The sequence below is a fragment of the Neofelis nebulosa genome, chromosome 1 (genome assembly GCF_028018385.1).
Source record: "Neofelis nebulosa isolate mNeoNeb1 chromosome 1, mNeoNeb1.pri, whole genome shotgun sequence".
Classification (NCBI taxonomy): domain Eukaryota; kingdom Metazoa; phylum Chordata; class Mammalia; order Carnivora; family Felidae; genus Neofelis; species Neofelis nebulosa.
The window spans coordinates 62,801,453-63,083,025 of NC_080782.1; the positions used below are offsets into that span (position 1 = coordinate 62,801,453).

The 281,573-nt window shown below is 48.9% G+C and overlaps 1 protein-coding gene and 1 long non-coding RNA gene across 3 annotated transcripts; one reads left to right on the forward strand and one right to left on the reverse strand.

Annotated features, from left to right (window-relative positions):
* Positions 1–21,732: 21,732 nt before the first annotated feature.
* Positions 21,733–123,245, reverse strand: SH3PXD2B (SH3 and PX domains 2B). Of its 2 annotated transcripts, XM_058723446.1 has the most exons (14): positions 123,021–123,245; positions 89,337–89,417; positions 77,765–77,840; positions 71,363–71,439; positions 58,784–58,875; positions 54,850–54,875; positions 46,537–46,671; positions 42,374–42,478; positions 40,886–40,969; positions 38,268–38,389; positions 35,000–35,222; positions 33,058–33,107; positions 32,016–32,141; positions 21,733–24,685 (listed from the first exon to the last, which is right to left on the reverse strand). In XM_058723446.1, the coding sequence occupies exons 1-14, from the start codon at positions 123,093–123,095 to the stop codon at positions 23,144–23,146; spliced, it is 2,814 nt and encodes a 937-aa protein (XP_058579429.1). In that variant the 5' UTR covers positions 123,096–123,245; the 3' UTR covers positions 21,733–23,143. The 2 variants fall into 2 exon arrangements, with proteins under 2 accessions (XP_058579429.1, XP_058579430.1); XM_058723447.1 differs by lacking the exon at positions 40,886–40,969 and having other exon boundaries at positions 123,021–123,243.
* A 22,337-nt stretch (positions 123,246–145,582) lies between these two features.
* On the forward strand, positions 145,583–173,236 carry LOC131508326 (uncharacterized). Its single transcript, XR_009259975.1, has 2 exons — positions 145,583–146,850; positions 171,394–173,236. It is a non-coding gene; the product is annotated as an uncharacterized LOC131508326 (long non-coding RNA).
* Positions 173,237–281,573: the final 108,337 nt, after the last annotated feature.

Genomic DNA, 281,573 nt, shown 5'->3' on the forward strand with positions numbered 1-281,573 from the left:
CATGTCACGAGGACACAAGAGCCAGCCTGAAGGAGTTTCATTGGCCAAATCTAGGACAATTTGAACACCAAAAAATAAGGACAGTATGGTCTTTGTTAGTAGGACTGTAGGAGCCCCCATGGTGGGGTTAGTGTCCTTATCAGAGGAGGAAGAGAGGTAGCCCTTTGTCTGTTTCTGTTATCTGAGGATACAAAGAGAAGACAGCCATCTGCACACCAGGCATCGGGCCCTCACCAGGAACCCGACCACACCGACACCTGATCTCAGACTTCCAACCTCTAGAACTGTGAGAAAGAAATGTTTAGTATTTCAGCCACATAGTTGATGGTATTTTGTTATAGCAGCCTGAGCTAAGACAGCAGCAAAGACTAGGTCAGGCAAAAATCATCAATGGATGCTAAATATATGAAGACAGTTTTGATGAAGAGCTGGCTATTTGCATTGTCTTAAAATATCACCCCACAGATTGCTTATTCATTGCAAGCAGAAAAACAGTAATGATGCAGAAGGAAAAAATACACGATACCTTGACCAAATGATTAAATGGATGTCATGTGCCTCCAAATGGAATTTCCTGAGAATGACACCGTCATTTCTGTAGTATTCTAACTGGAGAGGTACAGCCTGGATGGAATTATGAGAAGGCACTAGCCAAACACAAACGGAGGACATTCTATCATAAAAAGAAGAGAGACACTGTATTTTTTTCAATGTCAATGTTATTAAAGTCCAAGAACAGCTAAGAAACTGTTCCAGATTACAGCAGATTAAAGACACTTGATCCTATAGAGGATATTACTGGCTCAATAGATAAAATTGGAATATGAATGGTAAAGTAGGTAAAAATATTGTATCAATGTGAAATTGCCTGCAGTTAACAATTGCAATTGCTCTGTGGCTCTAAAAGAGAATGTTCTTATTCTTAGGCAAAACACACAGATGGATTTAGGGGTAAAAAGGTATGATATATGTAACTTATTCTCAAATGTTTCAGAAAAAAACTTACATAGAAGGCGAGCAAGGGACGCCTGGGTGGCTCAGTCGATTAAGTGTCTGACTTTGGCTCAGGTCATGATCTCACAGTTCGTGAGTTTGAGCCCCACATCAGGCTCTCTGCTGTCAGCATGGAGCCTGCTTCGGATCCTCTGTCCTCCCCCCCCCCCCCCCCCCCCCCGCCTTCTGTCTCTCTCTCTCTCTCTCTCAAAAATAAATAAACTTAAAAAAAGGGGAGCAAATGAGACAAAATGTTAACTAGTATATCCAGATAAAGATGTTTTTGGACTATTCTTACAACTATTCTGTATGTTTGAAATTATTTCTTTTTTTTTTAATGTTTTTATTTTTGAGACAGAGAGAGACAGAGCATAAGCAGGGGAGGGGCAGAGAGAGAGGGAGACACAGAACCCGAAGCAGGCTCCAGGCTCTGAGCTGTCAGCACAGAGCCCGACGCGGGGCTCAAACTCACAGACCGTGAGATCATGACCTGAGCTGAGGTCGGACGCTTAACCGACTGAGCCACCCAGGCGCCCCTGTTTGAAATGATTTCTAAAGAAGTTATGCCTTCCCATGGGTCTTCACTTCAGCAGGGGCTTTCTCACATCAGTTGGGGATCTTTGTTCTCCAAACTGAATTTTGTTTCAGGTTGAGGGTTCAGTCAAGGCCAGCCAGCTTCAGGTGTCTCTCGTTGCCCTTGGAACAATATGCTAAGACGGAGTATATTCTCATGGCTAAGGGAGTGGTGCAAGAAGGCACAGCCAACTGCACAAATACAGGCTGAGATCACTGCTTGGGGCACATCCATCTGCCAACATCCCATTAGCCACGACAAGTCACATGGCCAAGCCCAAAGTCAGGGGGTGGAGAAGTCCATTCTGTCCCTAGTGAGAGAGACTGAAAACTCCCAGGCAAAAGGAGTGGATACAGGGAGGGTGAAAAATCGGAGCCAAAAATAATTTAACGTTCCACAGGTGGCCAACAGGAATACGTGGTTACTATTTAGAAAAATACTTGTTAAATCATAGCAAGCCAGGATGCTAATTGGTAGGGATGAAAATATTGCTTTTTCCTATGAGTTTGCCTCTGAAAAGGGCAATGTTGCAGCTAACAAGTAGCAAAGAGAGAGACTGATTGCTTCAGTCTGCTTTACTGACACCTCATGTCCACTTGCGGAGGCTTCCTCAGTTTAAATACCTGATTTTTATCTTTTCACCAAAGGAGGAAAGCTCGGAGATGACAAGGAATAGATGTGCACAGTGGAATGGCACATTATTCATCTCTGTCTGGAAAGACAACTACTGGCTGTTTGTGCCAGAGTCTCTCTCCTAGTGTGGCAGGTGTGGGGCCTTTCAAGAGACCAAGTTCAGAAAGTGGCTTGTTAAGCAAATAATTCGAGCAGATGGAGTTGAATCTTCCTGAGGAAGTTTCTGTTACCTTATGCCTTTTCTTTCTCTCGTCTGCAAACAAGCAGATGTTCTTTTCTCTGGATACCTGTACTAAATCCTGAAAAACAGAATATTCTGTCCCTTGGAAAATGCTGAAGAGACCCCACAAAGTCTTGCCCGCCGACCATTTTCCAGACCCCGTATGGAACACTGTATTATGGCCAGACCACGGACTTACTGTAACAGCTCAATGATTAGATTTTAGTCTGTGTAGTTTGTGCCTCCCCAGTATCCACTCAGCCTTCCTCCAGTAATAGTGCCCTGAATTCCCTTTGAAGACCCAATTCCTCCCACTCATGACTCAGTCCGTTTGGCTCTCATGGAGCCCATTCCATCCCCTACTGCAGGGTGGTTGTGACACCCTTGGCGTATTCCAAACCCATGACGGGTTTAGGAGGGGCACATGAATCACTTTAGGAGACAGACGCTCAGAGTCAGATCCAGGACTTTTTTGCAAACAACCGTTTAGAAGAAAGAATCTCCTTTCTTCTGCCCGTGAATTTGGGATGAAGTAAACCTGGAGCTGCTTGGAGTCCCCGTTAAGGGAAAACTCGGGGCCACTTTCCAATGAGGGAGAGCCAACCCAAGAGGGAAAGCCAACATAGAGGGAAGTACAGCTGAGAAGGGAAGAAAAAAACTAAATCCTGAAAATCATCTGAGTTGGATCCAGGGATGCCTACATTTACTCCCTGGAACTTTCAGTTCCAGAAGTCAATGCACTTTAATTTTATTCCCTATAAGTCTGTTTGAGTGGGGTTTCTCTTGCTTGAGGGCAGGAACAGGTTTTATTGATCTTGGTCTCCCAAGCACCTGGAGCGATCCCCGGCACACTTGAGAAGAACCTTCCCTGTGCGCCAAAGGGCTTAGACTATCTTGGGCAGGTGAGGAGTAACGAAGGGCAAGCAAAGATACAAGAGACATTTTGTGTATCAGAGCTTTAGGTGGGTGGAGCTTGGTGCTTTTGCTATTTTGAAAAGCAAGCAGTGGTGCCCACAATACCATTCCCTCACAGCCCCCTGGCTGAAACCACACACCCTCCAAGGAGAGGACGGAGCATAACTGAGTTATATGCTTCTTCCGTAGGTATATGAGGGGTAGGTTTTCTGTTTGGCTCCCCCCCCCCCACCCCCGGAGGCCTCCCCGTCTCCTCATATCTGGATTGCTTCCAGAAGGAGACTTCTAGGTATCCTGAGGCAGGTGGGCACACATTCAGAGCAGCATAAAGCACACTTCATTCCGCTTGGTAACATCAAGCACTCGTTACAGGAATACACGAGCTGTGGGTGATGAAAATCTAATTGAAATAGGCAGCCTGTGAATGGCTTCCAGAACCCAGGCAAGAGAACACTGTTAAATGTCTGCAAATTGGTGTTTTTTTGTTTTTGTTTTGTAGTTAATTTATTTTGAGAGAGGGGGCTGGCAGAGGGAGAGAGAGGCAATCCCAAACAGGCTCTGTGCTGTCAGCGCAGAGCCCCATGGGGGGCTTGAGCCTACCACTCCGGTATCATGACCTGAGCAGAAACCACCAGGAGTCGGTCGCTTAACCGACTGAGCCACCCAGGTGTCCCTGCAAATTGTTTTATGGTAAAGCGGCCATACTCCCTTCTCTTCCGGACAGTCCTATGGCAGAACGGACCTTCCTCTGATTCCTGTTCTATCACATTCCTCACCTCTCAATTTCTTTTTTTTTTTTTTAACATTTATTTATTTTTGAGACAGAGAGAGACAAAGCATGAACAGGGGAGGGTCAGAGAGAGAGGGAGACACAGAATCTGAAACAGGCTCCAGGCTCTGAGCTGTCGGCACAGAGCCCGACGCGGGGCTCGAACTCGCAGACTGCGAGATCATGACCTGAGCTGAAGTCGGCCGCTTTACCGACTGAGCCACCCAGGCGCCCCCTCACCTCTCAATTTCAACATGTATTACGTGATGGCTGTAAAGTTTGTATTCCCTTCTAGATGCGGACCTTGAGCGTAGGAGCAGTCTTACTCACATTCATGTTCCCTGCTCTCCCGCCCCCCACACACTGCCAATTTGTTGAACTGAACTGGTGAAACTCGCTCTAAATAAGGCATCCAAAAAAAGTGATTGAAGATCCACATACCGTCTGACTGACTACGTATATTAGGACTCTTCGGTGACCATTGACAGAAACAACTCAAACCGACCTGACAAAAACAAAAATCCAATCATCCATTCAACCTTCAGGTACAGCGAGATCCGGAGTCTCAAGCAGCGTCACCCAGACTTTTTCTCCACATCGTTTGGCGCTTTGCTTTGGGCGTCATTCTCCGGTAGGCGCGGCACTTGAGGTGACAAGCAGGTCACCCGCAACTAGAGGCTACAGTCGGCCGGCTTAGCAAGCCTCTTCTCAAAATCTCTGCAAAAGTCGTCTCATCGGCTCGACTTAGGTCACGTGCCCATTACTGAGCCAGTTGTAGCCAGGAGACTGGGCTTTCCTGATTGGCCACATCTGGGTCACGTGCTTGTTCTTGGCACTGGTGAAGCCCGCCCCACCCACATCTCGTGAATTGAGAGTAGGGGGAAAAGTGGTTGGTTCCTTAAAGGAAGATGAGGGTGATACTTCCCCGGGGAAAGGAAAATAGATTGTGGGCAGCTAATAGTCGCAATGTCCACCCTATGCAAGCATCTGACAATTCGTGTGTGTGTGTGTGTGTATGTGTGCGCGTGCAGCACGCAGGTGTAATTGTATGAATTGTAACAGGAATAACGGTAGCTACCATCAATTGAATGTTTATTTACTAGCACTGTTCTAATCACTTTACATCTATTAGCTCATTTAATCCTTACGCCAACCCTGTTATTATCTTCAACAGGCAAGAATTCAGGTCTAAACGAATTAATTACCATGCTCCATTGTCTCACATTAAGAAAACATTGGTCAGAAGCATTCTGGAGTACTATTTCGTTTCTTTCTTCCCCTCCCGCCACTCTACCGGCGAGGCTGATTCACACAGCAGACACAGAGGGCTGTCCTTCTCTTCCACCATACACTCAGGGACAGAGAAAAGTAACAGGAGATCCCTACCAGAGAGGATCCCAGCCTGGGGGGTGAGAGGGGAGGGAGACGGACACATAAACACAGGATTACCGTGCGGTGTGGTGTTATACCAACATTCTCTGCAAAGAACTCTCCCTTTTCTTTCCTTCCACATAAAAGGTTTAAAAAAAAACCTTACTATACTTCAGTAGTGTTATGAAAAGAGGATCAAGGACTTTCAATTAAAAGCAAAATTATTTCTACTATGGACCTCATTGAGTATTTTTAGATCCAGAAAAGGGTGATTACATGGGGATCGTCCTGGTCAAACTTCACTTTGCAATCATGAAAATGTACATACGGGCCGCCAGCTGCCAGCTTCCATGGTGCGGTGTCTACCCTTTCACGTTTTTGACCTGGAGTCATTTATAGGTCAGTCTTTCCGGCTAGACTCCTTCTCTTGTTCATTTCTCTGTCTCCAGCTCCCAGCACCACGTCTGGCCCAGAGAAGGCCCCAGAAGTAGGCTGCTTGCTCCTGTATTCTCACGCGTGAACATGGAGCTTTCAGGACTGTCTACACAGCATCTAGGCTCAGCTACCGCGTGCCAAGGCAGTTTCGCCCCTTGGAAGCCCCTCTGTTATGGAACTGCTGGGGTCAGAGAGGAGGTATGTGAAGGAACTTCAGCAAGGACACACCGGATTCCTAACTGATGTGAATGGCAAGTGGACCACACACCCCAGGGTGTGTTCTTGGCTGATGTCACCGACCCACTATTGGAGGGGAGGGGCAGATTTTGAAGGAGACATTGTTGTCCCTGTAGGCTGAAAGAAAGCAGTTTGCAAGGGGCTGCTTGCTCTCCTTCTTGTCCCCAGAGCCACTTGTTTAAAAAAAATTTTTTAATGTTTATTTATTTTTGAGAGAGAGAGACAAAGCACGAGTGGGGAAGGGGCAGAGAGAGAGGGAGACATAGGATCTGAAGCAGGCTCCAGGCTCTGCGCTGACAGCAGAAAGCCTGATGCTGGGCTCAAACTCATGAACCATGAGATCATGACCTGAGCAGAAGTTGGATGCTTAACCTACTGAGCCACCCATTCGCCCCTCACCAGAGCCACTTGTTAAGTTACCACTGGGCAGCTGTCTTTTCAGCCCACGTAGAAGGGATACTTCATTTGATGTTGGAACATCCAGCTTTCGATGATGAGTGACAAGCACAGAGGTGGGAGCCCTCATCCTGTTCATGGAACTTGTGTATGTGTGTGGGTTCAAAAGGACAGGGGAGGGTGTGGTAGCACCTGAGTGTCCGACCTTGGTCTTGTCTGAGTCCCTAGTCCTGATTCTGAATATTTGAGGTACACCTTTGGCAAGTCAGGAGTTCCCCTCCCACCATCCCTACCCCAAACCTGTACCCCTTAGCTGAAAAATTACAAACTATTTTCTTAAGGTAATTAAATACAGGCAGAAGTTAATGGAAGGGCTCCCCACCACGTGACCAGAAGAATTAAGAGTTTTAATTTTTTTTTAACGTTTATTTTTGAGACAGAGAGAGACAGATCATGAATGGGGGAGGGGCAGAGAGAGAGGGAGACACAGACTCAGAAGCAGGCTCCAGGCTCTGAGCCATCGGCCCAGAGCCCAACGCGGGGCTCGAAATCATGGACCGCGAGTTCGTGACCTGAGCTGAAGTCGGACGCTTAACCGACTGAGCCACCCAGGCGCCCCAGGGTTAAGGGTTTTAAAAAGCACGGGAGCACCTGGGTGTCTCAGTCAGTTAAATGTCTGACTTCGGCTCAGGTCATGATCTCACGGTTCGTAAGTTCGAGCCCCACATCATGCACCGCGCTGACGGTTCAGAGCCTGGAGCCTGCTTCAGATTCTGTGTCTCCCTCTCTCCCTCCCCTGCTCATGCTCTGTCTCTCTGTCTCTCTCAAAAATAAATAAACATTAAAAAAATGTTTTTTAAGTTTTACCAAGCAGGAGTTTCTCAGAAGCATTTGCTTTTGCACACAAGCTCTCTCTGCCCACACTTAGGGTACTATCGTGGGACCCTTTTTCTGAGAATCTCTATAGCTCATCCTCTATGGGGCATCTGGTTTTGATTGATAATGAACCCAGTTAGAAGACTACACCTGGAAGGAGAGCGTCTCCTAATTGGTTTTGCCCTACTTGCCAGTGGCAGGAGTGATGAATCACTTAGTTTCTCAAACTTTACTGACTCAAGTTCCCTCAAGGGGCCTGGGGCCTGGCCCAAAGCAGTCCACCGAAGCCAACATTTCTTTGAAGTCTGCAGTTTTATCTTAAAAGTGCAAATTTTATATTCTACTGCATAACCTATTCTTGTTTATTTCAACATGAAAATGTGTAAAGTAACTTGCTGGTTAAATTGCTTAAACCTCGAATCCAAACTTTTTTTCCTATCGCCAATTTTTGGGCAAGAACGAAATTCCAGGAGCAGCTTTGGGTGTCTTTTAATACGCTGCTACTCTGTGCTCTTAGGGAGCCAGCCCCAGAGTGCAAGTAAAGCATTGGGTGATCCCAGCACTTTCCAAATGCCTTCCAGAACACACACAGAACTTCTGTACACCTTCTTCCGTGCGGGGCATGTTCACGGGAAGTGGAGAGGCTGGTGGCAGAAAGAGTGTCCAACTGGAGAGTGCCTGTGTGCTTGTCCCTAGGGGTTGGCGCAGTTAGGGGGAGGGTTAGAAAGACCCAGGCTCCACTGAAAAATTATTTTTAAACATAAGAAGCTCCATGTCAAAAATGTGGCCCATGGCCACTCTTGCCAGTTTTACTCAACACAATATTGGAAGTCCTAGCCGGAAGAATTAGGCAAGGGAAAAAAAAATAAGTCACATCCAAATTGCAAAGGCAGAATAAAACTGTCACTATTTTCATATGACATGATATTATGTCTGAAAAACTCTAAAGATACCACTTAAAAACTGTCAGAACTAATAAATGAATTCAGCCAAATTGCAAGATACAAAATCGATATACAAAATCTGTTGTTTCTATACATTAATAATGAACTATCAGATAAATTCCCCTTTTCAACTGCGTCAAAAAGAATAAAGTGCCTAGAAATAAATTTCACCAAGGAGATGAAAGACCTGTATGTACCCTGAACACTATGACACCGATGAAAAAAATTGAAGAAGGCACAAATCAGCGGGAAGATATACTGTGCTCATGGACTGGAAGAATTAATAGTGTTAACATGTCCATACTAACCAAAGCAATTTACCGATCCAGTGCACTCCCTATCAAAATTCTGATGGATATTGTTTCCCCCACAGAAACAGAACAAACAATCCTAAAATTTGTGTGGAACCACAAGAGGCTCCAAATAGCCAAAGCAACCTTGAGAAGAAGAAAAGAAGAACAAAGCCGGAGGCATCATGTTCCCTTTCAAACTATGTTACAAAGCTATAATAATGAAAACAGTAGAGTATTGGTATAAAAACAGACACATAGATCAATGGAACAGAATAGAGAGCCAAGAAACAGATCCTCAGATATGGTCCATTAATTCACAACACAGGAGTCAAGAATATACAATAGGGAACGCACAGTCTCTTCAATAAATGGTGCTGGGAAAGCTGGACAGCCGCATGCAAAAAATGAAACAGGACCACTATCTTATACCATACACAAAATTAATCCAAAATGGATTAAAGACTTGAATGTAAGACCTGAAACTATAAAATTCCTAGAAGAAAAAATAGGTGGTAGGTAAGCTCCATGATATTAGTCTTGGCAATGAGTTTTTGGATTTGACACCAAGAACGAAGGCAACAAATCAGAAATAAACAAGTAGGACTACATCAAACTAAAAAGCTTCTACACAGCACAGGAAACCATCAACAAAGAGAAAAGGCAACCTACCAAATGGGAGAAAATATTTGCAAATCATGTATCTGAAGGGGTTAAGATCCAAAATATGTAAAGACCTCATACAATTTAATAGCAAAAAACCACAATTTGATTGAAAAATGGGCAGAGTATCTGGTTAGACATTTTTTCAAAGAAGACATACAGATGGCCAACAGGTACATGAAAAAGTACTCAACGTCACTAATCATCAGGGAAATGCAAATCAAAACCATGATGAAATATCACTTAATACCTGTTAGAATGGCTGTTTTTAAAAAGACAAGAGGTAACAAGTGTTAGCAAGGATATGGAGAAAGGGAATCTTTATACACTTGTGGTGGGAATTTAAATTGGTACAGTCACTATGGACAAAGGTATGGTGGTTCCTCAGGAGCACCTGGGTGGCTCAGTTGGTTAAGTGTTTGACTTCGGCTCAGGTCATGATCTCATGGTTTATGGGTTCGAGCCCGGTATCATGCTCTGTGCTGACAGCTCAGAGTCTAGAGCCTGCTTTGGATTCTGTGTCTCCCTTTCTCTCTGCCCCACCCCTACTCATGCTCTGTCTCTGTCTCAAAAAGAAATAAACATTAAAAAAAGTTAAAAATAGAGCTACTATATGATCCAGCAGTTCCACTTACGGGTATGTATTCAAAGGAAATGAAAACACTAGCTTAGCTTGAACCCGTGTTCATCCCAGTTCACTGCAGAATTATTTACAACAGCCAAGGCATGGAAGCAACCTAAGTGTCCATCAACAGATGAATAAAGAATATGTGGCATATAAATGTGGTGGAATATTACTCAACCATATAAAAGAAGGACATTTTGCCATTTGTGACAACATAGATGGACCCTGACAGCATTATGCTAAGTGAAATAAGTCAGACAGAGGAAGATAAATACCATGTGATCTCACTTATCTGTGGAATCTAAAATAAACAACAGAACTCATAGATACGGAAAACAGGCAATTACCACAGGTGGGGAGCAGAGGGTGGGCAAGATAAGAGAAGGGGGTCAAAAGGAACACACTTCCAGTTGTAAAATAAATAAGTCACGGGGATGTAAGGTACAGCGTGATGACTATAGTTAATAGTACTGCATCGTATATTTCAACGTTTTTTTTTTTAATTTTTTTTTATTTTTTTTTTATTTTTGGGACAGAGAGAGACAGAGCATGAACGGGGGAGGGGCAGAGAGAGAGGGAGACACAGAATCGGAAACAGGCTCCAGGCTCCGAGCCATCAGCCCAGAGCCTGACGCGGGGCTCGAACTCACGGACCGCGAGATCGTGACCTGGCTGAAGTCGGACGCTTAACCAACTGCGCCACCCAGGCGCCCCTGCATCGTATATTTCAGAGCTGCCAAAGGAGTAGACCTTAGATGGTTTTATCACAAGTAAAAAAAAAATTTTGTAACTATGTGTGGTAATGGATGCTAAGTAGATTGTGGTGATCATTTCACAATAATATAAATAGGCAACATTACGTTAAACACCTGAAACTGTTGTTTTATATCTCAATTTAAAAATGTGGTCCAGAAATGAACAACGGACACGGTGAAGGTGCAGCCACTGTGGAAAACAGTATGTCCGTTCCTTAAAAAATCAAACATAGAATTACATAGGATCCAGCAGTGTCACTGCTGAATATATACCCAAAAGGATTGAAAGCAGGGACTGAACCAGATATTTGTACGCTCATGTACATTGCAGCATTATTCACAATAGCTGAAAGACGGAAGCAATCCAAGCATCCATCGACGGATGAATGAATAAACAAAATGTGCTACAAATATGGAATATTATTCGGCCTTAAAAAGGAAGGAAATTCTGTAAAATAATTTTTTTAATGTTTATTTTTGAGAGAGCACAAGCCGGGGAAGGGCAAAGAGAGAGGGAGACACAGAATCCGAAGCAGGCTCCAGGCTCCCAGCTGTCAGCACAGAGCCCGATGTGGGGCTTGAACTCACGAACTGTGAGATCGTGACCTGAGCTGAAGTCAGACGCTTAACCGACTGAGCCACCCAGGCGCCCCAAAAAAGGAAGGAAATTCTGACACGTGCCGCAATATAGATGAACTTTGAAGACATTATGTTGAGTGAAATAAACCAGCCACAGAAGGATAAGTACTGTATGATTCCACTCACGTGAGGTACCTGGAAGAGTCAAACTCAGAGGCAGAAAGCAGAATGGTGCTTAGCAGGGGGTGGGGAGAAGTGGATATCGGAGTTGGTGGTAAGGGGGACGGAGCTTCAGTTGGGGAAGATGAAAAAGTTCTGGAGATGGATGGTGGTGATTGTTATGCAACATAGTGATGTACTTAATGTCACTGACCTGTATGTACATTTAAAAATGGTAGACATGAGGGGCGCCTGGGTGGCTCAGTCAGTTAAGCGTCCGACTTCAGCTCAGGTCACGATCTCACGGTCCGTCTGTGAGTTCGAGCCCCGCATCGGGCTCTGGGCTGATGGCTCGGAGCCTGGAGCCTGCTTCCGATTCTGTGTCTCGCTCTCTCTCTGCCCCTCCCCCATTCATGCTCTGTCTCTCTGTCTCAAAAATAAATAAACGTTAAAAAAAATTAAAAAAAAAACAAATAAAAATGGTAGACATGATAAACACTATGCTATGTGCATCTCACCATAATAAAAGGAATCCATAGTGAGTAATTTAGCACATCCAGGTTCCTGGCAGCAAGGACATGGCCTGGCTCTCAAATCTCCTCCAAGAACACACGGGGCACAATTCCCAGGGCACACAGGGGCTATAAGAGGCGTCTTGATCCTTCTAACAGGGACTTCCTTAACATTCTCCAAGTGAACATTCTTACGGTCCTAAAATAAACACAGGGAGAAAAGTCAGCAAAGTCTATAGTTCTTTCAAACTAAAGACCAAGTTGGCCTGGTTACTCTGCTGAAGATAGTAACTAACACACACGATCCAAGTCAGATTCCTCAGATGTATGCATTACGGGGCACAAATACAATTTAGTGCAGGGAAATGCTGAATAATGGTTACATTCTAGGATCTACAGCAGAATTTTCCAAAGTATATTCGGTGGCCGGGGGTATAGCTCAGGGGCAGAGCATCTGACTGCAAAGTATATTCTGTGGGATATTCTTAGATGTTACATGAAAAAGAGAATTGTATTATCAAATACATTTTGGAAATTCTGGATTAAACCAGGGTAAACAGCTTCCTTACCGCAGGATTCTCAGAGCTGTTAACGTGCCAGTGTGTCACACGGATCTCCAAGGAAAGAGGCTTGGAAGATACTTACACAAGTGTTTGCCAAATGGATTTGACCACATGATGCTTTTTCATGATCATGTGAGGCGCTGATGTTCTCACAAACACACTTTGGAAAACTTTCATTTAGAGAACAGTAATAAAATAGAAGATGAATATAGACCAGGCAAGGGTCAGCAGACTAGCCCTTGGGCCTAATCCTCCCAGCGGCGTATTTTTTCAGAGCAAAGGATGGTTTTTACATGTTCAAATGGTTACATTTTAAATAGTTATGTAAGTTCTTGCATAACATTCTAGTTTTGACTCTTGCCTCCCAAAGCCTGAAATATTTACTATGTAACTCTTTGAGAAAAAGTGCTAACTCCTGTCCGAGACGATGAAAATATCTGAAGACTGTTAATTCTTTTTACTTTTTCTAGAAACAATGATAATTATGATGCGTTATTAGAAGTGCCTGCTATGTGCTAGGCATACATTGTTTCCATGAATCTTCACAACTGTGTGAGATTATTGTCCCCATTTTACAGATAAGGATGCTAAGTATCAGAAAGACAAAGTGTATATCGGAGCCAGAATTCAAAACCAGGTCTGTTTAACCCCAAAGGCCATAATGGTTGCTTTGTCAGTGTTTTTTGCAAAGTGGGGTCCACACATCCCAGGAGGTGGATGGGACAAGTCACTGGAGCGTCGCTGAATTCGAAACACTTGTTTTCTGCCTGTGTCTCCTGTGTTTTTCCTTCCTGTGTGTGTCGTTTACTACTCACACAGAAAACTTTACCTCTGACATTTCTGGTCACCAAATGTATGTTCCCCGCCCCAAGCAATTAATTCCCTGCAACATCAGCTGGGTGTCCTATCACTTAACTTGATTTTAACACTACCTCCCTGGAGACAGTATCAGATACCCCAGGTTAAGGGTTCAGTCCCACAAGACTGCCCCACCCCCACCTCAAATGCTAACTGTGTTAAGTCCCCAGGGTACCTACAACTTCTGTCTGATTTGTCTACAAACTGGAGGTTCCCATGACCCCCTCCTCAGGTTCAATCAATTTGCTAGAGAGGCTCACCGAACTCAGGGAAACACTTACATTTACCAGTTTATTAAAGGATATGATGCAGGATATAAATGAACAGCCAGATGGAAGAGATCTACATAGTGAGGTCTGGTAGGGTCCTGAGTGCAGGAGCTTCTGTCCTTGTGGAATTAGGGTGCGTTACCCTCTGGGTGTGGATGTGTTTGCCGATTTTGAAGCTCTTTGAGCCCCATACTACTGGGATTTCTGTGGAGTCTTCATCACGTAGGCACATTGATCATTAACCCCATTTTCAGCCCCTCTCCTCTCTCAAGAGAAAGGGGATGGGCTGAAAATGCCAAGTTTCTAATCACGGCTTGGTCTTTCTGGCAACCACTCCCCTTCCGGAGCCATCCAGGAGCTCACCCAGAAGAACCTTATTAGAACCAGAGCTATGCCTCCCACCTGGGAGATCACAAGGGTTTCAGGAGCCCTGTGTCAGGAACCTGGGATCAAAGACCAACTATTAGAACAAACATGTTCCCTGTACTCTTATCATCCAGGCAATTTACAAGGGTTTTAGGAGCTCTCTGTGGGAACTTGGGGCAGAGACCAATATAAATCTCTTATTATCTCACAGTAGTGAGAAACTATGTCTTTTAATTTTTTTTTAACGTTTATTTATTTTTGGGACAGAGAGAGAGCATGAACAGGGGAGGGGCAGAGAGAGAGGGAGACACAGAATCAGAAGCAGGCTCCAGGCTCTGAGCCATCAGCCCAGAGCCCGACGCGGGGCTCGAACTCATGGACCTCGAGATCGTGACCTGGGCTGAAGTCGGATGTCTAACCAACTGAGCCACCCAGGTGCCCCATATGTCTTTTAATTATATATTTTTTAGCTCATCCTTCACTTTCAATTTTACATATGTATTTTATTATAATATAAAAACTGCTATAATAAATCAGCTAAAATTAACTTCATCAGTAGCCAATAGGGTACTATTTAATGTTTATTTACTTTGACAGAGAGAGGGAGGGAGTGGAGGATGGGCACAGAGACCGGGAGACAGAGAATCCTAAGCAGGCTCCATACGGTCAGTGCAAAGCCCGACATGGGGCTCTATCCCATGAACTGTGAGATCGTGACCTGAGTGGAAGCCAAGGATTGAACCAACTGAGCCACCCAAGGTGCCCCTACAGGTGGTTTTTAAGGAGCCTAACATATAACTTGCCTTTCTCCACACATGAATTTGGAATTGAGGGAGACAGAAGGACCCAGGAATTGGAAAACAAAATGTCAGTTTTCTTCTTGAGACAGCCATGGGAGAATCTGGCTTAGGTGAGATGGGCAGCAGTCATGGGTTTCCTATGCCTGGATCCTAGAATTAGACGTGCTCCTGGAAAAGCACAGGTCTTCTTTTGTGGGGGCTCCTTTTACCACTAAGCCTCCCACTGTCTGGGGCCAGCTGGAAGGGGTGCTCCCCGAAGATATCTGACTCCACACAGGAGAGAAGGAGGAGTGTGCTATGCCCTACAGAACTCCTGCTACCCTAGATATCAATCATCTAGAGAATGTCCTCTTCTTGTCTAGGGAGAAAGAAAGCTGGAGTGTTGAGTGAAGCTTCTTTTTTTTTTTAATTTTTTAATTTTTAACGTGTATTTATTTTTGAGAGAGAGAGAGAATGGGGGGGAGGAGCAGAGAGAGAGCGAGACATGGAATCTGAAGCAGACCTCAGGCTCTGAGCTGTCAGCACAGAGGCCGGTGTGGGGCTTGAACTCACAAATAGTGAGATCATGATCTGAGCTGAAGCCGGATGCTTAACTGACTGAGCCACCCAGGCGCCCCTCTAGTGAAGCTCCCTTTAAGTGGAAGGGAATACCAAGCCTGGAGTGGAAGAATTTGCTACCTTAAAAGATAGTCCATGATATATTCATTTCATAAAACATATATAAATATATGCCACACACATGGTAAAATTTTTTATTGATTATACTCAGTGAAAACTGATGATGACTATTGTAAGCTACACTCTACACGTGTGGCCAATTTTCATGCAGTTAAAAGAAAGCCAGAGGATATAGTGAATTGTAGGATCTGGGCCCCGAGTCTTAAGAGGAGGTGAACCTAGACTTTATTACCTTGACTTAGAATGCTCTGAATACTGCTATTAACTTAAAGATCTCTAAAGGAGAATTTGGTTATGAGGTAGAACACAAACTGCATTCCTGGAGGCTATTTTCTGAACAGTTTCCTACATGGGGCAATTTCACTATGGAGAAGCCCATTCAGATTGCTTCAGGTTAGACCAATAGCCAATAAGAAACCTCCACGTTCACGAGCCGCTCCCCATTCAAGGAAGTATTTCGTACTGGTGATGCTGTGAATGTCAGCATTGAGGACTGGGTTGCGGTGCGGGGCAGAGTCACAGCTGGAGTCAGGGTGACGAATCAGCTAAGAATGGTGGTTCAGACAGAATTCAAGGGAGAGTTGAATTGCAAACTTTGACATTTTCCAGAGTTTATTGCATGAAACCAAGCTCCTGCTAGATGCCCTGTGAATGGTTTCACTGTCAAGTCCTTTTGAGGGACCCACTATAAATAACCCCCTCTCAGCCGTTCACACTGCATATTATATGAGGCTTTGAGACATCCTGTAATAAGGGAACTATTTAACTTTACTTAACCCAGTGTTTCTCAAGTTTCCCCATCAGCGTCTTATTTCAGGATATCTATTAACATTTGTTCTGGAAAACACTTTGAAAAATGCTGAATGGAGGGATTACAAATTTGGAAGCTGCGATGGCTTATTACATTCACGGGCTTTGGAGCTAAATATTGGATAGTTCATCCTCTTACTAGCTGTGACCATAGATACACTTAATCTCTCAGACTATTAATTTCCATCCATAAAATAGGCATAGCAATTCCTACCCAGAAGAACGGTAGCGGAGGCTTAAGAGATAATATCTGTAAGGTACCCAGCCAACAGCGTGTTCTCAACAAAAGTTAGACCTTTGCCCTTAATTACAGAGTTAGGTTTAGGGAAGAGAAAGCATTCCTTGAACAAGATTTTGCATCCAGGAAATAGTTATAGCAGGATGAGATATGTGCTTTGATTAGCATGCGGGAGGGGGCATAGTATGGTATGAGAAAGTCAGCTTTAGGACGAGTCACCACGCATTAGCTATGTGAGACTTTGGTCCCATGCCTTCACATATAAAATGCAGACATCTACCTTTTAGAGCATTTTGAGGATGAAATCAAAGTGTATGTAGCGTATCCCACAGGCCTGGACCATAGTAAATGCTCAGAAAAATAAGGGTGACATTGCTAATCATAGTGTATGAAGCACCATTTGCAACACTTAGACTACGCCAGGCAATGTGCTGAGTCTGGCCATTTCTCAAAAGCGGAGCATGCAGACCATTTCCTCACAATGTACTTTTAAAGGATGCAGTTTCTTGCTGATTTTGACTTTCAGGGGGTGCAGCCCAGGGGGTGATTGGGAGGCATGGGTTGCAAGATGGTGAGGAATCACACCTGGACCAGATGGATACTAACTAGAGAAGTGATGGACGTTAAACACCTTGGATTCGGAGAAGAGTGGCCGCATGACCTGGGTCTTAGACACACAGCTTTACCATGACCCCTTAGAGGAAGGAGAGTGTGTGCAGGTGTGTGGGTGCAGGTGTTTTGTGCAAGCTGGGTCATGTTTGGCCTGGCACTTCTTAAACAGTATAAAGGGAATGGCGAATGTACCAGTTCCAACTGAGTCCTGAGGGCAATGGGGTAAGAACCGCAACCCCCCCCCCCCCCCCCCCCCCGGGAGTCAGCCAGGTTTGATTCCTGACCATGGTCCAATCCCATCCCATCAGGGTCAGGTGCCCCTGCATGCCTGCTCCAGGAATCCCATGCCCTTATCACTTGTATTCTTACAAACAACCACAATTAGTTTGGAAGATTTGGGAGAAAATGCTCCCAAGGCGGGGAGGGGGCTGAAGCACATGATTTTTTTTTTTTTTAATGGGAACAGAGACTCACACACAAAGGACTATTATCCTTAAGCAAGGTCCAGAAGGTAATTGCATTCTTTGAAATCTTTCATCCAAGGGAGGGTGAATATCAAATGTAAATTTCCCCTTTTGATGTTTTCTGTTCAGGGACTCTGTTGGTTCTCTTCTTCTCTCCCTAGGAAGGTGGGTGGTGGTGTCATTTTGTTTAATGATTCACCTGAGGCCAAGAAGGCTGGGGGTAGGTTTGGCCTTGCCTGTGCCCTTGGGAAGGTGATAACGCATCAGACAATGCCCTCCCTCTCCCCAGAGCAGATGGCTTGGGCAGTCCCCACAGCCCAAGCGCAGCTGCCCCTCCCCTCCACCCCACACTCTTGCCCATGGGTAGGCAACACCAGTGAGAGGTTCAAGACACCTCGGAGGTGCTAAATTTTCCACCCTTAGGCACAGAGCTGAGGATATGTGGGAGATACCCAGTGAACACAAGGATGTTTTCCCTTAATTTCTGGACATTGTGATTCAAAGAATCAAGATGAACTAGGAGGCTGACAGAGAAGTCCCCCCTCTTGGCCAAACAGCTCACAGGCTTCTCTGTTCTTTGATTCCCCAAACTCAAGCCCAAAATGCCAGGGCACAAAGCTATGTAATTCTTCTTTAGCCAAATAAAATTCGTAGACACTGCATCTTCACAATGAAGCTTGAAACCAGTCAAGCACTTTTTTATTAAAAAAAAAAAAAAGTCTAATGGTATATAGTCTATACATGCTACAGCTAAGTGTTCACCACCCTCCCCCCCCCTCACATTACATATCCTCGTGTATTTGTGTGTGTGTGTTAAAAGGAAACAAAAACCACCACCAGAACTCGTCAGTTTGCCAAGAGGGTATGAGGAGTGCTGTGACATTCAGGGATCTCCAGTGTCACTCCGTGAGCAGATAGGAGGCGGTGGGGCAAGGTGGTCAGAGCTCCCCTGTTCCTGGAGGGATGTGAGAGATGGCCTAGTTGTTGGTGGCGCTCGGAAGCAGGAAATGTGGGGATCGCTAAGGTGACCATAGTTTATCGTCTCCCCTGGAAGAGTGAAAGGGGCACTATTAACAGCTACATGGGCACAAAGGCATAGACAGGCACGCACTGGGATAAAATACGGACACCTCAGCTGTGTTAGAATTGCTTATTGCTGTAACAAGCCTGGTGGGGGCACCTCTTTTTGTACGTTTATAGAAGACCTGGAAGTGAAGGCTACTGGCTGTAGCACTGGGTTTGGCCTCTTCAAGGATAACAGCAGTTGAGTCACTGAGAGGCCTAATTTGGAGGAGGGATGCAGACAGGAAGGAAGAGGGAAATGCTGAAGCGTGATGAGGGTGTGGATAACTTGGCAGGGTAGCACCAGAAACCAGACATTACCCTACGAAGCTGGACGTTCAAGTCTGTGGGAAAGGGTCCTCAGCAGGTGGTCCATGAGCAGGTGAAGACCACGGAGCCTTCTGGGTTTTCGCTCTGCAGTGCTGGGACTGGCCCGTCTGGGACCCCGGCTGTGGTCCGTCTCAATGTCAGAACCTCAGCCAAGTGAGGGGCAATTCCTCCAGGCGAACAGAGGGCATCCTACACCCTCAGGCCTCAGTGTGAGCCAATTTCCCACTCCTCCAGGCCACAGAGTTTGACATTAGTTAATCTTTGGTCTATGGTGTGGTGTGGCTGGTTTGCAGCAGAAGCCTGGACAACTAAGGGGGAGGGATAGGACTGCAGTGCAGGGCTCAGGCTGTCCCATACCCACTGACGCAGTCCAAAGAGAAGGGCGAGACCTCCCAGGGAGCAGCCTGACCCAACACTTAAGAGACTTGGGCACAATGAAAGGATGGCAGCCAAGCCCCGAATGTTCCTGTTCCTGATGATGTCGAATTACCAGCTACTTGAAGGCAGGAGTGACTTCTTGATCCCACACAGTGCTTTGTACTTGATACAGGCTGTAACAATACTACACAGTGCGTCCCTCAGCCTAAGGACCATCCAGATCCTGGGGAGATATGGCGCCTGCCCTTTTCACGTGGCAAGTTTGTTTTCCTACGTTTCGCCTGGTAGGGGGATCCTCGGTGGGCTCAGAAATGTCTTAAGGCCAAGAACTTTGCCTAAGAGATTGGTTACATGGGAAGGCCTTGTGGTGGAGGCTTAAGATGATTGATTAATGGGAGCTCATGTGGGCTCCAGCAATTTTCAGTGGGGTAGGGCATTAACAGTGGTCCAAGCGAGCGCCCAGCTCCCCCGTCTCAGCCTGGGACAGTGACATAAACCCACCAAATGGCAGAGATTTTTTGCAAAGGCCTAGTCTGCCAAGTGGTGATCCTACAACTCAGATTTTCCAGAGAGTTGGTGGCACTGTAAGCTGTGGTTTGGTCGTAGGACGTAGGCTGAAACAGTCATCACGAGGAACGAAGCAGGGGTGAGAAGAGAAAACAAAACCCACCTCCGCCTGCCTTTGGCCTGTGGCCTACTGCTACGTGTGATCACGAGGTGAGGGGAGGAGAAACCGAAATTATGAGCGGGGGTGACCCGCTTCACGCACATTTCATTGCCATTGGCAGAGGAAAAGTCCCGGGACCTGGGGAGAGAGCACCCGTGGACGCAAGTCTCAACTCGGTCACAACTTGAATGAAACTGGGCACGTGGCTTCACCCTGTGAACCTCAACTTTCTCTCCACCGCTCAGGGCTGATCCTATGCCCTCACAGGGCTGTCGTGAGAGTTAAGTTAAAGGAAGGAGTTTAAGCACCAGTGACCTGCCCTGAGCATGGCATGGGAGTTTTAACTGTGGTCTTGGGCATTTTTCTGTGGGCATCACCTCAGGGGAGTTTTGCATAGGCTTCACCAATTGCTCGCAGAATGGTGGCCACCAGGCTGAATGCTGTAAACCTAAGTTCCGGAGCAAGGACAGCTAGGGAGAGCCACAGGGCCATCAAGACCCCCTACTTCCAGTTGCCTGAGGAAGGGCCCACCACTGTGGCAAACGGAGCCGGCCCGAGAGAGGAGTCCTCAGGCCCTAGACGTGTCCTGAGCAAAGAACGGTGAACAGAGAGCAATGTGGTTTCAGTACCTTCAGTTCGCGTCAGAATACTACTAATAACAAAAAAGCAAATTCTTTCATTTGCAGGAACACTTCTGCCCACAGGGAGGTGGAACCAGTCTGTCCCCACCCAGCAGACCTTCGGGAGGAGGGAGCGGAGCCAAAGATAACCCCTTCGGTGGAATCAGCAAACAAAAGCCAGAGCTCTCAGAGCCGGGCTTGGAGCCACACGTATCCTGGTGTACCCAGTGCCTAGCACGTGGTAGGCACTCACAAAATACTTGGAAAGGTCAACGGAAGCAGAAGTGAATCAGCAAAAAAGAGACCGAGTTCTGTCTTTGGAAATGTAGTCGAATCCTGCATAACAGCTTCATAAAAGCTGTTTAAGCCAAAGTGGGTCAAAAACTCTGAAAACCATGCTACGGGCTCTCTCCCTTCCAAATGAGGGGATGTCAAAGATGTGGGTGGCCCTCTCCCGGCTCCCCCTTTCCCTGACTGCTGTCCTTCCCCACGGTTCTGGGCAGAGGGCCAGGGGGCAAGCGGGCACCGCCAGAAGCACCTCGGGGCCCTGCCCGGGGTCCACGGACCGACTGAAGGAAGGAATAAAGATGCTACTGTGACTCAGGACGCTCCTTCTCCCGTAGAAGCATCCAGATCCCACGTGGCAGTGCGGGCAGCGGAGTGCAGAAGAGGGCTGTTTGCACAGAAGTCTTTGGCACTGCAGGGGGCCAGTGGGCGTCCCTGGGAAAGCTGGCCCTGTGGTCCACAAAGCATCACAGCAGATGATCACTGAATTGGAGATTGCAGCTGGATCCTCTTCTGCAGGGTAGGGTGGGGCAAAGAGGGGTTCTGCCCTCTCACCCCGCAGGCAGCCCGGTCCACAGGCAAGCACTCTGGGCTTGGAGCCAGAAACCTCGGGGCCCGATTCTGATTCTGCAATGCAGCTGTGCCTCCGTGAAGCATATCTGTCCAAATGGGTGGAAGTGAGATGACAGAGAGGGAGAGTGCATGCAAAAAAAAAAAAAAGAAAAGAAAAGAAAGAAAGAAAGAAAGAAGGAAAGAAAGAAAGAAAGAAAGAAAGAAAGAAAGAAAGAAAGAAAGAAAGAAAGAAAGAAAGAAAGAGAGAAAAATTGCTCTGTGAATGCCAGAGAGGAGCAGGAAGCAGCAGCAGAGAGGGCCGGGAGGCGTCTGCCTGTGGAGATGCAGCCGCTGGCCCCTGAGCCACCAGGGCCCCTCAAGGCTGGCACGTGAGACCATCTGAGCTCCCTTGGCTCCACGAGCTTTATCCCCCAGAGCGGGCAGCAGCACAGGAGGAGGAAACAGGGCCCTGTGGCAGCCGCCAGAGCCCTGGGCATCCCCACGTTGCCGAGAAGTAGCTGTCCACGGTGTAGGGCAGCCTTCGGTGCAAGCTGTGATGGGTTGGAGGCGTGGTGGGTGTGGGAGCAGCTACTGGTGCCCACACCACGAGGAAGCCCTTGGCCACCTGCTCCTGACACTGTCAGCTTCTTCCTTTCCCCTGCCTGGTTAGCCTCTTACTGGGGGAAGGACACCGGCATCGAAGTCACACTAGCTCGATTCAAGTTCTCGTTCTTCTTCTGCCCAGCTCGTGTGCCCCTGGGCACACTGAGTCTGAGGTTCTTCGTCCGTAAAACAGGTATACTACAAGAGAGGGTTGATGTGAGGATTGAAACATGAATGTAAAGTGCCAAGTACAGAGTCTGGCACCTACTAGCTACTCACAAGGGGCATGGATTGGGATTAGCTCCTTTCAAACCGACTTTGAGATTCTGGCTCTATGGAGACAAAGTGAAATGCCCCATGGTGGGGCGGGGATTCCTATTTAAAAAGCCCTGCTGTGGGAAAGTGAAGCGTGCTGGGGCTGGGACCATGCCCTCAGGATCAGTCAGGGTCCCAAGACAGAAGATGGGAGGCAGAATGGCTCAGCAGACCTTCAGGTCCACTCCTGGGACAGCTGCATCTGGTCAAACCTGAGAGGCTCCCGGGCCCCGAGCCTCGAGGAGGACATCTCCTTGGGATTGGCAATGGAGCCAACTTCCAGGGGATGGAGTTCTTTCTGGTACCAGGCATTTTGGAAACTGAGTAAATAAAGTCACTGGGATTTTAGAAACACGGAGAAGTTGGGGGCCAGCCATCACGGACTGGGTGGGGTGCCAGCAATGAGAGACCCTTTCTGCAGTTTCCAGATCATGGGTTCTGGTCTTGGAGGCGTCGGAGAGTCACGGTCCCGCTGCTAGGTGGCCTACACAGGGTGGCAATGCCACCGGCCTTAAGGCAGGGATGCTGGCTTGGAGAGGAAGCAGGGGGTGTGGCCTCTGACTCTCTGAGCCTCCAGGGAATGCTGTGATGGGAGGGAAGAAACCACAGTACTCCAGAGCCTTCCTTCCTTTGAAGCTGCATGAAGGTTGATAAATTAAGAGGCATATTAAATATGTGGGTAAAGCCAGCAGGGATGCACGGGACCGCCACACAGGGAAGGAGGTGGCTACGGCTTCTTTCTGAGATAGTTGGAAGGAATCCACCCTTCCCAGGAAGGGGCCCCGCTCAGGACCTGGCAGAACCACCAGCCACTGCTGTTCTTTTCCCGGACCTCGAACACCGTCCCCTCCTGGAAGCTGCTGGTATCTTCGTCTCCTTCAAAGTTGGCCACAGCCACATATAAAGAGTCCTTCGGGCCATCTGCATTGGGGAAGGGGGTTGCGGCTTTCTCCCTGTTTTCTCCGATCTTGCCCGCCATCCGTGGTCCCGGACCACCTTTGCCTCTCATGTCGTCTTGGCCACCTGAGGAATTGGAAAGGAAAGGTTTGGCTTTAGGAGGGACCAGCAGGGCCCGGCCTGGGGCAGGAGCTGTCTTGCCTTCGTTGGCTTCCCGTTGTGGTCCTCTGACCTCTGGGAGGGGCCTGGAGGATGAGGTGGTTTTCTTGGGGGGCGGTGGTCTGCGGGGCAGGACCACAGGTCTCTGCGGGGAAGCCTCCTGCAGTGGGGCGGGCACACTCTTAGGCACAGGATCTGCGGTCTTGGCTGGCCTCGGAGGGGCTCTGCAGGACATCTCCTTTGGGCTGAGCCCATCCTGTTTGGCCGTCCTGTCCTGGGTGCGGCCAGGCCCGTCGCCTGGGAGGAAGCCCCGGCTGAAGGCTGCGTCTTGGCCCCCAGCAGCCTGGTGGCCGCTCTCTCCGTCTAGTAGGGGTTTCTCTTGGGACTTGGCAGGCCTCAGCTTGCTCCTGAGGTTGCAGATGTCTACTTGGTCTTCGCCCTGAGGTGGCTCTGTCCTGGGGGAAGGAGTTGGTTTGGGCCTAACCTGAGGTTTGGACTTCAAGAAGGGATTCTGGGGAACAACTTCTGGCTTCTCCTCTGGTGGCTCAGCTTTGGGTCTGGAGATGGGTCGGAGGTTGGGCTTCTTCACTTCCTTGGCCAAGACCTTGTGGCCACACTCCAGCCCCATCTCGTTTTTCAGCTGGAACAACTTGCTTTTGTCAGGTTTGGGCTCTGGTCTCCTGCTGTCTCGGGACGGGGCGGTGTGCTTGGCGGGAATCATGGGCAAAATCATGCCCGGAGGCTTGGGTGAGGAGCCCCGGAGCTGTTCCATCCTCTGCCGCCCCCTCTCCTGCAGCTCCCCTTCCGACTTGACGATGGATTCTTTCCGGGGAGGGAGGCTGGGCTTCTCCTCCAGGTCGGGGCTTGAGATCTCTTCGTAGCCTGCGCACGAGGACATGTCGGAAGATGCCTTCCTCAGGACCTCCTTGCCGCCCTTCCAGTCTTTGGACCACGGCATCCCGGAGTCCGCGGTACCATGTGGCGCGTCGGGCAGGGGCCGGGAGGGGCCGACGGCTTCACTGCCCGTGTTGTTCTCCGCTGCTGCTGCATCCCCCAGACGGAGCTGGGTCACCTCGTTGGGCAAGGGAGCCAGGAAGTTGGGTCTTGAGGCATTGCTTGTCTTCTTATACTTGTCAATGAAGGTGGCTGGGGCCCACCCTTCCTTATCTTCGATCTGAATGTACCACCAGCCACTCAAGTTCTTCTCGATCACCTGGAGGGGAGGACACAGGAGAACACTTACTAGGGATGGTCTCAGGGCCAGTGGACCAGAACAGTCTGGGAGAACCCACATGTGACTGGATTCTGGAAGCAAGGACTTTTCACTCAGCAGATCCCCAGACAACGGCTGTAGTGGACCATCTATGGAGACCTTACTGTGAGTCAGAAACATCTTACATGGGGGTAGGTTCTGGTCTAATCTTGGATATCCCCCAAAGCAGTCCTGGAGACATGGACTTGGGTATAAGTAATTAATCTGAGAGGTGATTTCAGGAAGTGCAAGTGAGAAAGTGGGAAAAGAGAGCCAATTAGGAGTATGTTATTGTTTCGGGCCATGGGGGCTTAATCTGCCAGGACCCTTTGAGATCATGCAGAACTCATCCCAACTTGGGGGGTGGGGACATTTATCTCCTGATTCCTAGTCCCTGCTCCCCTCACCCCCCTGGGGTATTAATCCCCTGGCCTCTCTGGGTGCTGCCCTAATGGGGGTGTAGGAGATGGGAGGCTGTCATATTCAGGGACCTGTGTGCGGCTGCAGGAGGGTCGGGCTGCAGGACCGGCAGTGTCTGCTCCAATTCCACACTCAGCTCATCTTTAGACAGAGGGGAACCTCTGCTGATGAAGGTAAAAGAAACTTTTATCTCCTCTCCTTCTCCCTCTGGGTCAGACACCCATGGGTGGAATCACCCATGGTATTTAAGATCTTATGTTTCCTGTCTCCTTTTTGTTCAGTATCATATGGCTGAATTGACTAGAAGGTGTGTATGTTGCATGTTATGGGCTGAAGCGTGCTCTTTCCAAATTCATAGGTTGAAGCCCCAGCTCCCATGTCTTAGAATGTGACTGCATGCGGAGGTAGAACCTTCTAAGAGGTAATTAAGTTAAAATGAGGTCATATGGGTGGGCCTTGATCTAACATGAGTGGTGTGCTTATAAGAGATTAGGACACAGAGAACACACAGACTGAGGGACGACCACGTGTGAACACAGTTAAGAAAACAGTGGTCTCTAAGCCAAGGCGAGAGGCCTAGCGAGAGACCAAATCTGCTAACCCTTTGATCTTGGACTTTCAGCCTCCAAAACTGTGAGGAAATAAACCTCTGTTGTTTAAACCACCCAGCCTGTGACATTTTGTGGCAGCAGACTGAGCAAACCAATACTCTGCAGTTCCCTGGCAGGCCCCCTCCACAGGAGACCCGATTAATGCTTGCAACCGCTGTGTGAGATGGGGATTATCATCCCATTTTACAGATGCAGAACTGAGCCTCGGGACAACTGAGGGACTTGCAGAGGGTCTTGTGGAAAGTTAATGGAGGAGGCGGGAGCCAAAGGCAGGTGTGTGGGTTCCAGAGCTGGAGCCTTTACCACTACACGACCATGGCCGCCGGGAAAGGGGACCTGCCTGGGGAGGAGCTGTATTCGAGGTGAGAAAGTGCTGGGGGCAGAGAGGGCCACGGGTGCAGTCCTGCCGCTGCACTCCTCCGCCCAGCCTAGCGCAGGAGGCAGAGGCTGGGCTCTGAGGCCATCGGTGTGGGTTCCAGTTCTGGCTCCACCTTTTATCGCCTGCGTGGCCCGCACAAGCCGCATGCTTGAGATTCCACAGCGTGAGATGGAGGACGGTGGTGAGAACAAGAACACCCCTTACAGGATTTTCAGGAGCACTGCATAAGCGAATGCACACAGTGGCCCTCGGTCAATGCCGAAAAGTAAATGTTTCCTATTCTTAAATTACAGTGGAGATCACTGACAAGGCAGGATGCGTGTGACAAGTGTATATTTAACAAGCCCCGCTGGTCTCCCAGAAAGGGTATTGATACAGGCAAGCCCTTTGCGTGAGGGTGACCAGCATCTCCCTGACACCCAGTGGCTCTGGTAATAATTAAAGGTGACTCTGGGCATACAAGTCACTGTCAGCACACCCACGAGTTCAACCACTCCAAGTGTGTACATGAGAAAATGAAAACAGGACGATAACTGCGGTGAAATACATCAGTGAGGATTTGCTAAGCTTACGCTCTATGCAAAGTCCTACGGCAGAAGCACTCAACATGTGTGTTCTTGATCACAACTTACGGGAGTTTTCATTTACCAGAGGGAGGCCGAGAGCTATCATGAATAAAAGCCAATGCCAAATCACAAGAATGAAGGGGAAGGAAAAAAGCCTGGGCTTTAACGCCAGAGACGCCTGGGTTCAAATCCCAGCTCTGCTTACTAGCAATACAACCTTGGGCAGTGGACCTAACCTCTCTTTGTCTCAGGTGCATCTGTAGAACAGGCTGAAGATATCGACCCGTTGGGACTTCTGTGAAGACTGTTATCAAGGGCGTAAGGTCCCCGGCACAGAGAGGTGCCTCTATCATCATCAGCAGCAGCAGCAGCAGCCGCACATGTTTTGAACATACACAGACCAGGCAGGCAAGTAAGGTGATCCTGGGCATCGTGTTGGAACACTGTGGCTCCATTAACGAAATGTGAAGGCTAAGAGGAGATTGAAATGAGCCAGGAAGCAAAGTGGGGAAGAAAGTAGAGGATACAGAACTGCTCATGAGAATACTTGGGTAAGCCAAAAGCTTTAGTGGCTTCCCACCGGAGGCCCCCAGGCCACCACTGGCAGAGCCGTATGCTGACATCATGGAACAATGAGCAGTTAAGTTTCAAGGTTGGGTTATGTCTGTGTTTTCTGGAAAAGAATGTCGGGTATGTGAGCTTTTAAAATGGATCAGCTTCAGCAAAGAGAGACAGGATAAAGGCCAGAAATAAAAAAGGGGACTGGTTCTAGTTGAAGTGGGGGGTGGAGACTGGCAGGAGGCACCCCAACACCCCCAGGAAACTCCAGGGATCCATGAGCTCCCGGCTGCACACAGAGTCAGGCCTCAGCTTTGGCGCATGGTCCACAACATCCTGAGCTGCGCTTGGCTGATTTCAGAACATTCTGAGCCAGGTAGCGGTGGTGCCTGTCAGCAAATATTGTTTGCCGACATGCTTGAACAATGGTGTGTGTGTGTGTGTGTGTGTGTGTGTGTGTGTGTGTGTACAAAATGCTGGAAACTTATTGTCTTGAAGGAGAAGGTGGTTTTATCATATTTTTCAGCACTCCAAGGAAAAGAAAACCAAACCTTTATACTACGCAAGTTGGATTTCTGGTTTCGAGAGGAGGGTGAATAGCAGCTTCCCCTCGATGTGAAAAAGCCAGGGAAATAAATAAATACAAAGCCAAGCTCAGAAGGAGGAAGGGGAGAAGTTAGCAGACCAGGAATTGTGAGGACTCACAGATGGACAGAGGCAGCAGAGGGAGGCTGTGGCCCAGGGCTGCTGCAGGGGTACCTGCCACCAAAGGTGGAGCAAGGCTGAGGTCTGCCAGACTTCAAGGTGGGGGAGCCTGGGAACAGGGTGCCCAGGAGCAAGCAACAGGGGATTAACTGAGATACCAGAGCAGAAGCAGCCAGGCTGATTGACTCCTCACACCCCTTCTTGCCATTCTTTTAGGGCAGGCAGAGTAAAGAAGGTGATTGCTCATAAGTGGAAACAGGGAATGTGAGAGCTTGGGTCAGAGAGACCCCACACTATTCAGTAGCTGGCTTGGAAGTCCCCAACCTAGTGCTGGAACTGGTGGGAGCTGACCAGCACTTTGTGTACAAGCCCCCGCTGGACTGTCTGATTGCTGCCTCTTCTTGCACAGCCCAAGGCAAGTACTAACACCATGAGAAGAACGGAAATAAACCAACAGCACTGCAAAGGATATATGGCTGAGAAAAGAGATAATGGACTATAACAGTAGGACCTTAAATTCAACATATTTAATATTCTCAGAGTGTGACGGAAGGGCACCAAATTTGCGAAAGAACAGGCTCTGCTGAAACAAGAACAGGCGCCCGGGAAAAAGAATCATTACTGCACTCTCAGAAATGAAAATAATTGTGGAAATAAAACCAGCAACAGACTGAACTGTTAAACAGCAAATGAATGAACTAGAAGATGAGGCACAATGCTGGGGCACCTGGGTGGCTCAGTCGGTTGGGCAACTGACTTTGGCTCAGGTCATGATCTCCCGGTTGATGGGTTCGAGCCCCACATCGGGCTCTGTGCTGACAGCTCAGAGCCTGGAGCCTGCTTCAGATTCTATGTCTCCTTCTCTCTCTGCCCCACCCCCCGCTTGCACTCTGTCTCTCTCTGTCTCTCAAAAATAAATAAACGTTAAAAAAAAAAAAAAAAAAGATGAGGCCCAATGCTCCAAGAAGGCAGCACCAAGGGACAAAGATGGAAACGTGAAGAAAAAGTCAGGAGACGTGGAGAACAGGGGCAGAAGGTCACAAAGCTGTTTAATAACCGTTCCAGGAGGAAAGAATAAAGACGGTGAATGGAGGCACTGTTTAAAAAAGTAAAAGTGGGGCGCCTGGGTGGCGCAGTCGGTTAAGCATCCGACTTCAGCCAGGTCACGATCTCGCGGTCCGGTCCGCGAGTTCGAGCCCCGCGTCAGGCTCTGGGCTGATGGCTCGGAGCCTGGAGCCTGTTTCCGATTCTGTGTCTCCCTCTCTCTCTCTGCCCCTCCCCCGTTCATGCTCTGTCTCTCTCTGTCCCAAAAATAAAAATAAAAAACGTTGAAAAAAAAATTAAAAAAAAAAAAATAAATAAAAAAATAAAAATAAAAAAGTAAAAGTGGGGAACTCTCTAGGAAGATGTCGAGGCCTAGATCAAAAAGGCCCACCACAATGCTAAGCAGGTAAAAATAAAGAAAGTCACACCTAGATGCACTTTCATGAAATCCAAGCATTTTAAAGATAATGAGCTCCTGCGAGAATCAGAGAAATGACAGATTATGAACGAGAGAATAAGAATTAGGTAGGTAGTAGCTCGTGACCAGCAGCACTAGATGTGAGAAGGGAACAGAGTGATCTATGCAAAGTGCCAAGGGAAGGGAACTTTCAACTTGGATTACAAAACTCAGTCACTGAAGAAGAAGAAAACAACACTCATTTCTCATCATGTCAAGAAAGCATGTACAGAAGTGAGGGGCTTGCTCTCAGCTGAAGACTGAGACATAGGGCCCAGATAAGCCATACAGGGTAGGGAAGGGAAACCAATGTGAATCAGGGGAGGCTTCCTAGAGGATTTAAAGAATGAATTTGATTTTGAGATGCCAAGTTCAGTTCAAAAAATGGCCTTCAGTGCCTTTTGTTTGTTTGTTTACTTACTTATTTTGAGAGAGCATGAGAGAGAGAGCACAAGGTGGGGAGAAGTAGAGAAAAAGAGGGAGAGAGAGAAAATTCTAAGCAGGCTCCACATGGTCAGCACAGAGCCTGATGCGGGGCTCGAACTCATCAACCTGGAGATCATGACCTGAGCTGAAGTCAGACGTTTAACCGACTGAGCCACCCAGGCCCTGAGTGCCTTCTATGAGAAGGCAGGTGGAGTGCTAGGAGCTGGGTTAAAGCAAGGTCAGTCCTGGCAGAGAGAGTAAGAGAGCTGGAGAAGGGCCAGCTTGACCAGTGGAGTTCGCAGAAAAGCTGTGGAAACAGGCTTTGGTCGGAGACACGGCCTGGGGTGTGAAAAGATGCTCGGAAGAAGGCACATGTTTCATGTCGAATCGGATGTATATGTTTTACAGCAGCAAAATGGGGAACTGGGCATAGAATGATCTTTTAGCACAAATCAAGATGCCTTGAGTTCTCTGTAGATATGAAGTTGGAAAGGCCAGAAAGGCCAAAAAAAAAAAAAAAAAAAAAAAAGGCAAGAGGAACAGCTATGAAGTCTTCTTAGAACTTTGTGGGTGTTTCTGCTTTCCCCTTAGTCTGTCTACCTAGATTGGGATTTGCATTTTATAAAATTAGCTGGAGAGACTTTAGCTCTCTGCAGATAGCCCTCTCTCAATGGGCTGAAAGACATTTGGTTGAGGATGACTTTCTGGAGATGCCTGGGTAGAATCGGTGGTGGAGAGGCCCAGGACGCAGCACCTTTGGGGAGCCACCTTCTGCTGAGCTGCCTGGGCAGCTGCCCCAGGGCATGAGGGGAAAGAGAGAGAGAGGCAGGAAGTGTCAGAGTGGGAGGGAACCAGCAGGTGCTTTGCAGATCTCTTAGAGAGTGATGAAAGACCCTCAGGGCAACCACACTTGTGCAGTGGCTCAACAGTCATCCATCCACTGCTTATGTCCTTCAATCAGCCAAACGTTCACTTCTAAAGCACCCACTACGGACCAGCCCCAATGCCAGGGCTGTGGGTAAGAATGAAGAAGATACTCCCCGGCCTTCTGAGTGTTAGGCAGGAGGCTAGTGGGGAGACAGATTTTCACTGAATCGATATTCCTTGCAAACCTACCATGTGCCAAGCACTGTGCTAGCTGTAAGGACACAGGAGTGAAAAACAGATAAGGTGCCCGCCCTCCCGATGTTCCCAAATGTCCAGCAGATGGCTAACAATAGGAGGTTAACAGTCCTGGCTCAAATCTGGAGACAGACATGGGTTCAAATCCTGCCTCTGCCACCTTTCAGCTGTGTGACTTTGGACAGCACCTTTTTTCCTGAGCCAAAGCTTCCTCATCTGAAAAATGGGGATTGTTAATAGTCCTGCCTCACCAGAGTAAATGATTAAGAGAGAGACTGTGTGAAGTGCTGAGCTCAGTGCCTGGCAGCTGATTGCTATAGCATTACTTCCAGGCTCTCCGGGAGATACGGGAAACAGCCTCAAGCTCTGACTCCACGAGGAAAGGAGAAAGAAATGGAAGGAGAGAGAGGATTTATGTTGGCCTTGGTGCAGGAACAGAGCAGACAAGCAAAGGAGCGGGATGAAAAGGAGAGAGAGAAGCAAGAAGGGAAGTAGGTGGTGATAAAAACAGAATACAAGGCAGTCACAAAAGATCACATAGTGTATGGTTCCACTTATATGAAATGTTCATGTAGGCACAGCAACAGAAACAGAAAGCAGATTAGTGGCTGCCTAGGGCTGGGGGCAGGGGGGCTGAGAACAGTTGAGGGGAAACAGGGAGTGGCGGCTAATGTATACAGCCTTTCTGTTTTGGGTGTTGAGAATGTTCTAACACTGAATGTGGTTGCACAATTCTGTGAATATACTAAAAAACACTGGATTGTATACTTTAAGTCAGTGATGTGTATGGTGTGAATTATATATCAGTAAAGCTGCCACAAAGAAAGGAGAGAAGGGAGGAAGGGAGAGAGGGAGGGAGAGAGGAAGGAAGAGAGGGAAGAGGGGAGGAAGGAAAAGAGGAAGGGAGGGAGGGAGGGAGGGTGAGGAGAGAAATGAGAGAAGCAGGAGGTGGTGCTGTGGTTCAAGAATCACAAGTAGGCAAAGGGACACCAGGTCCACTCACCTCGACCTTCAGACCCGCCTGGAAGCTGATGCCATCAGGGATGGTTGTCTGGAACTCAGCAATAGTGTAATACTCTTCCTCCACTTGGGGTGGAACGGGAGGCTTGGGCAGGTTAAGACCTCGAGGCTGGCACAATTAAACACAGTGCTAAATCCAGGGTAAGTCCATTGTCATTGGCTGAAGGGGGGAGGCGCTAAGGGTCGGGGGCACACGATCACCCTCGAGGGGAGCTGGTGGACCCATTTGGATTCTAAGGGACAAAACACAGAGGACCATCTGTGCAGATCGTCTCCTAGATGGTTCACTGGACCATCAGCTTCAGAGTGAGGAGGAGAAACATGGGACATTTACCTACAATCATGAAAATCTGGGGCAGGACAACAGTCTCTGAATTCAAGAGGCAGTGAGGGTTGTGGAAAGAACACGGGTTTGCAGGTCAGACCCATCCGGGTTGGAAATACTGCTTATGCGTGCTGTGCACCTTTGGACAAATCACTTCCCCTTCTGGAGCCTCAGTTTCATCTCCTGTAGAATGGGGATCTACCTGGTGGGATCACTGTAAGCATTCAATAGGTCCACGTAATGAAGCACCCAGCACACTGCAGGGTGCCCAACTGGTGCTCAATAAATGGTAGAAGGCTCAATTTTCAAAGTATTGGTTAGAAAAGGTACCTAAAGGATTAAAAACAGAGTCTGAAAGTAAAATACCAGAACGGCACCACAAACAATACTTATGCCTCATCCCAGCTTTGGTTTCGAGTTACCTTCTCTGAGAAGACTGATCTACAATAAAGCAAAGTGGGCTCAGGAAGCAGAGGGCACATCCTGAGAGCTAACCGTGGCAGAGCCATAGGTAACTTGCATCACTCCTAGGGGACCCTAGCCTTTCCCCCTCTGACCAGACCAACACTTGTCTGGTCTGCGACACTTGTCCAGGCAGCTGTGTGGAGAGGCAAGAGAACATCTCTGGAAAGGGCAAGGTGGGAGTGAGGGGCCATATTCGGATTAGGGCCTGGCTTCCCGGCAGCAAGGGTCCACTTACTATGGTCATATCTCGGCGAGGAGGGGGTCTCTGCCTCATCTTGGGCGATCCTACAAAGAGACGAGAGCTTACTGCACACACATGCAGAATTCTGCAGATGGAATTCTTCAGGGGGACACCAGGCAGGCATTCGTGAGCCGCTGTGACCCTTGTTGTGGGAAGAAACAGCCTGACTGGGAAGGGGCCGCTCAGACTTGGCTCGGGACTATGAGGACTGCCCGTGTACCGGAATGGCGTGAGGCTCTCCAGACAGGCCCACGATGTAGGCTTCGGTGGAACACAGGCGTGGTAATGCCTGCCTGCCACCCAGGGGCAGTGGCAGAGATGAAAGGAAAGGGTGCAAATGAGGCCGGGGGCACCTGGTGGGCGTGCAATGTTAAACCACACGTAAACAGAACAAACAATTGTGGGCTGACGACATCAGGGGTTTCTACTCTGGAACTAGGCTGCCCTTGCTCTGAGTCTCAGGCTCAGGAGGACGACTGCGTAATGGTCCAGGCTCCTGGCTCAAGGCGGAACATGTGTCATCCCCTGAGCTGGCTCAGCACAGGTCCACACGGAGGGCAAGTCTGGCAGCTGGGATGTGCTAATCTCTTAAATCCCCACCTCCCCTGTCTTCTGTTAGAATTAGTTAGCGATGGAGTTTTAGCCAGCCACTAAGCTGCCTATGTAAAGACTGCACTTCCCAGACTCCCTTGCAGCTACGTATTGCCATGTGACTAAGTTCTGGCCAGTGGGACGTGACAGAGTGGAGAGCATGTAGCTTCTGAGTCAAGTCCTCCACTTCCCCCTGCCTTCTTCACTGGCTGGACTAGTGGGGCACCACCCTGGACCAGCAAGATGAGGGCAACACAAGATAGCGTCTAATAAGACCTTTGACTGCACAGAGCTGCCCCAGCAGCCCTGGACGCAGAGCTGGACAGCTTTGTGAGAAAGAAATGAACATCTAAATGATCTGAGCCCCTGTTACTGGGGGGGGGGGGTGAGGCAGGGGTAGGGAGAGTTTGCTTGAGCATCGGAACCCATCTCCTAACAAAGACATGGGGGTTCAGATTCTTATTTGCTCAGCGTTAATGGGAATCCTGTGCTCTTGGCCATGATAGATTAGAATCATAGAAGCCAGGGGCTGGCCAGAACCCCCGCCATGGCATGCCAGTGTTTTGTTTGTTTTTTTTTTTTCTGAGACATCAGCTGAGCAGAGAATGGAGAAATTCTTGAGTTTCAAGAATTCACTGACTTTTACAAGTTTGCTGAGCTGCTGTAAACAGTTGGAGAAGATTAGCTGGGCCAGGGGACTTTCCCAGCAGACGGCTTCCTCCTGCCCTGCACAACTGGGGCAGGGTCACGTGCCCGGGGGTGGAGTCCCATGCTCACTGCAGACAACAATAAGGAACCCATACTCTCAGGTGTGTTGGGAACATTCAATGGAAGCATATATACAGAAGGCTTTGGAAAGTAAGATGCATAAAGAACTGTTGTTCGATTCAACTCAACGCAAGGTCAACAACTTCTGGCTCAGAAACGAGGCCCTAAAGAGAGGGCACAGGTGTTGGGGTCAGGTGGGCCTGGGTTCAAGTCCCGGCCCTACCATTTACTAGCTGGGTGGCCCTGGACAAATCACCTCATCTCTCTGGTTCCTAATCTGTAAAACAAAACTAATTTAGTCCCTCTGAGGTTGTTACAAGGAGCCAATGAGACTAATTGTAAGATTCCTGGTACACAGTAGGGCTTGAGAGATAGAAGCTATCACGATCAGCGCAAGATCGTGGAAAAACCATGGTCTGGAACAAGCTCCCCAGGGTTTCTGGGACTGTTTTCCTGTCTACAGGATGTTGGGCAGCAGGGCTGTTGTGAGGATGAGGGACACGTGAGGAGCTCCGAGCACGGAGCCTGGCACATAGTAGGTCCTCAGCCCCCGAGAGCTCGGTGGGGCGTCACTCACTCTGCTTGACGTCGCTGTCGGGCCCCGGGCGGCCTTCAAACCGGCCGTCCCTCTGGTTGTTGAGCAGCTCTCTCTCCCTGCCCACCGTACTCTGCTGCCGGGAAACTCCGTCCAGGTCGAGAACGCCGGTGTGGGTGGACGAGCCGGGGCCCAGCTTCGGGGGTGAGGGCTCCCCACTGCTCTTCTTTAGGTAGGAGGCTGGGGCCCAGCCCTCTTTGCCCTGGTACCTGGGAAGAGGAGGGATGCTGGACAGGCTGCTCTGCCAGACGCACAGAAAGAAGCCGTGTTCCTACCACGCACTGCACTTCAAGTCCCAGGCGGCAGGAACGATGGGCCAGAGGCTGGCACACCCCTTGCTGACCTCAGCTCGGCATTCAAGGCCTTTCCGACCCGCCCTCTGCCTGCCTCCCCAGCCTCATCTCTTAACAGCAACCCCCATGCCCCTCCTACCGCACGAGGCTTGCAGTCTCCCAAACGCACCACCATCGTTCACTCCGGCGGCCTCTGCTCTTGGAAACTCTGTGTCGGGAAAGCCCCTTCCCACTGTCCTTCCTGTTCTTTCTTCCCCAGCTCTGCTTACTGTCATTTCCTTTCTCAAGCCTTCCCTGAGCCTCACAGAGAATGAACCCCTCCCTCCACGGTGACCCAGTGTCTCCCACACACAACACCACCCTAGCACCTGGGACACACAGTGCACTTGGCTGTGGCGGTTCTGTCTCCCCAGCTAGAACACGAGCTCCTGGGGTACGCTGCACCTGACTGATCTCTGTGTGGCAAGAGCCTCGGTGCCAGGGAGTTGAATAAAGAAATAAAAGGACAAGTGGACAAACTGCCCACGGGCCTGGCAAAGGCGAGCAGCCATAAAGCTCTACTACACTCACTGTCCCGTCACAGTCATCGCAGAGATGACAACAGTGATAACTGCCACTTAGTGGGCACCTACTGTATGCCAGTCTGTTCTACCCACTTTCCCGCTGTTGACGTACTTCACGCATCCAACCCTGGGAGGTGGCAGAAACGGACTGAGACCTAGGCAGTTGGCACCAGTCTAGTCTCTGCTCCTAACCTGTTTTGCTGCCTCTTCCCAGCAGCCCCAGCTTCTGGCACAAAGCTTGGCACAGGCAGGGCATGGCTCCAGTCACACTGGTTAACATGTAGATTAAACACGCATTCAGGGGGCGCCTGGGTAGCTCAGGCGGTTAATTGGCAGACTCCTGGTTTCGGCTCAGGTCACAGTCTCAAGTTTTCGTGAGTTTGAGCCCCACGCTGGGCTCTGTGCTGGCAGCATGGAGCCTGCTTGAGAGTCTCTCTCTCTCTCTCTCTCTCTCTCTCTCTCTCTCTCTCTCTCTCTGGCTTCCCCCACTCATACTATATCTTTAAAATAAATAAACTTAAAAAATAAAAAAACCACCACCATGCATTCAGATGGGAACCAAGCCGGTCAGGAGCTGGTTCCACGACTCTTAAGAGTCAGCTGGTGGTCACTGAACTGCAGAGTGACCGAGACCCTGACGGACAGCTCACTGAATTCCAAAGGGATTCAATGAATGCGATCGCTTAATTCTCTGCACAACAGAGCTCAGTTTCACAGCATGAGCCGAGGGGTCAAATTGGACCAGAGGGGTGCTGGAGCCTGCTTGCACCAACTGGTGAGCGTCAACTGTGTTCGTCTCTTCCGAACTCCACATTTAGTGACGTTGCACGGGAGGCTTGGAATCACCCGGTGGGACTATGTACACTTTGGAAAACACCACAACTCAAGGGTAGTTTTCCCTTGAGAACCGGATGTCAACTATTTGCAAGCACCCCGCTGCTCTGGCCCACATAATGCATGCCCACACCTTTGGGGGAGAGTGGAAGAGACCTGAATGGCTGGAGATGATATATGGCAAGGCCAAATCTCTCGTCAAGAATCACTTCAAGAACTAAATAGCACTGTTTCAGTGACGAAAAAGGTCCTTTATAACTGGAAGCCAATTTACAGGAGACAGAAATCTGCAGGATGTGATGCCTTTCAATCTTAAAATATCTTCTGAGAGGGAGCAAATCTTGTCCTAACTGGAAAATGTCATGCTACCTAGAATCCAGGCCCTCGGCACGAGACAATTCACTGTCTGGGGTCACAAAGCCACAAGCAGAGCAGCACACGTAGAGGTGAGTGGCTCTGGGGTGAGAAAGGTACAGGTTTAAATCCTGGTTTGTCACTTTCCAGCCTCAGCTGAACCTTCAGATGATGGCATGCGTTGCTGACATCCTACCGCAACCTCAGGAGGGACCCAAGTAAGTCACTCCTTGAATTCCAGAGCCACTAAGTTTTGGGATAATTCGTAATGTAGCTGACACCATATACACTCAGGATATGTTAGGTGTCACTGTCACTACTCCTGCTTCAAACCTCAGTTCTGTAGACCCCTCCCAGGAAGCCATCCTGCCCCCTGAGCTCAGGAGCTCCTCTTCTGTGCTCCAGAGTCCCCATGCATCACCACCCTGCCGGGGGACTGAGCCTGCCTGCTGTGCCTGCTGGTGTGAACCTCCGTGTCTTTCTCACTGTTGACTCCCCAACTCCCAGAACAGGGCTTGGCCCAGTACAGATTCTTGGTGTGTGTTTGTTGAGTGAATGAATGAAATGCCACAGGCTGAACCCCGATGAATGGCCCTAATATCCTGCATCACATTGCTGTATGGACACCAGGTCCCAAGGACTTCTTTTTTTGCCCTGATGTCTGGTTGCCACTGCCTGCCTACTAAGGTAACCAAGGAGGGGTTCCCAGGACTAACACTAGGGAAGTGGCAGGCAGGCCAGGAGGAGTTGGCGCTCATAGGGTGCTGACTGCATCACATAGGTGAAAGAGCTGTGATAAAGAGTTCAAAAGCTGGCCTCCAGCTTATACTACTGAACTCTGAGATGAGGGCAATTTTTGGCTCTAGGATGAGCTGCGGTCCTGCGGTGTTATGCATCCTGTTGGTGTCAGAGCAGGGCTGGAGTGGGAAATCACCCGCACAGGGCAATGCAGCATCTCCTTACGAGAAACACATGGGGGTGGAAACCAGTCTTGCTCAACAGGGTTACCGCTATCTGTGGTTTGGGGCATTTGGAGGTTTTGTCTATTACGGATTTTTAGAGAAGGATCTGGATAGGGAGGGTGTCTAAACGGCACCGAGGAGAAGCATCCTTTTGTGGCTCAGGCCAAAACCTCATCCCATCCATCCGTAATCACTTACAGACCTCTGAGCAGCCAGAGACCATGTGACCACTCAGTTGCAGCAGGTACCTGATCTTCCACCAGCCTTCCAGGTTCTTCTGGATCACCTCCACCACAGCCCCTCGCTCTAGATTCATCTCATCCTGGTCGCGAGCTGTGTACGGGTAGATGACTGTGTACTTCTCCTCTGAGGGACAAAGGGATGCTGGGTTAAGTCAAAGACAGTGAGAGTCCCGGGATGCTGACGGCCAAGGCTGTGATACACGAGACGCCCTTGCCCACTGAAAGGAAGGATTTCCTCCAGAAATTTCTGGGGACCCCTTAGGCCCTCATTTAGGCCTGGATGACCCTGTGCAAGCAGCGACAGGACACAGGTCAGGTCCCAATCCCTCTGTCCCTCTGAAATCCCTCAGGGTCATGCAGTCATCCTCATCTTCCTCAAGGTCAAAGCTGTGCTTCAAGGTTACTTTCCTTGACCTTGCTTTATGCAGTATTCCAACTCATGGCAACCTCATCCCCCTTACCCAGGTTTATTTTTGTCCTCATACCAGGAATTACCTTCTAACACACCATACAATTTACCTGGTGATTGTGTTTTGTGTCTGTGTTCTCTGCTAGAATACAAGCACCATGAAGGTAGGGATTTGTGTCTGTCTCAGTTATTCCTCTGTCTCTAGCACTGGGCACGGTACTGGCAATACTTTGTAACTATTCAGTAAATTAGTCCACGTTTAGTAAATGAATAGTTCCCAAAGGCCTGGTGGGAGCCACCTAGCTCATGCCAGAGGGGGTTAAGTCATCTGTGGCTCCTCCACAGTTCTTGCTGGTAGAGGGTTCAGGGGTAAGCTGGATTTGGCAACAGATGGTTTCAGGCTGAAATCCCTACCAAGGAGGCTACAGCTAGCAATTTTCTTTCTTCCTTTAATTTTTAAAAGCAGTTGTCATTACCTAGTGGGTAACTGATCTTCATTTTTCATTATTTTCAAGCTGCTGGATCCAACCACGCCTGAAGCTTCAATTTTATTTTTAATATTTTGTTTTTTTAATTGAGATATAATTGACATTTAACACTGTATTCGTTTTAAGCGTGTCACATAATAATTTTATGCACACACATGACCGCACGCGCGCACACACAGGTGTGCGCAGTGAAATCACTGCCTGCTTCAACTTTCGTTAATGTGACTGGGGTGCCTTCCACCTCACTCTCAGTGGTGCCTCACTCTTTCCCCTCAAAGCCATGGCACTATTTCTCAGGCTCTGCTTGGAGGACTGCTCACTGTCACAAGCTGGCAGGGCCCTCCGGAGAACAAGAGAATAGCTCCCGTGCTCAACACTGTCAGCAGGGTCTCCTGAGACAGGACAGATGAGTGTCCCCAGGGACCCTGAAGAGGACACGGAAGGGCTTTCCTATTTAGCTTACATTCCGGCCCCCAGGGAGTGACCGAGCCAGCTGTGGGCTGGTGTTGATGGCCAGCGTGTTGGGGCCGACTCTCTTCTCTTTGGGAAAACACCACAAGCTGTCTGTGGCCTGCCCAGCTGGTGTCGAGGGAGGTGGAAAACACAGAGGGAGTTTATTTATTTATTGATCTAGCCCACTGACCTGCTCTGTGGGGGCCGAGCTGACTCAAGTTGCAGATATCCTGCGTACAGCAGAGTCAGCTGCTCTCCTCACTCATGGTAGCTGCAGGGTGGGTGCGGGTGCTGTGAGGGGTGCAGGGGGTAATTCAAACCCGTAGATGCACAGAAGTTCTCTCTGGTTGGGTGGGAAGGGTTGCTGCTTCAGTCCTAGACTAAATGCAGTCAGTCCTACAGGCCCTGGACTCCTGGGGGCCCACCCCTCACCTGAATTACACAGGGAGATTCTCCGGCACCTGGAGGCGCTCTCTGGGCTCCATGAAACACTTAGAGATCCCGAACAAACCTTACGGTGGGAAACCTTGCAGACTGCACGGCAGGTGCCCGCTGACACTGCATGCTTAGCGTCCGTCTGCCCTTCCTCTGTCGCCACTACCAGCCTCCATCCACATGGTTTGGGTAAGGCTGACCTCACCACTGCCTTGGAGGGACGGGGAGGGTGCAGGACCCTGGCCTGGCCAAAGTGCTGTCTTCCCCTGGCCACTGTGATTGGTTCAGGGATAGCATGTGGGTCGGTCAGAGCCAGTCCTAAGACTTGTGTTGAAGGAGAAGCACTTTCTTTGGTAGGTATCTCTGAAAGGTGCCTGGAATTGCTGTCATGAGAAAATGGTGTTGGCAAGGTAGACAGCAGAGCAGAGGGGAGGAGAGTTAAGTCCCAGGTCCCCATAATGTTTTCAAGCCCCTGGATCCAGCCATGCTTGAAGCTAGTCCTTCCCCAGACTTTTCAGTGACGAGCTGATACATTTCCCTTTTGGCCTAGGACAGTTTGATGTGGGTTTCTTCCCCTTGTGATGTGTCTGCTAAAAGAAACAGGTCACTGGCTCAGCATTATAGAGGCCCCAGGCATTATTTTTCAACCTGGTAAACTTTAGAGCCCCAGGCGGAGAAATACTGCCCAAACCTACATACCAACACACGCAGAACAGGCAAGGTCACTGTTTCTCACATGCAACAGGCATGGGCAGTCCCCGAGCAGGAAGACGCATGCAGATGTAGGGACCCAGCTCCAAACACTGAACAGGGAAGAAAACCCCAAGGTAGGCACCTTGACGCCAGCTGATGGCATACAAGTCCCCCAGAGTCCGGCGGCGGCCCACAGGCCGGGGCAAAGACCAGTACCTCCATGAGACTGGACAGGCAGCATGTAGAGGTGAAGGGCAGAAGGCAGAGGTGAGAAGAAAGCACTCCCAGTGTCTGGAGGCAAAGGGGATGTTGAGTGCGCGTTCCCGTTTGGGAGGAATTATTTCTGAGCCTACGCCAAGCCCCAGGTATCTTAAAAGGACCAACTTCCTGAGTATTAACCTTGAACTCGGGTGCAGAGGCCACCAGTAGATATAATTCTATTCCTAGCGTGACTTATAAAGAGGCACTAAAAGAAGCCCTTGTATCAAGGGAGAAGAAAAATGTGCAAACTTAGGAAAATGTGGGATCTCTCCACCTTTTAGCTGTGTGACCCCAAGCAAGTGTCTCTACCTTTCTGAGCCTGTCTCCTCAACTATCAGATGGGGTTAACAATCAGTCTCTTACAGCGGGGTGCCCACAATGGTCATCATCAACTGCCTAAGGGAGCTACAGCTCTCATGCAGAACACCACAACCCCTGAATCTGAGTGGATTCTTTGAGTTGGCCCAGCCCCTCAGAGCTTGGGGGCCCCACAAAACCACCAGTAAAACGACATACGTTTTCGATGAGGGGTGCTGGCTGTAATAAAACTAAATGCAAACCCACATACACATTTTTTATTAACCTTTCAGCACAGAATTATCCCCCTTCTTGTCACCTTCTTTTCTGATAAACACAAAAAGTGGTTTTGTGCTTTCCCCCAAACAGTCAGCTAAAAGCCCAAATAGTCACCCCTGGGTAAGGCATAGTTATATAATAACTGTTCCTAGTTATTTATTGTCTCCGGTTCTTTGCCAAATGCTTTGGATGTGGAATCTCCTTTGATTAAGAAAAAAAATCTCACAGTACAGACATCATCATTTCCATTTTTGGAGGAGGAGGCTGAGGTGGAGAGAGGTTAAGGTGCTGGCCCAACTCAGCTAACTCACATTCAGGTCTGACTCTAAAACCTTTTGATTTATTAGCTAAGATGGACTCCTACTCTAGTCTCAGGAATGCTTCTAGTGGGGAAAACAGAGTCAGCTGGGCGTTAGCATTTTTGGCATTGTAGGAACTACCCTTCAGGACACCTGTAGGGTAAGTTCTCCAGGAAACGGAAGTGTGCGTGGAGAGGGTCAGTCCTAATGCTGACACCCAGACTGGTCGCTGAGAAAGCACACGTTGATAGATACTTTCAGATGTCTTGCGAATGAGCTGGAAGGAGCCCAGCATCTTGGCCATCAGAATGGTTCGAGTGAGGAATAATGAGGTGCTGGGGTGATCAGGCTGGGGCCCTCCTGGGGGTCCCATGGAAGTGTTAGGTCCCCAGCTCTGGCCAGCCTCACCTGGGTTGGCTCCCAAAGGCCCCTAAGGGTGGGCTTGCTGTTAGCCCCAACCCCACGGCAAGTGCAAGGCTCCAACTCCTTCCTACCTTCTTCAGGCTGTAGTGAAAACTCATCCTGCATACCATCCTGCCCTTCCAGGCAGGTTGCGGGGACCCAGCCTTGCTCTTCAGCCGTGCTGACAAACCACCAACCTGGAAAATGAGAGTGCAGACTGATGTTAGTTGGGTCAGATGTGAAGCTTGGGGGTCAGAGTATAATAATATGTTCAGCCACTATGAGTCCATGCTTAGGGTAAGGCAAAAAAGTTGCCATTTTATCATAGAACACAACTACCCATGTTAGCTGCCTGCTAACTGCTAAGAACAGCCTAAGAAGAAACCCACTTCTGGGGCGCCTGGGTGGTTAAGCATCGGGCTTCAGCTCAGGTCATGATCTCACAGTTTGTGAGTTTGAGCCCCATATCGGGCTCACTGCTGGCAGCACAGAGCCTGCTTTGGATCCTCTGTTCCCCTCCCTCTGTGCCTGCCCCCCCCTTCTCTCTCTCTCTCTCTCTCTCTCACACACACACACACTCTCTCTCTCTCTCTCAAAAATAAATAAACATTAAAAAAAAAAAAAAAAGAAGGGGCACCTGGGTGGCTGAGTTGGTTAAACGTCTGACTCTTGGTTTCGGCTCAGGTCATAATCTCATGGTTTTTTGAGTTTGAGCCCCACAATGGGCTCCACGCTGACAGTGTGGAGCCTGCTTGGGATTCTCTGTCTCCCTCTCTGTCTGCCCTTCCCCTGCTCACGCTGTCTTTGTCTCTCTCAAAATAAATAAATAAACTTAAAAAGAAAGAAAGAAAAAAAAAACCCACTTCTGAGCTGGGACAGGGGAGAGAAAGGTCGTCCTGAATGGTGAGAGTAAAGAATGTAGCTATCTTCACTAAGGTATGCAAGGCACTAACCCTTTTACTTACACTGTTTTATATAATCTTCAGATTATCATCCCCATTGCACAGATGAGGAAACTGAGGCTCCAAGAAGTCAGTACACTTTTCCAAGTTCACATGGCTCAGGGCAAAGCTGCTATGTGCACCCAGGGCTAAGAGATACTGAAGCCACTGCCCTGATGACTTATCTGAGACACTGAGTTTGCATTTGCTTGTGTCAATGTAAACCTGGCTGCGGTGTAACTGAGAGGCCTCTCACCCAGACTCAGGTCCTCCTCCTTTCGAGAAGGGCTTGTACCCTGTGGCAGGCAGAACAGTGACTGGCCAAAGATGTCTGTGTCCTAATCCTGGGAACCTGTGCCTATGTTAAGGAAATAAGGTTGCAGGTGGTGGGATCAAGGTTGCAAAGCAGCTGAACTACAAATAGGGGGTTATCTGGGGTTATCAGGGTGGGCCCCATGCATTACAGGGGAGGCAGAAGAAGAGTCGGGGAGGTGTGGCTCCGGAGGAAAGACGAGAGAGGCACAGTACTGCTGGCTTTGAGGACTGGGGAGGGACCATGAGCCAAGGGATGGGGTGGCCTCTAGAAATTGACTGGAAAAGGCAGAGAAGCAAATCCTATCCAGAACCTGCAGACAGGAACTCAGCCCTGCCAACGCCTTGATGTTAGCCCAGTGGGACCCAATTTGGACCTACAGAACTGTAAGATAAATAATTTACGTGGTTCGAGGCCACTAAGTTTGTGGTACTTCGTCGCAATGGCAACCGGAAATTAACACAGGGCCCAACAGGCTCTGCACAGTATAATGGAAAAACAGGATCTGCTCCCCAAGATCACATACCTCCAAGCCCTGGAGACCCCAAAAAAGAAGAGAAGGAAGGGGCAGCCTACTGAGTAGCCTTTCTGGTTTTACAGGGAGGCCTTTGCTTTTGACCTCCCTGACTTGGAAGTCACCTAACTTTACTCGGCTGGACACTCCTTTTGCAATACAAGTTTTGGTGTGTGTGTGTGTGTGTGTGTGTGTGTGTGTGTGTGCGCGCACGCGCGCGAGTGAATGGGGTGGATAAGTCTGTGGAAAACCAGAAATTAGAAGATACATCGTATGTCTTCCTAAGAACTCGTATCTGCCGGTAATTTGTGTGGGGGTTCAGGAAACTCACTATACAACAACGACAGTAACGTGTGCCAGACTGTTGCAGTGCTTGACATCTGACTGGTGGGATCCTCACAACAGCCCTACGAGCTGCCTACTATTACTGCTCCATTCTACAGATGAGGAAGCCGAGGTTCAGAGAGAGGCAGTGACTTGACTAAGGTCACAGAGAAAGTGGCAGAGCCAGGATTCATTCCTAGGCTGTCCTAGCCTCACAGTCTCAGCTCTTAACTCTGCACCAATGCCTCATGCGTTGCTAGAGGGAGAGTAAATTGCCATGATCAGTTTGGAGGCAATTTGGCAGGATCTTAAAATTCAAAATATGTGTACCTACGGTCCAGTAGTTCTATGTCTCATTGTCTAACCTAAAGAAACACTCACCAGTGTGCACAGATATTCTATTCATAGTAGAGAAAAATATGGCTTATGTGAATCAACAGTAGGCAGATGTTAAAGGAATAAAAGCTGAATGTTGACTAAAAAGCATGTTGCAGATCAAAATGATCAAAAGATACAGAATGATAACACTGGGGTTAAACTATAAAGTTATATCAACACACACAAAATGTTGTGTGTGTGTGCATATGGTTATGTATCTATGTATGGGCACACATGTAGACATACAGTTCACACCCATACACACATGCACAAAGACACATATATACGTATACGTATATGTACGTGTATACAGTTATCAAGAAGGATTCGGAGTGAACCGTTAGAGGGTCTATTTGGGGTTTTGAAAGGGGACTAATGTTGAAGCTAGTGGAAAAAGCAGATTTTAACTTTATGGTTGTTCTAAGAAGAATGTGTCCAGTATTACTTGGCTGGTAAAATACACTTAAAAATAAATGTTGCCAGTTTTTTGGCCCCGGGAAGATTTCACTGTCTGCCTCCTTTTCCCTGCCGCCTTCTGGACACACCAGGCTTATCCTCAACACCCCATCCTGGCTTCTACTCTCCTCCCAGCCGCGGAGTCTTCCCGACTTCCTGCAAGCGGGCTGCCCAGAGGGGTGGGGGCTGCCTTCCTTCGTCCCTTCGACGCACATATTCATTCCCAGGAATTAGAAAGTCACGTGCCCTTGGGGCCAGCTGGAATTGGTTTGCAATTCCAGCTCGGTAACCTGTCATGAGGTCTGGGGTGAGCGACCACGTCACTTAGCGTCTTGTTTCTTTGGCTGTGATGCGGGGATGGTAGTTGCTATATTGAGTAATTAACGAGTTTGGTTGGCTAATGCAGATCTCATGACTGTGGTAACATGATTCAGATGCTGCTGCAAACACAGCTTTCCCTCTGTTTGTTGGCCGTTTGTTGGTCCTTAACTGGCCAATGGGGTGTCACAAAGACGGGCCTGCTAATCATATTATTAGGCAAGGTCACATTTTAGCCACAACAAAGCGGGTGGGTTTATGCCACTTTTTCCTGGAGAGGAGCTGCTCACCCCCTACTCCTTGCCCTTTTCTTTCGATAGTGCTGATGGCTACTCTGTGGCTAAGGAAGGCAACCGGGAGGGAAACCCACATCCTTGAGTACCTTTTGTGTGCCAGGCACACTCTAGGCACTATCTCATTGGATCCTTATAATAGCTCTTTGAAGTAGCAGCGTTTTCTATTCTGCATATTTTGCATACGAGAGAATTGATGGACTGAGAGGAGCAGCAAGCTGGACTGCTGTGAGATGCAGAGTTCAGGCTAAGTGTCGGATCATACCACATTCCGTCCCAGACCTGGCCAGTGTACATGACCAGTGGCCCCTGTGATGACAGGTGGGCCGAAGAGTCAGGTGGCGTGTCCATCCCACCAGAGCCCACAGCTGGCGGAGCCTTCGTGAAGACTCCCACGGTAATCAAAGGCAATGTTCCGGTGGAATGCTGGACTCCATGTCTCTAAGTGGCTTTGAAACCAGAAGACACGTTCATGAAATGTGACCCGCAGAATAAATCGGTAACAACGGACCCAACAGGATGCTGGCGAGTTGTGACCAAGGGGGATATCTGAGCCCCGTGATCAAACAGAGGCAGCTTTCTAAGAGGCTGTCAGCTGGATCTGTGGAAACGGCCCGGCTCAGATCAGCGATTGCTGTTTCTGTGTTTCTAAACATCTCCTGTCCTAGGGGCTCGGGGACAGTGTAGGGCGGGGAGGGAGATGGTTTAGTTCCCCTACCTGACTCGTTCTTCTCGATGATGTCCACCACCTGCCCCACGCTGAGGCTGATCTCCGAGCTCTCCTGCTTCTGGTAGTCTGCCACCACCACATACTGCTCCAGGACCATGGGGTCCACTGAGGTCAGGTCACCCCCTGTGGATACAAAACCCACATGCAGCCACTGCCCACACGTGAAGGAGCGAGAGCCAGGGGAGAAGGGTGGGTCAGGAGAACATTCCAAAGAGAGAAAGAAGCTATCATAGGACTTACCTTGAGGGTCACCTCATCCATTCATTCCTGCATAATTTGCTCGTGCAACCACCAAAACTTACCAAATACCTATTCTATGCAGATACTGTGCAAGGCACTGGGGATTCAGAGTTGGTCAAGATATGGTACCTGCCTTGAAGAAGCAGACAGCCTGATGGGAAAGTGCATTCATGCATACCAATCCTTCCTTCCATCCATTTATCCGTCCATCCACCCGCCCATCCAAAATCACTCATCTCGTAATTCAGGAAGTCACCAGTGATGTTCCAGACCCTCTATTAGGTGCTGGGGGTACTAAAGTGAATGAAACAGACATGACTCCCAGTCTCAAGTAAGTTAACCTAGTTGGGGCACATAAACAAATATACATCATGACAAGTATACAGGATAATAGAAGTATTAATTTTTGATAGCTACATTGCTGGAAACAACCAGGAAGCTGGACCAAGACTGGGAAAGGGGATGCCACATTCAATGGGGTGGTGAACAAGACCTCCCTAAGACAGGGGCATGAACAGGAGACATGAGAGGATGGGGAAAGAACGGTGCAGGCAGACTCTCGGATGGGAAAGGGCCCAGAGCCTTCTAGGAACTGGGAGGAGGGTAGGGGACTGAAGTCCAGTGAGTGAGGACAGCGGTCCCGTATGAAGACACAGAGGCAGGCAAGGGCCAGAGCAGGCAGATAAGAAGTTTGGATTTTTTTCACCCTCAAGTAGAAAGCCAGTAGAGGACTTGAAGAAAGGAATGGCAAGTACAGATTTACATCTTTAGAAAGATAATTCTGGCTGCCACACGGAGCCCGGAAAGAAAGCAGGAGACCAGACGGAGACCAGCTGTCAGGCAGGAGACGGCGGTGGCTTTGGACCATGGCAGTGGCAGTGGGAGAGAAGGATGTGGACAGGTGCGCCAGGAGAGGCAGTTTCCACAGGACACGGTGGATGGTGCCCTCTGGAGTTGTGTGGTCCTGGTTAAGCAGTAAATCACACCTGCCTAACAAAAGAAAAGATATTGCAGACTATGGCTGATGTAAAGGGAAATCTGCATTCAGAGACTCCAAAGAGAAGGGAATGGCCTTCTTAGAGCAGCAGACGGAATGCGGTGGGAGGGCAGCCTGACATTTCTGGCCACAGGGTCTTCGTTTTCTGCAAGTCCTGATTCACAGCATTTCCTCCTATTGTTTCCATAAACAACTGAAATAGCCAGGAAATCCCACCTCTCTGTGTCCAAGCACACCCGGTAACAGAGTGGTGTGTGAGCGCCAGGCCACACTGAGCCCGTTTTGTGCATCTCTTCCCAGCTCTGTTGGGTGGCGCCTTGCCGGTAGCTTGAAATTGGCCACCGTGGGAGTATTTACACCATGGATATTGGCAAATGCTACAAAGCAGGGCTTTCGACCAGAAAGCTGGTTGTGAAGTATTCACCAGCACGCCAGTGCCCTCCAGCCTCCGGCATCCAGAAAGAGCACAAAAGCCCTTTGTCAGTACCATGCGCTCTGAATTTTTGATGTGGGAAGCCAGAATAGGGCATTGTAGCAGGGTGAAGCGTTACTGCCCCTTGGCTCTGTGACTGAGGCCAGTCCCTCTTCCCAGCTGAGGTTGATGGAGGGAAACAGGAGTGGGAGGGTCCCAGGGCCACCCTGGGTAGAGAAAGCACGGGAATAGAGAAAGAGCAGAGGAGAGAGAGGGAGATGTAGGCCGAAGGTTCAGGAGCAGGTCTGGAGGGAAGCAGCCCCACACGAATGCCCATCACATCACACGTAAACTGTATGGCTGCACACCATACATAAACTATGTCAATACAACCACCTGGAAGGTGGCTACTACCTTGTTTTACAGACACGAAAAGAGAGGCCCCGAGATATCAAGTGACTTCCCTCGGGTCCCACAGCTGGATGGTGACAAAGCCAGACTTGAATCAGGTCCACCTGGCTCAAAGGCTCCCAGTGTGGTGGGGTGTGGTGGGGGTAGGTGGGAAAGAAAAGACGCTAGGGAAGGAAGTGTGGTCTGAGGCCCGCTTGCTTTCCTTCCCTGTGGGTTCCCATGAGCACCTGTGAGCACCCCCGGGGACCAGTAAGGCCAGGTTTTATTTCCTTGTGTCTCTCAGGGGTATCTTCTCTCCTCCAGCACCTCTCCTGAGGCTGGCCTGCAGGGCTGATTTCCTCATTGCCTTGAGCACAACAGTCCACCCCAGCCAGCCCAGCTGGGCTTTCAGTCGCCTTCGAGCAAGCTGGTTATTGCCCCTCCCGCTGCCCCCACTAGATAATAAGCTCTGGACAGCAGAAGTCTTGACGGTGTCCTGAACCACCTGGCACTGGGCCCACAAAGATCCTACCACGTGAGTGAATGGAGGTAGATTCTGGCTTGCTGGAGGCTCCTGGCCATTGCGAGCTGGGGACAATTTCCCCAGGGAATGCAAGAGGTAGAGACTCCAGAGTCTAGAGTTTTTACCCCAGGATAGAGCCTGCCTTGGGGATCACAATCCCAGGAATGCAGCTACTCTTCTGATTTGGCCCTCCGGTGGGCTGTATCCAGGCCAACTGTGTTTCTCTGTGCCTTAACTTGAGAGAAAGAACTGGAGAAGACAGGAGAAAAGTATCCACTTCACAGTCAGGTTGGAACTTGTGCCCACTGCTCAGGTGCCCAGGGTCTTCCAGGCAGGAGGTCAGGGGGCTGGTGGAGTCACAGTGCGGCTGTACTCATGCCTGGGGGTTCTCTGCTGCCACCTGGAGGCAGGTCGGGATTCTTTGTCACAGAGCCACAGGTTTGATGCGGGTGGACCTTTTTAGTGCTTCGTCACCTGACTTTACTCCTATCCTCTGCACCAGGGACTGAGTGAGGCTTCTTTGGGATGGTGGTGGTGGGTGGGGGGAGGGGGGAAACGACACTTATAACTGGTCTCTATCCTGCCCCTCTGGTCTGTCCTCCATATTGCAGAGTGCTTGCTTCAAAAATGCTACTCTGATCATGCCTCTCCCTGCTCAGCACCTGCTGTGGCTCCCCAATGCCCTCAGGTTCTCTACAATCTGGACTCTGCTGGCCTTTATGGCTGTGTCTTTTGGCTCCCTCATCCCAGGTGTACCTAGAAAACATCATAGGCTGTTTTCAGGATGCCTTTTCCTCTCCTCTGCATTCACATGGGAACCACCTATTCTTAGCCTCCTAACTCGTCTTTTGCCTCAGACTTGACTGCTACGATTTGCTCTGGACACAGCAGCTATAGTGATCCTTTCAAAAGATGTGTAAGATCATGTTCCCCAAAGGTCAAGACCCTACAATGGCTCTGCCTCACTCAGGAAAAGCCCAGTGGCCTATGGGGTCCTGCCTGATCTCTCTGACCATTTCTTTTCCACTCTCCCCAATGTGGCATAGGAAATTGCATGGTTCAGCGTCCTGCTCAAGTGGTATCTCATCAACGGAACCTTCTCTTGACCACCCTGCACTGCCTCACCTAATTTTATTTTGCCATAGAGTTTAAAAAAAAAAAAACACAGAGTCTGTGTAGTCATTAGTTTTCCTGTCTGTTTTCCCACTCTAGAACATAAGCCCCATGAGTGCAGGCTCTTGTTTAGTGTTGGACTCCCTGCCTAAAGGCTCACAGGCCCACGTGGTCTGCTTTGGTGCAAAGGGAATTTGGAAAGTTGTTCTATTTTTATAGGGTTGTAAAGGAGAAGGAGAGGAAGAGGAAAAATTATTATTATTAACAGAACCTGTATGTGGCCTGCAAACCCTAAAATATTTGCTTTCTGAGCCTTCAGAGAAAAAGTTTGCCAACATCTGGCCTAGAATGTGAAGGGCACCTACTAGGCTCAATGAACATCTGAAGGAAAAAAAAAAAAAAGACTATTCTAAAACTCACCCTTGGCAGACTTTCTTCCTCAGAAAGAAATTAAAATGTCTTCCTTTGCCATACCTATGACATTTCATTTTCTTTATCCACCTATTCATTCTACCAGACTGTAAGAAGGCTTCCCACATCTTATTTACCTTTGCATTCCCTGGGGGCCTAGAGCACTGTCAGGTACACAGTAGGTGCTTAGTAAACATTTAATCAACAACTGCGTCTGTCCTGTTCACTCGCCACTTAGCACAGACACTCAACGGATATTTGTGGACAAATGATGAAGGGAAACTTCTAGAAACTCTTTGCTTTGCATGGCGCCAGGCCTCCTCCTGTGTTGAGAGTTACAGAAGGCACCTGTCCATCTTATGGGCAACCAAAGACTGTTCCTTCTTGCCTACAAGTAGGGATAGAGCTTCGATTAGGTCAGGGTCCAGTTAAGTATGGTTGCTCTGTCCAAAAAGTTAATTGTTGCCACCCAGTTTTAACAACTGATGGTGGTACACCTGTACCATATAGTTTTCAGGAATCTGATCACTGGAGTGATCTATTCATTTCTGCACCAACTCTCCCAACCATGCTGCCAAGGGGATTTGGGAGAACCAACAGCAGTGACAGAATCAGAAAATCATGGGACTCACTGCAAACAAGACACAAATCCAGGAAGTGAGGAGGTCAGGGAGCAAGGGTTAGGACTCTGGGCTGGCCATGAGCAGATCTGTTACTGGCACAGGGCTCAGGGCTGGCACTTCCTCCAAGACTTGCTCAGGGGCCACGTCTCTGTCTTACATCTCCTTCTTCTTCTTCTATGACAGCAGCTTTTATACCGAAGTACCCTGCCATTAAGTGGTTCAGAAAAAAGTGCACGGGGCTGCCTCTCCAGCAGTTCTTTTGCCTTCATTTTACCCAGAGCACTCAACTATGAAAACCTCATTGGTTTGACTACCAGAATTCTCACACTAGGCTTCAGGCCACACTAGGCTTCAGGCTTTAGGTGGACACCTACCGGTGGACAGTGATATTGCACCCAAGCTCTATAATGCATAGTAATAGCAATACCTCAAGTTGATGCAGGTAGCTAAGTACTAGGAGCTACAAGTTTGAAATCAAAGTGTTCCTAGGTAAGCAGTGTCATTCTTGTGGTCCAGCAGGAATAAGGGAAGGAAAAGGTCAGCATAAAGGAGGAGATTCGACAGCAGAAGGGTGATTTTGACATTGAGGAAGTGCTATAAAATATTCTCAAGAGGTACAGTGCCTAATCTACCACAGGATTTCCTAGTTGGAATGTTTTGATTCATGATGACATGTTTTGAATTTTATTAAAAATTTTTTTAATGTTTATTTATTTTTGAGAGAGCGAGCAGGGGAGGGGCAGAGAGAGAGGGAGACACAGAATCTGAAGCAGGCTCCAGGCTCTGAGCTGTCAGCACAGAGCCCAATGTCAGGATCAAACTCACGGACCGCAAGATCATGACCTGAGCCAAAGGTGGATGCTTAACCGACTGAGCCACCCAGGTGCCATGACATGTTTTGAATTTTATTTAAATTTTTTTTTTATGTTTATTTATTTTTGAGACAGGGAGAGACAGAGCATGAACGGGGGAGGGTCAGAGAGAGAGGGAGACACAGAATCTGAAACAGGCTCCAGGCTCCGACGCAGGGCTCGAACTCACGAACCACGAGATCATGACCTGAGCCAAAGTCGGACGCTTAACCGACTGAGCCACCCAGGCGCCCCATGTTTTGAATTTTAAAGATAACTGCCATGGACTAAATTCTGTCCCTCTAAAATTCATATACTGAAGCTTTAACTCCCATGGGATGGCATCTGGAGGTGGGGTCTTTGGGAGGTAATTAGGTTTCGATGAGGTCATGAGGGTGGGGCCCCCAGGATGGGGCTAGTGCCCTTACTAGAAGAGACACCAGAGGGCTTGCTCTTGCTCTCTCTCGGCCATGGGAGGACACAGAGAGAAGGCAGCAGCCTAGAAGCCAGGAAAAGGGCTCTTGCCAGAACCTGATAATGCCGACACCTTGATCTCAGACTTCCAGGCTCCATACTTGGAAAGAAAGAAGCTTCTGTCGTTTAAGCCACTCAGTCAATAGTTTTTTTGTTATGGCAAAATATAGTGAGCAATGATAACACGGGATTTTCTTTCCAGAAATTGACCATACTGCCAATCTTACTGGAAGAGCCAGTAAATCAGAGTATACTTCAATAAGTAAAGGGTAGAAAAATCAAGAAGAAAGATGCTCCTTAAATAATCAGATGACCTCTTAAATTTTGGTGGGAGGATTTTTTTCTTGCAAGATGAGCAGAAGTTGAGACCACATTAGCCAAAGTCTGCTGGCAAATTCTGGAGACAGGTGAGCTTTCTCCAATTCAGAGTACCAGCACAGAAATCTCTGGGTTTGGGCTGTCGACCTTAAATCCCTTTCACACTCAATCAAGAAGGCCATTTCTAACACAGAGGAAGAGTTCAAAGGTCAGATAAAAAAATAAGGCTCATCTCCGCATGGGTCTTTAGTCTGAAAAGAAAAATGTTATTTTCCATCCAGCTGAACTATAAATAAATCCACCCCTCCATCATTGCAGGTGAATGATGTAATAGTCATCACCACAAATTAGAGCTTCTTCTCTCTTTTCCAGACCAGTCCCCTCATCAAGCCTGTTCCGACCGGACACTTTGGTTTTTGCAAACTAGAGCTGTCTCTTTCTTCTCTTCCTTCAGCCGTTCCCTCCAGGAAAGTCTCTGCACACTCAAAGCCAGAAACTCTTGTCATCAGCCCAAGAGTTCCTCTTCTCCTCTCTGTTCTTTTCTAAGAAACGTATCATTATCCTCAGAGCCCAAGGGCCACGCACAGCTTGAACAGGATGCCATGGCTCTGGCCAGTACTTATTAAACGCAAAGTGCAGCTCTAAACAGACTGGCTGGGGAAAGGCGGGCGTTCATTCCAGACACGAGACCTTGAGGCAGAGACCTAGCTCCTCTCTACTTTCCCTTGCAAGCACAGCTTTGACCACAGGCCCTGTACCCAGGGGGCAGTAAAGGGACCAGGGCTACTGAATTTGGAATTTCTACTGATGCTGGACAGGGACATCCATGTGCTTTGAATTAATGGCAGCAGTATAAAGACGGCAGCAAACATGTATCACTTAAAATGTGCCAGGCACTGGTCTGAGTGCTTTATACATATTACTATAAATCCTACAATAACCCTCCAAGATGGATTACTATTATTATCCCCCATTTTACAGATGAGGAAATGGAGGGCCACGAGAGGAGGCAGGCATCCTTTTTTACTTCTGGGATCTCTGCTTGGCCCTTCTCTCCCCACAGCATTATCAATGCCCTCAAACTTCCTGGAGTCCTAGATACATAAAAGAACTTGGAATTCTGGAAGCTCTGAGGACCATGCTGGCTCCAGGTGTGGTGGTATGGGTAGGGGACTCTGCAGATACGGGGGTGGGGGGGGGCAGATAATACTGGGTTTGCAGAAGAAAAGGTTGGACTATCGTGAGTCTAAAGTTATCAACCCCAGGCCTGAGATGACTCAATCATTCCTCTATGCATACCTAAATCCCCACCTTCTCTTTTCCCATCACTGCTCTAGGGAGTGGAAGGGGTGCTGGGAAGGAAAGGAACTGGTGCCCGGGAGAAGGGAGTGAGTGCCAGAGGTGGTGGAAAGAGTGGCTCTTATTGCCCAGCAATAACAGCAGCCCAGAGGCTGGGCCCAAACCTGTGCCTCCCGCCTGCGCACCTCCCCGCAGCCCTAACTGCCCCTTCGCTCTGTGGAACGCTCCCGTTCACTCTTTAAGACCCAGTGTTCCTCCTTTTGTGACCCCTTCCAACACCTGAGAAGAATGCTCTTAGCTGTGAGTCACCACATTCCTCTGTCTACAGCAGAATAAAGGTATTTAACCCCCTACAGGTGGTCAGGAGATATCGGGCTCCCCCATTCCTCTGAGGCATTCTCAAGGAAAGACAGCAGGTCTTATCCACTCTAACTTTTTGACACAGGATGCAACAACCTCCAATACTTTTTTTGGAAAACAGGCTGGGGTGTCAACCAATCAATCAAGCATCAACCCATCCATCCACCCATCCACCCACCCAGTCCCATGCTGTATCCCTCAGGCAGTGCCCAGGGACTGGCAATCATCGGTGCAGAGTAGGGGTATGCTCACCATTGAATGAACAGGAGAAAATGGAAAAATATTCTTACCAGATTTCTTTTTCCCAACATGCTCCCTGCACAGGAAAGAAAGGGGTGGGAGAGGATAACAAGTCAGTACTGTTACATAGCGACACGAGTTATTCCATTAGGAAACAGAGATTCTCCATTCCACATCATCTCCAGTGAATGAAGAAAAGCCAAGTCAGCCCCAGGGACCCAGACTCTTCAAAGAAGAAAGAACTCCTTTTCATTTACTCCTTTTGCCTGATAAGTGCTCCGGTGCCCTGGGGACTAGCATCTCCACTCTATTTGTAGAGTAGGGGGCCCTGGGGAGGAGCCGCTGTGGGGGCATGCAGTATAAAAGCAAGAGTAGGCCCCCATGTTGCACTGAGCCTGATGCCCACCTCGTCAGGCACAGCAGAGGCCCTGTCCCACCTCCTGGGGGTGCCCTGAGCCATATACATGAAGCAGAAAGCTCTTGGCAGTTAAGTGGTGAGGGGAACACACTATAACACTGGGTAGGAGTCTCGATAGCAGCGAAGAAAACACATCTCCCTCGTGGTGACAGAGAGAACACTACCGTGGGCTAGAATTCACACCGAACAGTGAGTAATGTATTTGTCAACCCTTGTATTTGTCAACCACATCAGAATGTGTACACATCGCTGCATCACAAGTACAGTATGACAAATCAGGGTTTACACATACTTTTTAAGTAAATTATCCCAGTAGTAAAAAGGTTTCCAATGCTATAAAGAGAAAAGGGAGGTGACAGGGTGGTTGGGTTGAGACAGATGTTGTGGTGGCAATAACATTAGCCAAATGTTATTACCATATGCCAGTACCCTGCTAGATACTGTTTAGTTCACTCACTTAACACTCAGAACAGCCCTTGGGAATAAGTACTCTTTTAATGCCTATTTTATAGATGAGGAAAATGAGGCCCAGAGAGGTTAGGTAACTTGCCTAAGGCAACACAGCTAGTAAGTAGCAAGCGGAAGCCAGCTCTACCTACGTAATTTTTGTTTTATGTTTATTTATTTTTGAGAGAGAGAGAGAGAACGTGAGCAAACAGGCGAGGGGCCGAGAGAGAGGTGGACAGAGGATCGGAAGCAGGCTCCGCGCTGAGAACAGAGAGCCTGACACGGGGCTTGAACTCACTAACCATGAGATCACGACCTGAGCCGAAGTCAGGCACTTAACCAACCAAGCCACCCAGGCACCCCAGATTTACCTAATTTTTAAAAATTGAGCTATCATTCACACATCATAAAATTCATTCTTTTAAAGTGTAGAGTCCACTGGTTTTTGGCATCTTTGTAAGGTTGTGCAATCATCACCCTAATGCCAAAAAAATATTCATCATTCCACAGGGAAGCCCTGTACCTATAATGGTCACTTGCTATCCCCACCCCTCCGAGTAGCTGGCAAACACTAATTTGCTTGCTGCCTTTAAAGACTGGTCTATTCTGGACGTTTCATATGAATGGGATCATACAGCAAGAGGCTTTTTGTGATGGCCTTCTTTTGGGTGGAATGTTTCCAAGGGCCATCCATGTTGTACCATGTGTCAGTATTTCATACCATCTGATGGCTGAATGCTATTCCCTCATGTGGGTAAACCCACACTTTGCCGATCTGTTCATCAGCTGATGGGCATTTGGGTTGTTTCCGCTTTTTGTCCATTATGAATATGCATCTATCAACATCTGAGCTGAGGTCAGATGCTTAACTGACTGAGCCACCCAGATGCCCAAATTTAGTCTCATTTTACAGTCTGGCTTTTTAACCACCGTGTAATGATGCTTTCACTGTTATCTTGGAAGGGGGTGAGGGGCTTAGACAATCCCCTGAGCCTGGGGCCACACTCCTGTGCAGCTGAGAGGAGTGGCAGGGCCCCAGTGCTGGGCTGTGCAGGTCGATCGTGATGTCCCCTGGCCAGGCACTACCTCAGTGGGGCTAAACTTCATCACCCGTGCGTGGGGGGTTGGGGGTGGTGGTGGTGAGGGCTATGGAGGAATAATGTAGCTCAGGCTTCCTGGCACTTGCTGTGGAGACACTGCTGGTCAGAGTGCTGTATCTGGACTGCCCCAGTGAACCCTCATGACAATCCTTGAGGGTTACTCCATTTCACAGACGGAGACACGGAGGCCCAGGGAGGCGAAGCAACTCAGCCAACATCAGAACCCAGGAGACCTGGCTGGGGCCCACTCTCCTGCCCGAACCCTGGCCTGGCCAGGGGCAAGGGTGCTGCAGCTGGGGCAGGGGGCTGGGGGCAGGAGGGGGCTCTTGGTTTCCAGCAGCAGCAGCATGTGTGGGCTCATGTAGGCACATTACCTCTCTGTGTGACATGCTTGGCACGGTCCCAAGTTTTCCCGTGCACGGCAGCAAAACCTTCCTTTAACAGCACCATTTGGAATCCATCTTCTGTCTGCCTCAAGACTGCTGAGAACGACCCCCAGTCTCCACCTTCAGCCCTGACTCGGGAACGAGCTTCAGGAGGCTGACCAAGGGACCAGCTGCTTTGCTGCTGTTCATTCCTCCCTAAGCCAACAACCAAGGCCCACCAGGGACTGCCTGAGGGGCCCCAGAGCCATCCCCTGGGCCCTCAGCAACCCTCCTACCTTCCTTCCCTCTTCCTTTCCCCTTCAAAGCCTGCTTTAAAGACAGGAAGACGTCACCAGGTAAGTACCTGCTGCGTGCCAGACTCTCCTTTATCGGCAGGGTGGTGTTCAAGCCTCACAACCACGATGCGATCAAGGTTAGCCAAGCCCACCTTGCTGATGAAACAGAAGCTCAAGGAAGTCAAGACACTTGTTCAAGGGGACAAGCAGGAAAAGGAAACAGAAATTGGGAACTTTTCCTTCTTTCCAGGAAGCCTCTTGGAACTAGATGCATATCCTCCAGCAGGATGCTGGTAAGCTGTGGTTTCTTTGGTACAGTCCAGGCGATGTTTTGTATTTTTAGTGGATGTTCTATTGGTGTGCATGTATGTGTGTGCACGTGCTCTCTCTCTCTCTCTGGTCAAAGAGCCTGGCTGGCACTTCTCAGCCCTTCCTGACAGGTGCTGTCTCTTGCTCCTAGGACCCCATGACGGCCCTGCACCTGTAGGCTGGTCTCCCCTCCCCTCATGGCGACTGCAGACACACATGGTGGTCTCCCCCACAACAAAACTTGTCAAAAAGCACTATGTGTATATCACTGTCTCACTGGCGGGGCATCTGGTGCCATCAACTCCTGGTATGTGAAAGCTAGAAGGCAGGTGGGGAAATTCTTTGCCGCGTGCCCCAGGCGGTGGGGACTATCGGCTGTGCACGGACAGGCGCCAGGAAGCGTCGTCTGTCTGCTGTAGGGGCTGTGGTGAACATTTTGGATAGCACTGGACCCTGGACGACCAAGATCAAATCCCGGCCCTGGCCCCGTAACCCTGAGTGGGTCTCGTCACTCACCCGTCCATCTCCCTCACGGTCCTGAGCACATTCACGCTTGTGGGCAAGGCACTGGGATGAATCTCCTGCACAGGCCCTGCCTCAAGGGCCCGTAGCCTCCTGTTTCTAGCATGCTCCATGCGTTCCGTGGTTAAGTGTGGATCTGTAGGGGGTTCCTTCCCTGGGAGGGCCACATGGAGCAAGGCCCCACCAGGGCTCAATCAATGGGATCCAGCTCAATTTTTACTTTGCTTTAGCGGCGTCTGGGTGGCTCAGTCCGACTCTTGATTTTGGCTCAGGTCATGATCCCAGGGTCGTGGGATTGAGTCCCACATCAGGCTCTGTGCTGAGTGCGGAGCCTGCTTGGGATTCTCTCTCTCCCTCTCTTTTTGCCCCTCTGCCCCACTCGCATGTTCTCTCTCTCTCTCTCTCTCTCTCTCTCAAATTAAGAGAAAATCTTTACTTCGCTATACTCCCGTTCTTCCTGGGGCTGGCCTGGCAGCAGGGACAGCTGTGAGAGCACACTCTGGGAAGCTGTACACACGCCAACTTACTCTTTGGGGGGATTCAGGTCCTCAGGTCTTGTCTCAAAGAACTGCAGCACCTCGTCACACTGAGAGATATAGGGGGGAAGCTGGATCAGGGCCTGGAGAAGAGACACAAGTGAGTCCAAGGGAAGGAAAGGGGTGTCGGGAACGCAATGACCCAGGGGTTCTCAAACTTGGGTATGATCAGAATCTCTTGGCGGGGGGGCGTGTGAAAACAGATGGCTGGGGACCAGCCCCAGATTTTCTGACTCAGTAGATGTGGGGTGGGGCCTGAGAATGTGCATGTCTGACACCTTCTCTGGTGCTGCTGCTGGTTTGCGGACCGCACACACACATGCATGCACACACACGCACTCCGTATGCACACACACACATGTGCGCACGCGCATTATGGGCGTATCTGAACAAATAACATGCACACATTTAGATAAAACACTCAACTATGGACTTCATTCCACGTCATCATTCTTACACAACTTCAACTCTACTGGATATTGGGTGTCTACTGCACAAACGTATCCTCCTTTACCGACCAAGCTGCCTAGTGGTGAACGCTTAGCTTGTTTCCAACACGCCCGCATGGATGTCTTAACTCACAGATCTGCAGTGTTAAAGTGAAGGCGCAGCTTTAGGATTTGGGTAGAGGTTAGAAGTTCCCAAGTTATGGGGCACGTGGGTGGCCCAGTAGATTAAGCATCTGACTTTGGCTCAGGTCATGATCTCACAGTTCATGAGTTTGAGCCCCACATTGGGCTCGCTGCTGTCAGCACAAAGCCCGCTTTGGATCCTCTGTCCCCCCTCCCCCACTCGTTCTCGTAGATAAATTAAAAAAAAATTTTTTTTAAGTTTTACTTTTTTATTTTTTTTAATGTTTATTTCTGACAGAGAAAGAGAGAGAGAGAGAGAGAGAGAGAGAGAGAGAATAAGAGAGGAGAGCAGAGAGAGGGAAACACAGAATCTGAAGCAGGCTCCAGGCTCTGAGCTGTCAGCATAGAGCCGGATGTGGGGCTCGAACTCACAAACCAATGGACCATGACCTGAGCCAAAGTCGGACACTTAACTGACTGAGCCACCCAGGTGCCCCCCCCCCACCCCCCGCCAAAAAAAGTTTTAAAGAAAAGAAGTTCCGAGGTTACTGAGGGATTGAAACATCTGGTTATCTCCCATTGCCCGAGTCATAGAAATCTGCCATCCCAGCTCATCAGTTAAAGGACCCTCAGAGGTGTGCCAGCGGATTGGATAAGGAGTGGGTAGAAAGCATAAATGGGACTAGGTGTCGTGCTAATTTACCTACCAATAGGTATCCATTCATTGATTCAACAGACATGATCTTTGTGCCCAGAACTGCATGGTTTCTGTGTCCAATACAAGAAGGATAGGGTACATCCTGATCACGAAGGGATTTGAAACTAAGACATGGCTCCACAACGAATAAACAGCTCAGCTTAACAAATCTATTTAAGCCCCTTCTGGCGCAGCTCCTGAGGACGCGGATCTGTATGCAGTAACGCAGCTTCGTGCACGCATTTTATTACAAACTTCTATGCAGGGAGGGCGCCTGGGCCCATGCACAGATTTGAATAGCACAGGCCATTCTGCCAGCCCACAGTCATGCTCTGGAGTGGGCAGGACTCCCGTACCCCCTTACCATGCTGAGTGTGAGCTGGGCGTGGAAAAATCGTGTCTTGTATTTTCTACATGACAAGCCTCCATAAACTCACCTCCCATTCATCCCCTGCAAAGTGACCCCCCCCCAACCCTGCTACAGGGCTGTGATGGACTAATGGGGAGACGGATGCAGGGGAGGTCTCCAACGGCACCCTTCTTGGAGTCTCAGGAGGTGTTCTGAGTTATTTTTCTGGTTTTTAAAAAGTTAAAAAAAATTTTTTTTTAAATTTTATTCATTTTTGAGAGACAGAGACAGAGCGTGAGTGGGGGAGGGGCAGAGAGAGAGGGAGACACAGAATCCGAAGCAGGATCCAGGCTCCGAGCCGTCAACACAGAGCCCGATGTGGGGCTGGAACTCACAGACCACAAGATCATAACCCGAGCAGGAGTTGGGACGCTTAACTGACCGAGCCACCGGCGCCCCTGGTTTTTAAAAAGTTTTTTTTTTTTTTTTCAATGTTTTTTATTTATTTTTGGGACAGAGAGACACAGAGCATGAACGGGGGAGGGGCAGAGAGAGAGGGAGACACAGAATTGGAAACAGGCTCCAGGCTCCGAGCTGTCAGCACAGAGCCCGACGCGGGGCTCGAACTCACAGACGCGAGATCGTGACCTGGTTGAAGTCGGCCACTTAACCGACTGCGCCACCCAGGCGCCCCTAAAAAGTTTTAATTGTGGTAAAAGACACATAAAATTTGCCATTTTCATCATTTTTTTTTTAAAGTAGGCCCCATGCCTGACATGGGGCTCGAACTCATGACTCTGAGACCAAGAGGTGCATGCTCTATTGACCGAGCCAGCCAGGTGCTCCATCATCTTAACCATTTTTAAGCATATGGTTCAGTGGCATTAAGTACATCCACTGTGTTGTGCAACCATCACCAACACCCATCCCCAGAACTCTATTTTGCAAATCTGAAGCCCTGTACCTATTAAACAATTCCCCCTTTCCCCAGCTCCTGGCAACCATTCTGCTTTCTGTCTGTATGAGTCTGACTACTCTAAGTACCTCATACAAATGGAATGATACAACATTTGTCCTTTTGTGACGGGCTGCTTTCACTTAGCTAATGGCCTCTAGGTCCATCCATGTGGCAGCATGTGCTGGAATTTCCTTCCTTTTCAAGGCTGAGTAACATTCCACCGGAAGGATATGCCACATTTTGTTTATTCGTTCAGCCAAAGATGGTCACTTGGGTTGCTGACCCTGCACAGCCTTTGAGTCAGGCTCCTGTCCCGGATCTAAAGTGGGAGAACACATGTGAAGCGGGTGGACATGTTTTTAGTAGGGTGATGTCCCCAGTTACCGTCCATGCTCTATCCTTCTGGGTTGAAAGATGTTGACCATACGGGGTCTGATATTTGTGGTTCGTTGATTTTATTAGCCTTGAAGTAGCTTCTGCTCTGTAGCAAATCCCCAGGAACTGACCTTTTCCAGGCCGGAGGCAGACAGCCCAAGAGGGAGAGGGTGGGCCCTCCCCTCCTCTGCCTCTGGTCCCTGACCGCCTTCTCCTTCTGGTTTAGAGTATTCATTCTTCCTGGGATGAGCTGCCATCTTGGGGACCCCTGTGGCTCTCTCATTCCTCCGAAACCCTGCAGTTCTTACAGTTAGAACCACATAATGAAAGAGCTGATTATATGCTGGACCGTGGCTGCTTAGTGGGCAGAAATCTTGCGGCTCCCCCCCCGACTGCAATAACACCATTCATTCCCTTATGTGGGGCTCAGCACTCGATGGCTCCTGAAACGCGCTTGTCTGTGTCATTCCATGTAATCCTGGGAGGGCTGGCCCATTTCAGAGATGGGCAGATGGAAGCTCTGGGGAAGCAGGGAGGACTTGAGAGCCCAGGACTGGCTGACACCAGCTCCTCTACCCCAAATCTACAGAGGGCAGGGGTACATAGTTGCTCATCCTGCACCTTTCTTCATGCCTAGACAGTGCTGGAGAGAAAGTATTCACCATCGTTCAGCCAAAGATGGTTGAAAGTATTCACTGGATCAATGACACGAGGAAATGGCCTGGATGTGGCCACGTGGCCCTGTTTGGGGACAGCAGGGTGGGGCCCCGAGGTGGCCATGGCCTCTGCCTACAGGGGCTTCCCAGGGTGCTCCTTGCTGAAATGAGCAGAGGCTCCAGAAGGACCAGCGAGGGAAGGGACAACGAGGCCCACGGAAACTTCCTGACAATGCCAAGTTCTCTTTTGGTTTTGAGTAATTCCTGGGAAGTAAAAGCCAAACCTCCAAACCATAAAATACAGCCAAGTTACTAATAAAAGGCAGCCCGAACGCTTTGATGTTTGCCCCTTCCATTCTGGAAGGACAGGCTAACAGTAAAAACATGACCTGGGGCAGAGCAATACTCCAGAATCATCTTGTGTTTGGTCAGTAAAGACAAAGAACCATAGTTCCAGGAAAACTCGGTTCTTCCCTGGATAGAGTCCGGGCCTTTTGGATAAACGTGGCTGGTCAATGCAGGGAGGAGAGGAGAGGTAAGAACAAGTGTTGTTTGCTGAGGGTGACGAGGAAAGGTCAGACAGACCCAGCTCCTCATTCTGGCTCTAGCCATGTCCCATCACCTCTCTGAGCCTCAGTTTGCTCATCTGTAAAATGGAAATCACTAACATCCATGTCGGAAGGTTGTGCTACAAGACTTTAAGACTTCCATCATACACCAGCCCCTTGGTAACATTAAGTTAACCCTTTGTCTCTCAGTACTGTATCAAGTACAATAGGGTGGTGGTTCCCAGAGGTGGTTTTGGAGCCAGCAAGAGGACTCTTAAATAACAGCGGCTTGGCTAATGAGGGAGTTTTCTCAGCTTCAAAAGAGTGCCCCAGAGAATGAACACTTCTCTTTACATTTTATTTTGATCATGTTTAAAAATTGACTTATTCTGAGTGAGGGGAGAGAGAGAATCCCGAGCAGGCTCCATGCTGTCAGCAGGGAGCCTGATGTGGGCTCGAACTCAAGAACTGTGAGGTCAATGACCTGAGCCCAAATCAAGAGTTGGATGCTTAACCGACTGAGCCACTCAGGTGACCCTCTCTTTATATTTCAACAATTTTATTTTAGGGTGATAAGAACAGTCCCCACGAGATCTACCCTCATAGGAAATTTTAAGTGTACAATCCAGTATTGTCGGCTGTAGATCTCTACAGCTTATTCATCTCGCTTGCCTGAAACTTTATGCCCGTAGGTTAGTAACTCCCCATTTTTCCGTCCCTCCAGCCCCTGGTTAGCACCATTTCGCTCTGTGAGTCTATGAGTTTGACTATTTTAGATACCTCATGTAAGTGAAATTATGTAGTATCTTATCTTTTTGTGACTGGCTTATTTCACTTTAGCACAGGTTCATCCACATTGCCACATATTCAGAATATCCTTCTTTTTAAAGGTGGAATAGTATTCTATGGTACGTATATACCACATTTAGGTTGTTTCCACATCTTGGCTATCATGAATGGTGCTGCAATGAACATGGCAGTGATCATATCTCTCCCAGATCCTGACTTCAATTTCTTTGGATGTATACCCAAAAGAAGTGCGATTGCTGGATCACATGGTAGTACTATTTTAAGTTTTTTGAGGAACCTCCATACTGTTTTTCATAGTGGATGCATTTTGCATTCCCACCAACAGTATGCAAGGGTTCCAATTTCTCCATATCCTTACCAACACTTGTTTTTTTGTTTTTTAATAATAGCCATCCTGACAGATGCGAGGTGATATCACATTGTGGTTGTCACTTGCATTCCCCTGATGATTAGTGACATTCAGCAGTTTTTCATATATACAGTTAGTCATTTATAGATCTTCTTTGGAGAAATGTCTATTCAAGTTCTTAGCCCATTTTAAAATCAGGTTATTAGCTTTTTTGCTATTGAGATATATGGGTTCTTTATATATTCTGGAGATTGACCCTTTCACAGACACCTGATTTGCAAATATTTTCTCCCATTCTGTAGGTTGCTTTTTTTACCACTCTGTTGATTATTTCCTTTGCTTTGCAGCTTTTTAGTTTAATACAGTCCCACTTGTTTATTTTTATTTTTGTTGCCTCTGCTTTTGGTATCAGATCCATGAAATCATTGCCAAGAGCCCTGAAATATATCCACACATATGGGCAACTGATTTTTGACAAAAGCGCCAAGAACATACAATGAGGGAAGTGACAGTCTCTTCAACGAGTGGTGCTGGGAGAACAATATCCACACGCAGAAGAATGACATTGGGCTCTCATCTCACACCACACACAAAAATCCACTCCACGTGGATTAAAGATTGAAACATAAGACCCCAAACTCTGGAATTCCCGGAAGAAAAGGCTTTTCTAACTTGCCGGGCAGGCAGGCAGCAGCAGCTGGCTAGATTTAAAGACATATCCTTTGTTGCTGTCGTTTCATTGCTCTTACTTTTATTTTTATGGCAAACGATGCCAGTTTTATATTATGGTCATGTTAGAAAATTTCCTCTAAAATGTGTATTTTTAAGAAGTTAAAAAAGTGAGTTAATTTGAATAATAATAATACAGGGGGTAGCATATAGTAAAACTCTTGAAGAGAGGTCTCAAATGGCTGGTGTCTGGTGAGCACTGCTGTTAGATGCCTACAGTTTACTTGTTTTTTAATGTTTATTTATTTTGAGAGAGAGGGAGAGAGCATGCACGCATGTGAGCAGACGAGAGGCAGAGAGAGAAGAAGAGAGAAAGAATCCCAAGCTGGGTCAGGGCTGTCAGCACAGAGCCCAGGGCGGGGCTCAAACCCACCAACCGTGAGATCATGATCTGAGCCAAAATCAAGAGTTGGTTGAGTGTCTGACTCTTGATTTCGGCTCAGGTCATGATCCCAGGGTCGTGGGATTGAGCCCCGTGTCAGGCTCCATGATGAGCATGGAGCCTGCTTGGGATTGTGTCTGTCTGTCTGTCTGTCTGTCTGTCTGTTTCTGTCTCCCTCTGCCCCTCCCCCCCCCCGCCTTGTGCCCTCTCTTTAAAAAACAAAACAAAACAAAACAAAACACTACATTATGGCTGTGCATACTCACGTGTGTGTAAGCTACACTCCAATGATGGTGAAAATCTGAAGCATCTTCACTAGAAATGATCATTTTTAGCAAGTAAAAAACTCTAATCACAAGCCCTCCCTCCTGAAAAGGCTACTTCATGGCTTCTGTTGTCTTCACCTCTGATCAACACTATGGCCTTTATCCATCAGCATAACAGTTGTTAGAAATGAAATTCTTTACTGGTGGAATGAAGAATGTTCTAGAAATATTCTCAGATACTCTAACCCTTGCGTAAAAAGAACCTGACACATCCATCCTCCAAAATGGTGCACTGGGTCTAGGATTCTGAATCCACTGTGTTCTGTTTCTTCTAGGGGATTTTACTGTCACACCAGCTAATCACCAGTGGGATTAGCTGATCCTGGCACAGGGATAATTATTCCATTTGTCTTGAGGAAACGTTCATGTGAAGTGGTGTCAGACAGTTGGCATTCCAGTAAGCTTGCAGAACAACTTGAGAGGCTGTTTAGGGAGGTGCATGATAATAAATGTTTGTATATGTGGCAGAATTTGGCATGTTTCCACTGTGTTCTTCAATGAACAGAGGTTCTTAAATTTAATGTAGTCAAATACATCAATCTCTTTATGGTTGGTACTTTGTGCCTTTAGAAAGCCTTCTATACCTAGAGATTATGAAGTTTCCCCCCCTATTTTTACCTTATAAAGCCATTTATAGTATTGCCTCTTACATTTAGGTCTTTAATTTCCTTGGAAATGATTACATGTGTGGTGTGAGGCAGGGATTAGTTATCTTTTGTTTGTTTTCCTCATAAGGATTCCCATTAAAATTTTTTTTTTTTAATGTTTATTTTTGAGACAGGGAGAGACAGAGCATGTACAGGGGAGGGTCAGAGAGAGGGAGACACAGAATATGAAGCAGGCTCCAGGCTCTGAGCTGTCAGCACAGAGCCCGACGAGGGGCTAGAACTCACGGACCGCAAGATCATGACCTGAGCTGAAGTCAGCTGCCTAACCGACTGAGCCACCCAGGCGCCCCATAAGGATTCCCATTTACTGAAGAATCCAACCTTTCCTCAATGACCTGTAAGGCTGCCTTTGCCAGTATTAAAATGTCCAAATACACACAGGTCTGTTTCTGGATTCTCTATTTTGTTCCAAAGGTTTGTTTCCTTATGCCAACTGTAACTTTGTAATAGGTCTAGCAGAGCAGAAGGTTTCTTCCTAGCTGGTAACTAGGTCTAGGGATACCTACGGCCTTTGTCTAGGTTTCCCTATTGGAGACTACCAATTTCTACTAAAATAAGGCTAAGAGTGATAGATTAAATTGGCTTAAGTCAGCTCACAACAATGTCAATAACAGATACCCAAATGCTAAATAAGTCTATGTAGTCTGTAAAAGACTTTGCAGACTGTGTGAATAGATAGTTTCATCTCCCTCCAGGAGGGCAGTTCCCTTGAAGCTAAGCCAGGGACTTTGGCCAACCAAAACCCCAAAATATCTGCTCTGCTTCTTATGATGCATTAATAGCAGGGGGTGGTAACTTCCATGTGGCTCATACAACATAAGCGGCTTCTTCCCTATGGCTAATCCAAGTGAATTCATGATCTCCGTACCATTCCAAGCATCAGCCAGACGCAGGCAGCTGCTGCTCTCTGTTCGTTTCAGGGTTTTATTAAATCTCCTTTTCAAAATCAAATGTCTAGAGGTTCGTGACCCCCTGGGTATGAGGAAAGTGTGACTCTGGAGAGGAGGTGGGTGGGCAGGGGAAGAAGCAGGATAGCACAATTTGGTCTGAGAAATCCCCAGCTGGCCAAGGTGACCCCAGAGGTCCAAAGTTCTTGCCAGCAAGGCTGGCACAAAGGACTTTTAGGCTCCAGAGGTTTGAAAAGACACAAAGCACAGATGATCCAAACTTTCCTCTGAGAGCTGGGAGGCGGTAGTAGCATCTTTGTGCCTGGGTGACCTTCTCTGTGCTTCACTCCCCAATCCTTTTTTAAGGGTATCTTTAGGAGAGAAAGAGTCTGAGTTTATCTACGTCTATGAAATATATGCTTGAATATTTTGATCTCTTGAATTTTTACTTTCTTAAGAGAGGCCATATGTGGTATGTGAGTGCCAAGGCCTAAAAGGCCAGGGTTCAACCATCAAACTCTGTAATACTCTCATTGTAAGGAACTTTGTCGGGCCTCTGTTTCCTCATCTACACAATGGGAATAGTAAAACCTACTTCTCAAGGTTATTGGAGGGATGAAACGAGGTTATGTCCAGTAAAGAGAGGACAGGAGTGATCAGGAATGATTTTCTACCCTTCCATGACATCTCCTGCCAAGACAAGGGTCATCTATGCCCACACTGCCTCCTTTAAATTTTTTTATAGATGTATTGAAGTATAATTTATGTACATAAGAACCACCCATTATAAGTGCACAATTCAATGATATTTAGTAAATTATAGACTGTGCAACCACGACCACAATCCAGTTTTAGAACTTTTCCATCACCTCAAAAATTTCCCCCACCTAATTTGCAGTCCATGTCTGCCTATGCTGTCTTCAGGCCTAGGAAACCACTGATCTGCTTTCTGTCTCCGTAAAGTCGCCTCTTCTGCACATTTCATGTAGATGGAATCATGCAGTATGTAGTCTTTTGCATCTGGCTTTTTTCAGCATCATGTTTTTGAGATTCATCCAAGTTGCAGCATTTATTGGTCTTTCACTGCATTTTACTGTCGAATAATGGTCGATTGTATGATTATTCCACATTTTCTTTATCCATGCGCCTGACGATGGACATTTGGATTGCTTCCAATTTTGGGCTATTATGGATTAGTACTGCTAGAACATGTACATCCGAGTCTTTGTGTGGACATAGTTTTTCAATTCTCTTGAGTAGATATCAAAGAGTAGTTATACGGTAAATTTCACTTTTTGAAGAAACTGCCAAACTGTTTTCCAAAGTGGCTTTCCATCATGTATCCCCTCCAGAATGAGGGCTCTAATTTCTCCATATCTTTACCAGCTCTTGGTTTTGTCTGTCTTGTTGATTATAGCTATTCCAAGGGCTGCGTAGGGTATCTCATTATGGTTTTATTTTGCATTGCCTAATGAATAAAGAAGCTGAACACCTTGTTATGTGTTTTATGTGCTTCCTAGGTGAAATTTCTATTCAAATCTTTTGCCTATTTTTAAACCAGGCCATCTTTATTGTTGAGTTGCAAGAGTTCTTCATATAGACTCAATACAAGTCCCTTGTCAGAGATATGATTTACAAATATTTTCTCCTAATCTGTGGTGTGTGTTTTCATTTTCTTCATGGGATCTTTTTCAAGTACAGAGTTCGGAAGTTTAATGAGTCCCATTTATCAATTTTTCTCTTTTGGTGTCACAGCTAGGAACTCTCTGCCTAAACTACGGTCATGAGGATTTTCTCCTATGTTTTCTTCTAGAAGTTTTATAGTTTTAGCTCTTACGTTTAGGTCTGTGATCCATTTTCAGTTGCTTTTTGTAAATGGTGTGAGGTAGGGATCCAACATAATTTTTTTCTTCTATTTGGTGTACGGATGTCCTACTATCCCACACTGTTAAAAAGATTATCCTTTTCCTACTGAATTTCTTGGCACCATTGCTGAAAATCATTTGACTATAAATTTCACAAAAGTTTATTTCTAGCCTCTTACTTCTGTTCCGCTGATCCACATGCCTATCCTTATGCCAGTACCACACTGTCTTCATTGCTATAGCTTTGTAGGAAGTTTTGAAAATGGATAGTAGAAGCCTCTAATTTTGTTCTTTTTCATAACTGTTTTGGCTATTTTGGGTTCCTTGCATTTCTCCACACAATTTAGGATCAGCTTGTAAATTTCTCTAAAAAAGCTTACTAGGATTTTGCCAGAGATTATATTCAATCTATAGGTCAACTGGGGGAGAACTGCCATTTTCTTTTCTTTTCTTTTCTTATTTTATTTTATTTTATTTGTAGTATCTTTTGTTTTGTTGGTCATTGGGAAGTTTGAGAGAGACAGCGTGAGAGGGGAAGGGGCAGAGAGAGAGAGAGGAAGAGAGAGAGAATCCCAAGCAAGCCCTGCACAGAGCCTGATGCAGGGCTCAAATTCACTAACTGTGAGATCATGACCTGAGCTAAAACCAAGAGTTGGACTCCCACCAACTGAGCCACCCAGGCGCCCTGGGATTTGTTTTTCTTTGTATTTCTAGTCCTGTCTTTCATCCATTTTTCCTATATGGTTGTTCGTCTTTTTCATATCAATTTCTCTACACACACACATACACGTGTATATATTATACACACACACAAATATACAATATATTGTCCTCATTAAGACATTCATCCTAACACTCAAATTCTAATTTGCCCTCCTAGATTTTTAAAAAGTTTTAATTTAAATTCCAGTTAGTTACACAGTGACTCAACACTTCCATACAACACCCGGTGCTCATCATAAGTACCCTCCTTGATCCTCATCACCAATTTCACCCATCCCCTCCCCCTCCCACCCCTCTGGTAACCACCAGTTTGTTCTCTATAATTCAGAGTCTGTTTCTTGATTTCTCCCTCTCTCTCTCTCTCTCTCTCTCTACCCCTTTGTTCATTTGTTTTGTTTCTTAAATTCCACATGTGAGTGAAATCATATGGTATTTGTCTTTCTCTGACTGACTTATTTCACTTAGCAATATGCTCTCTAGCTCCTTCCATGTGGTTGCAAAGGCAAGATTTCATTCTTTTTTATGGCTGAGTAACAACTGCCATTTTAACACTATTGAATCTTCCAATCCATGAGTATGGAATGTCTCTCCGTTAATTTTGAGCTGGTTTAATTTCTGTCAAGTGTTTTGTAGTTTCAATGTATAAACCTTGTAATTCTTTTATTAAATTTATTTCTAAGTATTTTATTTATTTTGATATTATTGAGAATGGAATTATTTCTTTAATTTCATTTTTGGATTGTTCATGCTTAGTGCTTAGAAATACGATTGATTTTTGATATTGATCTTGTATCCTGTGATCTTACTAAACTTTTGTATTAGTTCTAGTAAGTTTTTTTTTGTGGATCCCTTAAGATTTTCTACAATAGAATCATGTCATTTGTGAAGGAAGGCAGTTTTACTTCCTCCTTTCCAACCCATATGCCTTTCATTATTTCTTTTTTTGTCTGCTTACATTGGCTAGATCCCCCGGCAAAATGTAGAACAGAAGTGGCAAGAAAAATGTACTTGCTTTGTTCCTGATCCTAGGGAGAGAGAGCATTTACTGCCCCATTGTGATAGTATTTCTTGCTCTTCCCACCCTCTCCAATCAGAGCTTCTAGTGATTTGAAGCTAGAGAAATAAATACTAAAGATAAGGGAAACTAAACAGAGGAAAAGCATATGCTTTTTTTCCCCAACCACAGCCTCCAGTCAAACGAAATACAACCAAAAGGCAGGCACCTCGTGGTTTAGAACATTCAGGGGATTGGAAGCCAGCTGCACTGTCCAACAGCAGGGGTTGGCTGAATAACTTCTGGGACATTCACACACAGTAGAATACCATGCAACCAGTTACAGGAGGTTCAAGAGAATGTTTTTATAGCGTGGGGAAATTCTTATATTACAATATTAAAGGAAAAAGAAAGAGCAACAAAAATAACACATGTGGGATAGTGTCAAAACCATAAAGAAATGCATGTAGAGAGAAAACATAGAAAGGAAACATAAGAACCTTAATAATTGTTGCCTCTGAGTTGAGGGATCATGGGTGGTTGTTTTTCTGTTTTTACATTTCTTTGAACTGCAGATGACTATTTTGTAGCCAGAAAGGGAAAAGAAGGAAAAAAAAAACCAAAACACAACCCAGTGAAAGACATGAGACACAGGGCAAGTGTTGGCACTTCTTAGACCGACCTTACAGTATTCATCAATTGGGATCAGGCGTTTGACAGCAACATCCCGGATGTGGCTTCTTCGGAAGAGAATTTTGCCTGCAGAAAATGAAAGCACACATGACACTGTAGGCGAGCAATGACAAGCTGTCAGCAATCCTGGAGGGTTGGATGTGGCTGCCTCTGTTAGGTGTGAGTGGTACCCAAATTCCCGGCTTCCATTAATATCCCCTGTTGGATGTCCACAGGGCCTGGATGACCCCATGCATGGTCCTCCAAAGCCTTGTTCACAGATCAAGTGCAAGGGCTTGAGTGACTGGGGTCGACTAGGCAAGTTTTGGCGAGATAAGGGAGGCTGGACCAATCGTGTGGAAGGAAGGGGCTCCTGCCAGATGAAGAAGGTAGGTCAGATCTGATGATCCAACTCCAGGGTTCTCAGATGGAGTGAGCAGTAGAGAGGACACTCTGATATGTCCAACCTAACAGCTCAGTCTCCTTTCTTCCTCTTTCCTCGTACACCTAGTCTAGTCTTACATTCCCCAAATACTCCACAGTCTTCATTATTTTCTGTCTTTTGCTCTGTCTGGAAAACCTTCCCCATCCAATGTCAGCCACTCTCCCAGTGGGAAACTTTTACCCACTTTAAATGGACTAAGAGTTCATGTCTCTTTCTGACTGCACACATCACATTGTTGATTTACATCTTCTTCTTTCCTACTAGTCATGGAGCTCTGCACAAGAAGGGATGGACTGGGCCTTAGTCAATTGTGTGCCCTCACCACATGGCACTCACGTTTGATGAATGTATAAAGGGGGATTTCACTTGCCAAGATGACAAATCCTTCAATTGACAAATCCTTCAAGATGACAAATTCCTTACAATCAGTTCTAACAGAAGAGTTCCAAGCCTTCCTATTTCACTGAAAACGAACTGAGAATCAATTGATGACTTGCTCGGTGATATCCAGAGCTTCTAGTGTGACATGTGGGCAGGTCACAGGCAAAGACAAGTATATAAACGATGCCGCTGAGGATGTCTGGAAATATCCAAGATGCTAAAATGTTATGGGTGAGGTTTGTTTAAAGCAAATTGGTGAGGGGCTCCTGGGTGGCTCAGTCGGTTAAGGGTCTGAATCTTGATTTCCGCTTAGGTCATGATCTCATGGTTTGTGGGAGGGAGCCCAATTCAGGCTCTGCCCTGACAGCACAGAGCCTGCTTGGGATTCTCTGGCTCTGCCCCTCCCCGCTCATGTGTAGATGCGCATGCTCTCTCTCTCCCAAAAGACATAAATGTTAAAAAAAATTAAGCAAATTGGTGAGTTCCCGTGAGTCTCACAGGGGAGAGTCATGGGCAGATGGTGGTCAAGTACATGCACTGACCATTAAGACAGCTCGGCCTTACCCTTTTGGACCTGTCACACAGGGAGGGGGTGAGCAAAATCAGAAATAAGACACCAAGGGGGAGCCAAAAAGGTGGGGGATGGAGACAAGCTTGTCTGCCAAGCTTATCAGAGTGTCAAGAGGTCTCCAGGGGGAAGTCAAAGAGGAAGACACAGGGGGGCCATAGCATTTCAGACAGCAGAGTATGGACAGCTATGGAGAGCTTCACTTACTTCTGGCCTGAGGAGGCAGGTCAAGGAGAGGAATTTGGGCCACGAGCCTGGCAGGGTAAGGAGAGATCAATCAGCATGCCAACATTGCTCTGGTGAGACCGCATAGAATGAACTTGGGTGAGCAGGAACCGAATAGGAGGAAAGGTCCAAAGTAATTTTCGTAATAGGACAGAACTGGAAATGATGATGGGAGACAGTGTACTGCCTTTGAGATGTTTCATGCAAGCTGGTAAGGGAGATTTGCACCCAAAGAGACCGTGTGGCTAATCTAACATTTAAAATTATCTGAGCACTTGCTCTTGGGCAAAAGGGCACAATTAGGATATTAGGTAGATATGGTCAGCCTCATAGTGAGGTGTTTTTTTTGTGTGTGTTTGTTTTGTTTTGCTTAATGTCTACCAATTAGAAAGAAAACAACAACCCACAGTGAGATAAAATACACCTTCCTCATATTCCTTAATAACAAGGAATCTCCTTTGTTTATTATGGTGATTGTTTTAATTCTGCTCATGAGTCAAACTTCGGACATACCATGTCTATTAGGAAAGAAAAAATCGAGAAGAAAATGCATCACAGGATTCAAAGTGCTTGCCTCCAAGTGGTAGAAGACAGAGCCTTTTTGTTTTCTTCTTTGACTTTCCCCAAATTTCCTACCATAAACATGCATTGCTTCTGGAATCAGAAAATTTTCTTGTCCTTTACAATAAAAAAGTAAATTACGCAGCCAAGCGGGGAGGGTTTACAACCTGGCATCCCTGCTCTTATTCAGTTGATAGATAAGTCTCCACGTGAACCCTCTGTGGGCCAGCGCAGGGGGCTGCCCTCTTGGCACTGAGTCAGTGTTTCCCAACAGGGAGGGACCCTGCTGACATTTCTGGTGGGGCAGTCTTTCCTTGTGTGGGAGGGTTCCCCACCCTGCAGGATGTTTAGCATCCGTGGCCCAAATCCAGAGAAAGCGCACAGCCTTCCCAACCCCTTTCCACCCCCAGTCACTGTGATAATCACATTACCACCCTCATGGGTGGGACCATTTGCAGTTTAGAACCCCTAGGAGAATCCTGAGCCTTGAGGAAAAACAAGGAATGCATGCCTGTGAAGAGAAATCTACAGCAAAAACATTTGGTCCCATTTTGATATAACGTCCCTTTCTGTAAATCAGAGGAAGGGTGGAGAGTGGGGTTGTTCAGGCCTCTTACTGGGGAGATCGTGACCTGACTCAAACAATTCACAACGGGCATGCTGCTAGCACCGGCCCACGGGAACAGCACAGGCTGGTCCTGGAGGCACCACCACCAAAGAGAATTCACCCGAGGCCCAGCCTGCAGGGGCGGAGAGAGAAGGATGAGAACTCAGGCACCTTCAATGTCTCCTGGATGGGTGACACAACAACAAAAGCACCATTCCTCTCCCTGCGTGGCCTCTGTGGGATAGGAGTCTCTGGGTAGATGTCTGGGGACAGGAAGCCCCGTGGCAGCAGTGGCACCTGCCAGGGAGGCCACAGACTCTGCAGTCAGAGAGGCCCTGGGCCAATTCCAAGGTGGTCTCTTACTGACTATGCTGCCTTGGGAAATTCATTTCTCTCTCAGATCCTCAGTCTCCTTATCTGTAAAATGGGAGAACAGCCCCTATTTCTTAGTAGTACCCTCCATGACACACGCAGCACAGGGCCTGGTCCTTCCTAGGTGCTCACAAAAAGAGTAAATCACTTAAAAAAACATAGGTTAGACGATACGGCCTTATATTCCGCAATTAAGAGCACACATTCTTTCCTCAACCTGCAGCTTAGTTTGTGAAGACCTGTGTCCAATGGGCTAACTCATCGTCTATCCGCAGCAGAACTGGAACCTGGCTCAGGCCCTGGGCTGTGGGGCAGAAGCACGTGGCCAGTACCTCCTTGACCGGTGGCTCTGAGTGAAATGCCAGTTGGGCAATGGCCCCTCGTCTGCACCTGATGCCTTTCGGTGTGAGCTGTAGGGAAGGAGGGTGAGCCCGAGCCTTCCCCGGCAGGCCAGCCTTCCTGGAGTGGAAAGGGTGCTCAGCAGAGAGCACAGCCTTTGGTGGGAATGGGCAGGCTTTTGTTTTCCACAGCGGTGGAAGGCCAAACTGTAAGTCTTATTTTTCAAGCTGCATCCTCTGCCAAGTTGGCTTCCCCAGCTCTTGCTGGGATGGAAAATTGTACAGGGCTCCTTTCCCCTCCCCCTGCCTTTGTGCTAACATGAGACTTGCTTTTGTTCTGCTGACGCGGCAGTCCTGGCAGAAAACTGACCCCGAGGAGAGGGGATCTGTCTCCCACGTATCCCTGCCGTTGGCCTTGGCTTCAAGGAAAAGCCAAGGGGTGGGCTGGGAAGGAATGCTCTAGGGGTCCTGGGGCCTGACCAGACCACTCCAAGCTGCAAGTCAGTACCCTGAGCAGGGCAAATGGGGCTGAGTCTCTGAGAAGAGCATTTTCATAAATTCATGGGTGGAAGATTACGTAACCACAAAAGCTTTCAGGGGCTTGGGAGAGGGTCGGTTCAAGTTCTTCCCTGTCCTGGGAAGTTTTTTCAGAGCTGGTTTTGCCTTTCATCCAGTGAAGAGTTACAACTTACTGCTTTCCTTCCTTTCCTTGAAGAAAACCCTACATTTAGAGTCCAGTTCAACTTGAATATTCAGACTGATCATTTATGTATGACTCTCAAATATGAATACCAAGACATTCCAAAGGAATATCCCAGGATCCTGGTTCTGACTTTGACAGAGAACCCACTATATCCAAGGGCAAGAAGCTTGTAAAAGGGGAGTCATGGTCCCATTTTATAGATGTAGAAACTGAGGCTCAGGGGCAGGGGGATGTCATCTGCTGGAAGTCACACAACTGGGTCTGTTGGACTTTAAAGCACACGCTGTGGGGCACTGCTATTTGGCAGCTGCAGTCGGTGCACTGGGTTTTCTCCAATAGGAAACAAAAATTCCAGGGTGATTGCACACTTTCTCCGTGGAAGAACTAAAAACATTAGCTTTTTTAGGCAAATGATTCTCCCAGTGGATGGAGGCCTGGCAAATACATCTACCCTGTCTCTAAACCCACTCGATGATGCTAACATCTGGAAGAACCCACTCGATGTGTTGCCGACTACAGAACTCTGGGGTGGGGGAGGGGAGAGTGGGCTCCTGTGTGACCCAGGGAGTCCCCCTCCTCTCTGGGTCTGCTTCCTGTCTGCAAAATGAAAAAGATGGAAAGGGCCCTCCCAGCACTAAATATTTGTGATTTGGGGCGATTGTCAATTTGCTGATTGTCTGTACATCAAAATAGTAAGTGCTTGGTTGCTGCTAGTCCTGTGCCAGTCCCTTAGCTAATCCTCATAACAACTTTATCATTTAAGTATCATTATTATCTCCAATTTGCAAATGGAAATAATGTGCGTGCTTAAATAATTTACCGAAGGTAACTGAGTGGATCCGCAGGGCACTGGGATTTGAACTTGGGCCCTCTGACTTCAGGCATGAATTTTGGGGCCAGCCCTACCAGTGTTTAACCCCAGCTCTGCTACTTGTGCAAATGATTATAATTCCTCTGAGCCTCAATTTCCTCATCTGTGAAATGGGCACAGGGTTGTTCTGAAGACTAAATGTGGTAATGAATGTAAAGCACTTAGCCCAGTGAGTGGCCTGCAGTAGACATCCAATGTTACTACTTGAAGCAATAACTCTGGTTCGGGTAGCCCCGTTTTTTGAGCTGAAGCCTTCATGCTGTTCCTTCGGTAAGGGAATTTTTGTGGGGGAAAGGAACACTTAATGTCTTGAGAGCAGGGACCAGCCATGATTGTATTAACTCCTCCACAGTGCCCAGAGTGGTGCTGGGCACTCAGGAGGTGCTTGGTAGCTATGGTAGATAGGCAGGCAGAATTTCTCAAACGGACCCCAACGACGTCCCATCCTAGTCCCCAGAGCCTGTGAATATGATGAGATCTCATTCCTGGGCTCATGTTACAATATATGTCATAATTCACTTTAAGTGAGGGAAATTATGCTGGATTAGCTAGGGAGGTATACTGTAACTGTATGAGCTCTTAAAACAATTTTTTTTAATGTTTATTCATTTTTGAGACACAGAGAGACAGAGCGTGAGTGGGGGAGGGGCAGAGAGCGAGGCAGACACCGAACCTGAAGCGGGCTCCAGGCTCTGAGCTGTCAGCACAGAGCCTGATGTGGGGCTCGAACTCACGGACGGCGAGATCATGACCTGAGCCGAAGTTGGACGCCCAACTGACTGAGCCACCCAGGCGCACCGGAAATAGTACTTAAGCTCTAGAGGTACGAGGAAGTAAATTCTGCCAGCAACCTGAATGAGGCTGGAAGTGGATTCGTCCCCAATCCTCCAGCTAAGAGCCAGCTTGGCCAAGATGATGACTTCAGCCTTATGAGACCCTAAACAGAGAACCCAGCAGAACTGCCTGGCCTTCTGACCAACTGAGCTGTGAGATAGTAAATGAGTGTGGCTTTAAGCTGTTAAACTGGCACTAATTCGTTATACAGAGATAGCAAATTAATACTGCAGCCATAATAAAGATGCCACTCACTACAAAAACTTTATGAGCTCTAATTATTCCCATTTTAGAGACAGAAAAAACTGAGGATCCTGGAGGTGAAGTATCTTGCCTAAGTAGATGGTGTGGCATCTGACCCCGAAGCCCATATTCTCAGGCACTAATTTCCACAAATGACTGGGACTCTGGTCATTAGTATTATGCCCCAAGGAAGCTGAGCTGAGAGATCTGGGGGCGGTCCTGGAACCCCCAGAAGCCCCTTCTGACAGCATGTGTCTCACCTACCTGGCAGAAAGGGAATGATCCGCTGTTTGGGATCCTTCTGTCCTCCTTCCATGGGAAATTTGTCCAACATCTGCATCTAAACAGGGAGAAAATAGCAAAAATGGAAGCCTTTAATATGATACATGCATCTCTGACATTTTAAGGGAATTATGTGAAATATGTGATTTGATACATAAAGGCTCACTTTGTTCAGCTTTTCAGAAACCCAGACATGTGCACATGGGAAAGACAATGTCAACTGGACTTAGGTTCTCCATGAAAACAGTTCTTTATGTCCACAGCCGCCATATTAGTGAAGGCTCAGAGCTGGGAGAGACCATTCTCAGTTTTCTTGGGGTTCTCTAGCCACAGGACCTGAAATGTGAACAACACCCCCAGAGCTACCAGAATCCCACTGACAGCAGGCCAATCTGCTTCCTAAGAACTGCAGGTTTTGTTAAGTAACAAACCAGTACGACTCAGTCTGGTTAGGTCTATGCCTGTGAATCATTACACTCCCATGTCCCACTAAGACTCCCCAGGTTGGCTCAACAGATACATCTGTGCCTGAATCTGTGCTAGGTGAATGGGGTACAGAGATGGAAAGATGCACAGTCTAGAGAGAGACTGCAAAGGAAACGGATCGTTACAGGGTGGTGTAGGCGGTACCTGCAGGGAGAGGTGTAGGCTCCTGTGGGGGTGAGAAGAACAAGGGCAGAGTACCCGAACTGAAAACCTTTACCAGTGGGACGACGCTTCGGATTTGATACACAAAATCACAAGGACCTGCAGCTGTGGTCTTGGGGAAGTGACATACCTTGGGCCTCAACTTCTAATTGGCCATAATGATACCAACTTGCAGCCTTACTTTATGGATTGAGGCCGGGCCGTGGCGGTGACTAAGGCTGTCGTCGGATTTCTGGTTCTTCTCACGGTAGATGCGCACATGGTAGGTTTGTACTTCCCACCCCGCACTTGAGCTGGGACATGGCCAGTTAAACGTGAGGGACAAAAGACCACGTCACTTTGGGGTGGACGAGTTACGAGCGGTGCGTGATTCACTACCCCCCACTTCCTTCTGCCACGTGACCGGCCACACTCCAGACCCTGGCTTCTCTGCCACTGAGGGTCCGGAGCCCCCAACAACCTCTGATGGACAAGCAGCCCGAGGGAGAGCTGACCCTTGTTGTATAGAGAGGCTTTGTCATGGTGGTATGACCATCCTCCTGGTATCTGGGCCCAGGATTCAAGCAGAGGGAAAGGGAGTCTGGGGTGTCCCAGAGTGATGGCTGGAACGTGAAAAGCCTGCTCATTATTTCCCCTAAGGAGAGAGTCACCCTGGCTTTCAAGATGTCCCTCCAATAGAAGGAGAGAAGCTCTGACTAGCCCTGGAGAAATAAGCAGGGCTCTTGCGCAGGGGGAGGGAGAAGAGGCCGGAAGAGCAAGAGAAGCAGGTTGTCCGTGCCAGGCATAGACTCGATTCTTTAGACCCAGGCTCTCACTAAATCTTCAGAATGCTCCTTCAAGGTGGACAAGATTAGCCAGGAAACTGAAGCCCAGAGAGTGGAGAAACCTGCCAGAGGCCTGCAGCCAGCAAGTGGAAGCGCCAGAGATGGAAGTCCATGGCTTCTCCGCTGTCGCACACCCCGCCTCTACGAAGCAGCGAAGATAACAACTAACACGGACTGCTCCTCAGGCTTGAGAAACGGGCTGGGGTTTCACGCCTCCTCCACGCTGTCTTATGGGATGCCCTAGGGAGGTGGGTCCCCCTCAGCTTGGCCAGCACCCTGAAGGGCTGCCTGGAGGCCATGGTTTTATATGTGGTTCCCCCCCCACCCCCTGGCCCTACTCTGTGCTGTGTGGTAATGGGGAAATGCTTGGTTCATGTCATTCAGCAACTGGCAAGGCCACGGCGGGCCTTCTGGAAAAGGCAGGCTTCTTGCTTCAAACCCAGGAGTTTTTCGAAGCCAGCACAAAGTAGGCTCTCAATAAAAACCGACGAAAGCAACCAATGTTCACTGAGTGAACACTGTGGAGGACAGCTTTACATGTTTGCCAAGTACCCTACTTAATACTATTCATGTCACTAATATTAAGTAACAATCAGTAACCGCTACTAACATTTGCTTGGCAGTTTACAGTTAACAAGACTTCTCCTATGCATGATTTTACCTGCCCTTTACAATAACTCTGTGATATAAACGTATGCTCCCCATGTCACAGAGGGGGGAAACTGGGGAGCAGAGAGCGACGGCTGCCTTAGGTCGCCCAGCTAAGTGGCAGTCCGGCCAGTTCAAGTATCTTAATGTAAATCCCATTCTCTTTCCCTAAGATCACCCTCAGAGGTGGCTTTGGAATGTCATGCCAACGTGAAAACTCAGCCCGAGATGTAGTAAGTGTAACATTCTGGGCACAGGTGAACGTGTTTTCTTCTGAAAAGCGGGGTGACCCATCAGTCCCAGCTGCAGTCTTTTAGCGATTATAGGTGTTGCCCGACACCATCTTTTTTTGTCCTTCTCAATTATATTTGTTAAGACACTGCTGAAACACCATTACAAGGAACTTAGGGGGGAAAAAAGGGTCTGCACCAGTAATCCATCCACCCTCTCATGCCCGTTCTCCATTCTTCAGGCTTCCTTCTGAGCCCCTGTCCGAATGTGCATGCCAGCTGAAGAGGCCTCCCCCCAGTGTTTCTTATGGTCAACAGTCTGCTTAGGAAGCTATTCTCTCGTTCTCTGTCCTGACTTGTTTTTTTTTTTTTACCCAGACAAGCATGGCCCAAAGAGCTGAAGTGTCCCCCCAAGTGTTATTTATTAATTTGAGGCAGCAGACCTGGGTTTAATGCTGCAAAGAGTAACCACAGATTATTATTACCCCTGGGGACCAGACAGCCCTGGGGTTAAATCCTGATGTTTCCTCATGCCAGCTGTGTGTCAGCGGCCAGACTCCTCACCCAGGGAGCCTGATTCATCATCTGGGGAACAAGGACCACAGCCTGCCTGTCAGGGTCCTTGTGTACATGAATGCTGAATGTGAGCCCTTTAAGGACATACAGGTGCTCGCAAACAGATCCTCCCTCCTTGCACTCTGTTCATAAGGAATACATTATTCTGAAAGTTCTTTGGGAGTAATTAGTAGTTTGTGAGGCTGTGATTTTCTTTTTCTTTAATTTTTTTAAAGTTTTATTTACTTATTTAGAGAGAGAGACAGCATGAACAGGGAAGAGGCAGGGAGAGGGAGAGAGAGAACCCCAAGCAGTCTCCGTGCCACCAGCGTGGAGTCCAATGTGGGGCTCAAACTCATGAATCGTGAGATCACGACCTGAGTCGAAATCAAGAGTTCGACACCCAACTGACTGAGCCACCCCCGGAACCCCGAGGCTGTGTGTTTTTAAAAACTGTGTTATATACACTTAACATAAACCATTTCGACCATTTTAAACATATAATTAAGCGGCATTAAGCACATTCATACTGCTGTGCAACCATTACCATGATCCATTTTCAGAATTTCTCCATCTTCTCGAACTAAAACTCTACCCCCCATTGAACACCAGCTCCCTATTCTCCTTCCTTAGCCCCTGGCAACCACCATTAGGTACTGCATATAATGAAACCACACAGTATTTTGTGTCTGGCTTATTTTACTCAACATAATGTCCTCAAGGTTCATCCGTGTTGTAGCAGGTGTCAGAATCTCTTCCCTTTTTTTTTTTTTAATGTTTATTTATATCTGAGAGAAACAGAGAGAGAGAGAGAGAGAGAGAAAGTGGCAGAGGGACAGAGAGAGAGGGAGACAGAATCTGGAGCAGGCTCCAGGCTCCAAGTTGTCAGCACAGATGCAGGGCTCGAACTCATGAGCTGTGAGATCAGGACCTCAGCCAGTCGGATGCTTAACTGACCGAGCCACCCAGGTGTCCTTTCCTTTTTTTTTTTTTTTTTTTTTTTAATGTTTATTTTTGAGAGACAGAGCACATGCATGTGCGAGTGCACGAGCAGGGGTAGGGGCAGAGAGAGAGGGGGACAGAGGATCTGAAGCAGGCTCTGGGCTGACAGCACAGAGCCCAACGTGAGGCTTAAACTCACGAACTGTGAGATCATGACCTGAGCCATAGTTGGACGTTTAACCGACTGAGCCATCCAGGCGCCTCAGAATTTCCCTCCTTTTTAAAGCTGAAGAACATTCCATTGCAAGGCTGTGTTTTAAACTTAGCAAAACTCCTCAGACTATCCAAGGCCCCCCACAAGCCAGAGCTGGGTTGTCCAAGAGAACTTTCTGCAACCATGGAAATGTTCTCTATCTGCATAGACCTTTTACGGTCACCACTAAGCCCTAGGTTGAGCTCCAAGATTGAGCACTTGCAACAAGGCTCTGGAGACTAAAGAATTGAACTTTTAATTTAATTTAATTCTTATTAATTTAAATAGTTTCACATGACTACTGCCATCATAGTGAACAGTGCAGGGTGGACTAGAACATCCATCCTCCTCGTTTAGCCGTATCCAGGTTTATTTCACTTTCTTTATCACCCTGTCAATGGCAACTATAGTCTAAGACTGCTATTTGAAAGGACAGAAGATCGGAGGCTTGGGAGCTGTTTTGCTTCTGGTCTTAGTGTGTCCGGTTTCACAGGCCACAAGCCACTCCTATCCAGAGAACCGTCATCCTTGGCACCCACAGGCCACGTTCCAGACACTCTGTGGGGACCCCCAGACCCAGCTGTCTGCAGCAGCAGGACCAGAGACATGCCAGGCTAAGTCCCACTGTGGACCGCTCTCCTTGGAAACTAGAAAATCCATGCCCCTCCCCCCAGATAATAAAAGGAAGTGGTGCTCGGGGTGAGGAGGACTGGAAACCAAGGAGGAAAGTGAGTCAGTCTGAAGGGTAGGGAGGGAGAGGGAGCCACGTCAAGTGGCTACACTGCAGGCCTCCGAGGGGGATGAGAGAACCCTCCATCAGCAGTTTTCAAGACATCAGCTTGTGGTAGAGAGAAAGGAGACGTGCTGTCCAAGGAAAACAGCATGGAAGCTGGCATGGAGGGCCACACGTGGTTTGTGTTAGTGGCAGACTGGACTTGGAGGGCTTTCCTCCCTCAGTATCACCAAGCCTCACAACCCAGAAGAGCCAGGGCGGCCCATGGGGACCGTCATGTGCAGTCGCTGGCTGGATAGAGGCCGCGTGGTCCTCAGAACAGGACACAGCATACCTGGACCTGTGTGACACGGCTCGCTGTCCTTGCGGCTTCTGTCCCCTCGAGGAGCTGGCCCAAAGGTTAGCCTGCTCCGGCGTCCCGGTGGACATGCCAGGTGGGGCCCGCCTCTCGTCCCACCGATCCATCTCTCTCTCCCTACTGCCCCTCAGTCCATTGCCTCAGTCTGACCTCCTCACTGCTCTGCCTGCCCGTTGGCCTGCCCCGCCACCTCCCCACTGGTGTGTGACAGCAACTGTGCAAAGAGGGAACGGATGAACGAACGAACGAACAAATGAGTAAAAGAAAGTGGCTATCTGGTTTGGCCAGCCATTGTTCAGGACAGGGGAAGTTACATTATAATGTTCCAGGTGGAGCAACAGGACCCGGGCTGGGATGCAGAGGCAACTGAGCAACACAGTCTCACTTCTTTCTAGTTTAGAAAGAAAGACTTCTAACTGTGTGGAAAAGGGCAACGACGGTATTGTCTTCTTAGCGACACACAACTGAGGTGGCAAGAGCTCTTCAGACGGAAGGGAAGGAGGAGTGTATGAAGCGCGTCCAACACGTGGGAGGTGCGCTGCGATCTCAGAAGAGAACGTCTGTGGAAAGGAGTGTGTCTGAGCATTTGGATAAATATGCGTGGCGGGCTCCTCAGCCGGCTGTGGGCTAGGATCTCACTGGGAAGCCCCCCCCGGGTGCGCAAGGCCCGCCTGGGGAGTGAGAGCTCTTCGGTTCTGCCACCCCTGTACTTGCCCCCAGAAGAGAAGAGAAAAACACTCCCTTCGCTTTGGCCCCTGGGGTGGAGCGTGGGGGCTCCTGGGCAGACAGTCCCCAAAGCTCAGAAGTGCACGGGTGGGGGGGGGGCAGTTAGACTCTCAGCAGGGGGACAGGCCAGTCCTGTCTCAATCACAGTGGGAAACAAATGACTTTGCTGTGTGACTTGGGACGGCCTCTCCCGTCTCTGGATCTCAGTTCCCTTCTCTGGCGAGAAACAAAGGCGCGGATCGACATGCTGCCTCCAGGTTGCCTCCGGCTCTGAGATGTGCGGCGTCCAGGGCGCAGCATCCGCGAGAGCCCCTGTGCCTAGGAACAGCCCTCTCTGGGTCCTCAGAGATGGAGTGTTCTTGCACGTGGGACACATGTGAGCTCCCTGCGGGGCAGAGTGACCCAGCTGGCTCTGTGTCCCCCACCATTGTAATTCTGCAGGGCGCCCTAAAAGTCCTGCTTCCTCACGCCTTTACACCTTTGCACACGTGGTTTCCTCTTTGTGGAAAGCCTTCCCCCTGTCCTGCGGGCAGGTCAACTCCTTACTCCTTGTCAAGGCCCTGCTCAGATGTTTGTTCCTCCAGGAAGCAAGCTCTGCCTGGGCTCCCTGGCTGGGACAGAGGTCCCTCTCTGAACACCTGGGGTCTGGCTCAGCATGTGTTTAACCGTGCCTTCTGTGAGGGAAGCCCTGGCTCCAGGGATGACCGTGACCCCAGCCCAGGGGATAGAATGAACCAGTGGGAAAACTCAGAGGGCAAAGGTCGCACGGTGCAGTATAAAGCAGACCCCCTCATGCATCTGAGGCCCGTTTGTGAAGGGCTTGTGGTCTGCTCGGAGTAGCCCTGAGGATAGTCCCCGCCCACATCTAGAAGGAGGGCCAAATGGGTCTTTGAAGGCCACCTACAGGCAGAACTCTGAGGCAACGCTAACTCTGAAGAGACATGGGTGAAGGCAATTCTGGGCCTCAGGGAGGCCGGGGGGCTCCGTGGTTAGGAGCCCAGGTTTCAGACTCAGTGTGCCACAGCCTGAATCTTAGCCATGCTGTTTCTGGGCACATGACTCCGCCTCTCTGAGCTTCAGTTTCCCCATCTGTGACATGGGCACAATACTGACTTCGGGCCTGCAAATCAGGACTAAACAAGGCGGCGTAGAAAATGGGCACCTGGCCCATTTCAGTACGTGATTGCTGATACTGTTACTGTGCCACTCAACCCAAATACATTTTCTCTGGGCACTGCCCTCAACCCTGTGGGCATCTTGCTCAGAGGCCAGCTCCCTCCGTCACACTCTGATGGACTCTCCAACGTGGGCCTAGGCTAGGGCAGAAAGGGAGGTTCAGAGAGGCTGAGTGGCCTGCCCAAGGCCACACAGCTGGGAAGACAGAGGACTAGGACCTAACACCAGGTCTGCCCATTCCAAGCCCAGGGCTCTGTTACCTGCACCCTCATGTCAACGAGACTTGTGGCCAGATGGCAGCTAGTAGTGGCAGGCATGACGATCAGGGTCCAGCTCCTCTAAGCGTGAGAGGGTTAGGAAATCACATTGGAAGGTGACTTGTCGTAAACAGGACCTTCTCGCTGGTGACTGTGAGTCTCTCTTCCCACAAAGGAACCTGAGTCATGCTCCTTCTTTCTATTCCAGGCAGCCTCTCTGGAGAGGATTTCCTCTGCCTGAATGTCTCGCCCCGACCAGAAGGAACATTTACTGGTTTTTGTCATCTACAGGCTATCTCTCCCGTTCTGGAAGCAGCTGTCTGATTTCTTCTGGGGACTATTTCTACTCCTCGATTAGTCTACACTCATTCTCCTCCAGTCCCTAGGCTGGCCCGGACTGACCCAGCCGTCGACCCAAGATGAACCAATGAGACTTTTGCTTAAATTGTTGGGGGCATTCTTCTTTTTCTGAAGCCACTGAGCTGACCTGTTGGATACAGCTTGGAGCTGTGGCCACCACTGTATCACACACCATCCTGCTTGGTCATGAAGAAAGCTAAGAAGTAGAGAGAGCCAGGTCCTCGTGGACATTTTTGCTCCTGGATCCAGCCACACCTGCAGCCTAGTACCCTTAGACATCTCAGTTACATTTTGCCGATCAATGCTCTTTTTGAATAATCCATTTTGACTAGGTTTCTGTCATCTGCAACTAAAACAGTTCTGACTAAAACAAGATCTCACAGCCAGTAAGTGGCAGTATTTGGATCAAGGCCCAGGATCTTAACCACTCTATTAAACTGGCATCGTCGCCTCCTCTGATCTTCATGCCAGTTCCTAGCAGCAACCCACGCCCATCAATAATCCCAACAGCTGACATTTGCTCAGGGCTTGACAGCCCAGAGACTGCTCGCACACATCATCACTCTTTTTAAAAAAGCAATTGAGAGATACTTCGTGTGCCATAAAATTCGCCCCTTTAAATAAAGCGTACCATTCAGTGGTGCTTAGTACATTCGCAAGGCCGTGCAACCAGGGCCATCATCTAATTCCAGAACATTTCCATCACTCCCCAAAAGATACCCAGTACCCAATAACAGTCTCTCCCCTTTTGCCCCTCCCTCCAGCTCCTGGCAACCACTAATCTGCTTTCTGTCTCTACGGATCTGCCTCTTCTGGACACACATCATCACTTTTAACTCCATATAAACTTTGTGAAGTAGCCACTAGAGACAGGGGCACTAGACGGCACAGTGGCAAAGAGTGCGGTATCTGGTGTCGCCCGCCCAGTTTCAAATCTAAGTTTGGACATTCACTAGCTGTGTGACCTTGTGCAAATGACTTAACCTCTCTGAGCCTAGAATTCTTCATCTACGTAATTTAATAAACTTAATATGAGGATTAACTGAGTCATTATATCTAGATGCTTAGCCGTCCGTGCTCCAGAAATGCCAGCTGTTTCTTTTGTCATTACCTTGTTACTGGTGAGGACAATCAGGCACAAAGGGGTTAAGAGGCGTGCCCAAAGCCTCATAGCACAGGTGGCTGGGCCCCAAGTCTCCTGACCGAGTCCTCTGCTTTTTCCATTACGCCACATTGGCCTAGCTGTTTCTCCACGAAAGCTTGGCCCTCTCCATACTCTTTTGTGCCAAGTTACTTTTGACAAAGCCAAGGCTACTCACCAGACAGGAGGAAGGGGAGTGTGGGATCATGAAATCACCTCACTTTAGGGTGTCACGGCCCCACACGGGCCAGCCTCCTTGCCTGCTCCTCGGGAACAGCTGACTTTGGCTGGTGGGATCCCGCCCTGCCCTCTTCCAGCTTCCTCCTCTGGGTTTTGGGGGGTGGCTGTTTCTAGGACAGCAGGACCCTCTGGAATTCTATGACTTTCCCACTCCAGCCACCCATCTGGGCCTCTTTAAGGCTGGCTGAAGCACTGCCTTTGGACTAACAGGGAGGGGAGTCTGAGGCAGCTATTTATGCTATACCAAACCCCCAATTATTGCCAATTATGCTGAGTGGGGAAGAAAACCTCACTTTTAAGTTCTGGTAGAAACAAGAAAGTTGAGTCAGAACAGGAGAGTGGAGGGAGTACAGGCTTTGGGCCAGGGACACTCGTGATCACGCTCTGGCTCAGGCATTCCCAAATGATGTCACCTCGGGCAAGTCCCTTCTGAACTGAGGGACAGCTAATGGCAGCTAATGTGCTTATTGAGCAAGGCGCAGCTCGATTAACCATCACCACGAATGCATGAGGAAAGTTCTTTCATTCTTTAACATGCAGATGGGGAGACTGAGTCTCAGAAGCATACAGAGGTGACACCAAGCTGAGACCTGAAACACGAAGCTGAGACTTGAACCCAGTCTCTCTAACCCCAGAGGTCAAGGTCTAAAGCTGTGGGTATGCCGCCCTGCTGGCTGCAAAACAGCAGCCATGGACATTTCCATATGCCCTTCTCCTCACTCCCGTCTTCATCCAACCTCCTCTTCTAGATGATGCTGGAGCAAACACCCCAACCTCTCTGGCCAAGCTGACAGGCGTGGAGGTACACTTAGGACCCTTGGGACAATCAGATTCTCTCTCTCCTGGAGACTGGACTCAGCACCTAGAAACTCCAGAGGGTTGACAACAGGGAAAAGTGAGGGACTGAGGTGCTGTCTGGGGGATGTGGGCCAATGGGCTAGGGGAGGAAGCCGGTCCAGAGAAGCTAGCAGTTAAACAAAATAGGCTTGATGGGAGACCCTGTGGCCACAATGACAGACGGCTGGGGAGCTGCTGGTCCTCTGAGGGCCAATCAGGTGCTGGTTCTGGGGCCCTGTGGGGCCAGCTTCATTTCCTGCTCTGGGGCTCCATGGGACATACCTGCCTCTTCCCATAAATCTACCCCACTCCTCTCTTCCTGCCTAAGCTGCCCAGTGGCCACTTTGCTCTGTGGATTCCCATAATCCCCGGGACAGCAATCCTGAGTGTCGCCGTTCTCTGTCCCCTCTTATCCTTCATCCTTCTTGGAGGTGTCAGGCAGGCAAGAGGCCTCTGAAAGCAAAATACAGGTGGTCGTCCCTACACAGACCCTCTGTGTGTGAAAAGTCAATCTAGCAACTTCAATCTCTGAACCGAAGATCTGCTGTAATGGATCTGCCTAAGTCACCCCTGCACCTGGCAAAGAGGGTGTGGATCTTGGTCCTTCTCAGACAGGACGATGCCTCCAGCTCATCACATTCAAAGGTGTTGGGCATCATCTTCCCTTCCTTTCCCCCAGGGTTCAGCCCTTTCCTGGCCCCCATGCTGCTCCTGCCAAGTCTGTTTTAGCTAGAGTCTTAGCATCGTTACCATATAGTCTCTTTGTGCACTTCTAGGTCTGCTGTAGACTAGAAGAAAAATATAATTTACATATGGTACTGTTTAATTTTGTTGCATTTTGTCAACACAGAACACCACTAATGAGTTCACTGCATTTTAATAATTAGGTAACAGGAGTCTCGGTTGACATTACACAACGACTCTTGGCAGTTTGTTATGTAGGCGTTTGAGATGGTTTTAGTGATACTGGGGAAACCTGCGAGAAGCACATTATCATCTCCTCTTCCTTTAAAATAATGAAATACAGGTTCTGAAAATTCTTTATTCAACATTTTTAGGAATGGATTAGGTCCATACAACCAAGATGTCGGCGGTTAATATCACCCAAGCTTCTAAAAGAACATGTGGGGTCAAGAGATAGGATGGCGTGCAGGACACTGTGTTTGCTGGGACTTCCGGGAAGTGACCTTTCACTCTTTCCTGCTGAGTATAATCCCAGAGCATTTTGTAACCACGTGGGATCTGAGGATAAAGCCAACACCACTGAAAGTAGGAATGCAGGATGAGAGGAAGGAGCTGGGTGAGGTGGTACCATGAAAACCCTGCATCAATCTGTGCCTGAAGCCAGGAAGGTTTTTTTCTCCTGGGATATTCAAACGTATGCTCCACAGATTTGCATGTCATTCTTGTATAGGGACCATGTTAATTTCTGTATCATTCTGACTTCAGTAGCTGTGCTGCTCAAGGGAGCACAATGGACATCATTTTTAAGTCCAGGAAATTAAAAAAAAAAAACCACTCTGTGTCTGCTGTGGGGTGAGCATCTAGACCCTGAAGTCAAAATGGAAAGTTAGTCCAATTAAACTTTTCCGACCCTGCAGCCCATTGGAGACTCCAAATCCTTACCTGGAGGTCAAAGAACTTGCTGTAGCGCCGGTAAATGGCCTCTGTGGAGCCACTGGACCACGTGACCCGGATGATATAGACCTATAGAGAGGGACAGAAGAGACAGGCATTAACACCAAGGGATCTCTTCCAACATCCAGATGGCAAACAGACACGTGAAAAGATGCTCAGTGTCACTCCTCATCAGGGAAAATACAAATCAAAACCACAATGAGATACCACCTCACCCTTGTCAGAATGGCTAAAATGAACAACTCAGGCAACAAGAGATGTTGACCAGGATGCGGAGAAAGAGGAAGCCTTTTGCACTGCTGGTGGGAAGGCAAACTGGTGCAGCCACTCTGGAAAACAGTATGGAGGTTCCTCAAAAAATTAAAAATAGAACTACCCTACGACCCAGCAATTGCACTACTAGGCATTTATCCAAAGGATACAGGAGTGCTGATTCAAAGGGGCACATGCACTTCAATGTTTATAGCAACGCTATTGACAATACAAAGTATGGAAAGAGCCCAAATGTCCATCGGCGGATGACTGGATGAAGAAGATGTGGTATATATATATACAATGGAGTATTACTCGGCAATTGAAGAGAATGAAATCTTGCCATTTGCAACTACATGGATGGAACTAGAGGGTATTATGCTAAGTGAAATCAGTCAGAAAAAGACAAATACCATATGATTTCACTCATTTGTGGAATTTAAGACACAAAACAGATGAACATCAGGGAAGGGAAGGAAAAATAATGTAAAAACAGGGGCCCCTGGGTGGCTCAGTCGGTTGAGGGTCCGACTTTGGCTCAGGTCATGATCTCACGGTCTGTGGGTTCCAGCCCCGCGTCAGGCTCTGTGCTGACAGCTCGGAGTCTGGAGCCTGCTTCAGATTCTGTGTCTCCCTCTCTCTCTGCCCCTCCCCTGCTCATGCTCTGTCTCTGTCTCTCAAAAATAAATGTTAAAAAAATTAAGTAATATGAAAACAGGGAGGGAGACAAACCATAAGAGGCTCTTAAATACAGAGAACAAACTCAGGACTGCTGACAGGGTGTTGGGTGGGAAGATGGGCTAAAGAGACAAGGGGCATTAAGGAGGACACTTGTTGGGACGAGCACTGGGTGTGATAGGTGAGTGATGAATCACTACATTCTATTCCTGCAGTCATTATTACACTGCATGTTAACTAACTTGGATTTAAATGAAAGGAAAGAGTTGGGGGTGGGGGCGGGGAGCTCTTCCATCTCCAGGACTCTGGAGTAAAGCACAGGGCTGTCAGAAAGGCCTGGGTTTGAATCTAAGTTCTGCTGCTGAAATGCTGTGTGGCTTTGGAAAAGTTACTTGCTTTCTCTGGGCCTCAGCTTCCTCCTCAACAGTATGGGTATAACTCCCACCTCTGAGAATTATACAAAGGATTAAGTGAAATCAAGAATGGAAAACATTAACACCCTGCTCATCTCGGGAATAGTGTTATTTTCAGCACTGCAGGGACTTCTTGCTTTCCACTCAATCCAGAGAGCCACAGGGCTGGCTATTTTTCCAGTCATTCTTAACACTTTGCCTTTTGTCAGAAGTCGCAGAGACCTATGGCTCTTAGCACTGTGGTATTTCTCATAAGCTAAGCCTCACACCACTGCCACCAATTAGGGGCCTGGGGCCAAGTCATTTTCTCCCTCCAGGTGTGTTTCCTCATTGATAAATTGGTCTGACAGCATCTGTTCAGGGCGACAGTGTAAGGATATCACGCGATCGACGATGCGGGGGGGCAACCACAGGGCCATGTTTCCATCATTGTCACAAGTCACGGCACATGCAGAAAATAATATATGATGACAAATTTGGGCAAACTGAGGTGGCAGCTGGTCAGAGGCAGTACCTCGTGGCCCCGCACACCACCTGGACAATTAAAAAGGATGTATGTGAAAGCTCTTTGGAAAGGCGGAAATGCTGTAAAAACACGATGGGCTCGACGGTGATGGAGGCCATGAGCTGAGGAGTGGCTGGAGGGACAACACATACGTAAATGAAAATAACCTGTGGGCAGTGCACGCCTGTTATTTTTTGCCCAGTACTGATTCCCTTTTCTTCCCACCAAAGCTTTTTTGACTTTTCTCCTGGGAACCTCCTTCCCCACCCCAGCACAGTGCCTTAGATACAGAGGTGGGTGCCATTCATGATCCATGGTGATTGGTTGAGAAATGAGCACGTGACCTGTGCTGGGCCAATCAGAGCCAGCAAGAGTCGGCTCTTTTGCTCCAACCCTTAAAAAAGACAAGCTGTCTTTTCTTTGAAGTTGCTAGGCTGTTAGGCAGTAGATCTGGAGCTGTTGCAGGCCATGTCACTACTGCCTGCAAGGATGCCAACATCAGCAGGTTCCTGGGAACACAGTCGAACCGTTAGATCCAGTTCTGCTTGAACCTCAATCTACTCCTGGTCTGTCAAGTTTACTGAGCCGAGAAACCTCGGGCCAAACCTGCCCTCTCGAATTATTTCTGAAGCCAGTTTAAGTTGGGTTTTTGACATGTAATCTAGTCCTGACCGAGGCAGGATGGGAGGTAGGAGAGAGCTCTCTGAAGCCTGGAGTCATCACGGTGCACTTTGAACGATGTGGAAACTTTACAAGGAAACTTCCATTCAAAATGGTGGAGAAACCATGGGGGGCTGGAGCCAGGGACCAGTGTGAACACCAGGGTCTCACAGGTAGAAGAAATGAATAATGGAAAGGTAATTCAGGACAAGGTGGGGAAGTGCCCTTGAGTGCCAAGCTAAGTCCACCACGAATGACCTCTCCAAATCCAACATGGATTTTATTTCAAAGAAGCATGATGGAGAGGAAGAAACCTGGGCTCTAGACTCACACAATTTCCTAACCTTGGGGCCACAGCCTCCTTAACTGTAAAATGGGGTCAGTAAGCCCATCTCACACATTGTTACGATGATTATAAGAGGCAAAGCTCTGAGCTCTTTGCCTGGCAGAAAGGAAAAGTTCAAGAAACTTTAGACCCTGCACTCTGATTCCCCAGGGCCTGTCCCACCCTGTTCATAAAAACAGGCTATTTCAACATCAGAGATTTGGGCATCCGGGCCCACCCCCCTCCCTTGTTGGTGCTCCCTGGTCCTGGGAACCTCATGGAGCCAAAGAACAGGTCAAGACATCCTTTAGGAGTCACCTCGGAAAGGTGATTTTCTGACAAAAAAGAACTGTCTCCAAAGCCACCCAGATAGTTGTCAGTTTTATGAAAAAGACATCCATTCTGTTCATCAAGACTACGGCACAGAGATTCTGAATGGCTCCCATTTGTCATTCATTCATTCATTCATTCATTCACTCTATGACATTTATTAAGTACCTCTTGTGTGCTAGGCACTCTCTGGGTGCTGGGACATAATGAAGAGCAAGAGCGACCTAGACCTTGCCCTTGGGAAATGGAAAGATGGGCAACAGACCAGCAGACAAGCAAGTACGTATGAATTATAAGTTCCAGTCAGTGCTTAGGAAGGACCCAAAGTCTGGTATGATTGTACAATGGGGGAGGCTGGGGTGGATGAGTGTCCCCGGAAGGGAAGGCCCACTGGGGCAAGCAGGCTTTGAACTGGCAGGGAGAAGAACTGAGAGAAGAGTATTCCAGGCAGAAAGAAAAGGATGAATAAGGATGTGGATGCCGGATGGTTCAGGACATGTCTGAGGTGCAGGAAGGCCATCATGGCAAGCACAGCCGGGGGAGGAAGGAGGCTGGGGCTGGGAGGCAAGCACCAGCGGCATTATGAGGGGCTTGTAGGTCACAGGGAGGAGATGGGCTTCTATTCTGTTAAGGGGTTTCAAAGGGTGGGGTATGTGTGTGTGTGACATGATTGAACGTATGTTTCAAAAAAAGTTTTCCTATGTATCCTTCTGGCTGCTGTGTGAAAAATGGTTTGACAAGGAGCAGGGACACCACTAAGGAGGCTTTTCTGTCACTGAGAGGGACACAGCCAATCCAATGGCCCAACATCCAGATGGGTAAATTGAGGCCCAGAGAATACCATACCAAAAGTCTTGTCACTGGGGGATGCTTAAGCAAAGTCTGGATGACCATGTGTCACGAATAATACTAATGGGGATTAAAAAACAAGGGAAAAGGGGCGCCTGGGTGGCTCAGTCAGTTAAGCATCCGACTTCAGCTCAGGCCATGATCTCACGGTCCGTGAGTTCGAGCACCGCGTCGGGCTCTGTGTTGTCAGCTCAGAGCCTGGAGCCCGCTTCAGATTCTGGGTCTCCCTTTCTCTCTGTCTCTGCCCCACTCACACTCTGTCTCTCGAAAATAAATAAATGTTAAAAAAAAAAATAAAGCAAGTATCGAAATAAAGCTCGTTGAGTAAGCTAAAAAAAAGGGGGGAAAAAAGGTTGACCATCAAAGTTTCATTGTTTTCTGAAAACCAGTAAGAAAAACATTCCCATAAATGGAAAAAAAATTCTGCTTACACAATTCATTTTCGATCTCTTGTTTATAGTTTTTAAAGTTCTGTACATATGGTACAAGGACTCTGCAGCAGGCCTAATTGGCTTAGTGGAACCAACCTGTGAACACAATTTAATGTCTGCATTTTTAGGCACACATCTAATTTTTAACGAGCATTGCCCCAGTGCAGGGTTTTGGTCTTGCCCAGGGTTTGGGGTGAAAGGGCATACTCACTGGCTTCTAATGCCAGCCCTGTTGCTGGGTGAGACTCACACGCACCAACCTCTCTGGCTGCAGTGTCCTTCTCTCTACTTTCCCTTGAGGATTCACTGTAATCACTAAGGTACATGGGGCTTTGCCTGATGCCTGGCACACAGGACATGTGCAAACAGTCTTTCCTGCATAGCAGCTGTCCGACACATTACTGCTTCTCTGGTTCTCCTCTACTCCTCTTGGTAACAGCACCTGATTTCCCTTGGAAGATCACTCCTCTGCCGCCACTGGGTCTTTGTGACAGGGAATGGGTGGGTGTCCCAGACTACTGTCTACCCCTGGCCTCCACAATTCTTCAGGGATGGGCACATGACCCAAGCCAGGCCAATGAGACTCAATTCTGGGACTTTTGATGGCACGATCAGGGAAGAGCCCCTCTTCCCTACTGTGACAGCTAGCTGCGAGAACCATGTGGGAAGCACCCGCCACACAGAAGCAAGCAGCCAAGAGGGACAGAGAGGGCCTGAGTCCTGTGACATCATTTGAACCCCCGGACCCAGCGTCCCGGTCTTTTCATGGACACAAGCCAAAACCTTCCCTTTCTTGTGTAAGCCTGTTATAGTTTGTATTACTTGCAACCAAAGCAATCCTAACATATCTGACCTTGACTTTTAGATTTTTTTTTTTTTAACGTTTATTCATTTTTGAGACAGAGAGAGACAGAGCATGAACGGGGGAGGGTCAGAGAGAGAGGGAGACACAGAATCTGAAACAGGCTCCAGGCTCTGAGCTCTCAGCACAGAGCCTGACATGGGGCTTGAACTCACAAACCACGAGATCATGACCTGAGCCGAAGTCGGAAGCTTCACCGACTGAGCCACCCAGGGGCCCCAACGACTTTTAGATTATATCCCAAATCCAGTTAACGCTCTGTGGCCTGCCATTGAAGGAATTAAAAGCTGACTTCTTCATGGCAGCAGTATTCACAACAGCCAAATGAGGAACAAAATGTGTTGTATACATACAGTGGAATATCACTCAGCCTTAAAAAGGGAGGGCATTCTGACACATGCTAATAACATGAATGATCCCTGAAGACATTATGCTAAGTGAAATCAGCCAGCCACAAAAAAACGAATACCGTATGATTCCACTTATAGGAGGTCCCTACAGGAGTCAAATTCATAGAAACAGAAAGTAGAGTGGGGGTCACCAGGGGATGGGGTGGGGAAATGGGGAGTTAGTGTTCAATGGTGTTAAATAAAATATAAGTGTTAATGAAAAAATAAAAGGTCTGGAGACGGATGGTGGTAGCAGTTGCACAACAAAGCGAATGCACCTAATGCCACTGAACGGGACACTTAAAAACGGTTGAGGGGCGCCTGGGCGGCTCAGTCAGTTAAGCGTCCGACTTCAGCTCAGGTCACGATCTCGCGGTCCGTGAGTTCGAGCCCCGCGTTGGGCTCTGGGCTGATGGCTCAGAGCCTGGAGCCTGCTTCCCATTCTGTGTCTCCCTCTCTCTCTGCCCCGCCCCGTTCATGCTCTCTCTCTGTCTCAAAAATAAATAACCGTTAAAAAAAGAAAAATTAAAAAAAATAAAAACAAAACAAAAAACGGTTGAAATGGTAAAATGATATGTCATATATATTTTATCACAATTAAAAAAATAATTAAAAAAGGTTTTTTTAATGTTCATTTACCCTTGAGAGAGAGAGAGAGAGAGAGAGAGAGAGAGAGCGGGGCAGGGACAGAGAGAGAGGGAGACACAGAATCTGAAACGGCCTCTAGGTCTGAGCTGTTAGCACAGAGCCTGATGCAGGGCTCAAACCCATGAGCCGTGAGATTGCGACCTGAGCCGAAGTCAGACACTTGACCGACTGAGCCACCCAGGTGCCCCTAAAAAAATAATTTTTAACAAAAGCAGATTTATATAGTCCATGTCACGTTCCTCTGGAAATGACACTGAAATGTTCTCCCTGGTACAGCCTTCAAAACATGTACTGCATATCCAAGAAAGGATTTGTATCCAGAGCATGTTTTTTTTTTTTTAAACTCTCAAAACTCAACAGTAAGGAAACAACCAACGTGATCACAAAATGGACAAAAGATTTAAACAGACCCTTCACCACAGAGAATATACGGATGCAAAGACATACATGAGAAGATGCCTGACATCATTACCCATCAGAGAAAGGCACGCCAAAACCATGATGAGATATCACCACGTACCTATCAGAATGGCTAGAATAAAAATTGCTGACAAGAACAAACAAAAAATTACTGAAAACAAATGCTGACAAAAGTGTGTGGTCACCAGAACTCTCACACATTGGTGGGAAAGCAAGATGGCACAGCCACTCTGGATGGAAGCGGAACCACCGGGTGAAAGGCTGTTGATCAGGGTAGTCAGACGGTGAAAGGATCACCCCACGGATTACTCTCCCAGCAAGGGGACAAATGTACCGTTTCAATGGAAGTCTGGCAGTCAAACTGGAGCCAGGTGACCAAACCCAGCATTACCAATAGAGGCAAGCAGGCACCGTGCGGCCCCCGAGGTGATGCAATGTGGAATCAAGAAAATCTTCTGTCAAGTACTATCGCCCAAATGTTTAACCTGAATCTCAAGCCTCTTGACCTAACTTCCAATTTACAGAAAACAAAAGAGGATGGGGAACAAGCTAAATGACACCATGAGGAAACAGTCAAATTCCGAATGTGGGCTATTCTAGAAGTCTGCTAACAGGGCATCATTCAAATGCTACTTCTTCCGGAAAGCCCTCTCGGACTGCTCCTTCCCCACCAATACTGGGTTGGCTCTCCCTGCTACATGTCTCCTTTGGTACCTGTTTCCCCATCACCGTTTCCTCATGTCAGTTAAGTTTTACTGCAATTGCTAGGTGTCTGCTTTCCCACTAGGTTCTAAGTTTCTTGACAGAAGAGATAATGCCTGTCTTGTTCTCCGGGTGCTGTATGCCCAGCTCTGAGCACAGTGGAAAATCTATGCTTCATGAAAAAATGAGAAAGAGACGGAGATGCCAGGTGGTCAAGCTCTCACAGGTGGCAATGCCTGCCCGAGGCAGGCCTGAGGTCTGTGGGAAGGGAGCCTGGTCCAGCCGTGTCTCTCAGATGGTCCCTCAGGCTCGCCTATCCTCTGTGCTCCGTGCCCTGCTTCACAACCCCTCCCACTGACCCGTCTGCCTGGAGCAGAGAGTCTCCCCCAGCAGCCGGGACTCCTTCCCTCTGGGAATGAGGAAGCAGAGACCACACTGGTGTCTGAGGGCCCCCAAGGGTTTCCTCCCGCTCCCTCACAGGAGGCCTTAAACTGGAATTAGCCACCATGGAAACCCCTTCTTATTCAACCTCAGCAGTCAGGCCTGTGTGATTTACAAAGCCCAGACTCCCCAGGCCCGGGTTCCCACCAGGCCCAGAAGTGCTGGGTTTCTTCACTTCCTCTAAGTCAGTACAGAGATGGACTGGTGGAGGGGAGGGCTGTGGGGGCAGGGTATACCATGACCAGGGTGCTTGGGGTAGAGTTGGGCACATGGCTGGGCCGTGGTGTCTCCCAAATTCCCCAGAGCCCGCAGGTTAGGATAACACGTCTCACATTTTCCTAGCCAGCAACGGAGGCACACAAGTGCAGTGACCTGCCTGAGGTCACGAGCTCTGCAGTTCAAAATGAGGACTCTGATCCAGGTTGCCTCTAACCCCGATGGCCTTGCTGCACCAGGGAATCAGGCCTCCACCCCGGCAGCTGGACTGTGGGCCTACAGGAAGATGCACGCTGGTTCTTCTGTTTTTGAGAGCCCACCAGGAGGCTGTGGGATTCAGGAGTTAAGATGGCCCTGATTCACCTCTGCTTTCAACTACTCAACTAGCTGCGTGGTCTTGGGAAAGTGGTTTGAACTCTCTGTGACTCAGCTTCCTGTCTGGAAGAAATGAGGATCACAATAGTTGCAACCTCAGAGTTGGGGTGATGATGACACGAAATGTGCACACAGAGTGTCTAGCATGGTGCCTGCACGCGGTAAATGGTTGGTGTAGAGAAGGTACCATTGCCCTCAGCATGCTGAGCTAAACCCAGGGACACAAAGCTGAGGGAGACCTGGTCTCTGCTCACTGCCTCTACAGATGCGCCTCCCACAACCCACCCACCTGCCCCCATCTCTCCACCCCCTCCAGGGCCCTGCCTCTTCTACGGTCTTCTCCAGGCCCCATGAGGGTCAGAAGGACTGGCCCCTGTGTGGCCTGGGAACACAGGCCCAGCTCACCTGAGCCAGGGCACACATTTTCTAGCTGTCAGATGAGTCAGGGCCCTGTCCCTTCCCCGTGAATGTCTGCGGGGAAGGCCCCCGCCACCTCCTACCCCCACCCTGAGCCTCAGCCTCAGTGGAGGGGAGTTCTGTGTCTGGCCCAAATGCAGGGTCACCACATACCTGTGAGCCTGCCTGGTGCCAGGCTTTACCCACCCTGGCCTTTCCTCCTCTACCAAGGGGTGAAGACTATTCCAGGAGTCCTAGGTCAGTCTGACCTTGCCAGGAGGTACCTCACAAAGGATAAAGAACCCCATCTGCTCGTGGATGGTGTTGGGTGTGGCCTTGGCCACAGGGACCCCTGGATTCTGAGGACTACTCTGTTCTGAGGCTTCTAGAAGCTACTTTTCTCAACTTAGACTGCTCTCAGAAGACAGAAAAAAAAAAAAAGCCCTCTGGTAGATGCTGAGAGTCCTTCTTGGACCCCCCACTTGAGAAGCACCACCTGTCCTGCCAGTCTCATGGCCACAACTGACCACAACTGATCCAGGGCGGGCCAATCAGCTTCTCTCTCTCAGGTATCTAGAATCAGACCACATGTCAGCTCCAGCCAGGGGGTTGGCTGCAGCCTGAGCACTTCCACACTTTATGAGGGCGCTCAGTGTGCAGAAAGGGACAAATGAAGGAAAGGCACAGAAAGCAGAGAGAGGGAGAGCCCTGCTAGGCTCCTGCCAGTGCTTCAGTTCCTGCTTCCAGGGCCCGCCTGCCCACCCATGGCTTCTATGACGCACGACAGGGGCCTGGGCCTTCCAGTTAATTCCCCTTTTGGCGAGAAGAGAGTTTTTATGCAACGAAAAGAATTCTATGATGTACAGAAGAAAGTTCAGGCACTATCTTAGGTAAAAAGAACAGGCTACAAAAATGTAATCTCCATCTTGAAAAAGTTATACGTACTGTATATAAACGTATGTGTGTGCATGCATATACATCATTTGTGGTAGTTATGTTCTATAAAGTCTTTTGTGAACACTGATTTAGCAAATACTGAACCACTGCTCCTGGGGAACTACAAGATTAGGATCCTGAAGGTTCTGGTTCCAACGTTTTCATTAACCAGTCAGTATATAGCCTGGCTGTTTCTGTGTAAAGACACCTTATTTAATGTATATTATAAATTCATTAATACTGAACTCTGGGCCAGTGATACTATATCTCATGCCTAAATGAAGCTTATCTAACACGTGTATTTTCTCTGCTATGACACATTACAGCCTTTCTGAGCTTAGGAACGCTAGACGGCACTTTAGCACTATGGGGTCATTTTAAAATGTGAAATAACTGGGCGCCTGAGTGGCTCAGTTGGTTAAATGTCTGACTTCAGCTCAGGTCATGATCTCACAGCTTGTGGGTTCGAGTCCTGCGTCAGGCTCTGTGGTGACAGCTCGGAGCCTGGAGCCTACTTCAGATTCTGGGTCTCCCTCGCTCTGTGCCCCTCCCCCGCTTGCACTCTCTGTCTCTCAAAAATAAACATTAAAAAAAAAAAGGCGAAATCAACAAAAGTACAAAAAAAAATGGCACTAAAGAGATTGTGAAAAAGACACTTGTTTAGCGTATAAGAGCTGAAACCAGAGGGCAGAATGTCGTCCTGTCTAACCTCAGCTGGGAACACGCACACCGTGTGTTTTTGCTGCTGTGCACATGCCCATCGTCTGCAAGCGAGCACAAAACTGTGGTACGTTTTGATGCTGGATTACGAATCAATTTTACCAAGTAGGCAAATTCCCAAGTATGGAATTTACAAATACTGCAGATTGACTGTAGGGCATATAAATGTGTGTGTGTTATGTGTATAAGCCAGTGAGATACATATAATATATCATATATATGGTTTGCTTGGGTTGGCAGGAATATGTAGGACTTTTTTTTATTCTGTTCTTGAAGTTTTCCCATATTTTTCAGATTTTCTTTTATAATCAGAAAAAAGGATGCCACTATTCTAGGAAGACAGAAGGGTCTGTGGCCCATTTTCTTGCCTTGAGCCCCAGGACAGCATCTTCTCTCACTACCCTGGCTCAGTCCTGGGGCCATCCCTCTGGAATATCCTTCCACATCACAGAGCACCCACCGGGTGCTAGCATAGCCGATGGCACAGGTGAGAGTGTGGGGTGGGAGGAAGTTGGGAGTTGGCAGAGGGGGCCTTTGTCCTGACCTTACCGTGAGTTGGGTTAAGTCCTCAGCCTCTTTGAGCCTCTTTGTTCTTTGAAAAATGGGGATAAAATCCAACCTTATGGCATTGTAAGATCAAATGGGTTTTTTGTTTTTGTTTTTTTTTCTAAGCTCCAGAAATGGAACCCATGTTGGTTGGAATCTCAGCTTATGGCTGGGACACCAGGGAGGGTATTCAGTGTGTGCTCCCTAAGCCCTCTGCCCTCACCTCATCTGGCAGGTCCAGCCCTGGCCCAAGGGGGTGAGGGCTCCCAGTGCCTGGAGGGCCCCTATTAAGCATGCAGGAATTTAGACCCCATTTCCAAGAGACAACAGCCAAGGGGCCAATCTGTCCATGAATAAAGATTTAAATCAGAACAAAGCTTAGAGGACCCTGAAACACTCCAGGAGCAGTGGCTGGTCTGAAACAAGCCAAGCGCCTGGGTAGCTCCCAGCAGCCTGGTTAACTGTTACCCCCATCCCCCGCAGACCCACCGGCCATGGCTGCAGCTTTTGGAAAGGCCCCAGTACTACAGCCCCAGGGCAGCATGATATGAAGCAGCTGTCACCCTGCCCCAGCAGTGCTCTGATCTCAGACGCTTGCTTTCATCATATGAACTCTCGAAAACATGAGGTGTTTCTGCCCTGTGCATAAAATCTCTGAGACCCGGGGGAACACCCTCCAACATCAGTTCACTTTGCATATATATTCAGTGGGGTTTTTAGGATTGACAAAGAACCCAGCTTAAAGTCCCAGCTGATACTATTAGAAGGGGTGGGGCTGCTGCACGAGTCATGGCCAAGTGATTACATTTTGATCTGGATTGGAGTGGCCAGAGCTTTGATTTGGTGGGGTGGGGAGGGTCTGGTCCAAGGGCTTTCCAAAGTGACGGTCTTTCCTAAGATCACTGTGTCTGAAGGTCCACAGGAGCTCAGGGCACACGAGAGGATACTAGCTGATACGGGATCTCAGCACTAAGCTGCAGGGAATCCCACAGAGGGAAAATTAGTCTCTGACATTCCCCTCCCTTCAGAAGGCTGGCAATAATGGCTTTTTAACACTTTCTCCAACATTTGCTGGTCTCTTCTTAGAAAAGAAGGGACAGCTCAGGGCAGGCAACACTAGCCAGGAACAACTTGAACACACGGCTTTTTCCTTTTCCTTTTTATTTAGTTTCCTTCTATTTCTAGCAAGTGCTAGTTTTCCATTTATGGTAGACAGTGAAAGCCTCACCTTTAAAAATAATTTAAGTAAAAAATGGAGTCAATCTGAAGAATACTGAATTAAGAATATGTAGCACAGGGGTTTGTGGATATGTCAGACACTGTGACGGGGCCAGAAGGAGGCTGGAGAATGAGGGCAGTACTGTTTCAGTGGAACCCACTGCCATTCTCACTTGGTTTGGAGTTCCGTTGTTTACAGGCCAATGAGCCCACAACATTTCTCAAGTTGGAAGCCCTCTTCTGGCTCTACAGTGCTGGTGGGCAGTCTGGAATGACCTGGGAGATGGAAAAAAAAATATCTAAAGAGAGGGCACCAGTGGTGCGGAAGGGACTGAGGCTGTTTTCCTGCAGAGGCTGTAAGAAAGGCACATCAGCAAGACAGAGTTCTGTGATCCATTAACAATGTCTGCCACGGGCACGGGGATTGTAGGATGTGTGCTGCATACTCAGCATCCCTAATCTGGATCAACCCGTCCATTTTACAAATGAAGATACGGATGGGCCAAGAGGTGCAGCAACCTGCCAGCTGTGGACTCTTTCACTTCCACGAGAGTGTCCAAATTTCTATACAGGATCCTCTTGCCCCGGCTCAGGCCTCCTGCACAATGACTGGTCTGGAGAACTTTAGGAGTGATTAAGCCAGTGGCCAAATTGGCCTGTAAGGAGCCCCAGGATCCTGGGGAGGTGGCTGGGTCTCTCTACCTTGGTTTCCACTAGGCAGCACCACTTTAGCTCTTGTATATATGAAGGAGGGTGTAACCCAGCAGCCTACAGGCCCGACTGCCAGACCTTCTGGGTCCACAAGGCAATCATCAGTGAAGGTTCTGATAGGGCCTGGCCTCTTCCACTGCCCACAGTCCTCACTGCCAACAGCAGTGGGTTCCAAGACTTCAAAATACTTGAAAATCCTGCTCTAGACCATCCCTTATTTTATTTTTTATTTTTTAAATTAATTTATTTATTTTGAGAGAGAGAGAGAGCGAGAGAACATGCATGTGAGCAGGGGCGGGCAGAGACAGAGGGAGAGAATCTGCACTGATAGCACAGAGCCTGATGTGAGGCTTGATCCCTCCCATGAACCGTGAGATCCTGACCTGAGCCGAAATCAAGATTTGGACGCTTAACCAAATGCACCACTCGGGCACCCCAGACCATTCCTTATTTTACAGTTGGGGTTATGAGGCCACAGAGGGGAAGCAGCTTGCCCAGGTCACATAGAGGGCAGATAGGAGGGTTGGAACCAGACTCAGAGCTCCTCTTGGGAGGTGCTGAGGACGCAGGAGCTCTGCTCCAGAATGCCATTCTTCAGATCTGAGGAGCAGCAGAGTCCCTTTCAGATGGAGGAAGGAAAAATGGTCTCTTACGCAGCTCACCGAGGGGCTACAGCTTCTGCTTAGAGTCACATAGTTTCTGCAGCGGGTGCTCAGCCAGCGATAACAGAAGCTGTCTTGTGCCGCAACCTTAACTGCAAAAGCACGTGCAGCCCTGAAATCAGGCAGCTGTGTCAGTTTCAAGATCCAGATGAACCCACTTCCTGCAGAGGAGGCTCCTGGGGATACGTCTAAGGGCGCCCAGGAGACGCAGACCCTAGTTTAAGTAAGAAACCAGCTTTAAAAGGCTAGTGCAACCCCCTCTTCCATTAAGCTCCCACACTCATTGGGTTTCTGGGTTGGCGGATCCCAGGGACAGCCTGGTAATGACTGGCCGGGCTCCAGTCTCTGGCAACATGCTGGCCTAAGGTGGGGGAGCCCAGTCTGAGGGGGGTAGGAGGCAGGCAGGGAGAGAAAGAGAAAAGGGTGGAGGAGACAGGGAGAGAGCAGAGGCAGTTGGATGGGCTCCGAAGGCTTAACTAATGGGAAACATGATTCTGCCGCTCCCCGTGGAGACCACGAGTTCCCTCTGGTTCCGATCTGTCGGCTCTCCCCAGCTGTCTGCCCAACATCTGGCCTATGTAGGTCAGCACTCCCAACCTCTTTTTGGAATTGCAACACCCTGCAGTTTGTCTGATTCCCAGCACCCCGGAGCAGCGACACCACCGGAAGTGCTGAAGACCGTGTATTTATCTTTTCAGAGAAAGTACGTTGAGTCTATTCCTGGGGAAATGCTGCCAAATGTCACGATGTCCTGGAGACCCAGGAGGTGATCGCAAGGTGTCACAGTGAGGCAGGAACAAGGCGAGTGGGGGCCCAAGACAAAACTATTGACCATGTTGGGAAATGTGCTGCTAAACACTGGGCCTGTGCTAAGTGCTTTATGAACAGAGTGTGCAATCCTCATGAAATGTCTGCCAGGAAGGTGGGGCCCCCCACTTAGGTCAGGGGAGGGAAACTCAGGCCCAAAGTGGTGATGTGGCATCCCTGAGGTCACGCAGCTGCGAAGGGCAGGTGACTTCAGATTGGATCCTGGCCCCTTCAGCCTCTGAGGTCCTGTCTCCTCCTAGCTTCCCAGGGCCAGGCCTCAGGTGTCCTGGCCCCAGGCCAGAACTTTCCTGTCCCCACATCGGTGTCAGGAATCACCAAGCTCAGGCTCTACAGCAAGTGACACATTGGGGGTGGCTGGCTGCCAAGTTTTCTTTTTCTTTCTTTTTTTTTTTCCCAATCTTTTCAATTAAGTGAATGCTTGGAATGGGGCCCAAATCCAAGTGCTTGTGGCGTTAGCTGCAGATAAGATGCTCTGGTTCAGGGCTGTGTTCCGACCGCTCCTCGTCCATAGGGTATGCAGTGAATGTGCAGTGGAGCTGAGGGTCTCTGACCACCCGTGGGCAGAGGAGTGCGAGGCTGGGAGGTGGGACAAAGGGGCACTCTCTCTAAAGTGAAAATCTAATTGTGTCTCTTGCCTCTGCTTCAAACACTTCAGTTCATTCATTCGCTCATGCATTCAGCCAATACGGACAGAGTGCCCACTGTGTACCAGGCTCCCTTCCAAGAGCTGGAGCTCTGGCTATGGAGGAGGCAGAGGCCCCCGCCCTTCTGGAGCTTTCAGCCTTGTCAAGGAAGACAACAGCAGCACGCTATGGGGTTTTAGGGGCTTCCTCCCAGCAAGGCTCTCCCTTGCCTCCTGGCCCTGCACATGCTATGGCCTTTGGCAGGAACACCTCTCCCTTTGCCTGTCTAGTGCCTCTTTACTTCTCAGGGGTCAGCTCAGGAAGCCTTTGAAGACCCCACGTCTGGGTCTGGCCCCATTCTCTGGGTTCCCGCAGCCACTGGGACTGCCCTCTCTCGGTATACATTCCTCTGGGTGTGCCATTCTGTTTGCACGACTGTCACCCCTTCTCCCCCAGGAGGCTTGAGGGGGCAGGGGCCAAATCCATCTGGTGCACCGTGACTTTGCCACCCAAATCCATCTGGGTGACATTAGGCCCTTGGGAAACATCTGGTGAAAGGCAGACGACGGACAGGCAGGCAGGCGGGCAGGCAAAGTGACAAAAAGCCAAGACAGGGCCACGCAGTCATAAATCAAGGTGACCTCACCCAAGGCTCTCTGTGTCTGGAGAGTGACAATGCTCTTGAAATGGCTGAATGGACAGCTCAACTAGAAACAGAACCAGCTTTGTGACAGAGGAGAATGCAGGCATGGGGCCCAACCCGGGAAGAGAAGTCCACCTCTCACCCCCCCAGGCTTCTCGGAACAGGCGATGGAGAAAAAGAGCACACCACAGGAGCAAATTCCCATCCCACCAGGCCAGCCTGAGGGAATTCTTTGGCGGGGATGATGGAATTGTTCCGTATCCTGTCTGTGGTGGTAGTTATGAGAACCTGCACATGCATAAAAACTCAGGATGCTATACCAAAAGAGGGAGTTTTACCGCACACAACTAAAAACTAAAAATAACAATCACACACACACACACACACACACACACACACACACACACACACATCAATCACTTCTTAATGTCATTAAAAAAACAGGCAGGCACTGGCCTTAGAGTACCGGGTATGAATCTCGGCTCTATAGCTGGAAGCTGTTGTGTGACTTTGCAAGTTCATGCATGGCTCCAGCCTCCATTTTCTCATCTATAAAATGGAGAGAATAGTACCTACTTTTTTAGGGTTGGCTAAGGATTACAGGAGCTAATGCACGCAAGGTGCTTGGCACACGGCCCGACTCTAGGTAGCTTCCAGCACTATCACTGCTAACCCCATCATAGAGATGAGGCGCTGGAGGCTCAGACAGTCCGTCTCCCCTGGGGCCAACTCAAATCTTTTCGAGGTAAAGCTATGTTAAAAGGAACAGTCAGGAAGGTCATGCTGCGAAACCCAATCAACCGTCCCCTCCTTGTGTGCCTGCACATGGAGCTGCCCACCCTTGGAGCCTGTCTTTCCCTCACTGCCAGAGTCTTCTCCAGATGGCGGGCAGCAGGAACCACTTCCAGGCTGGCCAGGCTACCTCCATTCTTCTATACTGAGCCATGGAACTGATGGAAACACTCGCTGGGCCGGGTGTGCAGCTCCAGCCTGGGCCTCTGGCTGCCAACACACGTCCTCGCACACATCTGGCCCAGAGCAGCATGGGGAACTTTCCAATGGCAAGCAGAGGTGCTGGCAGCTGGAGCCCAGGCTTGCTGAAACCAACCTGAAGGCTGGCTTTCTAGGAAAGCCTCCAGGGCAGGCACTTAGGGCTTGTGGGGATCTCTAAGGCTGCCAGGCCTCAGAGGAGCCCGGGGCCTTGCAGGAAACAGAGCTGAGAGATTTCAAGTCGGGACCTGTCCTGTGTTAACAGGGCTGACGGGACAGAACTGGGAAACCCACGTGAGCACCCACTATGTGCAACACATCTGTATGTAGGGATAGTATGTAGGGATATCCCCACAGACAGTAGGGATAAAGCTGCCCAAGTAATGAAAAAGAATCAAAACGGGCCACATTTATTGGGCTGATCAGGGGCTATGCCAAGTACTTCATTTATGTTATGTCGTGGGATCTGGAGACTCGGAAAGGGCAACTAGCTTACCCAAGGTCACACAGCCACCACGTGACACAGCCAAGATCTAAACCACAGCAGCGTGACATGGTAGGAAAACCCCAGGATACGTGGTCAGGCAGGCAAGGTCAGATGGGTCTCAGTTCTTACCTAAAGGGTCTGGCACAGTGCCTGGCACATAGTGGGTACTCAAGAGAGACGACATCACAGGCCACAGGCTCCCTAGAAGCACTCTATAGACTCTGTGGGGGTACAGAGGGGATGAGGCCTAATTGTGCAGGGAGAACTTCAGAGAGGCTTTCCAGATGAAAAACAAACAAACAAAAAAACCCCACAAAACCCAAAAAACCAACTGCTCTGGATCTCGAGGAATCAGTAGGAGTTTTCCAAAGGAGGACCAACACCTAATGACCACTTACTAAATCCCCAGCACTCTGCTCTCAGGAAACCCTATGGAGTGAAATTTACTATCCACCCCATTTCACAGCAGAGAAAACCAACATTCAGAGAGGTTAGGTCACTGCCCCAAAGCCATGCAGCTGGTGAAGGAGGATGACAGAATGTGAACCCAGATTTATTTCACTTCAGAATGCCCATTCCTAACCAAGAAGACCAGGTAAAAAGGAGTCAAAGGGACCATAAGTAAGTATGTTCATTTCCCCTGGCTCCCAAGAACATCAGAGCTGACCTCGAATCCTGCTTTACCACTTACCAGCCAGGTGACTTTGGGCAACAAGTCTCTGTTTTGAAATGTAAATGAGGCCACATGTTCCAAGTCAAAGAGTGCCTGTGAGCAGTAGGCGCTCTCTAATGTACAGATTACATGGGCTCATAAACCAGTGCACGGCCCCAACCACATACCTACTGTCCCCGACAGGTTCTCAAACCTGGCTGCACAGTACATTTGGGGTGCGTCTGAAAACTCCAGAGTGTGACCCCCACCAGACCCACCCGAAGCCTGGGTTCAAACCCTGTGACTTCCTAGCTGCATGGGCCTGGGCAAGTCCTATCTCAGCCTGCTTCTCCATCTGTAAAATGGGGGTAATAGTGGTGCCTCCCTCATGGGATGACAGTAAAGATCAGCTGATTCAACGCATGCAAAGCTCTAAGCACAGCACCAGGCACACGGCAGCTACTCAATAAAGAATAGTTGTTACTTCTCCCCCAACCTACAGTTAGTGGGTACAAAGGCAATGAAATGTGTGCAGATGCCTGGCTATTCTTGATCCTGCAGAAATCAGAAGACCCCAGAAGTCTGGCACCTTCTAAAACAAGGTCACATGGACTTGGGACTTCCAAGCTGGGAGGGAGTTCAGTGGAGGAGGAGATGGGGGCCAGGGTGGCTGGAAAGATGTAGGAGAGAAGACAGAGCAAAGAATCTGGCAGCCAGCTCTCATCCTGGGTCCTCCCCACCCCGCTGGCTCATGCTGCCTCCTCGCTGGCTATTTCCTCCACCACGCAGCCTCAGCTCAGGCCTGGGCCACCTCATTTTGGATGCAGCGGCTGCTCCCTCCAGGGCCTCCTGCCCCTCTGCTCACCTCAACAGGGATATTTCTAAAACACAGCATCTGACTGGATTTCCTTCCTCCTTAGAGTCTCTCAGGGGTTCCCTCTTAATGAAAAACAGCAAAACAACCACACAGATTCACATTTAAGGAGCACTTCCTTACTACTGGCCATGCTCAGGCCAGTTAATCCTTATTCCCCTATGGGGCAGGACCTATTGTCTTCCCCATTTTATAGATGGGGTAACTGAGTCTGGAAAAGCCGATGGCCTTATTTAGTTCAGGCCAACACAGTCACCAGTCTGGGTTTCTGCAAGGGCTCCCTGTCCGGCCTCCTGCCTCTAGTGGCCACTCTGGCTCTGCCTCAGTAGGGCTGTGGACAAGGGCTGGACGAGGGGACACTGTGCCTGGATCCAGAGTCTAGACACCAGGATCTAGGTGTTGAATCAGGTGAACAGGAGGGCTTGGGAAGAACACTCCCAAAGTTCAGAAGGATAACTGACACAAGTCCTTATCACCCTCCAGTCCTCCAACCAAGGCCAAAGGCACTGCAGCAGAATACTGTGGAAGCGGAAACAGTCTAACTGAGGGTCAGAAATGTGGGGTCCCCCAGGTGACATCTCAGGGAGCCTCTGGTCCACATCTGCCAGCTGCTGGGCCAGGGGGCTCAAGAGAATGCTGGGAGCTCTTCCATGCATTCGTCCATGACACCACACAGGACAGGCAGCCCAGCCTCAAGACAGCAACAATGCCAACCACACGGACTCTGAGTTGGACAGACGTGGGTTCTGATCCTGCTAAAAACACTTCCTCAAGCAAGCTACTGAGGAGCCTCAGTTTCCCCGTCTGTAAAACAGAGATGCTAATAAAAGTATTTCCTGTCTCTCAGGGTTGTTGTAATGCATATGATGGGATAATGTCTGCAACACGTCTGGTATAGTAGTGAATCCCCTTCCACGCAAGCAGAGTGAGTTCCTTAGGCCCAAATCAAATTCATATCATTAGGTTGAACCCAGTGAAACTGCCATTTGGGTAAAAAATGGACAATTTCATAGGGTTCAACCTAACAGCATCCCAGAGGGTTAGAGGATTCCTTCTGTTTCCAGATAGACTAAGAATTACAGTTACTTTTCTCTTGAGTGTTTACTATGTGTCATGTACTGGGATGACTCCTCCATTTATAAATGAAGAAGATACTGAAGTTCTAAGAGGTTAAGTAACCCACCCAAAATTGCACAACTAGAAAATGACACAGCCGGGATTTGCATCCAGGTCTGGCTGCCTCCAAAGCCTGTGCCTTAACAGCTATGACAAAAGGCTTGGTCTGGTGGCAAAAGGAGGTCGTCAGGAGGAATCTGATTGTCTCAGCTGAACAATGTCAACGGCCATCGCCCTAGAATCATGGGACCTTGGGACTGAGAGAGCCCAAGCAGTTATGGCTTCAAGGAATACACGTGGCTCCTGTCCTGAGTAAGGCCCTGGACTATGAGGGACTCAGGCCCAGTGGGAGAGAAGACACGTCAATGGATGACTGGACCCAATATATGGGCACTGCAATGGTGCTTGTCCATTGAGAGCCTCAGAATCAAAGCTGGGTGCCCTGGTTGGGTGACAGGCAGAAAGAGGCCAACTAATCTAGAATACTCCCTAAACAACTGCCCCCTACCCCTAAGTCTGGCCTCATCTTGTCCCACTGGGCTTGGGGACATGGAGGAGAAAACAACTAGATGAGAATGTGGAAGGACTGAGCTCTCAGACCCTGGGGACAGCCACCTAGTAGAGGTGTCATAAGGAGAGAGGGATTCTTGCACCAGATAAAGGGGGGGGGGCTACAGAAGTGGGTTTCAAGCTTTGTACAGACAAGGAGCCCTTTATCCTGCAAAAACCGTAGTGATTCCTAAGGGTCAAGTTCTGTGAGTATCCTTGGCCACCCCTGTCCCCATATCCTGCTGGGCTCATCTGGCAGAGAATATTCCTCCCAGCCTCAATTCGAGCTCCTGTGTGGAAATTTCTGCCAGCTTCTCATGGTTCATACACAAGTCCATGAGACAGGAAAAGGGGGAGCAAGGGAAGCAGGGTCCCCTCCTTCTCCCTCTCTCCTTCCCACCTCTGCCATACTACACTGTCCTCTCCCCTCCAGGGAAACGTGCGATAACACAAAAAAAATATAATGCAATATAAAACAATATAATTCTTCACAACGACTAACAGCCTAGATGTACTTCCTATGAGGCTGCATTGTATCGCTGTTTCCATTCTGTAGTGGAGGAAGTAAGGCCTCGGGAGGTCAAGTCACTTGTGCAATCCAGCTGGGAACAAGCCCTGACAGCAAAGTCTGAGGTCTTAAAACTGTCCGTGTTTCCACCACCAGAAATGCTGTTTTGGGCATATTTCTTCCCCAGACTCTTTTCGGAAGTACTCAAGAAATGAAGATCACATTGTATATACAATTTGTCTTTTTCACTTGCATTATATGGTGAACATTTCCTCATCTCGTTAAAAATTCTTTGAACAAACCATGTTTAAAGAACCCTTAATAGTCCACCGAAGGCCATCTATCATTTATCTAATCACATTTCCAACGACAAACATCTAGGCTATTTTCGACATCGCTTTAATTACCACACCGCTGAATATCCGAATATATAAATCATCCAGGAAAACTGCTTCAAATCTCAGGGGGTGCATCCCGGGCTAGTCCATTTAGAGGATGCTTCTCAACGTGCGATCATTCCAGACCACGAGTCATATCAGCTGCGTTGCTTGTCTGGAAAGTAATGGTGATAATGATGATGCTAAGACAATACTAACAGGTAACTACCCAGCCCTTTCACAGCCGGGTACTGCTCTAAACCCTTTATGTGAAACAACCCACAGTAGGTGCCATTCTTATTCTCATTTTACAGATGAAAAAAGTGAGGCACAGAGAAGTTAAGACGCTTACTCCAGCTCACACAGCCGGGAGCCAGCAGAGCCGGGTCGAACCCATGCCATCTGGCTTCCAAACCCAAAGTTGGAAACTTCTACCCAGAAGTTTTTCATCTTTTTTTTTTTTTTTTTTTTTTTTTTTGTGCTTAGGACCCCGTTGGCAACCTCACGCAACCCATGGACCACTTCTCAGAATGATCTAGCATTAATAAAATAAAGCACAAAGGATTTCAAATGAAACGGATTACACTGAATTATATATATTGAAAGGGTTTCAAAAACCGAAACGGCGAATACAGGTACCCCTTTATTAACGAAATCTAGCGGTAGTGAATGATCTACTTACTACCAGCAGACGATAAATGAATGATCTTTGGGATCCATGCAATAACTATAAAGTGATACGACACTACCTCTGGCGACAAAGTCCCAGGTATTACTAACATCACCGAGGGCTGCTGCCTTCGTTCACAAAGAAGGGCAATGCTAAGTTATGGCCAGAGGCTAATGGAAATAAAGATGAACTTTCCCCCTTCCAAGTTCAGGACCCTCTGAATTCTACCCGTGTTGAGGATTCCTCTGCCAGTTGGCTTTCCCCCTCCAGAGCAAACCTCTCTGTCCCAGTGAAGAATAGGCAGCCCAGGCCTCAGACCCCTCCCTGTCACCACAGCTCCATGCTATGCCCCATCAGGGCCCCAATGCAGTGGTGATGCATTCCCAACAGACGGTGACCTCCATGGGGACAAAGGCTGCCTGGCTATCTTAGCCTCTCTCCGGCCTGGGGCCAGGCTTGGCCAGGGCAGACAATAAACCCACATCTGTGCAAGGGACTGGCAGCCAAGGCTGGCCCGAAGCCAAAGGCTGCTGATTCACACCTTGGCTGGGGAGGAGGAAATGGTGACGCCACTGTGTGGGTTTCTAGCTGTCTTTGCCAATGCAGTGGGCAGGGGGTCCATGCAATTCTGCTTAATTAAGCAGACTAGAAAATATTATCCTTATGTGCTTTAAGGCAATGTTTCCCTTCATGTCTGGGGAGAGAGACTATACTCTCATTTGTGGTCAATGATGCACATAGAGCTGAGTGCAATCCTGGGTAAATTATTCCACCTTTCCAAGCCTCAGTTTCCACACTTGTGAAATGGGCTAATAATAGTACCCACGTGGCCGGCATCAATGGTTTCCACCAGCTCCTTCGTCAGCAACAGTACCCTGAATCTCCTACAATGACTGTCTCTCCCACTGCTTGCAATTTAGGGGGAGTATCTATTCCAATATCTGGCCCTTGCTGGGCCAAAGGACGGCCAGGTGATCTTGGGCTTGACCAATCAGATTCTCTCTTCCTGGAGCTGGACTCCCACAGTCCCCTCTAATATTTCCCTCCCGTCCCTCCCACCCTGACTTCATCTTCACTGCACACAGCCCTTCTGTGGACAGGTGCTTTCTTTCTCCAAGATCCTCCCACTTTTTATCTGTGTTCTGCCCCCTCCATTCTCCTGTGAAAGGCCTTTCTAACCACCCAGCCAGCAGGAGGGGCCCTGACTACCAGCTTCCTGACTACTCCAGTGACTTCCTTTTGGACACCTCTGGTGCCGACCCCTGGCCCCCAGCCCGTGTATACTGGGGCCATGGCCTTCTTGAGCGTGGCGTCCATGCTTTGTATTCTTTCGTGGTTGCTGGCCCACTCAGGAGCCCCCAGGTCCTTCTGGCCTGCACCTGCCAGGCACACTGCATCTCCGTCACTCAAAGCTCTCCTGCTTTTCTCAAACACACTTTATGCTGGGGTTTCCATTTCTTCGCCTTCCTGTTCTCTGCCTGAAATTCCCCTCCCTTTTTCCACTTGTGGAATCCCTCCCTGGCTCTGTGATCAGCCTTGGATCACCTCTGCCATGCCGCCTCGTCCAAGTCCAACTTCCCCAGAACCCAACTGCCTACTCCCCAAGTTCCAGACTAGCTCCGAAACACCCTGTCTACCTGTCTCTCTCAGAACACTGACCTCCTTGAAGTCTGAATTCCTGGTTTGTTTATCTGTATATCATCCCTGCATGTCAAAGTGCCAGGCTCCTGTAAGGATTTATATTTGTTCAGTGAATTCTCAAGAAACATGGTCGACTACAAAGTGCAAAGGTCTCTTAGTTGTTGTTTCTTTTTGAAAGTTGTGGTTCTGGTGGAACGGCCAGACAAAGTACAGGATGCCTGGTAAAACCTGAATTTCAAATAAAAAATGATTAATTCCGTAGTGTCAGTATGTCCCAAATATCGCATGTTTATCTAAAATTCAAATTTAACAGGTCATCCTGTTAAAGTTGGTAAATCTGGCAACCCTAAGGATGCCTGAGGATGGCCTGGGATAGGCCTGCAGAGAAGCAGGCAGGAGAGCTCTGTCCACCTGCACACAATAGATGCACCAATAGTCCCTCCTCCCTTCACCACCTCAAGAGGGCCCTGCGCTTGGGCTCTCTGCCCACCTGCAGGCTTGCATCCAGGCCAGCAAGTATGGGAGGAAAACACCCCGCAGTTTGGAGAAGGGGACGGAGGAACGATGGATGTGTGACAAAGCTTGGGCCTGTGGGCTCCTGGGAGAGTCCCAGAGGAGTGAGCCACACAAGCCCCTGCCCACCGGCCCACTACGAGACACCGAGCCTCCTGACTCAATTACAGCCAATTCCCATGTCGTGGCAGGGGGCAGCAATGCCAGCTCTAGCCAGGGTCTGGCTAACCTTGCTGACAAGGGCTCTGAGGAAGGAACCACAGGGCCCCAGTGTCTGGGCATTACCCCAGGCCAGGAAGCTCCAAGGACAACTGTCCCAGCAGTACTGTCCTCAGGCATTCTGCACAAAAGCTCACTTAATTTGCAAAGCCACCAAAGCCACCCATTCCCAGAGGAGAAGGCTCGAGGCCAACAGTGAGTGAATGGCAGATTCAGACTAGAACTCAGTCTCTGAGGGCAGAAGCCACACTCACAACCCTCCGGCCACGTGGCCTTAACAAGCGTCGACTTCTCTCCTTCAGCTAGGGATGGGTGCCCATGACTCACTGCTTGTATCCACCAGGCTGAGAGGACCCTCAGCCAATGGCCCCCTTTCTTGCAGCTGCAGTGGCCCACGGCTAGCTTTCATCCCCAAGGGGAAGGAAAAAACTGAGTCACGCAAAGCAAGACTATTCCCCCTACCACAGCCCTCCCTCCAGGAAAAAAGCACTCATCATTTGCAATGAGGATAGCAGTGTCCTAGATGTTCAGTACAACAAATGGTGCGGTCCCCTGGTACTTTTCTGGCAGTGTGATAACTGTACTTCGTGCTGACCCCCATGCGCCTTGGGGTGGGCTAAAAGCGAATGAATGAACATCCAGGGAGGGGGTGCAGGGCATCCCTCTAATCTGGATGAACTTTCTTGTGCCCTGTGACCTCGGTGCAGACCATAGAACTCAGGCCTGCAATTCTTTCCAACCCTCCTGAGCTGCAGGCGATATGGGAGGAGGGCCTGGACCCGCAAAGCAAACAGCATTTTAACTAGAAAAGCGTCTGCTCAGGCCTTCCCTCGAGGTATTTTAAACTCATTTCTTTCCATTTCTTGGGCTTTCGCACTGGAAAGCCACATCCAGAGACCTCCCTCTGCAGCAGGAGAGTGGGAAGAGTCTTGGAGGCTGGTGTCTACCTTGGGAGGACAGGCTCTCTGAGGAGCCGGGAGAACCCCATTGCTTCGGGACAGGATGGGGCAGCAGGATGTGGGAACCCGGCTGGAGCCACCCACAGTTTGGCACTGCTTCTTTTAAAAAAACCTTTTTTTTAATGTTTATTTATTTTTGAGAGAGACAGAATGCGAGTGGGTTGGGGCAGAGAGAGAGGGAGACACAGACTCCGAAGCAGGCTCCAGGCTCTGAGCCGTCAGCACAGAGCCCGACGCGGGGCTTGAACTCACGAGCTGCAAGATCATGACCTGAGCCAAAGTTGGATGCCCAACCGACGGAGCCACCCAGGCACCCCGGCACTGCTTCCTTTTTACAATGAGCATTTGCTGTATTTTTTATTTTCACTAAAAACAGGAATATGTGTTCACTGCAGAACATTTGGAAAACAGAAAAGCACAGACGACCAAAAAAAAAAAAAAAAGTGACATTTTATCAGCTATATTTCTGTGCTTATACAGACACATATTTTCATCCTTCATTCGTAATCAGGTGGGAATCAGCCTGAGCATGTTGTTTTGCAACCAGCTTTTACTATTTAATATTCCCATGACAGAAGACAGAATATATTTTTACCATCTTGATGATATCTTAGCATGCCACGGGCGTTTAAGTGGATACAACTTTTTACTATCATAAATGATACTATGTTTGTATGTTCCCAATAAAGCTCATAGTTATGAGATGCTAGGCTTGTTTAGTCCTCACACCCACCCTATGATATTGGAACTGTTATTATTCCCATTTTACAGAGGTGCAGAAAGGGTAAGACATTTGTCTGAAGTCACACTGCTGGTAGGTGGCAGAGCAGGGACTTGAACGCAGGCTTTCTGGTGTACTTTCTCTGCTCACCAGAAGCACGGAATGACACAGGTTCAAAGTCTGAACTAAAGTGACATGTAAATAATCTGAAGATATGAGAACCCCACCCGCCTTGATCTTGAGACAGCTGCAGGAGACCAGAGTATAATCAGCAGGCTGATATCTCCTGCTGAGATGCCCTATCTAGCTCCTTGCATCTGTGGGCCAGACAGAGCAGGATGGGGCAATGCAACTGATAAGGTCCACTATTTTTCAATCAGAAGAAAGCAACAGCCATTGAAAACAAAAGCCTACCTAGGGGTGCCTGAGTGGCTCACTCCGTGCAGTGTCGACTCTTGGTTTGTACTCAGGTCATGATCTTGCAGTTCGTGAGTTTGAGTCCCGCATGGGGCTCTGTGTTTGACAGTGCAGAGCCTGATTGGGATATTCTCTCTCTCTCTCTCTGTCTCTCTCTCTCTCTCCCTCTCTCTCTCTCCTTCCCTGCTCTTGCTCTCTCTCTCTCTCTCTCTCAAAATAAATAAATTAATTTAAAAACAAACAAAAAAGCCGACCTGAGGGGTCTTAATGTCTACTTCTTTGTGACCCACATAGGGCGCACAACAAGAACCCACCTACAGAGTAGATAGGAAGGCTCAGCCTTGCTCAAGGGCCTATGCCAGTGGCTGTAGGGTGTCCAGCCTGGGGTTGGCACCCTAGAAATGCCTCTTGAATGAAAGAGCATGGAGAACCTGTAGCCTGGCCTCACAGCGGCAGGTAGGAAAGAGGCACAGATTTGGATCATGGCCATTATTACTGTCAATATTATTTTTCATGACTACTATGATTGATTAAGTGCCTCTTACACATGATGCATCAGACTGAATATTGTGTGACACGAGTGAATCTTCATAACTGCCCACACTTTAGGTAAGGACTATTACAACTCCAGCTCCCTTTTTACATACCCTCAGAGAGCTCATCTAACCCAGAAGTGCTTGGAGAGGACTCAAAGCTAGGTCTTCTTGGGGTGCCTGGGTGGCTCAGTTGGTTAAGTGACTGACTCCGGCTTAGGTCATCTCGTGGTTGGTGAATTCCAGCCCAACATCAGGCTGTCTGCTGTCAGCACAGAGCCTGCTACGGATCCTCTGTCTCCCTCTGTCTCTCCCCCGCCCCGCCCCCCAATATAAACAAACATTAAAAAAAAAAAACACAAACCTTGGTCTTTTCATAATGAAAGAAATGTGCTAGTCACTAGCATTTATCTCTCCCGGCAGAAGGCATGGAGTATAGATAGAGTCCATATGTTATCAAAAACAGCACACAACAGTCTTAGGAGGACGACACTGTACTCATTCTACAGATGCAGAAACTAAGGCTGGGGGCGGAGTCAGCCAAGGCCATGTTCATCTCTAACACCCAAGTTCTTTCCACTCAAGTTCGCTGCCCTGTCCTGCATGTTTCTGCAAAAAAGGGGGTGCCAGGTAACTAGTAGCTGGAAACTGAATGCAGCTAATGCAGATTCACAATTTGTTCCAGACCACCAAGCTTACCACCCAGAGGCTTCCTACAGGCTTAGCTGAGATTGCCAGTAATACCTAAGAAGGGCGTGATCAACAGCTCCGAATAGTGACCCCTGGGCTCTAGGGGCCTGGCAAAGGGAGAAAGGTTTCAAGACTGGTGGCACAGGGTCTGCCACTCCATCACTCCAGGGGCACAATCAACCCAGAGCTTCCTGGGGTGAGAATGTTTAGGGCTGGTGGCCGCCTGAGCTGCATCAATCCAGGCTGAGGGAGCAGTGAGATGGGGGGAAGGGCAGGGTGGAGAAACTGGGGTCCAGAAGCTAGGTGACACACCCGACATCACTTGGCTTAGGGCTGGGATCACACAGTTGCCACCTCTCCTAGAGCATGTACGTATCTGGCTCAATCCCCATGCTGCCACTCCTCACTGTGTGACCTTAGTTAGGTGCACGCCCTCCTTTCCAGTCTCAAGGGGAGAATGGGAACCCTTAATGTAATAACTACCTGAAGGATTAGGATCTTGACTGTATAAATAAATCGTACCAATTAACAGAAGACAAATAACTCAATATGCTGAGAAAGGAGCAAAAGATAAAACAGGCAATTCACAGAAGAGGACACTCAAATGGCCGACAAAGGTGTGAAAAGATGCTCAACCTTACCAGCAAGCAGGGAAAAATCCAAACACACACCAACCATCGGATACTATTCTGCCCCCAGCAGCTTGGCAAAAACTAAAAAGGCTGACAATTTGGGGTGTTAGCTAGGACACGCAGCAAAGGGATGCACAGACACTGCTCTGGGGGCATCTAAACGTAAAGGCTGAAAGTGCACAAACCCCCTGACCCAGCAACTCCACCACGTGCAGGAAGCAGCCACACAGATCTGAACTGCTGGGGACACCCCAAAAGACCCCACCAGGAGCTAGAATAAATAGTGGTATATTCAAATGGAATATTAAAAAAATTTTTTTTAGTAATTTATTTTTGAGAGGCAGAGAGAGACAGAGTGCGAGAGGGGGAGCGGCAGAATCAGAAGCGGGCTCCAGGCTCTCAGCTGTCAGCACAGAGCCCGACACGGGGCTCGAGCCCACAAACCACGAGATCGTGACCTGAGCCAAAGTCAGACGCTTAACCGGCTGAGCCACCAGGCGCCCCTCAAGTGGAATATTAAATAGTAGTTAAAATGAAACTGGGGCCACGTGTGTCAGCATAGATCTTGAAAGGGCGATGTTTTTATGTAGTTTTAAAACACTCAATGCAAGATTTGGGGCAGTTAAAAAGGTAAAAAACATTAAAAGGGGCATAAGGGCTGGGGTGGGAAGGGGACTGACTGCAGACCAGTCCAAGGGATCTTTTTGGGGTTGATGCAAATGTTAAAAAACTGGATTGTAGTGGTGGTCTCACAGCTCTGTAAATTTACTAAAATAATCAGCAAACATACGCTTAAAATGAGTGAATTTTATGGCATGTAAATTATACCTCAATAAAGCTGCTAGAGAAAAAAAATCCTATCTAATAGACCGAATGTTCTATTTTTTTTTTTTTTTTAAGCGAATGGGAATGACAAACATCGAACACCAAATGCAGGACACTGGTTCATTTGGGTGGGGGAGGGGGTTGGCGTGAGCTGGGGAGGGTACACAAGGGGCTTTGCATCTGCCATGTTTTATTTCTCAACGAACAAAATTAATGATCTGAAATATGGCAAGATATGAAGTTCTGACAGAGCTGGCTGGTGGATAGATACTTTCTGTATTCGTATATTTGAAACAGTAGATTAAGATAATGAAAAAGTACCTATTGTGTTATTATTAGTTTTTATTATTTATTTATTTATTTATTTTTATTTATTTTTGGGACAGAGAGAGACAGAGCATGAACGGGGGAGGGGCAGAGAGAGAGGGAGACACAGAATCGGAAACAGGCTCCAGGCTCCGAGCCATCGGCCCAGAGCCCGACGCGGGGCTCGAACTCACGGACCGCGAGATCGTGACCTGGCTGAAGTCGGACGCTCAACCGACTGCGCCACCCAGGCGCCCCTATTATTAGTTTTTAAATATGCTCCATGCCCAATGTGGGGCTTGAACTCATGACCCTGAGATCAAGAGTCGGATGCTCCACCAACGGAGACATCCTGGCGCCCCCAAGAGTACCTATTTTAAAGGACTGTTATGATGACTAATTATATAGAGAGCTTAATCCAGTGCCTGACCCACCACGACTGATCATATTTCAGCTGTTGTGATTACTGCTGTTGTAACGACTACCACCATCATGCTCCTCTTAACATCTCAAGATCTCGATTAGGCAAGCCAGCATCTCCTAGCTCCTGCAGACAGCACGGTCTTCGGAACCCAAGGCTTCTACACATCCCGCTCCAGTGCAGGAAATGGGGTGATCCAAATAAAACCTGCAAAACATACAGGGAGCACTTCCTCCTCCCCTCAAGTCAGAAAGAAGACAACCTAGCTGGGAAGGGTCTCCCCAGGGTATCACGCTTGAAAGCCCCCTTTCCATTCATTCAGAAAGCCCTGGGTTCCGGGGCAGGAAAGGTGGCCGCACAAAAATGGAGCAGCTCTCTAAGCCTTTATCTCTCCCTGCCTCTGACAGAGGGTGGTGGCTCCGGGAGAGACTCTCCAAATAATCCTATCCTTATTACCAATATTATCACCAACAAAACCCCCTCTCCAACTGTTAGGCTCTCAGAGGCCCCGGGAGCTTCTGCCCCTGCCTTCTCCAGACCTCCTGACCTGTGGCTCTGCCCCTGGGCCCACTGATGATGTCTGTGCCCACAAGCGAAGGAGGCGGGGGCTGGGCAGAGACAGGATGTCACCCTGATCATGGAGATCTGCCTTTTCAGGTGGAACAGGGGGCCCAGCCCTGAGCTCAGATGCAGTTTCTCTATGACATCTACAGTCCCTGTGACCTGTTCCTTCCAAAGCAACTGAGGGATGAACAGGTGGTAGGCAAGGTAGCTGCAAATGGGGAGGAGGGGGTGGAAAATTACGGGGCATGGCTAACGGAACTCTCCATAACTGATACGTATATTCTAACACAATGGTTGGGGCAGGGGGTTGGGGGGAATCATGGGAGACATGTCCTGGGACATTTTTGGTTGTCACAATTTGGGAGGGGGATGCCCCTGGCACCTAGTGGATAGAAGCCAGAGAGGATTCTAAACATTCTACAGTGCTCAGGACAGCCCTTGGCAACAAGAATGATCTGGCTCAACGTGGCAACAGGGTTGAGGTGAGAAATTCGGTCCTAGGGGGAAGCAGCAGTATTTACAGCTTGCAGATTACAGAAGCTGGAGCTCAGAGAGAGAAACTGAGCAGCCTAAGGTCACACAGCAGAGCTCAGGACTGTCCAACTTCCCTTCTCATGCTTTCCCTCCAGGGTGGCTGGGCCAGGTTCTGAGAGGAGGGTACCAAATGGGATGAGAGTCTAGGCCTATGCCAATAGGTGCCTCCACACTCTTCCAGAATGGTGGGGTGGGTGTGTTTTTTGAACAGGAGGGGGGAGGCACTGGCAGTTTCTGGTGGGTTCAGGTCCCCTGCCATCATGGCATTAAATCTGCCCTGTTCCTGTAGATAACTCAGGCTTCAGTTCAACCCATCGCCCCATGTCATCTGACGAACCCAAAAGGCTGGATCCAAGGGAGGGGGCCCCCTTGAGTCACAAGAGTGACTAACCCCACATGCAGAAAAACAAGTTTTTGGTGAAATCCCTCCACATGTGACCTCGGCACACTCCCAATCAGGGTGACATGGACACCATGGAGCAGGGAGGCAGGCTTCTAACAATGATGGCAAGCCAGCCCTGCTGTCACGTGGTCCCTCCCCTGAGGAAGTGGGCACCATCACCCCCCAGGTACAGATGAGAAAACTGAGGCTCAGAAGCCGCACAGCTATCAAGTTGAGGCCACAATGTGAACCCAAATCCATATTGTAACTTGTCTCAAAGGACCCCGAAAAAAAGGATGGAAAAGCAAGCAAGATGCCCCCTCAAGCTGCCGAACCTTCAAACAGCTGGCGGATATGGATCCGACTAAGCAGGGAATGAAAAGCCGCAGGATGATCACAAATGATGGCAGACTTCTTGGTTCTTAAGGGGACTTTGCTTCAGGAAACTATGAAGGTATGGGATCTAGAAAGTGCTGTAGTGGTCAGGTGAAACACCACCTTTTGATGTCCAACAGACGTGGATTGACATCCTTGCTCTGCCTGTGACTGTGACCTCAGGCAGAAGACCTCACCTTTCTGAGCCTTAGTTTCCTCATCCGTCAAATGGGCTCAAGAACCTCTGCCTCATGTGGTGTGCACCGGGAGCGGAGAGGAGAGGGTTAGTGGACGATGATGCCCACTCCGTGGTGACTGTATCTATTCTGGTTTTGCCAGCTCACAGATTGGGTGGGAGGCAGCATGGAGAATTTTAGACTTCCTTTTGTTGCCATGTTGGTGAAAACTGTCTTCATACCAAAAAGGCAACTCAGTTACACACTCAACAAGCTCAAACAAGAAACCACGATTTGGCAGTATTTGAAACAGTTGACAAAAAAAAAAAAAAGAAGAAGAAGAAGAAAAAAAAGACAATTTAGCTCAGCTCTGGAATCAAGGGAAACTTCACTCTATTTAAGGATGCCACAGGTCCAGGAAATTGCTTCCCACAGCCTGGCTAAGGGCTGAATAACTGGCTGCCCAGCCAATAACAATACGGACTCACACAGCACACCCTTTCTCGTGGAGAGTGCAGAGTGGATTCCGGCTATCTCCTTTCAGGATTTTATAAGCTATTCACGGAGGGCATATAGATCTGCTCTGTAAGAATGAGCCTCTTAAGAAAATAGATCCAGAGAAGACTTGCAGGGAGGCCAAGGAGCTGAATTTAGCCAGCCAACGCCCTTTGCTATTCATTGTTCTACACTTCTTTGTTAGGATTTTTTCCCTCCCTCTTGCTTTTTTCCTTCCTGGTTAACTTCTCTGCAGCTAGGCGCTGCCACTGCCCCCTTCTCACCACCAGAGACACCAGAGCCCCCTTCCCTCCAGTAAGGGAGGCCTCCTCAAGGCCTCACCTGGGCCCAACATCCCACAGACCCATTATACCTCCACCCAAAACCTCTGAGGTGATCCCATGGCCCCTGAACCCAGATTCAGCTCCTAGATTGCTGCAGAATCCGTTTCCCATGTGGGGGTCACCGCCTGCCCTGGCACACATTCCAGAGGCAGGGAAGGCCTGAATGCAGCTCCATGTTCTAGAACCTGCAGCTTCTTGGAGCCTCAGCCTTCCCATCTGCACAATGAGGTTACTGGCCCATTTTCTCAAGTCCTCACTAGCTCTAAACAAGATTCTCATTTTACAGAGGGAGGTACCAGAAGAAAACTTTCGCACATTTTTTAACAGAAGTTACTGGAGAAAAAGGGCAGAGACTTTTTTTTTTTTTTTTAAATCTTTTCACGGTGCAGGCACTCAAAGGATCCATTCTCAGAGATCGCTTAGGCTGGCTGGCTGCTCCAAAAGGACGGAGCCAAACTTGGCGGTCCCTAGAGGGGCTACCTGTGGCTAAGACACTGCGGGTCTGAGTGCCTCTGGACAAGGAGGAACAGGGCGGGCGGCCCGAGAACAGGAGCTTCTATCTGTGTCTCTCTCTTTCCCCCTCCCCCTCTTTCTGTCTCTCCGTCCCCTACACTGCCTGGGCCAGACTTTTCCACAGATGGGCAGGACGGAGTGGGGGGCCGAGAAGACAGTTAAGGGGGAGACGAGCGGCGGAGGGGCGAGGCGGGAGAACGGGAAGGAGGGGAGGAGAACCGGGCAAAAGAGAGGAGGGGGAGGGGGAGGAGCTGGGGAGACCCGGGCTCGAAGCAGCAGGGCCGAGGAGGGGAAAGAAGGAGAGGGTGGGGAGAGAGCAGACGGTTCGGAAGTTTTCAGAGCCGGGGGGCTCTCGGTCGCCCCCGGCGGGGCACGGGCTCGAGGGGGCGTGGGGACCGCGCGGCACTCACATAATGCTTGTTGGGCACCCGCCGCTTCTGCACGTCCAGCACCTTCACCTCCACGATGCTGCGCCGCGGCGGCATGGCCGTCCTCCGCGAGGCCGAGCGCGGGTGCGGGGGGCGCGGGTGCGGGGGGCGCGCCGCCGCGGGCTGCGAGCGGGGTGCCGAGCGCTATCCGGAGCCCGGGCCGAGCACGAGCCGCCGCCGCCGCCGCCGCCCTTCGCTCCGCGCGCCCTCGGGCCCGGCCGGCCGCCGCCGCCGCCCGCCCCCGGCCCGCCCCCGGCCCGCCCCCCGCGCCGCCGCCCCGCCCCCCTTAAAGGGCCCGGCCCCGCTCCCGCCCCCGGCGCGCGGACCCGGCTAGCCCACGTCCGGCCTCCGCCGCGCCTTTGTCCCGGCGCCCTGCCCCGGCGGCCGGGGGAGGGGACGGGCGGGCACCCGCCGTCCAGTCACTCTCTGGCTCATTCCCGCACGCGCTCGCTCGGGAGTCGCGGTCCAGCGCCGGATCTGAGGGCCTGGCTCCCGGGTTCAAATTCCGACTCTGCCGCTGTCTATTCTGTGGCCTTGGGCGAGTTGCTTCTCCTCTCCGAGTTCAGTTTCTCCATCTGTAAAATGGGCCTGGTACGAGTGCCCACCAACCAGGGCTGGGCTCCCCGCGTGAAGATGCACGTGAAGCTGTCGGCAATGTCTGGCCAGGGTATAAAAGTTGGCAGCTTTAAACCCAGACCCGAGTCTCGGAGATTCAGGGAGTAAAATGGCAACAAATACAAGTACAATATAATTGCAAGAGTGGCAGAACAGCGTAGGGTGGTCAGCGAGTGAGGGGCAGTTGGGTGCTTGGTAACAGAGGCCATTGAGTCCCAAATGTGGGACACTTCTTCCTTGCCAGATGCAGAACCTTCTTTCTGCTTTTCCAAAATGTTCCCTTTGAATCCTCAAGACAACTCCGGGAGGAAAAGATGGTTGACCCGTATTACAGAGGAGGTGACTGAGAACAGCTTGCGGACTCACAGAACTGGTGGAAGGAACCCATCACTATCTGGCTCTAGGCGTATTTCACAAGCTAAGGGTGGCTGGGGCTGTTCCACATTTCTTCATCCAGTGCCTCCTAGCCCTGGCTTGGCTCAGAGTCATATTCAGATGTTGGCTGAACAAATGTCTGAATGAATGTACACATCGATGCATGGATGGGAGCCTGGCCAATGCTGTCACACTAGTAAGCGGGGGCTCTTTCCAACAAACTGCGTAACTCCCCTCCGGGCCTGAAAGAACCCAGGGCTCCTTCCCACCCTAGATCTGAGGTCAGCCTTTGAAAGACGGTGAGGGTCATCCTGGGGAGGATGCTTCTCGGCAGCCCTGGCCAGGTTCCTGGATGGTTTGGTGCTGATTCATTTTGGATTCACCCCTCCATTTGCACCTCCAACTTCCTTGCCAGGTTTTGCCACCCTGCCCTGGCCCTAGAGGATGGCCTGTTAGGATTTCAGGGACAGGCTCCCTGTCCTCAGCTTCCTCTTGGGCTTGGCCAATGGGAAGCCCTGGCAGCAGTTTGAGGGCAGAAGAAGAGAGAGGTCTAGGTATTAATTTCCCGAGTTCTCTTTTGTCCTGCAGGGTTGTGCCTCCAAGGTGGCCTTCCACATACCTTTTCCCTGAGGGTTCCTGGGACCACTTTTTCCACTAAACATGTTAACAGTCCTGTTCCCTTTTGGTTCCCCAAGTCCTGCCACACCTTTGCAAGGGGACTTCTCAGTAAACTTCCCCTGGTGGCCCTGTTTGAGGGTGGCATCTGTTTCACGCCAGGACCCTCACTGATATCATTTCTGTAAGGCACATTCTTCTGAAGCACAGTTGCAAGTCAGATTACTTGGAAATGTCCAGTATGTCGAAGGCCTGGCTTTTCTGTTCCTTTTACCTCATCCTGTGAATAAAGCCCGGCCTTCCTAATAAGGCAGAACCACAGAACGCAGACGCTAGAGGAAATCTGTGAATCAGCCAGCTTCCTTGGTTTTCCCAGAAAGGCGATGAGACCTGGCCCTAATTGTGTGCTGAGTGGCAAAGTTGGGTCCTCAGCCCGCCTGTGCTCACCTCTTCTGTGGTGGCAGGAATGGCCTGGGAAGACAAACTTTCCTCTCACCTGCCCGTAGCAGAAGAGGCAATACCTGTATCTTTCCGTACCCTTCCTTTGTCTTCCATTTTCTTCTTTTTTATTGTAGTGAAATATACACAATATAAAATTTACCATGTAAAAAAAAATTTTTTTTAACACTTATTTATTTTTGAGACAGAGAGAGACAGAGCATGAACACGGGAGGGGCAGAGAGACAGGGAGACACAGAATCTGAAACAGGCTCCAGGCTCCGAGCTGTCAGCACAGAGCCCGACGCGGGGCTCAAACTCAGGGACCGCGATATCATGACCTGAGCCGAAGTCGGCCGCTTAACCGACTGAGCCACCCAGGCACCCCTAAAATTTACCATTTTAACCCTTGGTGAGCATACAGTTCTGTGACATTAAGTACATTCACATCATTGTGCAACTGTCACCAACAACCATCTCTAGGACTTTTTTCATCTTCCCAAATTGAAACTTTGTACCTTTTAAGCAATAACTCTCCATTCCTCCTTGCCCAGCCCCTGGCAACCACCATTTACCTAGTGTGTGACCTTGGCAAGGCACGCCACCTCTCTGTACTCTATCTCCTGATCTATAAGATGCGATAAGAATAGCCACTGACCTCATTGGTTTGTTCTGTAGTCTAAATGAGACAATGCATGTAAAGTACATGTATTTTTGTTATTTTGCTATTAGCTGATCTGAGATAGCTAAATATCTCCCTTTAAGTGCATCCAAAATCTCAAACCTAATTTTAATCCCAACTGCCATGAATTATATCTACTCTTTCCTAGTCTTTTTTTAAAAAAATTTTAATGTTTGTTTATTTTTGAGAGAGAGAGAGAGACAGGGTGTGATTGGGGGAGCGGCAGAGAGAGAGGGAGACACAGAATCCGAAGCAGACTCCAGGTTTGAGCTGTCAGCACAGAGCCAGATGCGAGGCTCGAACTCGTGAACCTCGAGATCGTGACCTGAGCCGAAGTCGGATGCTCAACTGACTAAGCCACCCAGGTGCCCCCTTTTAAAAAATTTTTTAAATGTGTATAGGGAAGGAACAGAGAGAGGGAGACATGGAATCCTAAGCAGGATCCAGGCTCTGAGCTGTCAGCACAGAGCCTGGCACAGGGCTCGAACTCACAGACCACAAGACCATGACCTGAGCTGAAGTCAGATGCTTAACCAACTGAGCCACCCAGGTGCCCCTGCTCTTTCCTAGTCTTGACTCTCTTTTTAGCCCCTGATTTTGTGTCCGGCCTCATCTCCCACCAGCTGCCTCCCTGTTCCCCCAAATAGAAATGACTTGTGATCTCCAGAAGGAAATATATTTTTGTTTTTTCCTACCTGCGTACCTAAGGGTAAGCGATTCATTTCCCCACCCTGTCTGTCAGTGACCTCTTATTCAGCCTTTAAAGCCCAGGTGGGATATCACTTCCTCCAGGAAGCCCTGCATCCCAGATATGTAATTGTTTCCCCAACACCCATCCCCCGCAGCTATCACTATCCCTTGTCATAGCCATTATTTCCTTCTTATGGATCTGATTCCTTTGCCATACTCTGAGCCCCCAAGGAGATGGAATGGGTCCCATTTGTCTCAGATCCCCCAGCATCTGGCACAAACTAGCACAGAGAGGCCCCGGAGGAAATGCCTGTGGGATGAATGAATCTATCTCCATCTCCTTAATGCTAACCTAACTCCTCTCCAGGGTTGGGCTGGCTTTTGTCCTTACCTGTTCCCCAGAGACCTCTTCACACCAAGCTTCACTGTGTCCACACTCCTGGGAACACTGGCATTTTTCCTGATTGGGGTGTGAGGAGAACAGGGCAGAGAAAAAGGTAAATTTGTTGCCTTAGCTGACTTCATTCTTCTAAATTTCTGTTCTAGAAGTGCATTTTGCAAGCTCAAGAGCTGTAGACCGTAGAAAATCAATGCTGAAGCCAACGGACCGCAGAATTCCATATGGCAGGTTTACTTGAGAGGAGGGCTATACATTCGAGGGGCATTGAGCCCATCAGGCTGAATGAGGCCTCTGGTCATTTGGTGATTTTTGATGTCTGCCTGACTGTCAGGCTTCACTTCTCCCAAATCCCAAGTCCCCAAGACAGACGGCTAGGCCCAGGGAACTGAGGCTCCGCTCCTTTCCTTCCTCTGTCCATCAACTGTCTGAGATGGAGTCAGACCTCTCTCTTTCCAGAACAGAGGTGGGGGACTGGAAAAGAGGATCTTTCCCTCCAAGACTGGCACAGCAAGATGCTCATAGCTAAACCTACAAGTGCTCAGTGGCCAGGCACACGTGGTCCTGTGGAATGGATTATGGGCTGGAAGGAAGTGGGCTTTAAAGCAAAGTTCCAGGTGCCCAGGCGGCAGGGCAGAGCCTTGGATGTGGGGGAGGAGCTTGAGTGAAGTTACATTTCAGCGGCTGGAAGGAGGAGAGCACAGATTCCTTCTATCTTCTCCCTTTTCCTGGCTGCCATAATTATCTTCCTCCTGAAGGAAAGCACTGTCCCCGCCACCCCCTGCTGCTCAGAAACCTTCACTGACCTCGCCCCCCCCCCCCCCCCCCGCTGCTCAAGGTGTTCATGTGCTGTAGATTGGCATTCAAGGCCTCCATGACCTTGACCCTTCAGTACTGCTTTCATCTCTTCCTACTTTGTGTCTATAAATTGCACCTGTTTCTGTCTGTTCCTTACTTTGTAAAGGGATGTGCATGTGTCTTGCAATGTGTCTTTTACTGGGCACCTACCAGGTGCTATGTACAGTCACAGACATTCTATGCGCATTCCTCTATCTAATTCGTCCAGGAAACCTGCGGTGTGTTATTTTTCCCATTTTCAAGTGAGAAAAGCAAAGTTCAGACAAGTTGCCCAGGGGTCCTAGCACAGAAAAGTGGTGAAGCTGGGCTTTAAGCTCAGATCTACTGGGTGCGTGAGCCATGTTTTTTTCTGGAAGCAAGACCCCACTTGAAGATAAGACTGATGTTTCCTTTTCTTTAAATGTTTCTTTATTTTTTTGGAGAGACAGAGAGAAAGAGAAAGCATGCACATGCGAGGGAGGGGCAGAGAGAGAGAGAGAGAGAGAGAGAGAGAGAGAGAGAATCCTAAGCAGACTCTTCACTGTCAGCACAGAGACTGACATGGGGCTTCATCTCATGAACTGTGAGATCATGACCTGAGCTGAAATCAGGAGTTGGACGCTCAACTGACTGAGCCACCCAGGCGCCCCAGGACTGATGTTTTCTTAATGTTTGTATCCACTCGTCTTCATTAAGTAGATATCTTTCTGCTACAGACTGAATGTTTGTGTCCCCATATCCACGTTGAAATCTAATTCCCAAATTGATACAATCTGGAGGTAGGGGTCTCTAGGAGGTGATTAGTTCACAATAGTGGAGCTTTCATGAAGACGATTAGTGCCCTTATAAAAGATATTCTGGAGAGTTCCTTCACCCCTTCTGCCATGCGAGGACATGGTGAAAAGGCAGCTGTTGATGAATTAAGAAGTGGACCCTTTCCAGACTCCAAATCAGCACCTTGATCTTGGAATTCCTAGACCCCTGAACTGTGAGAAATTACTTTCTGTTGTTTATAAACCAGCCAGGCTATAATATTCTGTTATTGCAGCCCAAATGGACTGATACCCCTAAAGCCGTTCTATGTCTCCAGCTAGATGGGTGTTTACAAAAAGAAAGTTAGAAAATATCTACAAAGGTTAAGGCCTCACTATGGTCAAGCCTCTGCTGACCTCTTGGCCTCATCTCATCCCCTCCCCCTGGCACACTCCCCTGCAGGCACTCTGGCCTTCTCTCCATTCCTAGAATACTCACCATTTTGCACATGCTGTTCCCTCCTTCTGGCATGCTTTTCCCTCACATGGCCCGTTCCTGTCTTTCAGGCCTTAGTTTATTTTTTTTTTATTTTTATTTTTTTAAATTTTTTTTTTTTTAACATTTATTTATTTTTGAGACAGAGAGAGACAGAGCATGAACGGGGGAGGGGCAGAGAGAGAGGGAGACACAGAATCTGAAACGGGCTCCAGGCTCCGAGCCATCAGCCCAGAGCCTGACGCGGGGCTCGAACTCACGGACCGCGAGATCGTGACCTGGCTGAAGTCGGACGCTTAACCGACTGCGCCACCCAGGCGCCCCCAGGCCTTAGTTTAAATATCATCTCTTATGAGACCTTCCCTAAAGTAACCCCTCTCTCCCATGTGCATTTCCTTCACAGCATTTATCATTGTTGTCATGCTCTTTTTTTCTCTGTCAATAGAACATCAGCTCCACCATTTCAATTCAGACTGTCTCATCAGTTATCATCTGTAATGTCAGCACAGCGCTCATAGGCTCGTAGTGGGTAAATAGTCTTGGAATAAATGAATGCCTTTCTTCTCCACGAGAAAGGTAGGGCCTCTTCTCCCCCACAGTGTCTGGACCCCTGGCAACTGTTCAGCAAATGTTTGTTGAAGAAATGAATGGAGGGGCGCCTGGGTGGTTCAGTCGGGTAAATATCCAACTTTTGATTTTGGCTCAGGTCATGATCTCACGTTCATGAGTTTGAGCCCTGCATCGGGATTCTCTAACTCTCTCTCTGTCTCTGCCCCTCCCCTGCTCATGCTCTCTCTCTCTGCTTCTCCCCTGCTCATGCTCTCTCTCTCTCAAAATAAATAAATACATACATACATACTTTTTAAAAATTTCAGTCTTTAAAAAAAAAGAAATGAACAGATGAACAAATGGATGTGAGAGTGTGTGAGAGATCAGATAGATAACGAAAAGGGTTTGGGCTACATTTCAGGTCAATGGGCACATACTCCAGAGACCTTGGATGGGGACAAGCCTGGTGACTCCCACCTTGTTCACAGAGCCTAAAGAAACTTGAAGAAAGGTATTAACAAGGTAGAGATCACCTGTCAGTTTCCCAAAATCAGACTGGGTGCATTTCCTCACTCAGCCACAGGGTGGCAGCCAGCTTGTCACTCCTGCCAATGCACCGCCCCATTCCCGTCCCAGGTACGACAATTACTGTTTAATCATCCCCAGTGCTTCCCACACCCCACATTAACAGGTGAATCTAACTGCTTGATTACCCTATAAGTTTGTTGCACCAAAGGTTATGGTTCAGCCTTGCCTACTCGTATAAAGTGCATCAGAGCATGATCCCACGAAGGTAGCTCATGGATCCCAGTTATGTAATCTGATACTTATTTATCGCTTGTAAGCAAATACTGATCACTTGCATACGCAGTGTTTATTGGGTGCCTAATATGTGCCAGGCACTGCATGAGGTTCTTGGGACATATCAGTTTTATTAAACAGGTAAAGATTTTTTTTGGTGGTACTCCTATTCTAGCAATAAACATAAGAAATAGGGAAATTAGAAGGTAAAAAGTGTTCAGAGCAAAATAATAGTGCAAGGTAATGCGGACTAGGAAGCTGGGGGTCAGGAGAGCAGGAAGCAATTTTATATAGGGTGGAACAGGTAGGCTTCATTGAGGAGGTGACCTTGAGTACAGACTTGAAGGTGAGGCGGTGAGCCATGTCTGCGCCTAGGGGAAGAACCATCTAGAAGAGGGGAACAGCCAGTGCAAAAGTGGGAGCATGACTGGCACGTCTGAGAACAGAAAGGAGGTCAGTGTGGTTGGAGTGGAGCAGGGAAAGGGAAGTGAGGTAATGGTGCGCTGACTTCCACAGGGTCTTGTAGGGACCATGGAATGCTGGCTTTGACCCTGAGGGGCAGCGTGATCCGATGTATGTTTTACAGAGATCGCTGTGTCTGCTAGAATAAGAATAGACTCCAGCTCTCCTGGACACATGCTTGGATTGCAGTCTGCCACTCCTTATTCAGAGTGGGTTATGAGACTTTCTTGGCCACTGAAATGTGAACCGAAGCAGTGTTTCACTTCCAGGCAGAAGGGTGAATAGGCAATTTCACCTCTACTCTGTTGCCTGGCAATGCTCCAGATTGTGGCTGCTCTGCCAGCTTGGGTCCCGCAAAGACCATGGTGATGCCATGGTCTGAATGTGACTCCTGCCCCACCCCCCATTCATATGTTGAAACCTAGCCCCAAAGTGATGATCTTAGGAAGGGAGGCCTTTGGGAGGCAGAGCTTTTACAAATGGGATTAGCGTCCTTGTAAAGGAGACCCAAGAGAGCTCCCTTGCCCCTTCTACCCTGTGAAGACACAACGAGAAGACTCCAACCATGCTAGATCTCAGACTTCCCAGCCTCCAGAACCGTGAGAAATAAATTTCTGTTGTCTATAAGCTCCTCAGTCTGTTGCACTTTGTTATGGCAGCCCGAATGGACCAAGACAAATGAGCAGAGCCCCTCTCCAGAACTGTGCTGAACGTGAGTGTGGAGCAAAACCATTGCTGGTTAAGTGGCTGGGCTTTTTGGAGTTATCTGTCACTGCAGCATAACCTGGCCTATCCTGACTTCTAGATGCAAGGGGAGAAGGGGAAGACCGCTGGGAGGTTACTTGAATCATCCAGGGGAGAGATGATGGTGGCCCAGACCAGAGTATTGGCAGTAGAAATGCTGAGGGCAGTAGGTTCTAGATACGGTGAATTTTATCCTGTTGGGTGCTGGATATTCTTATATTCCTATAGACATTTTTGAGCTTTGTTCTGGAATGCAGTTATGTTATGTGGAAATAGTTTGGTCCTTTCAGATCTTATCTTTACGTTTTTTTTATGAAGTACCAGAACTGCATTTAATCTAGGGCTAATTTTTCCCCACTACTGAGGCAAGATCTTTCTTAGATACCTTAATGATGCCCTGAGGCCCTTTGAAATGAGTGGGAACATCACTATGAGGTTTTCTGCTCTTGCTGTTGGAGAAAGGCATGATTCTTGCCCCTGCGTGGGCTCTGTGCACATTTTCCTCTAATCTTTAAAGGTAGTTCTTTGCCTGGCCTTGGTAGTTTCCTCACATGCATGTGCTGATAAACTTTCAACTGAATACTCATAGGGGACCCTCTGTAGATGTCTGGAATTCTCTCTGAGAATCCTTCTCCTCTCCAATACTTTGTTCTGCAAACTCTAGCTGCCTTGGCTTCCCTACGCTCCCAACTTTTTCTCTGTTGGACTCAGGGAGGCTGCCAAGGTTTCTCTTCCTTGAGCTGTGTTTGGGGCACCCTAGGGCTCCCTTCAATTGTTCCATGGCTCCCTGGAGTCACCATCCTTTGTTGTTGGTGTGCAATATTGCGACTGCCATGGTTTCATACACCTTATCCTACTTTTTAGTTATTGCTGATGGAAGGGTAAATCTGGTCTCTGTTGGTTCATCTTGGCCAGAAGCCCTGTACTGCATTTTGATACTGAAACTGTGCAAAAGATTGCCCATGATTCACCAAGTGATGCTACTGAAGGCAAAATAATTGCCTGATCTCTTCACATGGCTGAAATCCATTTCAAAGTCACAAGAGGCTCATGTGACCTATTGGCAGCCTAACCTTCTTCTTTTGGTAAGACATCAAATAATGCTATCTCTAATGATTAATGGCATTTTGGAGTTGATAAAATATAGCATTTCACAGTCTGTCTAAGGATTCAACACCCGGGATTCTATGGGTCTATTTCCGTGGCTGGTCGTTTCTGCTGTTTCTAGTTTATGTTTGTCTGGTCTCCTCATATCTTCCATTTTTTTCCCTAGACATTTTATTTGAGAAAGTATTTGTAGAAATAGTTTGAGGCCCAACATAATATTATCTTCCTTCATAAAGGATTTTGGGGTCCCTTAGCATAAGCTCTGGGCTTAATGCTACAAAGTTAGGCTATAGTCTATCCCATGGCTGGCTTCCTTCTGATCTATAATTATTTCTTGAAGATAGTCTATCAGAGTCTCAGACCAAATGTGTTGTACTAAGATCCCTGCCTTGATTCTAAATTGTGCCCACCTAGCACTTGGAACCTGACAAAAGGGCAATTTAGCCTCTCAATTGATTGCATTGGCAAATACCTCTAGAATAAAACTGGCCTTGAGTTCTTTGGTCACCAATTTGGGTTCCTGGCCAGGGACACATATATTATTACATTTCTGATGCTTTGGGGGAGATTTATTCAATTCTTTTAAAGTTTATTTAATTTGAGAGAGAGAGAGAGAGAGAGAGAGAGAGAGAGAATGTAAGCGTGAGTAGGGGAGGGGCAGAGAGAAAGGGAGAGAGAGAATCCCAGGATATGGGGCTCGAATTCACTAACCATGAGATCATGACCCGAGCCAAATCAAGAGTTGGATGTGTAACCAACCGAGCCACCCAGGTATGACATCTTTTGGGGAGATTTAAAAATACTTCCAGCTTAAAAAAAAAAAAAAAACCTTCTATTACTATTAACCTGCCATTAATATCACATATGTATTTTTATTTATTTGCTTATTTACACAAACATTGTACTTACCTTGGGCCAGGCACTTCTAAGCCCTCTGTATATAACAAGTCAATCCTCACAGCAGGATTATGGGGTAGATACTATTTTTGTTCCCATTTTGCAGACAAAGAAATTGAAAAAGAATGACTTGTTCAAGGTCTCAACAGCTGATGAGTGGCAGAGCTAGAATTTGAACTGAAGCAGTCTGTCTGCAGGTATCACGTGATTTACGTCCATGGCTGCGCGTGAACTTGTGGCCACAGCAGTGACTGGTGTACAAAGGGACCAGTTGTCTGCTGGTTCCCTAAGGAAGTCATTTTTTTTTTTTTTTAAAGTTTATTCATTTTGAGAGGCAAAGAGAGCATGAGCAGGGGAGGGGCAGAGAGAGAGAGGGAGACACAGAATCCGAAGCAGGGTCCAGGCTCTGAACCATCACCACAGAGCCCGACGAGGGGCTCGAACCCACGAACCGCGAGATCATGACCTGAGCCGAAGGCAGACGCTCAATCGACTGAGCCACCCAGGTGCCCCAAGGAAGTCATGTTTAAGTGGAGAACTGATGGATAAGTAGGACTCACCTAATCACATTACTGGGTGGCAGGCCAGAGGTTCAGAGCTAGCTGGTACATTCAAGGAATGGTAAGATGCTTCCCCTCTCTTCCCTCTGAAGGATGACTTCTCTGCTGAGCCTGTGGGATCGAACAGCCAGTCCTCTGAAGCCCTGGCCGCTGGGGGGCATTTTGAATGGCTCCCCCTCCTGCCCTTCCCTCCTGCTCCCTGAATCCCAGTCTTCAGCAAAAGGCCTCCCTTGACTTCAAGCTCTGCTTTCCCAGGACCCCAGGCTGCACCGAGCCGGTGTACTGGATAGTGGGTCATGTGAAATGGCAGAAAAGGATCACACAGGTTTGTGCAGAGAAACTGTGATGAGAGGTGAACACGGAGTCCTCGCTTCCTTTCAAGCCTGGGTACAGAGTCGTCTGGAGGCCCAACTTCATCTCTGCCTTGTAGTTCATCAAGACACGTCAGTGTCCCTTTCATCCCCCTTTTGACTTAATCCGGTGTAGTAGGTATGGAACTCAGGCCACAGATGTTCGTATCCAAGAAAGACCTAATTTCTTAATTTTCTCAAATTAGCTAATTGTTGACTCTCTCTAACCTGCTGGTTGTTGGATAAATTCATCTCAGCCACTCTCGAGGCAACCCTTCCCCTAGGCTCTAACAGGGCAACTTCTTTCTGGGTGTCGTGGCCAGCCATTCTTGTGGTGCTGCCCAGGGCTCTAGCCCACGTGGTCTTTTCACGTCCCCTGCCCAGAACATCCACACCCTGCTAGGGGTGCAGGATCTCTGGGGAGGCTTAGGGGGCGCTCTAGGCCAGGATCCAGCCTCTCTGGTAATCCCCAGGATCTCTGCAGAACTCCCATCACTCTTCAAGGTGCAGCTCAAGAGGGAACACAGATCCCTTCTACAGACCCTCTTGCTCCTCCCCAGCCTGGGGAGGGGGGCTCTTTTTGTCTTGGGGGAAATCTTTGGTGATGGCCACCAGCCCAAGAGCTCAGGCACACACACCTGTGTGCAAACAGAGTTGGGTGTATCACCTGCTGCATTGAGCAGGATGCACACAATGGAGAGCTGAGGCATCTGGGTAAGAGAGGTTAGGGGGGCTTATTAGAGCGCTGGGGTCTGTGTTAGGGGACATGGGGGTTTGTTTTGGATTGGGTGCTGTCAGGAAGTGGGGTAATTCAGTGATCGGGTGACACTTTGTGCCTGGGAGGTGGGAGGAACTGGGCAGTAATCTCTCAGGTGAGGGGGGAGGGGATGTTTGCTAATTTAAGGGATTGCTCGAGGGTCTCTGTTTTTATCTCTGCTTGGGTGTGACTAAGGACTGGTCTTTTTTTGTTCTGTTCCATCACAATCACAGAACGTCCTCATCTGACACTGGTGCTCTAGGAGATTGTGTATGTTCAGGATGGACCAGCACAGTCTGGCTGGGAGCAAGAGACCATCATATTGCTTTTTTATTTTTCATCCCCTTCTTCAAGCTTGTTCTCATTAGGGGAACCCTGTTATTCCTTGGGTTTGGGAAGGGAAAGGTCTTGCTTCAAATCTCCCAAGAGGCAAGGAGGCCCAGAGCCTGCCACCTGCTTGAATTGGGAGAGGAGGCATGTCTATAGAGAGGGGTAGGAATTCATTTGTAGACACATGTTTCTGGCCTTGTGGGCTTGAGGTTACTGTGGAGTCTAACCAGGGTCCTGATGGCAGGAATGGGGGTCTTACTTTATAGGACCAAAGTTCAGAGTAGGGAACTGTGGGGTCTAAGGTGTATAGCCACCAAGGATTAGTAAACCTGGATTCTAAAAAAGTAGTTATTTAGTTGTAGAGAGTCATTTTATGTTGAGAAAGAGATACAATTTCTTTTTTTAAATTTCATTTAAATTTTAGTTAGTTAACATGCAGTGCAATATTGGTTTCAGGAGTAGAATTCAGTGACTCATCACTTACATACAACACCCAGGGCTCATCACAAGGAGTGCCCTCCTTTTTTAAAAAAAAATTTTATTTTTTACATATTATTTACTTTTGGGAGAGAGACAGAGCACAAGTGGGGGAGGGGCAGAGAGAGGGGGAGACACAGAATCCAAAGCAAGCTCCAGGCTCTGAGCTGTCAGCACAGAGCCTGATGCAGGGCTTGAACCCACGAACTGTGAGATCATGGCCTGAGCCAAAGTCAGTTGCTTAACCAACTGAGCCACCCAGGTGCCCCACAACAAGTGCCCTTAGAGCTCATCACCTATCTAGCCCATCTCCCATCCACCTCCTTCTATTAACTTTCAGTTTGTTCTCTATCATTAAGAGTATCTTGTGGTTTGTTTCCCTCTCTCGAGAGAGCGGTACAGTTTGCATTGATGATATGAGTCCTAGGCATTGATGTACTGGAAAACATTGCAGCAAAATAGATAAAGCAGAATAGAAAGAAACAGAAAGAAACCCAAGACAGAAGGGGCATGTTAAAACACCCATCTCCGTCTTTGACAGGTGAAATAGACAAAAAAAATATACATGGACACAGAACAGTGCTTTTTGACCTTTTTGGAGCATCTAATGTGCTCAATGAACCCTTGCTTCAGAAAAATGCACATCTGCAGGCATGCTGGTACTTTTGTAACTGGGATGGGGGCTGCTCATTATGTCCCCCAGGAGCTCCATGAGTCCCTGATATGGAAGACTTCAATCATAAACTAGCCTGAGCTTAGCAATCACCTTAAATTTGAATCCCAGCTCCGTGCCTCTCATTGTGTGGCCTTACACAAGTTACTGAACCCCTCTAAGCCGTAGTTTTCTTGTCTGTAAGACGAGGATCACAGAGACATTTGTTGCAGGGTTGTGGGGGATTACATGAGAGAATGTGTGCAAAGGGCACGGTGCAGAGCCTGGCACACAGCAAGCCCTCAGTGGAGGCTGGCTCTTACTTGGTGCCCTGGACATACATGGAACTTTGTACTTTGCAAATAAAAAATGTACCTTCTTTATGTGCCCATACACAAGCTACAAAAATGGATCCTACCTGAAGCCACTAAGAACAGTTAAACACCAAAGGCAGAAAGCATATTGTCCGTATCCTTTGCCCACAAGACAACTAAACAAAGACATAAATAACACTAATTTAAACTAAAAGAAAAAGTTCAAACTACTTAGAAATAGAAAAAACAAAAAATAAAAGCTGTTCTGAATAGATGTTGGACCCAAGAGAAAAATCAATGAAATGTGCCCTTATTGTGATTGAGAAGCTATCAGAGATTCTGCTGCAGGTACCTCGTTTTCCCAGTGTCTGGTGGTCCCTAGGGCCATCTTCTTTTCTCAGCAGAATTAGGGACAGGCGCTGGAGGTTCCTGTGGGCACCAAGAGGTGTGGGAGGACCTGGGGACCAAGGCCAGGATAGATGAGCCTCCCGGGAGTGGAGTCAGGGCCCACCATGGCTTTGACTGTGGCAATGGCTTCTGTTGTGGAGTTAATCACAAGGGAAATGGATTCAGGAAGATAGAAGCTTTACAAATGGATGCATTAAATGGCACCGGGGACAACTGAGAAGTGCCACATGGAATGGAGATCAATATTTGTTGCTTTAAACTATATAGGCAAGGAAGCTAGAGAGTAGAATATCAAGATTCTGAATGGCAAGCAAATAAAATAATAAAGAAAATGGGAGAAAAATAATGAATATGTTATGGAGTAAGAAAGGAAACAGGAACAATTCAATGAGAGAAAGATTAATAATTGAGGTGTATTTAAAAGCTAGCTAGCACAGGGAGGGGCTGGACCAAGTAGAAGGAAGAGCTCAAAGGTGGATGGCTCTAGGTTGGAAGATTGTAAGGCAGGAGGGAGGCGGATCTATCTGCCTGGCAATCCTGAGGTTTCTGCTTTGACAGAAGACGTTCAACGGAAGACAGTTTTTGTAAATGTCCTTTGTGAGTTAGACCGAATGTGAAAAGGAAGCAAGATAATGAAGGCAATGATGGCAGGTGATTGAGATCCAATAGGAACCCTGTCCAGGGAGGGGTCCTGAAGCTTTGGAGAGTGTGCTAGGGGAAAAGGTAAGATGTGATCACGGACAGAGATGAACGGAGTTTTGCAAGAATGCAGAATTCTGAGTCTGAGTGAGGAACTTTTTATCTTTCATAAAAGAACTGTGAGATTACATTTAAAACAAATCATTGCAGGGCAAAGAGCACCATCAGGCACCTTACATATTCCAGATGATGGTGGAAAAATCCTGCTTAATGTGAAGACTGTAAGAGGTGCCAAATTAAATATCAAGCATACGCTATTGTAGTATTTACTTAACAGCCACCATTAACCGTGTGCTCCAAACTTCCTAGGCACTATGGTCATAATGACAGCTAATACTCACCTTACGCCTTCTGAGCTCTGGTCTAACCTCTGTATGTATATTAGTTTATTTAATTATTGCGGCAACACTGAGAGGGAGGTGTTACTGTTTTCCCCATTTTACAGATGAGAAAACTGAGGCACAAAGGGATGAAATAAATGCACGAGATGGGGCCAGGATATTGGTGAGCTAAGTGAAGCACTCACTTCAGATGCAAAATTTTTAAATTAATTAAAAAATTTTTTTAATGCTTATTTATTTTTGAGACAAAGAGAGTGAGAGAGAGTGTGGGGCGGGGAGGGGAGGACAGAGAGAGAGGGAGACACAGAATCCAAAGCAGGCTCCAGGCTCTGAGCTGTCAGCACAGAGCCCAACGCGGGGCTCGAACTCACGAACTGTGAGATCATGACCTGAGGAGAAGTTGGACACTTAACCGACTGAGCCACACAGGTGCCCCTCAGATGCAAAATGTAAAGGGGGTACCAAAAACCCTCAGTAACAAAGAGAAAAAATATGTTAATGAAAGATTTATTAATAACAAAATTAATGCGAAAAATATGATGAAGTAGCAGAATCTTTAAAACCTTTTTTTTTATGTTTATTTATTTCTGAGAGAGAAAGAGAGAAACAGAGCGCGAGCAGGGAGGGGCAGAGAGAGAGCGAGACACAGGATCTGAAGCAGGCTCCCGGCTCTGAGCTGTCAGCACAGAACCCAACGTGGGGCTCGAACCCATGAACCGCAAGATCATGACCTGAGCTGAAGTTGGACGCTGAACCGACAGAGCCACCCAGGCGCTCCAGAAGTAGCAGAATCGTAAATAAAGGCAGGATCAGCAAGGTCACCCGGCTCCTAAGAAGCAGAGCCAGGATCTGAACCCAGGTAGCTGGCTGTAGAATTCATGCTGTCTACTACCCAGCGGGCCACATCTGCCTTTTCCTCCACTCTATGCCCAGTGTCTTGCCCAGGCCTGGAAGAATGTTAAATGAAGACATGGGCCCTGTTCTTCTCAAGAGCACCCATACTCACCCAGCACGTGCCTGTCCTAAGGCCATGCTAAGGGCCTGATGTGTGCCACAGACACTATCCATAACCTTACATAGTATTCCTGTTATGATTAATATATCGGGATAAAGGCTGTACGCTCACTGGCAGCAGGATCATAGGAGTAAGGATGACGTCACTCCCACAATGCCTGCGGGCTTTAAGAGGAGGTTACATTTGGGCCGGGTCTTCAGGAGGTGAAGTATTTCTTCAGGTAAGGGAAGGGGGGGACGTTACGGAGAGACACAAGTGAATCCTCATGCATTGTTCAGTCAAGAAAGCTGGTCTACAGAATCGTGTTTAAAATATGATACAGTCTATGTAAAGAAACCTTTTCCAAGCGTGTGTATGCTACGTGCATTCATGGGGAGAGGTCTGGGAAGATGATCACCAAACCGTGGAGATGGCTTCACAAGGAGGCGGGAGACTGGGGAGATGTTGAGACAGTCTTCAGCCTTCCAGGCTCTGCTTTTATGTTTTTAATTAAAAAAAAAAAAAGTTTTTTAAGTTTATTGATTTATTTTGAGAGAGAGTGTGGGTGAGCAGGGGAGGGGCTGAGAGAGAGGGGAGAGAGAGAGAGAACCCCAAGCAGGCTCTGCACTGTCCTCACAGAGCCCGACGTGGGGCTCGAACCCACAAACCATGAGATCGTGACCTGAGCCAAAACTGAGAGTTGGATGCTTAACTAACTGAGCCACCCAGGCACCCTGGGTCTGCTTTTAAAGGACAAGCAGAGTGCTATTAGTGTTTGTGTAATTAAAAATTAATTTTTCAAATAGATCGAGGAGGACCTCTAGGAACTCATCTGGAATAGTTTCTAAGATGTATCTTTAAGTGAGAAAAGGCAAAGAGCAAAAAAGTTCTTGTAATGTGCTCTTTTTGTAGGAAAAAGAAATAAGAACACGCATACATGTGTACATGTATTTGTCCTTTGTTGTTTTGTAAAGATGGAACATGGGGAGAATAAGGTAGAAATAATGAACATGGTCACCTATGGGAGTAAGTATGAATAGGGCAAGAAAGATAGGGTTGGAAGAGTCCCTATCTCTTTATAGCTTTTGACTTTTCAGCCATCTAGTTTCCCTAATTAAAAAAAAAACAAACCTGAATAATGATGGAGAAAGCAACCTTAGGATTGAATACAGACAGAAACAAATGAACCTGGCTGTCAACTTGGTGACAGCCGTTCAGACCATGAAAGCATTTCCAGGGCTGTGACTCCATACTCTTAGCCGGATACGGTGAAAGGGTGAAAAGACCCTCAAATAGATCACGATCTTCACTCAGTAGGGCTTTTGTGGTTGGTGCTGCGTGTCACGTTGGAGTAGTGATTTGTGCATACTGTGGAATGGAGTTAATACATTGATGCTATTGTGAGCCAGAGTTCTCCCTCTGGAAGAAGGAAGATGTAGCTATGGAATGGGGGAAAGCTCAGAAGAAACCTATGGTGTTGAACTTGAATCAGAACAAGCATTATAGGGGCGCCTGGGTGGCTCAGTCGGTTAAGTGCTGACTCAGGCCATGATCTTGCTGTCCGTGGGTTCAAGCACCTCATTGGGCTCTGTGCTGACAGCACAGAGCCTGGAGCCTGCTTCGGATTCTGTGTCTCCCTCTCTCTCTGCTCCTCCCCCACTCGTGCTCAGTCTCTCAAAAATAAATAAACATTAAAAAAATTTTTTTAATTAAAAAAAGAAGCGTTATAAACTAATGACTAACACTAAACTAGAGCAGTGGTGAGCACCTCTGGTGAGAAACCAGACCCTGGTTTCTAAATACATCACAAGGAGCTCTGTGGTGAAATGGCTGATTCCAGCACTGGGGCAGGAAGAGAACAAGGTGAGTCTGGGGCACAAGCAAGTGCTCCAGGACCAATGGGGACAAGAGTAAAGGACAAGAAGGGCACATGAGTCTGCTTGAAAGGGCTCCCACTGGCCAATTTGGGTATGGTTTAAACACCAAAAGGATAGCATTGGGAATGGATCGATATATATTGAATTTTAAAGATGTATGAGCTTATAATGATGCTGAAGAAGAAAGGGGCTCTGTCTTACAATAGAGTGACGAATAATAAATTTAGAAAGGATGAAAGAAGTCGAAAGCCACCATTTTGCAACCGATAATTGATTCAGGCACAGATCATGAGTGACTACTAAAATCAGTAGGTGAGAGGTAGTAGGTGAACAGAATGTTCACACAGGCTTGAAGAACTGCTCCACAGGTTACTTATCAATTACAGGAATGGGGTACAATGGGGCAATCTGCAGACATCCCCTTCACTGCCTGTGACAGCCATTGAGTTTGCTCTGTTCAGATCTCCCTTCAAGAGGACCTGCTGTGGGGAGCATATTTGACTTACGGCCTCACTTCTGGTCCACTCAGACCACACTTACCCTGGACTGAACACAGTGGGGGTCCAAGAACCAGGCCTTTGTTGCCCTCTGTGGGATGTTCCCCACTGGGCAACGTGGGCTTGGGAACTCCCCTTAGGCCTGACCAAGAACTTTTTTTTTTTTAAAGAAACAGCAAAGAGAATCCTGAAATTGGTGTGAGCCACAAAAGACCCCATATAACCAAAGCAATCTTGAGAAAGAAGAACAAAGCTGGAGGCACCACACTCCCTGATTTCAAACTATATGGCAAAGCTATAGTAATCAAAACAGTATGGTACATAGAAACAGACACCTAAACAGTGCAACAGCTCTGGGTCTAGAAATCCACACATATACAGTCAGCTAATGTTTGACAAGGGGGCCAAGAATACTCAATGGGGAAAAGATAGTCTCTGCAGTATATGGTGTTGGGAAAACTGGATATTCATATGCAAAAGAATGGAACTGGATGCCTATCTTATGTCACGCACAAAAATTAACTACTTGAAATGGATTAAAGACTTACATGTAGGACCTAAAATCGTAAAACTCCTAGAAGAAAACATAAGGGGATATCTCTATGACATTGGTCTTGGCAGTAAACTTTTGGATATGACACTAAAAGCAAAAGAAACCAAAAATAAACAAGTGGGTCTACATCAAACTAAAAAGCGTCTGTATAGCAGAAGAAATAATCAACAAAATGAAAAAGTAACCTACAAAATGGGAGAAAATACTTGCAAACCATCTATCTGATAAGGGGTTAATATCCAAAATATACAAGGAACTCATACAACTCAATGGCAAAAAATATATGATCCAATTTAAAAATGGGCACAGGGCTTGAATAGACATTTTCCCAAAGAATATAAACAAATGGCCACAGGTACACGAAAAGGTCTTAACATCACTAATTACCAGGGAAATGCAAATTTGAGGCATCACACTTGTTAGAATGTCCATTATCCAGCAGACAAGGATGTGGAGAAAGGGAGGCCCTTGTATACTGTTGCTAAGAATGCATATTTTAAAAAAATTTTTTTTAATTCAATTAAAAATTTTTATTTTATTTTTTTAACTTACATCCAAGTTAGTTAGCATATAGTGCAACAATGATTTCAGGAGTAGATTCCTTAATGTCCCTTACCCATTTAGCCCAACCCCCCTCCCACAACCCCTCCAGTAACCCTCTGTTTGTTCTTCATATTTAAGTCTCTCATGTAAAAAAAATTTTTTTAACATTTATTTATTATTGAGAGATAGAGAGAGACAGGGCATGAGCATGGGAGGGGCAGAGAGAGAGGGAGACCCAGAATCCGAAGCAGGCTCCAGGCTCTGAGCTGTCAACACAGAGCCCGATGCGGGGCTCGAACTCACAAACCGCGAGATCATGACCTGAGCTGAAGTTGGACCCTTAACCGACTGAGCCATCCAGGCGCCCTGGAATGCATACTGCCATGGTTACTATGGAAAAGAGTATAGAGGGTTCCTCAAAAAATTAAAACTGGAACGACCACATGACCCAGCAATTCGACTTCTGGGTATACATCCAAAGGAAATGTAATCACTATCTTGAAGAGATATCTGCGCTCCCATGTTCACTGCAATATTATTCACAGTAGGCAAGACATGGAAACAATTCACAGTAGGCGAGACATGGAAACAACCTGCTTACTGATGGATGAATGGATAAATAAAATGTGATATATATATACACATATATACTTACATATACATATATACATACACATGAATGGTGTGCATATGAGGTATGCACATACATATACACAGGAATGTTATTCAGCCATAAAAAGGAGATCCTGCCATTTGTGATAGCATGGATGGGCCTTGCGGGTATGATGCTAGGTGAGGTAAGTCAGATAGAGAAAAACAAATACTGTATGATCTCACTTGTACACAGAATCTAAAAACCTGAACTCATGGAATCAGAGAATAGATTGGTGATTCTCGAGAGATTGCAGGTGGGGGAAATGGGCGTAGGTTATAAGGCACAAACTTCCAGTTATAAGATAAGTAAGTTCTGGGGATGTAATGTAGAACGTGGTAACTCTAGCTAACAATACCGTTTTGTATGCTTGAGAGTTGCTGAGAGAGTAGATCTTACAAGTTCCTACCACAGGCGCACACAAAGGGTAACTATGTAAGGTACTGGATGTGCTAAGTAACCTAACTGTGGTAATCATTTTGCAGTATGGACATAAACCAAATCAGCACTTTGTGCACCTGAAACTCACACTGTGTTCTATGTCAGTTATACCTCACTGAATCTGGGGGTGGGGGAAGAAAAGGCGCAATCTCTTCAGGCTGTTAAATTATGTGCGAGATCTCACCTCGCCTTGTGAGGCAGGTGGCCTAAAGTGATACATTTTTGTTACTCTAAGCCCCCAGATCTGTGGTGGTTTGCTGCCGCAGCCACAGGACCCTCATGTAATTTGCTATCGTGGATGAGGAAATTGAGAGTAACTCACAAAGCTTACTCAACTTGCTCAGCCCGTGTAGATTGGTCAGAACAGGCTAAGCTCTGCCGTGGTACCCGTCGACCCCTAGACCTCTCGGACAAGTACTCATTCTTACTCACGGAAGACTGGCTCTGCATCTCAGCGACCCTCCAGGGCTGCTCTTCTCCATGTGGTGACTCAGTGACCAGGCAAATTGGATCCTAAGGCTTTTTTTTTTTTTTTTTTTTTTTTAATCCCCACATGAAGCTCCGTCTGTGGCCATGGAAGGAAAGGGGGCAGCTAGAGAATTGCCTGTGTGCTTCTCACTGCTTTAGTCTGAAGGTTACGTCTGACATTTCCAGTTGCAAGTCGCTGGCCGGACTGGTCACGTGACCCTGCCTCACGGCAGGGCGCTGCGGAATATAAGGAAACAGACGGAATATCTGGTGAGTAATCCTGCCCTCACCATAACCAGTAATGGTGGAACTGAAATTTAACTAAAATAACCATAGCTAGCACTGACCTAGCACTGTCAATGAGCTAGGCCCTATACTAAATGTTTGGCATGTATCATGTACATGTTATGTACAAATGTACAGTTGTCCCTATTTTATTTTTATTTTATTTTTTTTTAAATTTTTTTTTCAACGTTTTTTATTTATTTTTGGGACAGAGAGAGACAGAGCATGAACGGGGGAGGGGCACAGAGAGAGGGAGACACAGAATCAGAAACAGGCTCCAGGCTCCGAGCCATCAGCCCAGAGCCCGACGCGGGGCTCGAACTCACGGACCGCGAGATCGTGACCTGGCTGAAGTCGGACGCTTAACCGACTGCGCCACCCAGGCGCCCCCAGTTGTCCCTATTTTAAAGATGAGGAAAGCGAGGCCCAGAAAGCTTCCGTAACCGGACCGAGGCCACATAGCAGGTAAGTGGCAGAGCTGGGACTTGGACCCAGGTGGTCCGGCTTAGAACTGCGCGCTTAGCCACCGTGTATTCTGAGGCAAAGGGCGGCCTGGTTGCTAACAGTGAGGGATGTCTGGCATGGCTGGAGTAGGAGCAGTGAGATCGAGGGGCTGTGAGACGTGCGGGAGTCACATCATCAAGGCCCTGCAAGGGGCTGGGACTTTGAGCTGAAGGCCCCCGTGGGGACCCTGAGGGCGCTGTGCAGGGAGGCCGACTTTGTATTTCCGCAGCTGCAGGATGGAAAGCAGATCTTCCACGATGGGTGGAGAGGAAGTGAAGTTGGTTGTTCAGGACGGGATGGGGGCGCCTAGTGGCGCCGGTGGGGGCGGAGGGAAAGGAAGAACTTCCCGGTCCAGGGCTGGTTCACTGTCCCAGCCCCCGTCCCGGGCACTGGCAGGGAGTCTGACGTTCTGAAACGAACTGAATTCAAGTGGAGTCAGAGGGGCTGGCCAAGCGCTTGGATGAGAGGGTGAGGGAGCGGTGCATGAACCTCTGGTGCCCACGCGTTCATCTCTAGAATGGGAGTGAGGAGCTGCGGCCCCGGGGGCGGTTGCACGTGGCAGTGAGCGCTCCTCCGAGAGGCCGCAGAGCCGGGAGGTTACATGCACGGGCTTTGAGCCCCGCTTACCTCTGTGTGACCTGGGGAGGCTATTGATCCCCCACCCCCCCTCGTGCCTCATATATAAACTGAGAATACAAATAGTCCTTTAGGGGGTATCAGGAGGGTTAAATGAGTTGGTCTGGGGAACGCCCCTACAACAAAACAGCACGTGACATGTGGGGAACACTTGGTAAGTGTTGGCAGCTCTTACTGTAAGGGAGCCATGCTGCCTGGGACACAGATGATGCTCAGGACATGTTATTTTCATTCTTTTCCTCTCTTTTTTTCCATCTGGCAAACAGAGCCTGGGCTTTGGGACTCGTGGGTCTGGATGTGACCTTGGTTCTGCTGCTGAATAAACGGGGTGACCTTGGCCAGACCAGCAAACTTCTCGGAGCCTCAGTTTTCTCTTCTGTAAAATGATAACCCGAAGGGTTACTGTGAGGATTAACTGAGACTGCTTATGAAAAGAGCTCGGCACATAGTAGGTGCTCATTAAAAGGTAGCTTTTCCTGACTGTTGTGTCAGCTTGGGGGCCTTTGGGCTCTCGGCTCTTAAATCATGAGTCCTGTATTCCTGACTCCCGCCAGATGGGGGCAGTCACGGCTTTGTTATTCCGTACACACTCAAGGAGGGCCTCCTCCAGCCTCAGGCTGACTTGCCACCAGAGGGCTTTGTCACCTCTCTTAAAAGCATCTTCCGGTGGACAGGGTGCTGGACGATAGGCAAACCCATCAGATTCTAATTTGTTTCTCAATCGATTGTTTCCTCATCTAAAATGAGGGGCTAGGCAGCCCATCACTCTAAGCTCCGTATGGCTGAGACCAGCACTCACGACGCGGGGTCCCAGTCCTCTAGGGAGACACGTGCCCCGGGCACACAGGTGAGCCCCTGCTGTGCACTCCATGTGAAAGGGGAGTCTCCTGGTGGCGATGCCGATGCCGTGCTAGAGCTGCAGAGCCGACGATGTGTACTCAGCCCATTCATCTGCCTTCTGCCGCAGGAGCCCCCACAGATGCAGAAGGTGCAGGGAATGACTCAGCTCCAGCTTTTGTAAGTGGGTTCTCGCTCATTCACGATTTATTATGGCGTCACCCAGGGGGCTGGGTTGGTGCTTGATGTTACTCTGCAAGGCTGGCTCCTGCAAGAGAGAGAAGGCAGAGATGGGGGGTTACCTCTTCACTGGGTTCCTACCTGCCCAACGCAATGCTAAGGGCCTTGCGAGGGTCAGAGGGGGAGAGTAACTTGCCCATAGTCACACAGCTAGAGGGGGCAAACTGGATTCGAACCCTGGCCGTTGGGCTCTAGGGAACCGTGATGTGCCCCCATTCCCCATTCAGTTCCAAATTGGCAGGCTCTGTGGAGGGGTCGGCGCTGTGCCCAGGCCTCCGTGGGGGTCTCTGGAAGACCCAGGGATAGCGGCCAGTCCTGCTGGCAACATAGGGCACATTTATGGCGGTTATTATTTATTTCTACCTTCTGAAACTCTGATCCTGAAAGAAAAGAGAACCAGGATAGAAGAAGAGGACCAGGGTTCTTTCTCCTCCTACCCCTACCAAACTGATGATTCAAAAAAAAAAAAAAAAAAAAAAGTTTTCCTTCAATATTTCAGTTTAGGCCTCTTAAAACTGTTCTCTTCTTGTTGTTTAACTAAATATACCTTTCTGTGAACATTTGAACCCATATTTGGTTGTCTTGTCATTTTTTCCCTAATGACTGGTGTGGCAGCCAGGGCCTGGGTTCTGGAGTTACGCTGACCTAGTTTTGAATTCTGACTCCGTTGCCAGACAAGCTGTGTGGCCTTGGACAAGTGACCTAACCTCTCTGTCTTATCTCTTTCATCTGTGCAACAGGAAAATTAGAGTTTCTTTTTCACAAGGTTCTTTGGGGAGCTTTCAAAATATACTTTTCATCATGAAGCACTTCAAACACAAATACGAACACGGGGACTAATACAATCTGAAGTCCCATGTGCCGAGCTGTCAGCACAGAGCCCGATGTGGGGCTCGAACCCAGGGACCGCGAGAGATCATGACCTGAGCCTGAAGTTGGATGCTTAACTGACTGAGCCACCCAGGCGTCCCCCCACTGGATTATTTGGAGGCACGTCTCTGTCATCATGGCATTTTATTTATAAATATTGCAGTATATGTCTGTAAAAGATAAGCACTCTCTGTTAAAACAACTTTGGTTTTGTGGAGCCTTTTCTCGGTGGCCAGGATTTTTGGTAAAGTTTCCTTGATGTGACGTAACTCCCATAACCTGCCATTCGAGCTCTTCACGAATGACTATGATAAACATTCCAAACACTTTTACTTATTGGCTGTCGCTGGATTTTCTTAATGCAACCACATGCTAAAATATTAGACCAGGAGTCTACTGTGTTGTATACTATTGGGATTATATCCCTGATGACCATTCGTGGAGGAATAATACTGAATGACATGTTTTTACAACCGTTCAGGCAAGAATGACTCATTTTTTCCATAGGCAGGGAAAAAAGAGGCACAGAGAGGTGAAGGATTTTGCCGGGTCACACAGCGGTAAGTGATAGAGTTGGAGATCGAAATCTGTCTGACTCCAGAGCCCATGCTCTTTCCTCTGTCCTACGCTGTTATCTTTGAAATTCTCGTTGGCTTCTCTGTTTCGATTGTAAAGTCATGAAGGTAAGTGCTCTACCTTAGACTTCTATCCCCATAGTCCCCAGCTGTTTGACGACTGACTAATAGAAAGTCCCAAGTAGTCCCTCCAAATGGGCGTGCGAGTGCAAAGCTTATCATCACCACCCCCATTATCATTGGTTTGCACAAACAAGTGCTCGTCAAATACCTCCATATAGGACTGTACTCAGACCCCACGGAAGGTCGAAGGCACAGTCTCTGCCCTCAAAGTTACTTACACAATCTGCCAGGTATCAATTTGAACGTAATGGCAACAAGATGGGAAAATGGTTGGGTGTCTTACTGCCTCTGAGAGTGATTTCTTATCTGTCTGGGTGGCTTCATACTCCACATGAAGGGAAAGATGTGAGTATGAGCTGAACAGATATTTATCTGTGCCCACTTTGGGCCATGATAGTAGGACATGTGACAATGGGGCAGACAGACAATAATATACAGATGGACAATATAGAGCAAATGAATAAATGCACATGATATTTCAAGGTTGTGGTAAGAGCTAGAAGGAACTAAGGAGGTCAATGTAACGGAAAGTAACAGAAGCTAGGGAAACCTACTTTGGACTGGGGTGGTCAAGAAGACACTTCTGAGGAGGCGACATCTGAGCTACGACCTGAAGGTTGAGCTATATACAGCCGAGCAAAAAGCCACAGGAAGGCTCCTTCCAGGCAGAGGGAACTGCACATCTGAAGGCCCTGAGGTGGCATGTTCAAAGGGCCAGTGACTAGAGCATTCTGGGCAAGCAGAGGGGTATAAGGTGGAGCCATAGATGTCGGTTGGCCAGGACTGGATCACACGGGGCCTGTGAGGCCAAGGGGGGGAGTTTGGAGTTTACCATCAGAGTGATGAGAAACCACAGGATGATTTTAGAGGAGGAAGGGGCATGATGTGATCTGACCTTGCCACTTTCCCGAGCAAAGCCCTTCCCCTGAGCTCTGGGGGCTCTTGCAACCAGCCAGGGGCCTTGGTGCCACCCTGGTGCCCTTCTCTCCACAGGGAGCCACACGTCCGTCACAAGGTAGAACTCATTCTCCTGCTTCGTGCTGCCTCACTGCCTCCTCTACAGCCTCCATACTTCTCCCAGAGGGGACCTTCTAGAAAACAAAATCGTGTCTCTCCCCGCACTCCCATTGCCCTCTGGATAAAGTCTAGCCACTTGATCCTGACTGAGGGGGGCCACACAACGCACTTCCTGCTCCCCTCCAGCATTGCCTCTCACCTCTGCCCCTTACTCATGTGCCTCAGGAACCAAGGAACCAAGGGGCCCTGTTCTTTCAGACCTCTGGGCCACCGTCTGGAATGCTTTCTCTCTCTCTGCTTGATCTGGTGAACTCCTAGTCATTCAGCGAGGCCCAAATTAAAAGGCACTTCCTCTCAGAAGCCTGCCCTGATTTCCCTGATTTGGTGAAGTGCCTATTTTTATTGGTGTGCCTTTGGCAGAAGATAACAGAATACTCAACTAAAAGAAGCTGAAGTGATGAGAAACTTATCATTTCATTTGACAAGGGGTCTGGAGGTAGGACAGTTCCAGTTAGTTAATTTGGACACAACCAGGTCTTTCCTCTTTGCCTCTTAGTAGACATTCTTGATGACTCTCCTCAGGGTTGCAAAATGGCTGCCACAGCTCCAGACAAACCTGCGTGTGACACCCGGCGAGGAAGTGATAATTTCTTTCCTGTAGCGTGAGGAAAAGCTTTCTCAAGAGTCCCTAAGTTTCCCTTAGCCAGGATTGGGTCATCTGCACATTCTAAACCAATTCCAGATAAGGAATTTGGGGTTACCTGATTAACTCAAATCAATCAGATTCTCTCCTTGGAGCTATGGAGGGATCGTCTGATTGAAATTTGAGTTTAAATAGCAGGGGAGGAGGATAGGTTATGACTCAGTGTGATAGCCTCCAAGATGGCCCCAGTGATTCTACCTGCTGGCATTCATTCTCTTGCGTAGTCTCCTCTTACACTGGACTGGTTGGTCTGTGTGACCAATAGCATAGCGCAGAGGTGATGACGTCTCACTTCTAGATTAGGTTACAGAAAACTGTGATTCCTCTCTTGGCTGCTCTGTTGGTCACTTGCACACTCTTTCCTTCTCCTGGATCACTGGCTCTGGGGAAGCCGTGTCACGAACAGCCCTGCGTAGAGGCCCCCGTAACCACGAACTGAAGCCTCCAGCCAATAGCCACATGAGTATGCTCAGAAGAAGACGCCCCGATCCCTTCAGAGACTGCAACCCCATGAAAGGCCTTGACCCACCAGCTAAGCTGCTCCTGACCCTAAGGATTCCTGACCCTTGGAAACTGTGAGATAATCAATGTTTGTTGTTTTAGGCTGCGAAGTTTTGGGGGAATTTGTTATGTCAGTGATAACTAATGCAGCTGGGCTACCGCAGCACCCCCACCCAAGGCGTTCTCATCCTATGCCCCGTGAATCACGGTCAAAGAGTCGTCTCCTAATCTGTGTATGTCTCCCCCATCCCCCATGTGCTTGTGAAAGCCTTGATTCATCACTTCCTTATGCTCTGGAGTCTAGAGTGTGAGTATGTGTGCAAGTGTGTGTGTGTGTGTGTGTGTGTGTATGTGTGTGTGTGGAGTTGAGTGGCCAATCTTCTCCTTCAAGGCTCCTTCCAATTGGGCTCTCCCTGGACTCAGGAGTGGCTTGTTTCCTCTGTATGTCCCCGGTCTGGCACGGGCCTGGGCACAGAGTGACCTCAGAGAATACAGAGGGGATCCATGAAATTAACAGGATGCCGGGCAGGCGAGAACCCACTTGGCTGCCATGGCAACCACAGCACAGAAAACTCAGAGCAGCCTGGGCCCCCTGAGGAGCTGGAAGGTTTGGCAGCAATTCCTCTGTGAAGTGGTTTGGGGAGGTGGAAGGCAGTTTCCGTTGTCACCATCTTGGAAAGAGGGTACTCAGAGAATGGGGTGGGTTGGGGGAGGCAGATGAGTGCCCTTGACTGCTCACTGTGCTCCTATAGGTACCAGCCCCTCTCACTTCCATGTCCTCAGCCGTACCTCACCATAACTCCTCTAAGTCTGCCTTGTGTTTACTGAAGACCTACTACGTGCTGGTCTCTTGGCTGAACGTTTTCTACCCAGCTCTGGTCTATAAGCCTCACCATGGAAGATGCTGTGCCTTGTTGATAACACAGTGCCTGACACACAGTAGGCATGTGATACATATTTTGTGAACGAATGAGTGAGTGAATGAGTAAGTGATTCTTGCTGACTCCTCACATAGAAGATAAAAGGTTAGTTATGGGAAGAGTTAGGCAAAGGAAGGATAGATGGAAGGATGGGTAGAATGGGAAGAATAGTCCAGGAATAGAAAATAGCATGTGTAAAGGTCCTGGGGTGAGAAAAAAGTTTGTGATTGCACCCATGCCTCCTCGTTCCATAAACAGCCCTTCCAGCATATCCTATGGTCCTCTGAGGTAAGTCTTTTTGTTACCACCACTCTCAATTTGTAAAGATCTTCCCATTCCTTCCAAAAGGGTGAGGTCATGGGGCATATATGGTCTCCAGTTTGAAGGACAGGCTGCCTGGGTCTGGCTCTGCCACTAAGTAGCTGTGCTTACCTGGGGTACTGGCCTCAGTCTCCTCATCTGCTAAATGGGGATAATAGCAGAACCTACCTCATAAGATTCTTCTGTCACTCAATGAGCTTATGGATGTAAAGTACTTGGAATACGTCAGGTGTTATCTTGTGGGGAACAGAGCTTTGCAGAGACAAACCCAAACCGGGTACTTAGGAGGGCAGTCCTTCTGGGGAGCAACCAAGACAAGAGAAGGATTGACTACCCCCTGCTGGAAGTGGAACATGCAGTTAGGCCCATCTGAGGCTCCCTCTTGTGCCTGAGTCCCCCACTCCTTTGCGCTAATCAGAAAGGACCTTTGATGCAAAGGATTTGTCCTTGGCACGAGGCCCCTAGCTTCTGAGAGTTGGAGACAATGTGCAGGGCCCATTGTCTCCATTTCCAGACAGTTCCAGACAAAACCAAGCGTGACTGCTTTAGAAGAGCACAGGAGTGAGACGAACCTACTATTTTAAGGCAGTGGCGGGAGCTCCGGGTGTGCTGTGTGTATCCTCTTGTCACAGCCTTGTCGGAGGAGCTGGATCCAGCCTGAGAAGCCAGGCAGTCGGGGCAGGGCCCCCACTCTGCTTGGCTGACTCACAAACAGACCTGGAGAAAGCCAAGGTTGAAGAGGAAAGCAACATAGCAGGGGGACTCTCAACAAGGGCAGAGGAAATGTTTAAAACCACAAGCTGTGCTACGGCCCTTAGACGTCATCGAAGCTAATGTCTGGGTTTTACAAACGAGGAAACTGAGGTGCAGAGGTGTGGGGGTGCAGGGTGAGAGGGGCAAGTTTCTTTTCTTTGCAAATTGATACAAGTTGTTTTGTTTTGTTTTAAATAGCGCCGTATTAAATAGTTAAATAATGCACAGCACTTCAATACTATGGTCCTTTGTGGCATTTAAAAATAACAAAACAGATCCATGTGAGCAAGACTTGTTAACAGAAAAAAAAAGTTGCAGAAGAGTATGTACAGCATTATTCACGGAGAAACAAAGCCAAACCAGGATGACCTATTTCAATGCATCCATGTATTGAAAGTTCCCAAGAAAGTTCTGGAAGGATAATCGTCAAGTTGAGTAGGATGGCCACTTTCCACGGGGAATGGATGCGGAGTGTGGGGCAGAGGGAACCTAATTTCATTGAGATTGTTTGAATGTTTAAGAGAATATATTCCTATATTTCTTGTCCAATTAAAACACAGAATACAAAATATTTTTCATTATTATTTTTTAACATTATTTTTGAGAGACAGAGCACAAGTGGGGGAGGGGCAGAGAGAGAAGGAGACACAGAATCCAAAGCAGGCTCCAGGCTCGGAGCCATCAGCACAGAGCCTGACGCGGGGCTCGAACTCATGAAACATGAGATCACGGCCTGAGCCAAGGTCAGAACGCTCAACCCACTGAGCCACCCAAGCACCCCTGCAAAATAATTTTTAAAAAGTTGTCAAAGGCTTGGGGTGGCTGGGTGGCTCAGTCAGTTAAGCATCTGACTTTTGATTGTGGCTCAGGTCACGATCTCATGGTTTTGTGAATTCAAGTCCTGCGTCCGGCTGTGTGCTGACAGTGTGGAGCCTGCTTGGGATTCTGTCCCTCTCTGTCTGCCCCTCCTCTCTCACTTGTGCTGTCTCTGTATCTCTCTAAATAAACAAACTTAAAAAAAAATTGTCAAAGGCTTGTTTGGCCCTGGGCTTGGATTTATCCAGAAAACATCACTCTGATGGGTATTGGACCTAATGAAACGCTGACCTCTCCTCTCTGAAGCTTTATTCCCCCCACACTCCACCATGTGTTAGATTTAGTAAAATACAGAAAAATGATGAAAACATTAATTAAAAGACACTTGTCCAAAGGCCGTGAGAAGATGGAAAGATGCTTTTTCTCAAGATGCCTCAGGCTTCCAGGAAATTCCCAAGCCCTGGGGGCAAGGCTGAAGGGGGTGTACCACTCCCATGCGGTGGTTAGAAGTGTGGGTAGGGGGAGCTCCTGTCTCTGTCTCCTGCCTGCTCTGTGTTTCCTGCACTCTTTGTCTTGAGATGGGCAGAGTCAGCACCCCGGATGCTCTAAGAAAAATGCAAGTTATGGTTTAACTATGGCCAGGTATTTGATTTTTGTTTTTAAAAGTTAATTTTTAGGAGCACAAACCAAACAAGAGTACATTCTCCTCTAGGCACAAGCACTGTAGATGAGGCTCAAGTCCCCTTGAACGACCGACCCCCCATCTCTGAGGGGACCGTGGTTAGCAGTCAGACATGGATTCCTACAGAGCTTTCTTTCTGCATTCCTTTTTTTCTTTTTTTAAATTTTTAATGTTTATTTATTTTTGAGAGAGAGAGAGAGAGAGAGGGAGCATGAGTAGGGGAGGGGCAGAGAGAGGGGGAGACACAGAATCCGAAGCAGGCTCCCGGCTCTGAGCTGTCAGCACAGAGCCCGGCACGGGGCTCGAACCCATGAACTGTGAGATGGTGACCTGAGCTGAAGTCGGACGCTTAACCGACGGAGCCACCCAGGCGCCCCAGGCTCTCTGCATTTCCATGGACTTATTTGTGCTCGTGAAATTATATCTCGCCTTGTTGTTGTGTGGGTGCTGGTGGGTGGATGGTTCTCAAGCGTGACCGGAGCAGGCTGTAGACGTTAGGTAGCTATTGTCTGATGTCACTAGACTGACACCAGGAGACGACACTGCTTCTGTCCTGTTCCTACTTTCCCCACTGCCTGGTATACAGTAGGTGTTCACAAGGGCCACTTTACTTCAAACTCAGGTGCTGTGCCGTGCCAGGGCACTCAGGAGCCACCTCCAATGTCCCAGCTCAGCATCTGTTCCTAACGGTGCCTTGAGAGGGAGGCCCATGGGGGTCTAGACTGGGGAGTGGCCCGTCAGAGCCACGCCGGTGGGAGGGACAGCTCTGGAGGTCTGAGCTTGCCCAAGGCCTCCCGGTGAAAACTTTAATAGTGGAGTGGGATCTGTGGAAAAGTGGGAAGGGAGAGAGAAGGGCTGGGGCTCCTCAGAGGGGCTTTGAGGGAAGCAGCAGTTTGGGTGTGGGGGTGCAGGCAGGCCCCTGAGGGCGCTTGGTGGGCAGGCCTGTGCTGGGGGCTCAGGTTGTGCCCACTGGCAGGCTTCGAGAGAAGGCATCCGATGTCTGGACTATGTCAAACAACCTGATCTGGAGGTCGCTCTGGAGCCGAGACTCCGGGAGGGAAAGAGAGACCTTCTTTCTGTAGGAAGTGGGCCCTTGACCAGCAATAGGACAACCGACTTCCCTTACTTCTGTGGAATTAATACCGAGATCAACTGGGGCTGGGTCCTGGCTGGGCCACTTTCCAACTCTGCATTTGGGGGCAAGGCTCTTCTTGGGGCTTCACGTTCCCTACCTGGGCGACCACATTCTGTCCCCGGCACATGCTGTGTTCTCCGCCAGCCTCAGGTTATATTTACTGACCCTAAGGGCACCACTGTGCGTAGGACCATGGTGCTGAGCTCTGAAATAAACCTCAGTTTGGTAAACGTTTATTGATCGGCGGCTGGGTACCAGCTGGGCCAGTACCAGGTAGGATTCTTTGGATGCGAGTGACCGAAGAGAGGCTGGCGTAACGGAACAGCCCCAGGGTAGCTCCATCCAAGACTTCTTGGTTTCTCTCCATGGATTGTGGGGGTCGGCTTCTTCCGTGATGCCTCTGTTCTCAGGCAGCCCTTCCATCTGTGGTCCCACGGTGGCTGCCAGCAGGGCCCAGAGACACAGCTTCATTCACGTCACACGGAGAGGGACAAGCGTTTTCCAGCATTTTCTGGAAAACCTTGAAATTCATTCCCACAGGTCATCTTGGGTTCCAGGCCCTCCCTGAACAAGTCAGGTCTGTGGACACTTGAAGTGGACAGGTCCGTCACAGGTCAACCCCCGGGGTGGGGTCAGTCAGCTTCTCTGACTGCCCCATGGACCGAGGGTTGGGAAGGATGCTGGGTGGCAAAACCCTCGTGCTCTTGAGGCAACAGGAACATTGAGCCTTGGCTCTGGGCTGGCAAGGTTGGAAGATGGAGGGCATTTCGGTAGAATGTAGGCAAGGAAGGAGGTGTCTGTGTCCCCACACTTAGGAGCTGGGCCGCCTGTCTCGAAAGAAGAGGTGCAAAACCACAGTGCTTTAAAGATCTCCCCGTGGCTTCTAGAACCTGAATTTCCCAACGGGGAACCACAGGATCTATTATTTCATGAACGAGGCAATGGGAAAGTCATGACCTACCCGATCACACAGAAGTTCTGTGACAGAGCTGATGATAGAATTTAGGAGTTTTGACTCCCAGGGGAGTGCTCAGTCAGGGGTGTGATTCATTGCACCAAAGGTCACATCCTTGGGTTTTGGGGTCGTGAATAAATGCTCCTAAGTGGAGGTGAGTAAGGGGTATGCTATGGGGGATCACCCTGGGCTGTCTTTTCATTGTCCTGGTGGGTTAGGGGAGGGAGGGTGCCTGGAACAGGCCGGGCCCTCTCTAGTCTCATGTGTCTCTAGGCCCTGGTTTGATAGACTTCTGGTTACTTCCAGAAGCTCTCCCTAAATTCTTGGCGTGGTTTCTCTGGCATCATAGAGAGAACATGGACACAGGGCCAGACATACCTGTCACTTGCTAGTCTGTGTGACCTTGGGTAAGTTACTTTACTTCCCTGTTGTCTCCTCGGCTGTGTCATGAGTTCAACCACCCCTAGCTCTCCAGAGGGATGAATGAGATACGACTCATGACATGTCCAGCATAATGCCTGCCCATGGCCAGGGCCCAACAAGTGTGCATGGCTCCCAGTGGGGCATAGCTGGTCCACCCCTGGGCACATGCTTGCCCTCAGGGTAGCTCTAGACTTAATATTAGGGTTGGGTCTAAAGATACGGTGGGAGGAATAGGTGTTCTGCCTATCATTTGCAGGTGAGCTGAGATTGCTTCTAGAATGATCTAGACCAGCTTGGGTGCACCAGTCCTGCCCACTGACCGCCCACACTCCAGGGAGGCTCTTTTCCCCAGCCCAGCCTCTGGGGCTCCGAGGGGAGGCCTCCAGCCACCTGCCAAGATGAGCTGTAGGACTAAGATTGGGTGACTCATCCACAGAGAGGGAGGCCAAGTCTGGGGATCTAAACAAGACAGAGAAAGACTTCTTTCTCCCCCAGTGATTATGAGGAGTGCCGAGAGAGGGGCCCACGCATCATCAATTATTCATGGGGCCTGAAGGAACCCATGCACAGAGCCCAGCTGGGAAGCGGGGTGGGGCGATGGAGTAAAAGGTGGGAGACGCTTCACCCCGCCGCAGCCTTGAATAAGCAAAGCTGAAGCTTTCTGGGGTGACGCGTGTCACAGCTCCCTAGAGGATGTGCCCTGGGAGGGGGACGAGCACCAGCAGGTCTTAAACAACTGCCGTGTTGTGGCGATCCCGCTGTGCCGCGTATCAGGGGTGCTTAACCCCACTGTGTGGCTGAGCAAGTGGGGGCCAGAGAGATGAAGTGACTTGCCCAAGGTCACACTGCCGTGAAGCGACCCACCTGGGAGCGAGAGAAAGGGACCTGCTTCAATGAAAAGGGGATCAGTGGTTTTTCTTCAGTATCTGCTGTGTGCCAGGCACTGTGCTGGATGCTGGGGGTACAGCAGTGAACAAAGCAAAATCTCTACCCGTGGGGCTTGTGTTTTATTGAGGTGACATGCGATAAGCAAGCAATAAAGGAGCGTATGAAATAATTTTAAGTAAGGTACGTGCTACGAAAAAAAACAAGCAGGTGAGGGAATAGGGAGAACAAGGGACAGGATGGTGTACAGGGACAGCCTGCCATTTCAGGTGGAGTGACCAGGGAAGGCCTTTCTGAGGAAGTGACACTGAAGCTGAGGCCTGAAAAAAGCAAGGAAATGAACTCTGAAAAGATCCAGAAAAGCATGTCAGGTAGGGAGAACAGCAGGTGCAAAGGCCCTGGGGCTGGGAACTGGATGTGTTCAACACACTGCAAGAAGGCTGGTGTGGTGTAGCGAGGGAAGGGTGGTAGGAGATGGGGGCAGAGGGGGAACAGGGGCCAGAACACGGAGGACCTCAGAGGTCACGGTAGGGAGAGATCCTTATGGAGGAACATGAGGTGCTGTGGCCAAGTGGGCAAATTCCTGCTGTGCACATCTGGTTTCTTCTCCTTCTGGGTCAGGTCAGTCCAGGTTTCCTGACCTCCTTCCCTTTGGAAGCACCACAAAGGGACGGGGAACACTCAGCCTGCAGAAGAGAATTAGGAGCGCCCAGTGTGTCCTCACACAGGAAGAGCTCCTCCCACCGCCTCATCCTTACCTTCCTTGAAGCGCGGCTGCCCGGTGCCTGAAAGATGTGCACATTATCTTGTGGAACGTATGCTTCAAGGCAACCCTGGGAGGAGGTGTCCCTATGTTACAGATGAGGAAACTGAGGCTCAGTGAGGACGGACTTACTCAAGGTCACACAGCTGGAAGCGGAGCTGATTGGAACGCAGGCTTCAGACATGATGCACTTAACCTAGGGCAGGTCTTTGAAGATCCTGACTCCTCTGCTGCTGGGAACCCCTCCAGGCCACAAGCCCCGCCACCCCTCCCTGTGGGGACAGAGGTACACTTACTCACGTCTCTAACTTCCCTGCCTAGGCCTCCTCCAGGGACCCTGGACACTCCATGAGTCATTAGCATGATCACCCTCTGACAGCAAACTACAAACCCCGTGACCAGGGAATTTCTGGTGAGAAATGCCATCCCAGCGCCTATCTTGACCCGTTACTAAGTGAACAGCAGTGCCAATGGAAAGCTGGGATTCTCTCAGAGTGGGAATGAGGCCAGAGCCTTGTAGAAGCAGGTGCAAAAGTCTCTAAATGTTGGCTTATCCTTTGGGCCACCCAGAAATCCCACTTCTTGAAATGTATCCAGGGGCAATCACAGGATGTGTGCAAAGATAAATGTATACATGGTGGGGACACATGGTTCAGACAAACCAGCCGTTTATGACCACTGCCTGTTCCAGCTGGTCGGTGTCCAAACCCAGACCATCCAAGTTGTTAGATATTTGCAAGCCGCTCCTGAATATAAGGATGTTGCATCCCTAATGTCAGTAGGGAGAAACTGGAAACAATCTAGGTGTCCAACAAGAGGGGATTGGTTAAATGAGTGGTACATTCATTCACACACTACTGTGTAGCAATTAAGTTATGCTTCGGAAGAATATACAAGGTACAGGAAAATAATTATAACCCATACACGTGTTCCCAGTGTAAAAGACACAATATACATTTTTCTGATTTTGGCAACCTGGCAAACTGAGCTGACACTTCTCCTTCCTCACCACATGGCAAACTGAGCTGACACTTCTCCTTCGTCACCGCAACCAAAGAGACGTCTAGAAGTTCTGGGTAAAATAAAACAAAAGTATTGGAAACACTTAGCTGAACTTCAAATAAGTAAAGAGAAATCCCCATTGGGACAGGAGACATGGCCTTGGCATGCATGTGGTAGACAGGAAGAACTGGGATACTTAAATGGAGCAGGGACCTCAGCAAGGCATTTCCTGTGGAATAGCTGCTCCTGTTGTTGGCCAGATATTTCCAGAATATTTAAATGTGTGTGCTCATTGTCCAGACAGGGAATGTTCAAGAGAATGGCTGCTCCATCAGCCTGGGTCCCCGAGTGAAGATGCACAGAACAGAATTCTCAACCGATCCCTGATGGACATAGAGTATAAGAAATAAACCTTTGCTGTGTTAAGCTGCTGAAAATTGGGGCTTATTACCATGAAATAACTTTGCCTATCCCGACTGCCATAGCCCTCCATGAAAGGTGGGGGGAGGGAAATCTTCACCCAAAACACGGTCTCAAATTCAGATTCCGGGTGGAAATGAAAAAGTACCTTCTTGAAAATTTGAATCTCAAGCCTGTGCCATATGAGTGAGTGGAGATGAATTTACACTGTCCAACTGATACAGGAGACCCAGACCAAGAAAACATTGTAAAAACCGGTCATGCTTGGCAAAAACTCAGGTGCATCACAAAGACCAAATGTAAAGCTGATTTTTGGAGACATTTCTCCAAGTCAGGGCACATGGGATCCCCATAGAAATCGCAGCCCTTGGGAAAGATGAGGTAGGTTACCATAAAAAACAACAACAACAACAACAACAACAAAACACACCCCAAAAACAAAAAAACTACAAACACACAAGAAAATGGTCAATCGTAGGGCAGAGTCAGCAAATAGAACAAGTTAGGAGGATGTCTATTTCAATACCATAGGACAGCCAGAAAGAGATTAACATATTACTTCCTTTTACAAAGAAGATTGAAAAATGTAGCCTTCAATCATTTATGTAATGGAATTAAGAAAATGAAGTTAAAGACATGGTCAACTCCTTTGATCAACTTCTTGGCCTAAAAACATTAATCCACCTCCTTATGATTCATACATTACCAGGGGCCTGTAAGTTCCTGACATTTCTATTTAAGGTTTCAGATTTGTACGACTCATAATATTCTTTTCATATCCATGTAAAAATATCTCTTGATTGTGAGAACAAACCAAATAAATATATGAGTGTTTATATGTGTTTGCAAGTATCTAGCAAATATCTAGATATACGAACATATAACTATATACACATAAGTGGGTATATATGTAAATATGTGCATATGTATACTGATAAATAATACTTGCACAATGTTGTGACATTTAATCATAAATGTGTAGCTAATACCTACTTTTAAAATGATTTAAAATGGTGACCTTAAGAATGAAGAGAAACTAGGGTTCCTGGGTGGCTCAGTTCGTTGAGTGTAAGTCTCTTGATTTTGGCTCAGGTTATGATCTCACGGTTTGTGAGATCGAGCCCTGCATCGGGCTCTGTGCTGACGGTGATGAACCTGCTTGGGATTCTCTCTCTCTGTCTGTCTCTCTATCTCCCTCTCTCTCTGCCTGTTTCCTGCTCTCTCTCTCTCTTACTCTCTAAATAAATAAACTTAAAAAAAAAAAGAACAAAAGAGAAACCACGAAGGAGGAAAAAACAAACAAAAAAGACGGCCTGAAAGCAACATCATTCGGCATAGAAAAAAGACTGGAAAGAACTCTATTTTAACTCTAATATTATCTCTGAATGGTGGGAAAACAGGTGATTTTAATTTTCTTCTTTATCACTCAAAATTTCTATGACTAAAAATGATTTTTTTTTCAGTTTGCATTAAAAACTAACCTTTTTTGGGGCGCCTGGGTGGCTCAGTCAGTTGAGCGGCCGACTTCAGCTCAGGTCACGATCTCACGGTCAGTGAGTTCGAGCCCTGCGTCAGGCTCTGTGCTGACAGCTCAGAGCCTGGAGCCTGTTTCGGATTCTGTGTCTCCCTCTCTCTGACCCTCCCCCGTTCATGCTCTGTCTCTCTCTGTCTCAAAAATAAATAAACGTTAAAAAAAAAATAAAAAAAAAACAACAAAACTAACCTTTTTTTAACTTTGCAGGTAATACATAGGTACAATTAAAATCATACAATTAAAAAGAAGTTAAAGTAAAATATAGACAAGAAAACAAATTACTTCTGTACTTAGGACAAATATCTTTTTAAAATCCAGGAACATTACCTTTTCATTTTCCAGTGAATATACTGTAATTTTGGGAAAGAGATTAAGGGAGATTCTCCTTGGCTTAAGCCAGTCTCAGGTTTCTAAACAGGGACCTCCATCTGTTTTGGGGGCTCCAGAGAGTGGGCCGTTGAGGGACCCAAAGTGGGAGACTTGCCTATGGAACCCCACACATTCTGCACATTCCAGGGGAACAGAGGATTTGGGAATCAGCAGTCACTTCATATTTTTTTTTTTCAGGGCTCTTTAGCTCACTTATTTAGGAAAAAACCAAGCAAGGTAGGTTTAATGTAGAAAATGTGGAAATTGACAAGACCCTATAAAGACGACACCAAGAATGGCTGAGGGTCGTGCCCTCCGGGGGCTCCAGTGTTGCTAAATTTCTCAAACGTGTACGTGGAGCCCCGCTCCGTGCCTGGCACAAGGAGACAATGAAAGGAGTGTGAGACAAAGTTCTGGCTTCCAGGATCTTATCATCCGCTTGGGAGCAGCAGTCTGTCCATCTGGTTGAAAGCAACAGAAACAGACTGTCCAACTTCGGCACAAAGAAATACACCGGAAGAATACTGTCTGGCTCCCAGACCTCATCCAGGAGCCAGAGGCTTCAGAAAGGGCAGGGGCTCTGGGGATCCAGGCGGCGGGACTCAATGGGCACTCTTCCAGGAACAAGTCAGCCACAGCGCTCACGTGTAGTGTCCCTCTGCTTGCTAGAGATTCGGGTGTGAGTGGCCTGGCTGGGTCAGGGGAGGGTGAGGCATGTGATCGATAGCCCCACTGGACTGTATGCATGGGGGTGATGCCCCCACAGGAAACCAGGCTGCTGGTTCCAGGAGGAGCGAAGTAAAGGCAGGAAGAACATACCACAGCTCCCTCCACATGGATCTGAATCCAGGCTCTGTGCCTCAGTAGCTGTGTGGTCTGGGCAGCCTGCTCTGTCCTGTGGGTCCTTCTCTTATCTCTTAAAACGGGAATGATGGCACCGGGGGTTGCAATGAGGTAAAGTACAGTTAAGCAGTGGGTGCAATGAGTTGAGCCCAAGACGAACTAGAATCCTAGAGCGGGGATGGAAGAAGACTGACAGACAGAGGATCCCTTAAACCCAGGCTGAGTTTCAAACTAGAAGCCTGAAGACCACAGTTGCCTCAAGATCTAGCCATTTCTCTGCTGTGGGAGCTCAGACAAGTCATGTTCCCTCCTTGGGCCTCCTAGTTTCTGTAGCTAAAATGTGATCATCTGTGCTGCCTGCCTCACAAGGTGGCTGTGAGGATCCGAAGAGAAAAACAGCCTTGTAAATGGTGCCGGATGGGGGTGGGTATCTTAGGGGAGAGGAAACAGAAGGACATGCCCTGTAGGGGCATCAGCAGAAGCAAGGAATGGAGGGGAGAATGCACCAGCTCCTCCCCCTCCAGGTTGGTGGGTGCTAATATTCTAATAGCAGCATCGTTTCCTGAGCTCCTGCCTGGTGCCAGGCTCTGGTGAAGTGCTGGCGCCACAGGGACAACAGAGGGACATTGTTCCTGGCCATGTGCGGCCTAGGCGTAGGACTAGAGCTCAGATAATCAGAGAAGTGCTCTGAGGAGGCACTTGTTTCTGCCAGGGCAGTAACAGGGGCCTGAGCTGGTGTGAAGTCAGGGAAGGCTTCCTGGAGGAGGTGACCCTGAATTGACAGCTGACCACAGGGAGGGGAGACTAATACAGTCTGAAAACATGCATGTAAGATTGCTGAAGGAGCGCAGCTGTCCTTAGGAACCCATTGGGAGGCAGGAACAGCGCTGCCTGAGGACATTCTGTGGTCAGGGGCCCAATGACAAGCCAATGAAATGGAGATTCTTGCTTTCCTGGGGCTCTGGGTCTCAGGGACTTTGAATGCCTTGCCCAAGGATATTCAGCCTAGAGTACAGCCAAAAGAGGATTCAGATTCCAGGGAAAGTGGCAGAGAATGTACCTGAGAATGAGGAGAATGCTGCTGGAAGGCTGAGGAAGACATATTCTTTTGGGCAATAAGGAGCCATAGAGGTCTTAGAGCACAGCAGGTTCTTGGTACTCACAGCTCCCATGTCGTAAGGCTCAAAACAATTGCCAGGGATGATGTGCCGTGGCCTGCCACACCACATGCCGTGTTTAGTCACGGTCAGCAGCAAACCTCAGTGCTCTTTTGAGGCAGTAAGTGGTGGTGGTGAGGGAGTAGGAGTTTGGCTGGAGGCTGCTGCTGCGGCCCCTTTGTGTTTTTTTAATTTTTTTTTTTCAACGTTTTTTATTTATTTTTGGGACAGAGAGAGACAGAGCATGAACGGGGGAGGGGCAGAGAGAGAGGGAGACACAGAATCGGAAGCAGGCTCCAGGCTCCGAGCCATCAGCCCAGAGCCTGACGCGGGGCTCGAACTCACGGACGGCGAGATCGTGACCTGGCTGAAGTCGGACGCTTAACCGACTGCGCCACCCAGGCGCCCCGGCCCCTTTGTGTTTTGAAGGGAGAAGGCCAGTTTCTTCCCGTGAGATGTCTGTTCCTGGGAAAGTGAGGCCAGAGAGAGGAGCTCAGGTTTCTGAGCACCTACTGTGTGCCAACCCAGGACATCCCTTGTGGGCTTGAAAGAAGGTGACAAGATGCCCTGGGGTCCCCGACCTGGCCTTACAGAACCCGGCCCTGCGTCAGGAAGGAGCAGGAAGTGCACTGGAGGCAGGCAGACTGGTGGAGGTGCATCTCTAACACGCTGACACCGTTTGCAGGTGCAGAGCCTTGCCTTGGCTTCACCGTCTAAATACCTTCTATTTATGGCAGATGTGCCCCGTTTTCTTTTTCAGGTGTGATATGAAATTGGTTTCAATAAATTTCCAAAAAATACATTTGGATAATATATTGCAATCCATTTAAAGGAAAAAAAAAACCTATTCGTGAATAGGGCAGGGGGATGTGAGTGTGTTAAAAACCAGCTCTGCGACGCAGGAATGGTGGAGGTGTGAACTCTTTCACTCTGTGATCCTTATGATAGCTCTGCGGTGCGGCCTGCCAGCCCCATTTACAGCTGGGAAAGCTGAGTCCTGAGAAATTAACTTGCGCCCGCCCCACAGCCAAGGAGGGCCAAGCCAGTTCTGGAAGCTCGGCGTCCCTGACACCTTGCCTCACTTCACCCAAGCCCCAAGTTCAGCAAGTCTAGTTGTGGGAAGCCTTCCCCACCTCTCCGGGTTGCTCTTTGGCAGGTCAGGGCAACCCTGACCACAGGGGTTCTAATCCAGGCCCTGGCTCCACTGTTTACTAACCAGTGGCCTTGAGCAAACGTCTAACTTTCCCTAGGCCTGGCTACTCATCTGTGACGTGGGGACATTGCTTATGCCTCAGAGGACTGTTCAAGAGATTTAATGAGATGATGTCTTGTATGATTCCCAATTCAAAGTGAGACAATAGAATCCCAGAGCTGGGAAGCTCCTTGTCCAAGTCCACACAGGTGGAAAGGGGAGGAGTTAGACATGAATTTAGGTCGATCGGGTTCCCAGACTGCTGGTTTTAATGATTTCATGGTGTTGCCTCCCTTCTGCGGAAAGCCACTGTGTACCCACGTTGGAAGAAGCTGAGAGGGTCTATGGTGGATAAAAAGATGCCAGAATGGCACGTCCATGTGGAGGGGGCTCAGTTTACTGCAGGCAGGAGCAGGAGGACTCTGCCAAGATCCCCAGAAGCATTGCAGGGTCAGGAGTGAGGGAGGCCTTTCCTGTGGGAAAATGTAGGGTGTTTCCACTTATAGCCTGATAATTGGGCCCCGCAAGGTCCAGAACACAGATGATGTCATTCATCCTCTGTGGCCTTTGGGGCTTAGGAAGCCTCTAGGGAAAGCGGGTGGGGGGTGGGGGGGTGGGGAGGAAGGGCTGGAGGGCAGAGAATCTAGAGTGAATGGCAGATAAAAACAGGAATCGGGGTTTTGGGTGCAGGGATCATGGCCAAGGGAGCTTTAGAGCCATTGCAGCAGGAAGTGGGGGACACACACGGGAACCAGAGGCAGATCCTGGGGGTGACGGAATGAATGAATGATGCCTGCGTGGATTTAAAGGGATGCCTCTTGCAGAACACACAGTCTGGCATGTGCCCCATGAACACTGCTGAGGGTGGGTGCAAGGTCCTGTCTTCAGCCCCCCTGTGGCTATGTGCCCCTGATCTCCACTTGACTCTCCACATCACCTCCGATGTAACAAACCCAACCTGCCCCCTCCCCCTAGCCATCCCAGCAGCCCTTTCGGGTCTCCCTGTGGCTATGTCACCCCCTCGTGGGCTCTGGAGCCAGCTGTCTGGACTCGCGGCTCAGCCAACCACTTCCGCTGTGTGACTGAAAATTACCTAACCCGGTAATAGCACCTGCCTCCTCTGAGAGCTGGGAGGGTACACATCAGTAATGCATGCACAGTGCCTGGCACATAGTGGGTGCTCACCCAAGTCATCCTGATGGGAGGAAGGCCCACCACGCCCCTTGTGATGGGTCCGGCTCCCTCTCCCACCCAGCACTGGGGCCCCTGCCCAGTACCGGTTCCTGCCTCTCTCACACCTCTGTGCCTTTGTTTGTTGTTGTTGTTTTTTTTAATACTTATTTATTTACTTTTGATAGAGCACAAGTGGGGGAAGGAGAGAGAGAGAGAGAGAGACACACACACACACTGAATCCGAAGCTCCAGGCTCTGAGATGTCAGTGCAGAGACTGACGTGGGGCTCGAACTCACAAATGGAGAGATCATGACCTGAGCTGAAGTCAGTTAACCAACTGAGCCACCCAGCTCCCCGCTCTGGGCCTTTGTGCTGACTGATACTTTGCCTGGAATGTTCCTTTGCCCTGTTGCCTGCTCTTCTTTTCTCACTTGGCTAATTTTGCTTTAATCTTTAAGATGAATTACTTTTGTCACCTTCTCCAGGAAGCCTTCCCTTCCTCACCCCTGGGCTTCCACAGCCTTCTGTGTTCCATCTGGCAGAGGCATTTTTGCAGTCCTGTCATCGTCTGCATTTCTGTCTCCACAGGCCCTGGTCTTTGAGCTCCTTGAGAGTGCCTCATCCTCTTTATGTCCCCAGGGCCTGGCCCAGGTGGCCCCACACCAAGGGTTCGGATGCATCTTCTAACACCTGCAGCCACTCAGCTCACAATACCCACAGCTAACCCTTATCTGGCATTTACGCATCAAGTTTTCTCGCAGTTTTCTCTCATGCGGGCTTTCATCCAATGTTGTTGGGGTGATTACTTTCATGGATCCACTCGGCTAGACTGGGGTGCCCCGTTGTTAGGCAAGCATGAACTAGATAGTGCTGTGATGGTTATCACCTATAACCAATTGCCTTTAAGGAAAAGAGATTACCCTCCCTAAATGGGTGGGCCCCAGCCAATCAATTGAAGGCCTTAAAGGCAAAAACTGAGATTTCCCGGGACGCCTGAGTGGCTCAGTCGCTTGAGCATCCGACTTCGGCTCAGGTCATGATCTCACAGCTCGTGGGTTCAAGCCCCGCATCGGGCTCTGTGCTGACAGCTCAGAGCCTGGAGCCTGCTTCAGATTCCATGTCTCCCTCTCTCTCTGCCCCAAACCACTTGCATTCTGTCTCTATCTCTCTCGAAAATAAATCAACATTAAAAAACAGATTTCTCAAAGAAAAGTAGGAATTTGCCTTGACTGTAGTATAGGAATCCTGCCCAAGTTTCCAGCCTATTGTTGGCCTGCCTTATGGATTCTGGCATATATAGATCTCTCTCTCTCTTTCTGATATATATATCTCCTATTGGTTCTATTCTTCTGGAGAACCTTGACTAATAAGACTATTATCCCCGTTTTACAGATAGGGAAGCTGAGGCTCAGAGAAGTTAAGTCTTATGGTCAAGCTCATATACCTGCTCAATGGCAGGGCCAGAACTGGGGCCCAGGCAGCCTCTCCAGGACCAACATTTCTGACCACTGAGGTGATGCCGGGATCCAGGGTTTTTAATCCTCCTTCAGATGTTTCTGGGTGCCCGGAGCCAGCTTCCTGAGCCAGGGGAATTGCTCAGTAAATGGGGACAGTTCACAAGACAGTTTACAACTCTTCTCTACTTTCTGTTTTCCAGGGAGATGTAGTGAAGCTTCTCTAGGTATGAGAAAAAAAAGGGTTGGGGAACAACCCTTGCTTTTTTTCTCATACCCTTGCTTTTACTTCCTGGCTGTGTGACCTTGGGGAAATACCTTCCCACTCTGGGCTTTGATTTCCACGACCTGAAATTCTCTTGACAGGGGACTGGTTAGATACATTATGATACCCCCATCCAATAGAACAAAGTCAGGAAATTCTCTGTGTGTCGTATAGAAAAATCTTCAAGGTAAATTGTAGGGTGAAAAGAACAAAGTGTAGGACAGTATGAGATACATGTTTTTTGTACAAGAAAAGGGAGATTTAAGAATATGTTCTTGTATTTACGGAAATAAACTCTGGAGAGATACACCAGACACTATTACAAATGCTTCTTTAAGGGAGGGGGGTGGTTTAGGAATAGAAATGGAATAAGACATCTCATTTATTTAAAAAATAAATAATTTTTATTATTATGTAAATAATAATTTTTGAAATATTAAAAAATATTAAAATAGCGATAATGAGGACATTTCCTTTTAAAAGTTCTAGTTCGGATTAAATTAGAAAATATATGTAAAATAGGGGTGCCTGGGTGGCTCAGTCGGTTAAGCCTCTGACTCCTGATCTCAGTTCAGGTCTTGATCTCAGGGTTGTGATTTCAAGCCCTGGACTGGGTATGAAGCCTAGGTAAAAAGAAAAAAAGAAAGAAAAAAGAAAAAATATGTAAAATGCAAAGCATACAGGGGGTGCTCCAAAGTGGTAGCTGGTTGTCTCTTTACCCTGAACCTTTGGGGCTTTCCTCAGGAAAGGGGGAAATGATCCTAATAATAGCTCTACCTCCCACTGGAGCTCCCTCTGTGTACTTTTTGCTGAATGGAGTGCTTCGGTCGCTTTCCAGGATTTAGCAATCTACCCCAGGAACATGGGCTAACATCCGTGAACAATGTGGTGCTCAGCATTCATTCGCTAAAGCATCAAAGGGGAACTCAGTCATTGCTGGTGGGAATGCAAAATGGTACAGCCACTTTGAAAGACAGTTTCGCAGTTTCTTTCAAAACTACACTTACTCTTACCATCCCATCCACCAATGGAGCTCCTTGGAATTTACCCAAAGAATGGAAAATATATGTCTGCCCAAAAATCTGAACGTGGATGTTTATAGTGGCTTTATTCATAATTGCCCAAACCCAGAAGGACTCAGAATGTTCTTCATCAGTAAGTGAATGGATAAATGAATGGTGGTACATCCCAACAGTGAAATATTATTCGGCACTAAAAAGAAATGAGTTATCAAACTGCAAAAAGACATAGAAGAAACTTAAATACATGTTACTAAGTCAACGAAACCAGTCTGAGAAGTCTACAGACTGTGAGAGTCTAACTACATGGCATTCTGGAAAAGGCAGAACACCAGAGACAGTAAAAAGATCACTGGTTGACAGGAGTGGGCCCAGGTGAGGACAAGTGAATAGGCAGAGGGCAGAGGATTTTAAGGGCAGTGAAAATATTCTGTAGAATATTATAATGATGGGTACGTTACATTTGTTGAAGCCCACAGGATGTACAATTCCACTAAGGTCAACTATGGATTTAGGATGACAATGATGTGCCAGTGTAGGCTCATTCCTGGTAGAAATGTCATTCTGGTGAATGACGTTAATAATGGGGGAGGCTATGCGTCTAGGGGAAATCTCTGTATTTCCCTCTCAATTTTATTGTAAACCTAAAACTGCTCTAAAAAAAGACAAGTCTTTTTTTTTTTTTTTTTTAATTTTTTTTTCAACGTTTTTTATTTATTTTTGGGACAGAGAGAGACAGAGCATGAACGGGGGAGGGGCAGAGAGAGAGGGAGACACAGAATCGGAAACAGGCTCCAGGCTCTGAGCCATCAGCCCAGAGCCTGACGCGGGGCTCGAACTCACGGACCGCGAGATCGTGACCTGGCTGAAGTCGGACGCTTAACCGACTGCGCCACCCAGGCGCCCCAAAAAACAAGTCTTTAAAAAAAGTCCAAAGGGAAAGAAGGTTCCATCTGAGGGAGGGCTTTATGGGATGGAAACAAACATTCATTGAGCTACACCAGGCATTCTTACATAGTCTTTTTGTAATCCTATCAACCCTGGGGGGAGAGGTGATTTTACAGAAGAAACTAAGCCTCAGAGAATTGAGCTAATCTGTCCAAGAACACATAGCTAGAAGTTGACACTCAGACTCTGACCCATGTCTCTCTAATTGCAAGTATCCTTGTCTTCCCCTGTAGTATGATGCCTGGCCAGGACCTAGAAGGTTCTGTTGGGTTGACTAAATGAAGCAGGGGGTAGGTGGAGGGATGGGGGGGAGTCAGGGAGAATAGTCATCAGCATGAGAGTGATCCCTAGGCCCATTTCAAAAACACTTTAAACTTGACAACCATCTCAGTGGACAAGCAGAGGTCATAGTGTTATCTTCCTCCTTCTCTTCTTTTATTCATTGTTTCTCCATTTAGCCAACCATGAACACTTTAGGGAGAACTAGTCCTTGCCAGGCCTTATACTGGGAACTAGGGGCATCAAAGTGAATTATCCATGGTATTGGCATCCAAGGAGATTACAGTCCAGCGAGGGAGAAAGACCCACAAACTAATGTGCACAATTGAATTCTGAGTTTAGGATGTACACAAAGGGGCAGAGGTCTTGGAAAACGTGTATGAGTTTACCATGTGTGAGGTGGGGCTCAAAGGGATAGCATAGGAAAAGAGCCAAGGGAGCACAGTGAGTTTGGAAAACAACTAAGGGCTCAGAGTGATTGAGGTGTGTGTGGGGGGAGGGGAGGAGAGAAGAGGATGAAGACAGAGAAATGGTTTGGGAAGGGGTTGGACCCTGATATATTGTGATCGAGACTGGATGAATCCTACAGGCCTCAGAGAGTTAAGCAGGACAACAGAGGAGCCAGGCAGATTGGGACTTTGGAGCAACCACTTGGGGGGACTGGGAGAGGGGCAGAGACTGGAGATAGGGGCCCTGGGTCCATCCTGGGCCATCTTCCAGTGCCTTAGGGTCCTCTAGTGTCTCTCCTTTGCCACTGCCCCGTTTTATTGATATTTTTATTGAAATAATAATAGATTCATGTGCAATTGCAGGAAATAATTCAGAAATCCCTTGTAGATTTGCCCATTCTCTCTCAATGGTAACATTTGGCAAAATGATTCCTTTGCCACATTTGATATGGAAGGGGAATATCATGATGGGGGCACCAGCGTGTTGAAGGACAGATGCCCACAGAGCTCTGGTGACTGTGTGCGGTCTTTCCCAACACCTTCCCTCGTTCCATGAACCAAGATAATTTTATAGATACGTCATGGGACTGGCTCGGGAAGCCTTGCAGCAAAACTCACAAGTTCATCTTTACAAACCTCTTACAGATCCCTTTTTTTTTTTATCTTCTCAAGGGAGACCAGCCACCTCCTTGGACATCACCATTGACATGCCCACACCCAACACACAGTGGGTGTAGCTGAGATGATCAGCTGACCAACCAGTACCCCTTACAGTATGCGGTGCGGTGCGGGGAAGTACCTGGAACTATATCTCCCAGCATCCCTTGCTGGCCATGTGACCAGCTCCCACCAATGCCATGAGAGCAGAAGGGAGGCACAGCGCTTCAGGACGAGGTGCTAAGTAGCGGCCATGCCATCTTTTTTTTCTTCTCCCAGCCTGCTGTTTGGATGCCTCCAGAATGATCTTCGGACCACAAGATGGCACAGGAGCCACAAGATGGAACAGCCTGTGTCCTGGAGCAACCATGGCAGTGAAGCCACCCTGGAGAGCCAGGGGCCACGAGCATGAACATGAGACTCTATATGAGTGAGAAATAGACATGCATAAGTATTTCAAATATACCAAAGAAGTAGAGAGCATAGTACAACAGCCCACTTTCGCCACCCATCATTCAGCCTCAAAAATCATCAACATTTTTCTTCTCTTCTTTCATTCACCTGCCCCACCCTACTTTTAAATTGTTTGCTGGAGTTTTTAAAAGTACTTCCCAGGCAACGTGCCGAAAGACAGAACAGAACACAAAACAAACTCCAAACACACTTTATCGTGTTAAGCCACCAAGATGAGGGGTCGTTTGTCCCATTGTTAGCCAGCCCGGACTAAGCGGTGGGCACTGGGTACCTAGCTATTGACTTGAACACAAGTGACCTGTTTTTCTAGGCTGCGCAGGGTGAGGAGGAATGTGTCTGGGCCTAAAGCAGTAAGAGTGCCAAGCCTTCTAGCTCTCTGAGAAGTAGTTTTCTCTGTTCTTCTGGCCAAGCTGCACCCAGCCGCACCCAGCCGCACCCACCCACCCTACTGGCCCCTACCTCCTACTTCTTCCTTTCTCCAGGCCCTGGGCTGCTGAAGGAAGAAGTAGACCTAAGGTGGAATGGGGAATAGAGGGTTTCTGGGGCCCTGTCTCAGCTTGAGCTGGGCCAGTTGTGGGAGGGCGAGGCTGGAACAGAGAGAGCGGGCACGAGGGACGGATGTTGGAAACCTACAGCTTAGCAGCAGGGTCTGGGGCCAGGGGAGCAAAACCTCTTGTGCCTTTCAGCTTGGCCTGTGTTCATGACCCTGAAGCACAGAAGCAGGAGGAAGTTTTGTGGTCAGACCCCAAGGGTGGGCTGGAGTCCACTCAAAAAGTCATTGTTATCGAGCACGGGTTGGGTAGCCCTGTGCCCGGCGCTGGGATGCGTGGTGGGCCAGATCCTGGCTTAGCTGCTCCCCAGCTGTGTCACCTTGGGCAGGTTCCTTCACCCCAATGAGCCTCAGACTCCTCATTTTACAAACGAGGACGGAAATATCAGTCTTACCAGGGAAACTGGCCATGATGTATGGAGAGAGCCTGGCACCCAGTAGGCTCTTGATGACTCACAGAGATTGCTATTGATTTCTGTTAGCAGCTATGAGCATGGAAAGCGCGCGTGGGCACCCTTCCAGGGAGTGGATCAGGGCCGGAAGATACTGAACCCCATCCTGTTGGGAGCTGTTTTCAGAGAAGGAGAAATGGAGGAATGCTGGGAGCCAAAGAGCTTTCTCTGGGAGCGGCCAGGTCTAATTTTGCATGTCAGAGGAGGTGGGTGGGTGGAATCCTGCAATTCAGGGGCTCTTTCCTGGAAGGGGCTGGATAGGCAACAAAATGCTTCCTCCCTTGGAGACAGCCTCACAGCTGTCAGGAAAAAACAGCTGCATGGCTTCCCTTCAAAGAGGGGAGACCTCAGTCTGTGGGGGAGCGGGGCAAGACGTGACAGCAAACAGGAACTCCCCGGCAGATTTTCTCAGGGGCGGGGGCTAGAGGGGAGGATGGACCAGGTTCAAAAGCCAGTCATCCTACTTCCTGGCTGTGTGACCTTGGGCAAGTCACTTCACCTCTCCCGAGCCCTCGTGGTGTCGTGCTTTAAAACGATGCTCATCTCACAAGGCTATTATGAGAAGAAATGATCGTGCGTCTAAAATGCCTTGTGTGGTGCCTGGTACACCAGAAGCACTCAATAAAAAGTCATTGTAAATCACTCACCCCTCCGGCTAAAATGAAACTGAACTCCCTCTCTTCTCCCAAGCAACTTCTAAATACCGGAGGCACCCGTCGCCTCTTCTCTCTCCCTACACTGACTCCCTGCTCGTTCACTTCCTCAGCATTAAACCCCATTTCCATGACGTCAGCTCTGTAGATGGCATTTGAAGCTACGGTGCCCTTGCTACTGTGGCTCACAGGTTCTTGATCTTCCCCCGAAGCTGCACCCCACCCGCAGCCCTTCCCATCCATGCAGCAGGGAGATCTCAATGATGTTCTCTCCCTCAGCACCCGAGTCCAAAGCATCAGCAGGTCTTGACGCCCCTGCTTTCAGAATATCTCCTTACTCCCCGCCCCCTCCTCTGCAGCCACCGAAGTCCATGCCACCATCTGGCTCCGCGGACAGCCCGTCCTCACGCTCCCTGCTCCCACCTGCCCTTCTTGCAGCCCGCTGTCCACACCGCAGCCTTACCCTTCTTTTAACTGCATATTCCGACATAAATCCTGGACTTACAGAAAAACTGTAAGGGCAGTACAAAGACTTTCTGTACATTCTTCGCTTGATTCCCTACATTAACACACATTCTTTGTAAAACATTTGAGAGTAAGTTGCAGACATGATGCCCCCTGACCCTAAGTAATCCCAGTGGTATTTCCTATAAAAGGGCACTCTCTTTTTTTTTTTTTTTAAAGGACTGATTTAAAAAAAAATTTTTTTTTAACGTTTTTATTCATTTTTGAGACAGAGAGAGACAGAGCATGAATGGGGGAGGGTCAGAGAGAGGGAGACACAGAATCTGAAACAGGCTCCGGGCTCTGAGCTGTCAGCACAGGGGCCTGATGCGGGGCTCGAACTCACGGACCGCGAGATCGTGACCTGAGCCGAAGTCCGCGCTCAACCGACTGAGCCACCCAGGCGCCCCTAAAAGGGCACTCTCTTACATAACCACAGCATGATGATTAAAAACAGTACTATTAGCTAATCTATAGACTTTATTCCCATTCTGCCTTACTGTCCCTAAACAAAAGTCTGGAGTACGCCATCACATTCCGTTGTTGTGCCCCTTTAGTCTTTTTTAAGTTGGAACTGTTCCTTCTGGAACAGTCCTGTCTTCTGTCATGATGGTGGCATGCTGAGTGCAGCCCGGTTATTTTCTATATTCTGTATATCTGATATTCCCTCTCCCAGCGAACCTTTTAAGAAGCCAAGTCCATCTCTCCACGATGGGCTCTCAACCCCGCAACGGCTGTCCATGCCCCACAGAGAAAGTGCAGACCGACCCACGGCTCTTCCTCTGCCTGCTCTCCTCCAGCACTGTGACCTCTGTCCTCAGACACATCTCGTTCTAGGCGCCCCCCACCCCCACCGCCTCATTCTCTGGCCCTCATTATGCCACCTGCCATGAGATTACACACTGGGTCTCCTGCTACTGAGTGGAGGTTCTGGGAGGGCAGAGATCTGTTTGTTTTCCTGCCTCTGTATAACCCAGCACCACGCAGTACTCTGGTCCTGGCACTCCTCTCTAAGGGCTTTGGGAAGGCTTATAGGCTCTCTGTCTCCTTGCTTCTTGCTGACCCTTGGCCCATGTGCGTGCCCCCTTTCTCCAATAAAGCATTCTCCTTACCCCACCCCATGTGACATGGGAGGATTTGTCCCAAGCCCTGGTGACGGGGGGAGACCCGGGAGGGCTCCCTTTGCATGACACAGAAAGGGGTCCAATCCCCCCTGTGCTACTTCCTAGCTGTGTGGCTTTGGGCAAGTTGCTGAACATCTCTGAAACTCTACTTTTCCATCTGGAAAGAAGAGTAAGAAGTGAGAATACTTCACTTGATGAGATGTTGGATAAAGAGCTGAGATACGAGGGGCGCCTGGGTGCCTCAGTCGGTTGAGCGTCCGACTTGGACTCAGGTTCATGATCTCGAGGTTCCCGAGTTCGAGCCCCGTGTTGGGCTCTGTGCTGACAGCTTGGATCCTGGAGTCTGCTTGAGATCCTGGGTCTCCCCCTCTCTCTGCCCCTCCCCCACTCATGCTCGGTCTCTCTCTCTCTCTCAAAAATAAATAAAAGTATTAAAAAAAAAAAAAAAAAGAATGGAGATATGAATGTGTAAGTACCGGGCACATGTTCTCGCCTACCTCTCTCATGTGGGTGAAGTCATAAGACCGGTTTTATCTTCTGGAGAAATTGGATTGCAGTGAGCTGAATGGTAGTTCCCCAAAGAACTGTCCGTGTGCTGCTATTCCTCAGAACCTGTGAATGCGACCTTATTTGGAAAAAGCACCTTTGCCAATGTAAGTACCTTGAGAAGGGATCATCCCGGATTATCTGGTGGGCCCTAAATCCAATGACAAGTGTCGTATTTATAAGAGGCACACAGAGCAGGAGACAGATGCCCAGAGGAGGTCACGTGAAGATGAAGGCAGAGATTGGAGTGATATGGCCACGAGCCACCGAACACTAGGGCTTGCTGGCTGCTCCGGAAGCTAGGAGAGAGGCACGGGATGGACTCTCCCCGAAGCCTCCGGAGGGAGCCCAGCCCTGCCAACGCTCGGTTTTGTGTTGTGGTCTCCCGAACTGTGAGAGAATCAACTTCTGTTGTTTGCAGCCACTGCATTTGTTACAACAGTTACAACAGTTCCAGGAAACTAACACAGGAATGAACTTTGGCAAAACAACAGATGGAAGTTCCTGGCCCCCTCGGAGCCCCTTCTAGATGGGACTTTCCACACGCAGGGTTTCATTCCCTTTTCACCTAAGATAGGAAAAAAGGGGAGCAAGATTCTCCTGGTGGGGCAGGGGCAGCACGGAGGGCTCAGAGTGGGAAGGGGTCCTGCCCAAGGCCTCTTGAGCCAGAGGTCTCCTCATGTCCCCATCCTTAGTGGAGTGGAGGGCCCTCCCCGCGCTCCCCTTGGAAGGGCAAATGTGAGAGGGTGGCCTCATCGGTGGGCAACAGTAGGCTATTTGGAATCGGGCGAGTGGAGTGGGGGTGCCGGCTGTTTACTCGGGGATGCTGACTGCCAGGACCCAAACATCCTGGGGCTTTTGGGGGCCAACAGGATATTACAGTTCCCCTTGGTGGTGGTGGGGATGGGAAGGAGCTGTTGGCCTGTGGGAGCAGGCTGCCCCCTGATAGCTCAGGGCTTGGGCAACACAGAACAAGATTCTGGGGCCCTTTTCAGACAGCCTTGCCCACTGTTACCAGTCTGTCTCCAGATCCACACCATTTCTACCGCATCACACACTTCTCTGGAGAACTTGGCATCCTTAGCTTGGATCTAACATTTAATGGTACAGCTCCTCTCTCGGCTCAGTCATTTCCATGACAGCTCCGGGAAGCAGGTGCAGGCAGCACAGAGCCCACGACCGCAGGTCCCCAGTGTGACTGGACACCAGGCTTAGGCTTACTCTCATCCAGAGACATCCCCAGAGTCTCTGGAGCCCCCAAAGGAAGGCCAGAGCTCCATGGGTGTGAGCAGATCCAAAGGCGGAGCTTGGATAACACTTCCTTGCAACGTTCCTGGCTGGAGCTTTTTGGTGGGGAAAGCCACCTCCCGGTTGCTATGAGTCAGCTGTGCCCCAGGGCAGGCTGGGGTGCTCACGCAAGCCACGGGCTCTCCCCACCCCGCCCTCACCTCTGTTAGGACCGGCTCTAGGGCTGCTGCTGAATTCTGTGTGGCTCACACACCCAGCGGGAAGAGCAACTCTGCTCTGTGAATGGCAGACCCCAGGGAGCGGCAGACCCCCAGGAGGCAGCAGAGGTGGTGGCTTCACACCCTGTCACAACAGAGGTGGCAGGTTCCCTTTTGGGGACTGGAAATGTGACCTACTTCCTGTTAACGAGAATGCTACTTCAGCACTTGGATGGAAAACACAGGGGAAGGATGCGTTCCTCCCCAGACGGAGAAAGAGAGAGAGAGGTCTGTGCCCTGAAGGCCTCCACATGTTGTTCCCTCCGCCTGAGACACCCTCACTCAGGTTTTCTATCTGGAAAAGACTTCCCTGTGCTTTGTAAGTCAGAGGAGGGGCTCCCTCCGGGGCAGTCTTCCACCACCTCTCTCTCCATGGTGAGCTGCCCACGCTGGGGGTCAAGTCACAGCCTTTTGAGGTGGATTCAGGGCTTTTTTAGGCTATCTGAGAAAGTAGCCATGTCTGCCCTGCATATGACTGCATTCCCCGCCTTTAGCACGGACGTTGGTACACAGGAGGTGCTCCGGACTGTGTGCTGTCATCTGCGGGATGTGGACATGTGCAATCAACTCCCAGAGTCTTAGTGTTCTCACCTGACAACTGCCTTTGTTGAGTCCTTCATATCCACAGACTCAGGAGGTGGATACTATTACTAGTCTCATTGCCCAAAGATATAGATTGACTTGCCCAAGGTCTCACAGCTGGTATGTGGCCAGTTCGTGACACCTGATAGACTTCTTTTAAGGACCAGGTAATATATGTGTATATATAATGTAAATAATCCTATGTACCTAATGTGAAGCTTGTGTGAGGCACTGTTTAGGGAGACAGTTAATTCGGATCAAATCTTCCACAGAGGATAACTGAAAATAAATATAAAATGTATTTCTAAATATAAAACTATATAACTACATATAAATATAATATAAATATAAAACTATCTCAAAAGCACCAAAAAGCCAAGAAGAGAGAGAAGAATTGGCTGACCACTATATACTAAAAAATGAGAACCCAGAGAAACAAATCTAGGACCCCATGCTGCATTTTCCCTAATGGCATTTACTGATCCAGAACAGTTGTGGTTTCGGTGGCCTCGGGACACAATTTAAAGCCCAGGGTCTATCAAAAGTGGGGACCTGGACAAATCCTCCTCTCTGCTTATTCTAAGCTGGGATCCCAAATGGTTATACTGAAAGTTATGACGACTCACAAGTAAACCAACTTTCTCATGGACTCTCCAGTTCTAGTCGTCTGGGTGATCCAGGTAACCTCAAGCCTTGAACTTGGGCTAAGGTGGTTCCATACTGGTAGAGTTTCCAGACTCCTGGCAGAAACAAACAAAAATATCCTCTCTGAAGAAAATACCACCACCTTAGGTGACAAATCATTCTTACAAATAAGTTTTCAAATAAAATATCCAGAACACAGTGCACAGTGAAAAAATTAGAGACTCAAGGAAATAATAAACCTGAGCAAGAACCAGCAGACATTACAGACAACAGAAATACTCAAAAACTTCAGTTATTAGAATGATCAGACACACAGTATAATGTAACAATGTTTACTGTTTAAAGAAACACAAAGGGACAAGAATCTATTTAAAAACTGCAGATTTTTAAAAGAACAAAATAAACTTTGAGAACTGAAAAGTTAAGAACTCAGAGTTAGTTTGTTGGTAGATTAGATACAGCTAAATTAGATACAGCTAAAGAGAAAATTAATGGACTGAAAGACAGACTCGAAGAAGGATCCAGAATACAGCAGGAGAGACAAAAAGACCAAAAATACTGAAGAAAGGATGAGAGACTACAATGAGAACATCTAACATATACAAAATCGGGGTGGAGTTCTAGAAGGAAAGAGAGATATAAAGAAATAATAATGGCTGAGAATGTTTTCAGATGTGTTAAAGGACACCAATTCCAATATTCATGAATTCAAGAAGTCCAAGTAGGACTTGGACTAGAAACATCATAGTGAATCTGAAGAAAGCCACAAAGTGAGAGAAAAGGGATAGTATCTTAAAAGGAGTGACACAAGGACAGCTGACTTTTCGATAGCAATGGTGGAAGACAGTGAAGTGATACCTTTAATGCACTGAAAGAAAATAATTCCAACATAGTATTCTAGTATCCAGAGAAATATTCTTTAAGAATGGATGTGAGGGGCGCCTGGGTGGCTCAGTCGGTTAAGCATCCGACTCTTGATTTCGGCTCAGGTCATTATCTCACAGTGTGTGAGTTTGAGCCTCGCATCAGGGCCTGTGCTGACAGCATGGAGCCTGCTTGGGATTCTCGCTCTCCCTTTCTCCCTGCCTCTCCCCTGCTCACGTGTGTGCACTCTCTCTCTCTCTCAATAAATAAACTTAAAAAAAAAAAAAAGAATGGATGTGAAATAAATACAATTTTTGGTGAACAAAAGGTCACCAGTAGACTTGCACTAAGGTGTTCTTCAGAAGCAGATTATCTCAGACAGAAGTTCAGAAATAACAGAAGACAAGCAACAAAAGAAAAAATAGATGAATCAGACTTCAGAAAAATTAAAACCTGTTGTGTTTTAAGAAACACCACCAAGAAAGCAATAAGACAACCCATAGAATGGGAGAAAATATTTCCAAATCATATATCTTATAAGGAATTTGCGTCAAGGACGTATTTCAAAAACTAATACATTTCAGTAATACCCAATTAAACAATGGGCAAAGAATCTGAATAGTCTTTTCTGCAAGAAAGATATGAAAGTGGCCAACAAACACATGAAAAGATGCTCAACACCATTAGTCATCAGGGAAATAAAGATCAAAACCACTTAGATAACACTTCACACCTACTAGAATGTCTCCTAGAATGAAGTCAGATAACAACAAGTGTTGGGGAGTATGTGGAGAAATGGGAATTCTCATACTCTACTGGTGGAAATGTAAAATGATGCAGCCACTTTGAAAAACATTCTGGTAGTTCCTCAAATGATTAAACACAGTTATCATATGAGCCAACAGTTTTACTCAAAGGTATTTACCCAAGAAATGAAAACATAGGTCCACACAAAGACTTGTACATTCATGTTTACGGTAGCATCATTCATAATAACATAAAGGTGGAAACAACCCAAATGTCCGGCAACAGACGAATGGATAAACAAAATGTGGTATGTCCATATAATGGCATATTATTTGGCATAAAAAGGAATGAAGGGGACTTCAGTTTTCTGGCCCAATATGTAGGAGCTTAGAAGTTGTCACTTCATCCTAACAAATTAAAAGCTGAACAAACTAAGAAATCAACTCTTTTATATTTGTCAGAGGAGTGAGGTCACAGGGCAAACCACTGCTCTCTGGATTGGAGAGACCGGAAAATACAGAGAATCATGATTTATCAGAGTGGAAACCCACGAGCAGAAGCCTCTACAGGAACTAGTGCCAGGGTAGGAAAACCTGAACTGTAATTGGTGAATCAACAGAGACTGAACAGACATATTTGAGTGTTAAAAACTCCAGAGGGATCCAGTCATGGGGGAGCCCCTCCTTACACTTTTGTGCGTTTTACCTCCGGGAGTTCTATCAGGTCCTTGCAATGTTTTTACCCCTTATACTCCCAGCAAGGGAGGAAGAATGGGACCATTTTGAAACATGCCAGACCATTGTTATTAACAAAGTTTTCCTTCAGAAGAAACTATTTTACCAGACCCTAATCTGCTGGGGTTTTATTAGAGCCTAACTCACCCGCTAAGGGTAAATACCCAATTTCAGCCAGCTCTAGCCTTCCAAGGAGGTGAGGGGTGGGGGGGCGGGGAAGAGAAATACCCAGCTCCAGCCCCCTGTCACCATCCTGTCTCCTAAGAATACATAGTAATACTTAATATATATGTGCCTAACAACAGAAGGTCAAATTATATTAGGTAAAAGTGGATAGAATTTCAAGGAGAAATAGATGAATCCACTATTATAGTTGGAGACTTTAACATCCTTCTGTGAGAAATAGATCCAGCAGGCAGAAAATCAGTAAGGACATAGTTGAAGGCAACAGCACCATCCATCAACTGGATATAATTGACATCTATAGACTACTTCATCCAATAACTTCAGATTACACATTCTCTTCCAGCTCACATTCACCAAGATGGACCATATTTTAGGCCATAAAACACACCTTAACAAATTTAAAAACATTTAAATCATACAACATCTGTTTTCATACATAATGGAATTAAACTAGAAATCGACACCAGAAAGATAGCTGGAAAATCCCCCAAGTGCTTGGAGACTAAGCAACACATTTATCAATAGTACATGGATCAAAGAAGAAATCTCAAGAGAAATTAAAAAAAATATTTTGAACTAAGTGAAGATGAAAATATAACTTAAAATTTGTGGAATGCAGTGAAAGCAATGCTTAGAAGGAAATTTATAGCATTGAATGCATACATTAGAAAAGAAGGTCTAAAATCAATAATTCAAGCTTTCACCTTAGGAAACTAGGGGAAAAAAGAACAAATTAAATTCCAAGTAGGAAGAAGAAAATAAATAATAAAAAGTAGAGTAGAAATCAATGACATTGAAAATAAGAAATCAATGGAGATCATCAACAAATCTAAAAGCTGGTTTTCTGAAAAATAAAATCAATAGAACCGATAAGCCTTTAGTCAGGCTAACTAAGAAAGAAGGGAGAAGACAAGATTGCAAACATTGGAAATGAAAAATAGGACATCACTACAGATCCCATGGACATTAAAAGCACAATAAAGGAATATTACGAACAATTCTATGCCCACAAATGTGATAGCCTAGATGAAATGGATCAATTCCTTGAAAGATACATTCTGCCAAAACTCACACAAGAAGAAAACAGACAACCTGAATAGACCTATATCTATTAAAGAATTCAAATCAGTAATTAATAAACTTGCAAAAGAGAGAGCATCAGGCTCAGATGGGCTCACTGGTGAATTCTAAACATTTAGGGGAAAAAAATTATATCAATTCTTTACGGTCCTTTCCAGAAGATAGAAGCAGAGCAAATACTTCCTAATTCCTTCTATGATGCCACTGTTACCCTAATACCAAAACCAGACACAGACATTAGAAGAAAATAAAACCACAGACCAATGTCTCTCATGAACATAGATATTAAAATCCTCAACAAAATATTAGCAAGTTGAATTCAACAATGCCTAAAAATAATTATGCACTATGACCAAGTGGGGTTTATCCCAGATAGGCAAGGCTGGTTTGACACCCAAAAATCAATTAATATAATCCAACCACTCAGCAGGCTAAAGAAGAAAAATCACATGATCATGTTAATTGATGCAGAAAAAGTATTTGACAAAATCTAGCATGTATGTATGATAAAAACACTCAATAAACTATAGAGGTGAACTTCCTCAACTTGATAAAGAGCATCTACAGAAACAATATACCTAATATCATACTTAATGGTGAGAACCTAGAAGCTTTCCTGCTAAAATAAAGAAAAGGCAAGGATGTTTGTCCTGCCACTCCTTTTCAGTATCATGCTGGAAGTCCTAGTTAATGCAATAAGACAAGAAAAGGCAATAAAAACTATCCATATTGTGAGGGGGGGGAGGGACCCTCTGTTTTTCAACAGATGACATGATTCTCTTTATAAAAAGTATGAAAGAATTGGGGTTCCTGGGTAGCTCATTTGGTTGAGCATCCTCCTCTTGATTTCAGCTCAGTTCATGATCCCAAGGTTGTGGGATTGAGCCCTGCATCGGGCTCCACACTGAACACAGAGCCTGCTTAAGGTTCTCTCTTTTTCAAGGTGTCTGGGTGGCTCAGTCAGTTAAGTGTCTGACTTTGGTTCAGGTCACGATCTCACTGTTCGTGAGTTCAAGCCTCACATTGGGCTCTGGGCTCTGTGCTGACAGCCTGGAGCCTGCTTTGGATTCTGTGTCTTCCTCTCTTTCTGCCCCTCCCCAACTCGTGCTATCTCTCTCTCTTTCAAAAATAAATAAACGTTAAAAAAATGTTTTAAAAAGATTCTCTCTTCTTTTCCCTCTGCCCCTTCCCCTGTTTGTGCACCTGCGCTCTCTCTCTAAAAAAAAAAAAAAAAAAAAAAAAAATCTGAAAGAACCAACAAAAGACTCCTGGAACTAATGAGCAATTATAGCAAGATTGTAGGACACAAGGCTAATATATAAAAGTTAATGGCTTTTCTATATATCAGAAATGAACAAGTGGAATTTGAAATTAAAAACAATATTATTTGCATAACTATTCAAAAAATGAGGTATAAATCTTACAAAATATATACAAAATCTATATGAAAAAATCTATAAACACCTAATGAGAGATATCAACGAACTAAATAAATGGAGAAATATTCCATGTTTATGAATAGGAAGACTCAATATTGTGACAGCACTCCACCCAGTCTTAACGATTAACTTGCTTCAAGCTTATGCTCTCCTTGCATAAATAACTAAACTATTTTCCTGAGATCCTACAGATTGCTGGCCTTGAGGAACAAAGGCCTGACCACATTTGAAAACAGTTGCCACTGACCATGGTATTCCCAATAAGAGACACCTGGGAGTCTTGATTCCTGGTACAGGAAGAGGAGTCTGGACTGCCTTGTCAGTATGTGACTTGTTGGGCTGTTGGGGAACCTTTTACTGACAGACATCTGGGAGCCTTGATTCCTGGTAGAGCAGAGGAATCTGGAAGCCTTGCAAGGGCAAATGATTAATTGCTGAGCACTAGCTTCTCTTGCATATAGTCCTCTCACCATTTCCCATGTCTTCCCCTTTAAAAATCTCCTGCTTTGGGGCGCCTGGGTGGCTCAGTGGGTTGAGCGTCTGACTTCAGCTCAGGTCATGATCTCACACTCCATGAGTTCGAGCCCCGTGTCTGGCTCCGTGCTGTCAGCTGGAGAGCTGGAGCCTGGAGCCTGCTTCAGATTCTGTGTCTCCCTCTCTCTCTGTCCCTCCCCTGCTCATGCTCTTTCTCTGTCTCAAAAATAAATTAATAAAAACATAAAAAAAAAATTTTTTTTAATCTCTTGCTTCACCCGGACTGGGAAGATGGTCTGTGGGATGATAGTCCGCCATCTTCCCAGGTTGCTGGCTTCCTGAATAAAGCAACCTTCCCTTTTCCATCAGTGTTTCTCTCTTGAGTATTGGCTTTTGAGTGGTGAGCAGCAGAACTTGAGTTTGGAACCTATCCTCTGTCTGGTAACAATATTGTCAAGACGTAATTTCTTCCCAATTTGATCTATAGGTTCAATGCAATCCCAATCAAAATCCTATCAAGTGTTTTGGTGGATATTGACAAACTGATTCTAAAATTTTTATGGAGGGGCAAAAGACCCAAAATAGCCAATTCAATTTTGAAGGAGAAAGAGCAAAGTTGGAGGACTGACGCTAGCTGACTTCAAGACTTATTATAAAGCTATAGTATTCAAGACAGTGTGGTATTGGCAAAAGAATAGACAAATAGATCAATGGAATGAAATATCTCAGAAATAGACCCTCATATACATAGTAAACTGAACTTTGACAAAGGAGCCAAGGGAATCCAATAGAGCAAAGACAGTCTTTTCAACAAATGGAACACCTGGATATCCACATGCAAAGCAATGAATATAGACACAGAACTTACACCCTTCACTTCACAAAAATTAACTCAAAATGGATCAGAGACCTAAATGTAATACACAAAATTGTAAAACTCCAACAACAGGAGAAGATCTAGGTGACTTTGGATATGGTGATGACTTTTCAGACACAACACCGTCTGTGAAAGAAATCATTGATAAGCTGTATTTCATTAAAATTAAAAATTTCTGCCACGTGAAATACAATGTCAAAAGAATGAGAAGACAAGCCACAGACTGGGAGAAAATATTTGCAAAAGACATCTGATAAAAGCGCTGTTATCTAAATATACAAAGAACTCTTGAAACTCAACAGTAAGAGAACAAACAACCCCATTAAAAAAAAATGGTCTAAAGACCTTGACAGACACCTCCCCAAGGAAGATATACAATGGTAAGTAAGCATATGAAAAGATGTTTGACAGCATATATCAGAGAATTGCAAATTAAAACAACAATGAGATACCACTATTCATCTGTTAGAATGGCCAAAATCCAACACACAGACAACATCAAATGCCAAGAATGAGGAGCAACAGGAACTCTCATTCACTGCTGGTGGGAAGGCAAAATGGCACAGTCACGTTGGAAGCCACTTTGACAGTTCCTTACAAAACTAAATATACACATGCTGTATGATCTAGCAATCTTACTCCTTGATATTTACCCAAATTAACTGAAGATGTGTGTTCACACGAAACTCTGCACACCGATATTTAAAACAACTTCATTCATAATTGCTAAGCTTTGGAAACAAACAAAATGTCTGTCGGTAGGTAAATGGATAAATAAATTGGGTACATCTCTGGGGCACCTGGGTGGCTTGGTTGGTTAAGCATCTGACTCTTGATGTTGGCTCAGGTCATGACTCAGTTCATGAGTTCAAGTCCCGAGTTGGGCTCTACGCTGGTAGTGTGCAAAGCCTGCTTGGGATTCTCTCTCTCCCTCTCTCTCTGCCCCTCCCCCACTCTCTCTCTCTCTCATAAATAAATAAATAAATAAATAAATAAATATTTAAAAATTGTGGTGCATCTAGATAGTGGAATACCGTTTACCACTAAAAAGAAACGAGGTTACCAAACCATGAAAAGACATGGAGGAACCTTAAATGCATATAATTAAGTGAAAGGAATCCCATCTGAAGATTCCATAAGATTCCAACTTTATGACAGTCTGGGAAAGGTAAGACTATAAAAGATTAGTGGTTGCCATGAGTTAGGGAAGACAGAGGGATGAATATGCAAAGCTCAGCGGATTTTTAGGGCGGTGAACCCTAATGTGACTTTGGGTGACAATGATGGATCAATGTCATTTCATCGACTGTAACAAATGCTCCATGCTGGTGCAGGGTGTCAACAGTGGGACAGGTTGTGTATGTGTGGGACAAGACGTATACAGGAATTCTGAGTTATAAATTCTGTTCAATGTTGCTGTGAACCTAAAACTGGTCTGAAAAAGAGAACTTATTAATAGCAACAAAAAAAATGAAGTACTGAGATGTGCTACAGCATGGGTGTCCTTGAAATCATTCTCCCAAGTGAAAGAAGCCATCTTTCACAAAAGTCCATATATTATATGATTCCTTTAATATAACAGCCCAGCACAGGGAAATCTATACAGACAGTATATTAGTGGTTGCTTAGTGCTGAGGAGGGGAAGATGATGAAGGGGGTAGGGGGTGATAGCTAAAATGTTTGGGATTTCCTTTTAAGGTGACGAAAATATGCTAAAATCGGCTGTGATGATGGTTGCAGACTAAAATCCATAGAAGTGTACGTTTTCAATGGGTGAATTGTACAGTATGTAAATTACAACTAAAGCTGTTTCTAAAACGATGATTGTAACCTTAGCACTGACAAAATGAAATTAAAGAAGGAAAGAACAGCGAAGAAAGAGATCTATATGAGTATAAATCTAAATGAACACTGACAGTATAAAAACAATGTTAATAACACATCACGGAGCTTTAAAAATATAGAGAGAATGAATATACGCGGAAACTATGATATAAAAGTCAAGAGGAGGGTTCACGGAGTTAAAGTGTGATCTGATGTTGTCTGTGAGGAAGATGAGGGTACTAATCAATACTTCAACAAGTCAAGGATACATGCTAAGCACTAAAAAGTACAGGACTTCCAAGATAGAAGAGACAAAAAAAAAATGCTTCCAAGGAAGTCAATGCATAAAAGGAAAACCGTATAGACAGATAAAAAATGATCAGTAATCATGTTAAATGCAAATGGACTAGATAATTGTCTTAAAAGATTAAAATAGACTGGAGGGCAAATACAAAATCTATGCTATTTATAAGGGTCGCACCTAGCACATGAGGATACAGAATGGCAGAAAATAAAAATATGGAAAAAGTGCAGTACTGACTGAGAGAAAAGCGATGTAGCTATATTAAATTCCTATCAAATAGCCTTTCGGGACGCACAAATGTTTGCAGGATCACCCTTTGTACCACGCCAGTCTGAAACCGCCCACATATCCACTGAGAGTAGAACGGGTAAATTGTGGCATATTCAAGTGAACACACTATAAATACCCACAACCATTTGGATGGCTCTTAAAAACATAATACTGAGCAAAGGGAGGGAGTAAGACACGAATGAATATACATGCAGTATGATTCCATTTATAAAAATATGCAGAAACAGGCAAAACGAACAATTTTATGTAGGGAGGCATACCTGGGTGTCTACACTATGAAACAAAACAGGGCGTGACTCTCCTTCCAGCGGGAGACCCTACTCAGCCTGTTGTCCACGTGGAGAGAGTTCTTTCCCCCCGAAATACAAGGAGGCTTTGGGTAGATTCTATATCTGGATGAGTCAAGGCCCTGCCCATGATAATGAACAACCAGGGCAGCAAGAAGGGGAACTTCTGACGCCAGGGTGAGCCTTAGCAACCACCCACAATTTGAGGCTTCCTCGACGGCTCTTGGCCAAGGGCAGACAAGGTTCCAAGGAACGGGGGTGATGACGGGGGAACAAGGGAGGAGAGAAGAGGGCCCTCCTTACCATCTTGGCTTGTACTGTCTGGCCCCAGTGTGCCAGTGCTGGGGACCTTCTCGGCCTGTCCTCAGGGTCGGGGCGCCCATATTCAGTATCACATGGCCCTTATCCCCAGCTGGCCGACCCACTGCAAGCTTGGAGCCATGGAATCCACAGGCCACGGAACTGAAGGTGTTCAGGGTAATCCTCTTAAGTGGATCGAATGAAGCGGCACCCATAACACCTGAGCTGAGGGAGCCATTAGGATGCAGGGATCTCAGGTTATTTCTATAATTAGGTCGACTTGGAGGGGGGTTTTGGTCGGAACTGGATTTTCTTAAATATTTTTATTTAAAACAATTTTTAATGTCTTTTTTTTACATTTTATTTTTGAGAGAGAGACAGACAGAATGTGCGTGGGGGAGGGGCAGAGAGAGAGGGAGGCACAGATCCGGAGCAGGCTCCAGGTTCCGAGCTGTCAGCACGGAGCCTGATGCGGGGCTCAAACTCACGAGCTGTGAGGTCATGACCTGAGCCGAAGTCAGACGCTCAACTGACTGAGCCACCCCAGGCACCCCAGCAGAGACTGGATTTTCCAGCAGTGGCTTCAGCTCGGTTCTCCATAGATGGCCTGATCCACTCCTCTCCTGCATCTGCTTTGGCCGCATCTGCAGCTGGTCAGGGAGTTTGGACCAGTGAGTCCTTCCAGCTAGACCATCTGCAGGCCACTTCGTGACGCAAGTGGCAAACGTGGGGACTGGCTGGGGATGTTTTACTTGACCTAGTGATTCTTGCGGGGTGAGGGTGATCCCCTGTGCTTCTCTCCTTCCCTCTTTATTTTGTCTACCCCTGGTCCATACTAGAATTCTTAGCTGCAATTGATGGAAATTAATCTTGGCTTCCTTAATCAGGAAAAGGGTTTTCCTGCACGGGTGCTGGGTAGAAGCTCGCAGACGGGCTTGAAAGGGAGGCTGCTGGGGCAGGAGCACAGATGGGTCGTGCCAAGGGCGTGTTCTGGTCATAATGAGGCTGCCGCCCCGGCTGTCATGTCGTCTCAACCCTGTGCCACTGCCACCCAGCACTCAAGATCCCAGACGCCACCGCCTTGGTGGTGAAATGAAATCTGAAGGACTTCTGCTTCTCTCTGTCCCCCACCCAGACTTGCGTCCCAGATGGGGTCATCTGACAGGCTGGCAGAACCACAGGGGTTGGGAGAACACCCGTCTGGGTCTCTTGTCCTCTGCAAAGAGAGGCAGGGCCCCTCAGGACTAACACAGTGGCCATTTCCCCAAACCCAGGAAGGCGGCTCGGATGCTGGGCAGCCAAAAAAGTGATGAGACATACTGTGTCGTCACCCACCAGCTGTGGGACGCTGAGGTGAGAGGAGGGCAGGTCTGGCCCTACCGTTAGGTGGCACGACAGATGCATGAGCAACTGCAACGCGGGAATCAAAGGGCCACAGCTTTAGCACAAAGGCGGGGACAAGAAATCAGGCCTCAGTTTCCGCATCTGTAAAATGGGAGTAGTAACACCAGCGCTCGTCTCACATGGCTGTTGCAGAAATAAAGATAGTGTGCAGAAAGCTCCTATCATATTCGCACGGGTAGGGCCTTGGACTAATGGCCGGTGTCCACATTAAAGAGACAGTTCAAAAGAGTGGTCACGAATGTTGTCACTCTTGCTGCGGGTTCCAGTGGCCCTACCTGTACCCCCTCAGAGGCGGAATAGTGGGGGTGGTTAAACCCATAGGCTCTGGAGCCAGACTGACTGAGCCTGTTCTGGGTGACCTGCTTTACTGCTCTGTGCCTCAGTTTCCCCATCTGTAACGTGGCAATGGTCACAACGTCACAGGGTTGTTTTGAGGGTGAGGTAACATGTAAAGGCCCCTGAGCAGTGCCTGGCATATAGTTACAATCTCAGCGAGTGTTAGTCATGTTTATTAGTCAGAGATCTATTGTGGGCACCAATCCCTGACAAACTCCAGACGGCCCTGTTTCAGGTGGGTACACCATTCACACACGACAGCTAAGGAACTGTGCGGCACAGCGTCATGAAAGGCCCAGTGAGTTATTCGGACTCTCTGTCAGCAGCCCCACTACTTCATGGGCCCAGAACCTCATGTCCACAGCCCTTGTGAATTTGGAGTCAGCTCCCAGCTGAGGTCTACTGGTCCCCAAGTCCCTGTTCCTGCACTGAGCCTACCATTCTGGTTTGGCCTATTACCATTTTCCACAGTATAGCCAGTCTCGCTCAGGATTTTGAACTGCATAGTAGACTTGAGGGGTGGTAGGGTAGAATCACGTCTGGCCCTCTGCCATCCTGCTCAGGCCCCTTCCCAGAAATCCCTGGGCTCTCTCCTCACCGCCTGCTGGGCAATGTCTCCAGATTTCCCATTCCAAGTCTTCTCTTGGGAGCAGCCCTGCCATGTAGCCTGCCCTCCCCTTCCTGTAAGACAGTGGTTCTCAGCCAGGCATGATTCTGTCCCCCGCCCCCCTCCCCCCCCCCCAACAGAAGACATTTGGTAACGACATTTGGTTGTCACAACTTGGGGGATGGTGAAGTCCTACTGGCATCTAGTGGGTAGAGGTCAGGGATGCTGTAATATTTTATGATGTGATGTACAGGACAGTCCCGCACAACGAAGAACTTCCCAGACCAAGAATTTTCCAACGCTGAGGTTGAGAAATACCATTCTAGGAATTCTGCTGAATAAAGTGGCATATATCTTGTTGCAGAACAAGAGTATAAAGAAGAAAGCAAAAATCCCCCCAAATCTCACTACCAGAGACAACCACTGTCTGCATTTGGGATTTCTGCCCTCCAAATTTCTCTCTCTGCATGTTTACATGTAGACTTACAGATGTGTGTAATTTGACAGAAATATGCTCATGCTATACGTGCTGTTCCGCAACTTTTTTTCCCCCACTCAACATACCATGGGTATCTTTCCACTGTCAACAAATGGAGATTTGCAACATCCTTTGTAGAAGTCTTCACGACATTCCATAGTAGGGATGTAACGTTTTATTTAGACAATCCCTTATTGATGGATATTTAGATCATTTCCAGCATTTTGCTCTTATAAACACTACTGTGATGGATATCATTGTATATACGTCTTAGTGCACTTGTCGGAGTTAATCCTTAAGATAAATTCTAAGAGTGGAATTGCTTGGCCAAAGAATCGCATACCCGTTTAGGACACTTGATACTCAATGCTGAATTGCCACTTGGAAAGTCACATTGATTTACACAACCTCTAACAGGGCACAGGAGGGCCCAGCTCTCTGCTCCTTCACTCACACTGGACATTATCAAAATTTTTTTTGAAGATTTTTGAAAGTACTTGCAGAGAATAGCCAGGAAAGCTCAGAGTTAAGTGTGTAAGTTTCTCCTTGGTAGCTGAACTCTGGGATTTGATGTAACGATTTTAGAGTCTGATTTTCTGTCTCCTCTCCCTAATTCCCTCTCTCCTTGTGGTGAAGTCCTCAGCTAGGCCAGAGTTGGGGAGGAGAGCTTGATGAACAAACTGAGGCTCTCATTTGGGAGTGCTGTCCCCCTACCTGTGGTTCTATGGAATGTTCCTTGCTTTCCCAGTCTCCATGACTGCTCTCCCGCCTGAATTTCAAAGACTAAGGAGTGTGCTTCCATCAAAGCAGTCTCTATCTATGGCCTTGACCTGAAGCCCCCCTGCTCTTTATGCACTAACCTACCCCTAGTAAGGACTAACACCATAATAGCTCATATGGACAGAGTGTTTTTGAGTTGAGTGTGTGGGTTATCTTTTGTTTGGGGTTTACAATTCCTCCAAACAACCCCATGAACGAGTTACTATTCTTCTCACCCCTGTTTTTGTCAGTGCATCAACTGAGGCTCAGAGAGAAGAAGTTATTGGCCTGGGTCCCACTGCAGGTGAGTGGTAAGACAGGGATTTGAACCCAAGCCTTCTGTTTTAAATGTACCCACAATTTGTTTCAGTCAGGTATGGTAACGACACACAGACATGGAAATGATGGTCGTGAAGGGAGAAGTTTTTATATTCACAGATCCCTAAAAACCGGAGGCACTGCTCAGCATGCAGGGCCACAGACGGGAGCACCAGGGTTGGTCAGGAGGCAGAAGGAGTGAGGAGAAAGCGTGGGCTAAAAGCCTTTATTGCCAGAGGTGTCTCGCCGGCAAATTCCCAGAGTGAAGGGCTTTATGTGTATATACTGTATTTTAGAATGGTGGGGGGAGGGGGGCGCCTGGGTGGCTCAGTTGGTTAAGCGGCCGACTTCAGCTCAGGTCATGATCTCACGGTCTGTGAGTTCGAGCCCCGCGTCGGGCTCTGTGCTGACAGCTCAGAGCCTGGAGCCTGTTTTGGATTCTGTGTCTCCCTCTCTCTGACCCTCCCCCGTTCATGCTTTGTCTCTCTCTGTCTCAAAAATAAATAAACGTTAAAAAAAAAAATTAGAATGGTGGGGGATTTTACGTTTCTGAGATCAGGACGCATCTTGCAATTGAAGTGCATATTTCATGTCACCAGGCAGCAAAGGGTATTATTTAAAAAGGAGATCTCTTGTTGGATGTCTTTATTTCAAATCTTGGTTCTACCAGTTCCTAGCTATATGATCAAATGACTTAACCTTGCTGAACTGCCACTTCCTGTGTGGCAAATGGACTTGACCTCTGTCCCTTGCAGTTCAGGGATACAGGTAGGGCCTGGGAAATCTACAAGGTAAGAATATCTTGCTGACTGCTCTAGACACAGACATGGAAGCAAGGTGGATACTGCATGGGGACTGGCCAACGCCCCAAGTGTTTCAGGGAAGGCATCTATATGAGTGTTTCCCATGGACTAAATGCAGCCACCTGGTTGAGAGGGCTGGTCTGAGAGCATCCTAGGTCTGTCCAAAAGGACCACCCGGAAAGGGTAGGCCCTCAACAGCTGGAAGTGATTCCAAAAGGCTATAGATGGAGGAAGAAATGATCCCCAAGATCGAATGTCCCCCCACATTGAGGAATTAGTTTTTGGGGGCGGGTCTCTGAAGAATTCACAAAAGCACCTCACAAGAGTCATCTTTAGACGAGTAGAGGGCAGCTTAAGGCAGAATTGTCAAATGAGCCCTTTCCTCTCTGCTCACCTCTCCTCTCTTCTCCCTGCTGTGGCGACCCAACCCCAGAACAGTCAGTAAGAGCAGCTGGCAAGCGAGAAAGGGGGTGAGTGGGAATGAAAAAGAATGGTCTACCTCATCCTCTTTGCAGCAGGCAGGCAGCTTTTCTGCAGCAAGCATTGGCTCTTATCCAAGCATCCTAGAAATATTTCTAGGGCACCAATTTGGAACCAGTCCCTGGTTGGGTATTGGGGGTAGGGTCACAGGTAAAAGTGAAACAAAGGTGAGTCAAGTAGAGCCCTTGCCATCTAGAAGTTCACATTCTATTATAAGAGGCTGGCATATGAAAAATTACAAAATGGTGGGATGCGTAAAATAAAAACGCATCTTCATTGAGCACCTATGTGCTGGGGACTTTGCCTGAATGATCTCACTGAATTCTCACAGCAGACCTGTGAGATGGGTATTGTTACGCCCATTTTACAAATGAAGAAAGTGGAATGCAAAGAAGTTCAATGGATTTGAACTTGGTCATTTCTGATGCTAAGCCCATGTTCTTAACCACTCTGGTATTTTACGGTGCACAGAGCGGGCAACCGGTGGGGGTGAGTGTGGAAAACGGGATTTGAGGGGGTGTGCTCATAAGAAAGAGGAGTACATTCCAGAAAAATGAAACAGCGTTTTCAGAGGTTGTATTTTTGTGTGGGTGCAAGACGTTGTTTGTGTAGCTGTTAATGAGGATTTATTGAGCACTTACCACGTTCCAGGCACTTTACGTGTATTTAATCCTCATAGCTTGCTATATATTCTTATCTGCATTCACAGACAGTAAAAACGAAAAGCCAGAACTAGAACCTAGGTTTGTCTCATCCCCAAACGGTGTTCTTTCCACAACCCCAGCCTTAGAGCAGGAAATTAACAGCAAAGGGACCCGCCCCCTGCTCCCGACCTGCCCTTTGGCACACGGACTCTCCCTGGCTCTAGGATTGGTTCAGAGGTGAGCATGTGACCCAAACTAGTCCAATCCGAGTGACTTCTGAGCCTTGCAGCCACGCTGTCGGAGGAGTCCTTAGTCCTGCCTGCGATTGAAGGGGGCTGGGCCACTGGGGTGAAGCTTTGGTTGTGGAGGAGATGTGGGTGGCGCTGTGGCCGTGGTCTTGGGGGCTGGGGCTGCAGGTGTAGGGGGTGGGAGACCCGATGCGCCCAACCGATGTGAGGAGTTGGGAGTGGGTCAGGAGCCTCAGCCCTAGCTTGGCATCTGGTGGCCGGCAGTGCCCTTGACTGAATCCGGCAGGCAGAGCCCATTTGTGGGGGAGACCGCGCTATAAATGAAACGGGAGAGTCAGGCACTACTTGTACTTTCAGTAATAGCCGCCCACAAGGCTCGCAGACACAGTGTGTTCCAGGTGGGTCATCGGCAACGGCATTTCATGTCACGGTAATAAACAGGCGACTGAGATTACAATAAAAAACCAGTTTGGACTTCTCCTTGGAATGGCACGGTGCCTATCTGAATAATGATGCGTTCTTTCAGTACCTCCGGCATGCCAGGCTCGCTCCAGCCTCGGGCTTTGGCACACCCAATTCCTTTTGCCTGACAAGCTCTTTCCCCATCTGTTCCCCTGGCCACCTTATCGTCCAGGTCTCAGCAGAAGTGCCACTTTTCTCACAGGCTTCTGTGGACCCCCGAGGCTGGGCTCAGAGCCCCTCCTCCTGGGCTTCTGTGGGTCCCATTTACCAAGCGAAGGACTAGGCTGCGAGCCTGCCAAGGGCAGGGACGCCTTTCCTGGAGGTCTCTTCTCTCCTTCTAGTGCCTAACACAGTGTCTGGCATTTGCTTGTACCCCGAGAATACACGGAAGTCGGGGATTGTGCCTGAATCATCCCTGTACCTGGGCTCCAGCCAGGGCCAGCTTTATGGGCTTGTGACCATCGCAGTCAAACAGGGCCCTGTGCTCAGAAGGAACTTGTGCTTGGGTTTTAATGCTCTGTGTTCATCATCTTGAAATTCTTGATGATTGTATCTTTGATTTGCGTTTTGTAAGTGAAGTGTGATGGGACAGGCCCTTGGTGCTTGGAACCTCAGCTCAGGTGCAGTCCTGCCTTCCATTGCCTTCCAGGATGGGTTCTTGGACGCTTACTGTTCTGCCCTGTGGTGCCCAGGACACGGCCGCTCCCCCCCACTCCCCGCCCATGAGCACTGCTGCCCTCTGCCCTGCAGGGGCATGAGCACAGGCGTATGGAGGGTTGTGGTCAGGCATAGACACTTGATAACATCTCGTAACTGGCATGGTCCCCACCCTGGGTTAAGTACAACGGTGGTGGGTGGCCAGGCAGAGGCTGTGTCTCAAAGAGGTCAAGCCTGATCCAGGTTCCAAGCCCATGTTAGCATCAAGGCTTAAAGATCCTCGAGGATCACCCATCTGCCATGGGTTGGGTAGCAGACTGTGGGAAGGAGAGATGCCTGGCTGGACTTCCCCAGACCCTGCCTAGGTTAGAGCACGGTGTCAGGCTAGTGACTGGGGTGGGGGTGGGGGGTGAACCCAGCATTCATCAAATAAGAATGTAGGCACTTAACAGGGGTGACCCATGGGCGCCTGTGAGCTTCTGCGCTCTCCTCGCTAGTTCCAGGCCTCTGAGAGTGCTCCGGCAGCTGGCTCTGTGCCTGGAGGGGGGGGTGTGTGTGTGTGGGGGGGTGGGTGTGGGTGGCGGGGGTGGAGGGGTGGGGGGGCGGGCTGTCTCCTCTCCTTCTTTGAACCTTCCTGTGTCTGACTTGTTTATCTCCTGTGGCTAGCTCTAGGCACCCATCTGGGATGAACCACATAATACAAATTGTGCAATTTCAGTGATTTTGTTTATGAATTGAATGCCCTGGTATTTACATTTAGAACTGGAATTGAACAGTGTACAGATGAACAGTAAATTCATGCTAATAATTTAAAATCTGTATTTTTCTTTACTTAGAATGACACCAAATAGCAAAGCAACAGCCCATGAGAAATCAAGAGAGAGACCATGGTGGAAAAGAAGAAACTCTCGATGTGCCTTTTTTTTTTTTTTTTTTTTTTTTTATGAGCACGTTTTTCCTGTTCTTTGAACAAGGAGCTCTGAATTTGCATCCTACACTGGCCCTGCCATAGCTCTTGTTTGTTGAATGAAGGACTAAATAAATAAATATTTGTATGAAAAAGCGGAACACACTCATTATTTTCTATTTCTGGACAGCGCCATCGGTAATCAGGATCGCCGGCATGTTGTGAAAAGCAAGAACGTCTGAGTAATACATCTACTCATCAGTCACACGTGCCTGTTGTGGACTTATTTGCCATATGTCTCAAGGGTCATCACAGGATTCTTAGTATCTTCATTCTGGTCTCACTCCAGATTTGGTTCTGGTCCTGCTGGAGTAGCTTGTATCAGGCTCATCCGTCCACAGACAGCAACTATAAACTCTGGACAAAATTTTAAAGCAGTTTAAAGATGCCAGAGAGCAAACAAAAGCGGACAGAAACTAGCGACTTCAACTCATGAAAACAGGAAACGTACTGACCATGACACACACACACACACACACACACACACACACACACACACACACAGACATCCACACACGCACACACACGCATGCATGACAGAGGGACATCAGCTTTGTGGGAGGAAGACCCTTGTTCATCTTGTTGATGGACACAGAAGATACCCAATACATTTTTGTTGTCAAATGCACGTTTTGTTTGGTGTACATCTTTTTTTTTTTTAATTTTTTTTTCTAATGTTTATTTATTTTTGAGACAGGGAGAGACAGAGCATGAACGGGGGCGGGGCAGAGAGAGAGGGAGACACAGAATCTGAAACAGGCTCCAGGCTCTGAGCTGTCAGCACAGAGCCCGACGCGGGGCTTGAACCCACGGACCGCGAGATCATGACCTGAATCAAAGTCGGACGCTTAACCGACTGAGCCACCCAGGCGTCCCTCTTTTTTTTTTTTTTTTTTTAAGTCAGGTTTATAGAAGCATAATTCAGCTAGAGTAAAAGTCACACTTTTTAGTTGTACCATTTGATGGGTTTTGACAACCCTGTATGGTTGTGTAACCTCCAGAACAATCAAGATACTGAGAATTTCCCATCATTGCCAAAAGTACCTTCTTGTTCCTCGGCAAGCAGTCCCGTCCCCAGCCCCAGCCCCTGGCAATAGCTGACCTGATTTCTGTCACTGTACCTTGGTCTTGATCTTTTTCAGAATATTGTAGAAATGGAATCCTACCGAATGTAGCTTTTTTGTGTCTGACTTCTTTCGCTTACGTGAAAGCTTTGAGATTCATCCACATTGCTGCATGCGTTGGTAAATCATTTGTAATACGGCTGGGTAGTATTCCGCTGTGTCAATGTATCTTCATAGGTGGACGTTGGGTTGTTTTGAGTTTGGGTTTATTATTCATAAAGCTGCTGTAAGTCATTGCATGTGGGTCTTTGTGTGGATGTATTTAATTTCTCTTGGGTAGCTCTTCCTAAATACCTAGGAGTAACAGACTCGGGTCACGTGTTGAAATTCGTAAGAAACTGCTAAACTGTTTTTCAAAGCGGCTGTACGAGCAGAGTAATGAGGATTCCGGTTACTCCATATCCCCTCCAGCACCTGGTATTGCCAGCATTTAAAGACATTTTTCACCATTCTAATAGGTGTGTAGTGCCAGCTCATTGTGGTTGAAATGCACATTTATGTAGTGACTAATGATGTTGAGTGAGCATTTTTTCCCACCCTTATTTTGCCAGCCACATCACCTCATTTTGGTGAAGTACACGTTCAAATCTTTTGTCCATTTAAAACATTGGATTGTTTCTTTTCTTAGTATTGAGTTGTAGGAGTCCTTTATATATTTGGGATAGAGATTTTTATCAACTAATGTATTTTGCAAATATTTTCTCCGGCCTGTGGCTTGTTTTTCATTCTCTTAATAATAAATTTTCGGGGCGCCTGGGTGGCGCAGTCGGTTAAGCGTCCGACTTCAGCCAGGTCACGATCTCGCGGTCCGTGAGTTCGAGCCCCGCGTCAGGCTCTGGGCCGATGGCTCGGAGCCTGGAGCCTGTTTCCGATTCTGTGTCTCCCTCTCTCTCTCTGCCCCTCCCCCGTTCATGCTCTGTCTCTCTCTGTCCCAAAAAAATAAATAAAAAACGTTGAAAAAAAAATAAATAAACTATTAAAATAATAAATTTTCAAGAGCAAAAATTTTAAATTTGATAAAATCCAATCTACCTATTTTTTTTTTTCTTTTATAGTTTGTGCTTTTTGTGTCCTAAGGAATCGTTGCCTAAAACAAACTCACAAAGATTGTTCTTCTGTGTTTTCTTCTCGAAGTTTTATAGTTTTAAGTTTTGTACATTTAGGTCTATGATTAATTTCAAGTGGTTTTTTTTTTTTTTGTATATGGTGTGAGAAAGGGACTCAGGTTCATTTTTTTGTACGTCCAATTATTCCAATATCATTTGTTAGAAAGACTATTCTTTCTCCATTGAATTACCTTTGCATCTTTGCTGAAACTCAATTGGCCACATACCTATGGATTTACTTCTGCTAAACTGTTGGGCTCTGGACTCCTGAGCTATCTCTTCTTTCCATTTATTGATGGGTCTAACCTTTATACCAGGACCACACTGCCTCGATTACCAGAGCTTTATAATACGTCTCGAAATCAGGTAACAAGGTAACATAAGTTCTCCAACTTTGTTCTTTTTTTCAAAATCATTTTGGCTATTCTAGTTCTTTTGCCTTCCATATAAATCTTAGAATCAGCCTCTCAGAAAAAAAAGGCTATTTGGATATAAATTGATACTATGTTGAATCTATAGATCAATTCAAAGAGATCTAGCTATATTAAGTCTTCCAACCCATAAACACAGTATATCTCTTTCTTTATCTCGGTCTTCTTTGATGTCTCTTAATACTTTATCATTTTATAGTTTTCAGTACATAGATCTTGTGCATATTTTGTTAAGTTTATCTATAAGTATTTCATGTTTTTTGGTGCTATTTTAAAGATTAAAATTTTTTTAATGTTTATTTATTCTGAGAGAGAGAGAGAGAATGAGTGGGGAAGGGGCAGAGAGAGAGGGAGACATAGAATCTGAAGCAGGCTCCAGGCTCTGAGCTGTCAGCACAGAGCCCAATGTGGGGCTCGAAACCACGAACCATGAGATCATGACTTGAGCTGAGATCGGACGCTCAACCAACTGAACCACCCAGGCACCCCTTAAAGATTTTTTTAAACTTTATTTATTTATTTATTTAGAGAGAGATAGCACAAGCAGGGGAGGGGCAGAGAGAGAGAGAGGGAGAGAGAGAATCCCAAGCAGGCTCCCCACTATCAGTGCAGTCTGATGTGGGGCTCAAACTTACAAACCTTGAGATTGTGACCTGAGCCAAAGTTGGATGCTTAACTGACTAAGCCACCCAGGAGCCCCTTGATGCTATTTTAAATTGTACTGAAAAAAAATTTTCAAATCTCAATTGTTTGTTGCCAAAGTATAGAAGTTAAATTGACTTTTATGTATTGACCTTGGGTCCTGTGACCCTACTAAATTCAAATTGCTTTTTCACAGGTTCTTTGGGATTTTCACATAGAGATTGCATCTCTGCAAATGGGAACAATTATGATACTCCTGTAGACTCATTCTTTTGAGGACACAAAGTGTAGCTGTTGAGAGTGTGGCTTTGCAGTCAGACTAGCCTGGGTTCGATTCTGGTCCCTTCACTTCCCAGCTGTGTGACTATGGCATGTTATTTAACCTCTCTGAGCCTCCGTTCTGCCATTTGTAAAATGGAAGGAAATAACTCCTAAGATTATTATTAGATAATCAATAGTTCCCAGAAGTGGGATTACAAGTTAACAGGCAGTCTCAATTTTATGGCTTTTCATTTATGTTGCCAAGATGTTTCCCAGAACTGGTATGCCACCGTTTACCAACCCCAGCAACCCTGCCCATTTACAACGATGTGTGCTTTAAGAGATTTGGAGAAAGCCAAGAGCAATTTGATCTCTGTCACAATAGTTGCACTTACCCTCTTTGTTCAACATTGTCATCTAATTGAACTTCTATATTTCCTGTCTATTGTTTCCGGCACATGAATTGTCTTCACTGTTCATGGATATTATTCTTTTGATTTCTGAAGTGTTTTTCTTTAGACTAGAAACTTGATAATCACCACATCAGCAAGAATTGACCTGCATAGAGATTTTCCTGTGTGCCAGCCACTGTGCTTTACAGCTGAGCTCTGTGACAGCTCCATGACTCTCTTCTGATCCCGATTTTGTAGGTGAGAAACTGGAGGTGAGAAATTAAGTAATCTGCCCAAGGGCACAGCTAGGCTTTTGCCCTGGGCAGTGTGGCACTTGTCACGCCTCCCTCTCATTCAGTAAACCTAAGGTCTGGGCAAACTGACCAGAGTTCTGGACCAATTCCTGACCTCAGGAGCTGGCCACCTTTTGGCTAATCTTGTAGCCCCTCTGATCCATTAGGCCACTTGACCACAAAACTTTTGTTGACTCTTCTGTGTCAGGCTCTCTGTCAGGTTCTGAGCCTCGGTTTCCTCATCTCTAGAATGGGCCAAATGATTATGCCTATGGCTCCTGCCTATTGTGGGGACTGGATAAGGTGCTGGGAACACAAAGGCTTGATGAGGAGCTCAGTGAGGGCTGTATCGCTGCCAGTTCCTGGTCGTGAGTGGAGGCCTTTGAAGAACCGTCGGCTTCCCTGACCTTAGTCTGTGCCTGGCTTGTGTCTTCATCTTGACACCAACTCTGTCCCTTCAATTCCCCCGGTGGGAGGGAGAAAGGAAAAGGACTCTAAGTTTTTATTTGTTGTCCGTGAGCTGAGGGGGAAGGAGGGCTGGCATCACACAAAACGCTGGAGGCCAGGAGAACCAAGTTCTTACTAGCGTCCCAACTCTAAAAACCTTTATAGCTTTGGGGCGGCTGGTGGCTCAGTAAGTTGAGCCTCCGACTTTGGCTCAGGTCATGATCTCACACTCTGTGAGTTCGAGCCCCGCGTCGGGCTCTGTGCTGACAGCTCAGAGCCTGGAGCCTGCTTTGGGTTCTGTGTCTCCCTCTCTCTCTGCCCCTCCCCTGCTCAAGCTCTGTCTCTCTCTCAAAAATAAACATTAAAAAAAAAAAATCTGCTTGACTTTGACCAAGACCACATTCCTCTGAACCTCAGTTTCCTCTGCTGCAAACTAGGAGGGATTTTTCTAACCCTTGCACCAGGGCTGAGTGAGATACTGAGATAATGTGTGTAAACCGTAAGGTTAAATGAGTTTTTATCGATGGGTCTGCTTTGTGTCTCAGGGCAGGTGTGGTCAAAAGAGAATGGGCTCCAGGTTGGTTTGGCTGGAACCGTGGTTTTCTTCTGTAAAATGGGGATAATGGTAGAGTGGTCAGGTCGTGTGGCTCGCTGCCTTCCATGCACATGGTAAGATTGCATGTGCTGGCCCCCTTGTGATCCGGTGGGGTCATGTGACTAGCTGTGGCCAAAAAAGTGCACACAGAAGTGACATGTGTCACTTTCAGGTTGGAATCTTTAACTGCTTGAATCCCGTCTTCTTTTTTGTGTCTTGGCCAAACCGTACGGAGACGGGGCCTCCCTCAGCCTGGGTCTTTGAGTAAGGACAGCAGAGAACAGAGCCCCCTAGGTAACGTACATATTGTGAGCAAAAATAAACGCTTTTTTAATTTCAGCCAATCATATCGTGGGTAGCCGTTTGTTACCACAGCATAATTTTGCCTCTCCTGACCGATGCAAATCTCTCCTTTCCAAGGTGGTTGTGAAGGTTCCAGGTGAGGTACATGCACCGTTCTTCCCTGTCTCCCTCTCTCTCTGCCCCCCACCACTTGTGCTCTCCCCCCCCACCAGAAACAGACATTTAAAAGAAAAGAACTAAAAAAAAAAAACCAAAAAGCAGAACAACAGGTGGATTCAAATCCGTTTTGCCTTTAGCTCTCTGAGTGGCCTTGAACAAAATTCTTAACTCCGTAAAAGGGCCTTTCCAACAGGGGTTTCCGTGACAGTTACAGAGGGCAGGGTGAGAGGAAGTGTTTCATTGTGGTGTCTGGAGTCAGGCACCAGGGTTCCAATCCTGCTGGTACCATTATTAGCTGCTGTGAGACCTTGGGTAAGTCATTCAACGTCTTTGCACCTCAGTTTCCTCATCTATAAAACAGGGATAATAGGAGTACTTACTTTAAAGGGCTACTGGGAAGATTAAATAAATTAATGTACCTAGATACCTAAGAGATTGCCTGACACACAGTAAGCATTCTATAAATTTGAGCTTTTTTTATTACCTATTTGCCAACATATAACAGGGGTTGGGAGCCCTGACGTGGTCTCATTACCTGTGTGACCTTGGGCAGTCATATTACGTCTCAGAGTCTTTCCTTCCTCCTTCATTAAACAAGGACACTGCCACCTGCCCTTAGACATCTTGGGAGGATTAAGGGAGGACGTACAGCCGGTGGCCATTGTTGGGCCTAGCCAGCTATGATGATTAAGACAGAAATAAACACCCAACACGGGCTAAGTGCTCCATCACTGTTTGTCCCTCTGCCGTCCATCACCTTGTGCTGTCTCTCCTCTAGCTTCCACATTTGCACCCTATTCAGTTCGGGGGTGTTCTTCTGGGCCAGGGTTGGGGCGAGGCAAGTGAGGTGCGAGGGCCTGCCCTCCCCATTCTACAGAGGGGCAAAGCAAGGTGCCGCCAGGCGAAGGGTTCACCTGCTGACCCAGGTGCAGCTGGCACCCACGCTGGGGCAGGACGTCATTCTTCACACTCCCCCTAACGGTCCCCGTCCCCCCCCCACCCCCCGTCGCAGAGGCCACCGTCCTGCTGGCGCCCGAGCAGGCCTGCTGCTCTCCGCCTGCGCTTTGTGGTGGGGTGGCGAGTGCAGCAGCTGGGCTCCCTGGGCCAGGTGGCGGAGGGGCGCGGTTCTCCCCTGGGCATTGGCAGCCACTCTGGTTACTTCCTTGGATTTCCTCACTCCCCAGGCTCTGCACCGGGTGGGCGTTTGGGGGTGGTGAAGTCCTCAGAGCCGTCACCGTCCCCTGCCGCTCCCGGGCCCAGAGGTGCCGCCTGAGCTGGGCGGCCCCGACCGGGGCCACCATGGACAGACGAGGGCCTCAGAGAACCTGTCCCCAGAGGCCACGGGGGAATTTTGAGACTCTGTCCCTGAGGAGTGAGCTGAAGGCCGGGAGCTGCTTGCAGCCGCAAGGTAGGGAAGGCCTGAGGCCCAGCGAGCCCTTCCTCACACGCGCACCCGTGGGTTCCCTACCAGGGAGCAGTAGGAGGGGGCTCTCTGGGAGCCACGAAAGGCACCAGACCTGTCCCACAGTACATGAGGGTGGATCCCTGACTCAGGCCTGGCCTGATGCTGAGCCTCCGCCCAGCTCAGAGCAGAGCCACAAACCTGGGGTCCCTGGAGGCTGAGCAGGGAAATGAGGAGTGGTGAGGAGGGCAAGACCAACCAGGGGGTGTTGGGACATTTAAATCCTCTTTTTAAAAATATTTTTTAATGTTTATTTATTTTTGAGACAGAGGATGAGGGGAGGAGGGGCAGAGAGAGAGAGGGAGACACAGAATCTGAAGCAGGCTCCAGGCTCTGAGCTGTCAGCACAAAGCCCGACACGGGGCTCAAACTCACGGAACATGAGATCATGACCAGAGCCAAAGTCGGATGCATAACTGACCGAGCCACCCAGGCGCCCCTAAATCCTCTTTTTAAAAACAGATTCACCAAACCAGATCTGTATTCCACTGCACAATGTAGCGAGCACAGTGTCAGGCTGCTAGGACCGCCGTGACAAACTGCCACAGGCTGGGCAGCTTAAACACCAGAGATCAATTTTCTCACAGTCCTGGCGGCCGGAAGTCCCAGATCAAGGTCCTGCAGGATTGACTTGTGGTGACTGCTCTCTTCCTGGCTTGTAGATGGCCACCTCCACCCTGTGCCTTCACATGGCCTCTTCTCTGCACACATGGAGAGAGAGCAGGAACCCTCGGTGTCTCTTCTTACAAGGACACCAAACCTACTGGATTGGGGCTCTACTCTTAGGAACTCATCTAACCTTAATGACTTCCATAAAGGTCTGTCCCCAAATGTAGTCACATTCGGGGTTAGGGCTTCACTGCACGAATTCGGGACGGACCTAAACGTTCCGTCCATAACAAGCATCTACTATATGCCAGCAACATAACTCACAAAGTCCCTGCTGCCCTGGAGCTTACCTTCCTGTGGGTGTGTGCCTGCACATGTGTGTGCACGTGTAGACTGTTATCAGGGACACATGAATGCATGGGTCCATGGGCTCACTGTGGCTGGGTCACTGGTGTGCAGTGCCTAAGCAGAGTGATTAACAGTGCAAGTTTTGTAGCCAGAAGGACCTCGGCTCATATCCCGATTCTGCCACGTAAGAGCTGGGTGTCCTCAGGCAAGCGACTCTATCTCTTTCTACCTCAGATTCCTTCCCCATGAAATGGGAAAAATACCTATCCCAGGAGGCTGTTAAAATGACTGAGAATGCTGGTATGAAGTGCTTAGTACAGGGTTTGGAATCTGGGATGTGAAAGATACAAGACGGTCATTATCGTGACTGCTCGTGAATAAGGAGATCAACTTTGGTTAAGGTGGAGGCTTTGAGTTGGAGACTCAAAGATTCATCCTGTGAGGCCAGATGTCGGAAGGTCTTAGCCATGGCGGGGCGGGGGGTGTGGATCAGGGAGAATAGGCACTGTCTGGGTCTGATACATGATGTCTTCTCTGGTGCCCATATTTCGTCCACTCAGTTATTAATTCATTATATTTTCCTTGAATTTATCCGCTAGTCTCCCAAAGCCACCGAAATCAGCTGGTACCTTGTTTGCTTTGCAACCTCCACCTTGTCATGCTGACTGAGTCAGATTGTTTGGGGACAAGACTGGAGGCAGGCAGGGACAGAGAGGTTCTATTTGCATAGCTGGCTGCCCACCAAACACAGGCATAGGGGCCGACTCCACATCCATAGCACTGTTCTCAGACACAGCCTCCTGCCTGATGGGAGACACTGAACCCACATGTGTGGCAGGACCAGCACGTGGGTGCCCTAGGTGGGAGCTGACTTGGCATGGCCTCAAACACAAACTCTTTACATATTTGTTCAGTGAACTGAGCTGAGCCTGTTCCCTGCATGGTAAAACGCAGGGACCTCTCTGGTGGCTGCTGCGGCCACTCCTCTACTGTGGTTGGCAGTTGAATTTATAGTTGATCTGGAAGAAGAGCATTCTGGGCAGAGGGAATAGCCAGTGCAAAGGCCCTGAGGCAGGACTGTTTGGACATATACGGAACACAGCAAGGAGGCCAATGTAGTTTGAGCAGAGTGAATGAGAGAAAGGGTGGGTGCATTTGAGATCAAAGAAGCATAGGATCCAGACTGCAGAGAGCCTTGGGGACTGTTGCAAGGATGTGGCTTTTATACTGAGATGGGGAGCTCCTGGAAATGAACGGGTAAGGAGACGAGACATGACCCTGCTAATTTTTCTTTAAGTTTTCTTTTTATTTATTTTGAGAGAGAGAGCATGAGCAGGAAGGGACAGAGAGAGAGAGGGAGAGGGAATCCCAAGCAGGCTCTGCACTGTCAGCACAGAGCCCGATATGGGGCTTGAACTCACAAACCGTGATTTCATGACCTGACCCAGTCGGATGCTTAACTAACTGAGCCAGCCAGCACCCTCCCCCTCCCCCAGCTAAATTTAAAAAGGATCTTGTGGTAAGCTAAAGCTGCTCCCCTCAAGATGTCTACACCCTACCCCACAGACCTGCAAATAATTCCCTTATATGGCAAAAGGGACTTTAGGTGCGATTAGGGTTAGGGTCCTTGAGATGGTGAGATGATCCTGGATTATCCAGGTGGTCACCCTGATGTAACCACAGATGTCCTTAAAAGAGAGAGGCAGAAGGAGAGACTGCTCCAGAGAAGGAGATGTGATGACCAAAGCAAGATGTTGGCAGCCTCCAGAAACTGGAAAAGGCAAGGAACAGAGCACATTCCTAAGCCTCCAGGATGAACCAGTCTGCTGACTTCTTGACTTTAACTCAGTGAAACTAATTTCGGACTTATGGCTTCCAGAACCACAAGAGAAAAAATGTCTGTTGTTTTAAGCCATCAAGTTTGTGGGTTTTTTTGTTGTAGCAGCAACAGGAAACTAATACAGATCCATTTGGTTCCTCTGCAGAGGATAAGCTGACAGGGGTGTCAGGAGGAAGCAGAAAGACCTTCCAGAAGCCTCTTTCAATCATCCCCCAGAAAGACAGTGGAGGCATGGGCCAGGGAGGTGGATGTGAAGAGGTGGTAAAAAGAAGCTGGATTCTGGGTACATTTCTGAGGAAGAGCTGGAGTCAACTAGATACAGGGTGGGAGGGAAAAAAAAATCAAGGATGGTCTCAAGATTTTTGGCAGGAGTAACTGGGAGTGCAGGTGCCATTCACTGAGATAGGGAAGGGTGTGGGTGGGGGAGCAGATTTGATGGGAGTGGGGGTGAAATTGGGAGCTCAGCCTATATGTGTGAAGTGTGAGTTGTTTATTAAACAATCTGGTGGGACTATCCAGGAGACCAGCAGGATATATGAGTCCATTTGAGGGGAGAGGTCCGGTCTTGAGATATAAATGGGGGGATCTCCAGTCCAGGTCCTTTCTGTCCTTTTCACCAGGGGGAGCTTTGGGTAGTTGTCCTAAAGAGTTGTACTTGGTCTTTTGCACACATCCTGTGTCCCCTGTACATTGAGAACCCATCATCATGATCCCCATTCTGTGCATGGGCACAGGAGGCTCAGAAAAGAAAGATAAGCTGCCCGAGGTATTCAGGGAAGAAGAGGCAGGGCTGGGATTTGAACCTAGGTCTTTAGGGACACCAGGGGAAAGTTCAAGGGTTAAGCTGGAGACTGCTAGTTAAAATCATCCCCCCTGTGGCCTAGAAATGTAGATGCCGTTATTTCCAAGCCATCCTGGCAGTACAATGCCCCTTTCCAAACGGAGCCAGGCTCTGACCTTTTGCTGGGAACCACCAGGTGGGGGGTGGAGGGCACATGGCTGGGAAACCTTGAACTTCATCAAGCCTCGTTATTTCTGAACTTTTTATCTCAGGCATCGCAAGAACTGATCACTCTGGGGAAACAGGCAGTACACCCACATGGTACTTGAGAGCCGGGCCCCAGTCAGCTCCCTTTCTGCCTCCCTCCTAGCCCTTAATGGACAATTCCTTACCCACCATCGGTAAAGGGCTTGGGGCTTTAGGCTGATCACGAATTTGGGAGGGGAGGGCCAGCACCCCAGCCTCTGTCTTCTTTATCCTCTGGTACCTTTGGTCTCCAAGCCTGGCCGGTGGCAGGGAGCCGGTGGGCGCCACGAAGCCCTTATATCTGAGCGAGGTAAGCCAAAAAAGCACATTTGGGGCTAGAGGGAGGGCCTGTGGGGGGCTGGGGGGGTGTGATGAGAACTTCTCACTCCGGACCCTGCGTCTTGAGCAGATGCCAGAGCGGTGGCTGTCCGCCGAGAATACCTGTCTTCTCCCTGGAGAGCTGAACCGCCCCCCAGCCTCTGGCAGCAAGAAAGAACCCTTTGTTTCTCCTACACTGAAGGAGAGCCTCTTATCGTCCGTTTGTTCAGGCTCTGCTTGGTCATGGGTCATTAGTAAATGCATTTGTTCGGATTTCACAAGTATATTTGAAGGCCCCAGCCTTCCACAGCACGCCAGGAGCAGACACAGCCAACACTTTGAGAAGCGACACCCCGGCAGGACATAGGTGGGACTAGACTGGATACTGGTACAGTGCAGGTATGCAGGGCAGGCACCTGGCACGCAGTGAGGGCCTACTGTGCGCTGGGGGAGGCGCGCAGCACCTGGCCACGGATGGGGTCAGACCAGGGCTCCGAATCTGTACCTGCTGCTGACCGGCCGTGTGCTTTGGGGCCACACACTCATCTTTCTGAGCTTCAGTGTCTTCACGTGCACCGAGAATTCCTAACCGTGTGGTGTGCGTGTCGTAGAGCGGCTGCATCGTCGCCTCATTCATTCCTCACTCTGTGAAAAGGCAGGGATTAGCCCTCCCCACTTTGCAGATGAGGACGCTGAGGCTCCGAGGTCAAGTTAACTGACCGGAGTCATACAGCCAAGAGAGGAGCCCTCCTGGGTTCTAAAGTCCCCGCTCCGTGCCTTGACCTCGGCCTCGGACATCAGCCAGCCAGGTTAGCCGTCAGCCTTCATGACGTACTGAGGGATTGGAGCCAGGGGTGTAATGTGACCTCATCCAGGGCTTCTCGTTGGCCGACTGGTGGCTGCCGGTGGGCTGGGTAGGGGAGTGCGGGCCTCTCCCAAAGTGCGGTCGGGCCTGGTGGCAGCCGAGCCAGTCGGCTGCTCTCAGCCTGCAGGTTGTGGTTTGCATGGCTCCGTTCCTCCTGACACCAAGGGCCCCGCGGGGGGCTCCCCGCCTGCCTCCCGGGCGGCCCATCTTGGTAGATGTGGATTTCCATGTATGGGCTCAACACGGCCCATCCCAGACCCCGGGCTGACGTTGCATGCCTGGGTCTTTTTTCTTCTCTCTCTCCTCCAGCTTCCTGGAAGATGTCCTGTGTTTTTTATGGGTGCTGTCACTGTAATTAACCTTCTCTGAATTCGCCAGGGGGCTTGACTCAGGCTGCATCCGGGAAGGAAGGGTGCAGCAGTTTCGTGTTTCTGCCACTCGCTTGCTGAGTGCTCAGTCTACCTGCTGGACTTCCCTCCCCTGGACCTCAGTTTCCCCATCTGTGGAATGAGCCTGCTAATGTTTGAAGGGTTTGGTGAGATGGCACTTAATCCTGGATGAAAAGCGGGTGACACGCACTCGTACAGTGTGTGGCACAGCCATGCGTGAGCACAACCCCCATGAGGACAGGTCCCAGGTCTGCCTTTTCTCTGCTGTATCCCCAGGGCCTAGAACAGGTCCTAACGGGGCTCCGGAAACAAGTGCTGAATGAATAGTTATTGCTATCACCCGTGTCTGGGGGCCTCCATTTAGAGCTTCATCGCCCTGGGAGAGGTTCCTGAGAGGAAAGACGCATGAAACAGGTCACATGCACAGAGATGCCTGCTAGGAGGGAAGCATCTAATTAAATGAGGAGCCAAGTGTCTAAGGGGCACCATTGTTCCAAACCCAGGCATTCCTGTCTGGGTATGGGGTGCCCCGAGGGGGAAGGGGTGGGAGAGACTTGGCGCGTCCCGTGTACTGTGCACTGTGCAAGGCCTTTTCTGCGCCTTAACTTACTGAGTCCTCTCAAACCTTAGGACTTGAGTTAGGGTATCACGCCCATTGTGCCAATGAAGAAATCGAAGGTCAGGACTTGTCTAAGCTCACACAGCAAAGACAAAAGAGAGCCAGGAAGCCGGATAAAGCCCTAGAGAATGCGTCTTTCTGTTTCTCCCCCCCACCCCCACCCCCAGCTTCTGCTTCCTTTGTCTGGCAACAGAGCCTTCATTTTCCTTTGGGGAAATACCCCTCCTCTGCTCTTGCGACCGGGCGTGGCTGCTCAGAGGGCCCACCCCCTGGTGGCTGCTCAGAGTGCCCACCCCCTGGTGGCTGCTTCTGGAATGGGGCCTGAAGGCAAGCAGGGCCAGGAGTATCCTGGGAAAGAACTCTGTCTGCTGGGGCAGTGGAGATGGAAGGATGGGGCCCCAGGTGCTGGTGGCCACCTTTCCCCCTTGGGAAGGGCTTCCTGAGGCAGGAGCCAACACAGAGAACAGAGCCCCACATGCAAAGAGGCCAGGTCTGGGTGACGTGGCTGAGCCCCGAGGCCACCTCTGCCTTTGGGTTTTTCAGTCTTGAGAGCCAATAAATGCCCATTTTGGCAGAAGCCAGCTTGAGTTGGGTGTCTGTCCTTTGCAACCCAAACCATCTTGGCTTGTGTCATCTAATGTGGGAGACCAGATGAGCCCCGTGAAAAGACCAAGAGGGGGGAGGGTGTGACTGGCAATGGCACAACTGGAGAAAGGGCTTCTTGGATGAGAGAGGATGTGAACTGTGCCTTGAAGGCTCCGGGAAGTTCAATCAGCCAAAATGGTGTTGGTCTGGTCTTTCCTCTCTTTCCCTTTCCCCTTCTCTCTCTCTCTCTCTCTCTCTCTCTCTCTCTCTCTCTCAACTGCGGCAGAGCATGACTGTCATGGACAATGGGCAAAGGTCGTTTCCTTGGCTGACTGTTTAGCCCACCAAGATAACACTTTATGAGTTGACTCAGAGCTTTGGGAGAAAAAGTTATGTCTTCCCTCTGGGGCAGAGCCTTTTGTCCCAAGGTAGAGAGCTGGGGGAATTTGAATGAAAGGACCAGGAGAGGAGTGTGGCATAGTAAGGGCTCCGGAGTCAGATGGATCTGGGGGGTCCCCTGCCAATAGTGGCATTTCTCATAGCTGGGGGAGATTGTGTGACCTGTCAACCTCTCAACTCAACTTCCCTGAGCCTCTGTTTCCATGCACGGGAAGCGGGTGTATATGGTGGTGTTCACAGGGTCGTTGCAGGGATAGGGCAAGTGTTGGTCGTTTATTTAACAAACTGGAGATAGGGCAGAGAACAATGCATGGTCTTCCGCCTTGAGGCCTTGCTACCTGGAGAGGGGAGGAAAGTGCCTGGCACGGGGCAGTGCCTGGCACATAGTCAATCTCTTTCTTTACCTTTCTTCCAGAATAGGGAAAGAATTAACTTCGGTTGTAGGAATTTGAGCTAAGCCAAGGGAACAAAGAGCCGGCAAGCGCCTCATGAGCTAGGGCCCAGTCCTAAGCTATTACCTGAGGGGAAGGTTATGAATGGTTGAGTGTGGGCTATTCAGCTGGGGTTGAATCCTTGCTGCCCCACTCTCTGGCCCTGAATCCTTGGGCAACTTATTTAACCTACCTGAGCCTCAGTTTCTACAGACATAAAATGGGGCTTGCCCTGCCCTCTTGGTTGTTGTAAGGCTGAAATAAAACTGAGTCTCACTTGGTAAACGTAAGGGAGAAGCCAACTTTAAAATCGCGACTACCACCCTCTGGGGTAGATGTTATCGTGCTCTTTTTATCGATGAGGAAACCGAAGCACAGAGAAGGTTCATAATAGCCCGTGGGAATGGTCTCATTCTCTCGACCCTCCCCTGAAGGATGCGTGCAGAGCCTGGCTTCCCGTGCCGGGACCCCCACTCGGATGGGGAGTGTGGGCTGCAGCCAGGGCCATCTCCAGTGAACCCGCACGTCATCAACCTGCTGGCTTCCCAGGACCTCTGCCTGCCAGGGGCTGCTAGCTCTCTGAGAAAGGGCTGGGCTGAGCATGCTCCCTGAGACCCGCCTGAGGATCCCCAGCTGGGAGATCCCATGTGTCCCAGGGGAAACCCCACCCCCAGCCATTCCTTCCCCACGTCCCCAGCCAAGGGCAGGGAGAGTGAGTAACAGCTCAGAACACATCGGCCTGTTCCAGAGCGCACACCCGTGGGGGAGAGCTCTCTCTCCAGGGCCCGGGAAATGCCAGGGCAGCATTCTTGGCTGGCAGTCTCCCCTCCACTCTCCAGACCTCTCTCACTCTTCAGCCTTTCCTTCCCCATCTCTCGAGGTCGACATCAGCAGTTCCCAGTGCGGTCCCTGCTCTCGCCTCCCTGGTATCAGCACACGCTTGTCAGAAGAACGAAACTCCAGCCCCCCATGCCAGACCTCCCGTGTCAGTCTGCTCAGGCTGTCATCGCAAAATCCCACAGACTCGGTGGTTTAAACAACAGAGATTCCTTTTCTCATGTTCTGGAGGCTGGAAGTCCAAGATCAAGGTGTCAGCAGGTTTGGCTTTTCCTCACCTTGCAGAACGGCCCCCTTCTCACGGTGTCCTCGGGGAGGTCTTCCTTCTGCACGTGGACAACACGTCTGGTGTCTCTCACTGTCTGTATCCTAATTTCCTCTTCTTAAAAGGACACCAGCCAGATTAGATTAAGCCCACCCTAATCACTCTATTTTAACTTCATTATCTTTTTAAAGGCTCAGTCTCCAAATACGGTCGCGTTCTGAGGCAACGGGGGGTTGGGACTTCAATATTTGAATTTTGAGAGGACACGATTCAGCCCGCAACATCTGTTGAGCCAGAAACCCTGGCGCAGAGCAGTCTATGTTTGAAAGAGGCCTTGGGGGTGATTCTGATGCACGGTCAAGTGTAGAAACCACCAGACTGGAGCTTAGAGCACCCATGAGGTGCCCAGCCCAATGCTAGTCACTTAATCGGTCAACAAATGGTCTTAGCCACTGACGGATGGGTCCTGGGGTCACACATAAAGGAGCTCCCCGCTTTGTCCTCATGGAGAGCACACACGGTCTGGACGGAGAGACAGGCATGACAACTGATTTAAAATATTCCATTGAACGGTTGCGAGTGAACCCAGGGCTGCAAGGGAGGTCTCTGGTGTGCCCTAGAGAAGCAAAGCCTTCTGGGAAGAAGCAAGGTTGCAGCCTGAACGTGAAGCCGAGTGGTAGTTACCAGGCAGGAAGCAGGTGGTTCCAGATGAGTGCCCCATGCTGAAGGAGAGTACGTATGCTGGGAGCCTTGAATAGGACTGTGGCACCCCAGGGAGTGTGCAAGGCAATTCCTTGGGGTGCAGGAAGAAAATAAAATCTCTATTTACTTTTTATCTGGTTGTTTAATTCATTTAAATTATATTCGAATATATTTTAGATACATATGATAGGTTAGCACAGTAGTACACGGAACTCATTTTTAAATTAAAAAGGGTACAGACATTGGGGGTGTGCTGAAAAATTGTAAGGGATGAGGTGCATGTCAACAAACTTTGGAGACCACTGGTGTATGCGTGTGTGTACGTGTGTGTGTATAGGAAACCTTGGTTTGCGAGCATAATTTGTTCTGGGAACATGCTTGTGATCGAAAGCATTTGTCTATCAACATTGAATTTCCCCATAAGAAAAAATGGAAACTCAGATGATCTGTTCTACAACCCCCCAAAATAAACAAAGTAACCTGCACTTAATTGGGTGATGTGAGGGAGACAAGAGAGAAGAGGGTTATTGTGTAGGACAACTTTCACTATTAGCGGATGTTGACTACAGTACAGTATTAATAAACTTGTCATCTACTGTGTTTAGTGTAACTGGCAATAAAGCAACAGAGGGAAAGGTCTGTATCTGCAGGCAGCCTGACCTAGAATGGAGCAAAGCATTCCTAAGCTTACTCTTGAATGGAAAAGCCAGGGGCTGTCCATGTGCTTTGAAGTGACAAAAAATACACTAGTGCCAGCTGTGGGCACCTTCCAACGTTCTGAAAAATCACTGATTTCTGACAACACTGTGGCCTGAGACCGGGCACCCGAGCATGGGAGATAATCACCCCCAATCCCGCAGAGAGAGACAGAGAGAGACAGAGAGAGAGAAGAACCATTGGCTCAGTTGTGATCATATGACATTCAGCATCATGTACTACTCCTATTGCAAGACATCGCTCATTTATGAAGTTAAAACTTATTGGAAATGTTTGCTCAGAACAAGCTACTCAGGATCCACTGAAGATGTTTGAACAGGAGAGGGGATCAATCAGATTTGAAAATAACCATCTGGTTCTCTGCCCCTCCCTCACTCAGTCTCTCTCTCTCTCAACAAATAAACATTAAAAAATATAGAAATCTATGGGGTGCCTGGGTGGCTCGGTCGGTTAAGCGTCCAACTTCGGCTCAGGTCATGATCTCATGGTCCGTGAGTTCAAGCCCCGCGTCGGGCTCTGTGCTGACCGCTCAGAGCCTGGAGCCTGTTTCAGATTCTGTGTCTCCCTCTCTCTCTGCCCCTCCCCTGTTCATGCTCTGTCTCTCTGTCTCAAAAATAAATAAACGTTAAAAAAAAATTAAAAAAAAAATATAGAAATCTTTGGGGTGCCAGGTGGCTCTCAGTCGGTTAAGTGCCCAACTTCGACTCAGGTCATGATCTCACAGTTTGTGAGTTCGAGCCCCACATTGGGCTCTGTGCTGACAGTGTGGAGCCTGCTTTGGGTTCTCTGTACCTCTTTCTGCCGCTCCCCTGCTTGCACGCGCATGCGCACCCTCCCCAAAATAAATAAATATTTAAAAATAGCCATCTGGCTTCCCTCAGGAGAACAATGTGAAGAACTTCCATGCTCTTGAGCATGGCCACCTGTCGAGGTGGTGAAAGGACACATTCTGGAGGCCCACAGCCTTGTTTTGAATTCTGCCTCCACTTCTTATCAGCTGTGTGATCCTAGTTACAGTGTTCGACCTCTCTGTGCTTGTTTCTTCATCTGTCAAATGCAAGAGGCAATGGCCCAGCACAGGGCTTGTGATGGGGGTGATAGGAGGTCACGCAGGTAAGGGACTGAAAGGGAGGCTCTGCACAGAGAAACACTGTACACATGAGTTATTTTTATTGTCATTGTCATTGTTGCCTCTGCCATTTGCCCGGTGCTCTTCTAGGATGGGACACTTGTCTGCTCCACCCTGCATCTCGAGCAGCCTACACCCAACTTGCTGTGTGTCTTTGGGCAAAAACGCCTTCTGTTTTCAGAACCTGTTTCTCCGTGTGCAAAATGAGGAGGACCGTGGCTCGGATCAGTGGTTTTCACGCTGGGTTCTTTGGAACCCCGGGGTTCTGCGGAGATGCCCCTAAGGAAGATGGATGAAGCATCTTTATTTTCATTTGTCTTATAGGCTGGGATCATGCATGAGATTTCACTTGAACAAAGGAATCCATTGCTTAAAAAAAAAAAAAACACTTCTCAAAAGCTTAAATACAAATGGATGAGACATTCTTTAAGGACTGCCTGAGCCCAGAGCTGATGAATATTGTTGCAAAGTCATAATGGGCGAGCAGTTTAAGCTGTCCATTATAAATGTCCCCCTGGCACAGAGTTCAAGTTTCCCGTGTATAATTCCTGCCCCCATTAGGCCCAGTAATGTCCCCACAACCAGGATATATGATGCCTCTCAGCCTGGGCTGCCAGCCGTCCCCAGGATTTATGTGTGGCTCCTGCTTTCTCTCACACAAACACTGCCCGTTAATTCCTTCCATCTTTCCTAATAAGTTATCTTCCTCACTCTTGCTAATGTCTCTCACTTCTCCCTGGACTGTCTCCAGCTGGCCTCTGTGTACTCAGCAGGCCTCAGCTCAGCTGGGGTGTCTGAGCTCACCTTCGACCTGTGCTTCTCAAAGCTTTGGAGAATGTCAGGGTCTCCTGGAAAATGTGTTAAAAATTCAGTTTCCTGGGCCTCAGGTCTTCCAATTCAGGGACTGCCAAGGGATCTACGAATCTCAACATTTAAAGCCTGCAGGTTTCCGAGGGAGCAGGTCTGCTGACCTCGGTATTCTAGAGATGCCGGCCTGGGTTCAGATCAGGCCATCCAGATGGAGACCACTCCCTTTCCACTCAAATCATTCGTTTGTTTGTTGGTTCATTGATTGATTGATTCATCCATCCATCTAGCCAGCCGGCCAATAGATCCTTCCTGAGCACCCGGCATTCCTTATGCCAGGCATTGTGCTGAGAATGACTGTCCCTTGCAAGTGCATGGGACGATCTAGGACCTTCTGACTGCATGTCTAATGGAACGAGGTATTAGGGGCTACAGTTGGAAAGAGGAGATGATGCAAGCTTTGGAAGCTAGCTTGCTTTGTTTTTTTCTTTTCAACGTTTTTTTTATTTTTTTTAATTTTTGGGACAGAGAGAGACAGAGCATGAACGGGGGAGGGGCAGAGAGAGAGGGAGACACAGAATCGGAAACAGGCTCCAGGCTCCGAGCCATCAGCCCAGAGCCTGACGCGGGGCTTGAACTCACGGACCGCGAGATCGTGACCTGGCTGAAGTCGGACGCTTAACCGACTGCGCCACCCAGGCGCCCGGGAAGCTAGCTTGCTTTGGATGCAAGCTTACGGATAGGCTGTTCCGTAATTTGGTGACCTTAGGTAAATTACTCACGCTCTCGGAGCTGTGCTTTCCTCAACTGTAATGTAATAACAACAGTATGTGCGGCTCAGGGTTATTGCGAAGAAACAGGGTCATGGATGTGAAGCTCTTGGCCGATGCCTGGCACGTAGCAGTTCTCAACAAACACATTTCATTTTAGGTGGAATTTGCTTTTGATACTTAGTTTCCCTTTAATCCCCCAAATCATTTCATTGCAAGAAAAACATATTTCTATACTTTGCTTTTCGTCATTCTTTGCAGATCATGGTGCCTTTCCCCTGGGATACCCTGGGTTGAGGCATGGATAGTTCTTCTCTAACCACGTCCATGGTTATATCTGCTCTTGATGGTGCCTGAGAGCTCAGACTCTGGTGCCAGGTGGGTTTCAGTCCTGATTCCAGCTGTGTGACCATGGACAAGCCACTGCACCTCTCTGAGCCTAAAGGCAGTATCTCCATCGTAACATTATGGAGGTGTTAAATAAAATTAGGTATAAAATGCTTATCTACATACATATTAAGCAGACATGAAATATTACTGATCATTAGTCATTTGCTGAGTAGATATGTACTGAGTGCCTACGATGTGTCACACATTAGACTGCACACAGGGATGTAGCCACTAGTCCCAAAAAGGTTTAACAGTAAGCAAATATATAGATATGTCAGATGGCATTAAGTACTAAGGAGAAAAATAAAGCAGGGGAAGAAATCGACTGTGATAGGGATGGTGTGTGTGCGTGTGTGTGTGTGTGTGTGTGTGTGTGTGTATGTGTGGGCAGGGGAGTGCTGGTCTAACTAGGAAGGCCTCACTGAAAATATGATAATTTGAGCAGAGATCTAAAGTTGAGGAGAAAGCAAGCCTGTCTACCTGGAAGAGCATCCCCAGCAGAGGGAACAGCAAATGCAAAGGCCCTGAGGTACAAGTGCGCTTGGAATGTTAGAGATAAACCAAGGAGACCAGTGTGGCTGGAGCACAGCGCATGAGGAGAGGGAATAGGGTTGTGATGTAAAAGGGAGGAGATAATGGGGGTACAGTGAAACCTTGCCATAATGCCATAAGTGGGATCCAAGATAGGCAGGAGTATAAAACCATAGATTTTGTTGTTGAAAGTAAATGAAATGATAATGATAAAAGAAGCTGCACTGAGGAAGGGGACCATGAAGTTACCACGGGGCAGGTTATGATGGCATGGCTGCACTTTAGCTTTCGTTCTGGGCGGGTAGGACGGGAGCAGGAAGATCCCTTGGAAGGTTATTTTCAGATGAGCTGTGACAGTCCGCATCACTGAGGCAGCAGTGGTGAAGGAGCTGGACTGTGGTTCCATTTTGCCTGGTCTTCTTCCATTATGAGCTCTTTTTTTTTTTTAATGTTTTATTTATTTTTGAGAGCGAGAGAGAGACAGTGTGAGCGGGGAGGGGCAGAGAGAGGGAGACACAGAATCCGAAGCAGGCTCCAGGTTCTGAGCTGTTAGCACAGACGGCTCGAACCCACAGACGGCGAGATCATGACCTGAGCCGAAGTCGGACGCTGATCCGACGAGCCACCCAGGCGCCCCCATTATGAGCTCTTGTTCCCAGCCGTTCAGCTTCCCTCCTACTGGCTGTGCTTCCCTTTGGCAATTATAGGAGGCTGAGAATGTCCTGGGCCTCTGCTGCTGCCCTGGGCCAGAGCTGTCCCCAAGAAGGAGTTCCCCATGACACGTGGGTTCTCTTCACAAGGGGCTCACAATGGTATCCCCTAAGGACACATGGAAAGAAGACACCTTAGGAGTTAACGGAGGCACTGAGCTCCTGTCTCCACTCAAGTCACGTGTTTAACTTAATCTCTGACTTCTCTCTCTTGACCTCTCCTCCAACCACGTAGATAAATGGCCTCACTCTGGCGCTTGGCTCAGGTCACCATAAATTAGCTGGCTGCATACGCATGTATGCTCACTCTTCCCGAGCCCGGCTGAACCTTCCTGTGATAAACCACCAGTATTTATCTCAGCCGTCCTGTGCGTGTCCTGGAAATAGGAATGATTTTGGATTGGGCTGTTTTCAGGATCACGGTCTGCTCCTCTTACCCCAGTGTTTGACAGGCCTAAGCCGAGCCAGAGTTAGGTTGACACATAAAACTGATGTGGGCTAAATCACGAACCCTCCAAGGGCTGCTGAGAGTTGTTATCCCTGTCTCAAAGGCAAGACCCTCTTCCTCCAAGTAAGGATCCTACTGTGTGCCAGGCTACTCACAGGGATGCTGATGGAAATAAAGCCCCCTTCTCCCCTAGAAGGGCTTGCGGACCTTCCCTGAATACTCACTATGTGCTGAGAGCTGTTTTAAGCACCCATTAGTATTTACACACTTAAACCTCAGAGCAGCCCAGCTGGGCTTCTCTCCACTACGTGTACCAACTCCACACAGCCCTCGGATGGTCGTGGGGTCAGAGTGAGGTATGGTCCTGTAGTCTGGGGTCTTATGTCTGGTGGCTTTCCACAAAAAAAAAAAAAAAAAAAAAAAAAAAAAAAAAAAAAAAAAAAAGCTTGGTTGAGCCTTATTGATGGGAATAAGCACTTAACAGGTAGAAAGTTTTTCCAGGTTGCAGAACCAGTGCAGGTTGAGAAAGGTACATGCAATCCCATTGAATACCTTCAATCACCCTAGGTCCATTATCGTACTCATTTCCAGAGATCAGGGAGGTTGAGAAAGTTGCCCAAGGACACACAGGAGACACTGTTTGGATTTCTACATCTGGTCACTAACCAAAAGGTCTACTGCCTCCAGAAAGTACATGTTGTAGCTATGCTTCATGGAGAGTCTCCCTGAGGGCTAGTTCTGGTCTCAGATGTTGGAAAGTTTGGCCAAGAATGTGCAGGGCTCAGAAGGCTCTGCTAAGAATCTTGGACCTGACATTTAGTGGACAAGTTGTAAGCAAAGCATGCAGGGGAAGATTCTAGAAGGCTCCTTCTAGAGGCTATGGCCCGGGTAGCCTCCACCACTTGCAAGAAGCTTGCCTCTCCCAGACCACAGCCCCATGTCCTGCCGTGCTCTCCTCCGGACTCTGGGCCTCTGAGAGGGGCAGGATGTGACGCCAGGGCCCCCAGACACACTCCTCCCAACACCATCCTTCTTGGGCCAGAAATCCCCAGCATCCTTCCCTTCTTCCTCAAGGCCTCCCTCAGGAGGGATATTTGCGTGAGGAAAGAACAATGCTGCTTTAGGAGAATGGCAGACCGGCCTGGGAGGGCTCAGAACCAACCCAGCCTGGTCATTCTTCCATGAACAGGGAAAGGGAGGGGGGGCTGGGGGGCTGGGGATTCAGGTCTGTTTTGAAGAGAGGGAGTTTAGAGACTGCTGTTAGAGGTGGGCTAGGGGAGTGTTTTCTGTACTAGAAGACTCTAAGCCCCTAGGGGGCTGGAGGTGGGAAGGAGTCAGACAGTTTGGGATCCCTCCTCCATCGGCCAGACATCTCTCTGAGCCTCACTTTCCTCACCTGTAGCCTGGGCATGGCGGGAGGAGAAAATGAATGGGACTATGGAAAGGGCCTAGCACATTGTCTGGCACACAGGGAAGGCTTGTTACCATTGTGGGCCACCATGACACCGGCAACATCCTGGTGATTGGGTCTGCCGCGGGAGACCCGGAATGGCCAACACTCGGTGGCGGAAGGCACCCCTGATTGTGCTCTGCCCCATGGGGCTGTTTTGCTTCTGTGGGTGGCTGTGGCCCTGTTGGGGGTGGGGGCGGCTGAGCTCAGCTCTCAGCCGGAGATGTCTTGGCGTTTGATATGACACTGCTGTTGTTTTTGGCTCTATATCCAAGACTCTTGCACGGCTAATTACTCATTGTCTTGGCAGACTGGCCCAAGAGCCTGAAAAAGGAGGCACGAAAACGCTGCTTGCTGTTTTTCTCCCGATTAAGGAGGCAGCAGCACTGGGACGGATGAGTGAAGTCTTTTGCATGCTCTTAGCTTTATTGAGAAATAATCTACACACAATAAAATGCATGCATGTAAGAGTACACTTCAATTAGTTTGCATAAAACCCCCATAAAGCTATAAACCCATAAAACCACCAACCCAGTCAAGATATAGAACATTTCCATCCCCCTCTCTGTGAATACCCTCTACCTCTGCCCGCCCCCCCCACCCCCGTATAACTACTAATCCTTCTTCTGTCTCTATATGTTAGTTTCACCTTTCCTAACATTTCACCTGCATGTAAAATTTCTAACATTTCCAGTACAGATTCCTTTGCGTCAGGGCTGTGTCCGTGCAACACGATGCTTCCGAAGCTCGTCGGCCTTGTTGCGTGTGCCGATGGTCCATTCCCTTTCACTGCTGAGTTGTAGTCCTTTATGTGGATATGACACAATGGATTTATCCCTTCCTTTGTTGTTCACCATTTTAAGTTGCTTCTATCTTGGGGCTCTTATGGCTGTAGCCGCTAAGAATGCTTTTGTACAAGCCTTGAGGTGAATATATGTTTTTGTTTCTCTTGAGCAAATACCAGGAAGTGGAGATGCTGGGTCATATGGTACGTATACGCTTAGTTTTTTAAGAAACTTCCAGACTATAAATTCACAGGGATAAAAGGTACAGCATAGAGAATATAGTCAATGGTATCGTAAGAGTGTTGTATGGTGACAGATGGCAGTCTTACTTGTGGTGAGCGTCGCTTAACGTATAGACTTGTTGAATCACTACGTTTGTCCACCGGAAACTAACGTCACATTGTGTGTTGACTATGCTTCAATAACAAGTTTTAAAAAGTAAATTAAAAAAAAAAGAAGCTTCTGGATCTTTTCTCAAAGTGGTTGTACCATTTTACATTTCCATCAGCTATGTCCAAGAGTTCCGTTGCCCGTTTCCTTGCCAACACTTGGTATTGGCAATCTTTTTAATTTTAGCCATTCAGGTGGCAGGTAGTGGTATCTTATTGTGGTTTCAAATTTGCATTTCTCTGGTGCTTGCTAATGTGAAGCATCTTTCACAGGCTCACGCCTTTCATGGGATTTTCCAAATGAAATGTGGGGAGTTCTGAACCAGGTCTTGGACTTTCTCATGAGGAGACCATGGAAAGTTGGGAGGGAATTCGAGGACCATATGCCATAATCTCTGTCTCTCCTAACTTTTTAAACTTGAATTGTTCATTATGTGAGCAACATATGTAAAAAAATAAATTCATTTGATAAGAATATCCAGCCATTTTGTGTGAGACTTGAGACCCCCTTGACTACACCAACGGCTCCTTCCTAATCCCCCTGCTTCTCCTCAAAGGCCCTTTTTTATATTCGTAAACATGGTCTCATAGTAAATATCCAGCATTTATTTATATCATTTATGATATAATACTCTACAAATTATTCTTCCGCTCGCTTTTTCCAGTCATCAGACTGTCTTAGAGGACTTGCCACGTGACGACACATAGATCTGTCCTATTCTTTTTAGTTACTTAGAATTCCACTGTTAGGATGAATCAGTCTGTGAATCAATTCCCCTGCTGTGGGATATTTATGTTTGCTTCTAGTGTTGGCTGTTGCAGACCGTGGTGCAGCTAACATCCTGTCCCAGCCTCCTTTGTTGCCATGTGTGTGTTTCTCAAGGCAGATTCCAGGGAGTGGAGCCATCAGGTTGTTGGATCAGTTATCTATTGCCAACAATAATGCTGTGTAACAAGCCGAAACTTAATGACTTAGAACAACAATCATTATTCTTTCTCACTAATCAATATGGTGGTTGGGCAGTTCCATAGCCCTAGTCCCAGCTCAGCTGGTTGTGGCTGTGCTTACTTATGTGTCTGAGGTCAGCTGGCAGGTTAGCTGGGGGCCAGCTGGCCTTGAATGGCCATAGCTGAGACAACTCATCTCTGCTCTAGATGGCCTCTCTCCCTCAATCAGATCAGGCTGGGCTTGTTCTCATGGTGGAGGAGGGGGTCCAAGAGACAGAGTGGGGCCTTTTGAAACCTGGGCTCAAGAACTGGCACACCCCATCTGTTCTACTGGCCAAAACAGGTCACAAGGCCACCTAGACTCAAAGGATGGGGAAATAAAATCCACCTCTTGATAAGAAGAGTGATAAGACACATTGCAAAAGATATGGATATGCGGAGGGGAAGCATTGAGGCCATTTTTTTGCAATCAATTCACCACAGTTTTGAGTCGAAACATTTTCCATTTAATTGGATCCTGCCAAATTGTCCTCCCAAATGGCTGGTCCAGTCTACGCCCCATGGGCAGTGCACAGGAGGGACTGTTATCCCACGGCCTCACCCACACAGAATCTGTGTACTTGGCCGGGACTTGGGCTGGATCCATTATTCTCCAGCACAGCTCAAGGGTTCACAAGGATGTAGGAGAAAGGACATCCATCTTCCCAGAGCATTCATTAATTTTCCTCATCTTTTTGAGGGGGGGAAAAAGCATTAAAAAATTAACACAAACACAGAGAGAATGCATCAAAATGAAAAACTTATGTGAAGTTTTAAGAAAATAAAGGGTAAAATCTCGAAGAACTATTTTCTTTCAAGGCCAGCCACTTCGGACGTAACATTATACCCTCAGAATTTCTGTGTTTCTTCATTTGTGTGCTGGTCTGATACTTAGAGCTTGCTTCCTACCGACCGGGCATGGCTCCCGGGGCTGGGGACATAGGGGCAGATGTGAGTATCAAGGTCCCTGAACTCATGGAGCTAAGCCTTTATGGAGAAGGGGAAAGAAAATATAAATGTTAATATTGTGATTTCAGAAAATGGTAAATACTATGAAGAAAATCAAACAGGTGGTAGAGAGCTACCAGGGCTGGGGGGGGGGGGGTCACAACCTTGGACTGGGAGGTCAGAGAAAGCGTCTTTGAGGAGGTGATATTTGAGCAGAGTCCTAAATGACAGAAAGGAGACAATGAGGTTGGAGATCTTAGGGACACGCATGCCAGGCAGAGGAAACAGTAATGCAAAGGCCCTGGGGGGGTAGGAACAAGCTTAGTGTTGCCCAGGAATAGGGAAAAGGACAGTGAGGCTAAAAGGAGAAGCCAGGAGAGGCAGATAGGAAAGAAAGGCGTAGAGGTTGGCAGGGCCAGACATTTATTTAGCGCCTACTGAGTGCCAAGCACTGTGCCAGCTACATTCCCCCTCTTCTGCCACGGCGACAAAGAAGTCTGCTGGTCTGTCATAAGCTGGTTAAAATGGATCTACGGAACAGGCAGTAAGAGAGAGAAGGTAGGGCAGCCTTCATCCTGAGGAGATGGTGGTAAGCCTAAGCTAGTGTTGGTGGGAGAAAGGGAGTGGCCTTCACGTCCTGGTTTGGTCCAAGGAACCAGAAAGATAAAGAATAGACTAGGAATGCAGCAAGGGAGCTCCAGGGGCAATAGAGAAGGCCGCTAGGAAGGGGCTGGCCACCTAGACCAGGTGAGGCTGGGCGTGAGTTCCACCACCACGGCCCCACCCAGCCAGCCACACAGGCCTACGCTTGACCCCACGAGGGACAGAGAGGAGAGCAGCTAGCTAGCCCAGCAGTGCCCCTCATGGGGCAATAAGCCGGGGAAATCCGACTTATATAGTTGCTGTTCAGGAAAGATTTGCCTTCAAGCCTCTGCTCCCACCACTTGGCAGTTCTGGGATGATGGGCAAGTTGCCCCGCCTCTCACCCTCCATTTTCTCACCTATAAAATGGGATGATGATGTTACTTAACACATCAGAATGGTTGAGGAGGATTTTAGAGGACGTGGTGTATGTGCGGAACCGGCCAAGTTACGCTCACTAACCAGGTACGTTACCACTGGGGGTGCCCTGGAATCTGTGTGCTCCATTGCTGCCTGATCTTGGACAAGTGACTCCGCCCCTCGGACCCTTGGTTTCCTCAACGGTAAAATGGAAACGACAGGAGTCCCCCGCTCCCCCTGAGCTGCCGAGTGAGATTACGCATGTGCCGGGCTGCCAAAGACGGGGGCAATAACTGGTGGGCCGACTTTGACACCTCCCTGAGCTAGAGCCATCACCCCACTTCATAGACGAGGAACAGCGAGGCAACAACAGCAAGAAGTCCAGAAGCTGAGGTCCTCGCCCAGGTCCCGCCAATTCCAGAGTCCGTTCTTCTCCTTCCACGTGCCGTCTCTCAGACCAATATCTCCAGAGGTTCTCCCTCTCGAGGGGGCGGTGGTCTCATCATAGGCAGCAGACAGCTCTGGAGAGACTGTGGGACTGGGCCTCCAGCCACGAGGGAACCCTGTAGTGACTCCCCTAGAGGCCTCTGTCACACCTCGCCTTGGGGCTCTCCTAGTAAGTCCTTCTTTCCACCCAGCCACATCGTCTCTTGTGGCCATTCGCTGACTACTTCGGCAAATATTCACGAGTTCCTTCCTAGGGTCTAGGCACCATTTTAGGTGCTGGGGATACATGGGTGAACGGGACAGAGACCCCTGCCCTCCAGCAGCTGGCACTGCAGCAGAGGCAGGGTTGGCAGAGACGGGCAACAAACAGTAACGATGAGAAAGAAGTTACGTGCTGTGTTAGGTGATAAGGGCTACGGGCGAAACCAAGCCAAAGCAAACCGCCAACAGAAAAACAGGATAAAGGGATCCGGCTTGCAAGGGATCAGGGAGCAGTTGCCGAATGAAATAAGGAGGCGGTGGGGGCCGTGGATGATCCTGGCATCCTGGAAGAGGGAAGGGAGGAGTCGGGCCCGCAGCCGGGAAGAGAAAGATCCAGGCTCAGGGCCCAGCCGTAGCGGAGGATGTAGCTGGTGGCTGACGGAGCAGCAGAGGGGCCAGCGGGGCCAGAGCAGAGTGGGGGGAGGCGTGGGGGTTAAGAGGTCTGAGAGGGGCCTTGCAGACCACCACAGGGCCTTTACTCTGCCCTGGTGGGGCCATCGCAGGCCTCTGAGCCGGGAGAGACCTGCTCTGCCTTATGTTTCTGAAGGAAGGGCCCCACTGACTGCTGGGCAGAGAATAGATTTTCAGGGCAGGCAGCAGGGAGACCAGCGTGGAGGCTCTGGCAGCCATCCAGGCAAGAGCGGGGTGCCGGCAGCGGGGGGATATGGGCGGAAGGAGGGGCCGGACTCTGGATCCCTCGTGAGTAAAGCCCACGGTCAGCCATTTGATTGGCTGGGGCAAAGAGAGCACCCGGCCAGCAACTTCTGGCCCCCAGCACCCCCATCAGGGTGTTCGGCCCTGATGGCAGGGACTCGGGTGCTAAGGAAACGCAGATGGTTGGCGTTTCCGCCACTGGGGGCAGTGGGACTGCTGCCCCGAAGTAACTGAGGGAGGACAGCACGTAACCCCCAGCTCCGGCCTCCAGTTGGTCCTCCCTGTGCAGAGGGGAGTTTAGCAGAAAGCCAGCTGCACAGGAATCAGAGGTCCTGGGTCCGTTTGCTGCTTTAGCTTCTTATGAACTGTGCCTCCTTTGTGGGCTCAGTATCACCATCTGTCACACTAAGGACACCCCCTCCTCCCAGCTCCCATCAGACAGGGGGCCAGCTCCCTTCTAGGGGAGGGCCCCGAGGACCAGGGGCAGAGACAGAGTGATGACAAACATCTTCCCCTCTCCTGTGCTTATCACCCACCGGGCAGGGCAGCAGAAGCAGCAGATGACCATCCTGGGAGGTTACACACCCAACAAACAAGCAAGGAGAACACCAACCCGCTTTCCACCCCACCCAGAACGGCACCCAGGGGTTCCCCCGGAGGTTTGTCTTGGGGGTTGCTGTTGGCAAGTGGATCCTCTGCAAGGCAGGGCCTGGGACAGGCCTTGTCACCCCTGAAAGATAAGCCAGATCTCTTTCCTAATCTGTCCCCTGAGCAGAAGCATAATACGCCATACACGTGGGTGAACCAGAGGAGCTGGGCCAGAGGATGACATCACAGGGACACACACGCGCCCGTGCAACACCAACACAGATCTTCCACAAACACTCGGCTTGTCTGTTCAGGTTCGAACACTACTGAACAGCCGCTCTGTGCCAGGGGCCTTCACCTGCATCGTTCTGTTCGATACGCTCCCCGGGAGGAGGGGAGCAGCTTGGCAGCAGGAGATGGTCTTTGTTTGTTTGCTTTTTCATCCCAACCAGCTACCAGGCAGCTCCATACATGCTTCCTCATCCACTTCTCCTGACAGTTCTTTGAGGTGAGGGCTGGTATCCCCACTGTACAGATGAGGGCACTGAGGCTCTGAGGGGTGGGGTACTTGTCCAGAGTCACACAGCCGGAAGAGACAGAGCCGGGCATTGAACCCAGGGTTGCGATCTTGTCCTTCTCCATCCTTGCCATGTGGGCGCGTGATAATCACGAATAACCATAATAACAATAATAATGGTAGTCTCCACTTACTGAGCGTGGATTGTATGTTCAGCACTGCGCTAAACGGATTGTACGCGTTGTCTCCTTTGCTCCTCCCGCCCTGGGTTGGGGGGGGTGAGAAGCAGGAGGCTGTGATGGGGAGAGGGGTGAAGACTGGGCTGAAGGCTCTCTGGAGGCTTCCTGCTCTATAGGGGGTCAGGGCACACCTTACCTGTGGCTCAGGCGCCTTGTAGGAAGTGAAACTCCAGGGTGTGGGGCTCGTGGCCGGCCTGAGCCCAGCGGGCCCTGGCATGGCAGCCGGCGAGGGCTCCACAAAGTCTTGGTGCACCAGTGGCCAGTGGTTGTCCAGACAGTGAAGGCACCCGTGCCTCGGTCGCCACTTTTGTTCCTCCTGGAAAGCAGAGGCGCGTGGCAGTGATGTATTTGAGCCCCGAAGAGGAGAGAATTGGGTCTACATCCTAGGCCTGCCACACCCTGGCAGATGGCCCCTCTTCCTGCTTCCCCACCTGAGAAATGAGAGCAGTCGCCAAAGTAACCCTCAGCGGCAGGCAGGAGGACGGAATGGGGATGTCACTTATTCGGTGGTTTATCTGCCGGGGGCCGGGGGCCGCAGACTGCTGGCAAGCAAAGGCCTCCCCTCGCAGAGAAGGCTGATGCCTTGGTTTGCTAGATGTGCGTGACAAACGGAGTCATTCCAGCAGCAGAAATGTAGTGTCTCACAGCTCTGCAGCCGGGAGTCTGAGATCCAGGTGTGTGGGGGGGTGGGGGGGTGGGGGGGAGAGGGGATTCATGCCTTCCAAGGTCCACGAGGGAGAATGTGTTCCTGCCGCTCCCCTAACTTCTGGTGGGTGCTTCCCCAGCATCTTCCTGGTGTTCTCTGTGTGTGAGTGTGTGTGTGTGTGTGTGTGGGGGGGTGTCATACGTGTGTGTCCTCCCTCTGAAAATGTCTGTCGGTCCCAATTTCCCTACCCTAATGGAGACCCACCCTAATGATTTCACTTTAACTTGATTACCTCTGTAAAGACCCCATCTCCAAACAAGGTCACATTTTGAGGTACTGAGGGATAGGATGTCAACATATGAATTTCAAGGGGACACAGGTCAACCCAGGACAACCAGGGAGGGAAGGAACCAGGCCAGCCTCTTCCATCCAGTCTCCCCAGGAACTGACGGCAAGGCTGGGCACCTCAGCAGCTCCATCCCCTGAGGGCCCCTCTCCCCACTGAAGTGGGAGGAGAGGCCCTCACAGAGGCCAGGTGAGCTGGCCCATCATGAGAGCACAGTGAGATGAGGACACTCCACTGCCACTTGGCTTGGCCTCTTTTGAAGAAAGGGGTGACCAGGCTTGAGTTTTCCGAAACAGCTTTCCAAGAAAAAGACTACCAAATTCTCCCTAGGAGCACCTTGAGCCCTGGACCTAGACATCGGTCAAGGCTGTCTGACACAGCCTGGCATACGGCCTGGCTGGTGAGCATGGGGACCTCCGGCCTTGGAGTCCTCCAACTTCTTCATCGCTGTGTGGCTTTGGGCAAGTTGCTTAACCTCTCTGAACCTCGGTTTCGTGACTGATAAAATGGAGGTAGGACCTGAACGTGTAAGAAAGCTCAGCACAGAGCTGGGCGTACAATGGCAGCTCAAATAATGTTGGCTCTTCCTATACTTGATTATTTGATCGGATGAAGAGATGGAGGAAGAAAAAGTAAGGGCTCGTGAGTTCGTCGGCTTCCTGGTCAAGCGCTCCCTGGAGAACTCATGAAACCGGCTCCTGGAGTCAGATGCAGACACCAGCCCCCTCACTTATTAGCCTGTGACACTGAGCAAATTACCATCACCCTGACCCTCAGCGTCCCGCTGCTCCCAAGAGTTGGTGATCATAAAATGATGTGATCACGTCTGTAACGAGCGGGACCCGGTGCTTGGTGCACGGGCACTCTCAGGAAGCACCAGCTCTCTCTTGGTGGCTGAACAGGCGTTCGGGTGACAGCAGCTTCCATCCGCAGGCGGGTGGGGAGTCGGGGAGGCAAAAGCGTTTCCATGGTAGGCCTGGGCGGTGTTTCTATTTTCAGGTGACACTCAGTGACATCTTAACAATATGCTGGAACGAGATAGGACCCAGTGAAACAGCTATTTCCTACCAAGGATCTGAGCCTTGATGGGCAGGGAGGGAGGTGTCCCCGACCCCAGGGTAGCCCTGAGCTGGGTTTTCGCTGAACAATAGGGGACTGGGGCCTCCAGAGGGGCCCCGGTGGTCTCGGCAGCCGAGCCCACTGCCCTCCACTTGTTCCTTGTCTCTCTGGATTTGCTCTCCACCCTTGTTCCCTGGACTGGACTCCAAAAAGGCTGGCCTGCATGGTCTCCATCAGCAGCTTTCCCATGAAATGGTTTTTTCAGCTGAGGCTAGTTGGCAGGAGCCTGGCAGGAGTCAGGGCACTGCTTCTCTGCAGGCCTTCCATCCAGGCAGCCCCCCTGCACCCAGGTTATCTTGTCTCCTTAGCCCTTGAGCTGCCTAGAGGTTTAACTGACTTTCCCAGTGACTGGCAGTGTGCTGGTTTCCCCACACCCTGCCCACACCTTTGCAAACACCCTCAAATGACCCAGCTTGAGCGTACCTTAGGTTACCTTGTGGATCCTGTCTGTTACGCTACCTTCCATCACCACTTCCTCCCTCCCCCCTTGCCTCAGCTGAACGCTCATCTTTCCTTTCCTTCAGGCCAGGTGAATGCCTGCTGATCCTTTCATACCCAGCTCAGATGTCAGCCCCCTGAGAGATGGGGGCGGAGGGGCTCTCTCTCCCCCTGAGCCCTCACAACATCAGGATGTCCCCACCTGAATCCTGCATCCCTGCATTATCACAGCCTGTGGCTCTCACCCCCCACAACGGGATAGGATGGGAGTTCCTTCTACTGCAGCCGACCACCGAGTTACTCTTGTGCGCCTTGAGCCCAACAAGGGGTCTGGCCCAGGGTGGATGCATGGTAAACATTTATTAGGTCGCATGAGTGTATAGCTGGAAAGTGTCCAGGTAGTTCAAAGGAGAGGACGATCACAAGGAGCGAAAGCAACCAGGGAAGGCTTCCTGGAGAAGGTGGGATTGGACCTTGGCCTTGAAGTAGGGGATGGAAGGGATGAGTGAGGGAATTCCTGGCAGGGACAATGGCATGTGCAAAGGCCCAGAAGCAAGACTGCCAGGATGTACCGGGACCTATTAGATTAAAAGAGAAACCAGGGAGATAAAGTTGGAAGGAGAGGGTAAGCTCTTCCTGAGCCTCAGCTTCCTCATCTGGAAATTGGGATATCAGTCCTGCCCTCAAACATATAGGTCATATACATGAGGCATTTGGTAGCATAGATAGACTTGACCTGTGAAGGCTGAGACCTGGTGTCACTCCAGACATGCAGGACCTTGGGTCCTCGGCCCATCTCCACATGTGCCCAGATCAGACGTGTGGTTTTTGGGAACTCAGGCTGCCTGGCTTCCTGGATCTGACTGGGCTACAATTCAGCAGGCCCCTGCCTTACTCGATCTAATCCAGCCCCATCCACACTCCCAGAGACCCTCAGCCTCCAAGCCCCGTCCTGCTGTAGGACATGTGGATCCCAAAAGGGCTTTCCCCAAAATACTCAAAGGAGAGGGATTCTCCTGGTGTGCTAAGCTTGATTTAATAGCCGATATGAAATTTCATAATTGTATGTTAGAAACGTCACAGGACCCAGGACTGACGTCCACCATAGATGGACATAGATATAGCACCTGGGGCACACAAGGCCTCAAGGGGCCAAAGAAAATGTGCTCTTTTCTTATAAAGTCATAAAAATAATCAATATAATCTACCCTGGATACTTTCATCTTTATGCCAATGCAGTCATAAAATATGATTTTTAATAAATTTTTATAGAGCCATGACCGTGAAGACAAAAGTCCCCTGGGTGCACACAAGTCACAGCGGGACCCTGACGACTAGAGTGGCAGGGCAAGCTGTGGGGAGGAGATAGAAACTGAGGATCAGAACTGGGTGGCCCAAGGTCACACGGCAACTGGCTGATGGGATTTGAAGAGAGGACACCCTGGCCTCTAAATTCCTTGTTTGTTGATTGATAGCCTTCTTTGGGTCATCTATCATACCTCCATATTCCAGTCTTCATTGAGACCTCAGATTTCCTGGTTCCAAGGATCAGAAATTTGCTAGACATTCTCCATCCTTCCTGTGCCGCCCCCCGCCCCCACCACTGCCACAGTAAACTTGCCCTTTAAACCAGGGGTGTCCTAATGTGCAGAGCTGAGAGGGACATTCCCGAGGTCTGGTCCACTGGCTCCCCTTCCAAGTGGGGCCCTGAGACTCAGCCTGGGGAGTGCTGCTCATGGTGGGTTGGATGGAGCCTAGCCCTCCCCCAGCTGCCAATTTATCACCCAGAGCTCCCCCATTCCCGCTCCCTCTCGTTTACGTTGAGCTTGAATTAGACAAGAGTCTGACATTGTCCAGATGGAAAAGTCCCCTGGTTTTTGGCTAGAAAGCTCCTTGCTCAGGGAACTGCTGGAGGCAGGCATACTACAGCCCAAGCCCTGCTGAAAACACTCCCCCGGGTTCAGAGATCTGCTTTCTCTCCGGCCCCCACCCAGCGCCACCCACCTGTCCTGTCAGAGCAGCTGGAGCCAGTCGAGAGGCCAGGCCCTCTCCCCACTTCTGGGGTGGGGGTGAGCTAGCTGTGTCCATTCAAGGGTAGGCGCTCATCACATGCCATGGGGAGACTTCTCAGAGGCACCCTGACCTGAAGACATCTCTCTCTTGAGTGCCTAAAATCCTACCATTTGCGCTCGATTCCGAGCAGAAAGGCTGTCTACTAGGCATTTCCTTTAAAGGCAAAGAAGTGAATGAGTGTGTCAGATCATCTTTCACTGTGGCCAAGTGCCTGGGCAGCATGGGGACGCTGAGGTTCTGGGTCTAAGGGGGAGGGGGACGGGAGACGTAAATCCTGCCTTAGCCCTATATGGCCCTTTAGTGTGGACTCCTTGACCCATCCTGTCCAGGGAGGCGGCAGAACAGAGCACTTAAGGATAGGGGCCGACCCGGGTCAGGGTCCTAGCTTCGCCACTTCTCCGCTTGTATGGCCAAAAGTCCCTCTGATTCTCCTGGTCCTTCAAATGTGCAAATGAAGGTTTTGGGGAGGAAATCAGAAGCATCCCTCACCAGTGTGCCTTGGCTCCTAGGAAAGGCAGAGGACAGGGGTCCAATAGGAAAGGAGGAGGATTGAGAAGAGAGTGACCCAACCTGACAGGAAGCAGAAGGAGGAAGAGCCATGTGGTCAAAGCAGAGTGTGTGTGTGTGTGTGTGGGGGGGGGTCATGTCTGAACATTTGTGAGTGAGGGACACTTCCTAAGAATTTGTGGAGCAGATATGAGGAGGGATTCATTTGTAGAAATGCAGACACAATAAACATTGGGGTCCCCCCGACGGTGATCTGCAGCCAGCTCACTGCTGAGCAGTGCAGCCCTTCAACCCTGCTCCCCATGCATCCTTCTTTCTGGCTCCCCTCCCTCTATGTCTTTCTCTCTATTCCTTCACTGTCATTTCCCTTTCTCTCTTTTCAGAGCAAAATGCATCCCGGGCTGTGTTTCTGGGTGCAGTCTGTATTCCTACTCGGTGGCCTGGCTTTTGGACACAGTGCCCTCAGGTATCTCACTGGGTTGGGTGACGCTGGGCTAAGTCATCTCATGGAACGACATGGCTGCCAAGAGGAAGCCATCACCATCTGCATTCTACAGATGAGGAGGCCAAGGCTCAGAAAGAGGAAGCCCTCTCTCTCTCTTCCCAGCCCAACTCCTGAGAAGGAAGCCTGGGAACTGGGACCCGTCGGGGGGCCCAGGAGATGGGGAACAATCTATTCCTGCATGTCTGCCAGCTGAGAGGGTAGCTTGTTAGAGGGAAAAGCAATCATCGTTGAGCCGCGAATCTCACTCAAGTTAGAGATAATAATCCGCCTTTTGCAGATCTCAATTAATCTCAATTAAGTAAAATGAGTTGCCTGCAGTCACAAAGCCAGCGAAGAACAGAGCTGGGTTCTGAAGTCACATCTGTGTAATATCAGTTTGTGCTCAACAATAAGCCTGTATTCAAATCACAGTTTTGTCCCCTTATATGCTGTGTGGCCTTGGGCAAGTCACTTGGCCCCTCTGAGCCTTCGTTTCTTCATCTGTTAAGTAATTATAGTAATATTTCTGCCTTTTAAGTCTGTCAAGAGGATCAAATGAGGTAGTGTCTAAAGGGGTGTCCCAGTGTGGCCGCAGGGGACTGACGGTTGTCTCTGTCTCAGCTCGCGTCAGGTGATGGTGATGAACGCGGACATCCTACAGGGACCATCTCTACTTCAGCCCCACCACAACCCTATGAGGTGCTGTTGTTCTCTCCATTGCACAGATGAGACAACTGAGGCACAGAGAGGGAGAGCCGTTTGCCTAAAGGTCACATAGCTCATACGAGGCAGAAGCCTGGTTTTCCTATGTCTTTAACCCCGTGCAAAGCTTTCTTTTGGCCCCCAGTGGGATTCATCATAAGAAACTGCAAAGGAAGTTAATCTCTTAAAAAGCACAGCATCAAGAGTAGAGAATTCCGGCCCTTTCCAAAGGCAGAGTCCCAGGCAGGCCAGTCACATATAGATGTTGCTATCAGCCAGGCGCTGTGCTAACACCTGCCCTTCAGGAGCTCCCAGTGGGGTGGGGGAGCCAGAGGGAGACAATAGCAGCCTGGGAGGTAAGTGCTGGGGGCAGAGAGGCACAGGATGGGGTGTGAGGGGCAGCTGCAGGAAGCCAGGGCGGGGAGCCACAAATTCTGCCTGGGTCAGAGCCAGGCATGTGTGTGTTGGGAGCCATGGAAAGCTATGGCGAGAAAGGCAACATGTCAGCTGAGTTGGCGGCCAGAGAGGGGAGGGCACTGCAGACAGGAGAGCCGCATGAGCAAAGGCACAGCAACCACAGAGTCCACGGTGTGCTTCGGGGGCGGGGGGTGGGGCACGGGATATGTGGCCAGAGCACAGGCTGCTGGGACGTGGGTAGGGGTTGGGAGATGTGGGGGTGCTGGGGTCAGAAAGGAGTCTGGAGAGACTGGCTTCTGATCCAGGAAGTCTGGGATTGAGAGCTCAGGAATCTGTTTGCAATCACCACCCGTGTGTTTCCCGTGCAGGTTGTTCGTGATTTACACTTTGGGAACCACAGGCTATATCTACACAATGAGCCCTGGGGCCATTGCCCTAGGACTGGGAAAGAAAGATCGGGTAGCTCAACAAGGAGTCAGAAAGACCTCAGTGCCAATCCAGGTCTGGCATTTTCTGGCTGTGTGCCCTTGGGCAAGTTTCTTTGCCTCTCTGGGGCTCAGGCACCTTGCTAGTAATAACTCATATTTAATTTCCAAGATGCTTATGAGACTCTGAAAATATCCTCCGACTTGGTGCCTGGCACATAGAAAGCACAAGAAACGTCATTCCTTTCTCTCTCTGTTCACAAGGTGCTTGTATTCCCTTGTGTTAACAAAATTACGGGGACCATTAGAACTAGTCAGGCTGGCCCAACTGTCAGAGACAGAAGCCAGTCTGAATTGGCTTAAGGGGGAATTGAAGAGGCTACTCCAAAGGGCTCAGCACCAAAGGAAGCAATATGGGCGCTGGCCAATGAACATTCTGTCTCTTCCTCTCTTTGCCCATCAGCTTTATTCTCTCCTCTGCAGCTGTGCTGTCTCCAGGAGGCCAAGGCTGAGGCTCTCAGAAGCTTCAGCTCAGCACCCCAATAGAGAGAGGCTTTCTTCTGGTGACCGTAGCTCAGTCCCAGGGAAGGACTCTGATTGGCGGTGCTGGGGTCATGTGCCCATGTCTTGGACTAATCACACGGGCCAGGGATGGAGTATTTCAAGTGGCCATGCCTACAGTGGGTTGAAGCAGGGGCCACTGTCCATGACCAGAGGGATAAGGAGCCCTCACTGGACAGAAAAAAAGCAACCAATATAGGATAATTTCATGAGAGAGGAGCCCAAGCCATACAGCTAAAGGCCGAGGAAGGCCTTCCCTGTTCTCTGTAGCTATGCATCCCCAATTCTCCTTCTAGAACCAGCCCAGGTACTCCTCCTCTTGGAGGAGCACCTCGTACAGCACCTTCCACGCTTGGTCTGCTGCACCTGTGAGCTCCTCCAGGCAGGACTGGGCTCTGCACCTCTGTGGCCTGATGCCCAGCAAGGTTTTGAACCCACATCTCACACCAGCATCCGGCGTCTTCTCCACAGCCTCCATCTGAACTCACCCCTGCTCTCTGCCCAGCTGGGTCTGACTTCCCCTGGGGATGTGGATCCCCTCTCTTCTGGGGGGAAGACCCCAGCCTTTTGCTTCCTTCTGAGACTCCCAAGATCTGGCTGCAACCCCCAGGAGCTGGCATCCCAGGTCGCACGGCCATTTAGTTTGCCTGATTCTGCTTTTCCTTTTTTCACTCACTTGCTACATTGGAGGCGCTGAGACCCTTCACAAAGTGACTGGGCTGCTCAGGGCACAAAGGGCCACAGCTATCTCCACCCGGTTAGGCTGACAACCCCTCGTCCTCCACACCCCATCCCGGAACCACCACCCTCCTCCAACACAGGAGGCAGGGGCCGCTGACTTTCCCCAAGATGAGTGCCTGCAAACACCTTCGTCTTGTTTCATCCCAGTGGTTCATATTGCCTTACAAAGAGGAGTTCTTTCTTTTCTTTCTTTCCTTTTTTTGGGTACTGTTTAAAAGAGAGTAATGTAAGTCTCAGATCCCCTCACATCATGTTAATGTTAAAGTAGGACTAAAAATAAATCTTGGGTTGCCATAGGAACCCTGACTGTTGCTAGGTTTAGTCTGTGGGGGATTGGGAGCCCTGCTTTTTCTGGCCCTGCTGGAAGGTGGCCTTTGCGGGCGGCAGAGCACCCAGGAGGGGCCCCGGGGCATCGCTCCCACCCCAGTCCCGGCTAATGGTGGCCTGGAAGTCAAGGCCTCTGTGTGTTGGTGCCTTTGGGATCTGCTCTGGAAGGGGGACTGGGGCTCTTCAGAGCCTCTGAAGAGAAGTTTCCAACAAGGGCTGTGGAGAGGGAGAAAATCAAAGCGGGAAGAGAGAGAGGTATAGGGAAGGAAGGAGGGAAGGAAGAAAGGAGGGAAAGGAGAAGAAGGGAGGGAGGAAGGGAGGGAAGGAAAGAGGGAAGGTAGGAAGGAGAGGGGAAGGGAGGCAAGGAAGGAGGGAAGGAAGGAGGGAAGGACACGGGGAGGGAATGAAGCGTGCAGAGAGGGGAGCAAAGGTGTGCTGGGTGACTCTCCCTCTCTTTGCCCATCAGCTTTTGGGTGCTGGGTGCTGCACCGGGCCATGCCAGGCACTTTTGAACAGAGGGCTCCTCCCTTTCCATCACCTCACTGCTGTGCAGATGTTGGGACAGAGGCTCAGAGAGGCGAGGGAACACGCCTACGTCACACAGCCAGCAAGAGGTGCACCTGGGACCCAGAGCACCGGCTTGAGCCCGTCCTGAGCCCGAGCCCCAAGACTCTCCTCCCCTTCCTGCTCCCCTCCCCTCTGTGGCTGGGCCTACACACATCGGGTGGGCCTTGGGTCACTGTGGCCCTGTTCAGCCTTGCTCTCCCAGTGGCTTTCCCTCTTCTGATTTGGCCGTGCCAACAACACGGTGTGCCAACCCCTAACTGTGCTCCGTGCATCGTGGGAAGTCCTATGTCCCTTCTCTGTCGGCCCTATTTGCTGCAAAGCGTGTGGTCAGGAGGGCAGACATGAGAGTCAGGCAAAGGCGAGCTCAGATCCTCAGCACTTAGTGCTGTGTGACCTGGAGCAGTCTCCTCACCTCTCTGTGCTTTGGGCCGTGGGTCCTGGGCCTGGCATGTTGCCGAGGCAGCAGCTGCTACGATGCATCCGCCGGGCCAGCCCGTGGCACTGGCCTCTGCCCACTGGGGCTATGGTCCCAGCCTGTTACCTGGCAATGCCCTGGGACACTGGAGTGCTGTGTACACGTGCCTGGGGCGGGGATTCCACACTGGCCTCACAAACGACGCTTCTCCCAGCCGGAGCACAGGCTGACTCCCCACATGCGTTTCTGGAACTGTCCAGATAGTGCCGCCCCAGGGAGCCCCTCGCAAAGAAACATCAGCCGGCGACAAGAAGAGGCTGGCTGTTGTGCAAAGGCCACCGGTCCAAGACCTCCCTCTGACCTTTTCACAAACATTTCCTGACCAGAACCCAAGTGCTGGAAACAGTGCCTGGGCTCGAGGACGTGAGGTGACCCTTCTGCATTGTCGTCCGTGACATGCAGAATAAACTGAACAAAGATTGTTAGAAGGGGATCTGAGAGGCCCACAAGCTCGGAGAGCTCACTTCCAATGACGTCGCAGGGCAAAGGGGAGCAGAAGCTCTTGGAGCCCCCGGGTCCGGGAGGCCTGCGCTCATGGGTTCACAGTCCTGGTGACTTTACGAGGCCTCGATGGTTCTAAAGTCAGGACACGGCAAGACCTCCTCCCAGGAGGGCAGGACAGATAAAGAAAGACTGTCATCTGAAAGTGACACCCGAAGAGGGGTTCAGGAAGGCGCTGGACAGAGAAGGAGGCATAATGGTGAAGCAGCCAAGGAGGTTTGGGGGCTGAGGTGCAGCTTTTGGCTGGGCCGTTGGGGGTTCTCTGCCTTCTCTGTGACTGGCTGCGGCTGAGAGCTTGGGGTGGAGACCCGGGGGCTGGCATGTGTGGGAGAGAACTTTGAACTACGAGAGAGAAAGAACAGAGAGGAAGACCCGATCCCAGGAGGGGCGGCCTCCCTCCGTGCTGCCCTGCTCTACCCAAGCTTGGCCCTGAGAGGAAGCTACAGAGAGTCAGCTTTGGTTCTGAGAAGTAGAGTTGTTAAGGGGAAGTTTAAACAATACTCTTTTGGGGGCTCTGCGAGTAATATCTCATTTTATCCACATGGTATTGTAATCCCCACTCCACAGAGGGGGAGTCAGATTCAGGGAGATTAAGTGACCTGTCCAAGATCGTCCAGCTAGCTAAGAGTCCATAAGCCTACGCTCTTTCTTTAAAAAAAAAATTTTTTTTAAGTTTATTTATTTATCTTGAGAGAGCGCGTGTGCATGTGGAAGGGGCAGAGAGAGAGAGAAGGAGAGACAGAATTCCAGGCAGGCTCTGCACCATCAGCGTGGAGCCTGACACAGGGCTCAATCTCCCGAACTGTGAGATCATGACCTGAGCCGAAATCAAGAGTCGGTCGTCTAACCAACTGAGCCACCCAGGCGCCCGGCCCATGCTCTTTCCATCACCCAATACAATACCTGTATTGCACAAGAAAGAACTTGGTAAGGGGGTCAAAGAAAAGAGAACATTCACTGAGGACCTACCATGTACCGGGTGCTTTCCTTGTTTAGTGAAGTATTATGCCCACTTTGCAGATGAGGAAATGAAAGGCTCAGGAGGGGAACGCCCTTGGGCCAAGAGGCAGAGCTGCATCCCCAGGCAGCCTCAGATCCCCAGTGCCTTGTGCATATGAGGGGCACGGCGGGTGATTGATGCATGTCTGTCTGGCAAGCCCAGAAAGGGCTTCGAGGACGCACGTCTTCAGAGCACGGAGCCGCCTACGCGGCGCTGAAGAAACCCATTAACTGACAAGATGTTGCCTAATTTTCATTTTCATATCCTGATCTAAGGTCCCAACCTTCAGGCTCATCAAATGAAATGGAAATAATTAGTGCAATCTACCGCAATTGTTTTCCAGCTTCATATTCTGCCTAGAACCTGCGGAGGGAAATATAACTGCGTTTGAAACCACAACATGAAAGAAGGGGTTGAGGCCAGACAGCTCAAGTGTGGGAAGAGAAGGTCCCTCTCCCAGACCAACCAGAGCCTAAGAAGAAGGTCTGGAGGCACGTGGGTTTCCCAGACGAGATTCCCAACAAGTGAGGCTAAATGAGGGTGGGCTGAGAGTGACCGCCGCGGAGGGGCTCCCTCTGAGGCCCTTCACATCCCGGGGGAGCCGGGCAGAGCCAGAGACTGAATCAAATGAAATCAGCCTGACAAAATTGATTGAAATTTCAGTTCTTATAATGTATTGTTCATCCTACTAGCCCCCCGAGATGCCTTCAGAAAAGGCTTTGTGGTCAAAGAACGTTGGGAAGAAATGCGTGCGAGTCATGGGGCTCAAGCTAATGACGACTCTGGGAGACGCAGGACCCACTTTATTTAACCTGGACTGTTCGGCACGGAGCACAGAGCCTGCTGCTTTTTCTGTGGCTACTCACATCCCACTGCACAGCCTTGGGCAGAACTCTTGGGTTGGTGTTCCTGGATTGAAACGGTGACAAGGAGGCAAAAGAGGAAGGATTTCTTTCTTGTAGTTAAGGGTGAGGTAGTCGCATGTAGTCCAAGTAAGGCTACATCTAACTCTGCCTCCACATTAGCCAGAAACAAGTCCAAGCTGCTTCGTGCTCGTTCACTCAGCAAACAATTTATGAGCACCTACTGTGTGCCAAGCACTGTTCTAGGCACTGGGTACATCAGGGCACAAAACAGACGAAAGTTTCTGTCCTGGAGGAACTTCCATTCTTGGGGAGAGCCCTGTTCCCTCCTCCTTCTACAGCCGAGTGCTATGTGACCCACCCTGTCCTTGTGGCCATTGCCGATTGGGCCAGGAAGGGACACCTGATGCAGGAGAATGAATCCAGAAGCTGAGTGGGGCCAATCATTTTCAGGACACAGACCTCGGAATGAGATTGCCTGGGTTCAAATACTGACTTCCCTCATTCAAATGCTGAGAGACCCTAGGCAAGTTACTTAACCACTCTGAGCGTCTATTCCCTTCCATGATGAAGATAATAATACAACTCACCTTGTAGCGTTATTTTAAAAATTAAATGAGAAAGCCCACTTAAAGGCCTTAGACCAGTCAGTGCCCAGCACACAACTGGGACACCCACGTTTGCTGTTGGGTGCAAATTCCTGCTTCCAAGTATGAAGAGAATGGATTCATTGGCTGGGCCTGGGCACCCTGTACGGTTTAGGAACAAAAGGTGCCACTTGGCGCCTGGGTGGCGCAGTCGGTTAAGCGTCCGACTTCAGCCAGGTCACGATCTCGCGGTCCGTGAGTTCGAGCCCCGCGTCAGGCTCTGGGCTGATGGCTCGGAGCCTGGAGCCTGTTTCCCATTCTGTGTCTCCCTCTCTCTCTGCCCCTCCCCCGTTCATGCTCTGTCTCTCTCTGTCCCAAAAAATAAATAAAAAACATTGAAAAAAAAAAAAAAAAAAAAAAAAGGTGCCACTTGGGACCCTGAGGAGAGAACAGAGGGAGCTAATCCCCAAGGCGAATCAGAGAACTGCTGCAGATGGGCTGAGAGACGTGAGCTGAAATGAGAGAACAAAGACAGTGGCCACCTTCGTATCTGACAACTTTCCTCTGCAGCTTGGTGGCCCCTGGTCCTGTGTCCCCTGTTGTCCCCCAGCTTCCGACTAACTCCCATCATCCTGACTGGTATTTGGTTCCTGAGAAGCAAGCAACCCCTGACCCAGCTAAAGTGTCTTGAAAATCCTGCTCAAGAACGTGGCCAGTCAGGGAAGAGGAGAGTTTGTTTACAGCCAACCCAAACTGGGGAACACGTGGGGCTCTCTTTGCCTGGCCTCCCCTCTCTGCTTGGAACCCTGTCATCCCCGCTCTTCGAGAAGGAAAAGGAAGAAGACATTTGGAAGGTAGAAGAGGCCAGAGTGTGTAATCAAGGGGGATCCAAAGGCCCTTCCCTCCCAGTCCCCTGCCAGACCTGAGGGAATTGGTGGCTAATTAGCAGGTCCCCAGAACTGCTTCCTGTGATTCTTCAAGGCTGACAGGGTCACTCGTGGGAGCAGAAGACATCTGCTGTTTCTTCCCCTGCTGGAGACTAAGTCCCTATCCAGCTAAAGAGAAGCCTGGAAACATTCCAGAAAAGCCCCCCTCTGTTCCCTTTTCCTGGAGGGAGAGCTGATGAGGCTGTGCCCTCGACTGGCCCTCTGACCAGCATTTCCGGCCCTGAGAGGCCTGAGGAGTGTTGGTGCTTGGAGAGGTGGAGACGGCTAGCTGGGTGGCACAGGGGTGTGACAGTGCCGGAGTGGTGAGGCCAGGGCAGCAAGATCCCCGGATGTCGTTGTGCAGGGTGGGCAGGGGAGGGGACTCAGAAAATGGCTTGGAATAGACAGTGGCCTTGGATGCTGGGCCACGGAGTTGGGAACCACTGACAGTCTTGAAGGGGGATGTGGCACAGTGTGACTTGTGTTTTAGGGAGATTACGCTGGAAGCAGAGTGAAGGATGACCAATGACAAGGGGTGGTTGGGTCACAAGGAGCAAGAAGCCAGCTAGGACACAGAGAAGAACGACTTTGTATGACGGAGACATATTTATTCCTTCAACAAATACTCCCTGCACATCTGGGCTGAGCCCTTAGCAGATTCACTTCAAGCTTCAGCCTTTCCTCCTTCTCCTCCCGCTCCTTCTCTTTCTCCTCCTTTAAAAACCTGGGGGCATCTGGCTGGCTTAGTCAGTGGAGCATATGATTCTTAATCTCAGGGTCATGAGTTCGAGCCCCACGTTGCAGGTCGAGATTACTTAAAAAAAAAGAGAAGACATTCGGCCCTTTCTTTTTTTTTTTTTTTTCTTTATTTTTGGGACAGAGAGAGACAGAGCATGAACGGGGGAGGGGCAGAGAGAGAGGGAGACACAGAATGGGAAACAGCCTCCAGGCTCCGAGCCATCAGCCCAGAGCCTGACGCGGGGCTCGAACTCACGGACCGCGAGATCGTGACCTGGCTGAAGTCGGACGCTCAACCGACTACGCCACCCAGGCGCCCCCATTCGGCCCTTTCTAATACTCAAGTAAGACAAGTCCAAAAGCTGCCTTAACAAATTGCCAAAAACCAGGTGTCTGACAACAATGAAAGTTCATTCTGTCACAATCCCAGAGGCCAGAAATCTGAGGTCAACGTGTCCACAGGGCCGTGCCCTCTCTGAAGGCTCTAGGAGAGCCTTCTTCTTTGCCTTTCTCTTAGCCTCTGTTGCTGCTGGCAATCCTTGGAGCTCCGCGGCTTGTCAATGTATTGCGCTAACGTCTGCCTCCAGTCACATGGCATTCTTCCTGCATGCGTTTCTGCGTCTTCTTTCTTCTTATAAGGACACCAGTCACATTGGATTAGGCCTCACCCTAAGCGAACACGACCTCATCTTAACTCGATTCCTTCTGAAAAGATCATTGTTTCCAAATAAGATCGCAATACCAGGTACCAAGGGGTTAGGATGTCAACATATCAAGCCAACCCACAGCACTCATTACAGGAAGAAAAAAAAAAAAAAAAAGGAAATATAGGTAAGTGATAAATAAATAGATAACATCATTAAAAATTTGCATCGCATCTGACATCTTGGGCCGTCTACTTCGAGATGTTCTTCCCTCTATCAAAAACACGTTACCGGTTTTGCAAAAACGTAGTTGTCCTGCAGGCACCGTGGGGATGTGCTCATTTCATCTGACGGTGCCTGTTCTAATCACTGTTTGTCGTGTCCTGGATTAGACCTGCCCTGTTACAGCTGGGAATCTACTGCCTACGTTTCCTTCCGGATGCAGAAAATAATAATGACACGGTCACAGCTGCAGCTGTAGAGTTTGTGGGGTCACCGCAACAGCCGGGCAGGTCCACACGCCTCTCATGTTAACGTGAACCTCATGACCACTCTGTGAGGTCAGTATTATTGGCCCGCCTTGGAGATGAAGAAATTAATTCCGTGCGGTTGACTACCTTGCCTCAGGTCCACGCAGCCAGTGACCAGTCCACCTGGGTTTTGCACCCAGGCCTATCTGACACGCTGATATTTGAAGTTGCCTCTTTCAACGGAGCTTTTAGGCGTTATCATGTCAGGGGTGCTTGCACGTCTTGAGGGACGTGCCCAGGGGAGAATTGGCCAGGCAAAGAAGCAGTGGAGGATATGGTAGATGCCAGGACGTAAAAGCCTGACCCACTCATCGCAGGAGGGAAAAGATGTGCTGTTTGCTGTGGTGTGGCCTGAAGGGCAGGGCGTGGCAGGGAGAGGTCAGCTGGGCCTTGTCCAGAGAGCAACAGGGAGCCCCTGAAAATGTGTCAGCGGGGAGGCAGCCTGTGCTTTTGAGAGTTCATTCCGGCTGCAGGGTGGAGGAGGGATGGGAAAGGCGGGCCGGGACCTCGGCCAGGGAGAAAGGAGGCAGGGGGAAGAGGGAAAGCAGGGGTGGAGAAGGCAGAGTCAGGCCTAGAGGATCAACAGCAGCTCCTTGAGTCTTTGGAGGAAGCTGAGGTGTGAGCTGGGCCTTCGGTGGGGGGAGGGGGTGGGGGAGCCAGGGAGACCCAGCCCACAGCCACCCAGTGGGGATCTCCCGCCATCCTTTCTTTTTCTTGGCAGGAGACCTCCCAGGGGGCATCAGGCTAAGCCTCAGGCCCCACTGGTGATAAGCCCGGCCCTTGGCCACAGGAAAGCAGAGAGCTAAGTGGTGTGGGGGGGTGTACTGAAAACACAGGATTAAACACTTAGGACCTGACATAAAGCTGCCCTTTGGAAGCTGGGAGACCGGGATCAGGCTCTGCCTTCCGCTCAGGAAGCCGGGAATGGAGGAAACACCCACTCCTCAGGGTGCTGCAAGCAGGCTCACCCCTATCCCTTAAGCAGGCTGCTGCCCAGGGTCTGTCCCTCTTCTCCTGGCACCCCTCGATCTGTCCCCCTACGTAGTTCTTCCGACGTCCCACCCCGCCACAAACACCTGCCCTTGCCTACCTCTTAAGCTTGGAAGTGCACACACCTGCCAATGGGACCGTCCACCCTTGGGAGGATGGACGCGGGCCGTCCGTGTAGGCCCTGGAAGGGTGGCAGAGAGGTCTGGGGTGCCAGGTATCCAGGTGGGCTCATAAGGACGGCTGTGAGCTCCGGGTTTCTGGCTTGGCCAGCTGAAAGGACAGTGCCGCTCCTGGGTGTAGGAATCTGGGACAAAGGAAGAGGCCGTCAGGGCGGGGGAAGTGACGAATGATGAGCTTGGTTTAGGCAGGTTGTCCTGAGGGGCTTGTTTGTGGATGAGGGAGGCTCCAGGGCGGGATTGAGTGGAGTTCACCAGACCAGGCTTAGCTACAGGCCCCGAGAGGGACCCCCGGCTGCTGACAAGCACCACCCCAGAGAAACAAAGGATTCGTTCCAAACTCCTGGGCTGGGTGGGGTCCTTCCCTCTCAGGCTGCCAATTGTAGCCACGGGGTTTGAAGTACGGTTGGACGGCCAGCAGGCCTCCTCCGCTGCATCCCCTTGCCGGACTGCCCTGTGGAAGGCCTCTGGGGGGCTGGGCCTTCCAGGAAGAGGAAAAAACAAGATGTCTTAGTCAGCTCCAAGGTCAGGGTAGTGTTCTAAGGTGGAAGAGGAGACGAAGGCAAATATTAAACCTGGACAGGCCAGCGCGCAAAGAACTAGGGACGTTGACGGATTGGTTGTGGTAAAATATGCAAAACAACAAGAAAATTGCCGTTTAACCATTTTAAAGCGTGCAATTCAGCGGCAATAAGTCCACGTGCAGTGTTGTGTGACCATCACCGCTGTCTAGTCCTGGAGCTTTTCGTAATGCCAAATGGAAACCCCATAAGCCGCTACTGATTGAGGGCCTACTATGGGCTTCACACTTATTAGCTCAGCTAATCCTCCTCGTGGCTTTGAGAGGAACCCATTTTACAGATGAGGAAAATGAGGCCCAGTAAGTTGCCCAAAGCCACACGGGCGATTCGCGCCCGAGGCAGGTTTGTGGAGCTCCGGAGCTCACCACAAAGGGGGAGCAGATGGAAGGTGTTGACACATGAGGGGACAGGTGGGACAGCTAGTCAGCTGCCAGCTCTGTTCTCTGGGGGTGCGGCTGGACTGATTCAGACACAAGCCCCAGAGATGGTCATGAGGAGCTGTGCTATGCTGGGCAACTGTCTAGATAAACAAGGGCATCCGGCCTCGGGGGCAGGGCTCGGCTTGGGAGGCGAGGGAGCATGGCATGATGTCGGGGCTTGTGACCTATTGAGGGTAACCCCAATTAGGGGCTGGCAGTATGGGCCAGGATCCTGTCCCCCAGGGGAGGGCACTGGCCCCAGCTGAGCAGAAGGCCAGGGTTGCAGCTAAGCAGGAATCAGGAACCCCCTGACTGAGGGCGTGCAGTGGGGGGGCAGGTTGAAGGTTTGAGGGAGAGGGTAGGGAGCGGGTCAGGACAGAGGGGACCTAGGTGCCAGGCTAAGGGCTAATTGACAGCTGCCAGGAGGAGGTGAGGCCTTGACTCCAGATCCCAAACCACCCTTGACAGGAGCCTCAGTCTAGGGCAGCACATCCCCATGGCCCTCAGATCTGTGTCTCCAGTCGACGCTGAAATTCAGGCTCAAGACTCTATGGATGCAAAGGCTTCAAACAATGCTTGTCCAGCAGAAAAACAGAGCATTGTTCACTCTTCCTCCCTCATTCTCTTTCCTCTACGTGTGTGTGCATCCAAACACACACAGATGTAAAAATGCAATTTTAGTATACGTCCAGTTGGCACCTTTTTTTTTTTTTTCTCCACTCAGAAATGTCATGGAAGTTTTCCCAAGGCGTTTAATACACCATCTTTGTTAAAGGCCACACAGCATATCATTGTGTGGCTGCCTCTTATTGTATGTAACCTGGAGGTGGTCATTTGGCAGCGTCTGGGGACAGTGCCAAGTTGTCACAACGTGGAGGGAGTGGGGTACTCCCACTGGGAACTACTGAGTAAACGTCAGGGATGTCGCCAAATATCTCACAATGCACGGGAACAGCACCCCCTCCCCCATCGTAACGGAGAATTTTCTGTTCCTGAAGGCCAGTAGTGGTGAGGTTGAGAACCTTTGGCCTAACCAATCTCTACCAAGTAGTATTTAGGTCACATCCAGCGGTTTTATTACAATGTTGCCATCAACATCCTTTTGACGTACAACTGATCTTTATTATTCACAGATCCCGTATTTTCGAATTCACCTGCTCACTGACATTTACTTCTTTTTTTATTTTTGGGGGGGGGGGGGGGACAGAGAGAGACAGAGCATGAACGGGGGAGGGGCAGAGAGAGAGGGAGGCACAGAATCGGAAACAGGCTCCAGGCTCTGAGCCATCAGCCCAGAGCCTGACGCGGGGCTCGAACTCACGGACCGCGAGATCGTGACCTGGCTGAAGTCGGACGCTTAACCGACTGCGCCACCCAGGCGCCCCCTGACATTTACTTCTAACCTCAAAATCAAGGCCCGTGGCACTTGCATGGTCCGAGGACACGCACGGAGCCGCAAAAATGTTAGCCGCTGGACACACATGTTCCCAGCTGAGGGCAAAGTGACACTGCTGTCCTGTTTTCGGCTCTTAGCCTATGAACAGGTGTCGTGTTTGCGGTTTTTTTCGTGCCAAGTTTTCCACCTTTTTATGCTTTTTGTTTGTGCTTTTGCTGTCTGAAATGGCCCCTCAGCACGGTGCTGGAGTGCTGTCTACGGCTCCAAAGTGCAAGGAGGCTGGGATGTGCCTTATGGAGAAAATACACGTGTTGGATAAGCTTCGTTCGGGAATGGATTAAAGTGCAGTCAGCCGTGTGCTCGAAGTTGACGAATTAGCAACATACGTTAAATAAGGTGTCTTTAAACAGAAACATCCATAAAGTAAGGTTATGTATTAATGGGTCTTAAAAAACATTGTGACCACAGGCTCCCAGGACCCTTACCCCTGCGTTTCCCCTAGGAGGACTGGTTCAGCATTCACTAACCCAGTGTTCATGGAGACTTCATAGAACATCAACTACTGTGAATAATGAGAATCAACTCATGACTGTTTTGTATGCATATCCTGGAGGTGTGATGGCTTGTTCAAAGGGTGTGGCCCTTTGGAGGTTTTTTGTTTTTTTTTCCTTCATCTTGACTGAGGTATAATTACAAATAAATATTGGATAGTTAATTTACAGCTTGATGATTTTGATAGACATACATTGTGCAATAATCGCTACAATCTAGTTAACATATTCATTTTCTCACATAGGTATCTTCTGGTGTGATCTCTGCTTAAGACCTGCTCATAGCAAATTTCAACTATATGCTATCGTTAACTATAGTCACCATGTTGCACGTTCTCTCTCCTGCACTTACCTACCCTGCATACTTGAAACTTTATACCCCTTGACCAACACCTTCTCATTTCTACTCCCTCCATCCCCTGGCAACCGCATTCTACTCTCTGCTTCCATGAGTTGGACAATTTTAGATTTCACATATGAGCAAGATCGTGTAGTATTTGGCTTTCGGGCTGGCTTATTTCACTTAGCATTACATCCTCCAAGTTCATCCATGTTGTTGCAAATGGCAAGATTTCCCTCTTTGTAAAGGCTAATATTCCATGCTATAAATATATATCGTACTTTATCCATTCATCCATTGATGGACATTTAGGTTGTTTCCACATCTTGGCTGTTGTGAATAATGCTACCATGATGGGTGCCTAGATGTCTATGAGATATTGATTTTATTTCCTTCAGATATATACCCAGAAGTAGGATTGCTGCATCATAAGGTCCTTCTATGTTTAATTCTTTTAGGAAGCTCCATACTGTTTTCCATAATGGCTTTACCCATTTGTATTCCAACCAACAGGACACAGGGGTTTCCTTTTCTCCACATTCTTACCACTACTGTTATCTTTTGTCTTTTTTGATAATAGCCATTCTAACAGGATGAAAGAAAATAAAAACTACATAATTGTCTCAGCAGATGAAAAAATTCAACACCCATTCATGATAAAAACCCTCAACAGAGTAAGTATAGAAGGAACTTACCTCAACACAATAAAGGCCATATATTAAAAGCCCATAGCTAACATCATAACCAGTGGGAGAAGGTTGAAACCTTTCCCTCTAAGGTCAAGTATAAGGCAAGGATGCTCACTCTCACCACCTCTATTCAACATAGTACTGGAAGTCCTAGCCAGGGCAATCAGACAAGAAAAAGAAATAAAATGTATTCAAATAGGAACAGAATAAGTTAAATTATCTCATGTTGCTGATGACATGACCATGTATGTAGAAAACTCTAAAGACTGAATCAGAAAAACCTGCTAGAGCTGATAAGCTGGTAAAGTTGCAGGACACAAAACTAACATACAAAAATCAGTTATGTTTCTATATAAAAACAACAAACTATCTGAAATGAAAAGGAGCAAAAAGAATAAAATGCTTAGGAATAAAGTTAACCAAAAAGATGAAATACCTATACACGGAAAAACTCCAAAACAATGATGAAGGAAATGAAAAAAAAGACACAGGTAAGTAAAAGACATCCCACGTTCACAGATTGGAAAGATCTAATGTTGGTGAAGTGTCCCTACTGCCCACGGTGATGTACAGGGTGAATGCAATCCCTATCAAAATCCCAATGGCATTTTGACAGAAATATAAAAAGAATTATAAAATTCATATGAGCCGCAAAAGACCACAGATCGTCAAAGCAACTTGAGCAAGAAGAACAAAGCTGGACATACCATACTTCTTGATTTCAAACTATATTACAAAGCTCTGATAAACAGTACAGCACTGGCATTAAAATCAACTACATAGAATAACAAGTAATGGAATAAAAGCCCAAAAATAGATCTACACATCTACATTCAACTGATCTTTGGCAAGAGTGCCATGAACATACAATGGGGAAAGACAACCCAATAAATGGTACTGGGGGAAAACTGGATATCCATATTCAGAAGAATGAAATTTGGCCCTTATACCACCTACAAAAATCAATTCAGAATGGCTTAAAAACTTAAAGAACCAGGGGCACCTGGGTGGCTCAGTCAGTTAAGCATCTGACTTTTGATTTCAGCTCAGGTCATGATGTCATGGTTCATGGAATCAAGCCCTGCATCAGGCTCCATGCTGGCAGTGGGGAGCCTGCTTGAGATTCTCTTGCTCCCTCTTTTTATGCTCCTCACCCCCCTCAAAATAAACATTTTTAAAAAACGGGGAGCCTGGGTGGCTGAGTTGGTTAAGCATCCGACTTCAGCTCAGGTTGTGATCTCACGGTTAGTGAGTTTGGGCCCTGCGTTGGGCTCTGTGCTGACAGCTGAGAGCCTGGAACCTGTTTCAGATTCTGTGTCTCCCTCTCTCTCTCCCCTTCCCCTGCTCACACCCTGTGTGTGTCTCTCTCTCAAAAATAAACACTAAAAAAAAAAAAAAAAAAGGGAAAAAATCCGACAACTTAAAGAACTGAAACCATAAAAACACTAGAAGAAAACATAGTAGAAGAAAACATAGGGAAAAGCTTGTTGACATTGGTCTGGGCAATGATTTGTTGGATATGAAATGAAATGCATAGGCAGCTAAAGCTAGATGTTTATGCACAGAAAGGAAACAGTCAACAGACTGAAAAGACAACCTATGGAATAAGGGAAGATGCTTGCAAACCATGTATCTGATAAGGGGTTAATATCCAAAATATGTAAGGAAATCACACAACTCAATAAGGGGGGGGGGGGAGCCTAAAAACAATTTTAAAATTGGGCAAAGGACCCGAATAGACAACTTTTCCAAAGAAGACATACAAATGGTCAACAGGTATAGGGAAAGGTGCTTACTACTGGGAAATACAAATCAAAACCACAATGAGCTATCACCTCACACCTGTTACAGTGGCCATGACCTAAAAGACAAGAATAACAAGTGTTGGTGAGGATGTGGAGAATAGGGGATGCTTGCACGATGTTGGTGGGAATGTAAGTTGGTGGTGTAGCCACCATGGAAAGCAGTGTGGAGTTTCTTCAAAAAAATTAAAAATAGAACCACTATATGAGCCAGGAATCCCACTTGTGGGTATACATCCAAAGGAAATGCAATCACGATCTCAAAGAGATACCCCACCCCCATGTTCACTGCAGCATCACTCACAATGGTCAAGATATAGAAACAGCCTAGGTGCCCATCATTTACTGGGCAAAGGAAATGCGAGATAGGATTTCTTATCTACTCCATCCGTTGCATTAAGAAGTGTCCCCGTCATTGCCCCCAACGAACCTGATTCATTTAGACTTTTTTAAAGACGATTTTAATCTTTTTCTCAAAGGGATATTTGTTCACATTATCTTTTGAAAAAAATTTTAATGTTTATTTTTGAGAGAGAGTGGGGGAAGGGCAGGGAGAGGGGGAATAGAGGATCCCAAGCAGGTGCCATGCTGACAGCAGAGAGCCCCATGTGGGGTTTGAACTCACGAACCGTGAAATCATGACGTGAGCCAAAGTCAGAGGCTTAACCAACTGAGCCACCCAGGTGCCCCCCCACCTTGTCTTATTACTAGTAGATGGCCTGACAAAACTCATCTATGCATGTGTTAATTCTAAACACTGGTATTGAGGCCACTTAGAAATAGTTTCTTTCGGGCACCTGGGTGGCTCAGTCAGTCAAGCACCTGACTTCAGCTCAGGTCACGATCTCACGGTTTGTGAGTTCAAGCCCCACATTCGTTCTGCACTGACTGACAGTCCCAAGGCTGCTTGGGATTCTCTCCCTCTCTCTCTCTCGACGTTAGTTGATTCTGGTCTTTCACTGTTATAGTTAGTGCTACTATAAATTGTCTTACAGATGCAATTTTATGCATTTATCCGATTATTTCTAAAAGTAGAATTTACTGTGCCTAACTTTGAAGCAATGGCCAACAATAAAAAAAATCAGATCCTCATAAAAATTTGATTTCTGACTGTGGTTGATAACTAAAGCAATCTGGCTGCCCAGGGTCTTCCCGGGGATGATCACAGCTGCCAGAGGCCTGCTCCTTCTAGAAGCTGGTTCCTTGTGATCTTTCCTGGCTCTTGCTCCATTTGTGAGACCTGCCTGCTTTTGTAGATTCTGAGTTTGCAAGCTCTGATCTTAATCTCTGCTGATTTGATGGCTTTACGATGACATCTGGTTGAAATTTTAATTTACGTCTACAAAATTATTAGTGTAATGGATGCTGTCTTCATGCTTTTATTAGCCATTTGGGGTGTCTTATTCTGTGACTTGCCTGTTCATGTTCTTTGCTCTGTTTTCTTTTGGGTTGTCTGTAAGAGCTCTTTATCTATTTAAAGCTAAAAGAAAAAAGCATCTCTGGCCTAAATTAGCCTGACTGGGACATCAGACAAATATTGGCTGCCTCAGGCATACCCAGGAGGCTTCTGAAGTTGTCTGAGCCCCACAGTTAAGGAGCAGGAACTGACAGATGGGCAAGCAGGTGAGTAGTCTGTCACTCCATTAGCTGTACCTGGACATGACTTGAGCTGGAAAGGATACACAGACTGAAGGCAGAATTTCAGAATAATACTATTTTAGGTCAGTCTCCTGCCCCTTGATATGGCCGTTGTTTTACAGCCCATGGAGGGACTCTGGTCAAATGGATCTCGGTTTCAATCCCAGCTGCACTGCCTCCTAGCTGTGTGACGTTAGTTGAGTTACTTTGCTTCTCTGAGATTTTCTCTGCTCCCTTATGCTGCCTTGAAGTCTTCCTACGGCCAGAAGACTTGGAGGAACAGCAGATCCTTACAGCCATAGTCTCAAAGTAAGAAAGAAAAAGTCCTGTATCGGGAGAAATGAGTTTGAAAGTGTAGTCTGAACTCTGACATTTCCTATCTCTGGGCCTCAGTTTCTCCATCTGTAAATGAGGGTCTTGGTTGCCACGATGTTCCAAAATGATTAAAAACTGTCTTCCGCTGCTGTATCTTGAATTCCTGGTTGAATCCATCACTTAGATTGGATTCATTCAGTTCAGTTCGGTTTATTTCACCTTGGTGTAGATCAGTAACTAAGACCAGAGTCCCTTTGATGCACCAGGCCCAAGATAGGTCAGTGGCTTTAGAAGAAGCAGAAAAGGTGGGGTCCCTGCCCCCACGGCACCCACAGCTGGACCAAGGAAAATGAACAGGTTGTAAATTTCTGGGGCTAAGGAGGTATGTCCTTACCACAGAGGAGCCGTGGTGGGGGAAGAGACTTCCTGGAGCAGGAGCCGTCTGGACTCAAGAATAAGAAGGAGTCAGAGACCCTCGGAAGGGGAACAACACGGGCAAAGGCTCAGCAGTGAGACAAAGCCAGGAGTGAACGGTGGCGGGAACTTGGGATGGGGGACAGCCACAGAGGTCTTTGCAAAGATGTTAAGGAACCTGGGCTTCCTTCTGGGCAGGGAGAAAGGTTTTAGTCAGAGGACTGATAAGGTCAGATCTGCATCTTCCAAATGGCACTCTGGCTGCAGAGAGGATGCTGAGGGTGGGCTGGAGGAAGGGAGGCTAGTGAGGAGGTGAGTGGGGATGGAGAGAGGAAGTTGTCGGAGGAAGGTCCTGGAGGCCAAATGGTGGCTTGGAGGTGGGATGAGAGAGAGAGGAAGGCAAGACAGGTGGCAGCCAGCTTCCTTCTCCAGGCGGGGCATGCGAAAGCAGCTTTGGAGAGAGGCAGACAGCCTGGCTAATGGGGTGGCTGAGGACATTCGACGGGAATGACCATCTGATGCCCTGGAGGACAGACTCAAAAGCAGATTCTGTCATTCACGTTGTGGCTTAGCCAGTGGGTGAAATAGACCAAGAGCGCTGCCCTCAGCGAGGCTCGGTGCAAATGTGGGAGACCAGCAATCGTGGACAGAAAATGTCTGAGTCTATCGGAATGTGGAAGGTACTAGAGAGAGAAGAGGGCAGAGGCGGGGGCAGTGGGGAGGCGGCTGCCAGGCTAGAGGAGGGGTGGTCATCCTACTTGGGGAGGCCAGGGAGGATCTCACTGGGAAGGAGACTTGGGAAAAACCTGTCCGTTTGTCCTTGCATCCATCCATCCTTCCACTGATATATGCAGCGATGTCCAGGGAGGGGCAGCTAAGGAGGCCGCTGCAGAACTCACCCTGGGACCTACCAGGGGCATACATTCTCTGAGGGTGAATCTAAGGAGAAGAGGGGACCAGGCCCCTGGCCAGGGAAGTGGGGGGGCAGAGTAGGGAAACTCCAAAGCTAACAGCATCCCCCAAGAGCTTGCTTTTGGGAATCACCAAACACTACCAAAAAAAAAAAAAAAAAAAAAAAAAAAAAAAAAAAAAAAAAGCAGGACAGCTGTTGTTTTACTCGGGATTATTTTTCTATTTATAAATGTATAAATCAGGTCTTCTTTTCAACTTTATTTCAAAGGCCATCTTTCCCCAGTGCTCCAGCCCTGGCTCCTGATCCTGTCCCCTCCCTGTGGCCTGACTGGCCTCTCCCTTTTATCGTTCTTAGAATGGCTGAGTACAAGCCTGTCCCCTGCAGTGAGCAGGCTGGAAAAAAGATCGTGAAGGCACACTTGCCAAGAAAACATCCACAGACTTCAGAGGCTCAGGCCTAGATCCGAATCCCTGTTCTGCCTCTGGCCTGCCGCGTGGCCATGGGAACGCCTTGTCACTTCTCTAGTCTTCTGTTTCCAACTCTGTAAAATGGGTACAAAAAATCCATTCCCAGCTGCCTCAAGAGAGTGGCTAGGAGGGTGGGATGAGGAAATGGACTTGGGCAATAGCACAGATGTTTCTTAAGCACCTACTATGTCCCCCGCCCGCATGGGGTTTATGATCAGTGGAGGGGGTAGACATTAGGCAGATATGCCCAGAGTGGGGCTCTGGGGACAGTGTCAGGGGACACAGCCATCCAAACCACGGTGAATTAGGACACAAGACAGAGACGCAGGAAGCCATTCACACCTCACACAGAGGCAAAGTCAAGGGGCACTGCCCCTGGGAGAGGAACTCAGGCGGTGTGGTAAGACGATCACATGGGAATCAGCTATTATCAGTGTTTTAAAATATAGGTTTTCTTACTCTTTGGGTATAGCAACATCAGGAGATGACCGCCACTGAAAAGATAGATGGTCACTCACAGCCCCCAAGAGGAGAGGGCACGCCGTGCCACGCAGGGTGAGCACAGGGCCTGTCGTGGGGCAGAGAGGAGTGAGAAAAGGTGGGCAAGAGCCTCTCTGGGGGTTTCGGCAGGAAGGAATGGGCAAAGCGAGTAAGCAGGCTTAGGACTGGCTAGAATAAGGATTGCTTTGATTAAGCCTTGGGTGTAGGGGCTGCGTTAGGTGCCTGGGATCTGTGGGGGGGTGGTTAGAGGCCCTGAGTGTGAGAGGTGGGGGAGGGGTGGGTGCTGACTTGGCGGGCTTGGATATATATGGAGGGCATAGTAGAGGTGAGGGGTTTCCTACATCCTAGGAATTGGCTAGGGGCGATCTCTCCAGGGTCAAGATGGCAAAGGCCCCAGATATCAAAGCATCAGAAACACCTGGTTAACACAACCAGCTCCGGATCCCCGCTTGGTAAGTTGCAAGCTGTGTGGCCAGACGTGACTTGCCTTCTCTTTGGCTCAACCTCCTCAGTTGTAAGACGGGAGTGATAATACCTTTTCCCCAGGGAAAGGTCACTTGTGAAGTGACTGATGGTGCCCAAGTGCCAGTAGACGTCTGGCACACGGTTGGCTCTTTCTGCCCCCTTTCCAGGGTGCTGACGGGAATGCCAAACAGGGAGGCCCGAGCCCCTGAGTGAAGCTTCCGCTGCTTAGGCCCATAGTCCCCAGCTTGTAGGCCACATCCTTGACACCTTCACTCTGACTGCAAGATTTACTCCTTTCACAGCCACCTCCTTCCACTTTTGTGCTCTGGATAGCTCCAAGGGGTTCCGGAGAAACCCTAAATTCCTGAGTACCTGCTGTGGGCCTGGGCTTCCACAGGCCTTACATCTTTTCACTTCATCTCTGTGAATCTCCCCATCTTATAGATGGAGAAACTGTGGCTCAGGATGAAGGGGCTTGCTCAGGCTCACTCAGCCAGCAGGGGCTGTCAGGGCCACGGTGTCGCCTGGGCACAAGGCCCCATGGGACTGGAGCCCAACTCACACTCTTTGACCGAGCTGTGTGCTTCGGGCTACCTGTCAGCCAGGAGGAGGGGAGCCTTCACAATAGATGGCCCGAAGCGTTTCAGACACAGGTCCACTGCCCCCTCTGCTTCTCTTCTAGGGACAGGAGCACTCAGGTGAGGAAACCGCGGCCTCTTGGGGGTAAGGCTTTTATTCCCTCACAGCACTGGAGGGTCTGTCCTGGGTGGGTTGAAGGCAGGTTGCCTCAGTTATTCTGGGCCTCAGGGTTCACCGTGGCCTTCCTCTCCCCTGCCAGGTAGGGTATAAGGTACGCACACATCTCAGACCCACACATGCCCAGACACACACTAACTAGACACACACACACACACACACACACACACACACACACACACACACACAAATACACACCAGACCTGTGGCCTAGGCTGATCTCCCTGAGCCTGATTTTCCAGACATCTAGACCGGACTTTCCCCTGCCTATTCCATTGCGGTGTCCTTGGCAGGAGGCCAGGGTTGGGTGTCTACCTGTGTGGGGGCGAGGGTGGATGATTCCCCGGGTGTGTGTGACACAGACAGAGGTGTGTTTTGTGCGATGTTATTGAGAACGTGAGAGGTGCGTATGCCGGGTTCGGTGTGTGTGATGTTTGATGGTTATGGGGTGTGGCGTGTGTGCTGTTTGTGGGTGTGAGGGTGTGTGTCATTTATGAGCAGGCTGTTGCGGGGGACACACTGTGTGGGCAGTCTGCCCAGTCCCAGGAGCAGTTTCATCCCCTGGAACCAAGCCCTTCAATCCAGTTTCTTTCCAACTGCTGAGATCAGTCTGGTGCCAAAATTCAAGGCTGGCAGGATCCTCGGGTTCTGGAACTTTCTGGTAGCCAGCTCCACAATAGGAGCACCTTCCTCAAGGCCACCAGGAGAGGCAGGTGTCAGGTGGGGAGGGCGCTCTGGATACAGGGAATGGGACCAACTAAGGGGGATCATTTTCTCATTCACGCTGCTTCTTAGCTCTGTGGGAAGGGGGTCCCCGAATCGGTCAGGGACCCAACAGAGGGGAGATGGAAGAGGGACCGCTGGGCCTGCCAGCTGTGGAGAACTGTTCCCTCCGCAGGCCTGGCAAGGCAAGGCGGGAGGTAAAAGGAGCTGTAGCCTTCCTTAAAGGAGAGTGGCCACCGCCACCCCCTGCCGACCGAGCAAGGAGGAAGCCAGGGGAATAAATATTCTCTCCTCCCATCCTCTGAGCACCACCGAAGCCTCTTATTGGCCAACCCAAGCAGGAGTCAGAGCGTACCGGGGCCTGGGCCATACCTCGATGGAGGTCAGATGCTGGGGCTCAGAGCGGGGTGGGCAGTGGGCCTGGAGGGGCAGGCGGATTTCCCACAACACTTATCATCTTGTCTTTATGGAGGGGAACCTGAGGTTGCATGAAATGATGTCTCCTGCCCAAGGTCACTTGCCCAGGAGGGTGCAGAACCAGAGTTGAAGCCTGGCTCTGGCTGACCACATAGCATACCTTCTGGGCACCCGTGGGCTGGTGCCTTACCCTTTCTGACCCTCCAATCAGACCATAAACCCAGCTGGGCCTACATCCCAAGATTGCTGGGAGAGGCAAATGAGGTCATGAAATAGAGCAAAGGGTCTGTAATGGAGATGGCAAGGAAAAAGGGTTTTAGTGTAGCTGCTAAGGGGAGAAGGGTGATTATCGAGTAAGGACGGGATGGGATAGGAAAGCAGGGTGCAGGGAACTTAGTCCAAGCCTCGGGTTTTCCAGGTGTGGAGAAGGAGGCCCAGAGAAGTTCTGTGCCTTGCCCTAAGGTCACACAGCATATCAGGGGCAGAACTGGGGCTAGAACTTGGGAGGGAGCCCCCTCCATGCCACTGAGGGGATACTAGCCAGGGGCTGGGAGGTCTCCTCCAAATAACTCCCTAGCGGCCACAGCAGAACCTGATCAGGAGTCCTCCCCTGCCCTAGAGGTGTTCATTCCCCCCCCCAAAAAAAAGTCCGTTGCTAATCAGAACCACCATGAGATACCACCACACCTAGGATGGCTATAACCAAAAAGATAATAATAAGCGTGGACGAGGAACGTATGGAGCCCTCATATGTGGCTGATGGGGACGTAAAATGGTGCAGCTGCCGTGGAAAACAATTTGGCAACGACACAGTTAAATGGAGAGTTACCATAGGACCCAGAAATTCCACTCCTAAGTATATTCCCTGTGGGGAATGAGAGCCTGTGGCCACACCAAAACTTGCACCTGAATGTTCCTAGCAGCTTTATTCATAAGAGCCAAAGGTAGAAAGAACCCAAATGCCCACCAAATGAAGAATGGATTAAAAAACGTGGTATAGCCATGCAATGAACTATTAATCAATCCTACAAAGGAAAGAAGTATTTCTCCATATTACTGCATGGATGAACCTTGAACACGCAAGGCTAAGCGAAAGAAACCAGTCACGAAGGATCATATGGAATCATATGATTCCATCTACACAAAAGGCCCAGAATAGGCAAATCTATAGACATGGGAAGCAGATCAGCACTTGTGCAGGACAGGGCTACAGAGGGGCTGATGGCTCAGGGGTGCAGGGGTTTTTAGAGCACTGGAAATATTTAGAGCACTGGAAATATTAGAGCACTGGAAATATTGATTGAGGTGATGGTTACACAACTCTATGCTAAAAACCATTGAATTATACACTTGAAAACGGGTGGATCTTATGGTATGGGAATTCTATTTCAATAAAACTGTTATTTATTTATTTATTTATTTATTTATTTATTTATTTTTAACGTTTATTTATTTTTCAGACAGAGAGAGACAGAGCATGAACGGGGGAGGGTCAGAGAGAGAGGGAGACACAGAATCGGAAACAGGCTCCAGGCTCTGAGCTGTCAGCACAGAGCCCGACGCGGGGCTCGAACTCACGGACCGCGAGATCATGACCTGAGCCGAAGTCAGACACTTCACCGACTGAGCCACCCAGGCGCCCCAATAAAACTGTTTTTAAAAAAAAAAAAGTTGTGGGGCGCCTGGGTGGCCCCGTCGGTTAGGTATTCTGACTCTTGATGTCAGCTCGGGTCTTGGTCTAAGGGTCAAGTTCGTGTGTTGTGTTGGGCTCCGTGCTGGGCGTGGAGCCTACTTAAAAAAAAAAAGTTGTAGAAGTACAATTCTCTATGTATAAGAAAAGGGCGTATATGTGTATGCTTGTCTGGATATTAAGTATCACAGCATAGATGTCGCCAACACACTGTCTGCTGTAGATGCTCTGGGAGAGGCTCCCTTTTGTTTCCTCAACACTGGCCTGGCCCCCTGCCCCTCTCTAGTCCCTGCTTAGAATCTTCTGAGACACCTTTGCCCCCATAGGACCCAGTCCGAGTCCCTTGGCCAGGCATCATGATCCTTGGGGCTCGGTCTCCTGCCCACTGCACTAGCCACTGTCGCCAGAAGGGAAGAATGAGTCCCCATGCTTAGACTGGATCATCCCGCACCCTGCATGGAGTCGGCATCCCAAACCACACAGATTCCTAAACAGAAACAGGGGTTGCAAGGAGAGGGAGCTGGAAGATGGCTGCTGAGGGGCCAGTTGTCAAATATCCATTCTGCTTCTTCCAAAGCTCCCTGGCTGTGGTGCCCTCAGGCAAACCCCTTCCCTGTGAAATGGGGGGATTGAGAACTCTCACCTCATGGGGCAGTGGTGATAACAGAGTGCATTCACTGAACATTCTATCCCAGAGCCCCTGGGCTGCACCTCGACTTTCCCAACCTCCTGCCTCCACCTCTAGGCTTCTCGACCTCACACGTGTCCCCACCCCTGCCACCCCTGGCTTATGCCCAGCGCCCTGCTCAGCAGGACAGGATGCCCCCGCCAACCAGCCCGGCCCACACAGAGGGCCACCTCCCAGCCAAGGCCACTCGGGGATGAGCGAGCCCTGGTGGCTCCTTGGAGAAATCGGGGAAATGGGAGGGACGAGGGAGGGGGGCAGCAGGCCCTCAGGGCCCCTGGCCAGCAAGGTTTCCACAAGCACTTTGCCACTGCTCCCGAAAATAACCCCAGTGTGTATCTTGTCAGCCTGGCGCTGCAAATGTGTAGGATAAACCCTCATAAATCTCTGTGCCGGGCCAATTAGAGAAATGCTGGAAATCGGAGGAAGGTGGCGATGGCTGCAGACTCAGTTTCCCTCTCTTTCCCTCTTCCTCTCTCCAGCTTCTTCCTCTACCTCTGTTTCTCTCTTTCTCGATCTCTCTGAATCTCTGTCACTCTCCGTGTTCTGTCTCTCCATTTCCCTCTGAGTGTCTCCTTGTCTGTCAGTCCGTCCCTCCCATTTCTTCCTTTCTTGGCTCTTTCCCCCAATTATTAAGCTGCTAGAGAGGCCCCAGCCTACCAAACGCCCACAGAGCACACATTTTAATGCGGCTTCACAGTCTTCCAGAGAAACAGATGCAACAAATGTGACATTCTTCCTGCTCCCTGGAACAGCAATTAAAGAGAGAGGCTTGGGTGAGGGGGCACGCAGCAGGGAGGGGACGGCCGCAGGAGGGGCTGCGGGAGAGGAGAAAAGAAAGCCTCCTTGTCGAGGCTGCTTCTCTCGGTCAAAGCAGCTGATGATTCAGTGGCCCTGTGTGACTGTCTAGTGCCATGACATCTTCCTCCCATGGAGGGTGGCCAGGCTCACAGTGGCTTTGTGGCCACAGCCTAGCACTAGAGAGACAGGACAGTAGGTGGCCCAGGCCCTGGCCAGAGTGATAGGGTAGGCAAGCACAGGCCTCTCCGTTCTGCGTTCAAACCTGGGTTCTGCTTCTTGGGCCCATGTCAACTCAGGCAACTCGAATCCACTTGCTTATGTATTGGTTCATTCCCTGTCTCACTCATTCATTCAGCAAGCGTGTTCTGAGCCCCTAGTGTGTGGTCTGTGGGTATGTGGCAGGACCATGGGTAGATAATTACAGAGCAACATGAGGGCATGTGAGCAGGGCGGCCTGGGGAACCTGGCCGCCCTTCCAGAGGTGATGAGATGGCTCAAGTCTAAAGAATGGGAAAGATTCGGGTGAATGGGGTGAGGAAGGGATGGGTGCGTGAGGGGAGTGGAGTTGCCACAGAAGGGACTGCAGGTTACAAATCAGAAAACAGGGTCCCTAAGAGCACGAGGGCCCGCCATGTTTGCACAAGATGGCAAAGGGTCTCCAAGGAGGCAAGAAAGGCTGCCTGGGTCCCAGAATCATCAGCATCACCATCAATCAGGGTTCAGCCTCAGATGTCCAAAGAGGCAGGCAGAGGTAGGTGAGGTAGTCCAGGCATTGGGATCGGCACAGCACTCAAGACTTTATGCCCATCAGAAGAGTGCACCGATGGTTCCCATGTGGGACAGTGGGCCCCGAGTTACCCACACGTGCAATTTTTCCTGAGAACATATGAAATACGTGATCTGTGTTTTGTGCATCCAAAAAGAAAAGGATGATACAGATGTTGGTGGGGAAGCCAGTGCGATCTCTGCGACTCCAGAAAACGGAGCTTGATTCCTCCTGTTGGCCAACCAGTGAGGCGTCTCCCGGACCAGAGCCTCCCCCTTGTTTGTCCACTCCTCTTCCAGACATCCCTCTTCCAGACATCGAGAAGGACAGGAAATGTGCGCATTGGTCATTGACCTTTCCCACACGGAGTTGTTTTTAGTTTTATGTACACTTGGGAGAGCAGAGATCTCTTGGGTCAGCTATTTCCTCTCTCATGGCTAAGGCAGGGAGCTTCTTCGAGTTCCGTGTCTTCTAATGTTTCATCAACTCATCCATTCAGCTTAGAATGCACTACTTACTGGGAGGGGAGGGGAGGGTCAAAAAGTACCTCGAAGATAGTCCCTGCTTTTGAGGGACCTACTATTTTCATTAAGAGCTGAGGGGCGCCTGGGTGGCTCAGTCGGTTAAGCATCCGACTTCAGCTCAGGTCACGATCTCGCGGTCTGTGAGTTCGAGCCCCACGTCGGGCTCTGGGCTGATGGCTCAGAGTCTGGAGCCTGCTTCCCATTCTGTGTCTCCCTCTCTCTCTGCCCCACCCCCGTTCATGCTCTGTCTCTCTCTGTCTCAAAAATAAAGAAACATTTTTAAAAAATTAAAAAAAAAAAAAAAGAGCTGAAAGCCACAGACGAGCAGAAGCTACTCGTACAAGGCACCAGGTGTCTCACTGGAAGGATAAAAGGCAGTTTCAAGGACAAGGTAAATTGTGTGCTACACACATAGATAGTAGAGCAAGAAACAAATGATCACAAATGGATCCACGAATATAGCCTAGTCACAAAAAGCAGACTTGAAATTTGCTGTGGCTGGTTCACAAGATTGATGTTGACCTTCCTAGCAGCCAGTGAGAAAAGGGAAACTTGGTCCGTGACATAAACCACAATGATCGTGCCGCCGAACAAACGAGCCGCCCAGGAGAATTACGATAATAGTTTGCATCTGCTGGGTGTTTACTACTCCTCATGCACCTATACAAGGGAGGCACTGTTATTATCTTCACGAAAGGGGAAAGAAAAGTTCACACCTTGCCCACGGTCATACAGCTGGTGGCACAGGGACTGGAATACAGAACATCCAAATTCAGAGCCTTGGTTCCAATTCATCTGGTAACTGTTCTAAGACAAGAATCTCCCCCAAGGGTTCTCACAAGTGTGGACACTGTGTCATAACCAGCATCCTTGCAGTAGACACAGCAGGGGCTTCACGTTTTATCCCACCCTTCCACACATTTATTTTTTGCTGCCAATATACGTCTCAGGTCTACAACCCAAGTCCCAACAGTGAGCCTCCCTGCCCAACCAGCTGCCATGTGGCTGCCTCCAGGATAGATTCGAGAATATCTGGAAAGGAAGATGGATAATCTGTCTTCTAAGGAATCCTAGCTTCATGCTGGTTCTCTCACTGAGCTTTGGCTAAATACTGCCTCACTCATTCCACAAATTTATCTTGAGGATATCTGCTGCCCGGCATAGTTCTAAGCTCTGGCCCCACCACCATGAACCCAGGAGGCAGGGTCCCCACCCTCATGAAACTTACAATCTTGCAGAAAAGACAAACATTAAACGAGTAAGAACACAAAGGAAACACATCTTTACATGCTATGATGAGCTTGTGAAAGAAGCATAATGAAGACAGCATAATTTCAGTTGAGGTGGAGCAAGGCAAGTCCTCTCGGAGGAAATGCCATTTAATCTGGAAACTTAATGATAAAAAGGAATAGGCTAGACAAGGAGGAGAGACAAGAGCCCTCCAAGCTGAGGGAACAGCATGGGAGAAGGCCCTGAGTGGGGAAATAGCTTAGGGGTACAAGGAAGTGCAGTTGACTGCATTGCCAGAACAGTAGGTGAGGGGAGAATGGTAACATGAGATCAGAGAGAAGGGTCAAGAGTCAGATGGCGAAGGTCTGGGTAAGGATTTTATTTTCAAGCTTGCTTGGAACTAGACTCCCTAGCAAGCGCATGACTTCTGTGATTATTTGTTATAGCTGAGAATGGACCTAAGCAACCAATTTATTGAATGAATGACATGGATGGGTGGATGGATGGATGGATGGATGGATGGATTGGTGAGAGGTTGTGTCCTAAAACACTGTTGAGGCTCTCTCGGGCAGAACAATTGGCTGGGGGTCAGGGTAGATATAGGAGACAGGAGGCAGGAGTCCCATTAGGGCACTTCTGTCCCCACCCAGGCAAAGTCAGGAAGAACCTGTTGAAGGAAACTCCTAGAAGAAGTCTTTCACCCCACTCTAAGAAAAGTGGTGTTTGGTCAAATGAGGTGCTGAATTCAAGGAACCCAAACGGGGTCCATCCCACTTCAGGTAAGACTGGCTTTTGAGCTGAACAAGTGAGGTCTCCAGTGACCTTCTTGGTCCAGAGCAGAGGGGCTAGAGGAAACATGGAGGCTCATGATGTGGCTACTTCACGTTCATACAGACCCCTGTGGTTCACACAGCACTTTGGAATGTGATGCGGAGGAGGATTGTCATTCGTTACACACCTACTATGCGCCAGCCCCTGTGCCAAACACTCAAGATGCTTTTGTTCATTTAATTCCTACACAATCTGGCACGGATTGTGTACTATTATGACCTCACCTCCCACCCCCACTTTGCAAATGAGGACACCGAGGCTCAGAAAGATGAAGTCACTTGTCTACGGCCACATAGCCACCGCCAGGACACCTCCTGTACCCTTTATCTGTAGAGCACCTCGGGTCTTCCCTACCACCCAACTCGACTTTTTCTAAGCACGGTTCTTAGTCAGCGGCAGTTCCCGCAGCAGGCTAAGGGAACGCTCTGGCATTTCCAGATGCGTCTGCCTGAAACAAAGGTCGGAGGGTGATGGTGGCAAGGGGGGTAGGGGATGGGAACGAGATGGGGGGTGAGCAACACAACAGGGTGACTTCTGGGGAAAGCTTTGATGCTGTTTGGTGAGGGAGTGGATCTCCTGTTTGAGCGCACAAATGAGCGAAGCAACGCGCCAAAGCCATGATTCCTGGACCCCTCCCGTGTGCCCCTTCACGGCGGCCCAAGTAAAATTTCGCTGCACTCTAAAATTGTCTTTACGTTCCCCCACTACAAGCAACGCAGATGAAAATAGCAATGAACTGCCAGTACCCTATCTAGCAGATGGGTGAGATTAAAAGGCCCGATAAAAAGCCATTGTTGGAGGGGTGGGGTGAGATAAACAGGCAGCACCTAAACTGAGGGAGTATTAATTGATAACATCTCTCTGGAGGGCAATCTAGGGTTCTCATCAAAAGCCTTGGGAACACGCATATGCTCTGGCAGCCCGTTCACTTTGCAAAGAGTTAGGGATGTGTACCACGGCCCCAAAGGCCATCAGTGGGGTTTCACTGCGCTGGACACACTCGCACGGGCCTTCAGGGAAAGCGCTCACTCAGTGACTTTATGTTCCAGGAGCTTAAAATCAACCATGGTGGGAATGTTTACACCACAGGAGTAACCCCCAATCAGGACTGTTTCCCCCTCAAAGAACCTAACGTTTGTCCGCTTCACAACATTAGACGGTCAAGATCATTTGTAATTTGTAAGCTGAAATGTCCAACAACTGGAAATTGGTTCAATCAGTGAAGGCGATCCATCCACCAGAACAATGTGGGGAGGAGAGTGCATTGATTGACATGGGAACCCACCCCTGAGGGTGCTAAGATGGCTCGTAGAGAACAGTAGGTACATTGTGATATCAATCACACACGCGTGCACACACGCGCGCTCGTAATAAGCACAGACTGTCGGGATGTCTCCACAAGAGGATATGGCATCTGTTACCTCTAGGGAGTGCAAACAGGGAGACCGGGGCAGGGGTGGGAGATAAACTCATTCTGCACTATCAGCTCTTCACTGTAGAGATTTGATTAGGAGCCTGCTTTCCTTAAACCTTTAAAAAATACCTTCTTTAAAATGTAACTCTGCCCCTTTCTAACTCCAGCACAGGAAAAAAAGAAAGAAAGAAAAAAAGACTGGATGTATATACACTAAAATGTTAGCGGGGAGTGTCTCTGAAACTAAGAAGGATTTTTTTTTTCATGTTTACTTATTTTTTGAGAGAGAGAGAGAGAGAGAGAGAGAGAGAGAGAGAGAGAGAGAATGAGTGGGGGCGGGGCAGAGAAAGAGACAGAGACGCAGCATCTGAAGCAGGCTCCAGGCTCTGAGCTATCAGCACAGCACAGAGCCGAAGCGGGGCTCAGACTCCTGGACCGCGAGATCATGCCCTGAGCCGAAGTCGGTCGCTTAACAGACTGAGCCACCCAGGCGCCCCTAAGGAGGACTTTTTAATGTTTTATTTATATATCTATCTAACTATCTTTTAGTTTCCTTTTCTTCATGCTTTTCTGAGTTTTCTGCATATGACTATGATATTATATTTCAGAAAATAGCAACCTGATTCACGTGCTACGTCCTTTTTTGATAGGGACCAGAGGGTGTTGCAAGAATTAGGGTCACAGTTCTAGACGATCAGTGGTGTCCATTGGAACAAAACAACATTTTATGGTGGTGATGTAAAAAGTGGCCTTCTGGCTCCCAGAGTCCCAAGGGGGAGCTGGTTAAAAACTGCTGAGTTCAAATAGAGGCTGGTGCCTCCTGGCTCTGTTGGGGTTTTCAGGATAGATTTGAAGTCAGGGAACTTAGCGACCAGCCTCCTGTGGATGGAGAGTGGCGGGGGGAGGGCAGAAGGGCAGATACTGGGTGGGAGAAGCAGTCTCAGGGAAGCGTAGCCTCCCTTGGGGAAGAATTGGGATTGGCAAGCCTGGGGGGTGAACAGGAAGGACACAGCTCTGTGATCAAATACATTCCTTCCTTGCTTTATTCCTTCAACAGGTAGTTCCTGGGCACCTCCTTCCGGGCAGACCCAGGTTAAAAACTCGATGTAAACTGTTCTATCTAATCCTTGCAATCGCCCTGGGAATTACTCCTATTTAACATTTGAGGAAACTGATGTCCAGGGAGAAGAAATCATTTGCCCAGGTGTATCTACAGAGGCAGATTCCCTAACGTGACTTCCTTCTAGGCTTGAGGGACTCCTGCAGGGCGTCGGGGCTGAGCGATAATCACCGGCTTTGGAATTTCACCCTTCTTGCCCTTCTCTGTTCTCTTTTCGGTGGCAAACATGGTAGCATCCCACGGGAAGAAGGGTAGCTTCGGCCTCACCGAGACCAAAGCACAGGAGGCACCTGAAAGGGTCTCTTAGACAGGTTCACTGTTGCCTCAATGGGTCAGGTGAATGAGGAGACCCAGGGCCCGTCTCCCTCGTCCCACCCCCCAGCCTCGCTGGGCCCAGAGGGATCCTACCCCAGAGGTGCGGGCGAGGGCAGCTGTCACCCAGCCCTCCCACTGCCGCTGCCTCTGCCTATTACCTGCATGGGGCAGCCCCACACCAAATGCTGACCCTCCACACCACCGGCGTCCAGGGAATGGAGTAAGAGGGCAGAACAACTAACCGGGGCTCCAGGACCTGCGAAGTCCTAGTCGTGCCTCAGCTTGGCTTTCGGTCCCAGCCCACCCTGCACTGGTGAACAGGAGTCTCAGGACGTGAAGCACCCTGCCCTCCTGCCTCCTTCTTTTCAGCCAGCCCCGGATCGGGCCAGCTCTCTGCCCAGAGGCAACAGTTTGAATAGAGAGAAGGGACTTTGGATCAGCCAAGCCCGGTGCCAATCCTGGCTCTACCACTTACTAGCTGTGCAACCTCGGGCAAGTCACTTTTTTGCTCTGTCTTGCCTTTCCAAAGATCACGGGCCCTGAGAAAGGACTGAGTCACAGCTAGTGCAGGGACTTCTGCTTCAGACCGCAATGGAGTGACGGGATCTGGATCGACCCTCTTGCCTGAAACAAACAAAAAACGGACACAACATACAACATAAGAGTTTTTAAGACACTGGACATGAAGCAATGGAAGAAGAGTGATCTCCAAGAGTCAGAAAACAAATGTGGTCAAGATTACTGCCTCGAGGGAGTTCCCGGGCCACAGTGCAGGGTGCAGGGAGGGGAAGGGACCAGGCAGACCCCAATGGCTTCTCTGAGTTGAAGAGCTGGATTGAGAATCCAGGGAGGCCAACGTGGCTGGCGATTCCTGAACAGAGTATTGGACTGGAGAGAGCTGCACGGAGAGAGAGAGCTCCCAGGAAACTCAGAGGGCCCCCCTTGAGTATTCAGCCCCATAGTCACCAGTATGCACATGTGTGCAAACTATCTGAGCGAGGGAAAGAACCACCTGGAAGGATTAGACACCGCAGTGCCGGATGCGTGAGTGCCTCCTCTCACCAGCCACAGTGGAAAGCTCACGATTCACAGAGCATCAGGTAGGATACACAGAAGGCTCTTAACCTTCCATAGTGGAAAATAATTAGCCCTAATGAATTAATTCCTATGCATTGCTTTAGTCCAGCCTAACAAACCTTAAAAGCAGGACTTGCAAGGATTTAACTGTTTCTTAAAACTTTTTTTCATGTTATTTTTGAGGGAGAGAGAGAGAGAGACAGAGAGTGAGTGGGGGAGGGGCAGAGAGAGGGAGACACAGAATCTGAAGCAGGCTCCAGGCTCTGAGCTGTTAGCCCAGAGCCTGGCGCGGGGCTCGAACCCACAAACTGTGAGATCATGACCTGAACCGAAGTCGGATGCTTAACCAACTGAGCCACCCAGATGCCCCTGGATTTAACTGTTTCTAAGTAACTCGATTTCACCCTAGAACACAGGAACACAAAAATATCCAGTCCCCAACAAGGCAAAATTCACAATCTCTGGCATCCAATCAAAAATTTCCAGGCATCCAAAGAGGCAAGAAAATAAGACCCATAATTAGGAGAAAAGCAGTCAGTGAAAGCTGACCCAGAACTGACACAGGTGTTAGAATTAGGAGACAAGGACATTAAGACAGTTATTTTCACTGCATTCCCTATGTTTAAAAAGTCAACAAGAGACTTGGAAGATAGAAAACAAACTTCTAGAAATGGAGACTACAACGTATGAGAAGCCACACGGGGTGGGATTAACAGCGGAAGATTAGTAAATGTACAGCTGTAACAATAGAAACAACCCAGAATGAAACACAAAGAGAAGAGCATTAAAAAAAGAAGAGCATCAGTGAGCTGTGGAACAGCTTTCAAGCAGCTTAATATATGTGTGATTCTGCAGGACAGAAAAATGTTTGAAGAAATAATGGCTCCAAATTTCCCAACCCACAGATCTAATAATAGCTCACGCTTCCAGGTTGTTTGCTGCATGCTAGGTGCTGTTCCCAGTGCTTATACATATTAAATCATCTACCTCTTATAATTCCTTATCCCCGGGTTAAAATGAAGGAACAGAGACACAGAGAGATAGCCGATCGTCCAAGGTCACACCGCTGATGAGGGACTGAGCCCAAAGTGCAATTCAGGGATTTCAGAGATGGGTCAAATCTTGGCCCTGCCGTTTGTGAGCGTTTACAACACCGGCGAAAAGCTTCCAAACATTCTTTTTAATGGTTGCATCGTATTCCGTTGCCAGAGTGTATTTAACAAACTCCCTGCGGTTGAACTGTGGCTTCCAGCTTCTCACCACGGTGGCGGTGGCGGATGCTGCTTGGATTTGCATAGGGCTGAACTGCTGAGAGTCTTGTCTTATTATAATGCTCAGGTTCTAAAGTTGAGCGACTAGGTCAAAAGCAGGTGCATTTTGAGGCCTTTGGCTGCAGATCATTATCAAATTGTCTGAGGGAAGGTTGTAGACTCCTCCGGAGGGCTTCCCACTGACTTCCTGTGCTGCCTGGGGCAAGTGACTCCACCTCTCTGAGCCTCGGTGTCCTCCCCTGTGAAAGAGGTACAATATTCCGTACCTCTCACGGCTTTCGTGAGGATTAAATGAGACATCGCCCGGGCAAGTGTTTAGCATGTCGCATTGGATGGCATGCAATAGGTGCTCCCTTTGTATGACACGAATGGTGTAGGGGGAGGGGGTCAGTGCTTCCTGCAGTGCTAAGTTTGAAGGTACAGCTTTGGTCAGGCTGGGGCGTGGGAGGAGCGCAGAGGGACGCACAGCCCCCGTGAGTCTCCCTCAGAGAACCGAGGGCTGCTTTGAGTGTCTCCGGCTGGAACCTTCCCCCTCCTGATCCGCCCGCTGACTCACGGTCTCACTCAAGCTGTGGAAAAACAAACCCTCATTGTTTTCTCTGTGTGTGGGTCCCTCCCCTGCTTCTCTATCAGCTTCTTTCAGGTAGAGGAGGTTTACACTTCATACATGTAACGTCCCCCCCCAGACGCGGCTCCCACCCCCTGCCCGGCCCCCACAGGGACCCATTGTGACCAGAGAGCTAGTTTTTCAGAGACTGAGCACAGTTAATGCAAAGGGCCGATGCTAACAGTGGAACTGTAGGCGCAGCGGGCACACTGGCTGCGTCCCGGTGCCCTGAGCTGCTCGAGCTGGCCTTCACCCACTGGCCACTCCCATCATGCCTTCCCCACAGTTAATACTACCGGGCCCCAGACAGGAATCTTCTGACTCAAACATTGTCTCCCATGAAATTGAATTCACAAAGAAACGTCTTCCCTTCCCTTCCTTTTCTCAAGCACACAGCTTATCAAATATGGCGTTGATGTGGTTTTTTAAGGCCTGCTCGCCGATGCAGAGAGATCTAAACATGTTCTCCTGATGGACTGACTACATTACGTGTTTATTTGCAATGTGAAGGGAATGAACGTTTATCGAGCACTTACTGTGTGCCAGGCGCGGGGCCTGACGTTCTGCCTCTAATCACTCACTTCAACCTCCAACAATGCAGAGGACAGCTATGATGATTTCCAAGATGAGGGATCTGAGGCCCAGAGAGGCCAAGGGACCTGCCAGGTCACACAGCCAAGTTATGAGTGGGCCAAGCAAGTGGGTCCAGACCTCTCTGACTCAGACATGGGGAAGCGTCCCCTGCTTTGGGGGTAATAGGAAGCCAATGTCGGTCTCTCCCCATTCTTGCCACACCCATCCACACCCCCCCTGCTCGTCTGAGCTCTGTACACATGGTAGGTCCTTCTTTCCCAATGACTTCTCTCCTTTGTCCATCCAGCCAGCATTTATTGAGCACCTACTACGTGCTGGCCCTGTGCCAGGAGGCAGGAACACAGTCGTGAACGGATTACTATTATGGCTGCTGCCTGCATGAGCTCACAGACTACGAGGAAAGGCAGTAACTAAATGCTGTGAATAAATGCACACTGGTACCCATGAGAGGTGCCACAAAGGAAAAGTGGGGGGGATCCATGAACTCACAGCAAAGTGAGAGAGAGGAGGGGTAAAGACAAGGCTTCCCTGAGGTTTGAGGGAGGTACTTAGGGAAGGGGGTGGTGATGGACATCATTCCAAAGGCAAAGGAAACAGAATGGACGAAGAGCAGGTGCCTGGAGGGAGCAGGTCTCATGGGTGGAACCAAGAAGAGGGAGATAAAGTCAGAAGATGGCAGGGGTTAGGCCCTGCAAAGCTCAGTGGACCACAGAGGGGAGCTGTATCGGGTCCCAAAAGGATAGGCAACCACTTAAGTGGGAGTGTGACATGATCCGGTTTGTGTAGGAGAGACTCTCGGTGTATTGGAAAGAAAAGGTTACTGCAGGCGAGAGTTTTAGTGTGCACAGGGTTATCTCTAAGTTTGAAGGTACAGCTTTGATCAGGCTGGATGGGAAGGCAGAAGGACAGGGGCCACAACCACACAGTATAGTCTTGAGGAAAATCAGCCTCCTTCTCAAATGTCCCTCTGCTCTGTCTGCACCTCCTACTTATTGACAGACTTGGTAGAAACGTCTGCTCCTCTCATTCTACCAGTGTGCCCTCTGGCCTCGTCCCCTCCCCGCCCCCAGTCCATATAGGACACTTACTTCACATTCCAGGCATGGCCACGTATCTGTTTCCTCCTCAGACTAAGACTGTGAGGTAGGTTTTATTTTGGTGCCCATTTTGTAGAGGTAGGAATTGAGGTTTGAAGCAGAGAATCAAATTGTCCCAGGTCATTGGCCTCTAAGAGGGAGAAGAAGAGTAGGGGGAGTTCTGTGGGCAGATTCTTCCAGCCTCGTCATCAGTTGTAAAATGAACTAGTGTTTCCTGCAAAAGCCTGAAGGAACTGCATGTGTATGTGCCCGTGAGTGGCTGGGCTGTGGGCTCGTGACGGCAGCGACCTCCCTTATTCACCAGGAGGCCTTCTGCAAATGCTGGATGGATGAAATATTGCAACAGCCTCCTGACTGGGGTACATGTCCCCAAACTCTCTGTCCTCCAACCCCTTTGCCGCTTGCTCAGAATCCCTCCGTGGCTCCCACTATCCTCAGATGAGTGGCCAACCCTTCGGGCCTGGGGCTGTCATCGGCCAGGCTCCCACTCACCCCTCCAGCCTCGTGTCTGGGGAAAGTGATGTTGGAAAAGCTGTAAGAGCGTCGAGTAAGGCTGTAAACAGGAGGTCTCAGGAGTAAAGTCTAGGCCCTTCAGTTTTTCTAGAAACTACTGGTAGACCACCTAGCAAGTGGCAGGAACTTACACGTAAGTCCCTGCACCTACCATCGGCGGCTTGCAGCCGTGCCCAGAACTCTGTCACCAGTGTCACTCTTCTGCATGAGGCTGTTATGTCCTAAGAACTTTCATGAACGGGCAGCAGACAGACGGCCACAACTACACAGCACACCTCTGAACTGGCACTTGGCGATGGCTGGGAGCCGGCTGTCAGCCAGCAACACACAGAACCCTAAGGGATCAAGGAACAGGAGGGTTAGGTTTTGACTCACGTGGGAATAAACAGGTAGGTCAGCCTGGATGGGACCGCGCAACATAGTAATGAACTTTCGGGGCAATAATAAATAATAATAAGACCATATAAAAAAATAAGACGAACGAGACTCATAAAACATTGGCTGTTCATTACTGTATCGCTTTCCCACCTTATAAACAGGAGGGCATTTCACGGGGCAGCGGCTCCCTTGGGACCATCCTGCTGGTCAAGATGACCTCACACTAAAGCTTAGAGCAGTGGTTTGCAAAGTCTCCCCCGACAGAGTCACAGGGTGGGGTTGTCAAAGTGCGGATTCCGGGGTCTCACCCAGACCGGTCAAATCAGGAACTCCAGGGCAAGGCCAGGACTCTGTATTTCAAACACACTGCTCCTCACGATTCTTGTACCCACTGTGGTCTGAGGGTCCCAGACACAGAGGAAAGAATCACCTTCAGGTGATTCCATCTCTGTTGCTGCTGACAGACGGGAGGGAACAAGACTCAGTCACGACCCATGAAGAAGTGACAACCCCCTTTTCACAAGCTGCCAACCAGAGACTGGTCCACAGACCGCAGAAGCCAGGGAGGGCCAAAGAGAGGGTCACATCTGGGCTGGGTAGGGGCAAGGTGGACAGGAGCTCACCAGGTTGAAGCGGGGCAGTGACAGGGAAGGGCATTCCAGGCAGAAGAAACAGCAAGAAAGCAAGGATGGCTTGGTGACGGGAAGCCCCATGGAGAGGGTGAGAACTGGGATGAGGCAGTTCTGGGACAGAGAATTGGAACCAGTTCGGAGAACTGGAACGAGGGCCACCGTCAGGGATCACCGCGGCTCCTCTCTGAGCCCGAGCATCCTTGTAAGAGGAAGATAATTCCAGGTTTCGTTGATTCCACAAGGCGTATTCATTCACATTTTGGGTGCGTCTGAAATCAGAAGGCATTTTATGGTGGATGGCATCCTAGGTTTGACATAACACAACAGCTCCTGCCTCCCACAGTCCCGGGGGAGACTGGATGGGAGAATGTAAGGAGAGCACCTAGTGTGGCATTTGACACACAGTAGGAGTCCAGTAAGTGTGAGTTCCTTTCTCTCTGAACTGGTGAAAGATTTGGGGGGTTGGCATGAAAGTTTCTGAAAAGGCTCCTCCCTCTCACCTTCATCCCAGGGCCCTTTACGGTGACAGTAATGTCCTTCAATAACCTGATTTTATGACAACAAGCTGACCTGAATGACATGATCGTCTTGTGGGTGCAGGTCCTGTCCTGTCACCTGTGGGCTGTGGTCAAAGGCCCGTCCTCTCTGCACGGCAGCCTGGCTCTGGTGGATTTAGGCAAGCTTTGCTCAGCCTTACAACTCATGCCCCTCAAGTTTTATTCACTGAGGAGTAAAGGAAAGTTTGGGCTCGGTGCTGGATTCCAAACCCCAGGCCCACTGGGAGGATCCCCACATACAGATTGGGTGGCCTTGGGCAAATCTCTCTGGGTCTTGCCTTAGGCCCCGCAATAGCCTCTCTGGGTCTCAGTTTTCTCACCTTTACAATTGGAGAAATAGCAATAGAATTGCTGGGGGCTGTTGTGAGAAATCATTTAGTCATTCACTTACCAGATGTTTGTTAAGCATCTACTATGTGCGCATGAACTCTGAAGATACAGCAGTGAACAAGGCAGACGAGATTCTTGCTCTCATGCTGCAGACCATCCAGCGGGAAGGAAGACAATAAATGAGTAGCCCTATCATGATGGTTTCAGAAAGTCTTTGAAAAAAAGAAAACGGAGTGCTAAGATAACCCGTGCCTGAGGGAGGAGGAGTAGGAAAGTTAAGTCCAACTAGTCAGGGTGGGGAGGACCTAGAGAGTCTCTCTGAGGAGATGACACTTGAGCTGAGACCTGAGTGATGAGGTGAAGCCACTTAGGACACCTAAAGGAAAAAACATTCCAGGCAGGGTAAACAGCATGTGCAAAGGCCCTGAGGCTCAATGAAGTTCGGTGCGCTTAAAAAGCAGAAGGCGGCTAGTGTGGCGGGGACCAGGATCAGCACAGGCCTGACTGGTGGGAAGGGGGGTGGGAAAGGTCCATAGGAGCCACATCCGGGTAGGCCTTGTGGGCATCAGGAAGTGGGCTTTTATCCACTGGAGGGGACACCACTGGAAGGGTTCAGCCACAGTCATGTCACAGAGTGAGACTTGCTGCTATGAGCAGAATGGATATAGGAAGCCCAGCTCAGTAGCTGGTAGACCTGACTATGATTACTGGCCCTTCCCTGAAGGATCAGGAGAGCCAGATCCCTCACACAGACCACCAGGATTGCGCACCAGGACCCCCCACACCCACCGAGCCTGCCAATGTGCCCTTGTTATCCTGACGCCCCCAAACAGCAACTTGAGTAATAAGGCAGTCAACAGCTGATGCACTTGGGTTAAAATTATGCAGACCACGTGTGATATTAAAAATCCAAGGAGCATATATTTTGAGCACAGGGGATGCCAAAATGCAGCTATTTTATTTAAGGAATTATTTGGTGGGTGTGAGCGGATGTTTATCCGAGATTTGGTTCCCAGTGGGGGGTGGGGGGCGGGGAGGAACAGGTATGTGAAGCTTGGTTGCTAAAAATAGGGGGATCCTCAGCCTGTTCTCATGTGATGGGTCCCGAAATACTGGCAGAGCCCACGGGGCCGGGATCTGCACTGCAGGCTCATCGCGGGGGCTCCGCTCTTGTGTGCAGAGGGGTTCAGGTGGGGTCAGCAGCTCTGAGCCTGACTGCCTTTGGCCAGAAGCCAGAACCGAACTGGAGGGTGGGAGAGGCGTTTACTGCCCGCAGAGTCCGCCGTGGGTCCATTTCACAGAAGACGCGTCAGCCTGAGAGGCAGGGGTGAAGGGGGCCCGCCTGAGTCTGGCCCTTCGCGGCACCCTCCTCTGACCTCCTCCCGGGACCTGGCAGCCCACGCTCCCCCACGTCACCTGTCTTCTTGGCCATCCCTTTCATTCAGACAGCCGCCCCCTCTTTCATTCATTCATTCACTCGTTAGTACTCGGCAACGGCTCTTGGACCGTCTCAGGCCCTGGTTCAAGTCCTCAGCTGTGGTGTCCGAGGCCAGAGAGAGGCCGGTGCTGGCAGGAGGCCCAGGCCGGGGCCATTCACCCCTTCAGCTGTCTGAGGGCCCCCAGCTGGGCTGGGCTGGGCAGGGACCCCTCTCTCTGACAGAGTAGCCTGGGGCGGCTGGGGTAGGTCAGAGGGACGCCTGGTCCTGGAGCCCGTCCCCTGGGGTGCAGCTCTGGGGCAGCTAGAGACAGACAGGAATCTGGAGGAAGGGAGGGCCCCTGGGCCCTGCCAAGGCAGGCTGAGCAGAAGTCCTCTTTCGGAAGCCTCCCTCACCCCACCCCCAGTCTCCCAGGGAGGGGGGGAGCATGTTACCTTTTGGTACCATGAAGAGCATCAGGCAGGTGTTCAGCTGTGCAACCCTCAGGGTCAAGAACTTTGGGGTCAGAAAGACGGGGGTTGAAACCTCTCAGCTCAGCGACTTACCAACTCGGTAGCCTTGAACCAGCGTCTTCGCTTTTCTTCCTCTGGGCCACCCTTCCCTCAGGGAAGACCTTTGTCATCTGCAGTACACGGAGCTGCCTCCCAGCTCACCCCGCCACGCAGTCCCTTTGCCCGGTGCACCTTCCCCAGCCGTCCACCTGGCTTCCTTCCTGCCTCCCTCCTCACAGATCCCTCCTCAGAAAGGCCTCCCCCCTACACACTGCTGATTTATTTTCCCTCATTCCACGCATCACCCCGACATTATAGTCGACATCTGGTTTCCTGTCTGTCTCGCCCACCAGGCTGGACCTTCCTTAGGGCAGGGACCTCAGCTGCCTCTGAGTGTGTGTGTGTGTGTGTGTGTGTGTGTGTGTGTGTGTGTGTGCATAGTGGGGGGTGGTGACACAGGAGGACAGTACTAAAAGTGTCCTGCTGTCCTCCCCAAGGTGGGGACCTCCTTACCACCTTCAAATTTGCTGGAGGAGGGATAGGCGAAGGCAATTCCCTCTGTGGTGGACCCTGAGCCCTTGCATCCATACTCTAGGATTGGTGGCAGTCCTACCCTATTTAGCAGATAAAGCGGTAAGGCTCAGAGAAGTAAAGAACTTGTCCGAGGTCACACAGCAGTGACAGATCTAGGATGCAGCCAGCTGGCGGACTCTGAAGCCCTGGCTATTTTCTCTTGGGGAATATTTGACAAGAGATACCAAGAGGACCAGAATACACAGCAAACTGCCTACAGTGGAGACTTCTAGACAGAGCAATTTCACTTAGATCTTTCTGCCACTTGGGCACTATTTGCACCTTTTATCTTTATTATAGCTACTATCTTTGGTATTGACAATGTTCTGAAGAGAGATGTAAAGGACAGGGTGGCCCCCAGCAGTCTCTGTCCCCAGGCAGAGGGCCAGGTGGCAGGGTGGCATTCCACCTCCCTCCCCACCCCTCATCTGGGGAGGATGGGGCCAATGTTGCTGGGAGACCCTGGCAATGGTGGGGGTTGGGAGCTGGTGGCAGATGGGTGGGCACAAGGCCTTTTCAAGGCAGCTGCCAGAATAGGGGGCCTGCTTTGTTGGGTCTTTTCAGGAGCTGTGGCCACACACAATGGGGGGCCAGGGATGCCCTCCTTTCTTTGCTTTCTTCTTTTACACCTGCTCTACCACCTGTTCCTCAGAAGGCTCCCAGCCCCTCGCTCCAGGTCCTGGGCCTCTTCCCCTTCCCTTTACAGGCCTCCAGGGGGACCCTTCAGGGCTCCCTGGCAGGCCAGAGACCCTCTCTCCTTCCTCCCCTGTATCCTTCCCGGCTTAGTCTGGCTTCCAGGCCTTTTCCTATGCCCAGGGCCTCCAAAGGGCCCTTCCTGCCCCTCTCTCTCTGACAGTCCACTCAGAACATCTATGAAGACAGGGGTCTTCAAATTTGGGACTCCCATAGCCCCTCACAAGAATTTTCAAAGCTACACACATCGCGCATTTGTTCATTGGCATCTAAATGTGTTTACCGTAAATGTAAACAGTTGCAAAGGATATAATTGCCAGCATGCTGTACACTGAACAAGAGCTTTAAATAAAATCTCATCCAAAGCTTCTGCTCATTCATTTTCCAGAAGACTCCATCATGCAGACTGAATAGCAAAGTCAACCTTCTCTGCCAAACCACGAAGCCAGGTCAGCCTGACTTTTAGTCAATACACTCTAGGAATTTATTTTTCAGTTTGTAAACACGCTGATGTACGTGTGAACCCTCTCTTTTAAATTCTATTTCTACTGGAAAATGGATAAGACATGTGACTCCTGGATGAAATGAGGCTTTGGTGGCTTCTTGTTTCTGACTAACACCACCTTGCTTCCCTGCCTCAGGGGTGCTCCCTCAGGAGCTAGACTCTTCCACATTCCCTTCCCTTTGGTGCCCTGGAAGGTTTTGTTTTTTTTTTTTTCCTTTCAACCTTTTTATTGAGAACCGTAACACAGAGAGAGAACTCATTGTGTGTGGCTAAAGCTCACATCAAAACTAAAATGTGCAGTTCGATAACTTATCAAAAACCAAACACCTAGGTCAAGAAATAGAACATTTGCAGCTCCTCAGAAGCCCTGGGTCCATCCTGATTCGTACCCCTCCTTCCTCTTCAAAGGGGACCTCTCTCCTGAGTCTTAGGACGGCCGTTCCTTGCTTTCTGCACCGTTTTAACACCTGTACGTGTCTGTGTTTGAACGTCACATGGATGGAGTCACATAGTAGGTACTCTTCGGTGCCTGGCTTCTTTCCTAGACCATCGAGTTGGCGAGGCATCCAGGTGCCAGTCACCGAGCAGGCAGGTCTGCTCTGTTCATTCCCATTACTATAGGGTGTTCCATTGTAGGAGTATAGCCCGAGTTACTGATCCATCCCACTGTTGGTGGACATTTGGAGTGTTCTCAGTTTGGGGCTATGTTGAACAAAACTGCTCTGAACAATCACAAACAGTATCTAAGTTCATGTGAACACGTGTTTCTTTGGGCATATATCTAGAAGTGGTTTTGCTGGATCATGGGGATAGATATAGGCTTAACCATAAAAGATCCTGCCAAATACTTCTCCAAAGTGATTGTTGCACACTATGTTCCCATCAGCATCATCTGCTCCGCATCTTTGCGTTGTCAAAATGTTTCATTTTAGCCAGTCTGGCTGGGGTGCCGTGTTGTCTCGTTGTGACTTTACTTTTTCATTTCTTTGATTATTGATGAGATTCAGTGCCCTTTTGGATATTATTTGGTCATCGGAACATGCTTGTTGTGAAGCACCTGTTTTTCGCTCATTTTTATATTGAGTTGTTAGTCTTTTTCATACCAATTTGTAGTTGTGTTTATCCTGGAAACAAGTTAAGTCCTTTGTTGGGATGTGTGTATGATATCTCTTTGCCCACTAGGTAACTTCCTTTTTTATTGTCCTAGTAGTGTCTTTTGAAAAAATTTTAATCGAGAGATTTTATCAATCCTTTTTATGGCCAGCACTTTGTGTATCTTGTTAAAGAATCTTTCTCCCACTCTGAGTTCATGAAGATATCCTCCTAGGTTACTTTCTAGAAGTTTAATATTTTCCCTTTAACATTTAGATCTATAATCCCCCTAAAATTGATGCTGCGAATGATGTGAGGTAGGAATCAAGTTTTACGTCTGTTCTATATAGATTTCCAATTGACTCAACATTAGTCATTGAAAAGATCGTCCTCCCCCCACTGCTCTGTGATGTCACATTTGTTATAAAATATGTGTCCGTATATATGTCTGGCATTTCTCTTCTAGTCCATTGGTCTATTTGTCTATCCTTGCAAAAATGCCATGCTGTCTTGCTTACCAAGCTTTACAGTAGGTATTGGTCTCCAGTAAAGCAAATGCTCCCACTTTGTTCTTCTTTTTCAAAAAACTATCCTTCACCCATTGCGTTTCCACATAGATTTTATAATCCATTTTCTAAGTTATACTCTCTCACACACGCACACAACACACAGACAAACACGCACGCACACGCCTGTTAAGATTGTGATTTGGGTTGTATACACTGAATCTATAAATCAGTTTGCAGAGAACTAAATTTTTTACCATATTGAGTCTTGCCATCCATGCATATGGTATGCCCCTCCATTTAGTATAGCCTTTTGAGATTCCTCTCAATAATATTTTATAGCTTTCTGAGTATTTTTAGGTCAACCGATTTTTTTTTTAACTATAAAGTGAGTAATAGTGCAGGCAACATTTGGATATGGCAAAATCATGAAGACAGCAATGTTCCCAGAATGTTTTCTTTGTACCCCCAGCCAACTTAGTATCAAAAATACTTCAAGCTGTGCCCATGTCTGGCCCTCTGCCCACACCCACTTCCTGTGCACACTCCAAAGCAGGCCCAGAGCTGGGGCCTAAGGAATATGGACGCAGTGAACACTACCTGTCATACTCCCATCCCACAGCGTTCAACTCGCTGCTAGAAAGCTGATCATCCAATCCACGCCAACATGCCAAGAACAGATCAGGCAGTGTTTTGGCTCCCAGATAAAACCCTGTTCTTGAAAAGCAGTTTATTGAATTCGCCCCTGTTAAAGTTTTATACATGCTTATTAGAGAACATTTAGAAATCGCCAGCAGGTAGAACAAGGACAAAACACCACCCGTATTACCTATTACCAGATAATCGCTGCTCAGATTTTGATGCATTTCCTTTCATCCCGTTTCTATACACATTGTGTATTTGCTTATTTTGTTTTTACAAGCTTGGCATCATTCTGAGTTTACAGTTCTGTGTGTTCAGCCTTTCTTACTTAACGTTAACATACAATCCTTCTTCCCTGCGACTCCCATAAACTCTTTGGAAACACCACGGCCAGAAGCTCTGTAAGTTTCTGTAGGAGAAATCATTTTGTCACTTTGTGCAGGTGCACGAGAGGGCAGCGAACATCTCTGGGCATTTAGTAGCTTAGTCTCTATCCGTCTAGGATTACATCCTCGGGATAGAGTCTTAGAAGTGGATTCCAGACCGGGAGAGTGTAGATAGAAGCTTTTGAGTAGTTTAAGGCAAGAGTTAGAATCCGCAACTGTGGCTGCTCGGGCGCGTATTTCTTGAGGGCTAATTATTGCTAGATACCAGTGTAAATGCTTCAGGCCTGTTAACTCCTTTATCCTCACAACCCTCTTAGGGAGATTCTGGTATTTACTTCATTTTACAGATACAGAACCTGAAGCACAGAGAGGTCACGTCACTAGCTCTACGGCACAGCCTGCGAGCGCCCAAGCTGGGGGATACTGTTGGCTCTTGGAGGCGCTCTTGCCACTTCTCATGGGCTCCTTTCTTTTGACCAAAAGAGGCTCTTCCTTTTCGAAGTGAGGGGTCAGAGAGAGGGAGGCACCCAGCTGTAGGGTCCCGGGGATGGGCCTGAGTCCACCACATCCAGCTACGTGACCTCAGGTGAATCCTTCACTCCTCCGAGCTTCATTTTCTTCATCGTGAAATGGGCCGAGAGACCATGAAAGGGAAATGATTCTGTGAACCAGAAAGCACTCGCAGGGTTGGGTTTCCACAGAGGGTTTGTCCGCATGAGCTCTGGGGGCTGGAGGAGGAAGGCGGCTCCTTCCCAGGCACCCACCCCCACTAGCCCAGGACCTCAGCTCTTTCCACCCCACCTTGACTGACCGACTGATTCTCTGGAACCAGCTGAGGTGCAATGGGCAATCCTTGCTGGTGGCTCAGCAGGAGTGGCCGCTCATCCTGTGGTCCCCAGGGTCTGACAGTAGGCCTGGCACAGAACAGGTACCCCAGGATGCTCACGGGATAGAGTTTTAAAGAGCCCTCCCAAGATTTCACCCAGTGGCGGCAGAGCAAGCAGGGACCGGAAATCGTCAGGGAGAGGTGGGAGAGAAGAGGGCAGTTCTCTTTCTAGATCTCTGTGAGCATTCATGGCCCTCATTTATAGAAGGTCCCAGTTTTGCAAAAGTTTGGCTTGTCACTGAGTCCTTGTCGCTCTGAGACACGAACACACGTAAGACAGAAGTCACGGGGCAGTTAAGAAGGAAAGTCAGGATTTGAACCCAGGTCTTTGTGACCAAAACCTGGACTGCCTACTTGGCCCTGTACATCCAACTGTGGGGTTAAAACACCCATAGCTTGTATGTCATGGTCCCCGTCGAATCCCAGCTGATCCCCTTATATAACAACCCTACAACTCTGATTTTTTTTCTTGGCCATTTTACAGACGAGGACAGTGAGGCCTGCCTGAGGCCCCTCATGGGTAAGTGCTGCAGCCCCGAGCTGATCCTGGGCTTCCCATGTCCCAGTCAGTGCCTGAGCTCTCCTAGCCACACAGCACAGACATCTCTCCTTGAGCCACAAAGGCAGGGATGAAGGACAGAAACCTCTGAGCGTGAGCCAGGCAGCGGTGAGAGGGCTCCAGCACAGGCAAGGGGGGGCGGTTCTCAGGTGCCTAAAGAGAAGTGCGGTCCCTCAGCACAGAAAGCAAACGGAGGCCCCAGCCTTTCTCCTCCTGGGACAGTAATGGTGGTTCCTGAAGCTGAAAGGCTTACTCTGTGCCAGGCTCCATGCCAGGCCCTGAGGCAACATAAGGGCCACCTGGCCTCATTTACTTTTCCTAATACCCAGGGAGACAGACCCTGCCACTCTTCTCATTTTTCAGGGGGAGAAACAGAGACTCAGAGAAGGAAGTCTCTTGCCAGAGGCCACATGGCCGGGGAAGGGCAGAGTGGGGGTTTTGAACCCAAGCCAGCTAGCCCCAGGGCCCAAACCAAACACGGCTGCACCTGCTGTGGCCCACTGGCTCACATCCTTCCCCCGAGTCAGCTTGTCCCACTGAGGTATGCCTCCGTTCTCTGGCCTTTTAACAGCCTCACCCCGGCTCCTGGCAAGGCCTTGAGAAATGCAGCCGGATCTTGCTTTACACTACACGTGTGTTTTGGAGGAACGGTGTGCTTTATACTGGATGTTATTCTAAATGTGAGGCTATTCTAACCTCAGGCAGTGGGCCTGAGCCTCCACTCTGCACTGACCCCTTTCCAGGCTGCTTCTCATCTCATTCCCACACCAGGTATCGTTGTCCCCATTCTATAGATGGGGAAGGTGAGGCTCAGAGTGGGCACGTGACATGCTCAGGGACCCCCCCCCCCCCCCAGGCTGGTCAGTAGCAGGCTGGATATGCACCTAAGCCAGGGGCCCAGAGCTGGACTCTCCCCTCTGTAGCATCACCTGCCAGAGCTGGGGGAAGCCCTGTGCCTGCCCCCCACTCTGGAGCCCACCTGAACCCAACGTGTCCGTGGTACAAGTGGCCCTGCCCTCTGAACAAATATGACCCAGCACATTAAGGTGTGGTCTAGGAGGACATGCATGTCCCCACCTGCCTGGGACCCCAGGCTGCTTCAAATCCTGGCCAACCTGGGATCCCCCAACTCAGGCTCCTGCTGAGCTCGCACTGCCCTGGTGCCTCTGTGACTCCCTTGATGCTCTGGGCCAGTTCAGGGCTGGCTGGGGGCAACTGAGACTGCTAGAAAGACCACAGGACAACAGGCATCCAAGGGTCCCAGCATGCCAGGCGTGACCCGCTCCTCGCATCAGCCCCAGGCTGGCATGACGCCTCTGGTCCCCTGCGCAGGCTCCCCAGATGTGACTGCTCCTGGCCTGGCCCAGAGGAGCTGCCCCAAGACATAAAGACATACTGCAGTCTTCAGAGCCAAGAGAGGAGGCTTCTCCCACCGCGCCCAGCCAGAGTTCTGCACTCTGTTCCCCTCCTCTAGCAAAACGTGCCTCTTTGCTGAGTACCTGACCCCAGGAAGAACAATAATCAATAACTAATAATCATGGCTTCCTTTCATTGAGTATTTACCACAGGCCAGGTGCTGTTCTAAGCATTTGACAGGTAAGGATTTAATCTTCAAAGAAATCTTACGAGGCTAGTACTATTGGTCCATTTTATGCATGAAGAAAGTGAGGCACAAAGAAGTTGAGTAAGATGCTCAAGGTCACACAACTAGATGAGAGGGAAGCCAGACAATGAACCCAGGCCCCTGGCTCCAGGGCCTGAGCCCTTAGCCAATACCTCATGATCTGTGAGTGAGACCCAGTTCCTGCCCCTGGGACTCATCCGTCCATCCATTCATCAATCCATGCATTCATTAAACATACATACATACATACGTACATTTATTTTTTTTTATTTTAAAAGTTTCTTTTTATTTATTTTGAGAGAGACGGAGAGCAAGCAGGGGAGGGACAGAGAGACAGGGAGACAACATCCCAAGCAGGCTCTGCGCCATCAGCCCAGAGCCCGACGCAGGGCCCAAACTCACAAACCGTTGAGATCACGACCCGAGCCCGAGTCACGAATCGGATGCTTAACCGACTGAGCCGCCCATCTGCCCCATCATTAAACATTTATTGGGCATCCGTTCTGTGCCAAGCACATTCCGAAGACCATCCCACTGCAAGTTTGTATCACCTAGTATTAGGTCAGCATTATTACCCTCCCCACTTCGAGATCAGGCAACTGATGTTCAGAGAGGTTCTGCAGGTGACTGCAAAGACACAC

What these genes read in the sequence shown, in the direction of transcription:
- SH3PXD2B (XM_058723446.1), bottom strand. Translation starts at nt 123,095, where the DNA reads ATGCCGCCGCGGCGCAGCATCGTGGAGGTGAAGGTGCTGGACGTGCAG. An exon ending in GACCTGAATCCCCCCAAAGA is followed by an intron (nt 54,876 to 58,783) that starts GTAAGTTGGCGT and finishes TTTCCTGTGCAG; the next exon opens with GGAGCATGTTGGGAAAAAGA. An exon ending in CATCGAGAAGAACGAGTCAG is followed by an intron (nt 42,479 to 46,536) that starts GTAGGGGAACTA and finishes CTCATTTTCCAG; the next exon opens with GTTGGTGGTTTGTCAGCACG.